Source organism: Lacerta agilis, chromosome 6, assembly GCF_009819535.1.
Source record: "Lacerta agilis isolate rLacAgi1 chromosome 6, rLacAgi1.pri, whole genome shotgun sequence".
NCBI lineage: Eukaryota > Metazoa > Chordata > Lepidosauria > Squamata > Lacertidae > Lacerta > Lacerta agilis.
The window spans coordinates 34,433,712-34,722,069 of NC_046317.1; the positions used below are offsets into that span (position 1 = coordinate 34,433,712).

At 41.2% G+C, this 288,358-nt stretch overlaps 5 protein-coding genes across 8 annotated transcripts; 1 reads left to right on the forward strand and 4 right to left on the reverse strand.

Annotated features, from left to right (window-relative positions):
- The first annotated feature begins 8,952 nt into the window (after positions 1 to 8,952).
- JAK1 (Janus kinase 1) lies at positions 8,953 to 46,186 on the forward strand. The gene is made up of 25 exons (XM_033151885.1): positions 8,953 to 9,053; positions 18,328 to 18,405; positions 19,695 to 19,893; positions 21,283 to 21,406; positions 23,267 to 23,420; positions 24,193 to 24,356; positions 26,500 to 26,839; positions 27,654 to 27,836; positions 28,600 to 28,757; positions 29,468 to 29,591; positions 30,346 to 30,535; positions 30,802 to 30,908; positions 31,706 to 31,846; positions 32,888 to 32,975; positions 33,230 to 33,357; positions 33,748 to 33,883; positions 35,117 to 35,268; positions 35,636 to 35,786; positions 36,579 to 36,673; positions 37,853 to 38,045; positions 40,238 to 40,362; positions 41,247 to 41,419; positions 42,076 to 42,193; positions 43,399 to 43,509; positions 44,889 to 46,186. Exons 2-25 carry the CDS (start codon positions 18,400 to 18,402, stop codon positions 44,988 to 44,990), a joined length of 3,462 nt encoding a protein of 1,153 aa, XP_033007776.1. The 5' UTR covers positions 8,953 to 9,053; positions 18,328 to 18,399; the 3' UTR covers positions 44,991 to 46,186.
- Positions 46,187 to 47,699: 1,513 nt separating this feature from the next.
- On the reverse strand, positions 47,700 to 85,197 carry RAVER2 (ribonucleoprotein, PTB binding 2). Of its 2 annotated transcripts, none has more exons than XM_033151887.1 (14): positions 84,826 to 85,197; positions 72,613 to 72,679; positions 69,356 to 69,825; positions 66,681 to 66,872; positions 62,980 to 63,106; positions 61,046 to 61,128; positions 58,947 to 59,045; positions 58,191 to 58,302; positions 56,276 to 56,541; positions 54,076 to 54,187; positions 52,819 to 52,967; positions 50,479 to 50,568; positions 49,118 to 49,243; positions 47,700 to 48,443 (listed from the first exon to the last, which is right to left on the reverse strand). In XM_033151887.1, the coding sequence occupies exons 1-14, from the start codon at positions 85,015 to 85,017 to the stop codon at positions 48,297 to 48,299; spliced, it is 2,232 nt and encodes a 743-aa protein (XP_033007778.1). In that variant the 5' UTR covers positions 85,018 to 85,197; the 3' UTR covers positions 47,700 to 48,296. The 2 variants fall into 2 exon arrangements, with proteins under 2 accessions (XP_033007778.1, XP_033007777.1); XM_033151886.1 differs by having other exon boundaries at positions 61,046 to 61,131; positions 84,826 to 85,194.
- Positions 85,198 to 94,430: 9,233 nt separating this feature from the next.
- CACHD1 (cache domain containing 1) lies at positions 94,431 to 226,908 on the reverse strand. The gene is made up of 27 exons (XM_033151889.1): positions 226,283 to 226,908; positions 179,554 to 179,616; positions 162,182 to 162,330; positions 154,561 to 154,667; positions 144,008 to 144,134; positions 139,293 to 139,437; positions 138,223 to 138,439; positions 134,348 to 134,497; positions 133,866 to 134,099; positions 129,152 to 129,301; positions 128,404 to 128,527; positions 126,628 to 126,745; positions 123,631 to 123,799; positions 120,457 to 120,599; positions 119,460 to 119,641; positions 117,998 to 118,108; positions 112,894 to 113,016; positions 111,060 to 111,159; positions 110,795 to 110,911; positions 109,378 to 109,538; positions 106,160 to 106,246; positions 105,880 to 105,996; positions 105,387 to 105,538; positions 103,639 to 103,800; positions 102,336 to 102,404; positions 101,216 to 101,317; positions 94,431 to 95,259 (listed from the first exon to the last, which is right to left on the reverse strand). The coding sequence occupies exons 1-27, from the start codon at positions 226,523 to 226,525 to the stop codon at positions 95,021 to 95,023; spliced, it is 3,861 nt and encodes a 1,286-aa protein (XP_033007780.1). The 5' UTR covers positions 226,526 to 226,908; the 3' UTR covers positions 94,431 to 95,020.
- Positions 226,909 to 242,787: 15,879 nt separating this feature from the next.
- LOC117047883 (general transcription factor IIH subunit 5-like) lies at positions 242,788 to 261,517 on the reverse strand. Its single transcript, XM_033151112.1, is given in 4 exon segments — positions 242,788 to 242,934; positions 242,936 to 242,996; positions 258,639 to 258,706; positions 261,501 to 261,517. Coding segments are annotated over 4 exon segments (291 nt in total). The 3' UTR covers positions 242,788 to 242,789.
- Positions 261,518 to 261,698: 181 nt separating this feature from the next.
- On the reverse strand, positions 261,699 to 286,444 carry UBE2U (ubiquitin conjugating enzyme E2 U). 3 transcript variants are annotated; one of them, XM_033151890.1, is made up of 12 exons: positions 286,392 to 286,444; positions 286,199 to 286,299; positions 283,155 to 283,236; positions 281,475 to 281,567; positions 280,034 to 280,131; positions 278,243 to 278,369; positions 276,758 to 276,827; positions 273,436 to 273,524; positions 272,139 to 272,220; positions 264,091 to 264,188; positions 262,742 to 262,884; positions 261,699 to 261,833 (listed from the first exon to the last, which is right to left on the reverse strand). In XM_033151890.1, the coding sequence occupies exons 2-11, from the start codon at positions 286,277 to 286,279 to the stop codon at positions 262,757 to 262,759; spliced, it is 948 nt and encodes a 315-aa protein (XP_033007781.1). In that variant the 5' UTR covers positions 286,280 to 286,299; positions 286,392 to 286,444; the 3' UTR covers positions 261,699 to 261,833; positions 262,742 to 262,756. The 3 variants fall into 3 exon arrangements, with proteins under 3 accessions (XP_033007781.1, XP_033007783.1, XP_033007782.1); XM_033151892.1 differs by having other exon boundaries at positions 261,699 to 261,836; XM_033151891.1 differs by having other exon boundaries at positions 261,707 to 261,836; positions 262,733 to 262,884.
- Positions 286,445 to 288,358: the final 1,914 nt, after the last annotated feature.

A 288,358-nucleotide genomic window follows, 5' to 3' on the forward strand; every position in this document is an offset into this window, starting at 1 on the left:
ATTAAAAGGAGAGCAAATACTAAGAATCCCATTTTCCTGTCTTATCAAAGTTAGGATTAAGAGATTACAGTCTTAGTTAAAGGTTTTGTCTCTTCCTGAGCTAACAAAAGGAAGGTAAAAATTAACCTCCAATGCAACCATGCCTGTTGGTTACTTCTCAGTTGGGGACTTAATTTTCTCCCCTCCCCCCAAGTAATTCCAAAAGGGAGCAGACAAAGCAAAATAATTAGGCTGGAAACAAACGTTGGGCATGCCACAGGGGTGTTTGTGTACCGTGTGGGCAACAGTAGGCCTAAGCGTTCTGCCTGGGTTTTGGTTACTGTATGCCTCATTCTTTTCCTAACCCTGCCTGTGGCTGCAATTTCAGCTGCCATTACCTGCACTGGCTATCTGTAATAAATCGATCTCATATGACACAACAAATACAGCTCTCCAGGATAAAGGTTCAGAAGCCATCCAGGGATGAAGAGACTCTCTTGCTAAACAGCCAAGGGCCAGGAGTTGCAACATAAGTCTTATCATGCCCAAGGTTTACACAGTTATTTCTCTACATTCCAAACCACAGCACTGGTCTCTACTTTTTTTTACATTTGTAATTCTATATAACTTTATACATGGCATCAGCCCTGCCATTGGAGCCTTTTTCAGTAGGATAAAAGTGCCCAACAACAACAACAACAACAACAACAACAACAGTTGAGCCTGCTGAATCAGGCCATTGCAGCACCACTCTTGTGATCTGTGATTCCCATAAACTGGAATTCAGAAGTTACCTGTCTTTGACAGTGGAGGAAGGTGATGATGATGATAATAATAATAATAGCATAAATTCAAGTGTGTTGCCCTTAGGAAACAACAATTGCATGCTCATGAAGAGTTGTCTTCTGTGCAGCTGTATAGATATGTATACCTATATTTGCAGACTCATCTGAAAGGTGAAAAGCGCAATTATTCCTTTACCAGGTAAATAAAGACAGGCAAACTACCACTGTTTTCACTGGCCAGATATAGTATGCAACTAGAAACAGATTAAAAGATGATACAGCTAGGTATCATCTTTTTTTTAAACATCTAATGTGACTTTTTAAAGGAACAAACAATCAACATGAAAAGTAGATTTTTTTTTGGGGGGGGGGGAGAAAACCAGGTGAGAAGAAGGAACAAATGCAGCTGTCTTCTACTGAGTCAGAGCACTGGTTTTCGGTACTGTGTGCCCTGGATGGCTGTGGTTCTTCGCAGGTTTTGGGCAAGAGCCTTCTCCAGTCCAAACTGGAGATGGCAGGGATTACATGTGGGATATTTTGAATGCAAAGCCAGGGCTTTCCCATGGTTACAAAATTCCCCCCAAATACAAAGAACTTAAACCTCCAGCATACCAAATTATACGTTTCTGCAGTACTGTAATCTGCCTACTCAACAAACTAACTTCTTGCCAGGGACCAGTTTTGAAGTTCAAAACAACAACAACAACAACGCCCTGTGTTCTGTTGTTCCTTTTTGAAATATATCAAAATTATCTAGTTGAAAAGAAAAATCAAACTCAATTCACCCACCATCCCAATTCAACCATGTTGGTTTCATTTCCACAAGACTTGGAGCTTTGAAATAATGCACGAATACAGAAGGAAACCATGATGTTGCCTCCATGTGTTGTTCTTGTTTTGGAAGCGGGTGTCTTTTAGCCGCTCTCTTCCTCCCTACAATTGTTTGCTTGCTCATGCTGGGCCCAATCCCCACCATTTCCCAGAGAGGAAAGGCCAGATAAGGGAGTAAGAGGCAGCAGTTACCACTCCTTCTGATCCCTCCCATAGCTCGATGGCACGACACACTTTCTTTTTCTCTCTACCTTTGTCACAAGCGGAGAGCCAGTAGGCAGGTGGAAATGGCAAAAGGAGGAGCAGTGGCATCGGGGGCCCGGGCCCTTTTAGGTGTGGGCTTTGACAGGTAGCTGAAGATGACAGAGGAGACTGTGCTGTCTTTAGGATATATAGTTTATTTACACATATATACAACCTGAACCTATGATGGAAGGGTTCACATCATCAACACCCCAAAAGAGTACTGTTTCTCCCATAGCCACCGCCTTGGATTCAAACAGAAATCAAACGTTGTTCTGACTCTTTCTCCAGCTTGCTGCTTTACTTCTAGGTCATATAACTACAAACCCTTAACTCCCAACTCTAGTTTTTGCCCTTATTACTATGTGCAATTTGAAGGATGGGCCCTGCCCATTTGCTGTCTTCCACAGAGCCCCTTTCCTTTGTTCTCCTTACACCTCACCCGGAGGCTAGCCTGGCTATTAATTTTAACACTTGCTAGATCCGGGGTTCAGGAAGCTAGCCTGTCTTAATTAGATTTTAACACTTGCTTGATGCAGGGGTTAGAGGGGTCTGGCACCTAGTCTGACAAACACACACCAAACTTATAATGATACATTTATCCCCTCCCACACACATTGCCAACTAAGTTCAGTCAGGTTTTGCAACAATACCAAACCCTGCAAAGCCTGTTTGCTAGCAACGCAAGTGAGGTACAGTATGTACAATTGACAAGCAGCAATCTTTTTAAAACAGCCTTCAGCTCTCTAGGGAAAGCAAACAATCATCTATTTCCATCTTGGAATTAAAGACCAAGCATCAGGTTTACTGATGAGAAGCAGGAAATCATTTCCCTCTGTAGCAAAGGGGAACTTATGGCAAAGGAACATCCTACCTCCAGTTTCCATACGGGTAGCATTTGAGCTATGTTGCCCTGTTGCAGTAAAAATAACCTTATGGCACCTTAAAGACTAACCATTTTTTATGGCATAAAATCTTGTGGGTGCTTTCCAGAGCACCTGATAAATGGACTGCAGTCCACAGAAGCTATGCCAGTGTATTATTATTTTTTTATCCTATAATGTGCTTATGACTCTTTGTTGCTTCTTGCCCCATTTTCCAGATAACCATGCTTTGTCTCTGAGGCTATGCTACTCACCTTCAGACATCATTTTAATAAGTATATCTTAAGCAAGAGCTTAGAAAACTTTCTCCCCATTGTTGCTTACTAGGCAACCTTTCCACACCTGATTTTGTCAGACAGGAGGCAATATTATGTTTGGCACTTTTTCATACCTTCAGGGTTCACTTTAGCTAATGCTATTCCCAGCTTTAATTACTATATACTGGAAAATACACATATGCATTAAACTGAAAGTACACTTCAGCTGCTTCTGGAAATCTAGCAGAATCAAGCAGAAGTTTAGCACTCATCTCTGTGTTAATTGCTTCTGCGGGGGGGGGCATTTTCAGCCCCCCCCCCCCCGCTGAAATTTGGGCTGGTATCCTGGCATACTGTGCTTTCCCACCATTTCCATAGGCAACTCATGGGGGAACAGAAGCACACATGCACATAAAGGGTGTGTAGTGGTTGGTGACATGTCCACACACCAGCCAGTGATGTGGATGGCACTTAGCATGACATGGGAGTACATCAGTTTTAAAAAGCCACAATTCCACAACACAGCAGGTAAAGCAGTGTAAAAGGAACACTGGAAATCAGGGCAGAAGCACCAACATAGTAATAAGAAAAACTAATGTGATAACTCCGTCAGAATGCATCCTATGTCAAAACAAAATTCATGTCTGGCTTCATTATTACAGAGGGAAACGTAACAGGAAAGGCTTGAATAATGGAAAAACAAGTAATCCCAAAAGACATCAGAGTTATACACTGATCATAGGTAATTCCCAGTTCTATGCAGGTGCAGAACCTTTGGAGTCTTATATGATCCCCACTGTAATCTGAAAGGGGGAAAGCTGGCTATCCATGGCACTTGGATCATAATGTATAAGGCATTAGGCTTGTGTTGATCTGTTCTAGCTTTGTTTCAGACTCAGTTTTGGCACCACAACAGCCTTGGTCAACCTAATTGATGACCTCTCTTGGGAGACAGATGGTGGAAATGAAACCACCTTGATTCCTTTTGACCTCTCAATGGCTTTGGGCACTATTGACCATGGTGTTCTTCTAGAGTGAATGAGGGAAGCGGGAGGTGGTTCTGCTCCTACCTGCATGGTTGCTACCAGAAATGAGCATAGGGAAATTGTTGCTTGGCTCCATGGCTTTTTCTGCAGGGATGAGCAATATCCATTTCCATTAGATAAAAATAAATAAAAAGTATATTGCATTCTTGTGCAAGAAAATATCTCAGTGCGTGTACCGTGATCACAGCCTCTGGATACCCATAGTCCCACGTACCAACCAAAAACCTACATTAATGAGCTTCCACACCAGCAGTGGCGGCAGATTTATGTTGTTTTTACTTTTGTAAACCTCTTTGTTTTCTAAAATCAAGCACCTAGAGAATGTTATGAAATAAATAAATACTTGGCATACACCCTACCATTAAAGCACATTCCCTCCCTCTAGAGAATCCTGGGAACTGTTGGGTTTTTTTAAAGACTGCTGGGCGTTTAGCACTGTGGGGAAGGTTAACTGCAGTTGCTTGAGGGGGTGGAGGGAGGGGAGAGGAGGATGAGCTTTGAATGTGCTATGAATGATGGCCTGGTGTGTGAATTTTCCGTGGTAAGAGCAAATGCGGAATAATTTTTTTTTAAAAAAAAAAAGTAGTAGTAAAGGCTGGCATTTTAATGAAGGCGTTGTTGTTGTTGCTGCTGCTGCTGCTGCTGTTGTTGCTGTGTGGACTCTACAATAACCGCAGCAACCTTGCTTGCATGAGCAGCACGCGGCTTTCTGAAAACGATTTCCATCTGCAATGGTGCGATTTATTGTAGCTCTTTTCGGCCATCGCTACTGCCCCAACCTTGTCTTTCCAGGAAGAGCCGTGAGTAATGCTCGTCCCCGCACCGCGCGCGCACCCCTCCCCTCCGGTGGCGAGAAGACGGCAGGGCTCAGGTCCTCGCGAAAGGTTAGCAAGTGCAGGATTGATCTCCTCTCCAGCAGCCGCTGAAAACCAGCAAAAGACTCGAGGCAAGCGGGGAGACACGACAAAGTTAGTGGCACGCATGAAACCTGATCTATTCATCTCACAACCAAATCAATACTTGATGGGAATTCCAGGATATCACATCCAAACCCCGCCAAGCGTATTCCACTTTCGGTAAAGCCCTCTCTCCCCGCCTCCTCCGCCCACCTTCCACTTTCCAGCAGTGACGTCTCCCCGTACACGCAGCACGGAGGGCTGCGAGGCTCCGCCCGCCCTCTTCCTCTTCTGGCTCACCGCAGCTGCCGGGTCCTAGGGCGCATCGTCTTCCCCTTCTCGCTGCGCTTGGCATCAACAAGGGCACACAGGCCGGCTCTGCAACGCCCTGGCGGGAGGACGGACCACCCGCCTGCAAGCGGTGCAGCCGCGCTGGAGAGAGCGGGCCAAGCCGAAACGCAGAGAGGCGAAAAAACGAAACGAAAAGGACGCGAGTTTCTGCACGTGTCGTGCAGCTGAGGCGAGGGCTTTGGAACATAGGTGGAAAAAACGAGGGAGAGAGGAGGAGACGACTAGCACAGACTCCCGTTTGCTTTGCTACGCTGTCCTAGAAAAGATGTGGATTACTCAAGTTTAGCATCTCCGCCTATGGATGACCAGACCAGGGCTTTACGCAGAGCGGCCTTCGTCAAGCTGGCGCCCATCAGATGATGTTGGACTTAAGCTCCCATTAGTACCAGCCAGCGTGGCAGGCGGCCTGGAACAATTTGAGTTGGGGCCGAATCTGATTAAATGTCCGAAGGCCACCAGAATTGGGGAGGCCGATTTCGACAGAGCTATAGGATTCCTAAACATGGCCCAACGCCTGAGGTGGGAGGGCAGGGTGGAGGTGTATACTTCAATATCCTAGTACCTCATTCTGCACACCTTACACCACAAGCATTGCTGTCTTCCATTTCTGCTTGGTAAAATGCTCTTACACTACTCAAACCCACACACCCTTTTTGCATCTTTTGAGTTTCTGCCAGTGCCAGAGTAGGTGTGATTTGCAGGAAAAGGAGGAAATCTTACAGAACACTGCTAAACAATTCCCTGCTGCTTAGATCTACCCTGTCCAAACCTCTCTCTCTCTCTCTCTCTCTCTCTCTCTCTCTCTGTGTGTGTGTGTGTGTGTTCTTACTTTAACAGTGAAGATGTTAGTCAACACCTGAAGAAGAAGAGTCATTCTAGCAGTATCTCCCCTGCTGTTTGTCTGATGATGAGCTGGGAACCAGGGACCAAATTCAACCTTGTAGCAGCAAAAGCAAAATGTCCCCTGCTCTGGATCCATACAGTTGGCTTGTTGTTGTTTGACATAGAGATGGGAGCTGGCAAAATTTTAGTTCTCCTCAACTCTGGTGCCATAATGTTTTATGGCAAGACTGGGTCAATCCTTACCTCCCCCATTGTCTGTGGCTTATTTTCCCCAGCTGACCAGCTCATTATCTCTTGAGACCCGCTGCAGGACAAAAAAGCAGAACATGAATAACAATAATATATAAATACACAAAAACCGACTGATTTGTGCAACCCATGCTATTCTGCCATTTGGTTACACATTTGGTTGCATATGTGCCAGCTAAACTGGGCTTAGTTCAGGGTATCCAGTATAAGATTTATCACTTCAGAAAGGATGCCATGGTATGTATTATTCCATAAATTTCCTATAGTATTCATTGATGCTTGAACTTCCTACCTGGGAATGCTAATCTTCATTTTCCATTTTGCTTTTGAGTGCCTTCTGCAGGCAGTGATAGATGAATGCATATTTGTGCATACTATCTTTTATCACATTATAACTTCAGATTGTTTTATCTAATCTCTTTGGGAACTTTCAGCTTTAAGCAATCCTAACCCCACTTAACTCAGAGTGAGCCCCATTGAACTCAGTAGGACTTACTTCTGAGTAGAAATGGTTAGGAACATGCTGTTAGCCAGTTATTTTGCTGCTTAAAATCTCTTATCCTTCATATTTGTTGAAGGGTCTCCATCTGTGAAGATGCCCCCCCCCTGCATTTCAGGTCACATTTTTACATTACTTCACACACTGGATGCATATGGATGGTGGCTAATGCTATGTGTACTTGGCTTCAAACACCACTGGAGCTGGAATAAATCGTAATATATACACAGCCTCAGTTTATAGGATGAGAAAATCACTAGCAGTTCATTCTGAGTCAGTTAACCTCTAGGGTTGTTTATTTTAGATCAGCTTTCTAGTTTTTTTTGTCACTCAACCAATGACATTGTAGAAAAATTCTATTAACTACACTGGGTCTGGCATCATTAGATAATTTCTCAATATATACACTGATAAAAATCTTTACAAATGCCTCATCTTTAACTCATCTGTTTAAGAAAGTGGTGTTCTGTAACAATTGCACAAAAATGCTCACTATTTAAGATGTGCAAGCTGTTAGTAATAAAGGCAGAAAAACTGCTAGGGTATGACTCTCAGCCAAGGGGGAATGGGACCCCTGCTCTGCTGGGTGTTAGTGGGCAGAGGTTTAGGTTTTCAACTTTCGATGCAGTAGGTTAGGGGGAGGTCCTAGGAGCAGAATGACCCTGCCCCCCTCTGCACTCCATCTAGGTCAGATTGTAGACCAGAGCCAGGTGCTTTGGGAAGAAACTGATTTTCTGGATCCATTTCAATCGGGGTTTTGGCTGGTTTTGGCACAGGAACTGCTTTGGTTGCCCTGTAAGATGACCTCTGTCGAGAGAGAGACAAGGGAAACATGTCCCTGTTAATTCTTCTTGACCTCTCAATGGCTTTCAATACCATCAACCATGGTATCCTTCTGGAATGACTGTCCGGACTAGGGGTGGGTGGCACCACTTTGTAGTGGTTCCAATCCTGCTTGGATGGTTGTTCCCAGAGGGGAATGCTTCTCAGCCCTGTGGAACCTTCAATGTGGGGTTCTGTAGGGTTCAATCCTATCCCGTATGTTGTTTAACATCTACATGGATGGGGTTATCATCCAGAGGTTTGGAGTACATCAGCTGATGGCACTCAGCTCTGTTTCTCCTTTGCATCTGCAGGTGAGGCAGTGGAAGTGCTGGACCAGTGTTTTGCCTTGGTAATGGACTGGATGAGAGCCAACAAACAAACTCAATCCAGATAAGATGGAGGCACTGTTGGTGGATGGTTCCCTAGACTGGATGGGTGGGAGATCACCTGCTGTTCATGGGGTTGCACTTCCTCTGAAGGAGCAGGTTCATAGCTTGGGGGTACTCCTGGATCCTCTGCTGTCACTCAAGATTCAGATGGCCTCAGTGGCCCAGCTACGCCCCTATCTGGACACGGATAGCCTAACTACTGTTGTCCATGCTCTGGTAACCTCAAGGTTAGATTGCTGCAGTGTGTTATACATAGGGCTGCCTCTGAAGACAGTTTGGAAACTTCAGCTGGTGCAGAATTCAGCTGCCAGGTTGCTCACCAGAGCAGAACAGTTTGAGCATATTACACTGGTCCTACTGCACTGGCTACCAATTAGTTTCTGGGCCCAATTCAAAGTTCTGGTTTTGACCTGTGAAGCCTTAGGACCGCAATATTTCAAGGACCGCCTCTTTCCTTATGAACCTATCCAGACCCTGAGATCATCTTCTGGGGCCCTTCTTCGTGTGCCTCCTCCTTGAGAGGTTCGGAGGGTGGCAGCACGAGAAAGCGACTCCAGCAACCGCCCCGCCTCCCGCTTGCGGAACAATACGTCACTTTAAAAAATACACACACGCGCAAGGGGCCGGACAGACCGAAAACGTAGCAAAGGCTGAGGAAACTTCAGCGCGCTCAGCGCGCCTGCGCTGGACAACCCCCCCCCCCGGCGCTTGCGCATTGACTCGGCGGAGCTGGCTTGCTTCCTCACTCAGCCGTCGGCGAGAGGAGCGGAGGGTTTCTGCTGGTCTGTCGCCATCCTGCGTGGGCGGGAGCGGACCTCGACTCCCCTTTGGGGCCGGAGCCTGGAAAACCCCGCTTCCCCCCCCCCCAACCTTGCTCTGGCTGGAGAGCCGGAGAGGAAAGTATGTGGGGCAGGGAGTGAGGTCGGGCAGCAGTAGCGCGAAAACCCTTTCGCCCAGGGAGGCTCCCATGGAAGCGGTGAGTACGTCGAGGGGCGCAGGGCGAGAAAGGAGCCCTCCTTTCCTCCACCCCCCGGGGAGGGGACGCCAATAGCGTCCCTTCCCCGGGGGGTAACTCTTATTTTGCTGTCTTAGAAGCCTGGCCCGCCCAGCTTGGGGGTCACTCCTGCCCGTTTTGCGGGAGAGGGCTCGGGGGCTCCTGCCCTCAAAGCTCTCCCCCCCCGCCCCCGTGGTGCTTTTCCAAGGGTGGGGACTCAGTGCAAGAGGCGGGACCGCCTTGGGAAGGGGAATCCCGCCAGCCTCCGTCCGTCCCTTCCTCCGGGGTGTGGGGCAATGGCTGGAGCTCCCGGGAAGGGCTGCTACTTTGGACGGTGCTTTCGATCCCCGGTGCTCTCCAGGCAGGACTGGGGAAATTGAAACCCTCGAGAGCTGCTGCTGCCTGCCAGAGTAGGCGGCACCAAGCTCGGTGGGGGGGGGAGGGTTGGTGGTGGCCCAACTACTAAGTGGTAGGCGGCTTCGTGGGGGGTCCTGCAGAAGCCAAGAAATTCGACTGTTGCCCGCCCCACAAATAAAAGAGATGAAGGGAGGAATGACTGGTGGACTTGTTGCTGGGGATGTGTACGAGACCAGAGGTTTGCAGAAAAAGAGAGAGAGGGGAGAAACAAACCCGCTTCCTTCCCTTCTGGATACATAGCCTGCTCGCGCGTACAAGTCGTCGTTGCGCTTTGGTGACAAACAACCAGAAGTAGAGATGGCTGACATCCTGTTTATAATCGCACCAGAGGAGCTCTGTGTTCTTGAGACAGCTTGGTGTTAATAGTGATGATTGTGTGTGTGTGTGTGCGTTTGCTCAGATCTCGATAACCAGATGATCCCGTCCATACACAGGCTACTATATCGTTTCTTTAAAACCAGAAAAGAACTCGCAGCTGTTGCCGATCGCTGGGTTTTGTATGTTGAACTCCAGCATTCGAAGAAGGGCACTAATAGTACTAATCTTGAATCATGGCATGGCTTCTGAAGAAAGCTGTAGCATCAGGAAGTTCCCTGTTTACTGTTTTGTGTTTTGCTTTGGGGAGGGCCAGAGAAATGAAGCCGTCTTTCTTCTAGGACAAATGGTGTGGGAAGGGGAGGAAAGAGGAACTGATACAGGCACAATTAGCAATGTTGCATAAGGACATTGACTTCGTGTTAAAAAACAGTTCTGTGTCATAGCAGTTGTTTTGCTAAATGTACTTTAAAAAAGTCTATTTTGAACTGCTCATTCTACTGTGTTTATGTGTACATCTTAGTCTTCAGTTTTTAGGAGTGGTAAAGCAGCAATTTGAGTACAGAACGAACTTGATGAACTTGCACCAGGTGAAACTTATTTGCACCAGGTGAAAAATGTGTTGCTGTTAATCAGCACTGATATTGACTAAAATGTGACCAAAGCACAAACTGTTAGGCTCTTTAGGGTGATAAAGCCAGTTGTTACAATGCTATGGTTTATAGTTTTGACAAAGTGAAGAAATATGGATGTGCCTCTTCTATGGCAATATAAAGCAACATTATGGATGAAATTACCATAATAAAGTTAGGTAGTACTACTTTGTGCAATGGAAAACAGAATTTGAAATCTCTCCCCTTCCCCCATACTAATGAGCTCACTATTTGGTCATCTTAAAAATACCTGATATGGACTGTGCATTTCCACCTATTATATATTCATGCATGTCACTGGGCATTTAGGATACTACTGAGCAAGCATTTGTGAGATTGTGTTTGTAAGTCCCACTGAGCAGTGGTATTTCTTCCTGATAAGAGAGAGAGAGAGAGAGAGAGAGACAGACAGACAGACAGACACATACTGTATTATGGGACTGTAGTCTTTTAAGCAGGGTGCTTGGCTTGTCAGGTGCAGAGATCGGGGTTTAAAAGGAACTGTATTAAGTTTTGGGTTTATTATTATTATATTTAAAATATTATGTACCCATAAGTTTTCAAGTTGGGATGAATTAAGAATCTAAATGTCACTTGCCTGAAGCCCTTCTCTTCATAGGCATTAAGATTCATGGAGTAAGAGCATCAGTCTATTTCCCTTTAAAGTTAAACAGTTGCATGTTAGCTACAGGACTTGTTGGTAACTATGACTGCAGACTTGCATGCTTACCTGTAAGTCCCATTAAGCTCCATTCATTCCCATGCTTGTTTACTTGGAGTTTGATGTCAAAATACTTTTTGTATTTTGTGTTGTAGATTGCTGCCAAAAATACATTTCTTGTGAATTACTTACTGGTAATTGTTGAAGCATGTGTAACCAGTTTTTAAAAAACAACTCTTGATTTTAAAATTATGAATTGCAGTATGGGCACCAGTGTATTCACTTTGCCCACATATGGAGAAAAGTAATGCATTTCTTCCCCCCCCCCCTGAAGTGTACAGGAAACCACACCTTTTTAGCTGAAGCTGTTGCAGGTGTTATAGCATTGCAGGAGCCATGGTGGATTTGCTAAGTGGATTTGGGTGTTTGAAAGACTGTGTGTGAACGTGTCCTATCTTGAATACTTGAAGGGACCAGAGGAGCCTATGACAATGAGTAATTGTGCAGTGATAGACTAGAATGGGGTCTCGTGAAAAAGATGAAACTGCTTAGGAATTTTCTTTGAAAGTTTCTGTTTCATAAATTGCCCAGATAAATAACTCTACTTTTGCTTATCTTCTATGTATTTTTATACAGCAGTTCAGCCTTCTCAGGACTCTGCATGTCGTCTTCTTTTGCTTCATATGTAATGAACTGATTTGTGTTGGGGGTTCTGATATAGAACCCCCCCCCCCATTAGTAAGCAAGTACCTTATACCATGCATATATTTCTATTTGTCCTTTATCAGCAAAAAAATAAGGTGCTTCATGGGTATTTCAAATAACTTTTTTTAGTGGTGAGACAAGTAGAGGAATGCAGGGCATACATGTACCCCAAACATAACTGTCAACTTTTCCCCTTTCTTGCAAGGAATCCTATTCGGAATAAGGGAATTTCCCTTTAAAAAAGGGGAAAGTTGACAGCTATGACCCCAAATGCTGCTGCCAGTAGGTCTTTCTCTAGATCTCATCATGTTATAGGGCAGGGTGGGGGGGGGGAGAAAGGAAGGGAAGACTGTACTTGTACCCGGAGCCGCACCAGCTGAATTTGAATTAGAGTGCATTAGAGTGTGGCTAAACATGACTTTTGGAGCAAATATGATTATGATTTTCTGTAAAATACTGTTTTAAAATAGGCACCTGTATTAAGTCAGACTTTATGCTTGTTCTTCATTATCGCACATGTCTGTGTGACTGTGTGTGTGTGTATGTGTGCATGCCATTGCATCTCTTCACCTAAACATTTTGCTAATACTTGTGTGTGGAGAGGGGGATGCAATTTCCTCTAGAAATGATGAACTCCTTCATGGTCTTGGACCATATCTATATATAATTATTTCTCAAAGGCCTCATACATGCACCCTTTGCAGGGAGTGGGACATGTTACATCAAATATAATCAACTTTTTTCCTGCATGTATTTTAGCAAATTCAGCATTTCTTCAGAGAAATAAAACCAAACCCCATCATTCAAAGGGGAAGTAGAAGCAGACTGGTGAAAAGTAGTGGTTAGGATGAGGAGAAGCAAAACTTTAAACAAAATGAAGCAGTTCTCTAACATCTGCATGTGGTTACAGGTAGGTAGCCGTGTTGGTCTGCCATAATCAAAACAACAAAAACAAAATAAAAAATTCCTTCCAGTAGCACCTTAGAGACCAACTAAGTTTGTTCTTGGTATGAGCTTTCGTGTGCATGCACACTTCTTCAGATCTGAGTTATACAGCAGTATCCAGTTGCATACCTTCCGATCGGAGATTGAACACTATGAGAAGAAATTTATTAGATACAAAGCACATATCTTCAGAATGTGTATAAATTATAGATGTACCTCTATACCTAATCTTAATTGGCATGATGGTTACACTGTTTATTAATCTCCTTTTGCAAATGTGTCAAGGTGGTTTACAAACCTACCATATGAACAGCTAAAATGGTTTTTAAAAGAGTACAGAAACTATGGAAGGTAGATGTTTGCTTTGTATTGTTTCTAAACCTTTGCATCCAGTTGAAAAACCTGGCCAAATGAAAATATCTTCAAGAGTTTCTGGAAAGTACAGATAGCGGGTGCCTGTCATATCTCAGCAGGGACATGGTTTTATCCAACAGGTGCAACTACACTAATAGTCCTGCTCCGAGTTACTGTGGAGTAGGCTTCTGTCTTTTTTGAACTTGAAAGAGAAATTCTCCTGCAGTGTATAGTCACCTACTGGGTATATAAGGGATGAAGTGGTCTCTTGGTAACCTGGTCCTGAACTGTATAGGGCCTTGTTAGTAGCACAACCTTGATTGTGAAATGGATATAAATTGTATATTGATTCATTTATTTTGTGAATTTGTTTAATGCACATTCTTACATACTGCCCTGGAGTATGGGATAGCTCAGTTCGTAGAGCATGAGACTCTGAATCTCAGGGCTGTGGGTTCTAGCTTCACATTGGGCAAAAGATGCCTGCATTGCAGGGAGTTTGACACGATTGACCCTCGTGGTCCCTTCCAACTCTACAATTCTATGATTTCAGAGAAGAAGTGTTTTAAATATGCCTGTGTGTCATCTTTGTTCTTGAGCTTTCTGGTCAGTTTCACCAAGATGACAAAACTTTAAGAAAGAATGGGAAAAAATATATAATTTACTTAGGAGACCACTGTAAGCAGATGAAAACATTAGGAGGATTTTAATAACACTTGTAATGTAACAATTACTATGGACAAATACAAAATATGGACTATGAAACAATATGCAGTTGAAAATGATGACAAATAAGTCCAGAGATTCAGAGAAATCTCAGTGTGGGTATTTATTTGGTATTATAATTTTAGGCTAGTAAAACCAAAATTTTAAATAAATAAATAAAGCAAGCAAGCCTATGTGGGGTGTTCACCTTGCCCTGATGAAAGGACAGGTTTTTGGCATATATAATATTCTGGAGAGCTATAGGTTTAGACTTTCATCTCAGAGGGACAGGAACTTTTCATTTCCCCTTTCTAAAATGAATGCTGCAGAAATGGTTAGTTCCTTGAGCATTTGTGAATTTGATTGTTGCATGTTAGGAATAACATGTCTCATGCACATAAATACTTGATTTATTTAAGTCTGGGATGTAGAACCTGTGACCAGCCTTCCAGGTATTGTAGTCTAACTCTCATTGTCCTTGCACTGTTAGCTATGCTGGTTACAGGTAGGTAGCCGTGTTGGTCTGCCGTAGTCAAAACAAAATATTTTTTTTCCTCTTCCAGTAGCACCTTAGAGACCAATTAAGTTTGTTATTGGTATGAGCTTCCATGTGCATGCACACTTAGCTATGCTGGTTAGTGTAGGTGATGGCAGGTTGTAACCCAACCATTTGGTTCTATGCTGTCACCTGAAACTGAGGCGGTATCAGCAGTGAGGAGTTCCAGATACGGCCATTTCTGGACCAGGGCCATTTTGCAATAGTTAACTATGCTTAGTTAGCTTCAAGTTTAGATTCCTGTAATGCATTGTGCATGAGCCCACCTGCGAAGACAATCCTGAAGTGCAGCTAGTGCAGAATGCAACTGCCAGGGTTGTGAGCTGTGCTTCTGTTCGCCTAGATAACATTGGTATTGCACTAGTTGCACTGCCAATAGGCCCCCAGACCCAATTCCAGGTTTAGTTTCTAATTTATAAAGCCCTGAGCAACTTGGGTCTCTAGCACTTGAAGGAGTATCTCCCTCCCTGCTCAGACCAAAGGACTATCTAGTCCAGCACTCATAGTGGCCAAGGAGATGCCTGCAGGCAGAGCCTGAGTTCACCAACAATCATTCTACTTGTGACTCTCAGCAGCTAGTATTCAGAGGCATACTGCACCCAACAATGTAGATCTACCAAGGACGCCCTTCTTGCATTCCTGACCACTGGTTCTGTTAGCTAGGGATTTTGGGAGTTGTAGTCCAACAACAGATGGGGACCCAAGTTTGAGAAACCCTGCCCTAGATATATAGCTGGCTCCCTCCTTATTGAATTTTAAGTGTGCTGTGTAAAAAACAACAAAAAACAACAACACCTTTTAAATTAGGACAGTGTGTCAAAGTGATTCTGTCTGGCCTTCAGTGTTTTTTATGTTTATGAGTTTTTCTTTTTTTAAAAATGTGGTTTTAATGCTTGTATTGATAATGTGCAGGCTTCTGTTGTTTTGATTGTGAGCTACTTTGAAAGAACCCCAGTCCTGAAAAGTGGCATAAAAGTCTTGTAATAAAAATTATCTGTTCAAAAAAATGGCTTATTTATTTGCTGCCTTCCCCAAATCTGAATACTTCTTAAAAAGTGGCTGGGAAGATGAGTTGCAGCTATTCAGATTTACTAAGAAGTATTTGGGTAACAAGATAAAGATTCAGTTGTGAAGGAACTGGTTTCTCTTCCAGTCCACGGAAGTTAACAGTGGAATCCTTTAATGTTTTCCTCCATTAATATCTTTAAAAGAATTGCGATTTTAGTGGCTGTCCTTGCAATCTTCTTCCAATCATGAAATAGCTCCATTAGCAGTACAGAGATATTACAAGGCTGTAAATTTTTCATGTTGGCCATAGATTTCTGTAAACACTACCCAATGCCCTCAAGCTCCCTTCCAATATTAATATTTTAAGATTAATTTTAAATTCCGGATTACATTTCATACTATTTTCAGTAGCTAAATTAAGCTACTGCTTACTGGCAAACAATTGCCATTATAATATTAAGATCTTAATGTCTAACACATCTACTGCTTCAAGTGGAGGAATAATTATTAATCAGTATATCCAGTATATTACGCGCTTTTTCACACCATCCAAGGTGATTGGTCTTGCTTTAAGAGATGTGTCATTTACATTACAGTTGTACCTTGGGAGTCGAACGCAATCCAGTCCGTCTGACTTGAAACGTTCAGAAACCAAGGCGTGGCTTCCGATTGGCTGCAGGGAGCTACTGCAGCCAATCGGAACCCGTGGAACCCGCGTCGGATATTCGCAAACCGGAACACTCACTTCTGGGTTTGCCGTGTTCAGGAGCCAAAACTCGCAAGGCGTTCAACTTCCGAGGTACGGCTGTATATGGAGCCAGACCCAAAATACTTTACAGTTGTCACTTGCTTTTAAAAATACTTAGTCAACATATATTTATTTATAGACCACCATAGAGCAGGGGTTCCCAAACTGCAATCAGCTTTGTGCCTGTGGTCTACAGCATGGACCGCATTATTAAAAATCATAAAGCACCTAACACAGTGCATTACAATTGCTACAACAGCAGAAAAACCATTAAGCAGCCCACCAAAGCCCTCAGTAATATTCAAGCGGTCTGTGGCCAGTCTAGGGTGCGGGGTGGGGAGTTTGGGGGCCATTGCCATAGAGAGCAGACAACGACAAGCCAAAGGATGCAGCGAGGTTCCACTCCCACCTTACACAAATCCCAGCAGCAGATGATAGAAGGAACTGCTCTTTGCACCCTAGCATGATTCTGCCAAAGCAATAGAAATGCTCAAGAGCATACAAGGTATTGTTTGTGTGGATCATAAGTGTGGATTTCTGTTCCTTTCTTCTCCTATGATACAACTGTATTAAGTGTCTAGATAAATGGTGTCATTTGTTGGATACGGAGTACTCAGTAACCAAGGTGAATATGGTGGATGACTAGTTCGTCCCACTGACTAGATTGTTGCTGAAGAGCTGCTTTAAAAAAAATAAAATCCTACTGAATACATACAAGAATATGAGGACAGCTTTGCAGTAAGTACTTATTGACTGGGCATTGATTGTTTTGGCCCCCAGAAGATTATTGCAAAAGAATTGCACTCACTACTTTCTGTATTCCTGGAATAGTTGCTATAATTGGAGACTAGAGTTAAGGGTTAAGTGTAGCATAAAAGCAGTTCTCAAAAGCAATAGTTTTGACTTGAGTTGAGGTTTTCGGGAAAGCTGTAGGTTTTATTTTTTCATCTTTAAATCTGTATTCTTCCTTGATAGTAGTTCTCACAAATGTTTCGGTGGTTGTGGTATAATCAATTTTCAAATGCATTGTTCCTGTATTAAGTTATTATTATTAAAAAAGGCATTTCCAATGAGTGTCTAGATTCTGTAGTCTTCAGGCAAAATTAATTTTGCTGTGAGACCCTATGAGTGGAATACTAGATGTACTAAAGGGGGTGTTAATATCATGTTCTGTGTTTGTGTTTGTAAAATAGGGGTGGGCCTTTTTCTCCATCCCTCAGGACTCTCCCTGGGCTACACCAGAGGTTTTCAACCTTTTTGAGTCCACAGCTCCCGTGACCCAACTACATTCTTTCTGCAGCACCTTGTGGGGCTCAGGTGCTGAGTTATGTCACCCCTTGCCTGCAGAGCTGGCAGAGTCTCATCCTTTTCCAAACACCTTCCCTTGTGGGGTGTTCCCTCAGCCTCCTCTCCTCTCCCCCTCTCCTTGGGAGTCCTCTGGGCAGCTGCAGCTGCTGCCCTGGTCTCTGAGCTCCCCCCTCTGCCCCCCAAAGAGGTGCCTCTTCACACTGCCCCACAGTGGCCTGGGAAGCACCCCTGGTCAGCCCCAGAGGCACTATTTGCATGGGAAGCTTGTAGCCAGAGCTGCTGATGCACCAAACAGTTGTGTAATCCTTTGGGAGGCAGAGATGTGAGAGGGCATCAGAGGAGGGAGGAAAGGAAAGAAAGAGGGACAGAGGCCACTGTTGGTCGTGGCACCCAGGGTGCCACGGCACACTGGTTGAAAACCACTGGGCTACACCATTTGTCCCAGGCCACGCCCCTGCCAATCCTGCTTTACATCCTCAAATACTTTTGCCTGTGATTGAAATGTAGCCATTGCTCCACCTTCTGATCCCACCACTTCCTAAATGTTGTTGTCCATGAGGACATGTGGCTCTCCAATGGAAAAAGATTCCTTGCTGTTGTAAAATGATAACCTGGGATGTTTGGAACATCAGACTTGGATGAGAGTTTTTTGAAAAGTTGGCTTTGGTGCTGTATTTTAGCTATATTATAGACAGAATGGAAATCTCTCTTTCCCCACCTCAAATATATAGCCACTCTAGTTTAGAACATTTATATGATTAAAGTATCGTATTTTTAGATTCCTAAAACCCTGTTCTGGTAAACTGAAAATAATCTTTGGCATTATTTTCCTGTAGCCTAAAATTTGGGGATTTGATACTATTTTCTGTTCTCTTGTTCAGGGTTGAATAAATTCTGGATTATTTTGAAGTCACATCTATTTAGCTGGCTTGGAAGTTCAAACAGCCATATAAATGCCGGTATGTATTTTAATGTAATTACAGTGTTAATAAATTTAAGACCAAACCACACACCTTTTTTGTTTGTTTGTTTGTTTCCTGCCAGTCAATACCATATGTGGTATTGTGGCAACTTAAAGATCCAATTTGTTATAGTATAAGAATTGGTTAGCCAGAGCCCACTTTGTCGGTTGCTCAAAGTGGTACTTAAGTGGATAGGTATGTATGTCCTGAGTACAGAGAGAAAGGATTTCTTCTTCTTCAGCTAAGTGAGATCACAAAGTCGAGCAGGAAACAATAGTGTGTGTCTCATTGTTGTGCAGAGCACAAATGAATCCAGAATCCAGAACTGATGCAACAACTCGTCCCCATGGGCGACCCCTTCTGAACTAGGGGGCCACTGGTGATACAGCGGTGGAGCATGATCTGTTAATTTCTGTTGCGAGTGACAGTCCCAGAACTTGTTGAGTCTAAATTCAGCAGTGTCAGATTTGTGGTGGTATACTCCTTTTACTGTTGGAATGCTATCTTGGTATTTATATCATTAGGAGTGTGTGTCCTGTTAGTAGTGGCTTGTGCCATGTGAGAGGGCATCTAGGTGGATGGTCCACCAAACAGAGAACCAGAATCAAAGCTTGAGAGGGTGTAGAGCAGAGGAGAAGCTACCATTTGACTTGCTCACTAGCAACATTCTAAAATTGGCCCATCTATCAATAGCTGGAGATACCTGTACAGCATTCAACCTGCTACCCCACACCCCTGAATTTCCCATAGCTGGCTGCTGCAGTGAGACATCTGCTATGTGCCACCCACTTTTGGAGGAAAGCGCTGTTTAATTTTTAAAAACACTTTATAGAAAGATGTACAGTGTCTACACACAGGAAATGGCATTAAGCCATCCATTTAACTAAGTAGGTGAAAGAGCAAAAGCTGTTCCAGATCAAATAAGTTGCTTTGACAGTGCACTGAAACTTTTTTTATCCCAGGCCCAAAACAGAATAGCTGATGTTAATTGCTATTAAAATCAAGAAACTAGTATTGACTGTCAATTCCACCCAAAAATGTTCGTGTCTTAAAAGGTGGATAGGATTCTTTGTTAGCGCCTCACTGTTGCAAGAAAACTGTGTATCCAAAATTGACCATAGTTACTAGAGTCTTTACTGTTAATAGTATTTTCTGGAGTTTTTTCTCACATTGGTGCCTATCCTCAGATGCCTACACAACCTTAGCTGCAACATGAGAAGAAAACGGAAGTACAATCTAACTCTTCTGTGTACTGTTCTCTGGTTCTTCCCCTTTCATGAATATAGTTTTTTAATGTAAGAGAAGACTGCAAAGCCATGGCTTTCTGTGCCAAACTGAGAAGTTCCAGGAAAAATGAAGTGAACACAGAAGCTCAAGAACCAGGCCTGGAAGTAGCATTCTATTTGCAAGAGAAGCTTCCTCTTAGGTATACGTCTGGCAGGTATACAGCAGAAGACCTCTGCATTGAAGCTGCCCGGAAATGCTGTGAGTTTTAGTTGTCTTCTCTATACTACTGTTTAACCTGAATGCCAATGCAGTTAGCTTAGTGTGCCGTAGCCTAGTGTTGCAATCATGTAATCAGCCTAGTGTCTGCCGAAATTCCCCAAATAGGTTTTTCTCTCCCCCCCACCCTTTTAATCTTGTTTGTGGGCCTTTGGAACACTCTCTGTAGGTGATTCCTTTGAGAAAACTAGAGTTTGTTTTCCCTTAATGGATTTAGAGTTGGCCAAGAATTCATGGCTTCACTGTGTTATCTTACAAAATAAGTAAAAATGAAGCACAATATGAGGTGATCAAACCATGAACACAATCCCTCCATTCCTTAGCATTGGTTTAAACTACGACAGACAGTCCCCAAAAGAAAATACCACCAATCGCCAGCACTCAAATTCATTCTATTCCATTCTCAACTACCTTTTCTGGTTTAAATAGAATGATTTTCTGATTTATTTATTTTTTAAAAATATCCCTTTAGATATTGTATTAGTTCCCCCCCCCTTTTCGTTCATAATTATTAGTTTAACAAATTATCAGTTTTGCCTCTGCTTGTGTGGACACCATGTATAAATGTGACCCACTAAGTCCTCCTTAATATGTTCTGTTCCCTAATATGTCCTCTTCCATCTTACCAAGGTGTGCACTGGTCACAATATCTGGTTTGTACCTTGCTTTGGAAAAGAGCAACATTTGATCTGAAGCGATTCTGAGGCTGTCAGATTTGGTTTAGGGTGCAGACCTGCATCCTGATACCGAAGAACAAAGCATCATGCCTCCCACACTCGCTGTTATGGATATAATTTTTTTAAAGTCCCTTTGACAGAAGTAGATGATTTTTTTCCTCTGCAGACCAATATCCACCAAATTAAGGGTTTTGTGCTGAATACCCTACTCCCCCTACCCCCGGCAAAAAAAAGGAACAGGCAATAACTTTGTTATATTTTGGTTGAATTGAATGATATTTGTAGGCATGGTAGTTCCTTCTGAGGGGATGCATCTTGTCAAATTTCAGAAGGGTAGTTGCAGTGGCTTTCTTATGAGGATGGTTTAATATCTCATCTATTCTATTATGTCAAAACAGTTCCCACTTCTCTCATGATTGCTAACACGCAAACAGGGCTGAAGTTTCTGTACTTGTTTTATCCAACTTTGTCCTTACAAGTGTCTAGTACTGTGTAATTCCCCCCCCCCCCACCTCCCAGATTGGCACACAGTGCTGACTGGCTGCTATTCACATGCAACGTGCCCTTTAGTTCTAGGTGTCTTCTGTTCTGCTCAGTTTCCTACCACCTTTTTCTTTTTAAGGACTTGTGCGAATACATATTTAGTGTGTTCCCCCCCCCCAGCTGATTAACTTGCATCATTTTCTTTTAACAGCTATATCTCCATTGTGCCACAATCTGTTTGCACTCTTTGACGAACACACAAAGCTGTGGTATGCCCCAAATCACGTCTTCCAAATAGATGACAAAACTGTACTCAGAGTACATTATCGCATGAGGTACATGTAACAAGACTTTTATTCCATTGTTAAATCTTTTCAGATAACTGTGCCTTTCTGTAGAATATGGTGTTTAATTCAGTTTACTTTGAAATGCAACCAGTCCTCAGACTATAGCCTTGGATATCTCTTTCCAAGAGTCTGACTTAAAAGGTTTGAAAAGGTTTTAGTCTTACTGCTTATGACACAAAATGATTTTATTGTAACTTTTATTATTTGATTGTTGCCTTGAGTTTCCAGGGGTGTTTAGAGAAGATTAGGTACAGTATAAGTTCAGTAAATAAGCCATGCATAAAGTCGTAATTATTTGGTTTGATAGTCTTACAATTAGGGTTGCCATATTTCAAACACTGACAATCTGGACAGAGCTCCCCTCCCCCTAGTTGTTGAGCTTTCCCCCCCCCAAAAAAATCACTTTTAAAAATACTATTTTAATGAAAAATTGACAAAAATGGCACTGCTGACATACACCCAGATTTTCATGGACGTTCTGCCGATTTCCACCCGGACACTTCTGCCATCCTCAGTATTCCGGATATGTCTGGAAAATTCTGGGCGTATGTCAACCCTACTTACTACAGGAGAATCTGAACTTCTTATAGTCTCTGTATATAAGTATTTAAACTTATATGAACTGTGGGTTTCCTGAAACGTGGTCTTCAAGGTAACGTTGATCTCCGACTGCCATTGGAACAATTGTTACAGCATTTTGTAGCCTGCAAAAGTGTATTCTTTGAACCCTGGTGGGGTTGTCCTATTTAGCACAAAGAGAAATTGGCTATAGTCAAAAAAACAACAGCAAAGTAAAAACAGATACAAGATAGAGGCTATTAATTTGTGTATGTGTTAAGGAATGAAAAAGCAAATTAATGGCCGCTTTCTCATAATCATTTCCACACACCCTTTTTAGGATGGTTTGTATTTCCAGGCTACATAAAGTAGAGCAATGTGATGGATGAGAAGGTGTATCTGCTGATCTGATGGAGATGTGGCCATTCCCAGACCCATGCATCATTTTTTATCTAAAATGCACACACACACACACACACACACACACACACACACAGAGTGAGAGTCTAATTTTCTAGCTTTTAATTCCTAAGCATACATATTATGCCACCCACTTCTAATTTAGTTGATCTTTATCATCAGTATCCTCCTTTATTACTTATATTTCACAAAACCTAAAGCCACCTAGTAAGTTCATGGGGAGGATTTGAACTGTGGACTTTCCAGTATATAGTGTCACTCTTGCCCACTCTGCTCCAGAGATCCATGTGAACAGGATAGCACCTCCTGTTTATCAGAATGTTCTTTTAAATTTACTCTGTTTTCATCGCTTCAGTGACAGTATTGTTAGTGGCACGATTAAACTAAACAGTACTGTACCAGATATTAAATATGGTAAATTGGATTCCCCCTCCCCCAAGGTCACAAACCTATTGGGTGGAATTTAATGTTCTGTTTTGCCCAACCTTGTGTAGTCATTACTCTGAGTGATACTGGTGCCTAGCAGGAAGTACTTGCTGGGATTAAGTCATGTTAAGGGGAAATTCTGTGTTAAGAAGGTTGTACGGCCATCACTGGCTTGGGCTGCACAAGGTGGTTGGGGGGCTTGGGAGGGAGCAGTAAGGGACTAGGTAGGTCAGCTGCAGATGGCTTTGCTAATCTTAAATTAGCAGCCTCAACTTGAGTTGTCATGAGCGAATTGCCATTCCTGTTAGCTGAATGTTATTTTTGTTGACCAGGTTCTAATTTGGTATTTGCCGAGTCCTTATTTTCCAGTCTTATATTAAAAAGGTTAAATTTTGCACATGATATCACATAGTTTCCTTAAGTCCCGTTCTTTACTTTCTCAAGGTTTTACTTTACTAATTGGCATGGGACAAACGAAAGCGAACCCTTGGTCTGGCGACATTCTCCAAAGAAATCAAAGAGTCCTTATGAGAAGAAACTAGCACAAGAAGGAACACCTCTACTTGATGCATATTCACTAGAATATATCTTTGCACAGGTAAGTTAGAGAGTGAATTTATGTTTGGTGGTATAGCAGCAGCATCCTTTTTTAAAAAAATTATCAGTACAATTTTATCTTTGTTTCTTCAGGAAGGGGGTGGGTCTCATAATCATGTTCATGACCTGATTGATCGATTTTTAAAATGATCCATATAAAATCCAATTTAAGTTCTCTGTTCATACAGTGTCTAAATGCAGTAGTGGTTAGTGAAGTGGTGTGGGCCACTGGTGGGCCACTGGTGCTTGCCAAGAGTAGGGGCACATGGAGCTTGGCCCAGTGTTGTGCGTGGCAGTGGAGCCAATCTGATGCTTCCCACCTCCACATGCTGCACATTGAGCTCCCTGCACCTTCCCTCTCCCCTCTCCCTCTCAATAAGTGCCAGTATTGGGAAGCAGGGGGAGCCATGTTGCTGCACCCACACCACTGGCCGCTACTGACTAAATGTTCAACAGTGGTTGTTTTTTTTTATAAATGGATTCATTTTAATTTTATATTTCTTTAGATGCACATCTGCAGAAAAGCTACCTATAGATAATGCAATATAAGTAAATTAGGTTTGTGAACCTTTTTTGCATAGTACACCTGGGCCTCTTGATCCTGTATGTGTTAACTATTTATTTTTTGTTGTGAAGAAGTGGCATTGCCCGTTTGTGAGTCAAACTTTAAAATGTTTCACATGAAAGGTTCAGTTTCTTCATAGGTTTCTGGTGGTTGAAATGATATAGCCATGCCTTTAGCTAAAAACAGGTTTCTCCCGCTTTCTGATTAGGGACAAAATGATTTGGTAAGATGCTTTGCACCTGTTCGGGATCCTAAAAATGACCAGGAGATTAATGAAATTGAAAATGAGTGTCTGGGGATGGCTGTGCTTGCAATCTCACACTATGCACTTAAAAAAGACCTGAAGTTGCCAGATGTTTCCAGAGACATCAGGTGAGTCGGAATTTTTATTTTTAAAAAGTTTTTATGAAGTTGAAGGCATTCATAGTACAAATTTGCCACAGCGGGTCCTGAACCTATATTGGTGTGAACTGTAATGACTTAAGTTATCACTGAACTCAAGCATTTTAGTGGTGTGTCTCTCAGTAGTTGATGCGATGGAATTCTTGCCTTCTCCCCTCAGAATCCCAGACACAATTCCATACCACTCAGTTGTCTCCTGTTGTTAGCAAACCAACAGTATGTGCCTGTGTTGTCTTGTTGATATTGCATGACTACAAGAGAGTAGTTTAGCCAGGGCTTTGCTGACTTGGAAATCTTCAGCTTGGTCTCAACTGTACCAGTCAAGAAGCACATTTCTGCAATTACCAGAAGCATTACCTTCTCGGTTTAGCTCCATTTATTTCACTATTCCTTATTACTGTTGTTCAGAACACTACTTTTACTGTATTAACTAGTCATGACAAATATGGTAACAGTTGGGGCCAGGTAAACTCTCTGACTTGTTCTTAAGAGCTCCTTTATATCCCCAGAAGCATGAGCCTTGGTCAATGGAAGGTGTTCATTGGCTGTTCAATCTGGACATGTGATTCAGGAAGGTCATCTGTCCCTTGCCCGGCACATTTTGTGCAGAATGTGACGGCTGACCAAGCTATATGTTTCTTAATTGTATTTTTATTGCTGCTGATCTTTATTGCTACGAGCCATAGACCACCACAATTCAATAATAAAGAAATAGAAACAAATTGAATATACTTCATCAAACAAAACATATATTCCATCAAGTCTGCAGTAAGCATGCAGACCTGAGCAATAAACTGCAATACAATATAAGAAATAAAAGAAGCAATACAAACATAACTATAAATAATATGAGTATTCAGTGCAGTGGTTGTGCTGTCTCCCATCTTCAACCACAAATCCACACACAGAGACTGCAGACCTCCTGAATAAATCTTGCCAAACGCTGATAGTCTTCAGATAACAATTTGGGAATGCCTACTATAGATCAAGGCTACCAACATGAGTCTGACCAAACTGCGGAAGGCAGTGAAAGACAGGCGTGCCTGGTGTGCTGTGGTCCATGGGTACACGAAGAGTCGGACACGACTGAACAACAACTATACATCAAGGTTTCCCAACCAGCTGTTTTTGTACTACAATTCCCATCATCCCTGACCACTAGGGCCCTGCATTCTAGGTATGATGGGAGTTGTAGTCCAAAAACAGCTGGAGACCAGTGCTGTCAAGTATCCCGTTTTCCCCGGGATTCTCCCTTATTTTAAGCAGTTTCCCGCTGCTCTCCCTTATTTTTTATTTCCCTTAAATTTCCCGTTTTTAATGGAAGCAGCTCCTCCCCTGCTGGCCAGGGACTGGGTGGAAAGACCTCGCCTACTTGGAGAGAAAAGCCTCAGCCCTCAAAGCAAGTGGGAGCCGTTTCCCGTGCTTACAGGGGGGTGTATTCCTCCCCCTGCATCAGCCCCTATCCGTTGCCGCCGAGCCCCTCAGCCGGCCAATAGGCTTAGCTGGCGGGCGGAGCCTGGCTGCCTTTGAGCAGCTGCTGCTTCCTGTCCTGTTTTGATGGGATCAGACAAGAAGACAATGGGGCTCCATTGCACGGAGCACATGGCTGCCCTCCTCTTTGCTGGCTGCCCTCCTCTTTGCTCCACTCCGAGCCCGAGCCCGTTTGGAGTTTACATTGCTGCTCCGCCCACTTTTGCTTCTGGCTCCGCCCACCACTGACATGTGACTGTCCCCGGGATAGGTGAGACTGCTGATCCCTTATTTTCAAATCCGAAACTTGACAGCTATGCTGGAGACCCAAGTTTTGGAAACCATGCCTTCTGTCAGTGGTGGAAACATCAAAGGATACCAACCCTCTTATTTCAAGGAGAGGTTTTTGAGCCGGAAGAAGAATAAATTGAACCACATATACTTTAAATACATTGCATTCATAAACAACAAATATGCTTTTATGTGTTTACGTATATCTATTCAGTATTTTTATCTGATTTTTTAAAGGTTTTTTTTGTTTCTCTATACATTGTTTTTCATGAAATATCCCCTTGGGCAGCTTAGAATAAATGAAACATTTTCAGAAACAGTGAATATGCATCTCTTCCCCACCCCTTCCCAGCTATAAACGGTATATTCCCGAAAGCCTGAGCAAGACCATAAGACAGAGGAACATCTTAACCAGAACACGGATAAACAACGTTTTCAAGGATTTCCTTAAGGAATTTAACAAGAAGACCATTTGCGACAGCAGCGTTTCTCCGCATGATCTGAAGGTGAAATACTTGGCAACATTGGAAACGTTAACGCAACATTTTGGTGCAGAAATACTTGAGACTGCCTCGTTGTTGATTTCATCAGAGAATGAGAAGATCTTTGACACGGGTTACTCTGAGATCATCCCATGTTATCAAGTGATGGTAACAGGCAATAATGGAATCCAGTGGCGGCTGAAACCAACTGTAAGTACCATAGGGGGCATAAGTGCCAGTTCCATTGCCTAGCTAAAAGTCCTTGCTGTAGAGGAATTGTTTCGTTGCATTTCACCTATTTATTTAAATAACATCTGTACAGCATATTGTTAATTTCAGAAACAGCTATAATCAGGAATCTTGTAGGTAAACCACCCAGCCTCTGAGGTCATGAAAGTTGCTGCCAGTCGGTAGCTATGGCTTACATGTGTTTACTTATTTATAAACACACTTTGTACTGGTAAAAGTGTCTTCTTAAATAAGGCTTCATTAGAACAAGACTGTACAACAGAAGGAAGTTCAAGCAATGGACTGAGATCTTTTCAGTTATAGGACTTTTGAACTCTTTGTTTGATGGGTGTGAGATGATCAAGAATGAATGAAGTCTTGCACTTCTAAAGCCTCACTTGGGACTCATTCCGCTTGCCACACCATTTTCTCCTGGGAAAACCCGGTGTTTACTGTTGAATCGGAACAAACGGTTGATGTTTGTTCCAATTCAGTGGTAATCAGTGGGTTTTCCTTGGGACAAATGAAAAACCACTTGGACCCATGCTTTCTAGTCATAGGACAAGCAGAAATGTGGACAAGCTCTGTAATTCAATTATAATTGAAGAAATATAAAACTGCCTTTTTGTAGGCCAACACAACTGCCTACAGTTAATTTGATGTCACTTTTATCATTCAATGTTCTTTTATGTCTTTTCTGTGCAAGCACATGGCACAACACACAGTTCCAGAACTGTTCAGGTTCAGGGTTCTTCTATCTTTCTGCCCCTGATCTACATATGTTTATGTCACACAGGTTACACAGAGCGAAAGAGAGAAACACAAAACAAAGAGGAAAAGATCAGATGGCAAAGCCAAGAAAAACGAAGAAAAAAGCAAGAGAGAAGAATGGAATAGTTTTTGTTACTTTCCCGAAATTACTCACCTTGTGATCAAGGAATCCACGGTCTGCATTTACAAGCAAGATAACAAAAGGATGGTAAGAGCTCTAGATCCCATTACACATGTTCATACACTTTTAAATTCTGTGCAAATGATAACAAAAATTACCATTCCTTAATTCTATGCCCTTTGGTTGAAAATCAAGTTTCTATCAGTGCAAATTATTAACAATTTTAGCTTGTGACAAGGCTCATCTTACCCTTTTTGAAGTAGCCTGCTGAACCTTATTTGAAATTGGATTTTGTCCCATCTACACTGTCATCAAAGAACTGGAAAATACACGAGACTCATCTAGCTCATATATATATGTGTGTGTGATCATCCAAACCACTTGAGCGAGGTGTTGCAAATGTACTGACGGAAACCCAACTGTGTATTGTTAATTAAGGCAGCAATCTATCCTATGCAAATTGTTTGGTTATGCATACAAGATCTGATATTTTTTCCCTACTGAACCAATACTGGGAAGCTGTGTCTGAGGTTCAGTAGATCTGAATCCAGAGAAGGCTGAACATTTTTGTAGGAAAATGCCAAGATCTAGAGGAGGCGTTTCCTTTTTAATGGGTCCTCAGTTTATCCTCCTCAGAGCAGGTGCTATGGATTTCAGCTGAAGATCCTTTTAAATAATAATAATAATAATAAATAAATATCTTAGTTCCTCTCAAGTCCACTGTGTATGATAGATACACATTTTACAAACTTCAAAATCCTAAGCAAACAAATGGATTCCTAAATGTTGATTACTGTTGTTTCTTAATCGAAGAGGAATAATTCTTCATGAAATTACTTTCCTTCTCTAGGAATTCAAGCTGTCTTCGTGCGAGGAAGCTTTGTCATTTGCTGCTTTGATAGATGGGTATTTCAGGCTTACCGCAGATGCCCATCATTATCTCTGCACTGACGTCGCGCCACCCTTGATAAAACACAACATTAAAAATGGCTGCCATGGTCCAATATGGTTAGTTGATATCCTTCAAATAAAGTTTCGTTCACATAAACAACATGCACGTTATTTCTCACCAGTGCTACTTTGGACTTTGCAGAATAATTAAAACCGAAGTAAACGGTTACATTAAAGTGAAGGAACTGATAGCAGCTTCAGCTGCTGAAGTTGTTCTTAAAGTATTCCCTTCCCACATTCAGTGCCACTGGTTAGCTTAATAATATCATGAACATCTAGAGAAGATACCTCCATATGGTGGTACTTGTGAATAAGCATGGTATTCTTGGTTGTGGAATGTTTTCTATGTGTTTAATAAGGATTCTGCAACTGTTCGCACCTTGTGGGAACTGAACAAAAAAAAAAAAGATAGTAGTAGTAGATTGTCTCTTCCTCTTTTTGAAACACTTACCTCTTGGATACTTTGTTCAGTAATCCTTTAAAAAAAAGTTTTTAAAAATGTTAAGAAATATGAGTCACAGTCCAAAATTTGAACCTGCTCTTAAACTGCTATTTACAGAATCTCCAAACTTTTAAGGTCACGAAAACTGAATTTCATATTCTGAATTTCTCACTCTTATTTTTATTTGGAATTCCCGATGGCCCCTACCTGAAATGTCTATGTTGTGGTTACCCCATATTTTAAAAACTTGGCTCAGTCTTGCTACATGACAGACTTGCTTTCAAGAGGCTTTTGAGTGTAACTGCTCATTTCTGAACACTTCCAGCACAGATTATGCTATCAACAAGCTGAAGCAAGAAGGAAATGAGGAGGGGATGTATGTCCTGAGGTGGAGCTGTACAGATTTCCATCACATCCTCCTGACTGTTATATGTAGTGAATACTCACAGGTACGATAAGAGTTATCATTTATATGCCCAATAGCTTTATCTGTAAAGACTGTGTTTTGATCTATAAAAAAATAATTTCTGGATTTAGGATTGAGAAAAGTCTTGCCTTTGCTAGTTTCATATACTATTGAAACTCTAGCACAAGCGTGACATTTTGTTCCCACTTATTTCTGAGAGAGCCTGCAAGCTGAAACTAGCAGAGTCTATTTCTGCAAGTGACAAATTCAAGCAGACTCCATACTATGTACCTTTCTGCTATCTGGAAGGTAAACTAGAGACATGGAGTGGATGATTAAATAATAATCTAGGTGTGGCGGGTCCTTCTCATCTGTAGTATTTCTACTACCAGTTGGAGTGTGATCTATGTGTAGCTAAAGTGTTAATCTGAAATTTTGGTGCCAAAGAGATCTGAAATGATCTGTCATTGTACCTCTCTGGTTGACTTGAACTGTTAACTGATCAACTTACATTGGATGGCAAAGCTATTGATGACATTGTTCCAGATTCTGGCTGAGAAAATACATGTGATGTTTCCTTTCATTATCATACATGTAATGAATAATCCAGGACTCTTTCATTGTGTCACAAGATAGGATGAAAATACTTCATCAAATGCTTGATAAACAAACCTCTAGTATGATTTCACTGCATTTACTAGAATCTCCTCAGGAATACATTTAGACCTAATTATTATCTACATGTTACTTGGGTTAACTTGGTGAGGATTTATTCTGTCTCCCTTCCTTCCCCACAGCAAATGCTGAACCCTACAAAACAGTACAAGAACTTCCAGATTGAAATGACTAAAGATGGATGTCGTTTACATGGATCTGAGAGGTTATTTCTATCTCTGAAGGAGTTGATGGACCATTTAAAAGGACAGATGCTTAGGACAGACAATATAGTCTTCACACTAAAGAAGTGCTGTCAGCCAAAGCCAAGAGGTAGAGTCTTTAAGGTGGTCTTTCTGTAAAGAAACTTTACAGAAGTATACTTCTCACAGAAAATCTTTAACTTCAACTTGTGTTTCTCATAGAAAAAGTCCGTATCTCATCTAAGCTTTCTGTGTTTTAAGCAAGAGTACGCTCAGCATATTTTTTACCTACTACAGTAATACCCCAGTGCTGGCTAATTGCCACTGTTCTGGAAACATCACATGAAGTGGCAAATCTTTTCGAAGTGTTTTAGTGAACGGTTTTTGTATTTCCAGAAATCTCCAATTTGCTGGTGGCGACAAAGAAATCCCTAGAATGGCAGCCGATCTGCCCATTAGGGCAGCTGAGCTTCCACCGAATCCTTAAAGAAGAAATAATACAAGTAAGCGATCATGACATTTAAACACTTTATGCTTTCTTATTACTCTTTGATAAATCTTAATACCAGTGTCTAAGAAAATGGAGGAAAACACTAATCACCTTATCCCAACCTCTGTTGAAATCAGTTGTAAATGTTCAGATGACAATGCACCTTCATGTTTTTGTGGTAACAAAAAGGTTCATCTCCACCTTCTTAAAATCCTGAAAGTTATTGTATGCACTGCTGTTAATCTGTTGCAAAAAGAATATTCTAATCTATATTTGGAGAGGGAGCTATGGTTCAAGCTGTTTTTAGGTGAAAGGTTACTCAGATCAGTTTGATTTAAAGAGGAAGACTTCCTTAATGAGAAATGCATACCACACGATTCTGTAAAGCATAGGTATATATAGAGTAACTTTACTGCGATTTGCAGACCACTCTTGTGACTCCAAAATTCATTTGAGTACAAATGACTATTATCAAAGCTGTCCCATCAAACTGACTTAGTCTGGAGAAAAGGTAGCAACCCAACTGGAATTACTTTTTAGGATTTAAAAATAATTGCATTCATATCTTCTTAGTTTGAAAAAGAAGCCATTAGGCGAAATTCTAATTATATCCATCACATTGGACTCATTTGATATCAATGCAGAGGACTGATCTCTATCTTCTTATCAAATTCTTATCAAATGAGTATAGTACAATTAATATACCTATTGATAATGAAAACCCAAAGTGGTGTGATGGTCCTTGCGATACTAAAACCAATGGATAAGAATGGCACAATTTCTAACTGTTGCATTTAAACTATACTTTAGGGTGAACACCTTGGCAGAGGAACAAGAACACAGATTTACTCTGGGGTCCTTAGGTATAAGGAAGATGAGAGCTATCCGGCTGAAAAGGCGATGAAGGTTCTCCTGAAAGTCTTGGACCCCAGTCACAGGCACTTTTCTTTGGTATGTTTCACTTTATGAAAATGCTGGTGTCACTGCTGCTAAGTTTTTTATAGGCAGTCTGGAATGCAAGACAATAAATATAAATGATTGTCAACCCCATTTAAAATTATGGTTTATAACCTGGGTGGGAGTTTATACAAATGTTTCTGAGGCTACATCAATGCATATTTCCACTCGAGAAGAGATAAAATACCCATTTATTAAAGGTATTCATTGAACTGAAACTAGTCTCTTTGTATGTAAAAGATCTGTCTCATGTTTCCAATTAGGAATGGGGCGTCCCAAATTTCTGTTAGTAACTGACATATTTTATCAGGAAATCTTTCTTTCTTGCCTAGAGGGGTAGATGTGTGTTGCATAGGGGTTTCTCATTTCCTGCGTGTCATTATAGGGCAGAAACAGGTGCTGCATCTTAAGATAAAGGTAAAGGGACCCCTGACAGTTAAGTCCAGTCGCAGGCAACACTGGGGTTGTGGCGCTCATCTCACTTTACAGGCCGAGGGAGCCGGTATTTGTCCGCAGTTTTTCTGGGTCATGTGGCCAGCATGACTAAGCCACTTCTTCTTTCCCACCAGAGTGGTACCTATTTATCTACTTGCACTTGATGTGCTTTTGAACTGCTAGGTTGTATCTTAAGATACTGCTCCTCTAATGGTGAAGACCAGCAAGTGCTTCTTGGAGGGCACATCACTGGAGCTTTAGAAATGCAGCAGACTGCTTCCCTTTATAAGTCATTAGAAACTGGCAAACCTATGTTTCTGTCTGACACGTCACAGCCACATGAATCACTCCAGGATCTTTCTGTGGCTGCAGAACTTTACATAAAGCCTGTTACCTGGGCTATTGTAATTGGTGAGGGAAATTTTGCTCATGGATAATAACAAAGTTAACTCAAGCAGTAGTTTAAACATATGTGCATCACTGAACTTGGTTATTGTTTAGACACTGGCTGTCTCTAGACTTTTACTGTTGCTTCTTCCTTTCATAGTTTCGTTGATCTAAAACCTCTGCATTGTCACCCTGTGTGTGTGTGTGTGATAGGCATTGTTTGAAACCGCAAGCATGATGAGGCAGATCTCCCACAAACACATCGTCCTCCTTCATGGTGTTTGTGTCCGTGATGTGGAAAGTAAGTGAAATCTTTTGAGTACAGCTTTTCAAAATGAAGCGGTAGTTGAATTCCTCATCTTAAAATTCCATCTCTCTCTCTCCCCCTCTCAATTTAAATAAAGAAATCTGTCCGATGATGCATATGCTTCTAAATTAAACCTGCCTGAAATATGCCTTTCCTGCAATTTCCCTCTCAATTAAAAAGGCATTAAAGAGATTGAAGTATCTGTGCCTTCCTACACGACTAATTTGTTTTTCCTTTGTTTGTTGAAGACATTATGGTAGAAGAGTTTGTTGAATTTGGACCTCTGGATCTCTTCATGCACCGCAAGAGTGATCTGCTTACTACTCCTTGGAAATTCAAAGTAGCAAAGCAATTGGCAAGTGCATTGAGCTACCTGGTAAGTCCCAGGTGTTATCTGCTAATAGCAATTATTTCTGCAAGTCTGCCATATCACAAAATGCAACTTGCATTGACTATGCATTCTGATAAGCCAGTTATGCACACATAGGCTCAGTCAGTCTTGAAGTGAGTGGGAAGGTGGGGCGGGGGGGGGGGGAAGCTTGCCTTCTGTGAACTTCAGTAGTGTTTTGTGAACTGTTGTTCTAAGTCGAAACAAAAATAAAAATAAAAATCCTTCCAGTAGCACCTTAGAGACCAACTAAGTTTGTTATTGGTATGAGCTTTCGTGTGCATGCACACTTCTTCAGATTATTCAAAAACGTTTTCAGTGCATTTGGATGCCATCGTCTTAACATGCCAATTTTATGACATTCTCTTATAAATGCAGGAGGACAAAGATCTAGTTCACGGAAACGTTTGCACAAAAAATATACTCTTGGCAAGGGAAGGAATTGACAATGAATATGGACCTTTCATAAAACTGAGTGACCCGGGAATTCCAATAACAGTGCTGTCTAGAAAAGGTATTCTTTTAGAAAGTAGTTTTCATCACAATTGTAAAGAAGAAAACCTTACTTGTTATTACCTGTATCATGCATCTGTATCTGTGTATCAGTGTGTATGTCTAGGGTGTGTTAGCACTAATTTTCCAAAGAGATGCGCTGAGAATAGCTGTCATTGTCCATATCTCAACTAAAGCATCCATGACAGATGGCCATCCAACCTCTGCTTAAAAACCTCCAAGGAAGCAGAGTCCTCCACCTTCAAAGGGAGCCGTTCCATCCACAGTCAAACTGCCCTTAATATTAGTATTGGGTTAATATTAGAAAGACTAACTTGCCCACAGCATGGTACTGAATGCCACAAATTAATTGCACACTGGTTGCCTTTATATGTTCATATCTAGGCTTTGACTCTCTGCTTGCAGTACTTTGTTCCTCCTTTTGTGTGAGCAAACAGACAATCCAGTTAACTATAGTTTTTCGTTTTGTTCAATGCTATTGAACAATAGAAACTAGGGTTCTGAAGCAATTGACTAGCCCATGATAGGAAGCCCAACTTTGAACTTGTGTTAAAAAAGTGTTGGAATAACTCTTGATGATGTGCAGCCCTGAAATTTGGTATACATGGGTCCAAGGGGCCAAAATTACTGGGGGGGGGAGGGATGAAAATGTGATATTTATACACCCTTCCTGCAATGCAGGGCACTCAAAGGACACCTCAAAATGGGTAAACCATTTACACGTTAGCTAAAAAGCTGAAATTTGATGTGTGTATATAGATAAAGATCCCTTGAATACTAGAAAAGTAAAAAACAAGAAGAAGATTTAGCAAGTTTCTCCCTAGAAACAAGAGGGCAGTAAATGAATCTTCAAGTGACTCCGGTACTTCAAGGCTGCTCGCACAGCTGAAATATGGCAGATACATAGAATTCTAAATTGGAAAGGGACCACAAGGGCCATGTAGTTCAGCCCTCTGCTATGCAGGATTTTATTTTTTTTGCGCGATGTGGGGTTTGAACCCACACCCATTCCATAACTGTTTCCAGATTCTTTCCTTCCGTGTATTTTCTCTGTAGGAGTGGCTGTTTCTATTAATAGTTCTGTGCTTACATTAAAAGTGAGTCTCCTCAATGTACACTCCCCCCCCCAAAAAAACAAAGTAGTTTAAAAAGGAACATGTATTTAATCAACCAATACCATGACTCGCTTCAAACCCGTTTTCACCTCTCTCTTTTTTTGTTTGTTTCCTCCCAGAATGTGTTGAGCGCATCCCTTGGCTTGCACCAGAATGTGTAGAAGACTCAAAAAAATTAAGTGTGGCTGCTGATAAGTGGAGTTTTGGTACAACGCTGTGGGAGATTTGCTACAATGGAGAAGTGCCACTTAAAGACAAAACATTAGCAGAGGTAAGTCCTGGGTGGCGGCGGCGAGGCAGCATTAAGATATCCCTTTCTTAATATATTTCACCTTTTGTGGAAATACATTTTTAGCTCTCTTGTAGAAAGCTTGTAGGGCAAGTGGAGATGTCAGCCGAAGAACCTTTCTGTAGACTGCAGTAGAGTTTTACAAACAGAAGCCATGTTCCGAGAATCCTAATTAAACCCCAGTGGGGTTCTGGTTTTGCAAAACCTCAGTCCACTGCTAAGAGCTCCCCAACAAAAGGATCTTTCCTGCTGGAAGGCAGCCTCTTTTGAAACTTGGGTGGGGGTGGTCAAAGAAGGCATGTTTCTTAGCTCTCTGAATAACACAGGTGTCTCCCATCCAATCTTGCAGAAGGAGAGGTTTTATGAGGGGCATTTCACACTTCCAGTCCCATCCTGCAAGGAGCTGGCTGACCTTATGAAGCAGTGCATGCACTATGACCCCAGCCAGAGACCATTCTTCAGAGCAATCATGCGAGACATCAACAAGCTAGAAGAACAAAGTAAGTAATTTGTTTTGCTTATTTCCCCTCTTCATCGTCAGTTTTATTTTCTTTGCTCTGTGGGATACATTAACATTAATGAATTTGCAAACATCTTGATGGCAGTATAAAAAGCCATATATAGGGTCCCCCGCAGGCATAGAAGGGATTTGCTGTTCAGAAATTAAGATAGTTAACAAGATGGCTCTATACATGAAAATCTGGAACCCGACACTGTTTTGGTTTGCAGTTGTCATGGAATATTGTTTGTGTTAACAGTAGTTATGGAAGCATCCAGGGTGACGTAAGAGTAGGGCTGTCAAGCTCTGCCTCACCGTCGGTTCCTGTGTATGAATGATTATTTTGCCAGTGTTAATACCCCTCCCAGAGCCCTTAGTATACACTGAGAGGTTGTGTGTAGTCTTCTTGCCCACACCTTGTGCTATGATTCTGTTTGCTTTGGTGAGAGTATGGTTGGCTCTCGGCTACAAATAAGACTACAAGGTTTACTCTGCAAGTTCACAATGGAGCGGGTGGCTGCTAATCCCTGCCCTCAGATATTGTCAGCAGCTTCCCTTTGCCAGTTTAACTCCCTCATTTCTAAAGCAGTTGTCCATCTTCTGGGAAGATTTTCACTGGGGGCAATGATTTAGAGGAAGATACACAAATGTTAGGAATCTGCAGTTTGACAGAACATTCAGCAAGGTGATGGGGTCTGTTGAAATGAAAAGCAAGCATATGTAAAAACAGATTTGAAAATTTAAAGAGTAAAAGTACTCATTTGTGCCACACTAATATTCTTACCTGTGTCAGATCCTGATATCGTCTCGGAGAAGAAGCCTAATGCGGAGATTGACCCTACCATTTTTGAGAAACGCTTCTTGAAGCGCATTCGCGACCTAGGCGAGGTATGTTTACTTCTATTGCTGCTGCTCAATATTTTTTGAAGATTTGGCACTAAGGTGCTGTACAAGGTGCTGTTATTCCCCTTTCGCGCCTGTAGTAATAGTGTGCTGAAACATCATTCAGCATTGTGTTCTTCTGTTTTCTTTCCAGAGATGGGAATACTGTATTAAGTCAGCCTATTTCTCTGTGCAGGGTAATGGATTTCTTCATGTTTATAGAGCCACTGGCGGAGGAAGAGAAGGCGGGGGAGCGCACCACCCCTGGCAGCATGATCCCGGTGGGGTGCCATCGTGGCTGACCCCCTGCCTGCGCTGAGCACCATGCCCCCGCAGGCTGTGCGCCACTCCCTGGACGTGTGCCACGCTGGTGGGACACGTGCCAGCCACGCCCACGCCTGCTCCCCACCCCCCGGTGCCAGAGCATGAAGCTCTGCCACTATATAGAGCAAGTGAAGTGTGGAATATTCCCTTCTGCCAGAAGTAAATATGCATAGGGCTCCAAAAGCAGCACAGAGTGCAAAGGGCAAGGTTTCTGAGTAGAGATATGCCATAGCTCAAACCTGTCTAGGAGTCCCACCTCCCTTGGTGTAAGTTCCAGGCCCCCGTTTTACTTGTAGCAAACACTTCAGTGAGAGAAAGCACCTCACACACATTTTTTAGACATTCTGTTTATTGCTTGACATCTGTGGTAGCTAAATAACGCCACCTGGAAGGCCACAACTCCCATCTGCGCCATCCAACATAGTCCAACGCCACCTGGAGGGCTACAGGTTAGCCACCCCTGCTTTTGTATGTTCAGTAGATATGTTCTGGTATTGCAAAGACGGACTGAAGGAGATACCAGGAAGCGCCCAGCATGGAGTGGTTTTTGGTCCATAAAAGTTAAGTGATTGTACCAAGAACCACAGATCCACTAAGCAATAAAGCCAGAAGCAGATTCAAAAGTCTGTAAAAGAAACCTAGCAGGGATTTGGTGCCTATTCATTTATCTTCTGTGGACCTTCTGAATAGTGGAGGTCACCGCGTTCGTTATTGCAGTGGTGGCTTATCGCGAATGCAGCTTATCACTGGGTATCATTGAAACATTCTCCTAGGTGAAGCAGCTGCTACGTTTTCTCTTTCTTTTGCAAAGCTAGTGTGTGGTGGCTGATTATGGTTTTTTTATTTTCTTTTTGAAATTAGGGCCACTTTGGAAAAGTTGAACTCTGCAGGTACGACCCAGAAGGTGACAATACTGGAGAACAAGTGGCGGTAAAGTCACTGAAACCTGACTGTGGTGGAAACCATATCGCTGAGCTAAAGAAAGAAATCGAAATCCTGAGGAAGCTTTATCATGAAAACATCGTAAAATACAAAGGAATCTGCACCGAAGATGGTAAGTCTTGGAAGTTCTGAACATGTTTTCATTCTCCTGTTTGCTTTTAAATCATTCCCCCCCCCCCCGACATCTTTAGGAAGAGACCAATTACTAAATTCTAGCAATACAATACACTTCTGCCTTAATCCCATTGAAAACATTGTGACATAAGTAGTGATGAGCAAAGCCTAATTTTCCATCTCTATCCAGGACTCTGGACTACAACAGATTTTTGAAAAGGGAAAGATAATAAAAAATTAGGGAAAGAAAATAAAAAATTAATTCTCCCTACTGCCGCTTTTCACTGTTCTCTTAAATTAAATTAAAGCAGTGGTGATTATGAGGGCTGGCACCGAGGGCCACAGAATTATCCTAAGGCACCTGAATTTTCTTGGGGTCTTGGCCTGGGCTGTTGCTATGGCAGCATTTGGGTGCCTTAATGGAGGACCTGGTGCAAGTTCTTTGCAGAGCTGTTGCTGTTTGTTACTTTTTAAGAAAACAGCATGGTGCAAGGAGGTTGGTACTAGGGCCATAACAAAATGAGCCTGAACTTTAGAGGGAGTCTTGGACTGTCGGAACTCAAGTTTCTTAACAGTTTCAGTTCCAAAATTCAGTGCTGTTGCTGACCGTTAACTAAAAGTGCTGTTTTTGATCAGTAGCTTCTGAATTGCTTCTTGGAAATAGTTATCAACTATGTGAAAAGATTGAAGCCTCTCTGGGTGTTGCATTTGTATGTATGCGGAGTGCAGCACTTTGTTGCCTTGCATGCCCTAAACCTTTTTTATGCAGCAGGGCTGCATTTGTTGCTGCTGCCCCTCGCAACACGTATCCAGTGGCAGGCAGGGTGAGGGGAAGGCACATACTTTGCAGCAAGGAAGGCACCCTCTTCTTGCCTCACAGCTTTCAGAGCTGGTGAGGAAGCCATCTTGGTTGCTCATCTTCTGGCCCCTCCCCTCACAGCTTTTTCTGGAAGGGTCATAGTCACAACGGTTGCCTTTGTGTTGGCATGGGGGAGCCACGAGATGCAAGGATCTCGAGCCCCCATAGTGAGAGCTGTAGTGTCATGAATTCATCTACATGAAATTTTTGTAAAATGCCATTTAAAAAAAAAAAAACCTTTACATAACCCATTCTAAAGCTTTATACCTGCGCTTTAGTGTGGTGTAGTGGTTACGAGTGGTAGACTCGTAATCTGGGGAACTGGGTTCGTGTCTCCACTCCTCCACATGCAGCTGCTGGGTGACCTTGAGCCAGTCACACTTCCCTGAAGTCTCTCAGCCCCACTCACCTCACAGAGTGTTTGTTGTGGGGGAGGAAGGGAAAGGAGAATGTTAGCCGCTTTGAGACTCCTTCGGGTAGTGATAAAGCGGGATATCAAATCCAAACTCCTCCTCCTCCTCTTCTTCTTCTTCTTCTTCTTCTTCTTCTTCTTCTTCTTCTTCTTCTTCTTCTTCTTCTTCTTCTTCCCAATCCCATCTGTCCCTTTCTGTGCAAAGGGTGGAACCTAAAAGTAATTACTTCATGGTGGTATCCAGCACAGTGCTTCCTGCTAGCACAGGATTTCCCTCTTTTCTTTCTCCTTGTTCTGTGTAGCCCATGCTTCCTCCCCAAATCTGCTCTGGGAGCTTGGGAAAACCCCCAGAACAGATTTAGGGAGCCCACACAGGAAGAATGTTAGCAGAAGCACTGTGTTGGATATCGGCCTTAGTGTTTCATGGGTTTCAAAACCTTGTTTTGTTTCTGCAACCGTTAGTTCCGACACTCACAAAGTAAGTCCACAAAAGTAATAATTGTGTTCAGTAGGTCTCCCATCTTCAGAAATTGAAGGGGAAATTGAGTTCCATTGCATTTATATGGAAGGCAGCTTCATGTCTGGAAACACACAGTAAATGTGTACCTAGCAGCCACAATTTTCTCTGGACATATTTATTATGCATGTTACATCCCCTGGTTATGGCAGCTGGGAAAATGGACAAACAGCCACTGACCTTCATTATTTTCCTTGGAATGGAAAGATATTAGGAGGGATGGAAAGGTGTTAGGAAAACACTGGATGAAATGGACCAAGGAAAATACTTAAAAGTAATACTTGACCGCCCTGAGACCCCCAGGTATAGGGCAGTATATAAATTCTAATAATAATTAACAAAGTGGTCAAGGGTGTTGACTCTGAAAATTGCTTGAGATAATTTTGGCTTTCTTGATCAAAGGTGGAAATGGAATTAAGCTGATCATGGAGTTTCTTCCTTCTGGAAGCCTAAAGGAATATCTTCCGCTAAACAAGAATAAAATCGGTCTGAAACAGCAGTTGAAATACGCTGTACAAATCTGCAAGGTAATGCTGTACATATTTTAATATCTAGTTGTAGCGTAGGTCTCGATGTTTTATTTTCATTCATGTGTTCAGAATTGAAATATCCGTTTAAAATCATAATGCATGAATTTGGGGGGAGGGTTGTTAGCTTTTTTTGGGGGGGGGGGAATGATTTATTTAACATTTCCATCCCAGTTAAGGCAAGCCCTTCAGTTACAATAAAAATGTAAGAACAAACCAACTGAGCAAAGAAGCTAATGGGACAGCAGCCATAAGCAGCTTGGATAAATGCAAAAAGTATTTAGGGGTTGCTTAAAAGGCAAGTTCCTGGGGGAGGGACAGAGTCCACAAGTGTGGGGGCACCAGTTATTGACCCTGGTGATGGCAGAAAAAGGTCCCCTGAATCCGACTTAGGGGTTTAAGGAGCTTTAAGGTGTGTGTAGCTGCTTCTTCATACAACCTGATACCAAACCATGTATATCCTTCACTTTATCTCTGCTCCCTGTTACCTTTAATGTGCCCCATGTTTTATGAGGTGAATGATTTCATTTATGGAAGTTGAAAATGATAATACAGCCTTGTATTAAAGTGAACTTTGTTGCTAATTTTCTCTCTGGCTAAATTATATTTAACCAAGCAGCAGCAGAAAAAGAGAGGGCTTTTTAGAAAAAGTAAAAAAAAGAGAGCCTAAGGCCTAGGGATTCTTCACACTGCCATGTGCTTTAGTTCCAAAACTCTAGCTGGTTCTGTAGGAGGTTCAGACTATGAGCACTGAAAAGCTTACCAAACAGAAGGGTTGGGTATACAAATTCTAAAGAAAATTGTTAGAGGTGCCTGAGGTAGAAAGCAATTAATTGCAAGAGAATGAAACATTACTTGAAATTTTGTGTGACTTCAACCATCAGGGAATGGACTACTTGGGATCTCAACAGTATGTTCACCGAGACTTAGCTGCAAGGAATGTTCTAGTTGAAAATGAACAGAGAGTGAAGATTGGGGACTTCGGGCTAACCAAAGCAATTGAGACGGATAAGGAATATTACAAAGTGAATGATGAAAAAGACAGCCCTGTGTTCTGGTAAGGAAGAAAGAGATATATATAGTGACAATCTAGCAAGTTTTTGCTGCAAGAGATATTATTTTTAGCTGAAACTGCACTGTGTGCCACTATGGATTAGCCTCATGGTAGGTGTTATCAATAAGTAATGGGAGGTTTTAACTTGATAATGATCACTTGACCATAAGAAAAGGTTATTGTATTTGCATTTTCTAGTTCAAGAGCAATCTTGATGGGTGGTGGCATGTACATATATTTATTGATGCATTTTATGCTTACGTTTGTGGTTAGGTATAAGAATTACTTGCAAAACTATAAAGTGGCTCGTAGGCTGGATCTACATTGATCTGGAAAACTATTTTAAAAAGTAGTATAAGCTCTCAATGCAATTTTACATTGACGATGGCTCACTGCTCTACAGTGCCCTCTGGTGTCACATTTTTATAACACATTTTTAATGTTTTAACTGACCAATGTAGGTTAGTCCTTTAATTATTTCAACACTTGTTTCTTTCCTGTTTGTTCAATTGATGCATAATACTTTTGTGTGAAGCATATGGAATCATCTTAGTAGTTTCTGTTGCAACAGCAACATCTCTATTTAATGATGCAAAGTGAGTTACGGCTTTTGTGCCGCAGTTCTACCAAAAGCAAATGAAAGCTTTCTATGGTTACAGGTATGCTCCTGAATGCTTACTGCAGAGCAAATTCTACATTGCTTCAGATGTTTGGTCTTTTGGAGTGACCCTCTATGAGCTACTGACCTATTGTGATCCTGCATGCAGTCCAATGGCAGTAAGTAGCTGTGAAAGGAAAAGTTCTTTACCATATGCTTTCTTCCAAAATAAGAGCAAAGTGTGTGTAAGTGCTTTAAGGGTCTTTTCCCTACTTAATCTTAAAAAACCCCAGATTTCAGGGCAGTTAGTGTGTGCATACATGGATAACATTGCATTTAGGGGAATGTTGTTCACTGTCTGAAAACGACCCCCCCCCCCCGAAGCACTTATGAAACTCCTAAGCTTAAGTTGGGATGAAATGAAAGGATGAACATAGACCTTTTATTTGATGAAAATGATCATACTTTATATAGCTGGTCCCATGATTTATGTTTGAAACTAGTTATTTATGTTTACAGGAGAACCATTACTACTTATAGGTTGTTTAGGGATCTTAGAAATTTGATAAATAGCCAGTGCTTTTCCCCCTAGACAAATAGGTGCCAGTACTCACCATGAAGTTGTTTCAGTAAGTGCCACACTTAAAGAGGTGCCCTTGAGTACCCCCTGAAAAAAGCACTGGATGTAGTCATTATAAAATTGGGTTACCAGTAGGCAAGCTCTTAAATTTCTCTTTGGGTGCCTTTGAAACTCTCCCAAGTGCAGGCTTCCTGTACTTTAAAGTAGTACTGAGCTTGACCTCAAGGAGGACACTTTTTTCTCATTTTTGTCTCATGAGACAAAGATGTAACTCACACACTCAGACACACACCCTCTCTATTTTTGGAAATTTCACTTTTAGGGGTTCATCCTTTGCAGAGATGTGAAACTGTTCCCAAGGGGTTGGGCGTCCCAATCTTTGGTTGACACAAGAGGTCAACAAAGAGGGAAGGAGGGGTTCATTCAATAAACTGAAGCCTGGGTTCTGCCAGTTTCAATCTCCCCAGGTTTCGGTAATCCACATTGGTCTCTACATCAAAGCTGACTTGCTTGCTTTTGTTTGCATTCCATTTACCGTAACCCTCTGTCCCAGTGCCCATGCTCCCTATGTACAACCCACTATTGCTGGTCTTTGGAATGGCAGCTGTGCTTACATACATATCCCAACTATTCCCCCCCCCCATCATTACCTCTTCACCCACCAAGGTTCTGCTACATACCTTTGGGCCCTTATCATCAAGCAGACACTACTCCTACCCTTTCCCTTGACTCTTGCACACAGCCCAGCTGTACCCTTTTACTAATAGAGAAATGAGATTAAACATGGGTTTTCATAACTTACAGGAATTCCTGAATATGATTGGACCAACTCAAGGCCAGATGACAGTGACACGGCTTGTGCGGATATTGGGAGAAGGCAAACGTTTGCCATGTCCTAAAAATTGCCCACCAGAGGTAAGGCATTAAGAATTATTATACATTGTCTTGTGTTGGGCAAATTCCCATAGCTTTATGTTTGAGCTTTCATAGGAAAAAGCTCTTTTAATCACAATTCTCTCACAGCTGGGGTAGATGATTATTTTGTTTTTAGCGTTAAAAAAAACCCACACACACACTTTCAACTGGCCCGGGAAATGCCATCTGATTTTCATTCACATATTTTATACTATCTGTACGCATGTCAGTCAGGGCTATGCAGAAGCTCTCAAAGGCTGATTTTGTAGGTTCTCTCTCCCATTGATCTACTGACCTATTACCATATTTTTTTGTTTCCTGACAAAAAAAGTCCAAGGTAGGTAAGAAAAACAGAATATAAATATAAAAAGTGCTACCAACTGACTAGCCACAGTACATTTTTTCTTAACTGAACCATATTTGTATTTTGTAGGATTTTATTGTAGAGATTACAACAAAAGCAGCAAGTACAGGTGAAACTCGAAAAATTAGAATATCGTGGAAAACTCTATTTATGTAAGCAATTGTTTTCAGTAGCTACTGGAGTTTAATATATGAAATAGACTCATGACATGCAAAGCGAGATATGTCTAGCCTTAATTTGTTATAATTGTGATGATTATGGCGTACAGCTGATGAATTGAAATTGTTAATTTGGGGTTTTCATCAGCTGTACGCCATAATCATCACAATTATAACAAATTAAGGCTTGACATATCTCGCTTTGCGTGTAATGAGTCTATCTCATATACTGTATTAGTTTCACCTTTTAAGTTGAATTACTGAAAGAAATGAACCTTTCCACGATATTCTAATTTTTAAAGTTTCACCTGTAGTATGGGCACAACCCGTTGGTCTGTAGGAAGACATCCCAGGAGCCATAGGATGCTATGGACCCCTCTCTCTGCAGGCAGAGGAGGTTCACCCCTAGAAGCTTCCTTGTGGTTGCAGATGCCTCCATAGCTGGCAGTGCTCCTGCGGGTGGTAGAGGGGGCTTTGTTAGGAGTGAATTTGGAACAACAGGATCTAAAGCTCTCTTTTAGGCCCATAATATGGGGTGGGATGTCAGTCCCTGGATCTGGCATATTTGTTTTCCATCCTTTCAGTAGAGTGTTGAATGTGGTGATTCTTCAACCTGGAGTGTCTCCCTCATAATATGTGAGCTTTAGTGATACCATAGTTAAGCTTATTGTATTAAACGTTGGCTATTTCCGCTACTGTAGCCAATACTTGATAATCGAGCAACTTGCACTTCCTGACCCAGTCATTGGCTAATGTTTGTATATGTAGACACAAACTTAAATTGTCTGAATCTTATTTCTTTAAGAATAAAGGCAATTTCAATGTGTAAGCCATAACCTACCCTTTTCATTTACTAGGTTAACCAACTGATGGGGAAGTGTTGGGTTCAAGACCCAGGTGAGCGGACAACCTTTCACAATCTGATTCAAGGATTTGAAGCACTTATTAAAAAAATGTAATCGATACATTTTATACTTGCCACTTAAATGTTTTGAAAAGTGTATAAGGCCTTTTTATTACCTAGTGTAATTTTGTACTTTGGTAATGTTGTGTCTGAAAAGGGTTTTTCTGTTTGAGTAGCCAACACGCGAGTCTAATAAATCAGGCCAAGCAGCAGAGAACATTGCTGAGCATTTTGCCAGTTTATATATCTGTGCCAAGAGGGTCTCTCAGCTGCTGGGCCAAGTACTTCTGAGGGCGGGAAAAATCTTTTAAGGCTACTGTTAAGTGATATGTGCCTATACAAAATTTGAATCATGTTGTATTAGAGAGCAAAAGATGATTTCCAAACAGTGTAGGGCTGTCATTACAGTACAAAATGTTAATCATGGCAGATAAATAGAAATGTTCCCGACAGCATTCAAAAATGAATATTAAGTAGGTGTGCTAGGTAAATTTGGTTGGAATCCAACACCCAGTTTTGTCCTACACCCAAAGGGACTTTGGATCTGTGCCGCACATCCCAAGCTACTTTTTGAACTTGCATCGCAACTTGCAAAAGCAGTTTGTGTTCAGCAAACCTGAAGTAACTCCTGTCATCCCAGCATTGTTTCTCCCTCTTGATATATATTTGTAGCGTTTGCTTTTACTATATTCCTTAAAATCCAGACACCATTGGAACTTTGTCCTGGAGCATTCTGACCTACTCCAAAATTTCTACATCACAGAAGTCAGTCCTTCTCATATATTCCTTCTCTTTTGAAAGGAAAACTCTATATTAGGGGTGCAAAAATCATGTAAGGGGAAAGACCACTGAAGCATGACAACATTTGGGGTTTTTATTGGGTAACAGATTGCAAGTGACAATTAAACATAATTTCTCCAGTGAGGCTGAATGGTGCATGGATTTTAATGCGCACTCTGTAAATGAAGATGTTACCTCTTGTAATAATATGCCAACCTGGAGTAGGGGGATAGATGTGCATTGTGCACTTGCTATAAAAGAAGTAGGATTCAGTATGTTCTGCAACAAAGAGAGAGCTATGTACAAGCTCTGGGGCCAGAATGCATGCCTTGCCTTACTCTGAATTTGCTTGTCTTAACAGATGGAAGACTAATTGGAGGCTAGTCTTTTCCTAAAGTCAGATATTGCTTTTCAGGAATTATTCAGAATTCGCAATAATGTAATGTGTATCAAATTAGAAATGCTATCAAGGATAAACCCTCTTGCAAATACTGCCTGTTCTCCCCACTGTACTCTGTATGCACTTTGTTATTCTTTATAAAATAAAATAAAAGATTTTATCAATATTAATGCATTGCCTTCATTCATAGCTGAGACAACATTCTCAAGGGGGGTTGGCTGTCTTGTCTTGAGTGCACCTCTACGGGTGAAGTCAAACTGCTACGAGAATCACAGTGCCAGCTACCCAGCCATAACCTCACTGGTACTGGCAGTCAGTTTGCTGCTGTGAAAATCTGGGCCCTTACTGTGCAAATAGGTTGGTATATAAGTACAACATGAATAGAGCAGCGCTTCTAGATCAGAGGTGAGGGGTACCTATGGTGCCTGAAGGTTGCCCAACCTGTCCTAGAAACTTAAAAAAAAAAATATTCCAGCAATATGACCTCCAGTCATGTTAACAATACAACACATATTCTTTAGGGGACCACTGACTTTTCAAGAAAAGAGTTGTCATGTGCTAGGGTTACAAATATTCAGCTGGCTCAACAAATCAAGTTTTCAGAAAGGTAGCCCTGCTGATATGGTGCTATAAGTGTTATTAAAATGTGCCACAAGACTATGCATTCATAGGACACAACTCCCCTCGCCCTTCTCAGCTTCACAACAGGCCTCCCCCCCAAAAAAAAAAAACATTCACAATGTACCTTCAGGAGCACACAATAAGCCACACCAGCTTTATACTTCAGTGTAGTTTGCCAATTTATTTACAGAGAAATTGATTGCTCAGAAAAGATACATTCAATGTGAATAATACTAAACACAGAGAAGAAAAATCCCGCTATGACGTTCTGTTACTTCTGAATAATGTATATTAGTTTTATATAACAGCCTCCTAATCAAGAAACTTGTAAACTGCACCTAACTTTAAATTTGACTGGATTTCAATCAGGCTTACCTTGATCTCTCTTCACTGCAGACAAGCTATGTTTCCCTCATTGGTGTGCATTTCTTCATAACCTCCCACTGCAGATTTTACCATTGCTAATGCTGGGCCTCGTGTGTTTTAAATCTTAACTTCAGAAACAAAAACCTACAAATTGGGGTTACTGTGAAAAATGGCACCTGTATTGGTTATTTCAAACATATTCCAAACAACAGGAAAGTAGCTTTCTGTGAATCTGAGTTAGAAATAAATTAAGAGCCAGCATATAATATACCACATTCCACCCGGTTCCAGTGAACACAAATAATTGCCATGGTTATAAAGTGCAAGAAAAGATACTGAAGAATTTCCAAGGTGGCAGTGATTAATCCAAGAGTACTGTAGTATAGAAACAGGGTGTGGAGCAGATAGATCCTTAAACTAAATGCAAGTCAGTAAGATAGCAATGCATTCAGTTCCACTGGATACTAAATGGAAATTCACATTATTCCCACCCCCCAAAGAAACAGATTAACAAGAAATAGACCTAAAAGCCTAAGACTCTAAATGCAAAGCTAGTATCAATCCTCTTCATGGAAATTTTGTCATGCACACTTGGTATTGCCAGCAATCATTTATTTTAATGAAGTGCGTTGATATCTTCCTAGCATACTTCCACTTTAGCAGCTACAACTGCTATTTTATTATTATTTTAATCCAGAAAAGATCTGCCTACTTTGACTAGACAGTACTGCAATGATTATACTCAACCTAACCATTGTCTGGGCTGTAATCCAATATGCAAACCCCATTAAAGCCAATAAAGGAATATTGCTATCAGGATTAAACATGAATTTAACTTTGCAGCCAAGAATCTAAATCTTTGAAGAAGAAGGAAAAACCCAACACAATTGTTTCTTTAAGACTACCACTGCAACTTTTCCAGCAAGAACATTTCCTCTCACTGTTATTTTATTGCTTCGAGAGACATTCTCAAGGGGGCAAAGCTGCCATTTCTTTAAGAGCTTAAGAAATAACTTAATTGTCACTCAATGCATAGAAACTAGTCTGGAGGGTAATCTGCCATTAGTAGCTCCCCACACACAAATTTACTCAGAGAAACTACATAGATTGGTTCTCCAATATCTACAATACATATTAAAAGTGAAAGCTAAGGATGACATGAATGTGGCTTTGACTCCAAGCAAGATGCTGATCTTAATAAACACGTTTTCTTTTAAGATACAATTCTGCATAATGTACTCCCGAGCCCTGAGTTTGCTGACCAACGTATTCCACTGGGCCATCTTCTGGAGTGGTGATGAGGTACGAAGAGCCCCGCTTTTCATTTCTTATTGGTGTCATCTAAACATCATAAAAGTCCATTGTTACAGCAATGTGTGTGCAGTTATTTAAAAGAATACTGAATTATCCTTTCTGTAAGCAAACTATACTGCTCTCTAAGGATGACCAACACTAGATCTAGTTACGTAAATAAAATAAAACAAAACAATTGGACTAGGACAAACTATAAGGCTACTTGGAATGTTTCTCAACAGCAACAAAATAAAAGTCAAAAGGCTTTGTATAGCAGCCCTGACAAATTCTTAAGCTGCATTATGCGTTTTCTGAACACCAGGTGGCAGCACAAGATATCAACCTAGCAACATATAGGTGCCAGAAGAGAAACAGACTACAGTATGCAGACTTTTCCAGATTGGTCTCTCTGCTTCACTCTCTCTCTCTAATATAAAAAATTGACTGCATTTCTATCTCTCTCTCTCTCACACACACACGTACGTGTGTGTGTGTGAAAGAATTTTAGCTTATTTATTTATTTATTGCACTTTCATCCTACTCATCCGCTGCATTTTGTCAAGGCACACTGTTGCAGGAGTTTGGAAAGCTGTACCTAACTAAATTTCTCATTTGCATACTATTTAAAAATACATGAGAATGCTGAAAGGCTATCCATCACAGATGTGTAGTGTAATTTATCGGCTGCTTCAGGAAAAAGCGTGCCAACTCTTTCCTCTTACCTTCAGTTGGTTTTGAGGCGCAAGTGGCAAAATGCCTGGATGGAAGGACCCCTGGGTGGCAGCGTAATATGACGGCATGACTTGCAAGTAGCTGCTGAAGTCCCCATACACTCCACTATCAGATTCCTACATGGAGAAAACAGAGAAAGGGAAACACTATGGTTGCTGGCCACTGAATAGAGACAGAGACATATTTCTGGGAGAAATGATTAATCATAAATTCTGTGACAGAAAGAGGAGAGTATCACATGACGTGTGACAGCAGAGGGCGCATAAGCCCATTCGACCATGCCTGCTTTTCCAGCCACTTCCAAGTCGCTGGGATGTGCACATGTGCAGTCGCACCTCAATTGGACACACACAAACCTGTTGTTGCCTGTATTCAAAAGTAGTATATGTTTCTTAAAGGCAAAGTATCTCTAAGAATCTCCCTTTACTGTTTGGGGAGAGTATGGTTATTTTCTCAGACATCTTACCCAGAAACATGGTCAGTACCAAACTTGGGAGATGTTTTACCCTAAATACCAATGAAAACCAGTTCATTCTGTTTTTCAGATGCTGTAACCTTTGCTACATCACCTTGTTAAAATGCTTCCCTAAAATTACAGGAGTTTTGACAATGGTATTGAGATTTTGCTAGAGCACAATGAACAATTTACTTGATTTCCTTTGCACAGATCAGCCAAGGAAAACTCAGGCGATTATAAATGCAGAACATGAACATAAGAGGAATGTACCTCATTCCATTAAAAGGAATGTTTCTATTACCGACAAATACCTATCCTATAAATACCCTGGATAATTTTCATTTACAAAAAGAATCCTGGAAAAAGGGAAATTCAGCATTCTATGGTTCACACTGCCTAGCCTATTTTTTTTCCTTTTAAGAAGGATAAGCTCAAGTTTGCAAAGAAAGAAAAGTAATTACAGTGGTACCTCTGGTTGCGAACGGGGATCCGTTCCAGAGCCCCGTTCGCAACATGAGCAGCACGCAACCTGAAGTGCTGCGTCTGCACATGTGCGTGGCGCGATTAGGTGCTTCTGTGCATGCGCGAACCACAGAAACCTGGAAGTAACCTGTTCCAGTACTTCCGGGTTCGGTGTGTTCGTATCCCGTGATGAACGCAACCTGCAGCGATCGTATCTAGAGGTATGACTGTATTCAAATAGTGTTTGGTTACTTCATGGCACACAGGTGTCCTTAAGATTATGAAATGTGCTTACTGAAAGAACTTCAGGGAGAAAATTATAAGAAGTGCTACATAATCTGTTATTTTGGTTGAATTTCAGAATCTAGCCTTGGTTACCGACAACCTTGACAAAGGCTGCTGGTTAAGCTGACTGAATCGCCATCCACTTACCTCTGAGCCACCATTTTCTAATTCCCCTACTCTAGTTTGGATGGTATGGTATGCCTGGGCATATTGTTGATACCACTGCTGGACTGAATCCTGCAAAAGACAAGGCAATTTTTTAATTTATCAACTGCAATTTCGCACTATTACGTTACGAGACATTAAAAGCACAAGCTTTGCAAAAACAAATACATATGCATGTTTTTGTTAATCTGGATCAATCGGCTCCATCCGAATGCAAGAGAAAGTTAAGGTGGTGCTTCCTCTGCTACCTCCTACTTATTCTCTTTCATTTCCAATAGCAAATCACTCAGCAATATTTTGTGTTTTTATATACGCTTACCTAGTTGATTCCTTGATTTATCAGCTTTAATCCCCCAACAATATCTAACAGGTTCATAACTTAAAGGTTTTTCAGGAAGTTCTGGAAAATGTTTAATACTCAGTGTCTTGAGGTATTTTGACAATCATAATCCTATAATTTATTCAGCAATTTGCACAGCTACAGGAGAATTAATAGATTGGCTCCATCTATTAGGCACATCCTTTATTTTAGAAAGAAACCAATACAGTCTCTGTGACGAGTATTTTGATTTGTGGGAAATAACTCAAAATGTAAGAAAATTCCAGCATCCTGTTCTCACAGAGTGGCCAAGTTTCTGCCCTTGCATGTTTATCTATATTTCTCAAATGTAAAATCCTCTGTCTTGGCTGAAAGATAACTTTGAGTATTACAGCAAATAATGCTTCTTGGCTAACAGGTTGCAATGTCTTTAGAGACTTGGATGAGAATGCGGCTGCAGTACTATGTTGTCAATGTGACACGAACAGACTTACACTCTGGCTTTTGAAAATATTTGCAAGACTAGTTTAAAACCAACCAGGCTGAAGTTGTCATGAGACCCATTTTTAATGACACCTGTTGGCCTTGTATTATGTATACTGACTGACTGTCCAGGAAAAAAATAAAGAAGAGGATGAAAGGCCAACTAGAATTTGTGCAGGTTAGATAAATTGAGTTAAAACAGAAGACTAAATCAAAGGCTTACCATCTGTTCAGCAACATTCATCACAAGCTAAGGTAGAATTTACTTAGAATTGCTAACAGTAAGAGCTGTTCGACAGTGGAATTTGCTGCAAAGGAGTGTGGTGGAGTCTCCTTCTTTGGAGGTCTTTAAGCAGAGGCTTGACAGCCATCTGTCAGGAATTCTTTGATGGTGTTTCCTGCTTGGCAGGGTGTTGGACTGGATGGCCCTTGTGGTCTCTTCCAACTCTATGATTCTATGATCTTTTATTACATTTTCTTTTATAAATGCTGTATTTGGTGAATTAATCGTTAAGTTTGGCTGCAACCTGCCTTGCATAATCGATAACAAGCATTTGTTGTGCTATGCTAGTAGCTACAGTGTATTTATTTGAGGGGGGCTGGTCAGCTCCATGTTCACAGAGGAAAAGAAGGCTTCCCCAGCAACATTCACAGTTCAGTACTTCCGGCATGGATTGAATACATTATGAGAAATGCCAGTGAGAAACTTGATCAAACCAGCTGATTATCAAATGCTCTTAATTCTCTCTTTCAGGATTCAATAAACTAAGCTGCTGTAGTAGCTCAACTGGATCAACTTCCCCCAAGCCTTAAACAGTGTTGTACACGTGTGTCTGCATGCCATAGTTACTTCTCATCAGTGTCAGAAACTTCCTGAATGGAAAACAGTGCTGGTGTTCCCTCTTGAGCTGAACTGGGTCTAAAGGACGCAGTGGTTCCAGGTGCACTAATAGCAGCACCTCCCTCACCTGTTTAGAATCATCTGCCTCCCTGTGCTTCCATATTAAATGGTGCTATTTGTTTCTGCTCCCATTAAATGTATGAAAAGCTGTTGACAGCAGGATTGTCCGCCAGCAGAGACCTACAGAATCCTGCTGTCAACAGTTTCCACAATTAGCAGCAACACACACAAGGCAGACCAGGCACTTTAGAAGAAAGCAAATTCAAAAGAACTTTTAAAAAAGTGGCAAAATGCAGACAGGTAACAGTTATACTTTCTCCCTTAATGTTCTATTCAAAACCGACACATGAACCATTTTATTCAACTTCCAGCACAGGAAGGTTCATGACTCTGTGAATGGTATTCCAAAGCTTATACCATCCCTTACAAGGCTTACATCATACAAAACATTTACCAGCTAGAAATCTGACTCACTGTCTGATGTTTTTAATGCATGATAATTTATGGGTCTCCTTAAACGATCATCTGCCTAGAACCCAGTCACGCTTCTATAACAAACTCTGACCCAAACAAAACACACAGCCACCAGCTGCAATGAAACCATATTCAAGCCACATACCTGTGTGTAATCCTCATATTGTGGTGAATAGTTAAAATAGCTTTCCACCGGTTGTTGTGCTGTGGTTCCCTGAGCAGCTGCAGCACTGAGTGAGTTATTTGAAAGTCCGGCCTGCTGCTTAGTATTACTGGCTTTGCTGGCAATTGCTGCTGCTTGAAGAAGAAGAAAAAAGCATTCTTACATGTCCTATAAGATTGAAAACAAGGCTTCATCTAAAACAGAATGTTCACCATCAATCCATAACCCCCCAGGCCAAAGCCAGGCTGAAAAAGGAAGGAGTGATGTTGAGCACTTGGTTATCACCCTGACTGAAGATCTTATTCTTCATCGAAGTATAAGTTCCCATGAAATTCTGGCAGTAATACAGAACAGGGCAATTTTGCTGCCTAACCATTGGCTTGTCTCTTAATTAATATCAGAAACTAGGCCTCAATTGGAAGCCTCTCCCAACACTTGGGAAGAGATAGAGCAGGCATTTAAGTTTGTATAAATCTTTTCTGTCTTTTCACTACTATTCTGCCTTCTATATGTGCTTCTGTATCATCATGGAGCCCTAGGCTCCTGATTATGGGCATACAGTGAGGGTTGTCCCACTCTACCCTACCCTATTGCAGTTCTGAAACACACACACACCCAGTTGCAATTAACAGCAGAGTCAAATCTAGCAGAATTAAGACACACATTTTTCCTTGCAACTAATAGCAGCTCATGGGGCAGAGGCTTTGGTGTGCACAGAAAGGATTAAGATATGCCCCCCTTGTGGGCCTAATCCAAAGTGGGTGGGCCCTGCTGCTGCTTGGCAAGTCAACGTAATATGTAGTAGTTTGGCTTTTGCTTATCAGCATTTCCCTGGAGTTAAAGAGGTGGGACTGTTATGTGCAATGCAACTTGTTTGAGACACACAGTTTGGTTGAGAGTGTGGGTTAGTTAGTTTGATCATATGAAGTTAGATTAAGATAGCAAAATCCAGCTAACGTAATGCATAAGTATTCTTAGTAGAGTGGCATATAAATGTAAATAAGTGCATCCATATAATTTTACAAAGATAACATAAACAATATGATGAGGTATTCCAGAAGCTGTGAAGTATGGGCTACAGTGTTAATTTTTCTTTTAATGGCAATCTTCTTAAAATGAAATATTTATTTTTAAATAATTTGAACCAATGCTGCTGGCATTATTTACAACTACAGTAACTACACCCCCCCTCTTGAGAAAACCCAAGGGTTGCTTCAGAGGCACCGGTTACCTGCTTACCTGAAAGACAGACTGAAGGCAGCACACTTGCCAAGTTCAAGTAGGGATTGGTACTCAGATGGATTTCCTTGGGAGGTTCTCCCAGTAGAGAGGTCTGGTTTTTTGAAGAACTCTGAAGTAAAAAGTGAATAAAATGTCAACATTTCTACTACAGGTCAAATGACAAAAAAAAAAAAAAACATTTCGAACAGATATTGAAATTATACATCCTATTAGGGAAATTTTACTTCTCATAACATAGACCCAAAGAGCTGAAGAGACTAAGGCTGCAATTCTATACAGTGGTACCTTGCAAGACGAATGCCTCGCGCAACGAAAAACTCGCTAGATGAAAGGGTTTTGCGATTTTTTAGGTGACTTGCAAGACAAATTTTTCTATGGTCGTGCTTCGCAAGACGAAAATTTCAATGCATTCCTATGGAAATTAAATTTCAATGCATTCCTATGGGAAACCATGCTTCGCAAGACGAAATTTTCGCAATACGAAACGACTCGCAGAATGAATTAATTTTGTCTTGTGAGGCACCACTGTAATCCTACCATATATAAGGCAGGAAAGTGTTGCATCAGTGTTATGGCAATCAACTGTTAGGGTGGGTACCTATGTGCAGAGATGAAGAGAGAAAATGGGTACAGAAACAAACAAAACCAAAAAAAGGTACAAGAATGATATTCAGCTGGTTTATCCTATTTGTGCAGTGGACTTCTGCTTCTATAAATGGGACTTAACCCTTCTCTCTTCCTCACTACAGCCCCCCCCCCTTATGCATTCTCTGGTGAGTAGGGAGACACCCCCAGAGCAAATGTGAGCAGGACAGGGGAGAGGAGCAAGAGGAAGTTGCATTTCATTTACAGGCGCCATATTGAATCTTGCCCCCACTCTGAATTTTCATAAGTTGGATAAGAATTGTATAACTCTTCCTCACTTTCCATTCATTGTTTCTTGAAAGACAAAGGAAGAACCACGGGTCAGGTTTGTATCAACACAGCAAAAACATACATCTATTTACTCCTAGCGGACGCCTTGCAAACCACCACCTAAATGGAAATTATGTTAATGCAAAAAGGCTCCAGTTAAAAATGTGTTTCCAAAGTACCCTGCATTTATTCCTTGCCCAGGAATAAACACTCTTCCCTCTCCATAACACTCTTGGTATGACTAAAAGTGATTTAGATTTCAAATCTTGGTTAAGATTTTGTGTGGGGTTTTGATGTTGTTGTTGTAGAATTGGAAGAGACCCTGAGGGTCATCTAGCAGAACCTCCTGGAATGCAGGAATCACAACAAAAGCATCCATGACTGATAGCCATATTCATGCATTCATTCATTTATTTGAGCCTGTTTCAGATAGATTGCAGTTAATGTCACTGGCAATTATAATGCAGTGCTGCACCGTGGTTAAGACAGGCAGTGGAATTCAATGCAAAGTGTGGATGATATCATGGCCTAACTCATCTTAACTGCAGTTTGGAAAGCCCATTTAATTATCTCTGCACTAGTCCCAATGCACTGTTTTGAAATTTTAACTAAATATAATATACTTTACATCATAAAAGAAACATTGATTATCTATACATCAGATTCTGCTGCATAATAAAAACCCCACATAGAATATTTACAAATATAAAATTTAAGCTGGGTAAATATTAACAGCACTAATGTTTCATCTCCTGCAAGTTCAGAATAAGAAAAGCAGTTTTAAATTCATGTGAAATTAAGAATGAACAGTAGTGGAAGTATTACATGAAGGTGTTATTTCCTATGGACTTTAACAACACCAACACCTGAATGGAATTGCAATACAGTCATAGTTTGGGTCCCGAATGCCTTGGTACTTGGATATTTTGGCTGTAAAATGCTGCAAACCCGGAAGTGAGTGTTCCGGTTTGTGAACGTTCTTTGGAACCTGAACGTCCGATGGGGCTTTTGATTGGCTGCAGGAGCTTCCTGCAAGCAACCAGAAGTCGTGCTTTGGTTTCCGAATGCTTTGGAATATGAAAAGACTTCTGGAACGGATTCCATTTGACTTCCAAGGTACGACTGTACTGAACTCATAAAATATATACGCCACTTGAATGTAAAGAGAAGCAAAAAAAAAATTTTTTTTGAAGCAGTTTACAATGATAATAAAACAAAGTTATCAGTAACAAAAAAAAGGTTTTTAAAACATTTTTTCAAAATAATGTACTCAACTTCTTACCCCCAAGCTTGAATCAGGGCTCTTTGCCTGGCCTTGTTGCTTGAGATGTCCTGCCCGTAGGCCTCCAGCAGCGACATTTGGTAAGCTTTGCAGATAACCCTGGGACCCTGAGCCAGTGCCTTCTGTCAGTCCTACTGCGGTTGACAGCTTGTCCTGCGTGTTGTTTTGCCTTGGCACTGCTTGTCCAGATACATGCTGATTTGGAAAGAAGGGCAGCATGCCAATCCCTGTTGCAACCGGCGTTTGAGCTGCAGTCCGATTAGATACTGTGCAGCCAACCATAAATGGGGAAAAAGGAAGCTATATTAGGCAAGAATTACTAGAACATCCTGCTCATGTTGTTTATTATGTGAAAAGCACTGAGAAATCTATTTAAATGATTGTAACGGAACAGATAACTCTAGTGGCGGGCAAGGAAATACATTAAAACTCAAAAGACTCTCTAACTCTGCTATTTATACAACTGGTCTTACACCTTAACCATTGCTAGCAACCGAAAAGGGGGATCTTGTGCTTTAAAATGTCACAGAGAAAAATTAAAGAGGCTGCCTTAGGCAAGAAAGCATTAGGAAGAATCTTCTGTTGTGAAGGAGAAAGCTATGGCTCTTCATACCTTAAAACATCTGAACTGTCAGTAATATGGGAGCCAACACCTGCTAACAAGTGGAACATAGACATAGACTCCTTCCAGAACTTCCGTCCCATACTGGCCATTCCAGCACAGCAGCATGTCAGTCCACCTCCTCTTTATTTCAGAGGAAACAATCTGGAGCTACAATAAAATGCTGCCAGCCACACTTTTCTTCAGGGTACTCTGTTCCTGTCCCTGCCCCCCGCTTCTTGTCCGTCCACCCCACCCCCGAGCCATGACAGTAGCTGGGGGGGGGGGTTAGCTGGCCCTAGATCAAGTAAAACAATAGAAATACTTAACTGACCAATCATGCCTCCCCCCCCCAAAAAAAATCCTGCCTATGCCCATGCCCCAAGCCCCACATTGTTCTGTAGCTAAACAGGGTGTGACAGAGGAAGTGGGAAATGCAAAACATGGAAGCCTCTTGAAGGAACATGGGTAGAACTGGAGGCAGAGCTTTCATTAAGACAAAAAATACATGGTGAGATGCCCATTGTTTCTTCTGCTGCCTTCTTCCACAAATGCCAAGGTTGCGTGTTCGATCCCTGTATGGGACAACTGCATAGTTCTGCATTTGGTTTGGACTGCATGATACTCAGGGTCCCTTCCAACTCTGCAGTTCTATGATTATTTAACTTTACCCTATAACAGGATTGCAGTCCTTCTACCAGGTATTTGAAATCCGCCATGGCAAACAACCATAGCCACCCATAAACTGTCTTTGTTAAACATTTGTTAAACACAGTTGCTAAAACAAAGCAAAGAGCATGCTATCTAAAGGGGCTACTGTTCTTAATTATACATGCACTGTGGGAAATCCTTTTTTTTAGCTTAAGGGCCACATTCCCTCATGGACAACCTTCCAGGGGCCACATGCAAAAGTGGGTGGAGCAACGACTATGGCTCTTTATCTTGGTTCAGCGGGCTGCATTCTGCAACAGGCTACAGTCGTACCACATAAAAAGCCAGAGGTTTCTGCATGCACCCACACCCCTCCACACAAACATTGTTCAATTCAGGCAAGCAAGAGCCATTTACACAGTTCAAAGACACCTTCAAGACAGAGAAAAGCACTTGCGCAGCAGGTCCATTGAGGGCCATAGCCCTGAAACAGAGGGCCATGGGTGGCCAAGGAATGTGCCCTGGAAAAGAGTCCTGAAAGCCAAGACTGAGGTGCCTGGAAAGCTGCATTAGGCTTCCAGGACTGAGGTTCATCACCTGACTCAGAAGCATATTTTCGAAGCGGGCATTTGCTACTATAACAGCAACAGAAATGTTACTTGCAATTGCGTGCTTCTCCGTGACTCCCCATGTCTGTAGTCACTGATGGCACAGCACCCATTCCTAACATTGTCTGAAGCAGCACAGCTGGAGGCTCTCCAAGCAAACTTGGTTTCTGCAAGGAAGTACAAAAGAATTGCATACGTTTAAGAGATGCCTTATTAGGCTTGTTTCTCAGCCTTTCAAATGCAGGTAATTTATTTTGAGTATACTACTGGATTAACAGAATACCAAAGACACAAGAAAACATTTCGTGTGCAACACGATAACATCCTCTAGGACAGGCATGTCCAACAGGTAGATCGTGATCTACCGGTAGATCACTGGACGTCTGTGGTAGATCACCAGTAGATCAGTGGCTCCCCCCAAAGAAGCTAAAAAACTTTGGCTCCCCTAAAAAAATCTCAACATCTTTGCCCTGCACCCCTAAAATGACCTGAACCACCAAAAACAGGACTTTCCTCCCTAAAAAAATCTCAACATCGCTTTCCTCTTCCCTATAGAAGCTCAACAACTTTTACGTGAACCCCCCAAAACAGTGCTTTCCTTCCTAAATAAAAGCTCAACAACTTGGACTGAACCCCACAAAAGGGGGTAGATCACTGCCAGTTTTTAACTCTGTGAGTAGATCACAGTCTCTTGGAAGTTGGCCACCCCTGCTCTAGGAGGAAGACTTCCCCACTTTTTATCTAATCCAGAATTATAGACTAAAGGAGATTACTACAGGTTTATTATGGTCAGTCTAAGTTTTCAACTCACACTATTTGTCTGAATATTCTCAAGCTTCGCTAGTTGTGCCAGCTGTAAATTGGAAAGGTTCTGTAGCAGCAAACTAGATGCATTTCCAAGAACTGGTCCCTGTCAGTTTAAAGGGGGGGGGCAGAAATGAGTTATATATGAAACCAGCATTATTCAAATACAGAAGAATAAATATTTTCATATGTCTGTCAGAAAACTCTACAATCTCAGTTTAAAGAAAGGTAAATTCAAGAGCTACATTAATTATCTGCTATTGTCAATTCACAATTCTGTTAAGAGGTTATTTAAAGTTACTCTATTATTCAGGATAGTCTCCATTATAAATTGGAAGAACTATCTATTCCCTTCTTTTTATACTATCTAAAGTCCCCTGCAGCAATCACTTTGAACCTCAAAGCATTTAATCTGGTCCCCCTCCCCTCAATGCTTGTTTCAATATATGATATTGGACTTAAACATTCTTCAAACAAAACAACTTTATCAAAAAAAAATTGGAAGTAAACTGCAGTATAACACAGATAAAGGGAGCTCCCAGCTTTCTTCAACCAATTACATAAAAACAAAACCACTGGATTCTAAAGAAGCTGCAGCAATTTAAATTAGTCAGGAGTTAAGTATAAAAATAAATCTTTCAGCAATGATATCACAAGTATGGTGTTAAAAAAAATACAGCTGATTATATGACAGTTTAATTAATCTTTCTGGGTCAAGTTTAATGACTCATTTAAACCATAATTCTTCCGTTAAGTATAATCAGGGCATAATTCTGTTGCAAAGTAAAAGCACCTCCTTGTTGGGTTGTTGCATACCTAATCCAAGGCAGGATTCTCAAGCCTCATCATTCAGACTCTGACTACAGTCAAACATGCCTCCTCACTGTGATTTGAGGAAAGGCACGCCTGCTCCTGTGCAAAGTAGTTACGTAATTGGCAAAGACCATAGAGATAAACACTAATGGCATGTATTTGGGAACGGGTTACTTTTTAAAATGCAAGCATGCAACATATTTCTCCAGTGATACTTCCTGTGGGGGGGGGAAAGCAATTTTCTCTGGGTATAAACCCAAGTCCTACATAATAGCGGTAACAGCTAACGCCTACACAACTTTAGCAGTTACACTTCCAAATGCAGAAGTGCGATTGGCCCTCTGATCTGCCGAGTGCGAATCAACTGCATATCACATTATACCTATTTTCTCTCTCTCTCTTCTGGTTTAGAAAACAAACAAAGATCCTCATGCTTCAGCGTGTTTCTAGAAAAGTGAAGCAAGGTTTATTATCTTTGGATTCATGTTGGCTTATAGGAGTTCTGTTAAGAGAACAAGTTGGAGGCTTAGCATGTGTTTTCCTTGAGCAATACAATAGAATTTTAAAGGGAAACACTATATTTGCTTTATAGTTTATTCTTAACTTCTCCCTCCCCCAAACTTTAGAACAATCTGTCATTGTGGGTCAAATAAAAATTTCCAAGATTTCATGCTGTCTCAGACAGTTCAAAATGAGGTTATGCTTGGAACATCTCCCTAACTAAAAGATGCTTTATTTTAATATGTCCTTCTCTTTGTCTGATGTTTAATTAATAAATCAATGATATTTGGGCCTTTTCTCTTTTGAGAGTGCATTTAGGAAAGCAAGCATTATTGCACAGTACTGCATTGTAAGATGATACATCTTTCAGTTAAGAACTCAAGGTAATTCCAAAGATATTTCAGCACTCCATTCTGAAGTGTGGATCATAAAATATCTTATTGTTATTACATGAGAAGTCAATGAAAACAGGTGGTATTCAACTAAAGAGCTGCATGAGCAAAATAAGATCCACTTGCACAATGGAACTTCCTTCCTTTCTTGACCATGTGCCATCCCCAAATCTGTTCTGCTGGGTTGGGTGAAACCCCATAACAGATCTGGTGGGGATGGGGAGAATGTTCCATTGCACAAGGAGAAATCTTTGCACTGAAGCAATGTTCCCCTTAATGCTATATTGACTACAACCCTAGAATACAATTGACATTTTGCACTAGCTGCACATGAACTCTCACTGTGCATGTTGACTTAAATTACTCTGCAAAAATATTTTATATCAGCTTATAGACATACCTGATGAACATTGTTGAAATGCAAAAAGGCTGGGTTGATTGATGGGTTTACAAGGTGGGCCACACTCATGGGAGCTCCAAGGACTGCTTTAGAGTAAACAGATTGCCATATTTATTATAAATCCACAGCACTTAATCCCTGTATATATAAACAGTATAAATAATTGCTATAAATGCCACAATTGCCTTGCTATTTTTCAATTGTTCTGCTAGATGTGTAAATAGCTAAAATCATCATCATTTGCACAAAATGCTAACTCATGGTTTTGCTGGAATGAACCCAAACAAAATCGAGGGCTCCTTTCCTCTCCTCCTCTCACATATTTAGTGTCCCAGAGAAGTTCATTTTAGAATCTCTGCTTGTTGTTGCATACAAACCAGAGATTATGGCCTGTCACAAACTCTGGTTAGTTAACAAAGCTACCTTCAAAAGCTACGTTTTGAACATGTCTTATTTAGAAAATGACCAGTCTGTTTTAAAACAGAGATCTGATTCACATGACACAAAGTAGGTGAAAAGTGAAACTCAACATTTGTATAGTCCTTCTCATAGACACAGGAGAGAGGAAGAGTGGAGCACTCAAGTTTGAGGCTTTGCTTAGGCTTGTCATTAGCTTTTGCACGTAGCAATAAACCATTGCATTACTTGCAAACTAGGCCAATGAAACTTCTTCATATGCCTTACAGTTGCTTGCACTTCACATTGGATTTGCTTTGGTACAGTCATACCTCGTGTTTCGTCCGATTTATGTTGTGTCTTTTCACGTTACATCCCGCGGCAACCCGGAAGTACCGGAATGGGTTACTTCCGGGTCTTGCCGCTCATGCATGCGCAGAAGTGCGAAATCGCACTGCGTGCCTGCGCAGACATAGCGCTTTGAGTTGCGGGCATTTCACGTTACAGATGGGCCTCTGGAATGGATCCCGTCTATAACACGAGGTACCACTGTATTTGGTAGCATGCAGACAAAAATTACAATTCCTCTTAGATGTGAATTTTCCTATCTCCCACAAAAAACCCTGATACCCTGACAATGTGAAGTCCTTGAATGCTGATAACAATGAACACGTCCTGGCAGGTTTTGTCCAGTTGGCCACAAAGAAGAAAACACACCAATTAGAGAATGATACAGTTTAGAGTTACTTCTGCTGGTGAAAGACTATGGAAGCCAACGCAGAATCTGAAAGGGGTGAAACAAAATCTCCTTTTTGATTCTTAAGAACTGTACAGCTGCATTTAATTATGCACCAGCCATAGCTAATATAAAGGGAAAGCACACATGAGCTTTTGGAGGTAAAGCAGAGCAAGCCAACTTTGCACACTTTGCTTGGCACAGAAATGAGTTTTCACTTGAGCAGCACACGACACAGCTTGTGCTGCTACACAAAAAGCAAATATGCAGCAGTATGGCTAATTCTTGATATTCCAATTTTGAAAACATATTAAAGCTAGAACTGGTGAAACACAGAAAAACAAACCCTACTAAGCAAAGAATCACTAAAACTTTTGTGGGTATTTGGGAGAGTCAACCGGTATATCCCAAGGATGATCCAGAAAGCATTTTTTTACAAAGAAAAAGAAGAGGACAGGTTCTCTTACGGATCTATAACTGGTTCAAGGAGTCAGAACACTGGAATAATTTGATAGTTTTTATAAAGCAAGCAAGCAAGCAAGCAGTGAGGTCCTCCAAGGATATGTGAATTAGGGCCAATGCAATGCAAGGATCACAAGAATGTGGCCCCAGAACCTGTTTTAATACAGTAAGTCTGTATTCAAAAGCCTTTACTAAGGTGGAGACTTTTCCCCACTTCAGATATACTGTAGATGGATAGATAGATAGATAGATAGATAGGATAGAGATAGATAGGTAGGTAGATAGATAGATAGGTAGACAGATAGAGACAGAGACAGACAGATATATTTAAAAATCTTACCAAGTTTATTAGAACATCCATGTAACTGGGGTTGCAACAACATTTGTAACATCGCTGGGGTATTTAAGCTTTTCATAATCTGCACTGCATTTGGTTCAGGAAGCAAACCTTTTCTGTTGTTCCTCATCTTGAATTATGAAGAAATAGGGAAAAAATCAGATTCTCTCCCAAGATAGAAGAAAGTTCATTTTGTAAAGCAGAGTTGCTTGCATATAGCTGTTGAACTTCAAGTAGCTTCTCGGTCACATGTAAGACTGAACACATTGAGTTACCTTTTGTAACTCTGACAAGAGACTAGAGATGCTCCCATTTTCCCTTTTAGCCATTTATATTTCAGTTACTGCATATATGCTTATTAAGGGTAAGGATCTGTGACTGCAAGGAGCATCACTTCATGAACATTTATACATAGGCAATCTTATTTTTTATTTTGCGACTTCAAGCATTTATGATAAAAGACAGTAAGATGAGCAGGCTGTCTTAATTATATGCACTGTCAAAGCTAATAAAATAATATTAACTGCAATCTCAGATAGTCTTTTAAAAATAAGCCTCTCTCAAGCTCGGGTTCCCAAATGTTTTTGGACTACCACTCCCATCATCCCTGACTGCTGCCCCTCTTGCCTATGGATGATCGGAGTGGTAGTCCAACAAAATATGGTAAACCAAAGTTGAGAAAAGCTGTCCAAGAAAATATTTAACCAAAGACAAAACTACGTATGTACCATCACAATGAAAATATTCAAAGATAGCAAAGTCCCCTTAACTATTTCACTACTACTCTATGAATATATATATAAAACCTACAATGTTGTTTATTGAAAATACATGTCAACCAATCAAATCACTAGGTTAGATTATGTTATTCATAGCTTTTTATATCTGCCAACACCAGTGATAGACACTTTTTAACTTTTCCTTCCTTCCACATCACTGTACTGTACCTTTGTTAATTCTGTACTTTTCAACGGGGCCCATTTTATATTTAATCCTTAACACAAGGCATAACCTTAAACCACACCAAATCATTGGTCCATCTAGCTTAGTATTATCTACTTTTAACTGGCAGTGGTTCTCCAGGGTTCCAGACAACCCTATCTGGAGTTGCCAGGGATTAAAATTGGGACCATTTGGTATTAGAGAGCATTGAGTCATGTGACCTTAAACATTTGCTTCCAAAGGAAGGAGGAACAATACTTGTGCATTAGGCACAGTTCAATTAGCACCAATTTCCACAAAGTATGGAAATATAATTCCAACAGCACTTTGACACACACACACACAACCCAACTGTGTGTACTTGACATCAAAGGATGTCCAGCCTGTCTAAAATTTCAAGAAAACAAGCAGCCAATATTTGCCCAACCCCTCCCCTCTTCTCGAACTAAGACTAATACCGGATTTTACTAGAGAATATCTTTTATCAGACAAGACCACATGATCAGTAGCACCAATCTGAATTGCAGCTTAACACACTGCTTCTCTGCAACAGGCCTTGGTCTCTCACAGTGAGAAGAGATCCCAGGTTCAGATCAAGGTATTGAGCCTGACTGCCAGTGTGAAAGTGTTCCAGCTTGAGAAAGATGGGCGCGTAAAACCATGGTTTTTTTATTCAGTGCACATTTATCTATTTATATCATTTTATTTTGAAGGAATCAATGTGTGTATGTGTGCAACTTCCTAGTGAACTCTTAACTGTTCCAACAAAGTACAGTCTTAATGAAAGGCCTGGTCACACAGCCAATTCTCCTCATGAGAGGACTGTGAAATCAGAAAGTGGAAAATTTCAAATTTTCCAATGGGTTACCAGTGGGTTACAAGAGCACACACATCCAACAACAAAGGAATTGATATTTTAGCAGCCTGTTTCTCAGCATGTCAGCATTACATTCTAATCAAAAATAACTTCTCATTTTGAGGTATTATTGGGCTTCGCTTCAGTGGTTTCATATGCAAAATGGAATCCCAAGGGTCTTCGTTTCATTTTAAAAAAAATCTGGCTGCCATCCAAGATGTAGATGATATGCAAAGCTTTTGCACCAAGGTCCAGTATGTGAGTGCCAATGTTGCTTTGCCCTACATGGCATCTTGCTCGTCTTCTGCTTATTAAGCCATATTCTACTCCACATTACTCATTTCTGCTACCTAATTGCTTTCATTCTGCCTTTTGATTGCCATGTCATATTGGCCATTGCCAGAAAATTCCAAACTGGGTGAGAGAGAAAAGCACATTATGTCCTAAGGAAGTTTGTGAGCCACTATTACATATGCAGTTGAATTCGTTCTGATCTAAGGCTGCATACAAAAACCACAACTTCCAGTAATACCTTGCTATCCAACATTCCGAGAAATAATCTCATATGACAAGCAAGGCATGAAAGCTTCACTCCTCATCAAGCATGAAATTAAGCAAACTCCACTATCCTGAAATTGTTGTATACTTCTCTGCTTTTTGGTCAGTACCATGTCTACTATCACTGCCTGTTTTTAAAATGGCATAGCACTCTCTTACAGAGGCAATTATTTCCAAAATCGCTTAACTACAGTGCTCTAAAGCCTTTGGCTCAAATTTCAGGAGAGATTTTATTGGCTTGTAGTTCAGGAAAAAAATTGCAAGAATCACCATATCATGTGCTAGTGATGCAAACAAGGTGGGAGAGAAAACCTGGGAAAACCACAGTGTTTATATCTAAGAACAGTTTTATCAGGAGCCCAGTTAAGAAGTAAACCAAATTGTGACTTAGCGAGAATTAAGTAGCTGTGCGAGTTTCCACAACCACTTTACTCCTCCCCAACTCCTGTCGCTGCCATGCTACGCAGAACTAAGTAATGATTTTGTTCAGTTCTACACACAAATCTGGACTCCTGGGTTGTCTCACTCTCAACAAACCATGAGCCTTAACCATGGTTTGTTCACGGCTTACTGCTCATCATTCCTTTCAGGGAGACAAACTAGGAGCACAACTTCACACGTAACGCTAAGCCATAGTTTTGGTTCCTGAGCAGCAAAGCAGCCATGATATGCTCCCTGAATAGTCACACGCTCGTTCATTCTTGCCAAGTCAAGAGTGGGTGTCTGCACACTTGTTCATTCTTCCTAAATCATAACTTGGTTCAGCACTACGTATGAACAAAGCCACGATTTGCCTACCATCAGGGCCGTCTTATCCATAGGGGCTACTGGCGTGCTGCGCCAGGGCGTCGCCCCCCCATGGGCGCCCCCGCGAGCCCGCCAGTATACCGTGCGCCCCCTCCCCAACCCGCCCCTGCCCCCACGGGCGGGCGGGCGCTTGCGCGCCACCGGCGCAGCCGCTACCGCCCATGCCGCTCCCAGGCGGGCTGTGAGCCGGCCGCCCTCACCTCCCATCCCGCGCAGGGAGCCCCAGCTGGAGCGCTGGAAGGGCGCGCAGAGCCCCGCGCCAGCGCCACACCCCTCATCCCCCGCTCGCCCACCTCCCCTCCCGAGGGGCGGCCAGCGCGGGAGGGAGGTGGCCCCAGAGGCGGAGAGGCAGCACGTCGGGGGCGCCAGAGGGATCGCCGTGCCACGGCGGCCAATCTGCCTAAGACGGCCCTCCCTACCATGCCCAAAGATACAGCCATCATATCAATATATACTGTAATTCAGTTTCGTATGTCCAGTATCCTAAATGCATTTGTCACATGTTTTTCCGGGGGTGGGGTGGGTGGGTGGAGTCTCTTACCATGCGTTGTGCTGCTATAAGTGTAGCAAGAGTTCCACGCCCTGGAGCTCCCGGAGCACAGTAAGATACATGCACTCTTTTCTCTCTGAAAGTCAAGCCATCTGTCCCTTGCTGGACTTCCTCTGCCTGCTCTGCTGTCTCATACTCAACGACTGCAAAGCCATCAACCGAGCTATCTTCATCCTGAGCAAGCTGAGGGGACATTTCACAACACAATGAATGAAGTACATGCTCTCTATATCAGTTTCCAGATAGCACTATATCCTTCCACCTCAAGCACGAACCACCTGTGAAAAATACTAAGTTATGTGTTTCTAAGACCAGATTAACATTGCAGATCACTCCTCCCTCCAAGCTAAATTTAATACACAAATATTTTGCAGATGACAGCCACACAGAACTGTACTTGAATTACTGCTGCCCTGCCATCTAATCTCATGAAGAACTTGAGCTATGAAATAAATTTGACAGTTATTTTATGGAGCATTAAGGGACGGAATTAAACTGGGGATTATTTTGAAACCATGGGCACATTTCGGGGGGGGGGGCCTTGCATTTCTTTCCTATGTTGAGGAATACTAATTTTTTTCATGTACAGTTTTGCTGAAAAGTTTTGCATTTTAAATAATATGAAAAACTGCAGTGGTGACACCTGTGAAATTCAATGAAATTCTAGCTAGTGGTATATATTTAGTTTTGACACCTCAGTTATTGGCTGAGGTACAGGAAACCAATTGCTTTGCACATGTGCAAATGTTAGCTTTCTTGCTTCTTTGCAGGATTGCAGCAGTTTCCCAAAAACACACCAGAAGCTGCCTTTTAAATAGCCATGTTACAAAAGCTGTTTGCACTTCACTAGAGCTGAGTTATCCTGCGCTAAAGGAGGAGGAGGAGGTGGAGGAAGAGGGGAAATACCCTGATATTTGGCCAGAGGAAAGAATTTGGCACATGTACCCTTCTGGATCATCACCAACAACTTAAGACTTATTTCAGTAGCCTTTACTGTCACATAAGTATTCCCTAGGAAGATATGGATGGCGTTAGTTTTATGTAATTATCAAATCGACTAGTGAAAAGCAGGGATTGTTAGTTGGATACAACGTCCAACCAGTGTTACAAAGCTTAGTAATACAATTAACATATGTTACAATAAAAATAGTAAAATGAATGAAAACTAGCTGCATTTCTATATATCTTAAAGGTTCCACATTGAACTAATTTACTTGTAGCCCATTTTCAAAACATCTAAAACAATTTTGTGTCTACTCAAGTAACCCTCACAGGAAATATAGAGCTCATCAGGGCTTATTTCATGCCAGCTGACAGCTTTTGCCCTTTGATAAATATGCATCAGCTGTTTATTCTGTCTTATGGAATCACTCTGGAACAACATTAAAAACATAATAGGTATAATCCACCTGTGCAAACCCTATCAAAATGCATTGAAAGTTCATAATAAACTATGCCTATCAACCAAAAATATCCTAGAATATATCCTTAAGCCACAAAGGATGCTGTAAAAAACCCCAAAATATTTATATATTTAGACAATAATATTGTGACAGGTCAAACAGATAGGAAGCAGTGTACATTCTTCCAAAACTACATGTAAACAAAACTGGAATAATGTTTAGAAAAAAAATAACATCTGTGACTAAACAGCCCACAGCTGAAATAGTCTAAGACAAACATATCTCTAACATATATTAAGAGAAGGGACTAGTTTAAACTAGTTTAAAAGGAAGAGCTAGGGAAGAAAGCAAAATATTAAAGATAAGCATGTTTCTCAGCACACTGGAAATAAATGTGAACACATGGAACAGTCTAGTGCCATCTAGACCAGTATACTTATCACCATGGTCTCAAGCAGAAGCCCTTCTAAGTTCTGGCTTTCAATATATTTTTAACTGGAAATCCTGGAGCTTAAGTCTGGCACCTTCTTCATGCAAACATATACTCTACCCGCTGAGCTATAGTCCCCTCTCCAATACTATAAACAAGCAGTATTAAATTGTCTAATACCATTCACCCCCTTCAAAACAAAGGTGATGTTCTTGCCCCTGTCTTTTCCAGTATCCAAAGAGATTGCCAACTTAAGTCTATTGAAGGGGGGAGGGACTACAGAGAGTTTTCTGGAATCTTGAAGACTAGCAGACTTCTTGCGGCACAAGCTTTCATGAATTAGAGACAACTTCATCATATGTCTCAATTGCTGTCCTCAGTTGGTAGGTCATCTTTACCAATTTACAGTAAATGATTTCTAAATTCCAATTTGGGGTTCTAAAATATAACATTTTTATATATACTGAGGGGGATTTATTCTGTTGTTTCCTACTCCCCTCCCCTGAAATACCAGAAACTCTAAGATTTATAAGTGAAAGTTTAAAATGTTTCCCAGAGTTGCTTCCTAAAACAACAATTCTCTAAATGCACGGAAGTGGCCCAGATGGCCTTATACATAATTTTTGGGTGACTAACGCAGGCCAGCCATACCCAACCCTAATAAACCTTTATACTACTATTGGAGCTGTTACAAGCGTACTATAATCATTCACCAGCTTGAACATATTAAGCTGCAAATCAAACAAAGGAAAGCCCATGTAAGGTGAGTAGCCAAACCACACAGCCCCAAAAGACAAGAGCCATGGCTTTAAAAGGCCTACATTTCTACATACCTGATAAAACACAGGGTTATATTTCGACGAAAAAGTTTGCATCAGATCCTCTGCATCTGTGTAGTCTGTGGGGAGGTTTTCCACACAAAGGCACTTTGAATGTATGAGTTCTGGAGTTAACTGGTTGACGTCCATCCACTGAGCAAAAAGGGCATTCCCACCTACTTGTTTCCCTAGAAGGTCCAGCCTAGCTTTAGCTGCAGAATCCTTTTTCATGTATTCCACAAAACCATAGCCCTTCGAATACCCAGTGATTTCACTATAAATCAGAAAGTGTCTTTCAACATTGCCATAGGGCCGCACCAACTCTTCAAACTCTTGCAATGTATAGGAGCGTGGTAAGTTGGTAATGCAGAGCAGGGCATCGGTTGGCTGAAGTTGCACTGAGATTTCTTTTCCTCTAAGGGAGTACTGGTGAAACAACCGAATTGCATTCTGAGCCTGCTCTCCATTCAGCAAAGTAACAAAAGCTGGAAGACAGCAAAAAACAGCAACATATATTTACATAGTCTACCTACCATAATTCATCTTTAGCAACAACGTTGGCTTGTTGGATGAGCCTCAGAGCAAGGAAAGTACGAACATTTATTACGAAGTTGGTGGTTGACCAGGCCCTATTGCTTATATATATATTTTTCTGAATTCTGAATCAAAGTAAGGGTTTGAGAATTCATGGTTACAGTTCTCTTCACTCATAAAATAGTGAATGTTCCACTCTTACAAATGTAAGTCATATCCACATTATATATTTAAAGCACACAATTTCTCCAAAGAATCCTGGGGGCTATAGTTTGTTAAGGATGCTAAGAATTACAAATCTGCAAAAGGTAAACTACAGTTCCCAGGATTCATTTTGGGGAAGCCATGTCAGAATGTGCCATTTCCCGTAATCCCCCATTTAAAAATATGAGGCCTCTCCTAAGGGTTCCCCAACCCTCCGGCGAGGCTTTTTTAGGGGGCTGTTGGGGAGGAAGATCCCCTTGCCACCACCCTAAACATAGATAGTTCCCAGTTCTATAATAATATTGTTTATATACTAATCACAGTACAAGCAAGGCTTACTTAGAAAATATCCTTTGTCTTTACTATGCGAGGACATACTTTAAATATTATTGCAGTAGTAGTGTGGTTAACAGTTCAAAACAAACACAGTTGTATAATGTTAAATAAAAACCAAGTAACATGGGATGTACCTATTAATTCCATGCCCCCTCCTCCCCCACCATGTGCTTCGTCAAAAATTGCCATGATGTGGCTGTGGGGGTGACTGTGCTGCCTCATGCGCTGTAACCTTTTTAGAGTTATTGCTGACATATCATATTTCAATAGAGCCTTTTCCTGAAATTCAATTCCAGGAAGCTCTGGTTGCAAGATTATGGTTTAAAACAGAAAACATCTTTTATTCCAGATTGCCTATTAATCATCTGCTTCTACTGAACACCGAAGCTCAAGTAGAAGTGAAACTGAGTGGAAAGATGATACCACTGAGAATCAGGAATGCTAACATTTTCTTTCAAGCCTGAATAATCAGAGGTTACACTATCCTCAAGTCTAAAAGGTTTACTAAATAAATTATAAGCATAGTGACACTTTAAAAAAAAAAAGCAGGTTTAACTGAATCGTAGCTGAGACCATCTTATATTAATTAAGCACATACATAGAGCATAGATTAGACTAAGTATTACTGTATCATTATGGCTTTGGTTTAGGTACCAGCTATGCAAAACTTTCTGATAACTTGCAATATGATATTATTATTATTATTATTATTATTATTATTATTATTATTATTATTATTATTATTTGTATCCCACCCATCTGGCTAGGTCCCCCAAGCCACTCTGGGCGGCTTCCAACAAATATTAAAATACATTAAAATGTCACAGATTAAAGACTTCCCTAAACAAGGCTGCCTTCAGGTATTTTATGAATGTCAAGTAGTTGCTTATCTCTTTGACCTCTGATGGGAGGGCGTTCCACAGGATGGGTGCCACTACCGAGAAGGCCCTCTGCCTGGTTCCCTGTAGCTTTGCTTCTCGCAGTGAGGGAACCGCCAGAAGGCCCTCGGCATTGGATCTCAGTGTCTGGGCTGAACGATGGGGGTGAAGACGCTCCTTCAGGTATACAGGACCGAGGCCATTTAGGGCTTTAAAGGTCAGCACCAACACTTTGAATTGTGCTCGGAAACATACTGGGAGCCAATGTAGATCTCTCAGGACCGGTGTTATGTGGTCCAGGCGGCCACTCCTAGTCACCAGTCTAGGCACCGCATTCTGGATTAATTGCAGTTTCTGGGTCAACTTCAAAGGTAGCCCCACGTAGAGCGCATTGCAGTAGTCCAAGCGGGAGATAACCAGAGCATGCACCACTCTGGCGAGACAGTCTGCGGGCAGGTAGGGTCTCAGCCTGCATACCAGATGGAGCTGGTAGACAGCCGCCCTGGATACAGAATTAACCTGCGCCTTCAATTTGTATTTGACCAATCAGGATGTGTGAGACCACCATATATATTCTGTTATTTAACTATAAACATTACTTATTTATATAAATTAAATAAATAAATACAATTCATGTTCTAGAAAATATGGTAGCAATCAGTAGTGAAACTGAAATGAAGTAAGTGTGATGCTTATAAACTACTAATTCCTATTATGCTCAAAGGAATTATCTTATGATGCCTACAAACTACAATACGAATTTGTACCCAGCCAGATGGGCGGGGTACAAATAATAAATTCTTATTCTTATTCTTATTGGGGGTGGCTCTGGCTTTACCCACTTTGGCTCTGGCCTCACTCACTGCTGGTGTTTAGTCCTTGAGTTAAACAGGAAGGAAGGTTCCCAGCCCTGCTTTTCGTACTAAATACATTCTGTTGTTGAACATGAATCTAATGGGAGAACTGACATGGGGAGTGTAAGCTTTAGAATCTTTCAAGGCTCATTCATATAGCATTCATATAGCATTAAACCACAGCTTTGCATTATGTGTGAACAAAGGCATTGAAGACACAATTTTAACTACATGTGTGTCTTATGGACTTAACTAGCTCTGTATGCAAAATCTTATAGTCCTAGTTCTCTGCCATGGATGTAAACTTTTGTGTGTGTGTATATATATATATACAAACACACACACAGAGAGAGCTAGATAGATAAATAAATAAATACACACACATCACTTGTTTTTAACTGGTTTTTTAAGCTGTAAGCAGTGTGTGGAAGGTGATTAATAAATAATAATACTTCTTGGTTCTTACCTGTTCTTTTATTTTTGTCCACATAACAGTACTTCAATTCAAAGTCTTTTAATAAATTATGGATTTCCTGGGGAGGTGGCAAGAGAGAAAAAACCCCACAATACATCAGAAGAAACTCCGTGCACTGAACATTTTTATTTTACTGTTAATGTTTTGGAAATGTTCCAAATAAAGAATTACTCCATAGACATAACTGCTATACAAAACATTAATTAGGAATCAATATGAGTGAGCACTCACTTCAGCCACAAGCTCTGTCCTTTGAAAAGTGGAATTCTTAGAGTAATTACTTCTTGCTTAATGAAAAAAGAACTATAAAAGGGTGGCATACTGAGTTGCCAGATAAGGATGATATAGAACACTGTTAATAATGCAACTCAACGGTATTTATTCTGCATTGTATAGCAAAACTCCTCCTGTTTAAAATGAAATCTCTTACTGAGATTGCCTTGTTCTTTACAGAAATTAAATGTCAAAAATATAATTTTTGATCCAAACTTCAGTTAGTCACATTTTATTGAAAGATACGGCTTTAAACACCATGTCAATGAGTAGTTAGCAATTCTAAAGTCATAGGGGAAAGTCTACATGCTCCCAACATTTTATTGTGTGCTTCTACAACACACCAAGACTACATTCTGAAACTATGCATCTTACCATTGCAAACAAGGTCACAGAGAAGTATAATTAGAGAACACAATTATTTTCAGCATTTCAATGAACTTACACAGTACTACTCTTACAATGCATTTTCCCTCCTCTATAATTAGGCAATTCTGTGCACATCCCTGAGGAATTCAGCAGCTAGCACCTGTTTCACAGGTGCTAAATGCTTATTTTTTTTCCAAGGGGTGTTGCATCCTCTTCCTGTTGTGTACTGAAAAGGAACATGTGCTTCCCAATCCGAGTTTTGCAGAAAATGCTCCTCTCTTGTCAATGACTTAGAAATTGGGTTGGGGGTCAATGCGAACTTTATAGACTCATCAGAGGGACAATAAACTCAGAGGTTTAGAGACAAGGCAATGTATATAGATACCATATTTGGGCTGGTAAAATCAAGATAGTTCCAGAAGGGACATGAGCTTTTCCTCATTAAACAAGAATATGCCGAGCCTGTTGGCATTACAGGCTTGTTCCATAGTTAATGGTTGACTGTGAATGCACACCATTCTGGGCTGTTTTGCTTTCTCCCTGCAATTGCACAGGGGAAACTCACCACAACTCCTGGCTTAGTGCTATGCCTGAACCAGTATTTGCTCCCAATAAACCACAATCTGTAAACTAAGGTTTGTTTTACTATGGCATATGAAGTGAGTCATTTTGAGGAGGGGTAATACAGGAAGTAAAGTTCACCCAAAGTTTACTTCAAGAAATGCAATGATGAGACAATGCTAAGATGTCTGAACTATATGACAATACAAAACTGTTAATCTGAGCTTTAAAAGAAAAAGAAAATAGGTGATTATAGCCACAACGAACAGGGTCTGCAAAACCTCGTCCTTAAAGAAAGTAGTTTCAGAAAAGAAAGGAAAGGTGGAAAAAAGTAATGATGAAACAATAATAGTGGACAGGAAGAGATACATAATTATTATAAAAAAGAATTAGGTCTACTTTGGGGGTGTAAATAAGCACTATTATTTCATTTATGAGTCTCTTCTTACAAAAACAATTTACAACTAAAAACATTGATGCATCCAGTGAAGTCATATAGCACAAGGACTTCTTCCTGTGCATTGGAACTTCCTCTCCCTCTTTCCACCCATGCTTCACAGGGTTGTGTGGTGGGATGGAAGCCAGGACCGATTTGGGGGAGCTCACAGAAAAAGGAGAGAGGAAGTTCTCCAGCACAGGCAAAAGTCCTTGTGCCAACTGGATACAACCATTATTAGTATTTATTTTATTTCTTGCTACTTTTATTAAAGCTTCCAAATAACAATCTATCCAAATCATAATCTAATGCTACCTTCATATCCGTTGCCCATTTATGTTGCACTGATCAGTTTATTTTGATTTCAGTTTATGTTTGGCATAGCTGCTGCTTCTCCTGGCGTATCTAGTATGCGAAGAGGGCCTGTATCAGAATTTCGACATGACTATGAGTCGAACTGCACACGGCGGAACATTGTTTTCAATTAATGTGCAACTGGCTATGTCTCTTCCTTTTAAAAAGAGCATTTGGTATGGCCTCCCAATCTAGGTCAGGACTGCTGTGGGAGAGGAGAGTTTAACCATTTCTTGCTGGGCCATTTGCTACCAGAAATCACCTCTGATGTGGCTATTTGCCCTTCAAATAGCACCTTTGGAACAATAACAATAGATTTTGATTCGGAAAACTATACAGGGGAGACCTGCCCTGTGCTACCCTCCCACTCTACCCGCTGATTTTTCTAAAGTAGGTATGGCTTACCTGTGATGCTCCAGATGTTGTTGGACTGCATGACCATGATTGATGGGAGATTGAGCACAACATCTGGAGGCCCCACAGGTTAGCCAGCCCTGTTCTAAAGAAAGACGTGGCAAATTTTACTTACTGATTAAATTTTTATTCAATCTTTCCTCCCAAAACAACAAAACATAAAAGAACAATGCAAAAGCAATAAAATATCCTCACAGGTTAAAGAGTGTCAAAGTTGCCAGGAACAGTATCTTTCAGCCACCAAGGGCTGGTTGAACAGAAATGTTCTTTAAATTCCACATGTTAATAATAATGTTAATTATGAGTGAGACATATGTACTTCACCATGGAGGGTACTCCCTAAAGATGGAACTGCGACCAAGAAGGCCCTTTTGTTGCATTAAAATGTTTTTAATGCAATGAGCACTTTTGGCCCTAATCAGACTGATTATGCCATATGTACACACTCACTCTGCCTTGTAGGTCTCCAATGAAACTGAATTTGTTACGACACATCTTTCTGCTCTACAAAGTTTCTTAGATCACAACACACTCCCACCTTGCCAATCTGCTAATTCAATATACATAGCTTAGTGGGTAATAGGGGTTTGATCTGAATAGGATCAAGTGTATGCTTTTTAGTCAGATTGGATACTAGTCTCTTATTTCATCGGTTAACAGCTGTCAAATGCTGTGTTAATAAAACATGATGCTGCTCCTCAGGCTATCTACATACACTGATAGTATGTTATTGCTACTACTCAGCAATCCAATACATCTGCCTTATGGTGGGTTAAATGCAAAGGGGGGGGGGAGTTGTGGCCAGAATGGGGATTCTGACTAACACAGCGAGATGAGAGGAAGGTACATTTCTTTGGAGTCTTAAATCACCATCACTAAAGGGAAGGAATGGTCAGTACACCACCAACTTGTTATGTGTAAATATATAATTAATGTTTACAGAAGGTTGAAAACATGCCTGAAACTCACACATGCATCTTCTGCATTTGTCAGCGCACATCATTCCCCTTGGAATACCCCATCAAATAAAAACAATCCCTAGCTGACACCTATAAAACAGTATTTTTAAAAATGATTCACACACTAAAATGATCAGCTAAGCCTGTCTCTATATAAAGGAATTTGTTATGCTTTCTGGCAAGTAGTACTGTACTTTAAACAATGGCCTAGCTAGCACGGCATGGTAAACCAAATTCACAGCTGCTTTGCTCTTTCTCCGTCCTGTTTTACTGCCGCTCCATGCTGAGCTAAACCAGCATGTTGCCTGAACATGGGCTTATAATAGAATCACACTTGGAAGGGACCACGAGGGTCACCTAGTTCAACCCCCTGAAATGCAAGAATATTTCGCCCAATGTGGGGCTCAAACCCACAACCCTGAGATTAAGAGTCTCATGCTCTACTGGCTGAGCTATTATGCTCAATTTCTCTTCTTGTCTAACCACAAGCTGCAGCCTAGAACAAACCTTGGCTTCAGTTAATGGTTAGAAAGGGGAGAGCTTAAACCATGAGCCCAGGTTTGGGCAACACGCTAAGTAAAATGTGGCTTAGCTCAGTGTACCACGGAATTAATAGAAATACCAGGAAAGGAGCAAAGTGGCTTCTCTGCAGGAGGCTGTGTGATCCCACAAATGCATAGTTTGGCTTACTGCATCATGCAAACCAAGCCAATATTCTACAACAAGAGTGGGAAGCCTCCAGTCCATGGATATAATTAGGCCCGACAGGGGTTCTAGTTACCCATTAATCACACCCCCTTGACCCACACAACTAACATCACTCCCAATTGTGCATGAGCCTGCTGCCATCAACTGCACTACTGGGTTCTGCATGGGGAACTTGGCAATGCAACTGACCCCTGCCCAAAGTGGGGCATGGGGAATTCCAGCAGGCTTGAAGCTACCACCTTTCAGCTGATAGGTGGCAACTCCAAGGTAGTTCGATTGTCTGTATGGCCAAGTTGCCCCTACAGCCAAATCCTGCAGAAAGCAGGCTTGGAGTCATGGTTGACCAGCTGACAGGCAGCAGCTTCAGGGTCACTCAATTAGCTCTACAGCTGAGTGAGGATTTTATCCATGGTCACCCCAATTCAAACCCCATACTCTACCCACAATCTGATCTCAGTTCTCATCTCGAATTGTACCTTCTCATTCACTGCTGGCAGCTAGATCACCAACCTGCTACTACAAAGTACTTTTTGTTGAGTTAATTTATAACCTTTGACTTTAAGAGAACTAAATCAGCTTAATTCCCAATACACCAGCTTAACTAGCGTGGGAAAAGGCATTGGTCTCTTTTAGCTTCTTGACAACTAGCTGTGCTGCCACATTATTCCAAAGAGAGAAAGTACCGGTACAGTGTTTTTCAACCACTGTTCCGCGGCACATTAGTGTGCCGCGAGATGTTGCCTGGTGTGCCGTGGGAAAAATTGAAAAATTACTTTATATATAGTCAATATAGGCACAGAGTTAAATTTTCTAATGGTGGTGTGCCTCGTGATTTTTTTCATGAAACAAGTGTGCCTTTGCCCAAAAAAGGTTGAAAAACACTGCTTTATGAAAAGGAACCAGAATTAGATGACTGCTCACTACAATGCCAGCAGATAAATAAAAGCTTGCACTGGCTACCCATTTGCTATTGGGCCAGCTTTAAGGCCCTTAACAATTTGGGTCCAGGTTGCCAAAAGAAGTGACTAAGCCCTTATACCCCTGCCCAATCACTGGGGTCTTCATGTGAGCCTCTGTTAGTGGTCCCTCATGGCTCAGATGCATGGATCATATCCACCAGGAGCTATATGTTCAGTGTTCTGTCCCAATTTTGTAGAACTCTCTTCCTGTTGAGGTCAGAGGGGCCCCCTCCCTCTTAAACATCCAGCACCTACTGAAGACTTAAAATAATTAGTGGGCATTTTAACTGAAATTCTGATTTTAGAGCTTTAACTAACTTTTATCTTCATTGTATTGAGTTACTTGTACACTGCTTAGAGATTATTGTAGTTCAAGTGGTACAGAATATACATTTTTAAAATAAAATAAATAAATACTACAATGAACAGGAAGTATAGTTCTGAGGCAAATGACTTTAACTATGAAAAATGCAGCTTGTGACACTAAGCAGAGATGTGAAAATGTGTATGAATGTTTTATCAACCAATAAATTTTATATTTCCGAACCTATCAAATAAAGTCCACTTTTGAATGTTAACTCATAAAAATGCTAAATCATAATCAGATTTCTAATGTACCAAGCAAGCTATGGTACTTTCAAAGGCTTATATGTTCTCACAATTTATTATTTCTAGGAAAAGACACAAGATGCTGTAATGTTGAAGCAGCAGCAAAGATGAGTACCTGCTTTTTTGCAGTCAGTTTGGAGGGGAAAGCTTGCTTTTTCATTAAAGGGGCTTTTCTAGTTGCATAATTAATAAATATATTCCAGAACTAAAAGCTATGCTTCCACAAGACTAAAGATTAACAGTTTCCCATTTTTAAATGCCAAGAAACAGATGTATCACTATAAAGCTACCAGAAAACATTTCCAAAACAAGTGCAATTGATAAAATATGGCAATTTGGTTTCAAATGCATATATAAGGCATCATTCTCTCAACTAGCGAGCATTGGTGGCTCAGGGCCTATCAGTGTGAAACACTCCCTGCCTCCAAATAAAGTAACAGTTTCTACATAAAGAGAATGGTCTCCATGTATCTACTGGTTTCCCTAGAACAGATAATCAGATGTCTGTAAAATTAAAATTAAAGGGTATATTTAAAAATAGACGGACAAGGATCTATGAGCTTCCAGGACTTACAGAATCTTGATGAAATCGAGTATAGAGACACAATGTTGGAATAACTCAAGCCAGTCCATTGCAAGCCAGCAGAAAGGACTGCAGTCTAAGTGCCCTTTCCCATTGGCTAGTCCAATAGTGATACTGTACAGTACATGAGTTTCAGTTGATGTAGTCTGAGGATGTAGATAAGGCCATGGATTTTTGCTTGGCTTACAAAGTCTAGTGGGATGGGACAGGGAGGCTCCAAATGCCTCATTATAAGAGGGAACAGTTCCTCCGTGTCTCAAGGAATGGAGGTGAATCCAATTCTAAAGAAACTTTACCAGGACCAATAAAATATAAACAACTAAAGGCTGGCGCAGGGTGGTCCAACTTTTCATACCAAGTGGGCTGCAAAAGTACTTTGACATAGAACCTGCAGGCCACACACTGCCTTGTTGTGCAGGGGCAGTGAGCAAAGCCAAAAGTTGGCGTTGGCACACACACACTCCTTGTGCTGCCTTCCCAAAGCTGGCTATGTGAAGTGCTGGGCTTTAGGAAAGAGGCACGAGGCTCTAGCAGAGCCATAGAGCCCTCTCAGCTCCTTCCCAAAGCTGGGGAAGTGCTAACTAGGTTTTGTGATGGAGGTTGGAGGTCTCTAGGACCTTGCCAGAGCCCTCATGTCTCCTTACCAAAGCCCTGTGGTCTTTGGGAAGGCAGCATGAAGGCTGTAGGGGGTTTCAAATATTGCTGAGGGCCGCCAAAAGAGGCATGTGGCCTGGACCGCCCTGGGCTAGTGGCAAATGCCCCCTCCCTGGGGAAGGCTGTGGAGTGGCTGGTTGCTGAACAGATCCAGGTTATCTTGGAGGAAACTGATTTTCTGGATAAATCTCAATAGCAAAACAGAGCTGGTTCTGCAACCAAGACTGCAATGGTCCAACTTTTTGAATGACCTGTGCCAGGAAAATGACAGAAGGAACACAACCCCATCAGGTCTACTGACCCTCTCAGTGACTTTCAATATCATCATGCTTTGTGGTGGTTCTACTCTTATGTGGGTGTTTGGTACCAGGTAGTGGTGCTGGGGGGATTTTTCAGCTTCAAGGAGCTTGTCCTATGGGGTTCCACAGGGGCCAATTCTATTCCCTGTGCTGTTTAATATCTACATGAAACTGCTGAGAGCGATGATCCGTAGATTTGGAATGTGCTGTCACCAATACGCAGATGGCACACAACTTCATTTGTCCTTTTCATCAGTTGTGATGGTGGCAGCAGTGTTCTTGGCAGGTGCCTCAACATAGTAATTGACTGGACTAGAGCCAATATGTTCAGGTTTAATACAGACAAAATGGAGATGTTGGTGGGTCGTCCATGAATCTGTATAACTGGGATTCAACCAGTTCTGGATGGGGTTGCACTGAAAGATGCAGCTCAAAGCTTGCAAGTACTCCTGGATTTATCACTGAAGGCACCTGTGGCCTCCATGGCACTGAATACAGTTCACCAGCTCTATCCTGGATGGATATAACCTGACATCAGGGATCTACAATCTGATCACCTCCTGTCTGTATTACTGTGCTTTCTGATGGTCTTCCCCTGAGCAAGGTCTGGAAACATCTGCTAGTGGAACATTAAGCAGTGGTGTTGCTTAACTGAGACCTGGCATCTTGAGCATATTTACACCAGTTTTTACTCACTTGTAGTGGCTGCCAGTGCATTTCTGAACCCAATTCAAAGGTTCTGCAAGCTCATTGTACAATATTTTTGGCACAATGTGGAGACATTTCTTCCCTCCCCCATGCTTTTCAGTGATTTTAATAGTTTTATTTATCTTAACAGTCACCTGGTTTAAAGCGTTTTAGAGTTTTATTATTCTTCGCTAAAAGTTTTAAACTGTTGCTTAGTGGATTTTTTTATGTTGGTGATGTGGTATGGAGAATCTTCTATGTATAAGTTTTGTAATAGAGAGGGGTTTGGCTGTTCCACGTTTTGGGGACATAATTAGGTATTATATATTTTTGTATTTCTGAATGTATATTTTCATAAATCACCTGGAAGGACCAGTGCAGATGACACACAAATCCAGAAATGAATAATAATAAATAATTGATGAAGACTGGCTAATGGGCCAGTTAAACAAAGACAGAGGTCATGCAAAGCAGGAACAAATGTTTGTTATTAGCTTATAAAGAATGAAACCCCAAACACTACAAGCTGAATCTATAGTTCCGTAAAGGAAAACTACATTCAAGTACAGTCTAATCCTATGCTTCGTTACTTGAAGACCTACTGACCTAAACGGGATGTATAACTGCAACCAATGTACTGTACAAATATCCCACTCAGTAAGAGAAGTTTACATGTGAATGTCCTTCTGGATTAGAAACCATGTATGCAGATTAGATGCACCGTGGTACATATCTAGAGACAAATCATTAGTTCTGTCTTGAAATGTGGATTTCTACACGTGTATGTCCAGTAATTGTCTTCTGCCAGTACTTTCTCACAATACCTTGCTGTGCTTAAATATCTCAGGCTTCATCTGTTTACATTTCATTCACATACATGGTTAAAAAAATACAGTAAACAGCAATGAAGCACCATCCTTCACAAGAAACAGAAGGTTTAAGGAGAATAAAGTCTTTTGATTTTTAAATTATCATCTAAATTATTCTTGTTCTGAGGCTGCAATATTTCCAAAAGCAAAATATATTTAGACACCATGTGTTTACTCCTATCTACGTGTAAGCCAATATTCCTATGGATATCCAAGAAAGCCTGGATAAAGAATGAGCTTAAAGAATACTCAGACAGCATGGCTAATGAAAATGAAAACATCTTGGCAGTGAAATCCTTTTTTGGTAACAATCCCTGCAATCCCATCGCAAGTTTCTATTACAAGCACTATTTGGACCACGAAGACATATGTCCTAAAATCACTTTTCAGCACAGCATAGCTGCTTGACTCCCTCTTATGGGAAAACACTTGAACCTGTTTTCCTGTCAGAAAGTACATAATTTTAAGGAATATTTTAATCTATTTCAAGCAATTATTCTTACAGGACAAGCAGCAGCCTGAATACATACTGTATTTGCCATCCTCTATCTATGCTATGCGGCAAACTCGTTTAGACAGTGTAGTTCCTTATGTGGCCAAAACAGCACTGACCATGGACAAGAGAGAAGTATCAGCAGATTAGGGGAAAGTACAGAAAAGCTTTTAAAGTATATATATATATATATCTGGGGGACTGGGGGGACTCAGCAAGCCACCAAGAATGCTCAGTGAGCGTGGAAAACTGAGTGTTAGAGACAGAAAAACTGAAGATAATGGAACAGAATCTTCTGAAAGAAGCTCTAACTAGCTGGCTGGAACCTCAACAAGAGAACTCCACAATGCAATATTTTGTTGCAGGTCTCACTCATTTTTAAATCAATTAATAATCCCCAGAATGCTAATTGGAAAGCTGAAACCTAAAATGGTTTACAGTATGATTACATGTCTGCTTAAGCAGCAAGTCTCACCGAGTTCAATGGACCTTACTTCAAAGTAAATTGCTGTGACATTTTTAAGGCCTTCCTTGTATCCATATATGATCAACATTATGGGTAATATCCAACATTAACCATACTCAGATTTAAGTCAATTGATTTTTGGGTGGTCTGCTCAGGGAAAAGAGTTAATTAGATCTCACCCTGTAAGTTCCACTGAAACCAGAGAAATATGTACTGGTACTATCTGAGGCTGAAGGCAGACCATAGACAAGTTGCAGAAGCAATCCTTTCTCATGGTGCACACATATATTTCTTTTGTCTCACTGTCACTCCTGGTAAAACAGATTTTGAAAGTTTCTTTTAAGTAGGGTGATGATGTAAAAGTGTATGGGGTTTACAATTGGCACACCTGTGATCTTAAAATCAGAATTGTCTATTGATGTCCACATTGAGTTGAGCTTTTGTATTTTGAATGCCTCTGCATCCACGCATAGGGCAAAATAGGAACACAACAGGTTTCAAGGTTTTTTTTATCATATTCACTTCACAGCAAATGAAAGGAACTGGCACAGTCTCTGCAAGAACTGTAAGATCTTAATCTGGTTTGATTTATGGCCTGTTCTCAGTGTTCACCTTTCCTGTATTTTAACTTACTGCCAGTTGATATGAGACTTATTTTTTAAAAGCAATGAATAATTTAATAAATAATAATAATAAATGAAACATTTTGCACTCTATTATAAAGATGCCAGACTTTGGAACTTTCTACTTGGTACTTGACAGAACATAATATTATTGTCTTCTTTTTATTATTCATTTTCATTATCCAGACTCATTCAGTGACATTCATTAGCTTGCTCATGATAGAATCTTTGCCTTTAACTTGCCAATGTCTTACTATTTTAACAGTAATGCATCTCATTAGAAGTGTGTCCCAACCACTAGTAAACATTTTGTGTGTATCAATACAGTAATTTTATGGGGACTAATAGCCTCTTTAAAACTCAATTCTGTATAACCTACCTCCACCCACTAAAGCAAAGCACACAGAGATTGTCACTGAACAAGGCAACTTGTTCAGCATTCAGGAGCAGAACAGGAACTAGAAAGTCCTGGTTAATTTGCAAGTTTTATTGCATGAGATTGACCACTTATAATTGGATATGGCATGGGTTTATTATACTTTTATTCCAAAACTGTAAACGATAGATGAACTTGAGTCTGCCTTTGCAAAAAACCTCTTATCTTGAGTTGGAAACCGATGACAATTTAAAACAATAAAATTTAATCCCAGTTCTACTTCTTTATTGTTTTCCCTTTTGTCTGTATCTTCTCAACTACTGTACAACCTTTGCAACAGAACATAGTTGTTCTACACAAAAGTTAGAAAAGCCATAGGGAAAGAAAGAAAAACAGCTTCAGCTATCTATCCCAGTTAAGTGTCATTGATGCTGGCAATGGAAAGCAATTTAGAATGTATAAGTTCTTTAGTCAATGTAATAAAACTCTTGCAAAACTTTCCTCCACCTACCCTACAGGCATACAGTATATTCTTGGTGAGTGAATATGAAAATTAAATAAAATTGATGGTCTCAGCAACAGTAAAAGACATGCAAAGCAATAAACTAATTGGGGAGGGTGAGAACATACAAGTGTTTTTCCAAAGGCAAAAACAAGGCACAGACAGGATGTTGAACAAAACCTCATCTGCTTTCCGAATAGGAGAACAAGAAGCAATGCCCATTTTGTTTTTGCTTCTTTTCTCCTATTCTGGCTGCCTTTTGACTTTCTTTATTCAGGGATGGGAGTTCCTGCTGAGCTGCTGCTCATGCCACAAAGTGTAAGGTATAATCCCAACACAGGGCAACAAGCAAACTTCCTACCAACAGCACTGCGTCCATTGCAATAAAGCGAAAGACAACTCCGCATGTTTTGCTGGTATAAAAGCTAGAGAGGAGTGTTCTTACTTAACTCCCTCCAGCCCACAATCCCTCCTAGAACTTCCAAGACTTATGTTTCTTGCATGTGTTCCCTTTAAACCAATTATAGAAACGTCCCCTCTCTCCCACTATCTCAGGAGATGAATGACGATACCTAACCACCTGGGTCACTTATCTGCAAAGTTCTGGAATCTTGTTATTCCCAACATTAAAGGGGGGACCCTTCCCCGTTTTTCTTCCACTTTGGAGAGGATGTGCCTCTAGATGCCTCCTTCCCATCCCAGTCGCCTCCGTTATCCCTGGCAAGTTCTAAATTATCTCTTCACTGCCTAGAGACTATGCACCCCCGGGACATCTTTTCTCTCCCCACGGGCTCCCGTCACGCCTGAAAAGTAGGGCTCCTTGAGTGACCAACTCTGCGTGACCAAACTCCTTCCACAGCTGCAGCCCATTAGCTCTCGGCTCCAGCCCCGGGGAAAGCGGGGGCCCCGCGGCTCATCCTCCCCCCATCCCGCCCCTCCGAGGGCTCTGCCCCGAGCTGCACTCCCCACGCACCCCGAGGGAAGGGGAGAAATGGGGGCGTTTCGCTCACCTGGCTGCTGCTCTCGGAGGGCAGGTTCCTCAGCAGGATCTTGCGCCTGTTGCTCAGCTCCCGCCTAGTTCCGCGCAGCCTGCGGGCGATCTCCTCGGGGGCCAGAGCGCGAGGCGTCCCCGCCGGCGCGCCCTCCGACTCCCCCAGAGTCCCGGGCAGCTCGGCGCCGCTGGACCCCGACGATGCCGCCATCTTGCCGGCCCGGACGCGAACGCAGCTCTCACACCGCCCGGGGGGTGGAGGCAGCGAGTGGGGGAAGAGAGCCAGTCGGGGCGGGCTGGGCTTGGGTCTGGGGCGGCGGCAGGGGGCGGGAGCCTGGGGAGGAGGGAGCTGGGCGCCACCCCGCGCGCAGGACCAAGCAGCCACGCTGCATACAAAGAAGAGGAGGGGAGGACGGTCTCGCACGCCTCTGTCTTCCCCTCGCGCCCCCCGACATGCCCCCCCTAACCTCTGAAGTACATCACTGCACTCTTGCTGCCTCTGCTTCGCCTCAGAATCACGCCCAACCACAGTCAGAGCGTTGTTTTGCGTTGTTGTTGGGTTTTGGTTGGCTTTTTTTCGGTCGAAATTAAAAGATAACACACTTTTGCTAGGTTGCTTAAAGAACAAACGCCGTTGTTTTCGGAAGCAGGCGCGGCTGCTCTTATTTGGAACTGCAGCGCTGTGAGCCAAGCGAGCACGGCTGCTCTCCTTTCCCCTTTGCTAACCCTTTAATTAATAAATAGCCGGGTTTTCTACCTCGAGCAGCTGCGTAAGAGCGCGCGAAGTGGAAGGCAAAGGGCAAATCGCCAGCAGTCGGGCGGGGGGGGAGGGAGCATTGCCTGTTGCGCTGCCTATGCAGCTCGCAGAAAACGGGGCGAATTGAAACAGAAGTGAGCTAGGCTACAGTCATATGCATTCTTGTTTGGAAGTACATATGTCTCATTGAACTCCAACAGACCTACTTCGGCAGGCAGGCATACAATGCACCGTTTGGCCAGAACGTGGTATTACAATGGCACTCTAAAAGCCATTTCTCGTGCGCGTTAGGAGTCGAGAGAGCTTCTGGAGTTCCTCACAGGAAGGGCGGAGTGTGATAAGCAAATACTGTAACTTACTTGCCGTTAGGGATCTTTCTTTCCTGCTTTTGTTTTCCTATGGGGGCATGGAGTTTGCATGAGATCTAAAGAGCTTATATTTTAGCCACGTTTAACAGCCTCTGTAGAAAAAAACTAGGGGCATAAAATGTGAAACAAATCTTTGTGTTTTAGAAATCTGGACCTTTTGTATTTTGTTTAATAAATGTTTCTTGATATTTATTTTTTGCATTGCTGTGTTGCTTGCTGCCCTTCGCTCCTTTGGGACAGGATACAAATTTATTTAAAAAAAACAAGTATTATTGTTTAAAATGGCTTTCTTGGTTAACTAAATAAAAAATTAAAAATCGCAAAAATATCTTTAAAAAGTCATAGGAAAAGGAGAGAGAAACCAAACTGACCCAGAAGTTAAAAACACAAAGGACATAAAATCTTGTTTGGTTTCCACAGCCACCAGGCCAGCTGGATAAAAATAAAATAAACATGGGGTCAGAATGAAGAACTCCTGTTGAGTAGAGAAATTCCACCCCACTTTGTGACCCACCCAGTTCTACTTCTGCCACCCACTAACAATGGAGTAACACAAAGGTCGCTCTGCCAGTGCAGTACAAACATGTCCCTTAAAAGGGAGCTTGCCAGTAGCAGTCAAGCAAATAGCCCTGAAACTTGGCATTATTTTGGTGATGGGATCAGCCAGCCCAGGGTCTTACTACCATCATGCAACAAACATCAGGCCCAATCACTGCTTCAGCAAGCTTACTGCCCGGTCTGCCCCCCCCCACCTTCTGCCAGAGCTACTAGGCAAGGCAGGGCTGTGTATGTGACACTAGCGCCATTGATCTGTAAAGCCCCACGGATGGTGTGGGGAAGTTTGGATTCTGCCCTCTTCCGTTTTATGGTCTAAAAATACAAACAAAACAGTTCTATAGCAAAATCAATATTTCCCCCACCTTTCAATTAACTTATTCATGAAAGTTAATAACTAAGATGAATGTTAAGGATTCCCTGTACTATTGGCTCTGTATGAGCAGCAGTTGTTAGCAGTATTTCCTGGGAAATCATTAGTCACACATTGTAGCTGACTCCTTTAGTTAAAGGTTGCTGAATCCTCCATATTGGAATTGCTATAAATAAACCTGATTGCGCTTTACTTAAATGCCAGGCCTGGGCAATACAATCTATAACATCTCATCATAGACTACTTGGTTCCACACTTAATTACCCCTTCACTTTCTACAGCTGCAAGTTGTATTTGGGCTGCATCTTTGTATTTCCAGTTGCACTAAACGTTGCACATCAGTAAAGACAGACACATATTTGCAGGCTTTGTCTGACAAACCGGACCAATCAATGGTCTGATCCTGTGATTGGCTGCATGAGCAAGCCAGTATTTAAAATAAGTAAAACTTAGAATATGGGGTGTTGCACTGAAATGATTGGCTAACCCAGGATAGGTGTACACTGTAGCTTAGTTGGTGCTCCTATGAGTTGATGGTGCTGCTGCTACTGCAAGTGTGGCATAATTACTTCATGCAAAGATTTTGCACAGAGCTGATAGATTAGGGCAGAGGGCAAATAGAACTGGTGACCATATGTCACTTTGTCAGCACTTCTTGCGTCTCAGATATTTGCCAGTTTCCTTTTGCAATGTGACTGCAGGTGACAATCAGCATAACAGGAAAAACTTGCCCCACTTGCAAGTGCAGGACTCCGTTCCCTGCAGTTTGCAACTGAGCAATGACTTCACCGATTTATTTATGTACTCAATTGATATATCACTTAATTTCAATTATCCCTAGGTGATGTACAAGTAACTCAGTACAATGATAAATACCAGCATCAAGACTGTAGCAGCATATCACAGGACTAGGACCATGAGGTCAAAACACAGTTTCCCAATGCTAGTCTCTGGACACAACCCTGTAGGCAGGAGTGAAGAAGCCACTGTAAAACAGTGCCCAATATCCATCCCCCAGAGCCAGTCCAGGAGGATATCATGGTTAAGTGTATCAAAAGCCACAAGAAACTGAGAAGCAGATGCACAGATGCATTACCTCTGTCCCACTCTCAACACAGGTAAACCATCAGGGTGACCAATCAAGTATCAGAAGTCTTCTGCTACTGCTCTCTCTTTTGCTATATTTGTATAAAAGCCCAGAGATTTTGAGATACTACCCATCCGTTCTGGGCAAGACAAATAGAAGTGCAGTTGAAATTACGTTCATCTCAGGACACAGCTGACTAAGAGATTTGAACATATAAGAAAGCTACTTTAAGGGGGGGGATCCATAATGTACTCGCAACATATTAAGTTTGTAACCTGCTGGATCATTAAAATCTATGTTTGCGTGTATCCTGTGTCTTATTGCAGTGTTTTTCAACCTTTTTTGGGCAAAGGCACACTTGTTTCATGAAAAAAATCACGAGGCACACCACCATTAGAAAATGTTAAAAAATTAACTCTGTGCCTATATTGACTATATATAAAGTAATTCTCTTGAACAGGAATCAAATAAACACAAAGAAAGTATTTTATAATTACTTTATTATGAAATAGTAAGTAAACAGAAATATGAAAAATTATAAAATACTTTATTCAGTGCGCAACCAGGGCCTGTTTGGCTGAACACAAAGCTGATATTCTGGCTGGAATTTTTCCCACGGCACACCAGGCAACATCTCGCGGCACACTAGTGTGCCACGGAACAGTGGTTGAAAAACACTGTCTTATTGTATAAACACACCTTATACAGCAACCTAACATCCTTCGTCTTGTTAAATATGGGTTTGCAGTCGATTTAGCAGCTAATGTTTTATAATTTTAAAACAGAGAGAATAAACCACTTTGTAAAACTAGTAGTCTCCAGTGAGCAAGTAAATATTTCTTTCCACCTTCTGTTAGCTGGTTTTACAATATTTATGTAGGTATGGAAACGACTTCTGTTAAGATTCCAAAATATCATAAAAGGTAAAGTAAATAGTCATTAAAAAGAACCAAAGAATGCAACATCATCTGCCCATTTCATGAGCTGCAGTGCTTGTCCAGAGTGGTGAACTGCCATTAAATGGTTGAAGGACATTACTGTGAAATGTTATGATGCTACTGCATTGTGGTTAGGCAGAGCTACTCAACAGAATCTTCAAATAATTGAATGGAAAACCAGAAGTGGTTCTTCTCTGGCTCAAATGATCCAGAATCATGGAGGATAAATTATTTGATTACTTCACCCTGGAGTATGGTGACCAGCTTAAAAATGGACTGCACAGGTTGAACTCCCAACTTGAGTTCAATCATCTGAACTTCTTCTATAGCAGTTGGAAACCCAGTTGAATAAGGTAAGGATGGAGAAACACTGAGAGAGGAAAAGTGGCAATTTTCAGTAGAGCAAGCAGTGTGTGACCACTGCAGGTGGGATGGCCTTTTAAAACAAGGTGCGAATACAGTGAGAAGGGAGTTCAGAAAGGCTCTGTTGTGCTAGCTTGTTGGTGTTAGCTTCTAAGTTGTATCCACCTTTGCTATTCCTCCTTGTTAAACTGCTTGCTGTTGTTATTATTTCTGCTAAAGCTGTTTTAAAAAAAATACTCAGTGCCCCTCCAACACCATTTATTCAAACTTATCGCTCTTCCATTTCTCAGCCACCTCCTGCGAGAGAGATAAAGGATGTGGAATCCTCCAATATTCCATAGTGCCTTAACAGACTGTACTTCACTCCTGGTGCCATGTGTTGTCTTCAATGTGAATTTTCAGCTTCCACGTAGTAAATTATTAACAATCAAACACGCGTATACGGACAACACCCACCGCCTGAATTTAATCTTCTCCAACTGAACAAGCTGTCAGGCATGCTCTTAAAGATACAAGAGCATAGATCATCATGGGATGTGTGCACAAAGGGGGCTGCAGAATAGGAAAAAAGGACGAGGCATGGCAATTTGGGGTAGTCTGTGTGCAAGAGTGTGTTGATAAAAGATAAGGAGGGCAAGGGGGTGAATGTGATAATGGGATTTGTATGCAAGGGAGACCGCAGGAAAAGAAAGGGGGGAGGCATGGAAATGGGGGTGAAGATGAAAGCAGATGCATGAAAATGTCTGCAGAATATATTCAGCTGGGTTGCCCAGTGGCGCAATACAATAAAAGGTTACACTTTTAGGGTGTAAAGAAGAGTTGCTGTGCCTTGGTTTTCAAATTGCTAGGCCTTTGGCTTTGACCCAGAAAATTGTAAGCACATGGGCTTTTTATAGACAACTACAGGAAGTTCAAGATCCATTTCAGCACATTTCTTTTTACTTGATATATAATTATGAGTACCCTGTGGAACCCAGGTTTTCTGCATTATAGCAATTGCTTTTAATTCCTGGGCTAAAACAAATCTATATTGTGTGCCTAGAAAACTCTCTGGCCCAGAGTTTAATACCAGCAAAGTTTCCCACCCTAAATTTTCAATGTATAAATATCTCTTTTTAATCAGCATTAAGTCTGGTGAGAAAGTATTGTCTGCTATTGCTCATACCAAGTTCACAGCAAAATTATCCTCTATCCTTTGATGCCATAATCTATAGTAGGGCAACTTATTTAATTGCACAAAATAATGAGCAATATCTTGAGTTCTGCAGATTAATCAGGCTGAGTGTTGAGTAAGGGGCTTGCTCCTGAAACCATTAAGAATGTATTATTATCAGTCTTAAAATGATATGTGGAAGCACCTAGGCTCTTCTAGGTGCTGTGCAGATTTCAGATTACACTCAGGGATGATATGATGAAGAAGCATGCAAAAGTCAACTACTCAATTAAAAACAATAATAAAATCTAGGTATCTTCTAGATCTCAAGTAAAAAAAGAGAGGATAATTTAACAGTAGTGACACAAAGTTAAATCTAGTCATGCCTTTAATGCCCCTATGAAGTAGAAAAATCCCGAAACGTGCATATTAATAGGACTTAATTGTCAGAAGTACAGATAGGCAGGCAGCAAATACCAGATAAAGAGCGTGTGATCTTTAAAGTTAAAGCAGAGCCAGCAAAAGCCAAGGTTTTAATCCAGACTAATGAGTCCCCTTCTGTGACCTTGATCTGTAGCCAACATGGGTCTCCTTAGCCAACATTAAGGATATCTCTTCAATTCAACCAATTCTGAAGATGAGAACAGAATGCCAGAAGTCTGTGGCATTGGCTATCCTGGAAGAAAAGTTAAAAGCATTTACTATTATTGTTACATGTTAACTGTGGGCCAATTGTAGTTAAGCACTACCAGTACTGGGATAAAACAGGTGATAATGTAGATGCATGGGGTAAGTGGGATTCCTGCAAGTGGAATGTCACTCATGGGACATTCCCACCTGAGGAAGGGAGGGAAAGGTGGGCTTAGGAAAGTCTTATACTCAGACCATTGGGTCCATTAAGTTAAGTATTGGCTCACATGAATTTCAGAGGACGTTCCTAGTCCTACCTGGAGAGGCCAGGGATTGAACCTGGGGAGTTTCTGCATGCAAATAATGTGCTCTACTTCTGAGCTATGGCCTGCCCCTGTCACCACAGGCACCATCTGAGAGGTGCACGTGCCAACCCGCTAGCAGGGATGCTCCTTGTGACCGAATTCTATGCTGCTTTCTTCTGGGAATGCCCTCTAGATATTTTTGACTACAAATCCCATCAGCCCCAGTCAGATGGTAGTTGAGTTCAAAACATTTGGAGGGCACAAGTTTGGGGGGTGGCTGCTCTGGGATATAAACACTGCTGGAAAAGTTGCAAGCTGTGCTACCTCATCAACAATATGCAAGAACCAACCAGAACAAAGTCCATATTTGAGCAGAGTCTGCAAACTGACCCCATGGCTACATCAGATTATTTTTTCTTCGTTCTCGTTACCCCCCCCCCCTGCTTTGTGCAAAAGCTTGTTTGACGAAGGGGACAGGAGAACTCAAAGGACCTCTGTGACATTTTGGTTGGTTAAAAAAATGATATTGCCCAATTGGAGTACTTTTAAGTGTGTTAGTGTAACAAAAGCTTTGCACATGTGGCAGTGAGTATCAAAATCTGTAGCTTTTGGATTGATGAGGACATGTGTAAAAAGTATAAAGCTGAGCAGCAGATGGATCAGGTAAACCAGAACTGTTAAACTTAAAAGGCTGGCCAGAACACTTTCACCCTAGTTCTTAGTACATCCCCTTCCCAACCCGCTTCAGATTTTCCGAGTTCACTGGCTTTCCCATCAATTCATCGGTATAAATTTATTCTTTTCCTTGGCTTATGCTCCCGAGTACCCTTTCTCCCCCTCCTTCCCCTCCAGGACACCATAAGGTTGCATTGCAGCTGCCCATGTGCCTTCTCCCTTTCCCTCGATAACAGAAAGGAGTAAGGTCATTTCAAACTCTCTGTTGATGCACCATCTAAAAACTGCCCTTGAAGAGGCTCAGCCTGCTCTGATTTAGTAATGCTAACTTGTTCTGACCCTTCTCAACTGCAATACCTGTTTCAGAGTTTATAAAGTCTGAAAGATACACATCTCCATCACTGTGAATGGCAGGAATGGATCCAAGCTGCGTGCTGCACAAGTGTAGGGTATACATTTCCAGGCTGTTTTTTGTGACACACACACACACACACACACACACAGTGTCAGGAGAGCCACAGCAGAGAGGACACCTACAGAGGTTAGCTCGTTTGTCATGTGCCTCTGTTATGTATTTGCTGCTGCTCTCCTTGCAAGGAGAGTCCATGTCAGTCCGTGTTACTGGATTCCTGTAAAGTCCACACGTATCAGAAAACGGTGCCTTCCACATGCACTCTCCATAGCAGTATTTCATGAAGTGAGACACGAAGATGACACAGTTGGGGGAAATGACCTAATGTTTGAAGACTCTATGCAATCTACTTCTGAGCTGAAATGAGAATTTTCTGAAAAAAGGTTATGTCCAGTTAATGTCAAAATGAACTTTTCAAAAGTGAACTCACACATCCATACTTTATATACAGTTTATTCCACTAGAGGTTGTAATTTTATACATAGTATAAAGGGGATCCTGGTAGCACAAGCATCCTTACTTTACCATACTGCTTAAGAACCATTTTTTACATATTAAGTATTAGGTACCCTATAATTAAAACATTATCTAGAGATCTTGTAAAAAAAAACAACCACCAAACCAAAACCCTACATATAAATGGATGTTTTATCATATGCACAGTGCAAGAATGTTTTCATAATATTTGAATCACAATGAACAAAATGCTGTGATTTAAAACTAATTGAAAATTATGATGGCCCATGTGCCACCCATCAGATGATGCTAATCACTAAAGCAGTATTAAATTCCAGATAAAGGTGACAAGGGGCTCATCCTTAGGGTTCCAAAATAAACCTTTCACAATAGCCCAAAACTTTACAAAGCTTCCCATCTACCTCCCCATGGGTTGACCTACCCATTTAGTGAATGTGAAAAGGGTCAGAAACAGACCATGGGGGTGGAAAGCAACTGGTGCCCTTACACTTAGGGAAGGGCTTTTGATCCAGCAGACATCTGCCGCAATAGAATCCCACCACCACCAAATCATCCTTACACCATCTTATAGGTAAAGGTAAAGGATTCCTGGACGGTTAAGTCCAGTCAAAGGTGACTATGGGGTTGCGGTGCTCATCTCACTTCAGACCGAGGGAGCTGGCGTTTGTCCACATACAGCTTTCTGGGTCACATGGCCAGCATGACTGAACCACTTCTGGCACAATGGAACACTGTGACGAAGCTAGAACGCACAGAAATGCCGTTTACCTTCCCGCTGCAGCGGTACCTATTTATCTACTTGCACTGGCATGCTTTCGAACTGCTAGGTTGGCAGGAGCTGGAACAGAGTGACGAGAGCTCACCCTGTCACGGGGTTTCGAACCGCCAACCTTCTAATCGGCATGCCTAAGAGGCTCAGTGGTTTAGATCACAGTGCCACCCGCGACCCTATAACACCAGGGTTCCCCAACACTCTAGAGCTAATTTCAGGGGTCACTAGGGCGGGGTGAGGAGGGGAAGAGAGGGGGCTGGGTTAGCAGAAATTGCTTCTCCTCTTCTTCTCCAACCAGAGGTGTCCATTGAATCACCACCCCTTCCACAAACATAAGGTCACCAAATTATTTCGCCAGTCTTGAATAGTGTTTAAACACTGCATTATCACTGTGCATGGAAGCAAATCCTGCCCAGGTCTGAGAATGAACAGGATGGAGTGTGGGGACAGGTTTCCTCAGTGCTTTAGCCAGGAGACTTGATATCCCGCCTCCCCACATTAAAATATATATTTATATATAAAAATACTGTGTTATAAACCATCTTCAAAGTGTACAAAATGACCATGGAAACCAAACCTCAATCATGTAAACAAATCAGCTCACAATTTCTTCATTTTCCCTTTATAGCATGGTGCGGGGGGGGGGGGAGAATATTTCATTCAAAGGGGTGGCAAGTCTTCTTGACAAGAACCACAACTTCACCAACACAAATAAAACATAGACTGCATTCATGGAGAGCATCTGATGCTTTAAAAAAAATCTTCCTCTCCCTCAGAGTTCATGAATGTTTTGAGTTCAATAAATAGTACAAAAATAATCCTTTATTTAAAAAAATCTTGAGATGCACTGTCCCAGGTCCCATACAGCAATTTGTAAGCGAAAGGAACGTTTTTTTGTTCTTTAAAAACAACCCACAAAAAAGCCTCAACAAATGGAAACCTCGTGGCAATGTCTATTTCTGGAACTGGCACTTTCTTTGTTTCTGGCTGCAAAGATTTCTGTTCTTCCAGTTAAGGAAATAAACTCTCTCTCTTTCTCTCTCCTTTGTCTGAGCACACTCTCTTCTTGGCTCAGACCAACAGGGTTCAAAAGGCTCCGTTTACTGTATAAACCTTCCTTCCTGTGTTTGGAGGCCGAACATTCCTACTATTCCATTTTATTGAATGTTATGGCAGGTTCATTCATCATGCTAATTTCTCTTCCACTTCAGAGCCAACCTTACATTTTGGAAATGTAAAGTTTTCATGTGAAACGAGTCCAATGAAGTTAGTCAAAACCATGCCTCGTAATGGTATAAACGTCAAGTCTCCTCTCAGCTGCATTTTTCCCCTCCCAAGGCCAGAGGCCATTAGCATTCCGCATCTACAGTATGTACTGTGACCGCAGCCTGTAAGTGGTGACTGTGATGAAGTGCTGGGTGATGCAACCTGTAGTGGTGGAACTTGTGACTCAAGAGGGCAGCAGTCTGAGGAGGGGTATCCAGGTCTAAATCTTCATCGTGATTGCCCACGTCTACACCAGCTGACAATGGGTCATTATTGCAGGGAGGGTTTTCGCTGTCCTCCTGGGGACTCATAGTACTGTAGCCTGGAAAACATAAAGCCATATTGGTAAGAAGCGATGATTGTATATAGGCAAACAACAACAACAAACTCAGAAATGCAAAGTGCTCAATTCCCCAAGCTTCCATTTACACCACTAAAATAATGCACCCAAAATGCAGCAATCCTAAATGCCGCTTGGGTGTTGGTATTTATTATTTGTTAAATAACATAGCAATACAAGGAACCTGGTTGGAGCCAGTATGATGTACTGAATCTCTCTTTGGATAGAAGACCCATCGTTGCCTGAGCAAATGCAATTTGTTCAATACTGTAACTGAGACACAACGGCATTATCTCTAAGAAAACAAAACCAAAATAAGTAACAATTTAAGATCCCCTATGGGATCTCATTTGTGTTTCCTTTTATCTGCACTGATGCTTTGGGGCCTTTATCTGCCTTTCAGTTACTGGCAACATTGACTGGAACCAGCACCATTAAAATCCACAGTTTGAGGGGATATTTCAGCCAATTTGTCTGTCTGCACTTAAGTAAGCTTTTGAAGTCAGCTACAAAGAGTGGGGGAAAGCCCTAAATATGATTGGTGGGGGGGGGGGGGAGAGAGAGAGAAGAAGGTGAGCAACGTCCAATAACATTGCCACCCAATAATATATGGAAATGTACACATACTCTGTAAATATACGAGCAGGCAGGAAATAGTTTTCAATAACAATTCAATTTTTAAAAATAATAGTATTAGGCAAAGAAGGTGAGACATATGCCTACTTGTTAGAAGTCTTCAGATTTTGCACTGCAAAATTTAATTCAGTGCAGTACCTTACAAATAAACTTGGACAGTGTGACATTTTGCATAAATCAACAACAAAAACAGCTTCATACACCCAGCATAAACCACTCCCCTGTGAAAGATTTTTGTTATTACCAAAATCAGTGAGAAACAGTAATAGCATGTAACAGCATGTAACAGTTCGCTGGAATGCTGGTCTTCCGCCTGCTTCCTAACAGTCCATGACCACGAAGCCACAAAAAGTGTTGCGAAATGGCCTGCTTACTCTTTTTTTTTTTTTTTTTTAAAAAGCTGTTTCTAGTTAAGCCAATCAGGCAAATATTTCCTCCAAAACTGTCAGTGTTTGGCAGTCTCAAGGGCCACATAGATGGGTCTGTATGGTGGCACCAGGCAACCAAGTTTGAGATTTTTTCATCCCTGCTTTTTGGCAATAATACTGTAGGGTGATAAATGCAAGAAAGGCAAGGTTTATTTGCAACATTTGGTGACAGGGGTTGTCTTCCTGCTTGTGATTGTGCTTACTATTATGCAATATATCACCCTCTTAAGTTGTTCTAGACTTACTTGATTCTGCCTTGCTCCCCTTCAAACACAATACTACAATCTCCAACCTGTATTTAGTACTTTTGTTACGAAACAGCAGACCCCTTAATATACTATCAGCATGCTACTTTGGAACCATTTTTCACATACTGGGTTATGAAATGCATCTCATTTTAAAGGGGGGTTATCTTTAGAAAAGCTAGTGGACGCTATAAATTGTCTGAAGTAAGGAATTACAGAGATGCGTTTGGAAGGTGGACACTCTCTAATCTTGTGCCAGTCTCTCTGATTAAAAGGAAACAGGAGAAAGGGGAACGTCTGCCATGTAGATGCCCCAAGGATCCATTTCAGAGCAGCAAACAGGATGAGAAACGCAGATGACATGTTTACAGTCATAAAACAAGGCACCCAAGTTGGACACACCCAAAGTCACAAGCTATTGTTCAAGGTCCTTGACTACTTTATGTTGCTTCTGGAAACAGACTGATAAAAAGAAATCATGCAGTGTTCCAGGGCCACTAAACACATAGAATTTTTAGGCATAACCTTAAATACACCATTGGGCATACAATTAAATAAAAAAAGCAAAAGTATTGTGGCAGCTTTCACAAACTTATTATGGCATAATATGGCATAAGCATTTATGGACTACTGTCCAAAAGCAGCTTGCCAGGTGGGTCAGAGCTGCCAGGCTACTTTTCCCAATTGGTTGCTCTTGCTTACTGAGGGGGTGGGGTGAGGAAATGGGGAGATCAGCATGGTGCAAACACAACAGCAGAGCCAATCTGGTGCTCATGCCAGCGCATTTGCACTGTGATGACCTTGCCGCCACCGTGCCATTCCTTCTCTTCTTCCCAGTAAGCAGAAATGGTCCACTTGCTGGAAATTTAGTGTAGTGGCTCCACCCCACCCGGCAAACCGCTTCTGCTACACTCCACTTCATTAGATGTATGAAGTTTTATTGTGAATTACAGGAACGTGTATATGTGGTGTGAGGCGAGAATTGTAAATGGTGAGGTCAGAGGAAAATGAAAGGCAGAAAGTGCACGGACAGCGATAATTCCATAACTGACAGTGGTCATTCACAAAACAGTAGTTGGTGATAACACAAGGAGTCTGTCTGAGCAACAGCTACTATTTTGTGAATTAGCACTATTCATGATGTAATAATCACTGTCTCTGAACTTTCTGTGTTTCATTTCCTTCTGACTTCATTGTTTAACATCACCCCTAAAAACTTATGTATACCTGTAACTCAGGATCTGGCTGCATACCTGTAACCAACTAAACCCACTGTAATATGGAAACACTGATGCGGTATAGTCCTCTCAAATACCTGTATTGCCTCAGAATACACACAGGGGGACTTCCGGCGGCGACGCCATCGCCGGGTGGTCGAAGGCTGCTTCGGGTCCGAAGCGCCTTGTCCATCCCGGGGGTTAGGAGCCGCGCTACCGCAGCGCGCGGCTCCGGTTGGGGTGCGGGAAGAGCGTCCCGCACCCTGGGCTCCCCGGCTGCGCCCGCGGAGGCTCTGAACCCTTCCCTTGCCCCCCCTGTAAAGGGGGAGTGGGGGTGAAGGGCAAACGGAGCCGGGCTTCGGGGACATGCCCCAACCGGGATGCAAATGCGGCGACAGAGCCCGCGGTGAGCGTCCAAGTTCTACCTGTGAAGAATGGAGCTAAAAGAACCCGGTGGTCGTGAGTAAAGAATTTGATTAGAAATTGTGCTTTTGGAACGATCCGGGGGGAAGGAGAATGGCAGCCTGCCCTCCCTCCCTTCGAGCTCAAGAATCTAACCAGTTTGACCGATTGCTGCTACAGAACTGGTTACAATGTATTTAAAATTGACACAGGAGACTGGCAAACGTTTCTTTTGGGAAGTTAACTAGAGGAAAATATCTCCTTTTAAAGTTGCGGTATTTGCGCTCCAGTTCAGGAAAATGGCGACGAACAAAGAGGGGAGTAGAAATATGATACCCACTTCCTCCTCCTCTGCCAGTATGCTGGGTTTCGTCCTTGAACTGGCACTGAACTCTGGACTAACGGACGAACAGAGACTCACTGCCTTGAAGGTGGAACTGCTTTATAGAAAAGTCAAAGTCTTGTGTGGGGGTCTGAAATGGAACCAATTGCCCACAGAGGAGGCTTACAAAACTTTTGATACTTTGGAAGAAAGCCTTGCCAAAGAGTTGAGAGGATGGATGCAAAGATGGAGTGAAATGAATGAGCTACTTCGGAGAAGAAATTCGCTTTTTGGGGGTGGCAGCCCCAAGGCGACGTTAAGATTTCGTATATCCAGTCCCCGAGGTGTGAGCTCGGGGGCCAGGGACAGAGAATTAAGGTATTTACAAGAAGAAAAGGAATGTTACAAAGAACCGAAGAAGCTGAGAGATGATGAGATGGACGCCTCTGAACTCGCGGCAAGGAGAGGTTTGGACTGTGCCTGGATCTGTGGACGCTTGGAGAGGGAAGAGATATGGAAGTTCAGTGCTGATGCCATTAGGAGAAGAATAATGGACAGAGGGGGTGTGGGGTGAAGCATTAAGTAAAATTTTATGCAGCCCGATATGGTAAATTGAAATTGGAGGGTGAATACTGTCAACAACTTTTTGTTATATTTCTTATTTGAACATGAAAGGAGATATTTCAAGTTTTTATGTTACTAGCAGCAACCTTAAGGATAGAAGAGATAGATTAGATGTGAATGATTTGAGAAGATTTATGAGGTGGAGTATAAGCAAAGTGAATTTAAGTGGATTAAGTTTATGGATTTAGAAGATTAAATGGTGAGGTATTATTATGATGATGCATTTTTAGCAACTGTTGAAGATATAATTGAATGTAATTATACAATTGTAGTTAATGTTTTTTTTTGTAGGAGAAATGGTTATAAAATAGACTAAGGATACAAACTCGAAGGTGAAAAGGCAGGGGAAGTCAAAAGTCAAGATATGGAATTAGAAATTTTTTTTTTTTCTAGAAAGATGCAATAAGAAAGCTTGACATTGTTTGTATTTGTTTTATTTGTTCTGCATTTGTTTATTGTAGGTGTGGGTGTGGGTATATGTTTGTTATAGAAAAATGCCAATAAATTCTTACAGAATACACACAGGGGACCAGCATTATACTTCCTATTGGATGTCAAATATACAACACAGGTTTACATTTTTTTCCCGTTCCCTTTTTATTTGTTCTAACGAACAAAACAGAACATGTTTTATATTTATTTAAAATGTGCTAAAAACATGTATGTCTAACTAGTGTGGCACTGCAATGTTTCCTCATTCAAATTCTGATTTTGTCCACCAGGCACTGATAAAATGTGCCACATTCTTTTACTAGACTATTATTGCTATTGTCATTATTTACCACTTTTTTCCTCTCCAACCTGCAAGCACTGAAGAGGCATATGGATTCAAATACCTAAATAACAGCATATTGTTGCAAGCAATATCTTTACTTCTGCTTGGTGGTGGGTAACTTTGGAGGTAACTGAAAAGTGCTAGCACTTTCCCCATGACTGTACCACCTTGGCATTTACTGGTTTCCCTTCTTTAGGTTAGACTTCTTCCTGAAACACATACTGTCCAGGTAGACACAGATTATATTTGGGGGAACACAATCAAATAAGCAAGTGCCTCATGTGTGTTCTGAGATGTGTATTCTGAGTCTTAATCAGCACTTCATTTCATGTACTGGGTGGAGATGTTGTCATCTAGAAACATCCAAGGACTCCAAGAAATAAAATACAAACACAGTCCTCTCCCTGTCCCCACATTTAGCAACATAACATACCCGTATTTATAGTAAAAGTGACACGAAGATACAGCTGACAACGCTGGCAGAAACACTCGCTAAACTTATATTAATCCTCTTAGTGGACTCATCAACTTGATACAGGTTTGAAGACTAAGAAGCAGCTGCTCACTCTTGCTAGCTATTTCTCATAGGTCAATTATGTGGCAAAACCCATAGCCCAGCAACAAAGGAAATGCCAGAAAATCCAAATGCTATCAGAATAAACATCTTCGCTACCTATAGCCATATATGGTTGTATAGAATCAATATATTTTCTTGTGTGCCGCATGTTCTTTGCTCAACAATAATGCACGGCTGTAAGCCAAGACAGCATTCAACTTTTTTTAAAAAAAAAACAAAAATCTAACACAAGCTTAATTTAACCCAGCAAATGGAAGGAGGCCCATGCGGCTAGAAATTAAAGGCTGTTTTATAAAACTTGTGCAGTTCATTTCAAACAACACAAAGGAAACAAGAGTTTCTCCTCTTTTCTGGAGAATACGAAAGGCGTCAGGACTGGCAGGAGGCGAAGTGTGAGACCAGTGGTGTCCTGCGCCTCTTGGAATGCTGAGGGGTTATGTAATAATGCTGGTGCTATCCATACGATTAAGATACTGAGCACAGAGACTTAAGCTAAAGGATTCGTGTTGGAAGATCACCCTGACAAAAATAGCTTCTGACGCTGGATAAAGTCTTGCCCTGGAATGGGAAAGTGTCAAAACTGTTTTCAAGTATGGAAGAAATAAGGAGCGGCGTTGGGAACGATCTGTCTGATGATTTGTCTGCGATGTTGCCAAGAGGCAGAAGTAAGATGAGCACGTAATACAGATGCCAGCAACTTCCAAGGTCTTACCATGATCGCTTTCCGTTCCTGAGCGTCCCCAGTAGCGGCGTCTACGTTCTGGGCTGTGCGCATGGCGCTCAATAACTGCTGCTATAAACCGGGTGTTGCTGACTAGGAGTGAGCAGAATAAGGAGTGTGAGAAGAAAAAGTTTACACTGAGCACACATTCTCAAATAAAGCATCCGTTTAGAAAAGATTTTATGAAAGAGATCATTATAAGGTTGCTGTGGAATTCCAATACTGACCAAACTCCCCCCTCCCTTTAAAAAATATATTGTTGTACTTTATATGCCCAGTGGAATTCATAATAGGAGCCATCTTCAGGCCTTCGTCTGAACACACAAGGGTTAAAACTGTGTAGAGGGATGAGGGCACATTGATCAAATTTCTGAATCTCACAACAAGGAGAGTAGCTGCTGGTTTTCTGTCGTACGGTCAGCAATGTGTGTGCTTCATGTCAAATCTGGAAGCAAATTATACCCACACCTGTCCTTTAAGGAACCTTAAGTTACAGCGTTTGCTGCAAAAAATACTCAAGATACCAGTGGCAGCTAAAACCTGGCAAGGCAACCACAGGAACCTGTAGAATAATAGCTGTGAATCAATCTGCTACATTTATATCTAGGTTTCAGACGCCGTGAAAGCTAGCAAGTCTAATTTAGATTGTGGGAGGTGACTTGAGTGTCTGACGGCAAGCATGCTGTCAGTGAGGGCACAGAAATTAGCAAGTTAAGATCAACTGTAGTTCATGAGCTGTTTGAACTAAGGGCTGCATTTATATTTGCCAGATTGTGTAAGATCTTTGAAAGAATGTAAGGAGGCAGGAGGTGGAGTGATATAATGAACAGAATGTTGGCCCAGCTTCAAATCACTGTTCAGCCAGTGGGTGGCTTTGGGAGCAAGTCAATAATTTTCTATTGTTGCCTTCAATCTGTAAGCAGGCAAATACCGCAGTGTCACTCGCAGGGTTGATGCGAGAATGATTGGGACCCAAAACCGCAAGGCACTTTTGTCATCCTGATGGTGATAAATATGCTATGTGTTGGAAAGGCATGTGGAAGAAACAGCACCGAGCCTCATCCCGCAGTCTTCCTCACCTGCAACTACAGTGTGACTGCTTCATACTTACTGATTCCTCTGTCTTCGTGACTGTCGTCATCCCTCTCATTCTCCAGGTTGGACATGCGGACTGACATTTCTACACAACATTACAAACAGAGAAATTCAACTGTTAAGGGTGAAGATGTTGCATTAGCCTGCAAAAGTGCCCAGCTTTGGAAATGGCCGTGAGATGCCCCCTTTTCCCCCCCTGAGAACAAGAGATCTGAGCTCCAGAAGCCTCACAGCCAACCATTTTAATATTTTGGTTAAAGCTACGGACAGCAAGTACCGAAAGGGCACGTACCACTATTGAAAACAAGGGTGCAAACTTGATAACCACTTGCTTTCCCTTCTTGAGCCACTTCAACAACCACAGTTAGTCACAAACTATGGATGACTTATTTTGACTTGACTTAATGACTACTGAAGCACTTGCCTATTAAAACTGATACCATGAAACTCAAATTTTTCAACAACAGTGCCCTTAAAAAATATTTTGCTTATTGTGCTCATAGCGTCAGTTGTGAGTGTGCTAGCATAACAACCATTCATATTTGTTAGATAATGGGCTTCCTACGATCTATGTTCAGAAGTCTCTGGTTATGCTCTTAAGTTTTTTTATTGAGTGGTGACTGTTTCTTAATTCCTGTGACCGCTTGTGCAGGACTAGCACGCTGGCTGTCAACATTCACGGGGCACACTGTTTAGTTTAATTTTAGGAAACGGTATAATAAAATGAGGAATAATGCGCTTGTTTTTTCATTTCACAAAGAAAAGAGGAAATTCCCTAATACCAGATTCCCTTTCTCATTTGTTGTTGGTATATGTTATCTTCTGTTCAATTGGAACAGAAGAAAATGTCTAGGAAAAAAGAACTTTGGAAGCAGGAGGTATTCAAATATATAATGACAACATAATAATGCACACACATTTATGCTGAAATCATTCACACCTGTAATGGTCAAGAGTCTAGACAGGAATGTAGAATCCTAAACAATTAAGATGAGAAATTGTATTTGCAAGAGCCTAGAAAGAGGTGTGTTGTTATGTTTTTAAGGTCATTTAGCTAGAACAGCCCAGCTTTAAATTCTGCATCCAGCAGAGGGCAGCAGGGGCCATTCTATGTCACAGCCGATAATGTGAAGTGAACATTCTGAGACACATGATTACAATGAACCTTGGGATTATCAGAAAAGTGCTGGGGCAACCCTCAAAGTAAGTTGTTTCAGCTGTTGTGGCCAGAAACTCTTTGAACAATTTGCATACTCTCTGCAACCCCCATCCTCCACAAAATGGCGGTGTGGTTTTTTTTTTTTTAAAAAAGTTCTTACCTTGTGCTGCAAGTGGGGACATGTGCTGGTGGCTTCTGCGGTGAATCTGATGACGATAGGCATAGACTGCCAGAACCAGCACCATTATGCATCCCATAATACCTCCAGCAACAGGACCAACTGGAGCACTTTTAATCATATTTAAAGCTATCACCTCATCTCCTTTATTTCAGAGGGGGAGGGGAAAAAATAAAGCTTATGTAAATGCTCTGCAAAAAGTTCAAACCACCCAAAACATAAATTAGAAGCGAAAGAGAAAGTCACAACAATTACTGTACAGTATAATACAGTCGTACCTTGGTTGACGAATACATTAAACTCGGAAGTGAGTGTTCTAGTTTGCGAACATTCTTTTGGAAGCCGAACATCCGGCGGGGCTTCTGCGGCTTCCGATTGGCTGCAGGAGCTTCCTGCAGCCAATCGGAAGCTGCGCCTTGGAAGTCAAACGGACTTCTGGAACGGATTCCGTTCGGCTTCCAAGGTACGACTGTACTGATTGCACAGAGAAACTCCCAAAATTAAAATGTATCAGCCTTTAAAGGGACACACTGTAAGAATACTTTTGACTATTCTAGGTAACATGCACACAAGAGTGATATGCTGGAAGATTGGTATGAATGGATGCAAAATTCCCTGTTCAAGTTTGTTTGTTTGTTTTTTCTTAAACTATTTCTATACTGCCATATCATAAGATGTATCAAGGCATTGTACAGTATAAAACATAAAACCATCATTTTAAATATGTTTTAAAAAATACAGATATTCATCCAGGTGACCAATCAAAAATAAATCAGGTGCAATGGCCCATCAGCACAAAAAAGATGCCTGCAAGTCAAAAGTGAGGATGCTTGCCAAATCTTTTCAAGAGCATTCCACAGTATGAGAATGGCAACACTAAATGTCCAAATTATCATTAAGGCCAAGTTGGCCTCTGTAACACGGAGAGCCGCTAACAGCTGTCCTTTGGATGATCTCTGTGATCATAAAAGTTTAGGTAGCTTTTCAGGGTATCCTGGGCCCAATTGTTCAGGGCTTTGTCAACAATGTTGTCCTCAAAGTGACTGGCAAGCTGCTCACAACTAGTCACCGTGGACTCCAGGGATCCATCCCCTAAATCTGGGGTAATGAGTCTCTGGACCACATGAAACAATTCTGCCAACTGACACCTTGAGGATGCAATGCTTCCAGTACAGCATGGGTCGTTTCCTGCCTTCACTGCCACGTGATAGTCATGATTATGTGTCCTAAACACACCCTTTGTCCACTTTGGAAAGAGATTTCCACCACTCGCGCCCCAGTGCTTGCCCAGCCTGCTTCATCAACCACAGCTTCTCAGAGTACCAGGGAGCAATGTAATCAACAAACACACCGACAATGGCATTTCATCTTACAGTGTGCAATGGCTGAAAATGCTGTATTTTAATGTAGAGGCAAGTCCCAATATACTCTGTCGCAGGGATGTCCCAAGTGACTTGCGCAATCTGTCCAGGTATGGCTTTATGCCAGATCTGAATGCATTAAATCACAGGCGGAGGAAGAGGAGTGCGGGGGGGGGGGGAACGCACTGCCCCTGGCAGCGCAATCCTGGTGGGGTGCCATCGCAGCTCCCCCCCCGCACGCGCTAGGAGCCACGCCCCCAGGACACATGCCAGCCCCACCCCCGCCTGTCTCCGCCCCCCGGTGACGGAGCATGAAGCTCTGCCAGTGCATTAAATACATTGATGCGTGTCCACAATGGCCATCCTTACCAATGGCTCCCATGTCATCCACGTAAGGGCTTTTGGCACCCACAATTCCACCAAAGCATTCCTTCTGAGGAGCGCAGTAGGATCTATCTAAATGGGTTTTTCCATCGCTGTCTACCATGCACCACTCACAGTCCAAGACACCAAAGCAATCCCTGGAACACAAGGAAATGGCAGTGAGGATTATTAGAACTCTGCTGTCCCAAATCTCAGAAAACATATTACTGAAACTGTTCTTTCCCCTCCAAGTTAAAGGCGCAATTTTCCTTAAAAGTGAAGCAAGACCGTTTTGTTGCGGTGGCCTGTTACGCTAAGCTTGTATAAGGCTACCTCCCCTCATTTCCCAGTGTCAATGATTTTAAGTCAAGGACAGTTTTGTGTCAAAGCCCAATATGAAATTCAATCATGATTTGCTGTTACCACAATACAGGCATTTTATTCTAGATTCACTCGTGTTTGTTTGTGTGTGTGTGTTTGGAAAACGGATGAACTTCACCTGCTCTCCATCCTTTGATTGCACCGTGTATTAATACATTGAGGAAGAGCATCTTGTAGACTGGGATCAACAGCAATAAATGTCATAGGTTCTTGGTGGACTTCACAACTAGGATTTCTAAAGTTTGGGAAAAGCACAGGGGGTGAAATCAGTTACTAAGAGTTAAGAGAAAATGTACCCTGATTTAGTACACTGTGCACCTATCAACAAATATAACCCACGCACATGTGTTGTGAACTTCACAAAAAAAAAAATCATTATTGTGCTAGTCCTAACTTACCTGCTTTCTGCATTGGTAAGGTTGCCAGTACACTCATTAACCTCTAGGGGGCACTCACAAGGACATTCACATTCGTTCTGCTCCATTCTTCAGGAAGGAAAGAAAGAACAAACGAGACAATGCTTATTAGAATCACATTTATATCTAACTGTCAGAAAGAAAGAAAGAAAGAAAGAAAGAAAGAAAGAAAGAAAGAAAGAAAGAAAGAAAGATGTCTGCGAGTATCTTATCCTGGGCCAAATCTCATGCACAGTTTAACCCCGAAAGTCCACTTGGGCAAAGATGTCATATACTGCAAAATATCTCATAGTTTCAGTGTACTCTGTATTGTACTGAGTGTATTGCCAATGCAACTGCAGGACAAAGGGCCCTGCTGGCTCAGATCAAAGGGCTATCCAGACCAGCATTCTGCTTGCCACAGTGGCCAACCAGATGCCCACAAGCCCCAAACCCTTCTCCAGCTGTTGTTTCCCATGGGCTGGTATCCTAAACGCCACTGCCTCTGATTCTGGAGGAAGTACTCCATCATCTTGACTAATAAGAATATCCCCCATGAATTTGCCTGATTTCCTCCTAAAACCATGCAAGTTGGTGGCTGTTAATTACATTTTGCGGTAGTAAATTCCAGAGTTTTATTGTGTGCTGAATGAAAAACTACTTCCTTTTTTCTGCCTTGAATCTTCCACCAATCGGCATCATTAGATAACCCAGGTTCTAGTATTATATGTATGTGTGAGTGAGAGAGAGAGAGAGAGAGAGAGAGAGAGAGAGAGAGAGAGAGAGAAAGAAAGTTTAGAAAACCTCTTTATAAAAAGACAAATAAGGGAAGTTTATAGAATTATGCCATGTGGAAAATAGTACTTCCACATGAGGCACAATGTCAGAAATTTCAATTAATACCCCTCCTTATTTGCCTTCTTCTAAAGCAGATCCAAATGTTTCTGCCTAGGAAAGGACCTTAATTATTTTGGTTGCCCTTTTCTGCACCTTTCCCAGCTATCCAGTTCCCACTTTTTAGTTGTGGCAACTAGATCTGTGCACAGTACTCCAAATGTGGTTGAACCAGAGGTTATAGATAATCTGGCTGCATGAGGCAAAAATCTAACTGTTAAATGATAGATACAAATAAATAAAACATATGGAAACATCTTAATTTCATCAACCCCCAGAAACACATGAAGTTTTACGCCAAATGAGCATTTTTCTTTGAGTTAAACTGAGCTGAGTTAGCCAGGTAAGTTAATGCACACTGTTAATGTGCAGAAGACTGAAGAATACTAATGACCAGTTTTGTTCAAGAGAGCTTTTAACATGGCTGCTGGCTGCGGCGAGGATTTCTGTAGTGCAAAAATGGAAAGCAACAAAGGACCTGAAGTTATTATTATGGTACAAAACTGTATGGAACTTAGCAAGTAACTCACAATCTGAAAGTCTCCAGTGGATCTGAAATCCAGAACACTTCTGGCAGGATTTGAGTAATGCTTGTAATGTATGAAAAACTATGGTAATAATGGATTATTATTTTTTAAAAATAGAGAAAATAAGGGAAGCAGTTGAAAAAAGATTGATAATGGTAACCATGGAAGGGTGAAGGGGAGTTAAAGGATTCAGGGAATCCTAAACGATGATGTTGATGTTTAATGTTTGAATTTAAATTTGCAATGTAAAACTCAATTAAAAATATATTTTTTAAAAAGGAAAGAAATCCAGAAGACTTCTATCCTTATTGGTGGAATTTTATTTCATATGCTATTACAACAAAGGATACATATAATTCTTTCTACAATTACCAATGTGTGAAATTTTGTCATGACAATGGTGCCTTATACGCTGTTATTAATCCAGAATGCGGCAGCTAGACTGGTGACTGGGAGGGGCCGCCGGGACCACATAACACCGGTCCTGAGAGATCTACATTGGCTCCCAGTACGTTTCCGAGCACAATTCAAAGTGTTGGTGCTGACCTTTAAAGCCCTAAACGGCCTCGGTCCTGTATACCTGAAGGAGCGTCTCCACCCCCATCATTCAGCCCGGACACTGAGATCCAGCGCCGAGGGCCTTCTGTCGGTTCCCTCACTGCGAGAAGCAAAACTACAGGGAACCAGGCAGAGGGCCTTCTCGGTAGTGGCGCCCGCCCTGTGGAACGCCCTCCCATCAGAAGTCAAGGGAATAAACAACTACCTGACATTCAGAAAATTCCTAAAGGCAGCCCTGTTTAGGGAAGTTTTTAAACTGTGATATTTTAAATGTATTTTAATGTTTGATGGAAGCCGCCCAGAGTGGCTGGGGAGACCCAGCCAGATGGGCGGGGTACAAATAATAAATTATTATTATTATTATTATTATTATTATTACTTATCTGTGTATCACCTATGTGGTTTGTTCTGTGCCTGTGTGTGTGTGTGTTTTGTCTTTTGTTACAAAACACACACACTCTCTCTCTCTCTCTCTCTCTCACACACACACACACAATACTAATGAAAGAGCCTGATTACTCAGAAGGTATCAGGGACAGGTAAGAATTCATGGGCACTAAGGAAGCTACGTTGATGTTAGAACCAAACTCTGCTTCATGTAAGAAGCAAATCTCACTCCTAAAAGATCACAGTGCTGACTCAGAGACTATACTCCCAAATTCCTCCGGAGTGTGCAAATATGTAGCAGTAAAGGGGAAAGCCTGGTTTCTTCCACAAGCAGCTGAGCCTTGCCCAGCAGGAAGCAGAGCTGTGATGTGGCAATCCAGTGGCTACCTGCCCAGCAGACAAGATTAAGTAGATGGCATTCCTGTTCCTTTGATGCAACAGGTGGGAATTCTATCTCCACAGTCAATATGACTAGGCTGCAGCTTTCGATGCTCAGGCAGGTGTAACAGTAGAGGTGCCATCATTTCTTACATACATAGTTAAAGGGAATAGCAGCCACTGCTACTCTGGAAGGAAGAGGGAGACACAGCGACCAGGTATCCAGGGATGCTTTCGCTTGTGTTTCAACAGATGCCTCAAACATGAGGCACTTGAAATATTACAGTGCACAAAAATAAAAAAGTGTGCAAAGCTTTTTACATAAACAAGATTTAAAATACTCCTCTGCAATTCACACATGCTTCATTCAACGACTTTTTTAAAAAAATGCTCATTAGCTGATGTTCCAGAAGGCCTCCACTTTAGATAAATCCAATCCAATCGCTACAGCGCATGTTAAAAAAAAAATTCTCTTACCTGTGACAGTTCAAACAGAGCCTATCTACCATACTGCATGCGCAGAAGGCAAGCGAGTCACACGTTTCATTTACGATTCCAACAAAGGCATTGGTTCCAGGTATTCTTGTCAGCCTGTATTTGGAACAGTGGCTGCCGTGCACGAGATTTGTCAGATCACCCTAGAGGAGAGGAAAACACATCAGACATATGGCAGGGAACACGTCTCCTGGTGAGGTGAAGTGTTGCTACTACCACAAATGTTTCTGAAACAAAAAAGTCACCCTGCAATGTAAACCTACGGGGTTCCCTCTACTTAGGGTTGCGTAGTTCTTGTTACCGGCACAGGGAAAGTGCTACCGACACACAAAGCCCCCTTCACATGCCACAGAGGGCTTGTTAAGGGATGCACTTCTTGAAGATTTCCTCACTCACCAATATAGCACCGGTTAGTAAAGAAGACACCAGGAGTGTCTTCCTTTACTTCTTATAGAAAGGTTAAACAGGAGGTGGAAACAGAATCCGCAATATCAAAATCTTTGTTTCCTGGGTATTCATTTTAACCCTAAGTTGATCCTCCGCCCCCCGTGAACTCAGTTTATACTATTTCCTCAGTTATCATGAAGGATTTAAATGTATCCGCTCAGCACCAAACTAGTTATCAGAACCCACCATTCATTTTAATCATTTAAAAAAGGGTTATTATAAGCAAAACCAAATAATGTAGTTTTCTTTTTGAGAGCTGGGTTCAATGGTGGCTGGACCTGGAGGGGTGACCTAGGGGGGCACCAGAGGCTGGACCAGTTTGGTCTGGTTTTCTCCTCAACCTGCTTCCTTGCAAAGTTACTGTGGACGCTTAAGCCATGAATCTAACTGAACTCAACCCTGAGAGGGAGGTTAGGCTGAGAGACTCCTTACTGTAAGTTCAACCCTGCCCTTGCCAACTTAGGAAGACAAGGATGATGGGTAGGACCTGCTAGCCACAGTGATGCTTGTGACTGACTGTGCTATTCACAACTGTGATTGGCTAGCAGAGGTTATGGACAGGAATTATAGGAAGATAATGAATATGAGGGTGTGCGGGAGGAGAGACAGCTTTGGAATTTAGAGTACACACAAAAAGGTACTGTTCCTGGGTGACCAGCCTCCTCTGTTCTATTTTTGTGTTTCAAGTTTATGTGAAGCTACTGTAAAGTTACAATATCCCCCCCACTCCTAGCATCCCCAAATTGGTTGGAACAGAACAGCACACGGGGGGATGATAGGGGAGATCACTCCTTTGGACAAGTAGAAACACTTGTGCCAATGGAACTGTCACAGTAGTGTGGTATTGAATTCCACTCATGGTATTTTACTATTTTTCATATATCCAGCTGCAAGAAAACAAACAGCCAAACAAAAACACACATACATCTCCCCTCCCACACGCCACACATACCGTCAGGCTGGTATTAAATTTATAAAACCTCTGGACTGTTCTGTCACTGAAACTGTTACAAAGGTTTTTCTTCACAAAGTTTGGGTGGTTGAGAATATCATTTGCCACCAGAGGTTCCTGCAAATAAAAGGTAAGGATTTTAACTTTTATTTTATTATACAAAGCAACAGCAACGGGTAAATTAACATTTATATATCTCTAACGATAGATAGATAGATAGATAGATGATAGATTGATAGAGATAAGTACAATGACCTAGCCAAACCTTGTGTGTAATGTGTTGTTGTTCTACTGGAGCATGGCCTTTGGGGTCAATAAGAGTAGGGTGTGCCACAAGATATCCTCTGTCCTCCATAATAAAGCACCTGCCCAACAGGGTACAATAAAACAAAACCTAGGTCAGAATACCTATAAAAGTACATTTAACATGTTGTATGTTGAGAGCAATTCTGCAGAAACAGCTGTGGAGACAAATACAAATCACAGACTTTGGTGCGAGGTGCATGCTGCACATTTCCGTTTGTTCACTGAAGCAGAGACTTTGTAGTCTTGCGTGTCTGAAAATCATGAAAATCTGTCGCGAAATATATGCAGCTGAATGGTAGCGAAGTTTCTGAAGCCATTGGAAATTCAGTGCCCTACACTGCTTCTCGCCCATCACCACAACTAACACAAGCAAAATAAACAAATACATGAAAATGAGCTTAACTTTCATAACATACTGGTCACAAAAAATCTACTTTTCGCTGGTGTTTGGGTTATAATGGTACAGAGTTTTTAATTTTCAAGAACTCTGCTTTTTTAGACTTTTGAGGTACCATTCTGAAGGTATTTAAGAGCCAGTAGCCAGGACCCAAAGGTAATCAGAATCCATGGGCAACCAGAGAGCAGTGTTGGAGAAAATGTCAGGAGTCAAGACCAAGAAGTAATCAGGATTGGAGAGCAAACCAGAAGGCAGGAGTAGAGAACAAGTCAAAATATGACTGAGCCTCCTGGGTGTGCACACAACCCTTTTGCCCCACCTTTGTGCAAGGGAATGAACAACTCAGGAAATCTTCTATCAGGTATAGTCTTCTGTTTCATCCAAAGAGATAAACCATAGTTAACAGCTTCAGAACATGCCAGGATATTAAGCTATGATTTGGCTTAATGTTGTTGTTGTTCAGTCGTTCAGTCGTGTCCGACTCTTCGTGACCCCATGGACCAGAGCACGCCAGGCACGCCTATCCTTCACTGCCTCTCGCAGTTTGGCCAAACTCATGTTAGTAGCTTCGAGAACACTGTCCAGCCATCTCATCCTCTGTCGTCCCCTTCTCCTTGCGCCCTCCATCTTTCCCAACATCAGGGTCTTTTCCAGGGAGTCTTCTCTTCTCATGAGGTGGCTTAATACCCTGTTTTAATTCCTCATTACGGATGAAACAGGAAACTGCTGTTAATTGAAGTCTTCCTGCCTTTTTTGCTGGCTCACATGAAAGGAGCAGCAAAGAAGCTGGGTAGGAGCACAAAAGGCTCGTTCCTATCTCTGTTTATTAAGCAGGTACAATTGTCCAAACACAATTTCTCTGATGGAGAGACCCCGTGTTTGGATACTTAACTTAGCATAATCTAAGACAGCAGCCAAAAAAAAACAGGATAGTGTTTGGGTGATCACATGTTGACTTAAGAAACAAACCAGGAAATCTCCAATTAACTAGTTTTTTCCTGTTTTGTCCAAACTTAAGAGACAAGGGTTAACATCTTTGGCACAGGCCAACAATATTAGGCTGTTTGAAGACAGTTTAATGTCATATATTAGATAACGAAGTTAGTGGTTTATGAAAGCACTTGTCACTGTTAACCAGTTAATCTCTGTGGTGCTCTGCATTCTATCTTCATGCTACTGCAGACTAAAATCGTTACTTTTTTGGCAATTCAGCAGTTAAGAGCTTCACAAATTCAACATGGTTCTGCTTCTAGGTTTCAACAGATTTGACAAGGATAATGAATTTTGGTTGCAACGCAATGTGTTGTTTTTTTTTAAGTGTTGTGTGAGAGACTTTATTGAACAGAATTCTACAACAAGTAAAAAAATGTAAAATATGCAACTAACACACATTTACCTTATTTTATTCCCTTCATCTTGGTTACAAACAGGTAGCAGCTCCATTAGAACCTTGTAGAAATACCTCAGAGTGAAATCAATGCCCATCACAGCAACCGAATGGCCTGAAGACTTTTGTGAACTACAACAATAAAGAGGAGTGGACAGGTCTTGAGAGACATGCTATCAAAAAAATAAGCAAAATATTTTATATTTTATAGTGGTTATGGAAGTGTCAAATGAAAAGCAGACTATGGATTTTTAATCAGCGAAGAATCAGCCTGCTGCATGAGCTCATAAACCACGATAATGTCCTCTCCCTAGATCACAGAGACAACCAATTCCCCCCTCAGAGTTAGGTAAAAGACTTACTGTATATTCTGGCGTATAAGACTACTTTTTAATCCAAGAAAATCTTCTCAAAAGTCAGGGGTCGTCTTATACGCCGGGTGGAGAATCTGCGGTCGAGTATATATCAAATTCTATATTTTAACTGGAAAAGTTGGGGGTCATCTTATACGCCCAGTTGTCTTATACGCCGGAAAATACGGTAACAGATAGAGCAACTAACATACATATCTCAGGTAAACACACATGTGGTGGTAAAGAATTTTACTCTCACTGGTCCATACCTGACTTTTAAAATACTTTAGCAAGTTGAAATTTTGCACCTCCTATCACTTCCATCCTACAATATGCTTGGACAGTGTAAGAGCAGAGTAATAAATGACCAAAAGTAAAGCATGACACAATTTTCATTGTGATGTTCAGCACCTTAACAGATCATACTGTTGAGTTCCACATTCATAAAGCTGGATTAAGATTCCTGCAAATCATGACTACTGTAACTCAGAATCTTTCATATCATTGATAAATATAAAAGTAGATAAAATGCAAGTCAAGTAAGTAGGCGAGTAAGCTGTTATGTCTCTTAATGGAACTTTCCAGAATATTCTGATTGTTGAACTGCATGAATGTTTAAAACACTTCCGCTCTTACAGGACAAGGAATTAGGAAAGCGATCCAGGTGCAATTAACTTAATGAAAATTCTTGTGAGAATGGGCCATGCCTAAACGTTAAAAGAGGAAACACAATTTTGTATCTATCTGGCAGCTAAGTCCAGAGGGTGAGGCAGTAACACTCAAAATTTGAACCACAGTTTAGTTTGTATTCTTTGGCAGTATACAATGAACTGGATCATTTCAGCATTCTTTGCATCTGAAACTCACACACCAATTGTTCATAACATGCTGTTTTGTTTCAAAATATAATTTTTACCAAAACATTCTCCTTATGGAAGCACAGCGGAGCCACTACATTAAAAGTAGCAAGGACACATAACAATCAGTCATAATTTTTTTGGTCTTTTTAAAAATATCAGTGATGGTTTTCATTAAAATACAGCAGTGCTAGATCAACTTTTTAAAAATCCTGAATGGTAAACAAAAAACCAGCAACAAATCCCTTGGCTCATCATAGGCCTGCAGGTCCCCTGAAGCATTACAGCAGCTACAGAAATACTTCTGCCTTCTGTGGATGGATGCTGTTTAAAGGATCAGATTCCTTTCAGCTTCTGGGGAACTGCGTGGCCTTCAGACCTTCAGCTTATTAAAATTCTTCACAGCTCTTCACTTATCCTTCCATCATGAGAAAGGGAATATGAATTCCCTGTAAAGATGTTAAAATTCCAAGAAGCTGAAAGGTCATCCCCCCCCCCATTAGACTTTTCTTCTAATTCCCATTTGAAAGGTTTGGGTTTAAAATGAATATGGACACAGCATGACCCACGATCTAGGTAAGAAAACTTGGACTTCAGCCTAAAATAAATCAGCTTACATTGAAGTGTTCCGACTTAACTGCTTTGTGGATAAATTTGTTTTATGAAAATACTCCCCCCCCCTCTTGTAGTAGAAATTGTATGATTAATAAGGGCTGGGATGCAACAGTTACTTCATCGTTTATTGTTAAAAATCCATGAAATTAGCCCCTTTACCACAAACTAATCCTTTCAGAAAGTATAATTTATCCACAAGCCAGTTAAGTCAGAACACTTCAATGTAAGCAGGTTTCAAGCTATAGTGTAAACTTGCGTGTAATACTGTGCATCAAATGATCTGGCCCTGAATGAAACCAAGTAGCCTTTGAAGTGGATAATAGAGCCGCACGGCAAAATTAGTATGGAAAGAAGCAGCTTGTCAATGGACAAACATTTCTCCCAAAGGGACCACTCCATCTGTGACCTCTTGATCTCTGTGTTAAGCATGAACCTCTAGATGAGGCACGCCGGGAATATGAAATTCATATCCACGGGGGATTTGTTACACTGCCAACTGAATATACATTTCGGTTTCTTGGCCCTCTGTTGGTTGCAAAGATTCCCACCTGTTTTAGGCACAACCAGCATCTTTCTGGATCTGGTGGGCACGCCATCCTATGCAGATTGTGCTGCTGTTCATTCCAGCCAGCTTTTAAAAAACAGTTATAGGAACACTCCACCATGGGTCCAGGATGGACAGAATAAGACCTAAAGATCCTGGAGAATCAGGATCACAGGCTAGTCTTCTCAGTTCCTTCCCACTTCAGCAGTACCAACTGCCCAAGTGACAGTGCTGCAGTGTTGCAGCATTTATAACCCATCTTTCCTCCATTGAACTCAAGGTGGTATGTGTGGTTCCCCACCCCCATTTTATCCTCTTAATAACCCTGTGGGCTTAAGCTTTAAGGCAACTGTTACTGTCTGCACTTTGTGTGCGACGTTTACTTACGATCTTGTTATTTACCCTCCCGTCCCCCTGCTCTACAATCACATGGATACATATCTGCCAGCTGATGATCACACTCCATGCATCTGATGAAGTGGTCTCCAAACCCATGAAAGTTTATGCCACAATTAATGTGCTGGGTTTTTAAGTTGCCACTCCTAGGAGGTTAAGCTAGGGTGAGAAATAAGTTTTTTTAATGTAATTTTTGTTGAGTTTCAGAGCAAACACACACAAAAAATATACAGAACAAAACCATACTGTATTCAGAAGTCAAAACAGGATGAGAAATAGTGACTGGTCCAAGGTGAACCAGGGAGTTAAGTGGGGATCATCCCAGTCTGAGATTCTAACCATGATGCCAAACGGGCTCTCCCATTATCCCTTTCCATGTGACAAATTGGGGGGGGGGGGAGAGAAATGGGTCTCAAATTCTAGCCCAGGATCAGGTCTACTTCCCAGTAGTCTGAGAAGCACTGACCAGCCAAATGTAGTGCAAGTCCCGTAACTTCCCAGCAGAAATGCATAATGCGAACCATAGATTTCAAATAATAAACAAAACATTGTGCTAAGCACCTCCACCACTCCTAAAAAAAACCCTGATTGTGTGGAACTGCCCTAGGTTAATTCAGTGCATCTTTTAGCATTCAATTACCTGAATTAAATACTGCCAATCTGCCCTCTCAATCTCTTCATCCAATGTGTCAATTATTCTGTTTTTCAATATTACCCCTACCCCGACAATGAGGAAGTGGGTTCCCCCCCTTTTTTTTCATGGAAGCTGGGGAATCTTACATTATCAGAACAAAAACCCTCTAACACAAGAAAAATAAAATTTTGAGGACGGCCTTACATTAGCTGGGCACAATCATGGTGATTTAAACTGGAGACAGTATGGTTATTTGGTATGTGTTGTGTATGTTAAAGCTTAAAAGATGCAGAAGTAGTAAGAGCCGCTGTGAATAAATGATAACATCTTGCCCATATGTGGAGGTCTGCTGATACCCCTATTTTGCTCCTCAGCTCAAGACTACATATTGTTGCCTTAGCAACTGACACATCAAAGGGCTATAAAACACAGTCTCCAAGAGCCTATACTGGCATATTTTTCACAATAATATTTAGAAGGTGCGGGGGGGGGGGGGAACCACCTCCCTGTTCTCAGACATCTGGTACCATTTCCCCACCTGTACTATATATTTTGTTTGTTTATGTACGCATTTATAATCCACACTTTTTTGAAAAACATTTCAAGGGGGAGTAAAATATATGAGAATAAAATCAGTAAAAGCTTCAATATATCCTTTACTGCTGCCCCCTAAGCCCATATCATTTGTGGACACATGAAAAGCATATCCCATTTTGATCTTTGATATTTTTTACACCCTTTCCATTGGGAGAGCTGTCCATTTATTCCTATTCTCTGCTTCCTGTTTCTGAACTAGTTTATGATTTATAAGCAGGGGTGCCAACTTGAATAAAATATTGGGGGGGGGGGTTGAGGTAAGCCCTGCCCCGCATAATCAGTCACAAGATGTGGCACACACATACGCACCATTTGAATGGCAATACCCATCAACTTTGTGGGGGCTGCCCCCCTCCAATAATTTATGGGGGGACTTCAGTCCTTAGGAGTTGGCTCCTATTTCCTCTTATTTCTAGGTTAGTGAGACCGGGCTTACCTTCACACAAGCAATCCTGGATCTGCTTCAGCAAGATTATTCTCCTATATGCTTGTTAATTCAATGTTTAATAATGCTTTCCACAGCTAACCAACCTATAATTTTCCATCTGAAGAAGTGTGCATGCACACGAAAGCTCATACCAAGAACAAACTCAGTTGGTCTCTAAGGTGCTACTGGAAAGAATTTTCTATTTTGTTTCGACTATGGCAGACCAACACGGCTACCCACCTGTAACTATAATTTTCCAGATCCTCTTTAGATCCCTTAAAAAAATGTTACTTTGCCCACTATCCTATCCTCAGGTATGGAGACTGATTTTAGGCTCAAGTTACATAGCTTTGTTAGAAGATCAGCAGTTTCACATGTGAGTTCTTAAAATAATTCTTGGGTAAAATTTCATCTGGACTTTGTGAACAGCATGGCTGCATGACCAAAGCGTAACACTCTGTCCACAATAACACACTAGCCTGTCACCCAACCGCTGCAACATGGAATACTAACCACATGGAAGAAGCATCCATGCCACAGAAGTAGCAACAGGGTTTAGTTCCCTTGAACTAGAGCTTGGATACATAGCTACTCCTCCAGGAAGTCGAATCTGAGCAGATTCTTACACAAAATATTAGCCAATTTTAATTGTGGCTCAAGGCAGTTGGTCACTACCAAAAACAAATCTACCTTGAGGAATGAACCGTATGACTGATGGTAACCACATAGCCAGCTCCTCCAACATCTAAGTAGGGACCAGTGAAAGTAATTAATCCTGGATTTGCCACAGCATGGAGGTACCTAAGAGAAAGGAAAATAAGCATCTTGTAAAGTAATAAAATAACTCTGCATGGCAACAATGAATGCTGCAAAAAAAAAAAAAAGTTTGCAAAACACATGGAACATGAACTTTGCCAAAACACATGCACACTTGGAACTCTGTGCAAAGGGAATTTAGCTTGCTTATGCTTTTGGGAGCCAATGTGCCTAAACTCTATCAACATTTTTTTTAAAGGGTAACTTCCAGTTACTTTTTTTTAAGGTTTTGCATGTGTTAATAAGTACACTGATTATACTTGAGAACGATAGGAAATAAATTCCAGAAATAAAATAAATGCAACGGGTGATGTATGTTATTGTTTCAGAGATTTGCCCTTGATGAACTTCTGCACTCAAAACATGAAGGGTATTTGCTGATTAAATAAACCTTTCTGGAGGTATCTGCAGGTTTTACTTCCTGTGATATTTCTTGCTGCTGCAGGGACAGCCCCTTCGGGCCTGCTGCTTGGTTGAGAAATATACTGCAGGACTATTCAGCTAATTAAAACAAGGTTACTGTAACAAGCTTCTTAAGACAGACTCTTGTTGGGGAGGGGGAGAATGCAAACATTTGAGATGTAGAATAACAGGATAGCTGAAAAATGGTTATCTTATTTCTCCTGTACTTTACTCATTGAGCAGATGAGAGAGAGAGAACTGTGCCAGTAGACTTGACAGAAGTGACTGACAGTGTGAATAGCTTGAGGGGGAAACCCTGCATTTGGTATATAAACTAGTTTCTGGCTTGATTTGCAACCCCCACCTGGATGGCTTATTTCAACAGAGCATATGGAATGTTACACTCTCAGGAGTTCCCTCATGTTTATTATCACATTTACTGTGTATACAAACAATTTTCTTAAACCATGCTTGTGCATAATTAATAGACTACTGTTAAAACTAGCGTAATCTTATGTGTGGAATTAAGAGCATAAGAAATCTCCAGAACCGGGGAGGGGTGGGGTGGGGAATTGCTGTATGCAACAGTGAGATTCAAGATTGCCACAAGAATATGAAATTCATAATGAGAACCTCACGAGATAAGCTTGGAAGGGATTTTATGAGGAAGGTGGATTTTAGTTACCATATGTAGATGCGTTCATTATTCACTGCTGCACAGAAGGGCAAGAAAAAGAAGCTAAAAAGCAAGCACCCAGTGCAATATCCACTACAGATTTAAAGTACTGAATTCATCACTGTATACTATTTCACTAGAGAAAAATTCTGCCTGTTTAGTCAACGAAGACTTTTTAACGAATTCTCTCTCTCACACACAAAATTATCAACCTAGAAGGCTTTCTTAAACCTTTCATAATGGGATCCTAAAACTCACCATTGTCTCCTAGTGGGATCAAATGCTTTGTCCATGAGGGAACCAGGATAAATTCTGAGCACCCCATTGGGCGTTGCTATGTAACGGCGGACAATGTAACTGTTCAAGCTACTCATTTCCATTTGTGTCATCCATTCATCTGTGACGTGACTGGTAGCCATTACTTCATTTCTGACAGAGAACTGCAAAACAAAGGCAGACCTAGCAGGGTTCTTTTAAGACTTGCCTGAAAAGATAATAAGCTGCTTGCAGGGTTTCCTAAAGACTCATCAGAGATAATCTAAACCCAATTACTTCTTTAAAATCTTCTCACACCAGATGGACCCAGCAAATTTCAAGAAATGAAAAACAAATATACTAGGGAAATGCTTAGCATTTTTGTATTTTATGTTTTACTCTGGGTAGATCTAAATACTGTCCCCAGCTTTATATTCCATGCTCCCAAATACAAAGAGTGTTCTCCGTTCCTGGTGTTGTAACACTGATATGATACCAGTCACATCCATGTGATCCAACAAACCTTTCTACTGTTTATTTTACTTGAGGACTCTTAAAATGGTTACACAGCATTATCTTACTATCTTTGGGAATCTACTTTTGAGTCCAAGTAGCTGAGAAGAGAGAGAGAGAGAGAGAGAGAGAGAGAGAGAGAGAGAGAGAGAGTGTGTGTGTGTATTAACCCAGTTAACATTCTTCTTTCCAGCCCGGGCAAAGAATCATTCTTAGTCCTCATGTGCCAAGTTAATTCACTCCTTGTGTTGCTAAGTACAAAGTACTCCTGGCACTGAGAAAAGTGCAAAAATTGCAACCAAACCATCTATTTGATCTAGCAGAAAACCAAGGGATGCAGCCAAATACTCCACCAGAGAAAGCAAGAACCCAGATGCTTCTTGAAAATCTGGAGCCAAGGATACTCAACTAAATGTTTCAGCAAGACTTATCACGGTAACAAAAGAAGGTAAAAAGCCAGAAACGAAGGGCATTTGAAGCAACGTACTTTCAGACCAGGGTTGGCAATGAGGCGTGTGTTGTCGCTAAGATATGCTGTGTAGTGCTCCACCATCCTCTTCGTCTCAGGCTGGCTCAGATGCTCGTATGGAGAAGAGAAGCTACCAGCAGACAGCATTACCGTAGGGCTTTCTGGAAAGGCAACATACATACAATATACACAACATCAGAACATATCCCCCGAAACACAGCCATAGGAAAACTCAGTTATGCTGTTGCTAGTAACGTATTGGAGCAACCCAACATGAAAACGCAAAAATAATCCAAGAGATGCTTTTCAAACATCAGTGTTGCTGCGTATGTGGCCACCAGGGGGTACTGTTGCAGCAACAGTACACTACTGAAGCTTTACCTTCATCCCTTTCCTCAATTGTAAAGGGAGGGAAGGAGCTTTAAATGTAGGAGAGAAACACCTGTTGTGCTTGAAGGATGCCACAGGGAAACGGAACTTCTAGCAGCTACTAGAGGCAGAAGGTCTTGGTGCCTGGGACCTTAAAGGGTACATACAGGAAAGGGTGAGAAAGACTTGGGTCTGCTGTTTCGGGGCACCCAGCGACTAGTTGCATTTGCTGTGTCCACATCTGTCAGTCCATATGGACTTCCCAGAGTCTCCACCCACAGCAAGACAACAGCGGGTAGCCAGCCGCCTGAGTGCACATGAGTCAGCATGAATACAGATTGCAGCCCAAAGGTGTATAAGCAATGTTTGCCCTGGTGTATCTAATCTGGAGTGAAAGCAGGCTTCACAGACCACCTCAGGCAGCTGTCAAGGTTGCACAGGCCACCTGAAGACAGTAGCTTGCCTAGGGTGAGAAAATTTGTGTGAAGGGGTCCTCGTGCACTCAACAGTGTTAGTTTTGCATTGCACACACTTGGGTTAATATGACCGGATGGAAAATATGAATTAAAACTGTTCAGGATTCTTTTTTCTCACAATTTTTTCAATCAGCCGAGTGAAATTTATTCCTAGATCTTTAAATAAGCAGCAGCAGCAACGACGACGACGATAAAACTACTTTTGCTAATAGTTTTTAAACAAGTGTCTTAACTTCTTCCTTCCTTGGAGGTATTTAGACAGAGGTTGGATGGCCATCTGCCATGGATGCTTTATAGCTGAGATTCCTGCATTGTAGGGAGTTGGACTAGATGACCCTTGGGGTCCCTTTCCAACTCTTCAATTCTACAATTCTATAACTGTGTGATATCAAGAAGCTTACAAGACTGCCTGCTTTCACTTGGTCTGGTCTTATTCAAAAGACGGCAGGGAAGAAGGTCGTTCCTCAGAGGGCACAATGTGGTAGAAGCTTTATGGGACATATTCATTTTTAGGGGACAACATATAAGGAAGTGAAAAGCTGTTTCCACAAGGAGCTGGGTCTGAACACTAATGTCAAAATAAAATTGTCAAAAGTATTTTGCATGAAAATAATTGTTTATCCTCTCTCTAAGTTCCATTTTCTATTGCAATATAACCTGAGGCAGATTTCTAAAATGAACGTGCTTTATTTTAATACACAAAACTATACAGGTATTTTTCAAAAAAGAAAGAAAGATGCTCCACTGCATTCAGAAGTTTTATACAGTTTTTATAGTCTCTGAACTCACCAATTAAAAATATTTCAAAGTATATTCTCACCAGAGTTCTAACTTCTGGCTTCTTTCAGAGGGATTGATGGTATTAAATATTTATAGCTCGGAATAAAATCTGCATAATTCCAAAGTCAACAGGATACAGCATGACTGGCAAGAACTTCAATGTTTTCACGTTATTGCTAATGATTTATTTGACAGCGAGGAGAATCAAGCTCAGCTTTGAAAAACTGTAACAACACTACCCATACCCAGCCTTGCTGACGAAAGGTAAATTATGCAGCTACCTGGTTCTGGTACACTTATTTCACAAGGTTTTTTTTTTTTTTAATGAAGCTGACAATCTCAAGACACGTCACTTTGTAGCATTTAACCACAGTGCTGACTGGCCCATTAGATTTGGAGAACGCGGAGAACAGCTGAAAGAAAGCAGCACGCCGCAGTAGCAGCAAGGGCAGACATGCAGTCTTTCGCTCTATTATTATCTGTTAAGAGTACCAAAGCCTATGCTGGGCTGAGACAGGCAACACCACTGAAAACAGAGAGTATCAGGAGTTATCAGACAGTAAAGCTGGAAGGGTGAAACACAATTAGAAAGACAGGAAGCTGTTGTATACTGAATCAAACCAGTGGTTCCACAGAGTTTCAGGCAGAGTAGATGCCAGAACTAAATCTGAGACCTTCTGCATGCGAAACATGATGAGATTTCCCTTCTAAGCTTTAGGTCAGCTAAACAGGAGGATGTTCTAGAGCTTGGTCAGATGAGCAGAGTGATTGGGGTCCTTGTTCTCCTGAGCTGTGCTATGGAACCACATAGTTCCCTCGAGTTTTAACTATCAGCCTTTGGAGGCCTTTTGCACTGCTCTGTGTGGGCTGGGATTATTCCCCAGGACTTGGGACGTAAAGCAAATAACTCCTTTGGATTTTCATACACCAAAAAAATGGGTCTTTTGAAATCATTCACTGAACATGCAATCTCCAAGGCAAAAAAGAAAATAGTTGCAAGACTATTCAGCTTCTCCTTATCTAACGTATGAAATGGACATCTTAGATGCTATTTATATAAATAACGATTGGATAAGGATCAAGCAGGGTTTTCCCGACTGGTGATTTGATAACGTATAACTATTTTAGCTTAGAGACGAGGGTGGCGCTGTGGTCTAAACCACTGAGCCTAGGGCTTGCTGATCAGAAGGTCAGCGGTTCGAATCCCCGCAACGGGGTGAGCTCCCGTTGCTCCGTCTCAACTCCTGCCAACCTAGCAGTTCGAAAGCACGTCCAAGTGCAAGTAGATAAATAGGTACCACTCTGGCAGGAAGGTAAACATTGTTTCCATGCGCTGCTCTGGTTTCGCCAGAAGTGGCTTAGTCATGCTGGCCACATGACGTGGAAAAACTGTCTGCGGACAAAGGTTGGTTCCCTCGGCCAGTAAAGTGAGATGAGCGCCGCAACCTCAGAGTGGTTCGCGACTGGACTTAACTGTCAGGGGTCCTTTACCTTTTTTTAAAAAAACTATTTTACCTTACAGCAATGGATTGGTGAATGGATGGATTTCAGAAAATAAATGCTTTACCTAAGGTTGCAAGTTGTTTGAAATGCAGACAAGCATTGGGTTGGCCCAAGAGATCTAGTCGATGGTAAAGCAGCTTGCTACTGGGTACTGTGTTGAGATTTTTAAGTTGTCTAACAGGTATTTCTGGCTGTATCACAACAATACACAAAATGAATGATGTATCTTGAACCTAAAATAAAAACAACCACAAGATCGTCAAAGTTAATAGGGAAAGCATTTGTATTAAAATAAAGTAAGAATAATTAAAATTAAATCAAATTTGGACAAGTTATATCATTAGAGCACATCGCCTTGTGGCATATGTGGAAGGCAATTAATAACAACATTTTAGAAGAGTACTTCTAAATGCGCAACTATTGAGATATGCAAAATAAATTATTTAGGTTAGCTGCTGAGCATCTAAATATTTTCTTGTTTCTTAAAAAAAACAAAAACCCAGAATGACTATGACGAAGAAGTAGTACAGGAACAATTCAGTAGTTTAATGATGTGAAGTACTGAGGGAAAACTACACAGCTCTGAATTCACAACGGTAGCCCCAGGAAGTCAGCAGTTATAGATCTGCCACAAAATATAATTCTGTACACTATGTATGAGCATATAATCATTTTTTCCCCTCTTGTCCTCATCATGGAGGCTGACAAGTTGTCAAAGCCACTCTGTGCTGCAACATGGAAGACTGTGCCGCAACTTGGAAGAATCACAGGACACAAAATACTAAATAAATATAGCTTCTGTGGTCTCAACTGCTTACTATCATGTTGCTTGATTAAAAATGAAATGTTTTCAATGCTAATTAACTGTATTACATCATATTCATAAGATAATTATTTTTTCTAATTTTATGCCTTTTCTAAAGATTACCATGGTACTGAATCATAGGAAAAGTAGAATCTAAGTGCAATGTAGTCCTTGGGTAATATTATTTCTCAATATAGCAAAAAGAGTATCAAGGGACATTCATACATAATACTCAGCCATCTTAGGTAATGGCCAGGGATGACAGTCAAACAACGTTTGGTGACCCAAGGTTAAAGAACACTGTGCCAAATGATGAATATGTATAACCTCTTAAAAGTTTCTCAAAGTGAGCTTTGGAGACTGCAAGCTTAAACATATTTACTAGAGACTAAGCCCCAATGAACACAATAACAGTAAATCACAGCTTGCTTAGCTTGGCTGAGATCTGAGATAGAGGTACCTACACATACTGCACTGAAGAAAACCTGGCTGTTGATGTGATTGTGCTGGGCTGCATAACATCTGTAATGCATTTCTCCTACAGAAACACCCCAGCCTCCCCATACACAGAAGGATGTGGTGCTTGCAGTCTGATCGGCTGCATCACCTAGCGAATTCATTGGTTTGAAGCAGACAGCCTTCCATCAGACATGGACCATCAGAAAGAAGCATTATACTGAAACACTAGAGGTGAGTTCACCTGGGATGATTATCTCCACACTACCCATGGCCTTGAGATTGTTCCTGTATGCATACACTCTGAACCATCCATTTCATGCACTCAACTTTCTGACTCAGCTTTTCATGACCCTGTTATATAACCTGACCAAATGTGTGCTAGAGAGGCTACTGTTTGCAGATACAAACATACCCATGGGGGGAAAAGTTCATTTCATACAGTTTTACAGCTGGGAAATGCATGCTGATTTGCAGGTCAGAGGTTCTTTCCTGAGGCCTTGCTTTACTAGATGATTAGTATAGCTTGAAGGTAGTCAGGTGACAACTTTAAAGGGCCTTATTATCAGCACTTGGTGCTGTCAGTAGATTCAGCTTTATCTGTTTGCAGTCACCATTTCAATTCAAAATAAAAAAAGGTTCCCACCCCCTACAGACTGACAAAGCTGTCCACAAAGGTAAAATGTTGATTTGCAGGCATGGTTTGAATCCAAACTACATCTGCAAACACACAACTTCACTCTCAGTGAGCTCACTTGCTGAGGAACAATAGATTGTCTCTTGGTGGCCATGTCTTTACTGTTTCACATATGACATCATATATGACCCCAGTGTGGAACAAGTTGGCATGTGGTAAACAGCCTCATGGAGCAAATCAGGATCCTTGTAAAGCACAGCTAAGCTTGCCACCACTGTTCTACGTGATCCAATATTCTAAAAAGTCTAAACTTCCAGCTCCTGAAATTTCTTTTCTTTGATACATAGTTGGGATGAATTAGGAACACTGGTTCCCATAACACTTCTTGCCGCAGCACTAACATACATGCCAACAAGGAGGACTGACATATGTGACTACTCCCAAATCATACCATATCTGAGCATGGCATTTTCATAGCTGAGGGTCAATTTAAATATTCAAAATTTTCACTTGTCATGTAACGATGCCAACTCCCAAAAAATATTTCATCACAATAGTGTACTGCGTCAATTTCAGAAAGTTGGAAGGAAACCTCACTCCTAAACTTTTGATGGTAGTATATTTACATAGCGGGTGGCACTGTGGTCTAAACCAAAGAGCCTAGGGCTTGCCAATTGGAAGGTCAGCGGTTCGAATCCCTGCGATGGGGTGAGCTCCCGTTGTTCAGTCCCAGCTCTTGCCCACCTAGCCGTTTGAAAGCACGTCAAAGTGCAAGTAGAGAAATAGGTACTGATCCGGCAGGAAGGTAAACGATTCGTCAGAAGCGGCTTAGTCATGCTCGCCACATGACCCGGAAGCTGTCTGCGGAAAAACGTTGGCTCCCTCAGCCTATAGAGCAAGGTGAGTGCGCAACTCCAGAGTCGTCCGCGACTGGACCTAACAGTCAGGGGTACCTTTACCTTTATAACTAAGGGTATAACATGAGGGTATAACCCTCAGCATTGAGAGCTAGGTTTCTATGTGGATAACATGTAGCCCAGAGGCCATGCAACAGACTCAAAATTCTTGGAAATATTAAGAAAAGAATACCTGTTCTGCTGCAATTAAAAATCTCCTTCCATGTCAATACATTAATATATTTTAAAGGGTGCTCTGTCACTTACCATTTTCCAAGCATAGCTCACATTGTAGGCTTCCTTCCCAATTTCTCGCAGTTTGTTTACATGCCAAGACAGTGAGGAGTTCACCGGGACAGTAATAAGCTGACTGCCTAGAGGGAGGCTAAGTTGGAAACAAACAATATCCATCACTTATTAAACAGGGAGAAAAACACTGATGCTTTTGTTTACTCAAAAATGAGATTGCTTAAAGAAGGGCTTTAAGGTTTTTTTTTTAAATTAAAATGTAAGTGGAATGCTTTGCTACATCATATTTACCAGTTCCTCACTTAAGCCCACCAAAAACGTTGCTGGTTGTGATATTACCACTCTGATCAGATAGAATGGTTCTGGATGAGAGATCTCGGTGATAATATCACCAGTGGAATGAAATCAGAGGCATTGGTTTGTGTTTAGCAGCAGAGGTACAGTTAGCTGCTTGAATGCTCAACAGGACAAATGACAACACTTCCTATCAGCTACTAAATTAATCTTTGCTTTGCTCAGAAATCTTTGCACTATGGAGCAGTCTTTGTGCATCAGTGCACAGGGCTTATGTAAGTACTTGTGTATTTTAGAGTCAAGACTAATGTAGCAAAGCGATTTGAATTGTGAGTGGTCAAATATGAGAAGTATACCAAAGTTTATATAGCAAAGACAATATAAATTAAGGTAACTGCTTAGGTAGGGTTTAAGGATTAATGGCTAGCAGCAGCCTAGAAAACATGTAACAGCAATAATCCACAGAGACTGAAGCAGGCTGAAAAATCTGTTGTCATTACAATTATGACACACCAGTAGAATCTGTGTTTCCACTCTTGGCATCTCCACACAACTTTTTTAAATCCATTAGGGGTGGAGGTAGTCTGTAAAAATTATTAATGGCTGAATCGGGATACGAATGATGTTTGTATTGACTTAGGAGTCATGATTTCAAGATTAGGATACAGTGGAACCTCAGTTTTCGAGCGTAATCCATTCCAGAAGACCGTTCTGACTTCCAAAATGTTCAAAAACCAAGGCGCAAAGGGCTGTCGGCAAATTCAATTGAGAAAACTGAAAAACACGCAGCGGAAGCTGTTCGACCTCTGAGGCGTGTTCGAAAACGGAAGCATTTACTTCCGGATTTTTGGCGTTTGGGTTCCAAAACGTTCATCAACAGAGATGTTCAAGAACCAAGGTTCCACTTTGCAAACAAATTAACTTTGTTAAAATAAGAACTAGTAGGATAGAAAAGTTACAAAAATAATCTGCAAACATCTGAACAGAGATAGGACTGTCCCTTGTCACCCCAATGAACTTACCCAAGAATACCTGGATTTTAAAAATGGGAAATAAAATCCAGAATGAGTATCTGGTGATTAGGTATTCAAAACTGTGAGACACATCCCCAGGAGAAATGGAAGAAAGTACCATTTGGCTCTGGGATGATGGCCTGTGGACAATCCAATGTTCTCCCAAGCAATGCTCCCAATGAAATGTTGGGAAACTGTAAGCAAGCTCACATAATTGTGTGCTGCCCCCATTAATTTCAATGGTACTTTTGCAGGATGAGAATGGATTGGACCCTTAAACTAAACTATGGCAACTGAAACTATGAGCACGATTCAAAACCATGAGATTTCCTATTGGATGTATGGAGAATCTGCCCACCAAAAACACCAATAAGACCACAAGTGAATCACAGCTGCTGAATTGTAACCACTGAATACAGCATAATTTCCACTGAAGCTTAAGCATGCATGCAGCAAGTACATATGAAGCATTAATTCAAAGTCTTACCTAAGGATGTTCTGTCGAACCAACTCAAATTTTGGAATATTCTCATAATGTATTATATCTGTGTGAAGCGGTGGTTCAGAAAGCAAGTAGGGTCTGGTAAGGGAGGGGTGCATAAGGGTATAGCCTAAAAATGAAAAGAAAAAGGAGTTGACAGTATGTTTATCATCATATCCAGGACACATTACATGCTATATAAAAATGTCCAAAGTAAACATGTAGCACTACTGTCAGGATCGTGTGGAAGCCTTCCACGAGAAAACGCACTGTGTCTGAGTAGTCTTTATTATGTACATATATACAAGCCGGAGCTCAGTTCTCAAGCGTCTGATCCATCACTCTCAGTTGCTGGCAGTGGGGACTTACAGGACCGCCTCCAGCAAAGCAGTCTGGGTAAAGTGACACGCCTATGCTGCTCCCTTCGCTCCAACTCCCTTCTTTCCATTGCACAGGGTACGGCTTCCCTTAACCCTTTCTCTTCCCTTTCTCCTCGTTCCAGCCTACTGCCTTTCACAGTCCCTTCATCGCCCCACTTTGCCCCCTCCCTCTGCTCCTGGCCTCCTTCTGACAGCCCCGTGACAACTACACTGCAATTCCCTTTAAAAAACCCAAAAACAGAATACTGGAGTGCCAACAGGTAATTATTTATGAGTTGACAAAAACAAAAAGACAACCTGAATCAGAAAGTAAACAATACAGATTTGACTATTGACCTCTAAAACATGAAGTACTTTGATTGCCTTGAAGTTACCTTTATTATCTATTAGGAATGTGTAGGAAGCCAAAGAATCTTGGTAATAAGTGACATCTTCCAAAATATAGGCAAGATTAACATCCACTCCAACAATTCCTAGTAGTAGGTTTCCAAAATAACAAGGTTTGCTTACAGTCATTATCAGACCTGTTAATAACAAGAAAAAGCACACATACAGTTAGCAATAAGGAACTCTCCGGTACCTATATATGGAGATAGAAAAGTGATTTGTGGCCCTATCTATTGCATGCAATGGGATTTACTTCCAAGAAGTTATGCACAGTATTGCAGTCTAAATTACCTTTTTCGGAGGGAGCAGGGCGGCTTCTATTAGCCATTGCAACAATCACTCTAGGTGAGCGTTCAGAATCCCTACAGCAAAAATATTGTGAGGATAGCATTGTGGTCCCATGAGAACCTATGCTGCAAATCACCAACAGTGGTATGGGCTTTTATGGAATGAAGTACAATTCACTGAGAAGCCATTGTAAAGTAATATATTAAGCAGGGAAACTATACACAGTTGTTTCAGTTTCACATGCTTGGGCTGAAGTTATAGCTGTGTTATTATGTATGGCCACTAGGGAGTTGTTTCAAGGTTTCACGAAAACTGTGGTCTTGAGGAGGGATTTGACAGAAGTCAGAAAGGTGGCATCACACATGTGTTCCGGGAGGCAAGTCCAGGCATACAAGGCAGCAAGGGCAGAATCTTTTGAGGAAGAAGGAGACCACTGGATGGTGGAGAGAACTCTTAAGTTGGCTAATACCATAATGTGAATTTAATTAATCAGTTACATTAGTACACAACTGTACATGAACCAACAATTGTTCTGAAAGGGAATACCTTTCTTTGTGTTTAGATGTTGCCTGCAGATCTCGTTTTAGGAAGGGCAAGAGCCATCCTGTGTGGCAGAGAACAGAACAACACTTTGTCTTGGAAATAATTAATCTACTTAATTAAAACAATACATTGCCTGATTAATAGGGGCACCCTTTTAATTGATTAAAATAAATTAATCAAACCAATTAACAGACTAAATGCTATAGCATTTTTCCTAAAGGAATTTAACTCACCATATTATCAGCAGTATTAATTGAACCTATGTGCCATTTTTATTTTATTTTGGGTAGGGTAGAAGGAATAATAATAAAAAATTGCAACTGTTAGGAAGCGTAAAGTGGACCAGCTATGCTGCTCCAGTACACTTTTGTGGTTTGCTTGTTTATTATTCCAGCAATTTGTATATTGTTTAATCACAGGCATCTTTAAGCAGACATTTGGTGATTATGCGTATCACTAGGTTCAGGGTAAAAGAAAGCATTATAATTCTAAACATGAAAGAAGCAATGTTTATGCCCAGTGTAGCTGGATAAAAGAAAAATGCATGAATGTTTTCAAACACTTAAAGATGGGCATGATTAGTTTTTATGGTAATTTGAGGAAAACATGTCCAGAAAATTCAATTCAAAGCTGGATACTGCCAAGTAGCACCGTCCCAAAATAAAGAAAAAAGGAATTTGAATTGCAAATGCATATTTAGCTCCTTTGAATAGTCGCACAAAATTATGCAAGTTTGGTGAACTATTCCTTCCTTTGCCCTCCAGGGTAGCATGGAGATCAATGATGGACTTCCCAAAATAATTTCGGCAAATAATAAATAGCACTATATATAAGTGGGATCAGAAGAGCTTAGGGAAAGAGAAGAAATAGTAATACACAATTATATTTATGGGTTTATTTACATCCTGCCATTTCTCCAGGGAGTTCGAAGCAGCAGACACAGGGTTCCCAGGCTGTTTCTCATCCAGGAACAGACCACACTCAAGACCTGCTTAATTTCAACAAGATCGCTGCTGCACATCTCCATGCTTTGGAAAACCAGCTGTTTGTGCCCATAATATACAACACTTGTGTGTAATTCAAACGCCAATTATGTACTGCATATTGTTTCTGCAGGTCTAAAATCAGGACCGAGTACCGTGGGGTAAACGCTAGGGTCCAATGGGGTCCAACACCACTGTTGCTGCTGCAGCTGAGATAGTAGCAATTGTGGCTCAGCTAGCTGGTGGTAGGGTCTGGGGGTGGGATAGAGCAACCCTGTTACGCTGGTTCTGCTCCCAACATGCGTATGTCAGGGATGGGGGCAGCATTAAAGCATGTAAAAAAATCCAAGGAGGTGGCGATCTAGGGACTTAATCTTGTTTACAATTACAGCACTGAGGCTACTATATGCTGGAAAATGGTGTTTACAGATCCTACCAACAATAAATGAATGGATGGGAAAACTGGGAACTGGCTGTTACAGTGAAACTGACACACTACCTAAGAACTAAAAAGGTGGGAGAGTCAATGACAGAATAATTTTGTTACAAGCTGGAAACCCTTTGTTGTACATTGTAGAAGGGACCATCTACTTCCTCATCTGAATGGTGGTTTCTTAATATATCAAGGCCTTTATGATATCTGTTATGTGATACACCAAAGAGGTTTATTTTGAGATCATCTAAAAGTACTCAGCAGAAAGAATTTGATCCAAATGAAATGTTTACTGGAAATGTTATGTTTTGTTTTCTATTTTCCTCATAAGAAGAAGAAGAGTTTGGATTTGATATCCCGCTTTATCACTACCCGAAGGAGTCTCAAAGCGACTAACATTCTCCTTTCCCTTCCTCTCCCACAACGAACACTCTGTGAGGTGAGTGGGGCTGAGAGACTTCAAAGAAGTGTGACTAGCCCAAGGTCACCCAGCAGCTGCATGTGGAGGAGCAGAGACGTGAACCTGGTTCCCCAGATTACAAGTCTACCGCTCTTAACCACTACACCACACTGGCTCTCATGATGGCTAGGTTTCTCAAGTATTCCAAATGAGTTTAAGCTTTAATCACAAATAAATAAAATAAAATAAAACTAAGATTTCCAAGGACAGCCACCACGTTGACATATATCGCAGCAGTCAATCCACAGAAGTGCAGAACAGCATCACAAGATATTTCTTCCTCAAAAAAAAAAGCATCACATATGTAGCAATGGAGTTGACAAATTTAGTTCCTGACCACTGCTGACACCAGTCTACCCAGCAGCCCTAGGCAATCAACTTGATTGGAAGAAAAAATGCCACCCCACGTATTACAGGAATTAACCACCTCTATTTTTTTCTGGCCTGAATTTCAGCCTGCTTTAACCTCACCAGCTTGACCACAGACACTGGTCAAGATCCAGCTCTGTCTTCTGTTTTTATCTAAGCACCCAGCACTATCTTGTCTCAGATGAAGGGCGGTGTATAAATTTAATAAATAATAAAATAAAATGTCAACACAGGTAAATTTTTGGTGAAGAAGCAACCAAAGTGGCTACTTGAAGTTCCCTCTATGCCACAAGCTAATGTTGTTCCCCATGGATTACCAGACATGCATTTACTCTTACAAACATGAATCTGGAACTCGAGAGCAAAGATAACTAATGGTGGTGAGGGAGCCTCAATTCAAAAGCGGAAGCCATTTTTCCAATGCAAGTTTGCCTCCTCCTCATGTAACTTTTCTACAACAAAAGCAGCTGTCAGAATTTTGTTAGGCCTTTGGGAATATGCAGCAATTGAAACAAGAGAAACCATACTTGACAATGGCCCGGTTCACATGTCATTGTGGGCAACGGCTAATAATTTACCATAAATGTGGAGTCTCATCTGCTTCACTCTTTCCCTAGCAACAAACCATAATGCCTAGTTTAGCATTATGTACAGATCGCAGACTGTGGCTTGTTTCACTCAAGTAAAAAGATTGCTAAGCCAAGAACAAATACTTGTTTCACACTGCGGTTTGTCAAACCGTACTCCCAGTTTGGATGTAAGGCTAGGCCAGGGATTGCAGTTTGCTGCTCTTGTTTGCACTGTAAAGCACAGTAAGCCATTAACTGTTACTATGGTGTACTAGGACAAGCAGACGCAGTCATTATAGCCTACTGCATCACCATTTTTGCACATCATGCTACACTGGCCCTCATTTTCCAAATAAGCCTCTTGTACTGTGGATGAAGGGTTTTTAGTACAATACCTTCAGGAACTCTCCTCCTAATTTCTTAGCTTCCCTAAGGTGCAGACATGTAAAAATGCCACTGTAAGGTTCACGTGATGGTGCCTCACGAGTAAAAGAGCAGGAGCCCAAACAGTCTTTTGCAGTTTTATTGTCTCAGTCGCTGGCAGAATCCGGGAGTAGCCCCTTCCAGCTTCTCCCCCAGCATAAGAACTTCGGCACCCCAAGTCTCCTCCTACCCTCCTTGCGTTTCACCCCTCTGTGTAACTGGGGCGACGGAAATGGCGTGCCTCCCTCCTGACCAGCCGGGCGAGGTGAGCACAGGATCTCAGTGACATTGTCAAGCCCTCTCCCCGCCAGGCTCCCTGTTTGTTGCTCCTGGCTAGATGAGGCGCTGGGACTCTCAGTGGCATCCCTAAGCCCTCTCCCCGCCAGGCTGGTTCCTTCCCTCTCCTCCCCCACTGGAGGTGTGGGGGCTTTCCCCACTGGGAGAGGTGCTGCTGCTCAATTGGCGCTGGGGCTCTCTGTATGCTAACGGACCCTCCGTTCCCCTCAGTGGGCCAGGTGGCGGTTCCCTGACAGCCACCTACAAAGTTTGTTAGAAACATAAGTCATTGTAAACCTTTCCTTTTTTTTTTTTTAAAAAAAAGCACCTTCATTTTCAGGTCCCTAAAGCACTCACCATCTCCCATTTCATCTGAAAAGGGCAAACTGAACACTGCTTCATCAACCATGTGGTTTGGGAGATTTGTATAAAACCGGCCAACTGTGGTTTCCAAATTGCTCAGCTGGTTCAGAACCATCATGCTCCCTTTTATCACAGGTAAAGCGGTTCGATCAGGAACTCCATATTTTGCCGAGTTTTGTTCTGCCAGATCTCGGAGAAATGCTAATTCTTTTAAACCTGTCACTCCCTCTGCAAAAGAAATGTTACAGTCAGATGAGAAGACGTAAATCTCCGGCTTATTAAGCGATTCTGAAACATCATATATGCACAAATGTGGAAATCTTTATAAATAGTGGAGAAGGCATCTCATTACCCACACAATGGGTTGTTGGACTCCAGTTCCTACCATCTCTGACCATTGACCATATCAAAGCCCAAAGAACCGTAGAAGTTTAATTTCTCTTTTCTCTTTTCTTTTTTAAAAGATAACTTCTTACCATTCATGAGAGCATAGGTGAGGATCATTACAGAGTTGTTAAGAAAACCATTTTCCTCATTGATGACACGAAGTGTGGTCTTTTTACCATCTTCTGATGAATCCCTAGACGTTATTCCAGCCGACAAGTAAATTATGACCATATCTGTATCTGATATATGAAAGATGGGAGCTGTTAGACTAGAAAACATGTCACATTATGCTACATATCTGCAACATTGGATTCCCAGCATCAAGACTCTTTGCAGTAAATGGAAATATAAAAACCACCACTGCAATAATGGGTAGACTGGGCAGAAGGAGCTCTACTGCATCCTACAGAGTATTCAAGCCAGAATCTAACATAAAAGAAACCTTTAATCCAAACACAATAACATTGATTTGTGCCATTTGGGAGACTGGTTGTATGTGGTGTAGATCTTGGAGAGGATGGCAATGCGTACATGTTGGGCAGAAGACTATAATATTTTATTCCTAAATTTGCAACAACATATAGGATTGTATACAGTGTAGACGAAATGAAATTAATGGACCTGAGTTAGTATACTGGATCCAACCCATAGGATCTTATTTCACCCCTTTCAATATTGGAACTGGACGAGGCTGAAAGCATCTGAGCATAGCCACGTCCACATTTTGACCCCCCCCCCAAAAGCAGACTCCCATCTATGTTTACTAGGTAAATAGGCATAACGCACATCCAGTTTGGCACTTTGGATGAAGGAAGTAGGAAATATAAGGAGAAATGAAAGCTGGTTTTCTGTATCATCGCTCTTAACATAGCACTTCCAAGCTAACCGCATCTCCAACCATTTTGGGCTACGGGAAGAATGGCAGATGAAGCAGAAAATGCAATTTGCCATCCAGCAGTAGCAGAATATTACTGAGCTTTGTTTCCAAATCAACAGGCAGACAGTAGTTTACAGAACTGCATTATTCAATAGGCCAGTCAGTGCATGGAAAACATTGAGTGTGGGGAATATTATTGACACCACTCACTTGTTCATAACATCATTCTTCTACTGTTAAAGAGGTCGTAGCTGTAACCTAATTTATTTTGCAGTTCTATAGCCCAAGCTACTGTTCTTCCTTACAATTCTAGGATCTTACTTTTCTATTACATACTTAAACAAATTGCAGTGCAAGGTACTCAAGTGTTTTTAAACCCTTGGCCATATATCTTCCATTGTCAACAGACTGAATTCCATCTTACTATTGGCACTTATTTTCAGTTTTTATCCTAGGTTACTGAATTGCCGTAACAGCTTTGTAAGGATTTATCATTTATAAAAGTGTTGTGAAATCCTCTGGAATGAAAGAACTGTAAGAATGTAAATTAATTAGAGGTGGCCACTGCTCTTTTGGAGACTAGCTGAGGGGTATGCAAACACCCATCTTTTCAGTATCATTCTTATCTCTCAAACCAGATATGCCTCAGTAATGTTGTGCATTCCAAATCTCAATTTTTTAAAAATAAAATAAAATTGGGTGGCTTATTCGACATGCATGCAGAGCCTGCTGGGAGAGCAGGAAGTTAGAAACCTCACAACACACCAGAATAATAATTTTTTCTGCTGGAAATGAAAACAAGCAAGAGGATTGTTTACAAGGAAATGGAAGTACTTTGCACATCCTATTTCTGAAATTATGGAGTGGTATGGCCCCTCCACGCTGTTGTTTGTGCACAATATACAATACCTCAGCTTTAAAGGCTAGCATATGCTCCCAGTGCCTATTTTAGAAAGTAACAAAAGTGATACACAAAGCCGTTTTTGGGGGGAAAAGGTTTCCCACAAGAATAGAAAAACATGCCTGTGTTTTGAGACAAGATTTTTTTTTACAACAAACTACAAAAATAAAGCTGAAACTCTAAAACCGTGTCGAAATCCTGAACACTGAAACAGAACCAAATAAATATTCATTATTGGGTGCCACGTGCCAAATTTGTCTTTATCCATCTGCACTGCAAAGAGTTTTATACTGATCTAAGTATTGTGCTCATACTTAATACCCCAACAGTTAGGGAGGAGTTTGACGCTTCAGTAACTATTATGTTTAACACTTGTAACTACAAGGATGGAGGTTTTGCATTCCTGCCATCTTACTTTTTCGCCTTTCAAACTGGATCGTCTACCCATGTATACTAGTATGTATATATAGAAGAAAAGAAGAAGAAGAAGAAGAAGAAGAAGAAGAAGAAGAAGAGGAGGAGGAGGAGGAGGAGGAGGAGTAGTTTGGATTTGATATCCCACTTTATCACTACCCGAAGGAGGCTCAAAGTGGCTAACATTCTCCTTTCCCTTCCTCCCCCCACAACAAAAGCTCTGTGAGGTGAGTGGGGCTGAGAGACTTCAAAGAAGTGTGACTAGCCCAAGGTCACCCAGCAGCTGCATGTGGAGGAGTGGGGAAGCGAACCCGGTTCACCAGATTTCAAGTCCACTGCTCTTAACCACTACACCACACTGGCTCCAGGACTGTGTAGACAGCAAATGTTCGATAGAAAGCTTGTGAGAGACATCCTGCCATCAGGATGTAACGAATTCTGGGCTTCAAGCAGGCCACTACAACTGATCGGATTAGACTGCAATGGCATGCTCAAAAGCAACCCACGCTGAGATCAAACTGGTAGTTGTACAACTGCCCTCATCACATGCTGTTGGAGATGGAATGGTGCAAGGTGCTTGCTTTTCAGCAGCTGCTGCACACAAATGGTGCTCGATTCCTTCAGTAAGCTGTCAGGGGTCAAGACTGCCTGGAAAGGGCACTTTCCAATATGAAGCTCTGCTAACTAATTTCTGCTCTGCAGTGGCTCCATGGTAGCAAACCCTGCATCTGCTCAGGAGCATTTTCATGTATTCGACTGCAAAATCTCCGACATTCTTCACTTATTTCAAGGTTGAGGCCTGGTTTTGTGCACAGACACCAGGACAAAGTATGAGTATGCTCTGGCACAAGTGAAACTCTCAGCCCTTGTTTTTACTAAACTAAAATTTATCCTGGGAATGAAATGTATTTTTTGTTTTGTTTTGTTTCTTTGAAATAAAAAAAAACAACAACTTTTGTCTGATGTTTGTTACTTGGCTTGTGGCAGACAGTGTGCTACCTTTATCTTACCTACAGCACATAACACCCTAGGCCTCAGGACTAGATACTGGTGAAGCCCAAATTTGCTAAGTTTCAAACTGGAACTACATCCATTTCATTATCTGGCCCATTCTGCTCCAGTGGAAGAAAACTCACACCTAGTAGTTCGGACATTAGTTGGATTCACAAAGGAATTACCTTATTTGCCCCATGAGATGATTCTGTGCGAAACATCTAGCTAACATGGCCTTGCAGTTACTAAAGGATGTGAGGAAAGGAAAGTTGGCAGAGGTGAAGACAAAGATGCAACGAAACCTTCTTTTGGCTGCTGTGCACCACATTCATTTAAAAACAAACACTGTCATTTCAGGTAAATAAAAAATAAAAACTAGTACAGTGGTACCTCGGGTTGTGGACATGATCCGTTCCGGGGTGCCGTTCGCACCCCCAAAAGTCCGCAACTTGAGCGGCAATATCGCACATGCGCGGAAGCACGATATTGTGCTTCTGCGCATGCGCGGAAGGCTTCTGTGCATGCGCAGACCATTTCTGCGCGTGCACACGCAGCGAAACCTGGAAGTAAACACTTCCGGGTTTGCCGCGCTCGTAACGTGAAAAAACGCAACCCGCAGCTATCGTAACCCGAGGTATGACTGCACTTCAAAATGTTACAACCCTCAATCCCCTGCTAAAAAGAGATAGTACAATAATATAGAAGGAAATGCAAGAAAGAAAGATGCAAGGGTAAGAGGGAGGGGGGAACCCATTAATACTGCATAATAATAGACTTACTTGCTTGGAGTTTTGTGCTATTGTTTGTATTTCGTATCAGCTGAAACGCTTTTTGAAATCCTGCCGCATGCTGGGTAGGGCTGTCAGATGACTTTATATTGCTAACGAAGGTGGACATTTTCCTTTTTGTCTCGCTGGTGGCAGGAGACAGAAATGTCTTATAGCACTGATCCAAGGAACAGGTTCTCACTGTGTCTGCCACGGTTAACACGGAGATCTTAAAAGAGAGAAATACATATATTGGATTACTCCACCGTTTAGAATTCTTTATGTGCCGTATTATAGCACACCCCATGATAAGCCAACAGAAAAGTCTATGTGGGTTTAAGATTCAATTGTCTAAGAAAAGAACACTTGAGGTATAAATCTGTCAAACTTGAAAAGGGTTAGACTTGTGTGAGGGAGAGATTTTGGCCTTTGTTTTGCAAAGGAAGTATGACAGTTTCTGCTCATAGGTAAACCTGCTGAGTTTCTAGACTACCATTAATGGGCATTAGGGCTACACCAGCAGAGGATTTTAAGGAGAAAGGGATGTTATTGCCAAGTATGAGACAACTGGAAGGGCTAGGGTCCTAACAAAATCACGTTTATGAGTCTTCTGAATAACCTGTGTGGAAACTACCACATTTGAAGTAGCCACAGAAGGAAGTTTTACTGAAGACTCATCTCCCACGGCATCCTTCTACAATATATGCCAGCTGAGGTCCCCAAATTTGCAAATCACAGCAAATATCCCTGTTCTATTGCACTGATCACTTGAGAAGCAGAGTATTATATGTACGATAGTTGTCCCATGCTCATCCTCTCCTTCTCCTGCAAAAATGCTGGGCTTCAGATGATCAGAGCACATTTGAAGCCAAGAATCACACGGGGGGGGGGGGATCCTGAATTTCTTCAAGGCTAGAAAACTGGGGTGCACTAGCACCAGGCTTTAGGGGGACTCTAAGCCTGCCTAAAGCAATGACTGGGGGAAGTGCAGTACTGACACACTGGGCCTTGGAGGCACCCCCAAAACAAAAATGAATAATTAAAACCGTAACATGTCACTTATCTTGCAAGAGTTAACTCACTTTATCATGTTCATCTATTGAATTGAGAATAACTTGGGATGCATCCTTAGCAATTTGGAGTTGTGTCTCTGTAACGGAAGCCCCGTGGTCCACAATGACAACTATGTGTTTAGACTGAGGTCTAACTGTAGAGACGTAGACAGGCCTGAAATTGAAAAAGAAGTCAGGAAGCTGCACAGAAACTTTGAACAAAACCGAAGGAGAAGGCACTGCTTAGTATTGTAAATATTTATATATTTATTGCATTTACACCCCACCTCCCCCTCCCCCTGGAGCTCTCAAGGTGGTGTATATGGTTCTTCCTTTCCTCATTTAATCTGCACAACAACCCTGTGAAGTAGGTTAGGCTGAGATGCAGTGACTGGCAAAAGGTCACCTAAGTGAACTTCATGGCGGAGTGAGGATTTGAACCCTAGTTTCCCAGGTCCTAGTCCCAACATTCTAACCACTACACCACACTGTGCCAAGAACTGCAAAAGGCGCCATATGAAAAAGCTCTTAGACAACGACTGGAACATGTTTTGAGAGCTCATAGGGATGCTATCTTTACTTCTTTCATGTGCTTATTTTTGGTTGAGCAAATCCCAGATTAGTGGTTGACTTATTTGGCAGCCTTGGGCAAAATGCTCCTCAAATATTTATAAACACTGGGATAACAGTGACCTTACCTGATGAGACTTTTGAGAGGACAAACCATGATAAAGATTTCAAGCATTATAAGTGAATTAACTTCCCCAGAGAGTCTGCTGTGCAACCGTGTGAATCGTACACAAACAGTGTGTGCAAATCTAATTCTTGAATACAACAGGAAAAATTATACTGGGTTATCTTGAGTAAGCCTTAGGTATCCAATTTTAAATCCATCATTTAGTAATAGTCCAACCAATTATGATGTTTACATCATGCAGAACTTGTTTCAACAAGGAATCCCTGTTTTGCACTGAAAGCATGAGGTCTGAACTTGTTTACATCTGTATCAGCTGATGCAGTGACTGCTAAGCAGCTGGAGAAATTATTTCAGCACAGTATAGCTAGCATGTGGGGGGGGGAGGGAAACTGTGTAAAATTGTATTAGTGCATTAGGCTTGGGTTTATGATCATCAGACAAAGTCTCTTGCCACGATAGCCTTTCCTATTAATGCCCTAGAATGTAATTCATTCATAAAGGTCAATAATCTGCAAGACTTTCTTATCTCTGCATACTATTAAAAAGAAGTATTTGTCAGGTCTATTAAGGGAGCAGAGTATTTGCATGTTGAGAAGGGTTTGACTAGAACAAGGTTGTTGTTTTTTCCACGGAGGTTTGAAAATCTTGACAAAGGAATCCCAACAAAGGAAATTAAAAAGACAAAACAGGAAAATACACACCCAGTTCCAACTCTCAATTTGTCAAGACCAAAGACTCTCTCTGGCATAAACAAAATATATTTGTGTCTAAACATTACTATATCAAAGACTCCCAGATAATTCTTATTACAGGAAAAAGGAATGCAGGAAATTATTCTATAAGCATAATATTATACATGTTGGCATCATCAGCTCTTAATATTAAAACAACCTACAGCCATAAACTGGTACAGTATTAATATCTAGGACAGTGGTGGTGAACCTTTTAGAGACCGAGTGCCCAAACTGCAACCCAAAACCCAATGATTTATCACAAAGTGCCAATTCGGGGGATAATGGGGGAGAGTTGAGTTTTTTTGGGGAGGAGTACCCCAGAGTTTTTGAACTTATATCTGCACTTTATGTATAATATTTTCAAAATAAATAGTTGCCTTTCTTAAATTACTTATTTACTAAAGTTCAAGAAAACACAAATTGCCTCCAGAAAATGTAGAATTATATACATGTTACTTAAGAGGCAATTCAAAGGCTTGAATAACTTTTGGAAACTTGGGAGAGGTTTTAAAAAGTGGTCTCTGCCCTAGTGCTGAAAGGAAGAATCCTATATTAGCATTATTGGGTGGGTGCGGGGGAGTGAGGAATATGGTCTTGAGGAACCACTGCTGTTTCTTGTGTGTTACCAAGAAAGGAGGGGTTAAACGAAGGCTTACACAGTCACAACAGCAACCTGGTTGGGCGCTTGGCTGAGCAGCAGAAAAATGGGAGTTCAAACCCCACCAAGCCTGGAGAGGGAAAGCACCACCGCTCACCACCTGCAGGGAGTTTCGCAACAGGAACCAAAGGAAAGTGACTGCTGGGACTCAAGCCACCACCTGGCTTGTCGTTGTTGCTTTAGAGTACTTTCCAGGTAAAAAGACAGGAGGGCTTATCATCTTCCTGAAGCATGGGCTGCGTAGTGCTGCCCCAGGAAAGGTTTGCTCGGGAGGAGGTGAGCTGCGCGGAATTGAAGCGTTCATGCGCTTCCATGCCTCACGCAGCACAACCCTGCACAACTTTGTGCAGAAACATCCCCAGAGAAACGAGTGAAAGCACCGCTGGGCACTTCAAAGGCGCCTTTTCCACTCTCCCCGCCCTGTTGACTGCTTCATTTTCCTCTGGGGGCGAGAGAGGGGCGCAGCCACCCCACACACTCTCCCCTCAGGCTCCACCTTCTCGGGAAAGGAGCAACTGCCCCCTTTTCTCTCGCTCTTCCCTACACAAAACTTTGTCTCCCAGCAACTGTGTGGGAAGCGTCACTTCCTCTCCCTGCAGGCCAGCCCGCGGTGGATGGGAAAAGAAGAGGGATCGTTCTGTGCCTTTGCAGGCTGCTCTGCACGGGGACCAGCCACAAAACGAGCGTCCTATTGCAGCTGCAGCTGCAGCAGCAGCAGCAGCAGCAGCAGCAGCAGCAGCAGCCAACCAGCTGGTTGGCGGGCGCGAAACTCTGGGGAGTGTTTCCAGCTCATAGCGGTGGGGGGGGGGACATCCAACTCCCCGCCGCCACCGCTGGCACGCACTATAGGGAGCGTTTCCCGCCCGCTGCGGCATTTGGGGGGGGGAGAGGCTGTCACCTTTGCAAACCACAAAAAACGAACCTGATGGGGCGAAGGTGCGCATGCCCACAGAGAGGGCTCTGCGTGCCCACTTGGGCACGCATGCCATAGGTTCGCAACCACTGATCTAGGATCTTTAAAACACACAGTGGGCATGCAAAGGAAATGCTGACAAACATCCATTTAAATGAGTAGAATAAAAATGCCACAAATACATGTCTTGTTTAATCACTGATAGAAGAAAAGAGCAGGGTCTAGATGAGCCACTTGGCTTAATTCAGCTCCATTCTTATGTTCATATTGGTTACTTTTCTTCCTGGAACACAAGAAACCTGTTTCCGCATGTAGATAGCTTTTGCTGGATCAGGGCATTTGACTGCTGACAAACTTCTTAATCTAGAAATTGTCTTCTGTCCCTTCCAGCATTTGCAATTGAATACTTCCTCACTCATTCAACTTAATTGAATAATGGAACTTCACTTGCCACACCTTTCTGGTTTGGCAGCAGCCTATTAAGCTTCTGCTATATAGCAATTTCTGCTATATAGCAATTCTTGGGATCCATGATCACTGCAGATGGTGACAGCAGTCACGAAATTAAAAGACGCCTGCGTCTTGGAAGAAAAGCAATGACAAACCTAGACAGCATCTTAAAAAGCAGAGACATCACCTTGCTGACAAAGGTCCATATAGTTAAAGGCTATTGTTTTCCCAGTAGTGATGAATGGAAGTGAGAGCTGGACCATAAAGAAGGCTGATCGCCAAAGAATTGATGCTTTTGAATTATGGTGCTGGAGGAGACTCTTGAGAGTCCCATGGACTGCAAGTAGATCAAACCTATTCATCTTAAGGAAATCAGCCCTGAGTGTTCACTGGAAGGACACATCCTGAAGCTGAGACTCCAATACTCTGGCCACCTCATGAGAAGAGAAGACTGCCTGGAAAAGACCCTGATGTTGGGAAAGATGGAGGGCACAAGGAGAAGGGGACGACAGAGGACGAGATGGTTGGACAGTGTTCTCGAAGCTACCAACATGAGTCTGACCAAACTACGGGAAGCAGTGGAAGACAGTAGTGCCTGGCGTGCTCTGGTCCATGGGGTCACAAAGAGTCGGACACAACTAAACGACTAAACAACAACATATAGCAATTTCAAAGTATGTGAGTGTTGTGTGTAGCAAGGAGATCACCATCTTTTCCGGAAAGCTCTTTCAGCCTTCCTGATTTTAATACTTCTTGGAGAAGGCTCTGTTAATATTTTAGAGTGATATTTTTTTCCCTTTTTAAGTGAAGGTGTTAATGGGGAATAGTTCAAAAGACTGAACTATCGTGTTGGCAATTGGGATTAAGCATACCAGTAAACTGTTTAGTACACTGTGAAACAGCCATATGATCGTTTCACGAGCACCCAGCATGTGTCACCCTATTTGAAATCTTCAGTTCCACTGTAGAGCTGCAGTCAGCTGAGCATTGGCACACTGAATGTCTGCTGAGCTGGAGTCTGAGCACCTGAGGCAGTAATCACGCTACAACTTCACCATGTGCTGAAACCCACTTAAAATCCATATTTTCATTATGCCTGTTTGAGTGTATTAAACGTTCACTGGGTAACACTGCATTTGAAAAGAAAATGGTCAGGTTATTATATAACCATCATTACCGATAAAACATTCATAACAGAGAGCAGCCTTGAAATTATATCAAACAAAATCACCCATGATATATTTTCTATCCAGATTTTGTTTTTTTAAAAATAAAAAATCAATAAAACTGTACCTGCTGCGGTGCTCGTAATTGCCCTTACATCGAAATTTGTGAGCTGGAAACACAGTAAAAATGCCTTCTTCTGAACTAAAGTACTGCCATTTAATTCCTGGGTTGGACTTCAGATTGTCAGCAAGTACTATTTTTTAAAAAAAGAGAGAAGGTGAATGAATGGTATTATAATCAGAAGAATGTTTTAAAATAACAGGTTAATTGTTTCTTTAAAGTAACATTAATGTGACTGAAATCAAAACATAATGCTTTTTTACAGAGTATAAAATTATAAGAATGCCCACTATCAACGCTCTACTGTATTTTCATTTTTTAACCATGTTTTAGGACACCTCCCCCAAAACCAGACATGTTTCACTCCTAACGCTTTAGGCAAATTTAGGCAAGGCTATATGCCACCCTCATTTCTGCAATGTGTCCTCAAACCAGCAAAGTAAGCATCCCAGGCATTTTCTCAAACCTACGGTACTGGTTGAGATGAATAGCTGTGGAAGTGTTTGCAACTTCGGATTTTTGTTACTGGCCAGGAAACCTTTGGGCCAAAGGGCAAAATAGGATATATATTTTTTCCTGAACAAAATAGCCTTGGTGGACTGTATACAGTAAATGCACCTCACATTGTATATACCCGGCATGTCCAACAGGTAGATCGTGATCTACCGGTAGATAACTGGATGTCTGTGGTAGATCAGTGGCTCCCCCCAAAGAAGCTAAAAACTTTGGCTCCCATAAAAAAACCTCAACAACTTTGCCCTGCACCCCTAAAATGACCTGAACCACCAAAACAGGGCTTTCCTTCCTAAAAAAAAGCTCAATGTTGCTTTCCTCCTCCCTAAAGATGCTCAACAACTTTTATGTGAACTCCCAAAAACAGGGCTTTCCTTCCTAAAAAAAAGCTTAACAACTTTGACCTGAACCCCCCAAAAGGGGGTAGATCACTGCCAGTTTTTAACTCTGTGAGTAGATCACAGTCTCTTAGAAGTTGGCCACCCCTGGCACTACCATAGGATTTCTACATATGGACATACCATGAAGCTGTGCTATAGTAATATGAGAAACATTAGAACTTAATAAACATTTCAAGGCAAATAGCCAAAAATAAATGTAGGAGTCAATGGTGATCCTGCATAAGGAAGGGTCCCTTGGTCAGTCCCCACAAAAGCTTTCCAGAGCTGGGTGGCAGTTCAGCTTTTGAATGGAAGCCAAGCTCTGCTCCTTTCAGTGGTGGCCACCCGCCATTTTATGCTACCCAAAGCATACCTCAGCCCCACAGAGCTATGAAATCTATAGTCCAGGTAGAAATACAGATCTATTGATTTTGAGTAATTTAAGATGGCGGGCAGTCAGCATGGATGAGAGCAAAGCTTAACATCCATTCAAATGTCCCACCACCCATCCATCACTGAAGCTGTCTAGGAGCCCAGTGGAGTATGGTAACTAGTGCCAAAGCCGAAGCAGCAACAGCACATTGCCCTAGTTGGGAGAAGGCCCTGCCCCCCCCCAAGGCCTGGTTCCAGCCCTGTCTTCCTGCCAGAGCTCTCTGAAGGTGCTCATGATATCCTCCTTGGTCTGGCTCAGCAGACTGATTCCTGACCACTGACCATGTTGGTGATGGGAACTGGAATCTAACAATATCTTCTAGAAAGCCACAAATTCCTCATCTCAGGTACAGAGGAAACATGGCTGACTGAAATCCTGACCAGCAGTTCTCTCCTGGTGTTTTTCGGGTGGGTGGGGGAAAGTTGTGAAGATATACTGCAACGTTTTGTAGCAGGTCCCATTCCTTCACACTATTTCCATGCTTCCCAGCACATGCAAGCCTCACTTTAATCCCTGATATAATGAGACTTCATTGTAAACTCAACTTGTTCTATTTCACTGAGTTAATTATATCATTTTAAGAGTATGTCTACAACAATATATATTTTCACTGTATGACGTTTGTCTTCCTTTTCCTTCCTCCGCCACATTTTAATAGTTACCATGCTTGTTCCTTCCATGAACACAAATCTTTCCCCAAAATTCACAGAACAGGGCCTATCTTGCTCTTCCTTAAACCTCTTAGCTTTGCTTTTCCTACGAAGGCAAACTTCCCTGCTCTGAGTAACTGGTTTTATTTCATGACTGTGAGCCTCAGCTTCAAACAATCCACAAATACTAAATGCTCTTTCTTATATAGAATAAAAAAGTCTTAATACTAGATAAGCCTGTGTAGTATGAAGAGAATAGCACTAATACGGTGCAGATACCAGGACTCCCCACGACTCCATTCAAAGTACCTTCACAAACGCACAGATGAGGCAGGATTGTTCTCATCTTACAAATATGGAGCTGTGTGCAGAGAAATGCAGTAACTTATCCAAAAGCTCAAAGCGAGTGAAGCAGCCAAGCAAGTAATATAAGCCTTGGGGAATTTGCTCCTAGCTGCAAGTTCAAGTTACTAGACTATGCTCACTTACTCTCCCAGACTGCACTTTCTTAATTATTCAAATAGACAGCTTTTCAAGTGCAGATTTTTAATTTATGGAGTGAGACTTGAAATTTTAAGGTGGTATTCAAGCTTGGAGAAGAAACAGCTGTTAGACACATTTTACCAAATAAGTCAGAACACCAGCTCTATGTTAGCTCCTTATACTAAATTACATTTTTGGGGGGAATTTTTATTTTTATTTTTAAGAAAAACAGATTGGGAGAGAAACAGGAGAACTGCAGTATATCCCTGATAAGGCTGTTCCCAGCTAAACCTAAACAAACAAATATACTAATACAAAGTTAACATTACTGAATAGACTTTTTTTTAAGGAATAGTGTACCAAGCGTCCTCAAATACAAATATCTCCAATGAATCTTGCAAACTCCATGTGCCAGTTTTCAAAATGCAAATATAAAAATATAAAAACATAGGAGCAATGATCTAGAGCTACACACATGCCCTGCAGGCTCTGAAAGCTTTTATTATCTGTTAGGCAGTGGATGGGCATTGCAGTCTGTTAAAGCTAACAGTAAGCAATGGACCAGATTTTTTTGGTCTGGTATCGGGCTTCCAAAGGGGAACCACATAAGTGATCTTTGCTGCTAGATGAGAACAGCAGGAGGCCAATATATAGCACCATCTCGATCATACAGTTCCAGGGCAGAAAGAAATCTGGGTTAGTAGCTGCATTGTGCAGCCAATTCTGAAACTCTACATGACATCATCTGATGCTTCCTAGGCATTGTATTCAATGCAGTGCTAAGGAAGATGTTCCATGAGCTCAATGATATCTCATAGTGCTGTGGAACATTCTTCCCCTCTGCTCCCTACTAAATTTGTTCTGGGAGCTCCCCCACCTTCCAAAGCAGATTGACTACTATTGACTAATATGCAACATAAACTATTAAGCCTCATTTTTGTAAGTCAGCAGCCAGCTGAGAGCAAAACAGCTGACAGCATCGCCCTGGCACCTTATTCCCTGGACCACCACAGAGAGAGTTGCTGGCTGATCCTCGCTCCTTTGCAGCACCACTCTGGATAGCAGCTGGGAAGTATTCTGCAACTTGATGGCCCAGCTGTATCAGGTGATCTGGACAATCAAAAGGAGTCCTACTGGCCTTGCCTAATTGCTGACTCAGGATTTGCTCCCAACTTTTAAGAAACCTGTCTGCCAGAGTAATTGCTCTGTGCTGAGCCTTGCCAGCAGCTTTATCTTGCTGAAACCTTTGCACCACTCACTCACCAGCTTCCTGGCTGCCAGGCCAGCCAGGCACCAGCCCTGATCATTAAGCGCGTAAACACAGGTTTTGCTCCCCAACAACATTTATTTACTAAGGGTGAGCACAGGGAGAAAGCTTAATTTGTGAACACTTGCCACCTGTGAAAAGCACTTCACCTTTCAGTGAATTTTGAGGAAGTGGAAACAGGGGTGAAAATATTTTGTCCATTCAGAATGAGGGCAGGAAGCACTGCCCTCAATCGGAATTGGTTTTGTGGTGGCATCATGTAATCACATATAGATGGTTAAATCAGTGTTTTTCAACCTTTTTTGGGCAAAGGCACACTTGTTTCATGAAAAAAATCTTGAGGCACACCACCATTAGAAAATGTTAAAAAAAATAACTCTTTGCCTATATTGACTATATATAAAGTAATTTTCCAATTTTTTCCCACGGCACACCAGGCAACATCTCGCGGCACACTAGTGTGCCACGGAACAGTGGTTGAAAAACACTGGGTTAAATGATATCACCATGATGCTACCAAGCTGATTATGTGTTCCAGTTTCTGGGATAATGTTGTCTGCATGCAAGGAGCCATGAGAAAAAACTCCTGCTGATTTGGGAACAAAGAGCAAAACAAGGGTAAACAGAGGTAAGCAATCTGGGATTTCAGGAGGTATTTCAGGTGCCAGAGGGATATTTTTTGCAGTAGAAATGCGAACATTCAATCCAGCTCTGATTATCAAAGCCAAGTAAACCTTTTGGTACATCTGGGCCAGCTCCATCTGCTCTGATTGACACTAGCTCTACAGGGGCCTCCACAAAGGTCCTTCTCAGTTCTGCTACCGGAACATCTTCATAACTGGAGATGCCAAAAGATTGAATCAGGGACCTTACACATGCAATACACGTACTCAATTCACTGAACTATGGAACTGCTTTAAATTAATAGACATGAAGCCAGGGTACTACATCTGCACAGTAGTTTCTTGCTCCCAACTTTAGGATTAAAGCACAAACATTGAAAAGAACTATGAAAATTAGGGAAGAACTGAGGTCGACATTACAATTGTCAGACACACAAACAATACCCCCAATTTGCACTTCAGCAAAGAATCTGGGCAGAGAAAAGATGCAGTCGTGAATAAAGTCTCTTGCAGGCAAGAGAACAAATTGAAACTCTCCCCTAAGGGCCACTGGATTCACATACTGTATTGGCCCGAATATAAGCCACACCCGGGAAATTGGAGGGGGGGGGGGGAGAGAAAAGAAAAATACCCAAATATAAGTTGCTTATATTCTGCTGGGTGCATACGGGGGTGTGGGGGAGCTGCACTGTGTTGCCAGCAGCCTTTCCCCTTCCTTGCTCTCTCCCTTCTTGGCCTTGGGGGAGAGGACAGGGGACTATGTGTGGAGCGGTGCTGCCTACCATAAGGTCGCAAATATAAGCTGCACTTTTAACTTTTCACAGTTGAAATTTGTGGGAGAAGTGTGGCTTATATTCAGGTCAATACGGTACAGTCGTACCTCGGGTTACGTACGCTCTGGGTTGCGTACTTTTCGGGTTACGGACTCCACTAACCCGGAAGCGCAACCCGACACACGTGCGATTTGCGCATGCGCAGAGCGTTTTCCGCGTTTTTTCGGGTTTTTTCGGTCTTGTTCGGATTATGTCCTTTTCGGGTTACATACTGTAACCCGGAACGGATTAAGTACGTAACCCGGGGTATCACTGTACATCTCTTCTACAGCAATGAAAAGCTTGAAAAATTACAATGTATTTGTACTTGGCTAAAGCTAGTTATTTGATACAAGGCAACAACAACAAAAGTTTCACTTCAAGTCTGAACTTCTATTGTTTTTGCGTAGTTAGAAAAACTGACTGGGTCTGGTGCTATGATGGGCAACAATGATACTAAATTGTAATTGGGTCATACTTTCATATTGTTAGCTTTTTAGTAAAGGTAAAGGGACCCCTGACCATTAGGTCCACTCGCAGATGACTCTGGGGTTGCGGCGCTCATCTCGCTTTACTGGCTGAGGGAGCCGGGTGTACAACTTCCAGGTCATTTGACCAGCATGACTAAGCCACTTCTGGCGAACCAGAGAAGCATACGGAAGCACCGTTTACCTTCCCACCAGAGCGATACCTATTTATCTACTTGCACTTTGATGTGCTTTCGAGCTGCTAGGTTGGCAGGAGCAGGGGCCGAGCAACGGGAGCTCACCCCGTTGCAGGGATTCGAACTGCCAACCTTCTGATCGGCAAGCCCTAGGCTCTGTGGTTTAGACCACAGCTCCACCCACGTCCCGCTTTTTAGGCAGTGCCAAATAGAGCTGTTAAAAAGAAAACCACCAATGCACCCCTGTAAACACAGACTGATTTTCAAAAGGAGGCAAGCTTTGCCCAAACAACAGTGTGTGTCAATTGATGGCATGCACTATGCCATGATAAAAGACAATAAAATATGGGGATTCTACAGCGGGAAATCGTTATCACTAGCCGTTAGAGAGAACACTTTTTAATTCGCTGTTTTTATTACCTGAAATTTAACAGTACAATAAAAAAAAGTTGCATCGCAAAACGTTTGATCCAAATCGAGGTTTTTATCCCATCACAATAATTTTATTATTTATATCCCACCCATCTGGCTGGCTGAGTCCCCCAACGCTTTCTTAAAGAACTTTAGATATGCATTAAGTGACATTCCTGCCTCTCAACGCCCCATTCCTCAGGATGCCTGAACCACATAAGGCACAGTTGAGGAAATTGACATAAACAGAAAAAGGAGAGGTGAGAGAGAATCTATTTTTAGCTTCCAGCAGAGGATTGCCATATTACATATATAATGTGGAAAGGGTGCTGCTCTCATTCTAGCCTAAGGCATTCAACTTTAATACTCAATATGTGACTTATTAAAGTAAATGTTACTTAATGAGTAATCATGTTCAATTTTTAGTATATTTGAAGATTAATTAGTTAACGATTCCAATATGCTTTATATCTTGCAAGTGTTATCCATAAGTGCCAAGCGTTATCATTTTAGCATTCTCTCTGAAGTTTTTTAAGATTGTCTCCACAAGGGGCCCGTCTCCTGTTACGTGCTTCACGCCTTTAAGGTAATTTTTAATCAGGAAGAACTAGTAAGTGCTTTGTGTGGGATTTTGCAAACCTTTATCTTTCTTCTAAGGTTCTGACAGCATTGCACCCAAGTCATGCACTGTCAGTATGCCTCTCTTAAATGTTCACACCCATGCCTGTAGCTAAAATCTGCTGGACACCCTGCACTTTAAAAATTGACCTCAGGATTTTGCCTTTTCACAGTGCAAAGATTCAACCCTGAATAAAGAGACTGCTACTGGGCATGTGGCAAATGTTTTTACCTAACTCCTGTGGGGGGGGGCGCACACAAGGAAAGAGTTTTGCGGTGCCTAAGCATTCGCATATAAGCTTATTTTATCAAATGCGCGAATTATCCTCGCTTAGCAGCTATATAAATACACATTGGTTTTTTAAAAAATGGGGGAGGGGGGAGAGATATAAACAGAGGAGCCAAAAATTCATGAAAAGCAGGCTTGCAAATTCCAGGTGCTCCTAATCTTAGAAGTAAGGCACTTTTAAGTACTCTTCCAGAAAACCCGATTACCTCCACAAAAAGTTTTCCAGGATCGCTTTTAAATAGCTCACTGCAACTCTGCAGGAAAAGCACCACAGCTCCAGAATGGCAGAATTTTACAAAAGTGATTGGTCATTCTTTCTAGGATAGGAGTTAGTACCGAGAATGTGTTAACAGGAGTGTGGTTATTTTTTGCTAAACCAATACCTTGATGAGATAAATTGAACAATGTATTATGGAACAATGCTACTGTGCTTTAAATAAATCTATCTGGGCACCAGAAACAGGAGAGATACCTGCTTACTTAGCTTAAATGCTAGGATATATACTGTACAATGGATGCCATGTTAGCAAGCCTCACATAGGAACATGGCATAAAAGGAAAGCATTTTAAAGAGTAAAAGGCTTGGAATGAAGATAAAAAGAGACCCCCAAAGTACATCTCTTAGGGATTGTAGCAAGGAATAAATCTCAGTGGGGAATTCTTGCAGCTTTGCTGAATGGAAAATAAAAGCACACCTGAAAGGGTGCGGGGAAGAAAGCTTATTTTTTCAGCTGAAGTAGTCCCTGCTTATCTCACAGAAGATTGTACACTGTGGTCATAGAAAAATAAGCACAGGGTTATGGCAAAATTGGCAGCTCTCCCTAGGGAAGGCGGAATGAACTAACAAGCTGGAGGAAAAGAACCACCAGAACTTTCTGAAGATGAAGATAAGGAAGAAAGACTATTGAGGCTACAATCAACTGCAAACCTGCTTAGATATCAGGAACAATCTGTCTATTTGGATAGAAACCACATTATTCAATCGTTTCTACAGACCCCATCCCTTAACAAAACAGATCAGTAATGATGAGTAGTTTTGTAATGTTTCGCCTTAATTTGCTGGATGCTTGACTTATTGTTTGTTTGTTTTTCCAGGAAGTGCAAAGAAATATATTATAAACTCACAAAAAAGTGAGCTCCTACATGACACTCCCTGGCATATATAGGGAAGAGAACCATCAGCGTCAGCATTCTTTTATAGCTATGCTGCAATTCCCTAAAGAACAATAGGGCCTAAATTTAAAATGTGGCTGGGTGTTTTCTTTAATACCACATCTTTACTTACATGATTTCTGACTTAAACTCAAAATAATAATTATTCGTTGTAGATGGCCCACAAGGGATAAATCAGACAGCCAGAAAAGGGAAGGAAAGGAAACCAGCCACATTTGCCTTTTATGTTCATTAACATTCAACCACCTTTTCAGCTCAAAGCTGTAGTGTATGTAGCATGGATGATTCCTGGGACAGCTGAAAGGCATTTCAAAAGGTGCATAACCTCTCCTAGGATATCTCTTCCTGCACTCTATCATATTAAAACAACAAGAGGAGAACCAGATATAGCGGCCTATTGTGGCAGTGACAGCAGCGATAGCTCTGCTTTGAGAATACACAGTCACCAACAGTGAAGAGCTGACCCGGGAAGGAAGTTGTTACATGGCAGTGGGTCCATGAAGAATCTCTATATCCACACAGCAGCAAATGAACTAACTAAAGGTGAAGACAGATGTGAATTAAAATCAGAATTCATGGCAGATCTTTCCTGGCTTCTCAGTGGAATGCACAGGTGTTCATACCAGCAAGCTGAACACTTGCTCAAGCAGGTCATGCATCTCCCTGCACTCTGCCCTTTCTCTCACTACCACTGGTGCCACCTCCTCTACCTGGAAAAAGTTAATGAAGTAGTCCAAACACAAAAGAAGGCTGTGCTAGTTCCATCTCAGGCAGCTTGCTTCAGTGCACTGTTATTTCCCTCCCCACGCCCAGCTAGAGAAAGATGTAACAGCAGCAAGTGAGCGAGGGAAGGCCAATGGCTGGAATTAGTATTTGATATGCTGGTATCATAGAAATGTAGAGTTGGAAGGGACCCCCCAAGTCATCTAATCCAAATCGCCACAATACCAGAATCTCCAAGGCCACCCACATTTTACCAGCTTCTCCACAAGAATATAATAGGGGACTTTGTCAAAAGCCTTACTGAAATCAAGATACACTATACTGTATAAAAATACAAGTTTCACAAGAATGTTCTTCAGCTGTGAAGCCATGCCAGCACATACCATTACATACATCAGGAAGAACTTTCTGGCAGTAAGAGCTGTTCTACAGAGGAACGGACCCCCTTGGAAAGGTAGTGAAGTCTCCCTCATTGGAGGTTTTTAAGCAGAAACTGGATGGCCATTTATCATGCATGATCTAGTTGAGATTCCTGCATTGCGGGATGTTGGACCAGATTGCACCTGTCTTTACTCCAAGCATTACAAAAGCAGCAGTTGTAGGACTGACAATGAGAGGAAACGGTTGGAGAAGAAGTAACAAGGAAAAGAAAGTGTAATTACTAACTGAAGAGTGATCCCTGCTTGTTACAATCACAGCAGCTTCTCCTGAGATGGTCCTTTTCCATTTAAAATGCAGGACAAAGTCCTCTCCAGTAAAATAATCACGCACCTACATTACTGATATAATACAAACACACACACACTCCTATATCTGTAGCTGACTCCTATAAACCCCCCCACACCTTCGTTTTGACCTCTACAGCCCCCTAATCTGTATCTTTCATTTAAGGGGGGAGGGGGCAGGGGAGTTAAAGTCAAATCAGAACCCTCCCATGCTATTAAAAAAAACCCATCACATATACCACTGGATGACAAAAGGGTTCACCCCACCCCCTTTTCTAAACAGTTACGCTAATTTATTTCCATTTGAAAACAATGCTAAGAAAGTAGTGTTAACGGAAGGCTCAATCTCTTGTAAAAAGTCTTGCAGTCTTAGACAGCAACCACACCTCTAGCTTTATAACGTGCCAAGCAAATGGGTCAATCCCCAGTATAGAAACCCCACAACACATCAAAGAAACGAAGCATTTCAGGGCATCTTCATAAATCAGAACCTATACGTTAGATGAACTCAAAAGATCAAAGAGGCCCCTTTGTAATATCACTATGGAGAACTGACATTACCGATGCCAGGGCACATGGCTATACAGAAAACAAATTAAGTTTGATATAAACCCCTATCAATTACATGGTATATTGGAATATCAACATCATTGCAGGAAAACATATTCCTTTCATTCAGTTCTGGAAATTAAAAACCGTGTGGCGGCGTCAGATAAAACTCGGTTGCTGTGGTGCTGGATGCTGGTTCTCTGCAGCAAAAGGCAGAAGTTACATGCTCAAGTATGCATTACTTACCAGAGTTTAAGTCACGGCCGGGATTGAATGCTCTGCTATTCACAGTGGTAGACAGTCTATCGCAGCTGATCGTTCTAGACACATTAGTGTTAAAGTTTCCATCAAACCTAAAATGAACGAAATAGTAAAATTAATAAGACAAATAAACTAGTTCTGTGATTTAAATATGGACTCTCCCTTGAGCTTGCATTAGGGGAAGAGTTTTACTGCAGTGCATTATACGTGGGGCTGCCTCTGAAGATGGTTCAGAAACTTCAGCTGACCAGAATTCAGTGGTGAGGTTGCTCAACAGGACAAGACAGTTTGAGCATATAACGCCATTTCTGGCCTGACTGCAAAGTCTGCCAATTAGTTTCCGGGTCCAATTCAAAGTGCTGGTTTTAACTTATAAAGCTTTAAATGGCTCAAGACCACAATACTTCAAGGACGGTCTCCTCCATATGAATTCATGCGATAATCATCTGAGGCCTTTCTTTGTGTGCCTCTTCTATGAGAAGTCCAGAGGGAGACAACATGAGTACAGGCCTTTTATATGGTGGCTCCCCACTTGTGGAATGCTCTCCCAAGGGAGCATTGCCTGTCACCTTTGTTACATATCTTTAGGCAGAGGTGAAACTAGGCTTTATTTCACCCGGGGCCAAAGACCCAGTTTGGCATCCTCCATGTGCATTTGCATACACACACGGACACACATGGGAGCCGCAACAGCACCCCTCTGGAGGCTTCACCCAGGGCAAAACACCTAGCTAGCCAAGTTCACCCAAGGCAAAAAAACAACCCAGTAGCTATGACACTGCTTTAGGCAGGTTATCAATTTTGCACAGCCTTGATGCTAATCTTTCTGTACATTTTACACAGTACCTAAGTTAGCAGAAACGATCCAAACTAACTCATTTCTGCTCAAGTCTAAACATACCCAAGTCTGTTCTCGACATCTTACATTACATTCTGCATTCAAAATAAAAAATCAGAAGGGGTATGAATTACAAGGAAGGAAAATTTAAGGAAATTAGTCTCATTTAATACAACATTGTTAACCTTGTTTAACACCACTGAGGTGCCCCCACTATTACTTAAGAATGAAAATGCACCAGAGGAATACAGGGATTTTTTTCCCCATTGTGTGTGCCCAGAAATACCTTCCACATAAAAGAAAATGGAGGATGTACTCGTTGGGAGTTGCTGCATGGTGCCCACAGCTTCCAACACCTCCATTAAAATCTAAAAGCAACTCATGTTATTAATGGTACTAATAAGCATTTCAAGCTATTTGGCAATTTCATGATTTTATTTTTCACCATCCTTAAAATGTATACAATAACAACACTTAAAAGTAAAACCTGACTTGTTCCTAATGCTTAAGGTTACTAATCACACCAAAAAATGTAAGATGAACTTTTGATCTCCAGACAAATAAAATATATAGGCACTCTAAATAGGGACTGGGGAGTTGTTTAACTAGTCCCTCCACCTTATTCAAACAAAAGAATGTAGATTAACTAAGCAGGTTTTAAAACACATCCTCTATAAAAACTCTTGATAAAAATGAATCTGTAACAAATCCCCAAACAGTCTGGGGTGGGGTGGGGGCAGTTTTTTGGTGGTAAATAGTTTTTGCAATTAAAAATGATCAAAATGTGGTCTTAACTTCAGCTGCAAGAAAAAGTATCACCCATTCCCACTACCCAACCCTCTTATTTCCCCCTTTCTTTTTCTATACTATATGAAAACCCTTCCTTCTGGATTCACTTTAATGAACAACTGATCGAAACTGCACCCAGAGGGAGAAAACAGAACTGTGACTCCCACTTTGATCTCTTCCCCATGGAGAAATTCGCTCCCTGCCTAGCTTGCAAGATGTTCATTTGATTGACGTTTGCTCTGATGTGCAAACTGCTTTGAACTTCAGACATTTAATTCCCATCAGGCAGCAGTCATTTTTATTCTCCTTCAACAGGATTTACAAGCAGAAGATCAGCAAATGTAGAAGATAAAATAAATTTGCAGAAGCTTTGAATCTTACATCAAAACAGTGTTCAAGTAAGCTCCAATTGGATTGCATTCAGCCTCTATTCACAAAGTAAATCAACTTCTACTATGCAGTTTCAGTTTTAGAAAATTGGGGGGGGGAGGGAAGAGAGAGAGAATGTATATATAAAAATGACACTCATCCATTGTTGTAACAAGACCTATGATTTTTCCAGTCTTTGTTTAAATTTCTATAAAGGTGTTTTCCCACTCTCCCTGAGGTAAATGCAGCTACATTACAAACTAATTCACAATTCACAATTTTATTTAAAATGCTAAAACTAGTTGTTGTTAATAGCAAGGCATATTATTGTAATTAATATTTTATCTGCATGTTGCAGTACTGAAATATTAAACATGGTTTTATTTAAAAAAAGTTATAATGAACTAATAATGGAGCTCTAATTCTGAAAGCACTTAAGCATGCACCTGTTTTTAAGGAATGCAAACACAGTAAACCATTATCCATTTGACTAACCTGGAGACTTTCCAATATGTCTGGATGAAACAAATGTTGTTTATCTGGCGTTATATTAACATGAATGGTACTAAGCATAATCTCAAAGGCTTCTTAAATGCTTATTTATTTTTTAATAGTGAGAATAACTAGGAGCTCAGGACAGAGGGGTACTATTTTATTCTCTCAGCACTTAATTATACTAGAAGCCAATTAATTTAACTCACTGCAGCGAGTTTGTGGCAGAAATAATAGTTTTGTCATTGTATGCCCTGATAATACTTGTGTTAAAGGATTCTTCCTAGCCTATCCCATACTCACATTCCTACAAATCAAATACTAATTTCTAATGAGTGCTTAAGAAAATTGTTTGTATAATACACATACTCCAAAACTGTAAGACCCAGTCCTTCCAAATCTCTACAGCCATCTTTGCACACTGTTGAAATTCCATTTAGCTGAGTCCAAAACCAGTTCCGTATTCTTGAAAATACAACTCCACCAGCAATTTTAAAGATCAGAATGGGAATCTCCTTATCTCACAACTTAACAGCCCATGAGAGGACATGTAAACAGAAGAAAAGGCTGTGATAAAGCTGAACTGCAACAGCAAATATTTAAGCAGCTATTTTAAAAAGGTGAGCCAGACCACTTCTGAAGCAATTATCGCATTCATGAAGTAAATGATCTTCAAAAATAGATCTGTTGGTTTACCCATGTAAATATTACACTCATGAATCTAAGGTAGACTTGTCAAGTAATATGTTACAGCGATAAGAATTTCTCTCAGTGTACTGAGATAAAGAAAATGTCCCTTAAGGATTTTTTAAAAAACAAAACCCAGCATAATCAATTAAGGCACAGAGAACAAAAACTGAGTCAAGTAATGCTGAGTTTAGTCAACATGAAATCATGGTTAACCATGATGGAAGAAGCCTGCGCAAATCTTGGGTTTATGTGCTTCCTCTTCTCGCCAGTTTGTTTCTCGTTTAGATTACTTGCAATTTAGCCTTCTGTTCAAACCCTAAATGGTGGTTAACCTTAACTATGGTTTATTGAAATAATTCAGCTTCATAACCCTTGGTTTGAAGTTGACTGATTTCAGACAAACCAGTTAAGATTAACCATAGATTGCTGGGCTCCTGGGCACTGGCTGTACTCAGCTTAAGGCTAGCATAATAAAACCTGACTAAAGCAGCCCTCTAAATTCTTTCCAATCCACCTATAAGTATCTCTGCCTACTTTTGCATTGTTCATGCCTGTATCACATCCTCTCTTTAATGCAACTTTCTTTCCAGCTGGCAATCATTCCAGTCCAGTTACTAAGTGCAGGAAGGAGGAGAGGAGAGAATGCTTTTGTGCTTGGGTCCTGCTAGAGCAGGGGTAGGCAACCTAAGGCCCGTGGGCCGGATGCGGCCCAATCACCTTTTCAATCTGGCCCGCTGGCGGTCTGGGAATCAGCATGTTTTTACATGAGTAGAATGTGTGCTTTTATTTAAAATGCATCTCTGGGTTATTTGTGGGGCCTGCCTGGTGTTTTTACATGAGTAGAATGTGTGCTTTTATTTAAAATGCATCTCTGGGTTATTTGTGGGGCACAGGAATTCGTTCATTTTTTCCTTCAAAATATAGTCCGGCTCCCCACAAGGTCTGAGGGACAGCGGACCGGCCCCCTGCTGAAAAAGGTTGCTGACCCCTGTGCTAGAGTATTTCTCACAGGCATCTGGTTGGCCACTATATGCTGGATTAAATGGGCCACTGGCTGGATCTAGCAGACTCTTATGTTCAATGGAACCTTAAATGGGTTAAGTCTTCCACTGCTCTTTGTGATTCTGTGAAGAAAGGGTTGGAGCTGCTCATCCAGTGGTATGTGAAAGGAAGGACTGCAGTGTGGTTAAGGCTAACAGCTTCTTCTTCACACCTTTGTTGATTTGGAACTCATGACTTGTGCCCACAGTATTTGTGAGCTGCCCACTCACAACTTAACTACGGTATATTCAGTGATCAATGCACAGCCCCTTTCAAAGTTTCCAGTGTACTCTGTATGGAAACACACTTAAATAGTAACTCCTATAACGAACAGCCCCCTGCTATTTCTAGCTTGTCTCAAAATAGGCTGGGCAAAGTGAGGTTGGTATGGGCAGAGAATGTGCTCAGAACTGCACTACAAAATTAATTCTTCTAAAAATTAAAAGCCACACACAGCTAATGTACTTATCACTAAATCTGTAACTGTATTCCAACAAATGCCTTATCAGTGTAATTCAGGAAGTCCTGAGCTATTAAACAGAAGTATGCTTTTATAAGACCATATAAAAGCCATCTGTTTTTAGTAAACCTGCTTCCCACTGCCCGATATTCACTGGGACTCTCAATAATTATTTGCAAGACACAATTGCAGCAAAGGTCACTATTTCCATAGCCAACTCTCTTTAGTAAAGGTAGAGAATAAATATAAAGATCTTTTTATGTGCATTCTGTAACTGAAGTGATCCTGTTTCATATACTGTAATGCATTTTTATTATCTGTTTAGAGGCTTTAATGTCTGTTAATTAATATTGATCAGCCAACCAAAGCACTTTATATACAGTCCAAAAATGTGCAGCCTTTTCAACTTTCAGGCCGGTGATATTTTTTAAAAGCAGCATTAATCATGTTTTCCAAACAAGTCTTTCATATTTATAAATCAATTTTGAAATCTGGCACATTAACCAATTTTCCTTCTGTAATGCCTTACTACAACAATTTTTTTCTGTTTTTGACACTACACTAGCAAAATTCAATAGCACCAAGTTCCAAAACCAAACCAAAGCACTAGGCTGAAAACAGTTATACTTTCATGTACTGGCTAAAAGCTGACCTGATAATGCAAGTACATTGTGCAACATGTATCATTTAAACTGGGCCACAAACAAAAAAACAGGGCAAATTCATGCCAAAGGCTTAGAGCCTCCTTCTCTATATCCTCTTTGCATGCTTCTGCCTGGGTAGAATTATGGCCATGAACACTGATAATGCTTATTGCTTTCACAGATGGAGGACAGAGAATCACATGTGTCTATAGAATCACGCCTACTCTATGGAGGTAACATTCCACCCACTTTTTGCAAAGAAATTTTACAAAAAATATAACACACAAAAAGAAGAAACAAAACAAAAGAAAAAGAAAAAAGAAAAAAAATTACCAATATCAAATAATTTTTCCAAAACTTACCGTATTTTTTGCTCCATAGGGCGCACCGGACCATAGGGTGCACCTCGTTTTTAGAGGAGAAAAACAAGGGGGGGGGATATTTTTTCTGGTTTTCCTCCTCTAAAAGGCTGGGAGGGGGGTGCTGGAGTGGGAGCGGAGGAGGCAGCGGAAGGACTGGGAGAGGGAGAAGGAAAGGAAAGGAAAGGAAAGGAGGAAGGAAGGAAGGAAGGGGTGAAAGAGAGAAAGAAAGGAAGGAAGGAAGGAAGGAAGGAAGGAAGGAAGGAGGGAGGGAGGGAGGGAGAAGGGCGGAAGGAAGGATGGAAGGAAAGATAGAAGCACAGTGCCCAAGTGGCTCTTGATTTTCTTGCTTGACAGTGAGCCGGGAGCCTCCTGGCTCGCCACAAAGCAGGGCAGGCTGGGGGGGAGGGGCGGAGAAGAAGGGGCATCCCAAAAGTGCCACTTTCAGGTGCCGCTTTTGGGATGCAACTTCCCCCACTTGCCACTGCCTTCTGTGGGCTCCTCCTGCCTTCCGTGCCTGCCTTCCTTGGGCTCCTCCTTTAAAGCAAGCGCTTTGCTTAATTTAAAGGAGGAGCCCACGGCAGGCAGGCAAGGCAGGCGCGCAAGCCCGGCTCAGCCCTGGAGAGGCTGTCACTTTTGCAAGTGGAACAACAGCCATTCCGGTGCTGAGCCGGGCTCGCGCTTTGCTTGGGAGGATTTCGGGCTGCTTGCCCCATCCCCCACCGCTCTGCAGCCAGCGGCGACCCCGGTGGAGGGGGGAGAAGCCTAATTTCGGGCTGCTCGGCCCCCCCCCACCACTGGGAACCATGGCTCCAGCAGCAGAGGCATCCCGCTGCAGTCAGTGCCTTCACTCCATAGGACGCACAGACATTTCCCCTTCCTTTTTAGGAGGGAGAGTGCGTCTTATGAAGCGAAAAATACGGCATAACACAATCAATGTTAAAAATGACTTCCAATTAATCTCACTGTATTTTACACATTAAACGTTTTCTATTGCATAGTTATACATTTCTTAGTTATTTTCTATTTATCTCTTTCGTGTTTTTTTAACATTTATTTATACTCGGTTCAGTCTAGTTCTGCCATGAGAATTCCCTTTACACCATTATTCACCAAATATTCCTTAAAGCTTCTCCATTCTTTGTGGACTGTTTGTTTTGTTTGACCTCTTAACTCTTCCAGTAGTCTCTGCTAGTTGTAAATATTCCACCATTAAAGCCTGCCAATCTGTTATATTAGGTAGTATCTTATTTTTCCAATTTCTGGCTATCAGTACTCTAGCTGCTGTTATCCCATACTCTCTTTGATTTTCTTATCTCATCTGGCACCATACTTAGTAATAATATTTCCGGTCTTTTTTTGAATGTGCATTTAAGTAATTTCTTAAGTCCTCCGTATATGTTATCCGAAAATACACAAATTTCTGGACAGTTCCACCACATTTGCATGTAAGACCCATTTTCCTCTGTCACATCTCCAACATATGGGCGATCTGTTCTTATACATTTTCGCTAGCTTTTCTGGCGTTTGGTGCCATCTATACATCATTTTTAATATGTTCTCTCTAAGGTTATAATAAGCAGTAAATTTCATATCCACCTGCCACAACTTTCCCCATTGTTCCATAAGAATATTATGGCTTCTAACTTTTTGCTTCTAACTCTGCACAACACTGGAAGGCTGTGAAGAAAGGAATGCAGTCCATGGAGTGAAAAGGTTTCTCTGCCTCTGCCTTCACAAAACAATTATGATGTCCATAATTCCCATGGGATCAGCACTCAACCTGAAACAATTTCAGACCATCTGCTCCACCAAGGCTCTCTCACATGGGCCGTGCCTCAAGACCAAGTCAAGATGTCCCCAGACGAATATGCTTACCCCATTAATAAGGCAACTCTCAGTTGGGATCCTTTTGAATACTTACTCCATCATAGACGGTGGAATGGTGCAGCAGTCTTGAATTGCAGTCAGAGGTGATGTCAGGTGAGCAGTGTATGAAGCTTCCACTACATGCTTGTTCCGATTTACCACATCCAAGTACCGGTTAAATTTTTCCCGGATCTTTTTTGCCAGCTAAACATTTTAAAGAAACAAATAAATCAGTCAATCAAAGTTGCTTTTTAGTGTGCATATATACTGCATACTTGTTATGAAATGCCCAAAAGAAATGCCTTAAAGAAAGCAACATACCCAATATCCCACCTGCAATATTTACCATGAAGAAATGCTTCTTTATTTTGCTATTATGAACAGCTGCTGTTAATATGAACAGTTTAAAGACAAATGGTCAAATTTATGAAAAAGATGAAATAATCTGGGACAACACATATTGGGGGGCGGGAATATTCAGTGTTGTGCTAACGATATTGCTCCATTAACACAAACATTTCTGCTTCCCTGATGGTAGGAGCCTCATCTCCTCCCCTCTCCCACTGTCCTGGGGGTTCTCCTCACACTCCAGAGCAGGCATAGGAAAACTTGGCCCTCCAGATGTTTTGGGGCTATAATTCCCATCATCCCTGACCACTGGTCCTGTTAGCTAGGGATCATAGGAATTGTAGGCCAAAAACATCTGGAGGGCAGAGTTTGCCTATGCCTGCTCCAGAGTGAATATGGTGGAAGCACAGGAGGAAAAGAAGGAGGGAAGCTCCCCTGTGCTACCAAGAGTTATTGTGTTGGCTTCTCCTAAAGGAACTGAATCTGCTACAGAGCATTTAATATACTTTTTTTTAAAAAAAAACTGCATTGTTTTCATTTCTGAGGGGACGCTTGCACATTTTTCAATTCAGCTTTAACCCTAAAACCAGGTCAAACTAATCAAAATCAAACACCCCGATAATAAATTGTACTGATATCAAAGGAACTAAACTTCCAATTAATACATATACAACTGGTTAACTGATTTTGGCCTATGTAGTACATGAGGATGGCATGGCTCTCTTCTGACCTCCAACACCCATATATGTGCCAGAACAAAGTAGTAGTTAAGCTACCCTATTGTATTCTAGTAGCATTGTAAATTTAGGCTGTCATGGTGGTAATAAAATTGAAATTTTACACAGGTATGTTTACGGGGTCCCAAAAATGCACTCATCCACAATGAAAAAAACTGATCTAGAAGACCTATATGTTATGGTCACTTGAAGGATGCACGAAAGACATTTGCTGAAAACCTACACATAATTCTAGTGCTGTATTAAACGGTTTAGAAGTATAATAAGAGTTACATTCTAGGGGGCCCCCAAACCAGATGTGTGTATAAATGTTCTCAATACGTCTTTACTATACGTATTGAAAACCCATATTTAAATGTAGTTTTGCAGTACACTGAATACAATTCTATTATCATGCTTGACACTCAGCATATTCTCCAGATAGTGTTTTTCTCAGCAATCAGTGCTATGAACCAGAGCACTATTCCCCCATGCTAATTTGCAGCTTTCATTACAGCTAGGACACATAGAGTAGCATCATCTGCATAAGTGGAATAGATGCTGTTGTGCCAAAACGGAAACAGTAGCTCTTTACCCCTAAAACAGGATGTGCCTCTTCTTTAACTGGCTTCCTTTTACACATCCTGTTTTACATGGAGCCACATCTGTAAGCAACCTGTTAAAAACAGGAACCAGAACCACAAATCCCAAGATATTGTGTGTGCGTGGTTGTGTGTGTGTTGGTGTGTGTGTGCGTAATTATATATGTAGATTTGTGTATACATGTGTATGTGTGAGAGAGCATATTTCAAGTTTTCTTCATAATTTTTTCAAGAAGCTACCTCCAGCTTGCAGCCTAAATCAAGAAAGAGAATAATCTTTTTACAATTTACAGTTCACAGCAAAATGTTCAATATCATATTTTAATGCATTCTTGCCTTCGGAGGCAGATAAAGTTCTTTAATTAGTAATGTCTAACTGTCTGCCTTTCAACACCCTCAATCACCTCTTACTTACACACACAATATTCAACCTAAAGGAACAACCTGAAAACACAACTCAATTTGTGTATGGATTCCTGAAATACATAATTGGCCAGTTCATTAGTCTCCGAGACTGACAAATGTCCTTCCTAACTATTAATAACAGGTCATTTCATCATGATTTACTTCCTTACATGAATAATGAGGCCTACACTGATAAGAGAAGTGACTTTGCCTCAATTGTTTCCATCAAATACTACAGCTCAATTACAGGTCTCCAAGGAACATAGTTTTTAACAGAATGTTGTTCAAATGAAATGACTTGTAGAATTATACCTAATTGGCATTGCAGAATGATTTATTACTAACACACCAGAGGACTGCTAATAGTCCCAACTAAGCTACAAATCTAACACCATTAAATTGGTCTCAATTGTCATTGAGGAGGTAATACTGAGGAGGTTTCTCTGTTTTTCCCTGCACAAACCAATTGCTTTTGGGTGAGTTTTTCCTTTTTACACTATGAAATACAGGTGAAACTCAAAAAATTAGAATATTGTGGAAAAGTTCATTTATTTCAGTAATTCAACTTAAAAGATGAAACTAATATATGAGATAGACTCATGACATGCAAAGTGAGATATGTCAAGCCTTTATTTGTCATAATTGTGATGATTGTGGCATACAGCTGATGAAAACCCCAAATTCACAATCTCAGAAAATTAGAATATTAAATGAAATCATCAAAACAAGGATTGCAAATATCACAATAGTCGACCTCTGAAAAGTAGAAGCATGCATATGTACTCAGTACTTGGTTTGGGCCCCTTTTGCATCAATTACTGCCGCAATGTGGCGTGGCATGGATGCTATCAGGCTGTGGCACTGCTGAGGTGTTATGGAAGACCAGGATGCTTCAATAGCGGCCTTCAGCTCTTCTGCATTGCTCGGTCTCATGTCTCTCACCTTTCTCTTGGCAATGCCCCATAGATTCTCTATGGGGTTCAGGTCAGGCAAGTTTGCTGGCCAATCAAGCACAGTAATCCCAAGGGCATTGAACCAGGTTTTGGTACTTTTGGCAGTGTGGGCAGATGCCAAGTCCTGCTGGAAAATGAAGTCAGCATCCCCATAAAGCTCGTCTGCAGACGGAAGCATGAAGTGCTCCAAAATCTCCTGGTAGACGGCTGGGTTGACCTTGGACTTAATGAAGCACAGTGGACCAACACCAGAAGATGACATGGCTCCCCAGATCAACACAAACTGTGGAAACTTCTGACATTGTTTCTTGATCAGGAGTGGCTTGACAAGAGGAATACGACATTTGAAGCCCATCTCCAGGATCCGTCTCTGTGTGGTGGCTCTTGATGCACTAACTCCAGCCTCAGTCCACTCCTTGTGAAAGTCCCCAACACGTTTGAATGGTCTTTTCCTGACAATCCTCTCCAGGCTGCAGTCATCCCTGCTGCTTGTGCACCTTTTTCTTCCACACTTTCCCCTTCTGCATAACTTTCCATTAATGTGCTTTGATACAGCACTTTGGGAACATCCAACTTCTTCTGCAATTACCTTTTGAGGCATTCCCTCCTTATGGAGGGTCTCAAAGATGGTTTTCTGCACAACTGTCAGGTCAGCAGCCTTTCCCATGATTGTGATTCCTACTGAACCAGACTGAGAGACCATTTAAAGGCTCAGGAACCCTTCGCAGATGTTATGGATTGACTACTGCACCTTTTCACAATATTCTAATTTTCTGAGATTGTGAATTTGGGGTTTTCATCAGCTGTATGCCATAATCATCACAATTATAACAAATAAAGGTTTGACATATCTCGCTTTGCATGTCATGAGTCTATCTCATATATTAGTTCCACCTTTTAAGTTAAATTACTGAAATAAATGAACTTTTCCATGATATTCTAATTTTTTGAGTTTCACCTGTATAAACTTAAAGTATTCCATCCTCCACATTTTATTGGAAAATACCAAAGCTACAGAATCAGTTTCTCTCAGTAGGAAAATCATCATATATATTAATAGATCTGGCTGATAGCACCAACTTGGCATACATACCAGATAAATCTGTTAGCCCCCCCCCCCCCCCGGACAATACAAATCATGTGACCTTTATTAGAATAAACCAAACAATATACTTAATACAGTAGACCACTGCAACACATTACTCTAGTTTATGTGATTCAAGCAGAAGCTACAGCATATGACTGGTGCAACACTGCATTCAGAGTGCTGAACTCCTTGTGTACCCCTTAAAACGGACACGAGGGATTAGCAGAAGGGTGGCCACCTTTTGGTATGGCCCAACAAACAAAAGTGGTTTCCCATCCCTACTCTCTCCTCTATTCTTCCCCTTCCCCTTCTTGCTCCCAAAATAATAAGTCATGGCACATTCCTGCCAAGATGGCTGCTATCCCTTGCACTAACAATGGGAGCTGGGAGCCAGAGTTTGGTTACTATGCATACATGCTAGAGGATAACACCTGTTTGCATATTTATACCCATGTGTAAAAAGCACATCAAATGCTGCTGGTCCTATTGACAATATTTCTTCATAACATCAGTGAATCTCTCCATTCCCTCAGAGACAGCTTACTCATTTGCATATACCCCTTGAGCTTTAAAAGCTCCTTTTAATGCTAAACTCTCTCTGATGTTTTATCCTCCACCCCACTCCTTGCCTCCTCACTGGTTGAGAATTAAAAAAACGCTTCAGAGCATGCTTTATTGATGCCAGCTGTAAAATTTGTATGCTATAAAATTGTATTCAAAACATGCATAAATTAAGCCAACACTTATATAATGATACTTGATGTAGCAGGAGTTAAAACTGCATGATATTATTATTATTGTTGTTGTTGTTGTTGTTGTTGTTGTTGTTGTTGTTGTTTGTTTGTTTGTTAATTTAAAGCAGCAGACTTTGGAGAGTTGCAAAGAATTTAGCACAAGAGACAAACATACCCTTTCATACTTTTCTATTGTACATGAGTCTATAGTCCTGGTTTGTCATTCACAAAACTCTAATGAACATATCCTCTATTGTCATCCATAGCTTCCTAAGTGGCTTGATACTGCTAGCCATTGACCTGTATAATTCAAACCAGGGAGTTTGCTACAATCACAGAAATTGTATTATATCCTCTTCAGAAACTATTTTGTATGTTCCATTGCCAAGCTGTATCTGATATCATCTCTTAACTCATAGTTGGATTTAGGAAGCAGCCTCATCCCGTATCTGATGACAGGTTGAATTACAAACAGGAGATCTATGGGAATGCCTGCTATCTATCAGCTGTTTCTTTCCATATGATACAATGCTAACACCTTCCTTAGAGCTACAGTTAAGCCTGCACTGGTGGCTTGTTTATACAACAGTGACACTTCCTGACCCTTCTCACAAGCAGATTTATACAAGTTGCTGCATGTAAAATTACTAAGAGCTGCTTCTGAAATATGTATCAAAGAGGTTGCCCCTCTCAGTTATCTCTCCCTGCATATCCTAGCAAATCTTCAGCAAACAGATGAACTTGTGTATGGCTGGTTTTTTGTGTGTTTTTTAAATGGGGCTGCATATTTAGCAATGTCCTACAGGGTAACTTTGCACCAAAGAGACACTATTTCCTCTGCAGCTTAAACCAAACGAAGGCCATCTGAACCTACAGGCAACATCCAATTTACCGGTACATGTGTTCAACTGATGCGTGACCCCGCACTCGTGCATCGCGGTGGCCCAGAAGTGGCCGGAAAAGAAGGCGGGACAGGGACATAACAGGGTGGAGCGGGCTTATGTGCACTCCGCCGTCACACACAATGGCCCGGAACCCAACCACCTCGCAAATCAGGGGTTGCCTGTATGAGAATGTCTCAAACTGCAACACAGCAAGAACAAGTCCACTTGCTTCTAAGGAGGACCCAGCAATCCGTAACATAAACATAAAGCTAACACTGCTTTATTACTGAAAGAGAGGGGGGCATATGTAGCAAAAGTAACACAATAGCGTATTTACACAAATCTAATCCACCATCGAATTTCATGTGCACCACAATTTTTGCGAAGTAATTTGGCCAAAAAAGGTGCGCATTACATTCAAGTAAATACGGTAAGTTAACAGAATGCTCAAACCTACCGGTACTTTGCACATATGGATGTTTCTGCATGTCTTTTCTGTCAAAGATCACGGATGGGTGTAGTTATTACGAAACAATAATTCTTTCTCACAACATATTCCACTTAACAGATCTGCCACCTTAAATTTACTACCAATTTTATTTTTTTTATTTTTTCTGAGCATTTCCCTAAATACACTTGTTACATCACTGGAATCATAGATGTATTTTGAATATTTGAGTATTTTGTATATTTTCTGTATCCATCTTCACTATAAATGCTGCACAGACAGAGCCAAAGGTTCCAATCAAACCTGTCCTTCGTTCCTGATGTGCATGGAAAATATTTCCAACTAGTTTTGTCTTTCTGATCAACTCAGATCAAGAGTCCCTGCTAGGAATGTCCGGATCAGCAATCATGGTAAAACTTTCTAACAAATTCTTTAAAATGTTACTTCCCTTTCACAGGACGTTCTCAGTATTGAAGTTTATGTACAAGTGCATCATTAGCAAGAACTTCAGATAAGCCCCAAAATATTTTCATCCCATGGTGGGGTTATAATAGACTTATTATCAGAAGGAATTTTACTTCCACAAAGGAAGGAATTCTCTCTGATACACTATCATCTTGACTGGTCAGATTAATTCGACACCCCACCTGTAGCCAGTAGGGGAACAGGCCTGTTTTTGTTTTTCTGTTCTAAAGCTAAAATTGTTGTTTTGTGTTTATGAAAAAAACCTTTTTAAAATAGCGGATAAAACCTTTTTGGAGGAGCAACGCTGAGTCTCTTGCCGTGCTGCCATCTTGAATCCTTTTTTTTTGTTCTATATAATTACATGTGAAGTCACTATTCTTCTGTATGCTTTAAGATAGTAACTCTGATTCCCTTTTAACTAACATCTAGAGGACAACAGGGTAATAATTAATTAGAAAGCTTGTATGTCTCTTTTTAATGTGCCTTCTTTTCCTGAACAATCTTGGTTTCTTTAACTATCCTTTGTTGACTTTTTTGTAGTTGAAAGGAAGTTCTTGCCATCGACAAACCCTTGCTCAAATGTGGGGGACATGCTAGTAGTCCATACGGAACAGCAGAAATAAGCTTTAGGTTGAAGTTCACCTGTTAAGTAGCAAGAAAGGAGTTCACAGACCAATGCCAGCTAACTACCAATAGTGAATAATGTGTAAATGGCAGTAGGCTGGCCTAGACTGGCTTAAGAATCTTCAAACAGTCACCCCGAAGTGATTAAGGTGATCAGCACATAGATGGCACTCAAAGCTGTGGGTAAAGAGAGACTAGAAGACAACCAAGGCGAAAACCTCAAGGAACCTCAATAGATTTGGGGAAAGCAGATATAATGGATTGTCAGGATAAATTCTGCAGCAACAGTGAGATTCTTAGAGGAAGCAAGAGCAAGATAATGTCCATGCCACTGAGAGGAGTATTTACTCCAACAGTGGAAGTGAAAGGGAGCAGTTGGGGGCAGAAGACAACTCTATGTCAGGGTCCACCGAGCAGCAGGAATGCAAGTTGTAAAAAGTTCAGATCCCCAAAGGTCAGGAGTGAGAAAGCCATTAGTGTGATGGGCTAGAAGCAAGCAGCGCAATCTCTAGGACAAGTAAAAAAAGAAAAGAAAAAAGTCAAGTTCCAGAGGCAACAGCAATGAGCCAAATGTTAGAAGAAAGCAGCACATCTTGAGGGAGGTAAATAGTCGCATTCCAGAGGCAGAGTGTGGGGTAAGTGTGGTGAGCAGGGACTTTTTGCTGTGATATGCTACACAGATTGAAAAACTGTCTCCAGAGCTGAAGATTTATAGGACAAGGTGGAGCTGCAGTGTCTCCCTGAGTCACCTAACCAGATGCTTGTAACGTTGTCGACGCTCCACATTTGGATAGCACAATTCAGACTGCCATTCCTTCAGGACAAAATCGAAAATTCTTTCTAGTAGCACCTTAGAGACCAACTGAGTTTGTTCCTGGTATGAGCTTTCGTGTGCATGCACACTTCTTCAGATATCTGAAGAAGTGTGCATGCACACGAAAGCTCATACCAGGAACAAACTCAGTTGGTCTCTAAGGTGCTACTAGAAAGAATTTTCGATTTTGTTTTGACTATGGCAGACCAACACGGCTACCCACCAATTCCTTCAGGAGACATGCTGCCTTGGTGGTACAGAAGGCAAAGTATTAGAGCCTAGGGTTCCATTTTCATGACCCCTTACATTGTTTCAGAGAGTTTATCAACATGAATGTTGAAATCACCAGAAGCAACGTGGGAATACTGACAGAGAAGAAAGCATCCCTAACATATCAAGGTCTGGTGCAGAAGCAGAGAGGAACTGGAAGTAATATGAAAAGCATCTTAGCTGGAGTAGAATAAATCAAGGTTATTTTCATGAAGGCTATCGGAGAGTGGATATTAATTACATAGCTCTGCTGCTGCTGCTCTATATTTTGAAAAGCAGAATTAACTTTCCTGACTTTAAGTCCTTCGCACCTCATCATATCATATATCATAGCAAAATGTTTCATAATTACTTATTTTATATATGTTGCCAATAATACTCTTTTCCCCATCTCTCAAGCTTTGTATTATGTATTCTCTATGCAGCAGAAACATGATGTATCATAGAATCTTTCTATTACTGGGTAAGCCCTTCCAATGCCCATCATTATTCCTTAAATCTCTCCCACAATACTGACTTTGCTCCCTACTATTAAAGGTGGGGAAGGACTTCCATGAAAATACCCTTCCAAATGACAGACAACTCTGAATTTTAAAGAATAAAATCTAAGGTTTTAGTAAACAGTATTAAAATTTAACATAGTAATATTTTCTTTTCTTTTTTACTTTAAGCCACAGTTGTATTTTTTCCACTTGTTTGGGTTGCAGAAAATTGGTACATTTTCTACATTATAAAAACATGATTATGAAATCAGTAACCTAACAGAAACATTCTCTAAGCTGACAAACTGGCAATAAATGCTTTTAGAGTGTCAGTTAAGAAGTTAATGAACAATAAGAGGAATGGCTGATGGAGGATTAGGTTTGCTTACAATTTGTCTGCATTTGTTTTAATACGAACCATTTGTATATATTACCCTACACATAAACCTCCAGTACTCATGATTCATTAGCGCTAAAGAGCCAAGTTATTATTAAAACAGAAGTGCTCACTTACTCTCTTGCTCTTTTCAATCCTGAGCTTTTATCCATGGTAGTTATACTCTACAGGGGCCTCATCTATCTTCTCTGACAGCTAAGTATTCGTCACAATACTTAGAATGTTTAGACATTTATTTACATATTGTTAAGAGTTAATGTATGCATCTAGGGCCGTGGTGTAAGCAATATATATTGGAGGCTTTACCAGAAACCCCACCACCACCACCCCCTTCTTCTAAAACCCATTGTATAATTTAACCCATATGATTTTAAGTGGTGTGCAGACCACCCAGAAAATGGCAGTGAAAGGCATTATCCTTCAAATAAAGCCGATGAGACTGTCTCTGAAAGAATCAAGATGGTTTCAAAAGGCCTAGATTTTACAGTTACTTTGACAATAATCCTTTTAGCTCTCAAATTCACACAAAGTTTTCAACACGAAGGTTGTCTTGGCTACACTATGTGGTCTGGGATGTACAGTGGTAAAAGTATCTCAGGATAATAAAAAAAATTATTTTCATGCACATCGCATATTTTGCCATATTTATTATAGGTCTTTTTAAAAATGCCCTTCAATTAAATATTAAATTCCTAGAATATATATCATGAGACATTTTGTCACTGTACCAAAATTGGCAGCAATCCAGAGGCCATTCTTTATGGTGATAGGATTTTGTCTCCATAGGATGTACATTCAAATACAATGTTTGCTTTGTTTTTGAAACATCACCTGGATCCAGGAGGACTACTGACTTTACCATAAATTATAACTACTACTAATAACCTTGACTTGTACGGTCCTAGTGTCTGAAATCAGATGTGAAGAAGCAAGTTTGCAGTCTGGGGGTGCTCTTGCAACCAACTTTGTCACTGAAGACCCAGGTGGCCTTGGAGGCTAGGACAGCCTTTTACCAGCTTAGGCTAGTACATCAACTGTGACTGCTTCTGGGATAGCTTGATCACAGTAGTGCAGGCATTAGTAACTTCAAAATTAGATTACTCAATACACTCTATGTGAGGCTTCCATTTTGGTTGGTCCAGAAACTGCATTATGTAACGATGCTGCACCATTCTGCATGGATAGGAGTGAGATGCTATCAGCATATTGCACCTCTGGTCAAAGTTCTGCACTGGCAGCAATTTTGCTACTTGGCCAAGTTCAAAGTTTCACTATTAATATGTAAAGCCCTGAATGACTTAGGAAGAGTTTATTTGAAGGGTCACCTTATCCTATACATGCCTGTTTGACCACTTCAGTCTGTGGAATATGCACTTCTACAATAATGTTCATTTACATACTTGAGGAGCCACCTACTGTATGCTTTAGAACTGTCTGCCTATAGTGTTTAGGCCGAACTGTTGTTGCTGTATTGCTTCCAGTCTCTTAAGTCTGCTCATTCAAGGTGAGAATAATTAATTAGAACCCACACCAGTTGCTACCAAATGAGTTCATCAATGCTTAATTTAAATCACCATTTCACATTATTATGCAGATAAATTCTTGTAAGACAATCTGAATACTTTTTTTAAAGTTTGACTGTTAAATAAAACTCTTAAGCAATAAAAGCAGAAAAACGGAAGACAAAGCTGTACTTAAGTCACATTTGTTTCAATTGGAACCAAGTCATACCTAAGCTTTTCTCTTTATTTCAGTAGGACCGAAGTTCAACTAACTTAAGATGCAACCAACTGAAGCCTTGTAAGATATGGCATAAACTCTGCTGTACTAGCAGAACCAATTTAAACTGGCAGAAATTAAATCACATCAGAACTACTGTGGTGTGTGAGCAGTATGCCAGTATATCTGCTTCACCAGTGCCATTCTGCGGGCATAAAGCCACAGACTGGATGAATAGACAGGTTAGAGGAGGACTGAATCCTATACCCTTCAAACCTCCCTCTCACCTGCAACCACAGCTAAATGTTGTGCCATTCACAGAGCCAGGGTAAAGAAAATTATCCCTCATAGGAATCAATGGAGAGGAGGGAAATACAATCAAATCTATGTGTTTCCACAGCCAGATTCTGGCTACTAGTTACCGGTATGTGGAATGTTACAATTTAATCTGAAATAACACACACAGGATACCGTTTTTAAGTAACAGAATAGAACTATTGTCTAGTCTCTTTGTCAACTGATTACTTGATCAATAAACTTGAATTCATAGACTATCTACTCAAAAGGGCGAAACCAAACATAATAGTTTGGGATTAAGGAATTCATCTCTTTCCCAGAAGCATAGTTTGTAAATATCTTACCTAAATACATCCTTTGAAGTGCCCAGCATTAGTCGCTTTTCAAGGACAGAGTACTCGAATGGAATGACAATTGCTATCATGCTAGTTTATATTAGCCTCCCTAAACATGGAGGCCTCCAGGTGTCCTGGGCTACAACTCCAACCAGTTCCTGCCAGAACAGGATGGTTTGAGAACATACCACTGACAAGCAGCTCAATATAGCCAAGATAAGTGAATCACGGAAGGCAATCCACACCAAAAGACACCTAACTATTTTCCATTTGCTTTTTCATATAAAGATACGCACGCCTCAAACATTCCTCCTAGTGTCAGCTATGGGATTTCTGTTCAGAATATTCCAGCTACTTCCATGCAGCTTGCCGTGATTGTTAAGCCTTTCCTTGTGTGGCCCTGGTATTCTCTCTGGGAAAATAGTGGTTGTTTGCAGGCTACAACTTAGGCTTCCTGGGAATTTGGTCTCCTACCTTAAGGTGTTTTCACATTATTGTTTGCTGCAGCTCTAGCATGCTCCCGTCACCATTTTTAAAGACAGGTTCACACACAACATTAACTGCAATCTATCTGTGTCCTATTGCTTTTAAAGAAATATTTATTTTTGCTGCACTCAAACCAGGTTCCACGTGATTTGAAAATGGAAGTAGTCATTCCATTGTGGTGTGAACAGATCAGATGGCTTTGGAGCATACACAGGACACAGCCCATGCACAGATAAAATCTTCAGCAACCCTGAGGAAAGAAATCAGGTGAATGTGAACAGCAGTGGGAGATAGAAACTTGGAAATGCAGCAGAGGGGAAACAACCCCACAGGGGTTCAAGCTGAGCACAGCCTCAGAGAGACCTTGTAGCATCACATTGTGGCTACAGGAGACATCACCTGTTCTGTAAAAGGTATTGATGCTGTGCTTGTGCATAGGAGAAATGCCATCACAAAACATGGGTTGTTATTGGGAGTGATGTGTATTTGGTGGGTGATGACAGAATTGCTAGAGATCTTTTCAAATGATCTTCACAGTTGTTACTCTGCATCTCTCCCCCTCCCTGTAGCTACTATGTTTTTAAATTGAGCAACAAAGGATACCAGCTAGTTACGCTGGTATAAGTTCCACGTAGTGGCTGCCATCTTAGCGGGACCACAGGAATGCCTTGCACACGTGATTAAGATAAAACACTGTCATACCTGGAAAATGGGTTCCTATTGCAAAAAAATGGGTGTATAAAGAATTTGTATGTTTGCCAAAGGCTCATTGAGAAATGTAAAAAAAATCAAGTGTGCAGAAAGAAGAAAATAAGTGATACCTTCTCTGATATTTCCACAAAGGAACTTTACCACAGAGCAGTTTTAGAATTGTGATTAAAAAAAAGGACCAAGCTAAAATAGTCACTAAAATATTTTATCCATAGCACCACACTAATCTATTCATGCTTCTCTCGACTTTTTTGTCAAATATATATTGGAACTCAAAACTGTTGCCCAGTATTTCTAAGCCGTATCTTCCAAAAGCCAATCTTCACATTGAATATTGCCCTGAACAGTAATGGTTAACTAGAGAACTACTGAACTCAGAGAACTACTGAACAATGTCAACATGAGCCTAAGCATGACTAATGGTAATGTAATACACAGCACTTGGCTGATAGCAGTGTACTCCTTGAAGGATATACCAATTATCTTGATACTCTTCGTGACACTATTATCAATTATCATGTTATCAGTTATCATAGCTCACTGCCACTTAGCCAGCAATGGAAGCCAAGGTGATAAACCTGTTAATTAAAATGAATATGTGAACACTCATTTATAGCCAGTTCATGTGACCTGGTATTATCAACTGCTTCCTCTTGACACTAAGTATGCTGAGATGGGTTCAAATAACAAGGAAGGGGATTTAGACTAAACAACCGGAGGAACATCCAGATGCTATGAGTGGAACAGCATCCAAACAGGCCTGCCTTGAGAACTGATGGATGCATGAGAGGTTTAAGCAGAGACTGGCTAACCACCCATTAGAGATGGCTTTGCACTGGATTTGCTGCAGCGGCAGAAGGTTGGACCAGAAGACGTTTGAGGCCCCTTCCAATTCTATGATTCTATCTAGGAGAACAAGAAGCTCATTGGAGATAGAAAATTGGTGGTAGCTGTTTTTATAACCCACGTGGGTGGCGCTGTGGGTTAAACCACAAAGCCTAAGGCTTGCTGATCAGAAGGTCGGCGGTTCAAATCCCCGCGACGGGGTGAGCTCCTGTTGCTCGGTCCCAGCTCCTGCCCATCTAGCAGTTCAAAAGCACATCAAAGTGCAAGTAGATAAATTGGTACCACTCCAGCAGGAAGGTAAACGGCATTTCCGTGCGCTGCTCTGGTTCGCCAGAAGTGTCTTCGCCATGCTGGCCACATGACCAGGAAGCTGTACGCTAGCTCCCTTGGCCAGTAACGTGAGATGAGCGCCACAACCCCAGAGTCGGACACGAATGGACCTAATGGTCAGGGGTTCCTTTACCTTTACCTTAACGGAGAGGGTACTTGCAATTACAGTATCATCGTCGTCGTCGTCACGTCAACTCTCCCTGACAGTACCAGTATCTTATTTCAGTTTCTAAAATTTGGTCAGACAACTGATTTTTTACAAGGCTGGTATAAGCAGCAAGGATTACTCAATAAGTCTCCAGCCATGACTACTTACACTGCCAGCCAGCCAAAATCACCCATTTGATGACTGAAAATACTCTTCCTCCCAGGAACTTGGGGGCAGACACGTGCGTTTATCCCATTTAAAGCACAATTCTATACATGTCTATTCAGAAGTAAGCCTCAATGACTTTCAGGTAAGTGTACATATGAAGCAGTGTTAGAAACTAGGTTTGAAAAGCTAGGAGCCAAGTGGCTTTTGGGACCTGGGTTGTGAGCACCAAAACAGAATGTCTAGTCACCACTGGGAGGGGTTGGGGTTGGCAACACTTTTAATTTATTATTTTGTTAAGGATGTATTAATACACAATTCACGTGACACATTGTTAATATCACATTTTTAGCAGAAATTGTTGATACAAATATATAAAAAAATTGTCCAGTGGCACCTTAAGAGACCAACTAACTTTGTTCTTGGTATGAGCTTTCGTGTGCATGCATACTTCTTCAGATACACTGAAGATAAACTTGTTAATACAAGTTTAATTTGGTGTTGACAATAAAAGTATTGGTACCATACTTCAGTTTTCAAAACACTCTGCCCTTTGTTGTTAAACTCCTTATTGTCTATCCTTAACATTTACTTCAAGGCTTCAAAGCACATACATTTCAGTAATCCTTGTGTGTCAACCAGGCTCAAAAACTGGCACCCAGACTTTTTTAGGTGCTCACAAATGGAGAATCTTTAGGTGCAAAATGCACCTGGCGCCTGCTAATTTTGAACCCTGGTATGAAGGCAATGCCTCAAAATGACCTGTGAAGCTGGTGAGGCCTAGTGAGTCCACCCAAGTGAGCATTGTGAAGACTTGAACTCTGTTCTCCAGGCCTACGACAGTACTACTAGAACTTATTGGCTATCACTAAATAAACTCTGTTTTAAGTCTGCATATAACAACAAAGTATTTTGGTGCCACTAAGATAAATACATTTTTGTGTCATGAACTTGGGGGTCAAATCCCACCTCTATAAACTTGGGGTCATCCTCAGTTGACGTGAATATACACACTGCAAAGTGAGACCAGAATGCAAGCAATGCACAAGACAGATAAGTCCTATTACTACGCAAAGCACAAATGTGAATGCAATCCAATCCAGAGAGCAAAAGATACTGAGATGCAAACACATAACCAGAGACAATTAATTTCTGCAGTAGTCACTTTGTCTCTATTCAGCTCATGTCTGATAGTGTCAAATCTACAAATGAATTCCAACACAGCTGCTTCATACAACTCTCCCTTCAAAACTTTGTGAGGTGTTTTTTCAAAGACGTATGACAACTTTCTTGTCTGTTACTGAATGACCATGGAGACTTAAGTGTTCTCCTGCCAATTTCCATTTTTTTAAAAATGTTCATTTATTATATTTTGAGAAAGCAGTCTGGTTGCCTAATGGTAATTGGGAAAGGGTACTACTGACACATGACGGCATGCTTGGAAATTTCTCAGCACACCGTCCAAGGGATTCTGGGAACACAAATTTTGGAAACCCACTGGCCTAAGGAGTGAAAGGGATGGAAAAGATCTTGCACTTTGCCTGACAACTGTCCACTTCTCCCACCACCAAAGATATGTCTCATCATGCCTTAGTAACTATTACAATGGGGCACATATTCCACATTTACATAGCCAGTGAGGCGTGGTTAGAGGATCCAGCTAGGGCAAGGGAGACCCAGGGACAAATCTCTACTCTGATATGAAGCTGTTCGGGCCAACCACTTTATCTCAGCTTAGCCTACTCTGCAAGGTTGTGGTAAAGATAAAATGGGGGGTGGGGAAGAACCATGCACACAACCCTGAACTCCTTAAAGAAAGGATTTGGGTAGGATAAAACCATACTAAATAAAGAAACACTAAATTTACATTACCAGTAAAATATGGGGTGAGAAATGAGGTAAAACTTTTAAACGTTGTTTTTGTTAGTTTGAAAACTAACCTGATATGAAAAGAAGGGTGCTTGCTTTAGATTAAGATTCTAGCTTCTATTACAGGACACAAATGAGAATTAAGTGGCAACATCTTTCCTTTCCCCACAGAATAATGGAAGATTGATCAACTCTATGTTCCCTTTTAAAAAACACTTCTCTTCACACTAATGCATAAGAGAGATTTCTCAGGGGAAAGGAAGGAAAGGGCTTTCTTCTTTTGCTACTCTTTTCCCAATAGCCACTAAGCCAGTGGCTCTCTATCTGAGGAACTCTGGGGTTGCAGAGAAGCTTGCCAGAGTTCATCTGTGAGAAGATCAATTGTGGCAGACAAACACTGGAATGTCAGCTGGTCTGCAATCAGTACAGTTTCCCCACAATGTTCAGCTGCAAGAGAGTTCCAAGTTTTCTAGGGAAAACTCGGTTCACATAGGTTGACACTTCAGCCCAAGAGGCCTAGCTGGAGCGCTATATGAAAGAAGTACACACCCTAGAACAAGCCCTAGCATGTTTGAACATACAGGGATGAGGGGAGTTTATATCCTTTCTATAAGCATTTCAGAAAACAGAGGGCCCAATGACCTCCTTGCCAGCTCTAATCAGTGCGGTGTAGAAGGCCATGTAACCCGCCCCTTGTGTTTATCATCAGCACTGGGATAATTGACGCAGTTGCATCTTCTTTTTGTTTCTGCTGCGGGCTTTTTTGCTTCCAAATGGTCCTTCTCTGTGGGCCCACATGGCCCTGCTCATTCCATCATCCTTTGATCTGCTTTCCCCCCCCCTCACCCCACACCCGCAGGCAGAGGACAAGCAAAAGTGCTTCCAGATGAACTGCCTTTGTTTTGTTTTGTCTTATTTACACTTCAGGAGGTTTGAATGCTGTTTTCTCCACTCAGAGAAACTTTACTAGAGAATCCTAGTCTAGTATGAATGCAGCCATCTACAGACATCAAGGGGGAGAGAGATGCAGAATGACTGAGTCAAACCTCAATTATCTCTTTTTAAGGGGGGGGGGGAAACCATGCAATTCATGAAATAGTAAGCTGTGCTAAAATCTGCCCATGCCAAAATTTATCAGACTTCAACTCCTACTTACATACAAAGATCATAACTTTAGACATATACGAAAGCAAACGTACAACAGAAACCAGCTACTGCAGATATAAAATTTTAGGTTGATTACTACTATAGTGTTACTGCCATATAATGCTGATCAGCAAAGGAATTCTTACCTGTTGAACTTCACTTTCTCCATTTGAAATTTTTTCCGTGTACACAAAGGAGTTGAATATCCGCTGTAATAAAATTAAGAAAGATTGATTAGACACATCGGTATAATATCAGTGCCTGAGCATATTTAGGTAAAAAAAGCAGCTACATACGGAACAGGTAATATAAAAGAGAAGATTAAAGAATTATGGTAATAAGAGATGGAAAAACCACAGCAGTTTCATTAAAAACACATACGCTTCCATAATTAAATTAAACAGATGTTTGTGTTTTGTGGAAATATATAGGATATTGCATCCAGAGTGCCTGACATTGAGTGCAAGTGGTATGAATTTAAAATAGCTATGCTTCACATTTCAAACATGGCTTTCCCCAAACAAAGTAATTGTTTACATATACCATACATTTAATGCAACACAGCTTTTTCAAAAAGGTTTAAAAAAAAAATTCGTTCTAAATTTCATTAGGAGCCTGTCTAGATTTCACTTATACTCAACGGGCTTTGCTTTGGGACCCCTGCGGTAGAAAAGGAGCAGCAGCATTCTGTACCTCCCTTTACCCACTGTATACATACATGTTGTTGAAGGGAACTGCACGGAAAAAGTGAAGGCTCCTTTCGGAGACACAAAACCAAATTGTTCATATATTACTCACACACATCAGCACACAAACCAGCTCTGCTCGCACCCTCCCTTCTTGCTTGCGTTCTCCAGTCTATGTCTTTCTGGTCTTCTCCTTTATCTTTCCTGCATCTGGGCCAGCAGCAGTGAGGGAGCTAAGAGGTTTTAGAAGTGGATAACCCTTACCTACAAAGCAATAATCAAGCCTTCTACAGGGATACTGAGAGGAAGCCTATCCAACCTTAGCTCCCAGCCCAGAGGCAGGCATCTGCTCAGTCTATCCTTGCCCTCAAAGATCTTAAGAAGGCTTGGCTTCGGCAGAAAGGAGACAGTACATAGCTTCCATTGAGCCAATGCCATCAAGGGCCTTCAGTAACCATCTCACTACTGGTGATGGGCTGTTCCCAAAGCAATAGGAAGGGGGATCTTGGACTCAGTGGATGCATGTAACAAACCAAACATCTCCTGAGAACAATCTATCTTTCCTACTTTTGGGCGGAAGGTGGGGAACTGAAGCTGCAGGCAAACACTGACAGGTGAGCAGGAATGCCTGTCAATCACCTGTTGTTGTTGTTGTTGTTCCACTTAATGCCAAAATAGGCTCTAAGCAGTTTAGAGTCAATGTTTTAGGGAGGTTGCCAAGACTGCCAATCTGCTGATTGATGGTTACAGCAACCTCTTCTTAAGACACATTTACTGCACCAATCAGCTGGCTGACACTGTGAGCTCCAAAGGAGGTTGCTGTAACAGCTGATCAGCTAATTGGGAGTTACAAGGAGCCCCTTTGAAGTCTGTTTGGAGGAAGTGGTTTAGAGTGCAAAGGAGCTCCCCCCCCCCCCCGAATCAAATTAGCGAAGAGTTGTGTACAAAACCAAAACGGAAATTTATTATTCTTATCAGTAGAGAAGTATAGGCAAAGTAACTACATTTGCATCACAACTGCTTTACATAATACATATGTATTTTAAAAGAAAAAAGTTTACTTCCATAGAAAAAAGGTTATGATCATTTCCCCCATTTATTTTCTACACTTTCTAAACTTAGAATTTCATTTTATTCTATAGGCTCATAAATTTATATTGTTAATATGCCTATATCATGTAACTAAATACCCATATGTACCACTTATTATTCTGCCAAATTATGAATATTCAAAACTATCAACAAAATAGCATGAATACTTATTTTTCATGTCATGTAGAAACACAGTTATTCAAAGAGCTACCATATAGCATGCTTAACCAAGAGTGTAGCTCTTGTATTTTCATAAGTGATAGAATGCATACAGAGAAATCCCAATCTGAATTACTTTCATTTTACAATGCTCCCACCTCCTTCTGTAGCTGGCAAGCTAGGAATGGGGGACCTGTGGTCCTCCAGATGCCCTTGGACTCCAGCTCCCATCAACCCCAGACAGCATTGCCAATTGTCAGTGGCTATGGAAGCTGGAGTCCAGCAAATGGAGGTCTATAGGCTCCTCATCTCTGCTCTAAGCAGCTATAATTATGTGGCACAAAAATACATCTGTGCTTCCTGGTCAGAGGTTTTAGATTGGGGTCGGCAAGGTTTATCTTGCCTGGGCTGGATCAGTCCTGCAGAGATCCGTCCGTAGTCTGGATTGTGCACGTGCATGAGCATGCACCCATGATTTCTGGAGTCTGCAAGTGTACAGATGTGATTTCCGGCGCCGCAGAAGCAAGTCCCCACACCATGCCACGCTACGCCACTTTAGCGCAGCACGCGAGTGGGCGGCTTGGTTTGGGGCGCCTCGTGGGCCAGTCAAATGACCTCCGCAGACCGCTTCCGGCCCATGGTCCTTAGGTTGCTGACCCCTGTTTTAGATAATGCTTCTTGTATCATAAAAACTTCATTTACTTGCAGACCAATCTGTATTAACTGTTACCACAACTGTATAATATGCACTCTTTTGCTCAGAAAATAAATGAGTTACAAATTGGGAAACTCATTATTAAATCAATAGTTTAAATCACGAATAAGCTCAATTACTTTCAATCATAGGCATACAGGCAAAACCAACAATGAGTTATTTTAAAGAAATATGGGACCAAAGAAGAGCATTTTGGGGGGGAAATGGAAAAGGAACAAACCAAGTACAGTACATTTAATTAAGGTGGGAGTGTAACCTACTGCCAAAGCACTGCAGCAATTTGATCATAAGTGTGCCATATGTGTTAATATTAAGATTAAATTGCTTTCCAAGAACCTTATTCTAAAAATTAAACGTATTGTTGACTACACTGAGCAACAACAGATTCAAAACACTTCATCATATTAATTTTATTCTCCCGTTTAGTTCTTTGAGCTCCACACTTTGTGTGCAGTGCTTTACAGAGTTTTAATTAATTGGCTTATTAAATTTATATACCACCCTCCATCCAAAAATCACAGAGCTGTAGCAAAAAAGGCAATTCACAGCCAAGGATGCAAGTACCTTATCTCAACTAGATGTAGCATCTAAGGAAATAAAGATACAGTATAAGCAGCAGTTTGGCAGGTCAAATTCTATCCTCAGCACTCCTCTTGCCATCATTCAGGGAAGACATATCCTTGGTCACAGAAAACACTGTGGAATAATCTTACATTTTGTTCCACTGAGCTTATGACTGTCACTTTCCCTTATTCCTTTCCCTCTTGGGGACTTCAGGAATTTAAGAAATCTGAACTCTTAATGCTAAGGCCACCCCTGGAGAGGGCGGCAGTAAATCTTCTGAGTTTACAAGTCCCAGTGAGCCTAAAAGGATTAAAAAGGCAAGATACAACTATTGTGAAAAGGCCCAACACTGAAACTTCCTCTCATTCTATCCCCTTTATTAAAAGCTCTGATCAGTTTCTTAGACTACAAACAAACCTTTCCCACTCCACCCAATTTAGAGAAGGTAATTTAACATCAGAAGAAAATACATTAAAGGTGTCATTTTGATGCAAAATGAACTGCATTTTCTTTTCCACTCACAAATTGCTGAATATCTGGACATCAAAGGAAACAAAGAAATAGCCTCTTAGCTAACACTGAGGTTTCTATCCATAATACGAAGCTAGCCCTTAACCTGAGCTTTTACAGATCTATGAAGCAGCATTAAAAATAATGAATATAGTTAGGAAAAAAAGAATACCAATAATCGCTTGTTTGGTTACTTAGCTTATGTTTTCAAGTGAGAGTTCTTATTTGTTTGAGTCGAAAAAATAAGTATAAAATCTTCCACTATGAAAATGATTGCTTCAAATCTTAATTTTTGCTACCTAACAGCAGCACATGAATACTGTGATCATTGAAATGTTCTATCTTCTCTCCCCATGGTTCCTGTAATTAAATGAAGGAAAAATTGTGTGATTGCAAGCAGCATGATTGGAATTATATGTGGTTGGGCCCTTTGATATGGATAACGCAGTGCAGTTCTGCACTCTGCATCACACACTGTGAAAATGTGGCAGACATTAATTTATCTATACTGTATGTGGAATATCTGACAAATTACCATCACTGATTCGTGTTTAAACATAAATGGCATATACAAAACTGCTGGGTTTATTTATACATTTATCTGAAGTACTTATAATTCACTCTTCATTGAATATTGTCGATTCCAGAGTGGGGAACAATGAAGTAAAATAATAATATACAGGGGGAAACCAATAAACAGAAATTACAAAATCCATCAAAGTATGTCCAATAAATATCAAACAAATAAACAGCTCTATTATATAGCAAAAAAACCCTAAACTACAACAATTAGAAATTCCAATTTAACAAAATATGTGGATGAAGAAAACAGGACATTCGATTCACTGAAAAACCAAATGGTCCTATCAACAGTTCCCACACCATTTATTACTTGGTGCAATGCAACCCACTCACCCCCCCTCTCAGTCAGAGAGAGAGCCCCACTCTGTGCTAACAGACACTCACTCATTCTGTCTTTTGAGCACCTTCACTGCCACTGTTGAACCCATCCAGGCTCTCACCATGAGCAACAAATTGTGAACTCTTAATATTATAATTGTACCATATGCTTTATCAAAATGTAAACCAGCCTAGTAACGTAGTACATGGTCTATTAGTTTGTTGTTGACATTTAAGCTGTAAACAACTTGGGACAAGGACATATAACGGAACTATGTCCCCTGATACAGACCAAGCTCACCTGTAAGATTTTCTTATGAATGACCTACTGGTCATTTCACAACCAGCAGATTTCCCTTGGGGACAATGCAAAAGTGGGCTCTCTTTGTGATGGCACCCAGTCTTTGGAATACCAACCCTCAGTCATGAAGTGGTCATCTTAAAACAACTCTCAAAAACTTAGGTTTATGCAAGTTTGCCTAGAGACTCTTACCAACTCTTACTTTCTAATTATAGGCACTTTTTAAAATTTTAAAATTAATTAATTTTTAATGCTCAGTTTTATTAAATGGTGTTCTGTTTTAATTACTTCTATGTAAACCACTTGGAGATGTTCATTACAGTAGGCTGTATACAATTTTTATAACTAAATAAATCTGAAAGTGCATACTGCTCCATGCATCTGTGCTGATTCTAGATCGCCATTCGCATGGATGGGAGGAAAAGAGGAACAGCAGCTCCTAGCCTGACTAGGCTCATGGCCAAACTACATGTGATCAGATCTAACATTTATTTATTTTTACTTAAAAGCAGCCCCAGTGATGCTATAATTTGTACTGTAGCAGCAAAGCTGGGGGTGGGAAGGAGTCAACCCTTTCCTTTGACATTTTACAAAACTAAAGAAAGTACCGGTACACAAGCATACACACAGCTAGCCCTGAAGCAGAAACAATAAAATATTTTCCCAATACGGGGCAAAACACTTCCCCTCCCAACTACAGTTGAAATGAGCAAAGTGTGACCACTCATACCATTCCTTTTCTGCCTTATCCCTTGAATATAGGAAGTGGAGATACAGGAAGTCCTTTTTCTGTGCTGTAATTAAGGCATGTGCTCCTTGAGAGGTCCTTCTTGGCACCTACATAACTTGGGCACCAATTGAAGACTGTTGTATTCTCTTAGGTTTTGGTCAAATTAGTTTTGATGTATGCTATTGCTGCTCTGAATTGTTATATTTGATTAAACTGTAGTTTCGTTGACTGGTTTTAGTTTTGGTTGATTGTTAAAAGGGGGGGTAAAAGACAGTTAAAAGGTAAAGGGACACCTGACCATTAGGTCCAGTCGTGTCCGACTCTGGGGTTGCAGCGCTCATCTCGCATTACTGGCCAAGGGAGCTGGCGTACAGCTTCCGGGTCATGTGGCCAGCATGACTAATCCGCTTCTGGCTAACCAGAGCAGCGCACGGAAACGCCATTTACCTTCCTGCCGGAGCGGTACCTATTTATCTACTTGCACTTTGACATGCTTTCGAACTGCTAGGTTGGCAGGAGCAGGGACTGAGCAACGGGAGCTCACACCGTCGCAGGGATTTGAACCGCCGACCTTCTGATCAGCAAGCCCTAGGCTTTGTGGTTTAACTCACAGAGCCACCTGAGCAATTAAATGTGCTAGTTAGAACCCTTTATTTCCACATCCACCTGTATTACTTGCTTTTTGTTTTTTGTTTTTTTTATAAGAATTTATTGACATTTTTACTTATAACAACATACAACCTTAACCACACCTACATTTATACACATACAAAACAAATACAATTACACATCTAATACAAAAATTGCCATGATTTTTCTTCTTAATTAGACATCTCAAAAAAAAAAATTTCTTTTTCCAATCTCGACAGTTGACTTCCCCTGCCTTTTCACCTTCGAGTTTATATCCACAATCTACTTTTTAACCTCTTCATTTAAAAAATTAATCTTAATTATATATATAAAGTAAAACATTCATCTTAATCTTCATCTTAATCTTAATCGTCTTAATCTATAAACTTTAACCACTTAAATTGACTTTATTTATACTACATCCTCATAAATCCTCACAAATCATCCTCATCAAATCTATCTCTTCTATCCTTTAAACTGCTGCTTATAACATAAAAACTTGAAATATCTCCTTTCATGTTCAAACAAATAATAAAACAAACTATTGTTGACACTGTTCACCCTCCGATTTCAAAATACCATAACAGATTGCTTTAGATTTTACTTAATGCTTCACCCCACACCCCCTCTGTCCATTATTCTTCTCCTGATGGCATCAGCACTGAACTTCCTTGCAGCTTCCCTCTCCAAACGTCCACAGATCCGGGCACAGTCCAAAACTCTCCTTGCCACGAGCTCCGAGGTATCCATCTCTTCCTCTCTCAGCTTCTCCGGTTCTTTGTAACATTCCTTTTCTTCTTGTAAATACCTTAATTCTCTGTCCCTGGCCCCCGAGCTCACACCTCGGGGACTGGATATAACAAATCTTGACATCGCCTTGGGGCTGCCACCCCCAAAGAGCGAATTTCTTCTCCGAAGTAGCTCACTCATTTCTTTCCATCTTTCCATCCACCCTCTCAGCTCTTTGGCAAGACTTTCTTCCAAAGTGTCAAAAGTTTTGTAAGCCTCCTCTGTGGGCAGTTGGTTCCATTTCAGACCCCCACACAAGACTTTGACTTTTCTATAAAGTAATTCCACATTCAGGGCAGTGAGCCTTTGTTCATCTGTTAGTCCAGAGTTCAATACCAGTTCAAGGACGAAACCCAACATACTGGCAGAGGAGGAGGAAATGGGTATCATATTTCTTCCCCTGTCTCTTTGTTCGTCGCCATTTTCCTAAGCTGGAGCGCAAACACTGCAACTTTATATGGAGATATTTTCCGCTAGTTAGCTTCCCAAGAAAAAAGTTTGCCAGTCTCATGTATCGATTTTAAATACTTTGTAACCAGTTCTGTGGCAGCAATCCCTCAAATTGGTTAATTTCTTAGGCTCGAAGGGAGGGAGGCAGGCTGCCTTTCTCCTTCCCCCCGGATCGTTCCAAAAACACGATTTCTGCCAAGATTATTTACTCACGACCACCGGGTTCCTTTAGCTCCATTCTTCACAGGTAGAACTTAGACGCTCACCGCGGGCTTTGCCGCCGCATTTACATCCCGGTTGGGGCATGTCCCCGTAAGCCCGGCTCCGTTGTCCCTTCACCCCCACTCCCCCTTTACAGGGGGGGCAAGGGAAGGGTTCGGAGCCTCCGCGGGCGCAGCCGGGGAGCCCAGGGTGCGGGACGCTCTTCCCGCACCCCAACCGGAGCCGCGCGCTGCGGTAGCGCGGCTCCTAACCCCCGGGATGGACCGGGCGCTTCGGACCCGAAGCTGCCCTCGACCACCCGGCGATTGCGTCGCCGCCGGAAGCGTATTACTTGCTTTTTGTCTTTTGATGGGGGCCAGAGTTTGCTAAGGAATCTAGGGGGGAAGACAAAAGTCAGGGAGCATCTTAACTGGGTGAAGAGGAATCCTGGAGAGGAAGCATGGCTGGCACACTGCAGCACTGCTTAAGAAAGCGAATATACCTGTATCTCATGCAGGCCAGCATATTTAACCTAGCATCTTCATTAAACAGATTTTCAAACCCTCATCTGGAATTAGCCTTTGGGGGAGAATCTTAGGAACAAAACAAAACCAAAATGGACAGAAAGGAGACTTTGGGAGAGTTTCTCCAATTCTTAATACCTTTATTACATCGGTCCTTCACTTCCTTTTCTCAGTGACTTATGCCAATCAAACCCTTGCCCAAACATCCCAAAAGGGTGAAGATCAAGTTATTATTACCACAACAGATTATACCAATGTTAGAGGCTGTTCCACTAGGCTCTATTTCTGAAAGAACCTGAGCTGGCAGAAGGCTCTCTGCACTCTGCTTTATTTTATTTATAGAAGTCAATGGGACAGTGTAATTGCTCAAAGCTATGCTCTGTTACTTGAAGACATCCAAACTGAGACCATTAAAAATGTAGGGGGGAAAGATTGAAGCCCCAACTGGGACACTGTATTTCTAGACATAACCTCTTCGAAACCCCTATTTACCCTGAGTAAGGAAGAGCTGGAAAACTACCAAAAATGTCATCAATATACTTTTTTTTGAAGCCAAAGAAGGAATGGGGGGAAGAAAAAAAAATTAGTTCCACATGTTAAAACGATTCAGCATTTAGTCTATGTAATTTGACTAACGTTATACTCATGACAATGCGCATGGCAATCTTACAGAAAACTAAAATTGATGTTATGCAACCTCAGAATATAAAGCAGATGGTGGAAATAAACCTCCATACACTATTAATTTTCCTCATCTTGAGCCTGGGAGTAGGGGACAAGGGAAATATATTTACTATAATCTACAATAATAGTAGATAATTATCCAGTAGATTCTTGCATTCTCAATAGAGGTCAAGAGCAGAATGACATAAGGGGGGAGGGGGGGGAGAGGGGGAGAGAGAGAGAGAGAGAGGGAGAGAGAGAGAGAGAGAGATGGGGAGAGCCACATTCAAGAGTCCAAAAATGCAATTATCAAATGGTACAGTGTCCAATTGTAAAAGATAGAGGAGCATTTCTAGTACAAAAGGAGTTTTGAAATATATAACAAATCAGCACAAAGTACAAATTAACAAATACATATAAATATTCTGAGTAGAACGCAATGGCCAATTTCTCATGTAGTGTTAAGTCAAATCATAGCTTGTCATTAGCATGTTGGGTGCCCAGGAGGAGTTTGAAGCTGTGTTGATCCTCCCTAGTACTTTTAGGTCAATATAGAGTGGCAGCTAAGCTTAGCATATTGTCCAAGCTCAGACTTGGTTAAGCTCTCTCCCCCTAGATCACAATCTAAAGCCAAGTTTTGTTCTTTTCTCTTTCGTCAGGCCCAGTGCCAGTGGCCAATTGGCGTTTAATAGATCTATAGGCTGAGGCATTTTGGGTAAATTAAGATGGCAAGCAGCAGCCACCAATGGAAGTGAAGCTTCCCATCATGTGGCTCTGTCTTTAAATACCATATTGGCCTAAATATAAGTCACACTTTTTCCGACTATGAAAAGTTAAAGTGCGGCTTATATTCGCGACCTTACAATATCTCTGCTGAAACAGCTGCTATGAGTGCCATCGGAAGCACAGGGCAATGGCACCCATCCCATCAGTGGCTCCCAAGCTGCCAAATTTTAAAGGTGCAGCTTATATTCAGGTGCGGCTTGTATTCGGGCCAATACGGTAATGTCTTTGTTTCTAGTATTTATGGCACTAACAATGAGCACAAAGGGAGGCTACCTATGCTGCTCAGCTACCTGAAAGGCTGTTGCTACTAAGGCAGACCAAGGAAGGAAGAGACTCAGTTACATACAGTACTAGCAATTGCTACAGGGTCACATGGAACAGCTGCAAAATGCAGGTGCCAATACCTGTGCAATTGTTTGCAGAAACCAACACAGGTATAAAATTGAAGTATTTCATCTCCACCACCATGAAGCTTAGTTGGTCTCTAAGGTGCTACTGGAAGGATTTTTATTTTTATTTTTTGTTTTGACCATGAAGCTGTAACCTGGTCACCAATGTCTTGCTTTGCACTAGCTGAGTAAGTTGATTTGCCAGTTAACTCACTTTCCCCCCTCTGTTTCCAAAATATGATCCAGGAGTTGCTGAGTTGCTGCTTCGTCATATGAGAAACCATTCTAATACAATTGGGGACTTCTGTTTTGTTCTTCATGGATATTTATTAAAAGACAGAAGACAGGAAAACCCTATCAGAATCTAAGAGGAATGTTGGCCTCAGAAGGATTATGTTAATGTCGGGAGAGTTTCGTTTCATTCTTGGCACTGTGTTTCTCTACTTTACAGATCTATCAATCACAAGACAGGCTGCACACTCACAGCTCTAATGGCATGGGATAAGCCTGTGTAATTTCATACTCCAACAAAAAACAAAAACAAAATAACCCAATACATGCAATGCTGTATGCACTATAAATCTGATCAGTACAGGCAAAGCTGGAAATATATAGTTTTCACATGCTGGGAGTGCAGTGCATGAGTACATTAAAATTCTTGTGTTGTCATTGTTTACATAAATAAAAATGAATCACCCTGAAAATATGTTATTGAAGGACGACAAAGAAGATTCATTCAATAATTAAGTAAACAATGCTATAGGTGGCATGCTAAGCAAATAAAATATAAACAAAACATTGCTGAAAATCAAAGCTTAAAATATAAAGAATTCACAAAATGAACAAACGAATGCTAACTTTGGATTCAAAGTTATACACTTTTAAACTTCAGCACTATCTGTTTTGCAATAACCCAAGCAAACAAGGAGAACCTTATAGGCTGCTTATATAGATGTATGTAGCCCGAGAAGCAGCCTATTAGTCTCTGAACTTATCTAAATGTCTTTCCACATATGAAAAATGACACCGCAGATTTACAATATTGGCAATAGCTATTTAGACACCCCAGAGTCAACCTGGAGTGGTTTCTATTGCACACCTTTGAAAACAAACACCTCATTATTTCCTTTAAAAAAGAAAAACAACTCTCCCCACCTTTAGAGTCTTGATATTAACAAATTTATGGTGGCACAGACAGAACAGAGGGAAATGCCTAGAAGTGAAAAAGTTTAAAATGTTTGGAATTTAGCTTCACAAAGAAGAATTTATAATATTCAGTGTGGTAATAGTGTAGTAGGCTGTTGCAACAAAACAAGACCAACAAGTTTATTATGGCATAAGTTTCAGACTACAGATACCTGGAATGTTATCCTAAGCTTAAAAACCAGCCACCCACAAGATAAAATTGCCACTTTTCACACAAGTAATATCGCCATGTAGCCATTGGGAGGGTTTGTCTCCTGCTTTTTAACAAAACCATACACAAATCTTTAGCATGCGGTCAAAATTCCTGTGGTTTAGTACTGAAAGCCATCTATCGCCAGCTTTACGTCAAGAACGGTTTATTTAACGGGTCATCCTAATTATTCTATTGCTTATACTGAATCACTGAAAAGCAGAAATCAAATCTACTTTACAGCAACACTCCTCACACCGCCCCCCTCCAACAGCAACTACTGTATTACTGTTAGGTCTGGAGATATTAACTGCCGCAACACTCAAGGACACAAACTGAAGAAATGAAAAACCACATCCTCAGGCTGGGGAAAAAGTGTCCCATTTCCTTGCCTGCTCCACTAACATTGCAGTGCTACATATGTCTATTCAGAAGTAAGCTGCACTGAGTTTAACGGGACACACTCCCAGGTATGTGCATTTCTACATCCTAAGTAGCAAAAATTGCCCACTTGCAAAGGAAAGTGCTATGGGCTTGCAAGGGTATTTTATTTAAGGTTTTGAAAAGAAAAAGAAAACATTCCTGACTCAGATTTGCAGATTATATGAAACCTGCAACGCTGGTGAGTAGATACATTTTTTAACTTACAAATTAGGAAGTGAAAGGCTGGGACTATTTCCCAGTAATTATCAATTATATCCAACTGCTTTCTCTCAAGTCAGCTACCCTAAATTACACAGGAACTACTGCTTTTGACAAATTGCTACAATTAAAACAATTTCTGTAACAGATTGGGGTGGGTGTATAAATCACTTGTCACTTCGCCTGTCTGATGAACTGCAACAAAAAATATTACATTTATATGTCCTTAGGAAAAGCATACCTGTTTATTCAAAATAAACACTATAATGTAATTTCCTTCCAAACATCATATTTATATATTATTTTCATTATTTAAGATACCCCTATGCCAATCATGGGTGCAATGTCTTATTAATTTGAAAGAAACTTGAATCCGCAGCATACATTTATTCCTGAAATTACAGAATTTCCATTCAACTATAGAAGAGGAAGGTTTCCTTAAACTCATTCATATTTAATTTTTGAGGATGGTTCGCTGCACATAAAATATTTATTAGTCAGGTTTTTGAAACTGCAGTGCTAAAATGTCGGTCTCCCTTTCAAAATAGTTTTCACTTTACTTAAGGTTTTCTGCAAGCCTATCTTTTCTTGGCCATCTCTGAAGTAAGAAGGACACAGTACAACATAATCTTGCTAATTTCAAAGCTAATTGCATGGAAAAGGGATAAGAATAGATATTATTTCTTAGACAATTTTGTAAGTCACAGTAATCTGATGATACACATATATGCAGAAGGAATCCCAGCCAAATTCAATATAACTTGCTCCTATGAATATAGGATTGCTCCCTGTTGCAGCAGCTTTTCATCAACCAGTAGTCTGATTCATCTCCTAAGAAATTTTCATTTTAGTTTATAATCTATATAAACATGTAGCAACAATAATTCTTATTAAACACTGTTAATGTAATCCATTCATTCATTTTCTTTTCTTTTCCACACTGAATTGATATGAAAACAATTTTCTGTGACTGGTGTGCTTCACACACCTGCTTATGACAAAGTCATCTAAAAGAAGGGAAACAGACGTGACAGTGGCCAAAGGTGCATTTTCCACACACAGCATCCGAGCTGGCTCATTACATGCAGAGTTAGCACAACAGCAGCGCACCCTTCGAGGCCATCAATCACAACTGTGCTAGTATGCAAATTAGCAAATAATGTGGTAACTACATTTAGACATGACAGGACATTCATGGAACGCTTGCACAAGGCAAGCACTTTTTCCCATGGTCCCTGTCATGTCTGTAATCCAGCCTTATAGCGGCAGTCCACTGGCCTCCCCAACACTCAGGCTATAATGAAATGTAAAATCAAGTGAATGGCTAGGGACTGTAACATCCTAAGCTGTTCTTGGCAAACTGAAGAAAAAGAGCTAAGTGAAATCAAATTGAAACCAGATTTTTATCATCTCTTGCCTATCTGTATTGCTTTCTAGCTTGGTACTGGAATTCTCTGCCCCCATACATCTGGTTAGCTCCCCTCTTGCTGCTACATTGAAAGGCCCCTTAACTCATTTACTTGCTGTCGTCTTTTTCTAGATTGGTGGAACCTTGTCCCCATCAACTTTCTTTCTGCGTCTCTGTTAAATTGCAAGCGACAGGGCCCTGCCTTGCTGTTTTAGAAGCACATGGGAAGAAACACTGGAATCTGAGATATGAGTTTTTCAAAAGCAGGCTGAGGGCTAAGTTCCTCGTCATTTCTTGGTGTAGATGCACTAATGGATTCCTTATCTAATGGAAACCTAACAGCTGGAATGTTTTATGAGACTTTTTTATTGAGTTCCAATTGTGCCCATGATGCTCTTTTTGGTAAAGCTGTGACCTCTGCATTTTAAAAGAACAATGGAAGAAACTGTGGCAGACCTTGACAATGACCATCTTGACCGATTCCTGGAAGTACTGCTCCCTGCCTTGCAAGCCTTCTTCCACCTGGCCTGGTTGGGTGTGGCCCTGACTGACTCCAGCTACAAAAGCTGGCACTGGAACAGACTCTTGGGCTGCAGTGTTGTTTGGGGGTTGCTGTTGGATGTTTTTGTATCTTGTGATTTATGTGGAAATTGTTCATTTGTTTTTTTTAAAAAAAATATTTATTGTTTCTGATACTTTTGTTATGTTGTAGTTGCAGTTATGTATTTTTTTCATGTTGTTAGCCACCTTGAACATGGTTTGAACTGTGGAAAAGCAGCATACAAAAAAAATTATGTAAGTATGTATGTATGTAAAAAAACCCAAAACTGAAATCTGGGGGAGGGCGGATCTCTACAGATGATTATACTCAGAGAGAAAGAACATCTGAAGATGATTCAGAGCAGAAAAATGATGTTTTGATATATGAATGCAGGCCATGCAAGGGAAAGTATTAAATGTATTCAAGCTTCAAGAAGTAAGAGTTGCATTAAATCCATGCCTGAAAGATTCTGAAGAGACTCTCACCACTGTTACTTAATGTGAAGGAGAAAAGATCTGCTTTGCTTGCCACTACTCAGGAATCCACAGCTATAACCATAGCCCTTACACAGCAGTTACGAACCTCAAGATCTAACTGGGTTAGAAACATAACCACAAACAAGTCCTTATTAGTGACAGACAGCAATTTACTCCCTGAAGAAGCAGAAGTATGAAAAACGTTTTGCCACCACTGCCACCTCTACACTAGCGGAAAGAGACGGAGAGAGTTTGTTGCTTGATTAGCAGAGGCAGAACCAGCTAAAGCACACCTCAGGAAATGTTTGCAGATGAAGAAACCAGCGCTATAGCCGATAGAGACGGACAGACGGATAGAAAGACAGACTAGGATCAATGTGAAACTGGCCCAAATATAAGCCGCACCTTTAAAATTCAAGGGGGGGGGGAGAGAAAAAGACAATACTTGAATATAAGCCGTTCCCTTAAAATTCTGCAGGCATCCATTCTGTTTTACCATATGTCTGTTTCAGCAGTGATATCGTAAAAGCCAATTTTTGTAAGGTCGAGAATTTAAGCAGCACTTTAACTCTTCATGGTCGGAATAGGGGTGGGGGAGAGAGTGTGGCTTATATTCGGGCCAATATGGTATTGGGAATTCTTACAAGGCAACTTGCTAAGATTCTTGTCTGAGAAGTCCCCAATTCAAGCATACGGGAATTAATTCATTACTAAATGATCTAGCGAGTCACCATAATGTCTTTCTTACTGTATCCTATTGTATTCAATTGGGGGGGGGGGTTTGACCCACTCATAAAAAAGAAAGGAGACTGTTTTGACAATTTCTATTCCTATTGCAGTAGTCCCTGAAAATCTGCACTGAAGAGATGGGGAACTCTCCAGAGTAAGGTGAATGATGTCAAAAAATAATAATAAATATGTGCCCTCTCTAGAGCAAAAGCACTAGGAGCACCAATTAGATTCCACCTATAGGAATTAAACACTTGTAATTATCTCAATACTTGAGAAGACTCAGACCCAGTACACTGTATGTGGACTGGGCCCTTTGCTCCACTGACAAGAGGGCAAATATTTGCATAAAGTTGGCATACACTTACAGGTATGCCATGTGCAAATCTGTATCATCATTTGCAGGTGGGAATCAGAGGCCACACAAATAAGATAGCAACGGGTCAAACTTTCTCCAGCATTTCCATACCTGAAATATGATATATTACTACAATCAGTGCAGGACCAGAAGTGGTAGGGAATCATGGATCTTACCCCTCACTTCTGCCTCACTGTGTAGCAGTAAAAATCCTCTAGGTAAATGCTGGATGATAAGTGGTACTAGAAACTTTCCAACATACAGAGATCAGCATCCTCCCCTCTCCCCTTGCCAGGCTGATAATAAGCAATTGGCTTAGTAACTTTAAGTGAAACTCCACCTGTATCTTTTAAAGCTGCTGTGTTGGGCACACAATTTTCAGGGTTTAATGATGAAAACTGTATCTATACCAGTTTTTACCTAGTCTTGTAAAACTCTTGCCCTTATCAGTTTTTATGAGCATTGCTTAATCTCTTGCCATTAGCAATACAGTCATACCTCGGGTTACGTACGCTCTGGGTTGCGTACTTTTCGGGTTACGAACTCCGCTAACCCAGAAGCGCAACCCGATGCGTGCACGATTTGCGCATGCGCAGAGCATTTTTGCAGTTTTTCAGGGTTTTTTCGGTCTGCGCATGTGCAGAACGAATTGTTCGGGTTACGTCCTTTTTGGGTTACGTACTGTAACCCGTAACGGATTAAGTACGTAACCCGGGGTACCACTTTACAGACAAAAACAAAACAATATAAAAATAATTTTAAAAGGGCACCATTATTTTATGCTCAATTTGTTTAAATGAGAGCGCTTTGTTTTTTTTGGTCCAGATTTCTGAGCACAGAATACTGGACTCAGCAAAAATTGCAGGTGAACTTTTTCTGGCTATTGCGAGTCTACTGCAAATATCAATACTTCCTGGATGTCCACTTACACAACATGTCTTTTTTCCATTCTTCTCCCCTCATCCGTCTGCTGTGCCCTCCATTCTGCTCCAGAGAGTCTCCCAACTTTCCAGAACAAATTTTGAGAGTGGGAAGCAAAGGCTATGAAGTCCCGTTGTGCAAGGAGAAGTCTGTTCTTCTCGTGAGTGAGCAACACTGGATGTCATCCCATACTCAGAAGACTAGACAGCATCAAGACTTGATTAACACACAGTGTTAATAGAATTTCATTCCATATACGGTTGCATAACAGTGTTAAGGCTACATGTGCATGTACTTGCAATATATTCACTTGCCTACAAGCACAATACTCTACATGCTGTGACCCACTTTTTCCATTCATATTATTACAGTTTAAAAACATGAGTAAGCTTTATTTCAGAAAACTGGTTATAAGCAGAATGTCAGCAAAGTCTTATAGACGTGCAACTTTCAAGTAGTGAATATGGTACACTGTTAGGCCCTCGTTTTAAAATGTAGAATATATTTTGAAGTGACAAGGTCTTGTTTCATGGCTACCAAAAAGTAAAGGACTTCCATCTACACACTTTCCTGCTCCTCAATATGGGGAGGGGGAGGGAGGGAGGGAGGGAGAGAGAGAGAGAGAGAGAGAGAGAGATTGAAAAATAGTTTCCCTCCATTTCACCCCTCTAGTCTCACCTGAAACTGACAAACTATGGGGGGAAATTAACTACAAACCATGGTTTATGAACAAATCATAGTTAAGATCAAGTGCAGTTTAGCGGGTCAACCGCAACACTAAACTATGGCCACTGGAAACTTTTCACTTTTGATTTCCATCTCCTCCTTGCAGCATGCAGTGTCAGAATGTAGCCAATGTTTCAGTAATCTATAACTGCACAGTATCCTGGTAAGGAAATCAATTGTTAATGTTTTTTTCCCCTATGAGTACTATAACAGAAAGTAAGGTAATGGTTATTATAGTAATGAAACATTAAACTTTCCCTATTTTAAGACCTGGTTCTCCTGTAACCATGGTAAGTCAAACTATGGCTTAGCAAGACTTTGCAAATGTGTAGGCTCCCAGAGCAAAGCCAAATCAATCTAAACTGAGGTTTGGCTCTGCATGACATCCAAACTGGGACTCCTTGTTTAATCTCTCATCTCACTAACCAAAATAACAAACTTGGCTACAAGCTTGTGCTTAGTGAGGAGAAAATTCAAACACATCCTGGTCTGGACAATGCAGTAAGCCCAACCTTTGCTTTGCTGTACTCCAGGAGATCACACGCTCACCAAACCATAGTTTGGCTTACTGTGTCTTGCAAATCAACTCAGTATGTCCAGTTCCAAAGTCAATAATAATAATAATAATAATAATAATAAAGAAAATTTGTGGAAGATAGCATTAAATGGCAAACATATTTCTTATTTTTCAATTTACTGTTTAAAAAAACTTTAAAGAGAGAATTAAAACGCTTCCCACAAATTTACATAATAAAATCTTCACACATGGAAAAAGTTCAAGTCATAAATTGCTATTAACTCCCTCCACTGCCACCTCTCTTCTGATTCTTTATTCTGTTCTTATATGCTATTCTTTAAGAGATCTGAGAAGGCAGAGTACTTAATTTTAATCATAGCTGCAGTACACAGAAGGTTCATATTAAGGCATCTTTTTCCAACTCCCAGCTATCAGACAGCAGAGAGGAAAATGCCTTGGGGTAAGTAGGGCAGTCATAGGGAACAGAGTCCATACGGCTCTTCAACATACACTTCTCTTCAGATCAATGCTCTTTTTTATACTATCACATTTCCCTCTTTCACTGCACTTTGGTCAGAATTTTTTTTAAGAGTTTCTCTCTCCATAGCAATACAGTATGTTCTGGTATATTAAAGAGTTACTACATACTCTGGTCCACTCATGTTTGAAGTATGACTGTGTGAAAAGAGTGTGTGTGTGTGTGTGTGTGTGTGTGTGTGTGTGCGTGAACGAGAAAATGGTTTCTGCAAATCTAGTAGATGTAGCATCCATCCTTTCACTAATGAGAGCTAAAAACAGCAATTCTAAAAGAAATAAAAACAAAATAACAACATTTTGTCAAAGCTGCAAGACTCAGTTCCACAAAGCTGTGCTTTGTATAAACTGTGCCATCACCATTTCTTGATTTCCTGTTTACTGTTGAAGAAATTTAACAGAACAAAGCAGTATCCTCTTTTACTTTTCAACATGAGAAAAAAAAGATAGAAACTGTAAGTACATCTCCTTGGAAATTAGGTTCCCGGTGAATGTGCTCAGGTTCATTTCTGAATGTAAGTTTGCTAAGCTATAATCTATCTATCCATTAAATCTGTAATGTTTTGTATGTTACATTTATGCTAAATCTTAGTTGTAAGGTGAAGTTTTCTACTGACAGCTTTGAAGTTTCCAAAGTCCAGAACCTCTTGGAAAAAAGTGGAATTTGCAGATAATGACATTATCTAATAAAAACAAAATGTCCAAGGATACAGCACCGAGGAGTTAAGAGAAATTCTACATATGCTATTAATTATGAGGTGGTGACCCTCACAGTAAATTATGAAAAGAAGAAGAAGCAAATGCTAGCAAATTCCTCACATTCATTTACAGATGTTCAATACAGTGTCCAATCATAATTATAAAAGTTTAGGTAATTTCAAAGCTACTGTATGTGAGGCATGCAGCAGCCACCTGTTGCATAAGCTGCTACAAATTGTCTTCAGAGTGTCTGTATCTAATTTTTGTTTATTCACAGCCCCAAACCATTATTCATACTATAAAAGTGAACAAACTGGGTTGTTGCATGTCTCATATAGCAAGCCGTTCTCTCATGCAGACAAAGAATAAGGGGCCCAGTATTCTCCTTTTAAAGTATGAAAAATCAGAGCAAAACCTTTAGAATCTTTTTCAAAGCCAAGGCTTAATTTGCATGACAGTTTAGCAATTATGAGGGATTGGGGTTTTTTGTTTTGTTTTGTTTTACTGGTAATACAAAGAATGAGGTACAGGATAATTTCCAGATGGTGTCCTATTTTGCATTGATTTTTAGGCTTGTGTTGTCCTGGGAGCTTTAGTTTTATTCCCAAGTTTCACATGCCAACCCCACTTCAAAGTAAGAACTCCCCCCCCTCCTCTAATTTATTATTCCTTCTCTACAACAGCCTTCCCGCAAAAAGCCATAACCCATTATTCTGTACATGTTTTTAGAGAAGGGCCCCACCCAGCAATTATATCATCTTTATGGTGACTTTCTGACAGTAAGAGCTGAGATTCCTGCATTGCAGGGGGTTCGACCAGATGACCCTTGGGTTCTCGTAGAGCACATCTTTGGGGATCATGCCATCTTCCATTCTGTGGACATGACCAAGCCAGTATAGGCGTCACCAAGAAAAGAGTGCAAACATGCTGGGAATGTGGACTTGGGAAAGCACAACTTTGTTTGACTCTGTCCTGCCATGTGGTGTCTAAAATCTTCCTGATGCAGTACATATGGAAGGCATTGACGCGCCACTCCTAGCTTTATGGAAGTGAGTTGCCCACAACTCACTTCCATAAAGCAGTGTGCGCAACACACAAGCCTGACAGACCTTCATCTTGGTAGTGAACATTGGCATCACAATCTCCTTTACACTTTTGGAGATGCAAGCCACTGCCGTAGCTGCCATACCAATATGCTTGTCCAGCTCAGTGTTGATTGAGAGGTTGCTGGTTATGGTGGAGTAGTCAAAATCATCTACCAGCTCAAGCATGTGGTCACCAAAGCTTATGTGTGGAGTGCTGGCGATGTCCTGACCCAGGATGTTGGTGTTCATCAGGATGATGGTAAGGCCGAACTCCATGCAGGCCTGGGCAAAACAGCTGATGAGTCTATGTAGAGCTTCCTCTGAGTGCGTTGTCAAGGCTGTATCATCTGCAAACAGTATCTCTCAGATCAGGACCTGCCACACTTGGTGTGGGATTTGACAGGTTGAATGCAAGTACACGCCATCTTCAGTCAAGCTGAAGGCATATGAGGGCAACAGAGAGAAGAATATGCCAAAGGGAGTTGGGGCAAGAACATGGTCCTGTGTTGGGGAAGGTATCCGAGAATAAACCATCATACTAGACTAGGGTTTCCCAAACTTAGTTTTTGGACTACAACTCCCATTATCCTGAGCTAGCAGGACCAGTGGTCAGGGATGATGGGAATTGTAGTCCAAAGGTGCTGGAGGCCCAAGTTTGGAAAACCCTGGGAAACTCTGTAGCCTACTAGACGGTGTCGCGCATGTTCTTGTGGAAGAACACAATAATTCTGTGAAGCTTAGGTTAGCATCCTATCTTACTGAGCAGTGTGAAAATCCTTTCCTACTGAAGAGGGCAAAGGCCTTCATCAGGGACAGAGTCTATATTACAACATTCATCTGCTTTCAAGTTACAACTACAAAAACCTATATTAAAATATTCAGTATTTTAGAAAAACGCTAAAACATGAGAGCATCTCAACAGAATAATCCATTCTGTGTTCAGCAGCAGGTTTGATTCACGTGCACGACTAAGGACAGAGCTGATTGACAGACAGGTTTTGTGATCTTATGAGCAACACCACAATCTAAAAATGTAGAAAATGCTCTCTTGGAAATCCCTGGGGAAACACTGCCCTTCCCAACTGATGGCATGGCATTTTTCCCCCTCTTGAAATAATGAGCTGTGCAAGGCTTGTTTGGCTTTCACGCAAACAGTTTTTCATGCCAAGGTAAGTCAGTCAGCATATTATCTGTCTTTTTGCTGTACCTTAGCAGATTACATTACAAGTAAATAAACATAGGGTGCCTTCAGACCTGGGATTTATTGCATTACTTTTCCCAATTATAACGCTAGTGCTTCTATACCATTTTCTAATGTCCCTTTCACACCTATTGCATTATGGCATTAGGGCTTTTCGACATATACCAGCATGTCGTGTTAAGAGTTAATTCATACCAGTGGGTGTGGTGTGGCACAACTAACATCACTGGACAATGTCACTACTCGCCCACCCTTTCCACCCATGTTCCACCCACTTTCCACTTCAGTTCCTTCATGATTCCTCCATGAAAACATGGAAGGAACTGTATGCCTGGCTACTGCCCCAAATTTTCGTCACTTTATTGCCACAATGTTCTGGGTTGATGCGGTTGCAAATGGATTCCCCCCCCCCCCCAAGCAATTAACACAGAAAAAATGGCTAAACTTCCACTATAGTCTGCAAGATTTCCAGAAGTGGCATTTGCATTGTGTGAAAGCTGAAATATAACACAGAAATTAAGCATTAAGGAAATGGAATAAACTGCCATTTGAATGCAGCCATAGCAAAGTCATAGAATGTACATGCTTAATCTGAATTCTGAGAATCTGCAGTTCTTAAAATAGTGCTGCTGCCACTAGAACAGTTGAAAGAAGCAGGTTAAGGAACCTCTTGCTCAATTATATATGAGAGTGTCACCCAAAAGATTCATTTAACAAGCTAGTGTTCTTAATTTGGCCCTTAAAAATTCTAAGCATAATGCTGCCTGCTGTTCAACTTGAATTTACCACCTGAAACCTAACATCTCTTCTTTCATTCTTTCCACGCACTTTAAAAATAATGCTCATTAAATATAGAATTATGGAAAAGAGATAATCCAGATAAGATAAAAACTCCTGCACAGCCATGGTTTGGTATGTGACCAGAGAGAGATCTTGCCTTGTCACATACCAAACCAGACATTGTGGTTAAAAGCAATTTCTGGTCAGTTCCAAACAAGCCAACTTCAAAACAGTGGGATATGAAACTGGTTTGTTTAACTAACCAGAGGTTTAAAATCACTACCTCAGACTCATACATAACAAGGAAGGAATCTTTGAAAGTGAAACTAATTGATGGGAAAATTCTCCTTCTAGTCAAAAGGAGAAGAGAAGAGAGGAGTGAAAAAGCCTAAGGATTTGTTCAGGCCTGTTTATTTATTTCATTAAATTTATAAACCCCATGACTGGAAACCACTCTGAAGGGTTTTGTTTTTTTAAGACACTTATACTGGGTCCTGCACCCTAAGCTAAATCCTGATTTAGTGTTATGAGTGAACACAGCCAATGTTGAATTCTGACAATGTTCTAAGGGTGGGGTTTTGAAGGGCTGGATAAAATAATCCAGATTCTGGAAACTGGATCAGGAGTTAGTATTTAAATGCTGAACATGAACTCTTCTAGCTTATCTACCACACAGATACTCTGCAAAACTATGGAAGGAGTGTGCTAGTGCAACTCTGGTACATCATTTCAGATGACCTCCATTCCAAATACTGACAAGATTGCAAGCTTATGTTCTTGCATTAATTCTGCGATTAGAGTTGCTCATCCATTAAGTCTATGATTAGATGAAACAGGCCCACAGCTCCCTGTTGAATCGAACCAAGATGAGAAGAAAAAAAACATTTTTCTTTTGGCATGTGACATGTCAGTATCTGCTATGTAAGACAAAACAAAATCAAAAGAGATTGGGAAATGTTGTTAGATAATGGAAAGCATTTACCCTGCTAGATGGATATCGTAAAGTGAATTATTTTCTAACATCCTGGTCCGAATGCTCTGGGTGCCAGCTAGTTTCTGGGTCCAATTCAAAGTGCTGGTTTTGACCAATGTAACCTTAAATGGCTCAGGACTGCAATACCTGAAGGACTGCTCCTTTCCATATGAACCATCTGAGGCCCTTCTTCGTGTGCCTCCTCCACGAGAGGTCCAGAGGGTGGCAACACGAGAACGGGCCTTTTCTGCAGTGGTTCCCCATTTGTGGAACACTCTCCCCAGGGAGGTTTGCCTGGTGCCTTCATGATATACCTTTAGGCGCCAGGCAAAAATGTTCCTCTTCGACTAGACCTTTGGCTGATTTAACATCCTATACCCTTTTAAATGTTTTTGTGGGAAGGGAGGGTTTTTGTTGTTGTTTTTATTATGTATTTTGTGTTTTTATCTTGTATTTTTATGCTGTGACCCACCCTGAGATCTACGAATGAAGGGCGGTGTACAGCTTTAATAAAGAATAACAGTAATGAAAGTCTTTCCTGGGTGTTGCTCACCACTGAGCTTGTAAGGCTTAGTGCACATCACTTTCTGGGCTGTTCAGAGGATTAATACAGGACACAACATACATAAAATCTCCTTTGATTTCTGCAATCAGATGAAATACTCAAGTACAGGAGGAGACAAGACTGCAGTTGGCCATCAAAGCATAACCAAACAAAATTTAAACTACCATTGTCTACAGGAATCCAGTGCCCCAACAAGAACTTGGGCACTCATTGATTGGGGGAATTGTTTAAGTAACAATTGTTTAAGTTGGGGTGGGGAATGCAACAGCTGCTAATCTTATCAATATAGATTCTCAAGCTCACTGGAGTAAATGGAATTTTATGCTCTTTTGTGTTAAACATGAAAGGACTTGTTCCTCAGTTGCTACACTTGGCAGATGTCAAGCTTGGACCCAAAGCATTGAGGCTTGTGCCATTTTTATCATAAAAAATATAAAACTAACAGGGCCTGCATTTAGTGGCATCTGGCAGCTTTAGTGGCAAGTATCAGCCTGGCTTATTGCCCAGTACTGTAAGCTACTGTGGTGTAGTTTTGACATTGTTATCAAAATTGAATGGCAGCATAATTTAAAATGTTGGTATTTGAAGTTTGGGGCATATGTATATTATTTCAAACTCACTATAATTTGACAGGATGTTGGAGTGAAATCTGGTCAACTAAAGGAGGATCTGTAAATCTTCTGTGCCTTCTATAAGTTATGATAAATGCAATTAAAGATACACGGCATTTGCTTTGTTACCTCAGTGTGGTGATATTATAGAAAACAAGCACTCAGCAAAATTCAAAATTATTCAGCTTCACTTAATATATAAATATAAGGAAGGATATAAATGGCCCTTTTATGCAACACCATAGTGAAGGGGGGCTGTTTGAAGTTTTGAAGATTTAATATTTAATGCCCTGAAATTGTTCAATTATGTTTTATTATTAGTGCCTTCCAAAAGGCGAGTATGACTTGCTGGTGGATCGCCAGGGGAGACTCCATCCTTCCCTTCCCAGATAATTGCCACTGAAACATTAGTATACCTCTGCAAAATCTTGGAAGACAAGAGAGTTGAACAACGTACCAATAACTTTTTGTTCCATGGACGGACAAGACACCTCATCCCCTTGTTACCCAACGGAGACATCACAAGCTCATGAAATTCATCAGAAGATCAAAGTCTCTGATATCAGGGACTTAAGGGAAGTGGGAAGACACTTGCAAAGTCTTTGTCGGTCCCCCTCCCTTTCCCTTTTTAAGTCCCAGATCCCGCTCCTATCTTAAACAGGGGAGAGATATGAAGCTGGCCCCAATCCTATCACTTGACAACACCAGGCCCAAATGCTCTGCCAGCTACAGAGCAGAATTTTGCCTATCACCTTGGCCAGCATGAACAACAACAGGATTATGAATGCAATGACGACTCTGCCGTTCTGTCATGCCCCACCACTGTCTGGCCAGGGACTGGTTTGCTCTTTCAGTTATCACTTTAAATCGGAATATACTTTATTGTTTAAAAAAGTAGTCCTGTGCATTCAGAGGCATTGGGTTTTTGTTTTTTGTATGCTCTAGGCTCTGTTAGGTCACCTTCTCTTTGGAATGTTGTAACTGAGGAGTATAAGTATATACACAAACACAGCTGTTCCACTTTTGCTCCGTTTCATTTTATTTCTTTAAATTAAACCTTCCCCAATTTCAGCCATCCAATTAGTTTCTCTCTATCAAAAGACATCTTTAGCCTTTCATCTTCTTGAAAACGGAACGCGACTGAAGGGTGTCATGGAAACCGTATCTCAGGTCATTTCCTGTTTTGCCACCCAGTAAATCAAATACACTGGTTGTGTGAGATGGAAACAAACGGATAATTGTTATTCCATCCTATGGTGTAAACAAAAAACACATCCAAAACTCTGTTTCTCAATAACATCTGAATCAGCTCTATTTCTGCATAACTTCTGAATCAGTAGAGGCTGTGCAAGCCCAGAACCACTGCCAGGAACAAGAGCAATAAACTTGAATTTGAACATTAGGAAGGCGGAGGCTTTATGGGTACGGTAGGTAGTTTCCATGTCCAGAAGATAGGCCAGTTGCCTGTTCTGGACAGGGTTGCACTCTCTCTAAAGGGGCAGGTGCAGAGCTTGGGGGTACTCCTGGATACATCTTTATCACAGGGTTTGAAATTAGCAGGGCACCAAAAATAGCATTTTGCGCCTAAAGATTCTCCATTTGCGAGCACCTCAAAAAGTCTGGGTGCCATTTTTTGTGCCTGGCTGACACTCAAGGATTACTGAAATGGCCACCTCATGAGAAGAGAAGACCCCCCAGAAAAGACCCTGATGTTGGGAAAGATTGAGGGCACAAGGAGAAGGGGACGACAGAGGTCGAGATGGTTGGACAGTGTTCTCAAAGCTACTAACATGAGTCTAACCAAACTGCGGGAGGAGTGCCTGGCGTGCTCTGGTCCATGGGGTCACGAAGAGTCGGACACGACTAAACAACTAAACAACAACAACAAATGCACTTTGAAGCCTCAAAGTATATGTTAAAGATAGACAATATGTTAAGGAGCTTAATAATAAAGAGTAGAGTGTTTTGAAAATTGAAGTATGATGCCAATATTTTTATTGTCAACACCAAATTAAACATGTATTAACAATTTCTGCTAAAATGTGATATTAACAATGTGTCACTTATGTGAATGGCATATTAGTTCATGCTTATCAAAATAATGAATAAAAAGTGTCCGTCCGTCCCATCCCCCGTGGCAAGCTAGACATTCTGTTTTGGAGCCCACAACCCAAGTCCCAGAAGCCATTTGACTCCTAGCTTTTCTATCCCAGTTGCTAACCCTGCTTTATCGTCAGAGCCCCAAGTGACTTGTGTGGCTAGGAGTGCCTTTCACCAGCTTTGTCATGTATGCCAGCTACAGATATATCTGGATCAGAATAACATGGCCACTGGAGTCTATACATTGGTAACCTTGAGACTGGATTACTGCTCTATGTGAGGCTGGCCTTAGGTCTAGTCTGAAAACTCCAAGTGGTGCAAAATGCAGTGGGTAGACTGCTGATGGGAGCAGGAAGCTGACAACATGTGACACCTCTGCTAAAGCACCTCAACTGGCTGTACATACCTGGCCAGGTCCAAGGTGTTGATTCACAAAGCACTGAGCAACTTGGATCCAAGATACCTGAAGGACAGCCTAAGCCCTTACACCAGAGCTCAATCATTGAGATCATCCAAAAGAACCCTGCTAGTTTCCCCTTCCCACATAACTCCACCCATGTTTCAGATGCCCAACTGGCCTCGGGCATTTAGTGTTGTATTTAATGAATGTTTAACATCTTCTTGTGGAAAGAGATGGATCAATGTAAATACATAATAATTGATAACAAGCACTGACTTACGGCATTCTTTCGCTTTAGAAGATGCCAAAACATTTACAAGTGTTCTGGAGAGTCCAATATGAACTCCCTTGACTAAGAAGAAAATAGATCCTGCATATTCTAACAAAACATAAGCACCCTGCCTTTTTATTTTCCTTTAGACAGCATCATTTATTGCACCTCATGCAGAACATACAGTTCTGTCATTTCTTAATGGAGGAAGAAGAGTTTATAAACATTCTCTCATTGCTAATCAATAATATATTTCCCAGACAACCCCCCCCCCTGTAATCTGTTCTTTTAAATTATATATAGTTAGAATATTAGCTAATAGGTAAAATAAGCACACACTACTGGTAGGACCTGAACCAACACATGGTCTGGATCTTATATCTATGACAAGCTGTCTAAATCTGAATGAAATAAGAAAACCTCGCTTTCCCTTCACAGTCAGAATGCAAATGCAAAAGCTCCATTTGCAGGAGGATGAATGAAGAGTATTAAATGCTCACATCGCAAATGCCAATACCAATCCTCTACCAATTCCCATCCCCCAATCCCCATCCCTCTCTCCCTTTCCTCCACCTCCAATTATTCTCCATTCAAGCTTAAAATTAGAAGGGTTTTTTTTCCTCCTCCTTTTTTGCTCAGTCACAGGGACTTGGGAAGCTCCACAGGAACTGCCGAGAGATCCAGAAATGCACAATAGCTTCTATCCACAAAGCATTCTTTCATCCAGGCAGTACCTCCATTAAAAACATCCCTTTAATGTGCACACATTTTATGAAGAGATTATGAAGCACAAGCTCACACACTAATTTACACGCATGATCAAGATTTTAATTTTCACACTAAGAGGGAAAATTCCAAGGCTTCTCAATTAGCATGTATGAGTATATAGAAATGGAGCTGTTTACTCGTACAACACATAGTTGGTCCCAAATGTATTACTGACACATTCAAAATCCCACTTGCCCAATTCCCACGCGTGACTATGTTCTAGGATAATAAAGAGGTTTATTAGAACCTCACCATTCGGTGTTTCTTTCTTAAGCAGCCTCTCACTACACACTCTTACCTGAGAGTAAGTCCCACTCAACTAAAGGGAAGTTGTTTCTGAGAAGACATTTATATGAAAGCACTGCACATCCTTCGGCATGTGAATTTAGCAATTTGTGCAAAACATTGAAAATATTCTCGGTGAAGAAATAATTAAAAGTGCGCTATATCATATATTCTCTTGTAAAACACAAGCCACAGAGTCCATTCTAGAGCCGCTTCAGACACCCTTTTTATTGTGCATTCTTGATGAGGTGTGTTCATGATGGCATTATACACAATCCCACTTTCAAGGCTGCTTGTGCCTGCAAAGGTTTTAGTGCAGATATACTACAGTACTTTGTTTTCAAATAGTGCACATCCTGTAATTTCTTGGTGAACTCCTGTGACTTTTCATACCACAAATGTTATTGTTGGGTTTTTATAGTCCTACTTTTGCTGTGTTATAGTGCAAGAGTGCACCTCCATATGGCCACACACTGGGGAAACATTGCACAACAACTAAGCAGCATAAATGTGTGGATAGCAGAGTATAAATCACCACCAATGCATTATTATTGTATCAATGACATGTTTCAGAATACACCTGGAGGTCTGAAGGAGGCCTTAAGTACTTCTGTCTGTTTCCAATATCATTTTAAGGTGCTGCTTATAGAACACTTAAAAGCTCTCAATCAAGAATGGGGAACAGGTGGCTGTCCAGTGGCAGCTGGACTCCATCCCTTAACCTCGGCCATGACAATGGAAGTTTTAGCTGGAACAACATCTGGATAGCCAAGGTTACCCACCCTGCCCTAACTTGTCCAGTATGACTTTGGGAATGCCTACACACATATGAATCTCCCCTATCATTAGGATCTGTGCAGGCAGATCCTAATTTGCAGGAATCCACATTTGCATTAGGTCAAATGAATCTTTGACTTACAGAAAAAACTGCCTATAGGCTGACCTGGTAAAAATACTTACCAGTTTTAGAAAATTAGTAAAGACTCTCCTGTTCCACCAACCTTTATAACAAAGGGCTAGTGCAGGGGTCTGCAACCTTTAAGACACAAAGAGCCACCTGGACTCGTTTCCAAAGGAAAAAACAACAACTGGGAGCCGCAAAACCATTGCGACATTTAAAACAAATATAATGCTGCATATATTGTTTCTTACCTTAATGCAATAATAATAAATAACATATAAGAGCCAATGCAAAGTATAATTAGTAAAAACAACAAGAATAAGTTCTTACTTTTTTGCATTGACTCAGGGGCGTACCCAGGATCAAAACTGGGGGAGGGGGCAAGCCATGGTCGTTCAGGTTGTGACATTTCAGCACGGAAAGGCGAATGAAACCAAACTTTTAGGGAAATTATATATAATTATAGCAGGGCTTTATTACAGTAGTTATTACAATTATTTGCTTGGTTTTTTTAAATTTTTATTCTAGTTACATGTCTTATACCAGGGGTGGCCAACTCCCAAGAAACTGTGATCTACTTTCAGCAGTGATCTACCCCCGTTTTTTTGGGGTTCAGCTCAAAGTTGTTTGGGGGGGTGTGGTGGGTGGGAGAGAGGGCTTCCCCCTCTAAGATAGGTTGGCAAGCGAACTAATAAAGAAAGAAAAAGGGGGGTGGGAATGGAAAAGTGGGGTGGAAAAATATAAATTGGGGGTGGGGTGGGGTGGGGAGAATATCTATTAAAAATATGTAGTAGTTTAAAAAATAAAAATAAAGGGGAAATCTTTTTCTTCTTTTTCCTTTTTTTGAAAACAAAAACAAAAGGGGAAGAGAAAAGAAAAAGGGGGGATAGAGGGAGAAAAGGGTAATAATAAAAATTCAAATAGAGTGGCTGCAGCAGCTGTGGGGGGTGTTTGTTTGTTTTTCATTTGTTTGTTTGTTTTAAAAATGGGATTTCTCCCCTTGGATTAAAAAAGGAGGGGAGGAAGAAAAAGAGGGGGGGTGGGAGAGCAAGGCAAAAAGCAAAAAAGCAAAAAACAGGTTTGAGGGGGGGGAATCGCGCCAGGCACTGCAGCGCACCAGTCTCGGGGCTCCGGGCCCCCGAGCCGCCCTTGGGGCCGTCGTTGAGCATGTACACCGCCCGCAGCGAGCGCTGGCGAAGCACCGGTTGGCGGAGGTTTCAGAAGCAGCCCGGACGTTTTTGCCGCCGCCCCAAAGCAGCTCTACTTCATCCTGTTGGCGACCATCACTGCCCTCCCATCACGGCGACGCCTGGCCCGCCTGCTCCGCCCTCCGCGCGGCCGTTTTGAAAAGGATTCCGCCCGACAGGGGCTGCTCAGAACAGGGGCCACTCCAATCGCCACCGCCACCTCCCGCCGCCTTTATTATCCCGACTCTTTTCTCTCTCTCTCTCTCTCTCTCTCGATAACTCGCAAAGCCCAGCTCCTTCTTCTCCCCGCCCTAACGCCACCCTCATTGGCACGTTCCCCTCAAACAGGAACAGGCATCCCGGCGGCTCATTGGCCGGACGAAGCGTCGCTCTCCCATGCCCGCCTCCCGCCTTCATCCTCAGTGGCTACCTCGGCGGTAAGGCCCCGGCTCCGAGCCTATGCGCCAAGGCGGGCGATCTGTCCTGCCAATCGGCACGCCAAGGTGGTAAAAGCTCAGCCCTCCCCACACGCTTATTGGTGTGAAGAAGTCGCTTCCTCTCTCTGGGAGTGGTCAAGGTGGACATCAATCTTGGGTCTGTCCTCGGGAACCCCAAGAGGGCTGAGAAAGACTGCCCAGCTGTTCAACGTTGATGCAGATTATTCATGGTTTTTTTGGCCCTTTTTTTTTGCCGATAACCATTTAATTATTATTGAAAGGGCATTGAAAGGGGGCATGCTGGAGCCGCGGGAGACCTGTCAGAGAGCCGCATGCGGCTCCGGAGCCGCAGGTTGCTGACCCCCGGGCTAGTGGTTTTAAAAAATTGGTTTGTGAGGATTGTGGCTCGATCTTTTGCTACCCTATTTGTTTTTGTTTGTTACTAAAGTGGTTTATGCAACATTTTGATTTTCCATTTGTATTCAACTTTTGGTATTTTCTGACAGAAAAGTTGTATAAACCATCAATAGCTATTGCTAAATACACACACACTGTGCTATATGTACACACAAAAACCTTTCTTCAATAGTCTTTTTTTTTTTTTAGTAACAATAATATATGATTCAGATATTTTCTTATTTCAGAGTGTTTTAGCAGTGCCTTGACTGTATGCAACAACAGAAATAGCCTAATTTTTTTCAGAATTAATACTGATTTATATCATGTACAGAATTTGTAGAATATGCCTGTGCTGGTCTTGTGCGTACACACATGCACAGCCCATCTGCTCTGTAGGTTGAAGAGGCCATTTAGTCACTGATTTCACTCAAAAGAAAGGCAAAATAGAAATGAGCTTAAAGGTAAAGGTAAAGGGACCCCTGACCATTAGATCCAGTTGTGGACGACTCTGGGGTTACGGCGCTCATCTCGCTTTACTGGCCAAGGGAGCCGGCATACAGCTTCTGGGTCATGTGGCCAGCATGACTAAGTCATTTCTGGCAAACCAGAGCAGCGCACGGAAATGCCATTAACCTTCCCGCTGGAGCAGTACCTGTTTATCTACTTGCACTTTGATGTGCTTTCGAACTGCTAGGTTGGCAGAAGCAGGGACCAAGCAACAGTAGCTCACCCCGTCGCGGGGATTCAAACTGCCAATCTTCTGATTGGCAAGCCCTAGGCTCAGTGGTTTAGACCACAGTGCCACCCGCGTTCATTACAAACATGCAATTCAGGTTGACCACCTCTGTATTCTATAATTATTGTACCATTAGAACAGCACTTGCTGCATCTTCAGAAAGTAAGACAATATTCACATGGAACAGAATGAAGGGGCAGAAAGAGGTAAGCAAGGCAAAAGTTAACCAATTAAACAGGGTAAAAATCCATCAGACCTGGAAGACACAAGCTAACAAGCATCTTTTGGAATACACTATATATTGAAGTTGAAAAGATGCAGAAAAAGAACTTGTGGATGTTGCTTGTACTACACTATCTAAGAGCTTTGGACTTAAAAGTCAAAATCCCCCTTAACCTTGAAACCCAATTTGCCTCAAATTTACTGTGAGGGCAAAACAGAGAGGCAGAGAGGGATCCATGTATACTACTTTAGAAGGGGTGGAGGGGGGGATTCCAAGAAAAAAATCAATAAGCAAGCTATTATACTTCATCTCATACCTGAATGACAAACTTCAAACATCATAGTTAATGGTCATAGGTTTGGCACACACAAAAAGGAACCAGAGAGAGAGAGAGAAATAATGGAAACAAAACGTAAACATATTTTTTGGCTGGCAGTTATGAAAAAAAGGGAAATCATCAATATAAATCATTGACAAATCTCTTCTTTCACTCTCTATTGTTTGCAGTTGTTTATCTTGATAGCTTGATATCTTACTTCTAATTGGAAAGTGCTCCTTTCAAAACCACTTTTCTCCCTGAAACTAGAATGCAACTTCTTTGATTATTGGTGATTGCTATCTAAAGGCATGGTGCTACTTAAGGTAAAAGTCGCTCCATATAGGCTACACATTATTTATACACCCATCTCCACTTAATTTTCTGGGTGCTAAAAGCAAACAACTGTTATATTAGAATAACAAGAGAAAACAATCGCCAAATGTGATGAAAGCCTTCTGCAACTAGCCATTATAAGAATATACTTTTCAAATTTATGGGATTAAAATGTACTCTCATGAGTCATCCATGGGCGTAGCCAGGATTTTTTTTGTGGGGGCAGGCCTCAGTTTGCTATGTATTATTATTGAATTGTATGGATTGGGGGGGGGGGCAGCTGCCCCTCCCTCTCCCCCCCCTTGGCTACACCCATGAAGTCATTTATAACATGGATGCCTTCAGTAAACATAGCCTACAGATGTGTTGTACAACTATTCACACTTTATTTTAGTTTTCATTTATTTATTAAAAACACTGGATATGCATTCACACCTTGCATGGCACTGGGGAAATGTACATCCTCAAAACACTTCGGATTACATGTACTAGCCAAAACAAAAACAAACAAAAAAATCCTTCCAGTAGCAACTTAGGGACCAACTAAGTTTGTTCTTGGTATGAGTTTTCACGTGCATGCACACTTCTTGGTGTGCATGCACACGAAAACTCATACCAAGAACAAACTTAGTTGGTCTCCAAGGTGCTACTGGAAGGATTTTTTTTATTTTTTTATTTTGTTTTGACTATGGCAGACCAACACGGCTACCTACCTGTAACATGCACTAGCCAAGTAGAACTGCATATGTGTCCTCTGAGTTGGGAACTGTACATCTCTCCTTTGCACTTTAGGGCTGTTTCAGATGTCATAAACCTTGGCTTATTTGGTCAAGAACAAGCACTGGGTCTGCATATTCACCCCACTGTTGCTTTCCTCCCCTTGCACAACAGCTGTGGGGGCTTATAGCCTGAATAATGCCAACCACAGCATTTCATTATGCTAGGACCAAGAAACTTGGTATAATATTGGCCTACTAACCAAGATATGAAACAAGAATGAGGAGCATAGGAGCACACAGTACTGGTGTCATTCTTGAGTTAACAAATTATAGTTTGTTGCATCAGAACTGGCCCTATATGTTTATCACAGCAAACACCAGTGAATCTGAGCATATAATAACTACAACTAGGTCACACAAGGTGGGCTCCTTCTCACCTACATATGGCACAAATCCTCCCTCCCCTCTTCCAACCAGTCTTGCCACAGATGAAACTTTTATCAGCACTAACCTTATGGATGTTGAATGCTAAACTAAGCTTTGCTATTAACCTGAAACTTGCAATTAGCTTCAGACCATAGTTTCAAATCTAGTTAATGGTGAACCATGGGAGAGCGAGCAGTAACCACCTAGTGAAGTCAGTAAAGCTCTTAAAGCAAGCCCTCATCAGGCTTTCAAAGAACATGGAAGCGTATAAAGCTTGTAGAAGACCTCTGCTGCAGGTTCATCTCTGTACTCATTTGGTCCACCACGGAACCTCACACATTGAGCAGAAGCAACTAAAGCTAAGATGCCAGCGAATTATTTACTACCCCCACTTTCTTTCAAAATGCTTCAATAAAAAGGAATGATAAATTTATGGCATTCATTGCCACAACACAAGATGTGGCGTGGTACCAGCTACTATAGGGTTAGACATACAAATTCATGAAGGACAAGTCTGGCAATGGCTGTTAGTCATGAGAACTCTACATACTGTAACCTCCACATTCAAGAGACAGCCTATCACTGAATACAAGTTGCTGTGGTGAAGCAGGATACTGGGCTGATCCAGTAATGCTGGATTACTTTGGGGTATCTTGATCCAGAAAGGTTCATTCAAAACGATGCCACACTACATTATTTGCTACAAAGTCTTGTTGAGACTAATGGATCCAAAGCAATTATTTTACTACACAGTAAAGGATTCATTATAGCCCATGCTATTTTCAGTTGACTAAATTAAAGTTTTGAGGGTTTTTTAATTAAAAAAGTGGAGGCGGCAGCCTGCAATATCATATACTTTACTCATTTTGTGTGCTCCCTTAACATACATCTTATCAGCCCTGCCACAGCTGAAGTGATTCCAGAAGTGCTTTATGGCATATTTGGATTTTCTCCCAGTTAATAATTCCAGCTTTCTCTTTTCCCCTACATGACTGGCAGGGTTCTTCCGCACAGCAGTAAAATGGGACAGCTAATTATCTACAAATCCACCTTGCTGCACCACATTTGGCAACTTTTATCTGCACAGGACAGCTGCATTCTCTGTGTTTGAAGTGAAATGTCAGTCTCCGCTAATGCAACAAGACTTACATCACTAATGATGCCTTGACGCTTTGAAGAAACAACTAAAGCCTAATTAAAAATTCAGATTTCTCCCCCCCCCCCAAGCATGACAACATTAACTGCCTTTCCGCCAGGGCCTTGTTATATCTTTCCAAAATGTTTCATAAAAAAGCAAGTGGAAGGGGAATATGATGAAAAAATGCTGTAGTCCTGAGCATTCAGAGAGTCTCTTAAAACACTGTTATGATTGGAACCAAACCAACACACAATCATGTAAAACAGATGATATTTTGCTTCACTGACTTCCACTCCAATTACAGTAGTATACACCATTTTTGAAGGGGAAAAGGCCCCATAAAGCATTTATCAGCTTCAACATTTTTTAAAAAAAAGTTTCACTTTTTGTCAGATATTTAAATAATCTACAACAACCAGAGGCTTAAAAAGAAGAAATACATTTGAGCTGTTAATCTGGTCAACTTTAGTTCTAGCAAGATGCTTATAATTAATGTAAACCGAGTATACACCAAACTGTAATACACCAAAGACTAATTTAGTTGGCAAAAGCATTAATTTTCTCTATTGTTGAAATAAGAGTTTTACAACACAATCCCATGTGTCTATTCAGATATAAGTTCCATTGAGTTCGATGGGATGGACTCCCAGGTAAGTGTGCATAGAACTGCAGCCTTAATTTGATGGGTTGTCTTGTTGGCATTGTCAGCACTCTGTATGGTATTACAGTGGTACCTCCGGTTTCGAACGGGATCCATTCCGGAGGTCTGGCTGGACCCCAAGGTTTTCTCAACCTGAGGATCACTGCTATATGCATGCGCGCGGCAGTAGACTGCTTCTGCACATGCACACACAGCGAAACACTTCCGGGTTTGCCGCTTTCGCAACCTGAAGTTTACGTTACCCAAGGGTAATGTAACCTGAAGTGCTACTGTAGTATTATTTTAAATGTAAGACTGGATGTAAGGACATGATGTACACCACAGTAGTTATGTAGTAAAATCTGCAAAGGTCCTAATCAGCTGAAATACATGTTTCTCATATAAAGTTCTCATATATGGTATTCTGTGAGTTCTTTGTATTAACAGCTGGGAAGTATCTGCTTCCTGGTTCCTGCACCTCTTTGCTCCTTTGAACTATTAATAACTGGGGAGGTTGCATCTATCCCAGACCAAGATATTTTCCATTTCTCTGCAGGTAAAAGACTGATAATATCTAAAGATATTCCTAGAATGTCTTCAGCATGCATAGCCTCATCTCAACCACCTATTATGGCACCAGAGTTGTGCCGATTCTCCTCTGGAAGTGGTAAGAACTGTTACTTGGCGCCAACAGATATACACTTGACAGCATAGGAGAAAAGCTCTGATTCTCACATCTGGAAAACTGTTCCAATATCAACATCATGGGACTTCCGGCGGCGACGCCATTGCGGGAGGTCGTGGGTTGCCTCGGCTGCGAGGCGACCCAGTCCATCCCGGGGGTTGGAGCCCCGCTACCGCAAAGCGGGGCTCCGGTGGGGTGCGGGAAGAGCGTCCCGCACCCTGGGCTCCCCGGCTGTGCCCACTGCGGCTCCGAACCCTTCCCTCGCTCCCCCTGTAAAGGGGGAGTGGGGGTGAAGGGACGACGGAGCCGGGCTATAGGGGACATGCCCCAACCGGGATGTAAATGCGGCGGTCGCCCCCGCGACGAGCGTCTAAGTTCTACCTGTCTTTAATGGAGCTAAAGAACCCGGTGGTCGTGAGTATTTGAAATGGATTGACTTATATATATATATTTTTTTTAACGATCCGGGGGGAAGAGGAAAGGGAGCCTGCCTCCCTCCCTTCGGGGGAAAGAAAATAACCAGTTTAAGTGACTGCTGCTACAGTATTGGATACAAAGTGTTTGAACTTTTAGAAGTGAGACTGCTGAGATTTCCCTTTGGGGATTAAGTTTGCAGAAAATATCTCCGTTTAAAGTTTTGGTCTTTACGCTCTGGCTTCAGAAAAATGGCGATGGAAAATTTGGACTGACATGGGAAACAATTGAAACAAAGGGAGGAATATAGAGACAGGAACTGAAATTTGACACTCACCCCCTCCCCCAACATGCTGGACTTTGTGTTTGCAGTTGCTTTGAACTCTGGACTAACGGATGAAGAAAGGCTTACTGTCTTGAGGCTGGAACTGCTGAATCGGAAACTGAAAGTCTTGAGTGGGATAATAAATAAAAAAAATCTACTTTCCACAGAGGAGGCTTTCCAAAAGTTCTACACAATGGAAGGAAACCTGGGCAAAGAGCTAGAAGGGATGCTTGAAGGATGGATTGAGATGACTGGGCAACTCCGGAAAAAAGATCCGTTCTTCGGGGGTGGCAGTCCCGGAACGGTAAAATTTGCAATATCCAGACCCCGAGGTGTGAGCTCGGGGGCAAGGGACAAGGAATTAAGATATTTACAAGAAGAAGAAGAATGGTACAAAGAAGCGGAGGAGCCGAGAAAAGAGGAGTGGACCCTGAAGCTCGATGCAAGGTTTGCTGTGAACTCTGCCTGGATCTGTGGACATTTGGGAAAAGAAGATAATTGGAAGATTGGTTCCGGCGATAGACAGAGAAAGTCAATGGACAGAGGGGGTGTGGGGTGAAACATTAAATGTAAAACTTAAATGGTCTGTTATGGTATCTGAAATCGGAGGGTGAAGGTTGTTAATTGTAAGTTTATTCTGAATAAGTAAGGAGATATTGAGATTTTATGTTAATAGCAGCATGATAAAGAACAGAAGAAATAAGTTTAGATTGTATGAGAATATTTTGTTAAGATTTATGATAGAATAAGAGGATTAAGATATTACTTTTAATTTTTAATTGAAGTTAAATTTTTTAGAGAGAAGTTGTTAAAAAAGTAGATTATGTATTTAAAACCGAAGGTGAAAAGGCAGGGGAAGTCAACCGTCAAGATTCGGAAATAGAAATTTTTTTTTTCATGTATACAATTAAGAAGAAGAATCCTGGCAATATATGTATTTGTTTTATATTTGTAGGTGTGGGTCGGGGTGTGTGTTTTGTTATGAAAATGCCAATAAATTTTTCATAAAAAAAAAACAATATCAACATCATGATTTAAAATCTCCATTTAGTCCGTAACATCTGTCTTCAGGGTAGTATTTTTTATTGATATTAGTCTTGGCAGGCATACTAAACAGATGCAAATTGTTTTTCAGTGCCATGTAAATAAGGTGCCACTTTTGTTAACGAGTTGCTCCTCAAAAAGAGTTGCAACATTTTTTTCACATTCTCTGTACATAAACAGTTTCCATGAATGGATTCCACAACTCCCTGAGGTGGTCCTTCAATGCACTTTGCATATGACCTTAACTATAACTCTCCTACAGTCTCAGTTATTGAAGAATCCTCTGTCAGTCCACTATTCTAACATCACCTTTGACAATGTCATTATTTTGTTCATGTACCTGGCAATTGCTGAGAAGAAGCAATTTGTTTTATAAACAAAGTGATATGAATGCATCAGGAATATCTAGCAATTTAAAAGCCACTTCCTGTCGTTCCTTCAGATGAACCGATAACCGGTGTGTGCAGCAATAATTCTCAAAGAGACAAAATGCATAAGGTCATCATTCTTTTCTGATGGTCACAACACGGAAAGTAACAACCCTTTCTCTAAAGCAAACATGTGGAATGTAACAACCCAAACTCCATTCTCACTCTGTCTCAGTTATACGCTTCATTCAAAAGCGAGTGATGCGCCACAGCAGTTAGCTGGCAACTTCCTTTGGTGGCATGCATTACATTCAAGTGCCATTTGGAACAACCAAATTCCAACACTCAAAGTGACATCTTTAAAACCACTTCCTTTCGTTCACTGACCAACAAACCATAGGACATCTTGCTTTGCAGGAATAGCACCAAACAACGAGAAATCTACTTTTCCTATGTAAGTCAGATCAACTCAGTTTCGTTTGCCTAGCTAACAGGAAAATTACTAGAACCTGAGTTCTGTTCCACAAAGATCTATACAGGAGATGGGCAAGGACCAGTGTACTGGTGTAGGTTGCATCTCACTATTTTATCCTAAGTTGGGTTCCTTGACCGTGCTAGGGCATTTGTTTGCTGCAAGTCCTGCTCTACATGCTCCCTGCCTTGCCAGCCTCTTTTCACAAGGCCTGGGTGGGTGGGGCACTGACTAAGGCTGCTAAAGAGGCCAGAGAGACTATATTTGATATGATTCCTGCAGGACCTTCTGCTCAGCATGCCTAGAGACTCTTGGGTTTGGCATAGGGGTACTGTTTAGGAGTTTTGTTGGGGTCAATGTTTAATTTTGGAAATGCCTAATTTTTGCTGTTATTTGTATGATTATTTTTTTAAGTGCATTTTATTTTAAATGCTATTTAAAATAAAATGCACTTGCACTGCTTGCTAATTCATTGGGACTGACATGGAGCTTCTGCACTATTTGAGAAGAAAATGCCAACCTTGTAAACAGGCCCACAAAAGTTAATATTCTGCCAAAACAAAATTTCTAGCGTCCTTGCAGAGGAGGGATGGAGAAGGATGTTGCTCTGGTAGCAGCAAGTCACATTTCCATGCTAGACACAGAGGAGGGAGTTTCCTTTCTCTACCAGACTGCTTGGGTTTCCATGCTGGATGCAGAGCAAGGAAAGAGCACTCCAGCCAACACATTCCCCTGCATGGAATTTCTTGCCACCTATGGCCTAAACCCACAGCTGCACAACACTCTGGCCTATGTCATGAATGTCCAAATTCCTCTTGGGGGCCTAATCTGGGCTGCTCTTTAATCCGGCCCCCGTGGCACTAAAAAAAAGCTCAACAACTTTGGGGTAAAATTGTTTAAAAAGCTCACAACTTCAATCCTAAAAAAACTCAAAAATTTGGGGACCTCTGGCCTATGTGAAAAGGTCCTGCTCCAGCCCCTTACCAATGGTCTGAGGAGGCTAAGTGACATCTCCCTTGCTGTTCTTAAAAAGGACAGGCTGGCACCTATGAAGAGAGGCGTTCCAGCCTAAACAAGTCACTGACTCATCAAAACATTGATGATATCATCCTCATTGGTTAACTTGCAGATCCTTACTTATCCCTTCAGCACTGTGTTTCAGGTGAAGTTGCCTGTGGTGCAAGATCTGCAGTTGCCTATAAACAGATCTCTTCTTAACGCTCAGTCAATCTGCATATGAAACCCACAAGCATGCAGTATGTAGTCCATGTCCACCTTTTTGTATTGCAAAATTTAGATATACACTGATATAGTCAAGCGTACACAACCATCTTTGCTTATAGGTTTGTCTCTTCCATACAATTGCAATTAGAATCCTCTGGTTGTCTGAACTCCTGGCAGCACAAGTCTTCTACATACTATGAAGCAGACCACAGCAATGTGTGCCCCAGTGACACCAGATTACACATTTACACACCAGCAGAACAATTAACGTGTTTCTGTCAAACTTAGGGCTAATTAATATTTTAAATCTTGTTCTACATAATTAGAGCTGGGATCCCTTTGTCAATTGTTTTAACAAATCACATTTATTTGATCACTTTCCACCATCATGTCATAAGCCACAGACAAAGCCCGACTGTCTGGTGAAACTAGAATAATTTGACTTTTATACAAATGCTTTAATTCTCTGTAGGCCGAGTTATGCCAATAGATAATGTAGCCCAAAGCACTGCCAAAGACACAAAGCAGAGCAGAAGGAAGGGGAATTTTCCTCCCTCTCATGTTTCCTTTAGCTTCAACAATTTTCCAAGTGTGTAAATAATGCAATAAATAGAAAGCCAGAAGCCTTTAGGCAAAGATGGCCAAGCAAGGATCTTTGCACTTTTAGTAGCTGTAGAAGAGGGGAAACCTGCAGGTGTTGCTTGCAGGTCAAGCAACACCTTCTAAAATTCCCTTTTCTGCACAACTATTAATACGTACAGGAATCCTATATTTTCTATCTGGCCGTCCTACTGTAGACTAGGGTAGCCAATGTAGCATCATCTCCCAGATGCTGCTCAACTCCAACTCCTTTCAATCCAAGCCAGCATGGCCAACTGTCAAATATGATGGAAGTTGTATTCCTGCAACATCTGGAAGGCAACACATTGGCTACTCCTGCTTTAGCCTGAAGTACAATTAATTTGTGGTGTTCCTTGCGGTCAGACACATTCACTTTTATATAAGCAGTTCTGTGCTAAAACAATCTTGGGAATTTTTCTACTCGACAAAACAGCAGCTTTTCATATGCTAAACCTTCAGCTAGCACAATGCCTCATCCAATTACTAAGTACTCCCAATTTTCAAGTGATCCACTGACCCCTGCATATTTTTGCTTCATTAAATACAAAACATGAGGATGTTTTGCGCTATGCAGACCCAAGAAACCTCTTTGACCTTCCCCTCTCAGATCAGGGGTATGCAACACTAGAAACCTATCAAGAGCTGGGGGTGATGATGATGCACTTACTTTTCCTATTTTAATTATATGGTGTTTAGTGGTGAAAGTACAACAATGCTGTGGGCTGAATCCAGAATTTCCCCTCGGCAGCTTTCCTAGGTGCCCACACATCAATTAAAGTCCAGAGGGAGATATCCTGAGATGTCTCCTCCCATGGGCTTTTTTCAGATCAGGAAGTGCAGGCAGGCTACAGATTTGTTTATTGAAAGGAAAACCAAACACAACTGTGTTTGGCCACTTCCCAATAACAAAGAAAACACCATACCTACATAAATTCTAATGTATCCTAAGAATAATAAACTTTTAAAGCCTATTTCACAAACTTTTTTGTGAAATTGGGAGGGCAGATTTCAGCACGTTGCTAATTATAATACACTAACATGATAAATATTTTGACATTTTGTCACTTATACTTGTTGTGGATGAGGGACAAAGACACATATCTCCAAATACTAAGGTACAGTGGATACATGATGGGGAATGAACAGAATCATCTTAGCAACAACCTGGAGAATGCATGGAGAATGCATGTAATTGTCTCCCAATTCCCCCCTCCCCCACCCCAAGATTTCCACTGTGATTTAGGAATGGTCTCCTTTGGTTCTTTTCCACTCAATAATGGAGGAAAACAGTTACTTTTCCATCCATCCAATTGGGGGGGGGGGGGATTTTAAGCAGAACAATTAACATAACATAAAGAGAAGGCCTTCCTAACACAGTTTTCTATCAAGCTGGAAGCCTCCCACACCTGATTTTCATAACAATGTGCTTTTTCATTTTATAAAAGCATCTCCCATGTAACACCTAGTTTGCGTCTTACAACAGGGTCACATACATGCACATTACTCTATTAGTGATTAATCATCAACAACAGTAATTTTATATCCTCCGATACCAAATTCAAACACAATTATTATTCAGAGGAGACCATTTTATATTGTAAACTGCCCTGTGATCTTCCGTATAGAAATTTAATAAATAATAATGACAATTCTCACTTTTTGGCCGAGTCTCTTGTATGTAAAATAAGTTAAGTATTTAATGCTCAAGTGACGTATACTACTGTACACGTACACGAACCAGCTTCTCCTTCTTCAAAGAATTCACAAATAGCAATGGCTAACAGTCTTATCCTATGCGTATTTACTCAGAAGGCAGCTTCACTGAGCTCAATGGGTCTCACTTCCAGCTAAAAGTACTTAAGATTTCATTCCAATTCTGGTAAGGTTATTTCACTGGTCTATCAGGAAACAAATTCCCCAATAATGATATTGCCAGTCACTTAATATTTATTCCAATTTCCCAGACACAAGCAAACAGTTCAGACCAAGCCCACCAGTACAGCCTGACAAGATACTGTACTAAGATACCTTACAATTGTGGCCAAATTCCTATATACCAGGTATACCACTGAAGCCTTAGGATGCTACCTTACACATATTTTTTATTCAGAGTATACCCATTGAAATGAATGAAAAATCATATCAATTTCAACAGGTCTACTCTGAGTATGACTAACACTGGATGTGACCTTAGCTATACTGTACTACCTTAGAAAGAGTCATAGCATTTCTCATTTATAAACCACAACGCAACTTTTAGAGACTAGGTTAAGGAAAGTATAACTAGCTTTCAGTAAAATACTAACAAAAACACTACTGATTAAACATCTATATATTCTAGATTATTTATTCCAGCGAGTACCAGAATATGACCAAATGGTCAAAATGAAGGATCCTTTAGACATATTTTGTGTAATATTTGTAACCATGCAAATTCAGACCACATATTTGTTGGTTGTTTAACTTTTTTGATTAAAGACACTAACACATTCTTTGTAAAATGAAAGCCATGCCATTCTATTAGCAGTATACTAAATGCAAATCAACACATCTACAGTATCTGTATTAAAAGCCCCACATCCACATTTCAGTTACAAGTAATTCTGTGTGCCATACAAAATGAAAAACAATCCTGCTGTTTAGATCAACGCATTCCTGCTACTACTCTCACTCACTGCGCAACAGATGTGGTTTTTTTTCCACAACTATGCATAGGTGCACGTCTCCATATCAAACATGCTTTGGGATGAATTTGTTACATTTACATAAGAACTTCAAGCATTTCACATTAAGGGATATTAGAACTGTAAGAATGAAACACAGAAGATGGAAACATATCAGCAGTAAACTAAAATCCAGGAACAGCAGCAAAAGAATGCTGTAGACAATTCAGAAACGCCTAACAAAAGTTCTGCATCTTATCATGCTCTCTACTAAACACAACCACCCACTACAGGGTCTTCTGAGGCCGATTGTCACCTTGGTTACCCTTCTCACCATTCCTGCAGCTCCTTCAAGATTTAGAGGTTTTCCTTCATCCCTTCTCCCTTTGTGGGGACCATTTCTGTAGGGGATGGGGGATTGAGGCTGGTTGCTTCCTCACACAGCCTTCATGGGCAATCTTAACTAATTCCCATAGATTCAAATATGCTCAAGTCAATCTCTGACAAACGTCTTTGATACGTCATCTCACTGCCACACCACTCACAGGGAATAGAAATACTGTTTTGCCTTTCATATCAACTGCAATACAGATAGCCCCTTCCATTCTCTCATCATTGGTTTCACAAACCTGGGAGTGGCTACCCGCTTTCTTATTTTCACATTATTCTGATTGGTGTCACCTCCTTATACAGTCCTGTTACTCCAAACATAATGATGTGAACTATTCAAATCCTAGAATCACCTATTCAACTTCCCCAACCCCTTCTCTCTCCTTAACTGAATTGTCAGGGAGAACATTTCACTCTCCTTCAGCTCTTCTGATCAAACGTTTAAGGCATTTGAAGTCAAATTCTACCTCCTTACAATCACAACTTTGCAATCTCGTCCTGATTTATTCTCTCTTCTCTGGGCTTTGTCCTTGTCATTCCCCATATCTCCTTTAGTTGGTCTCTGATTTTTTAGGCCTCCTTCCTGCTGTCTCCACTGCTAGATACTCACTCACAACAATTAGGATATGTAAAGGTCCTTCACTGTTCCTCTAGTTTCTTTTTTGACACATTCCCAATTATTATGGACACCTGATGATGTCAACAGGACCATAGGGAGATCTCCTGTATTATACCAGATTTACGACTGCAGATATTTCAGACGGCAAACACACTTCAGTATCTACAACTAAATTATACATAAAAGTCAACAAAATCACCACCTTCTGAATTAAGTATTTTTACTCTAACTTCCTTCTGCAGGAAAGTCTCTGCAGAAACCATGGCAAGCTTGAAACAAGGTGAAACAAATGAAAAACAACTAACTTTTTCCCCCACGATATACTAAAATCTCTGGCTTTACTGTATTGATGGCATCTAGCTTCACACGTCCCAGTTAACAGTAAGACAATATATTTAGTATGGGCATCAAACATTTCTTCTGGAAGCCAATAAACCTTTAAAAGCCACAATTCTTAGTGACAGATACTTAATCGCCCAATAAGCTAAAGAATTAACATGACAAATAATGCAAGCAAATGCATATTTTACATGCCTTGATTTAAAAAAGAAAGGAAAAAAGACCACTTTACACAAACATAATTATACATAGGCATGTACCAGTAAGGGAGAAGTTCATAAAATGAGAGCATCTCTTTTAATGGTATACAGCATAATAGTAGCATTTTCTTTTAACAGTATTCCCAGAGTCTACAGATTACACACAGGGAGAGAAATGTGCCATCGGCTCTTGTGGGAGAAGGGAAGTGACTTCTAAATTCTCCATAGTTCAGTATATCAATAATTTACTACTATCTACCTTGTTAAGCACAGTGATTTTTTTAATGTGCTGTTTCTTACAATAAAGGAGGGGGAAAGAAACTCTGACAAAAGCCCAAGAGCCCTAGGAGGGAGCCGAAACAATAATATTTCAAAAGATAGTAGAAAGGAGCCAGTTTGAAGAAGATAAAGGGCCATTTGGGCACAGCCCCCTGCTGCTTCCATGAAGTGTCTCCTTTTCAATCTGGGAGGCTTTAAAACTGCCTTTGCCACTGACCCTACCTTGCATCTGCAGTGTGTTTGGGGATCCAATTTCACCTTTTGTCAGGGGAGGCTGCAGTTGGTTGCTGTAACACAGCTATTAGCCTCCTTTACAGAAAGCACAATAGTCAAACTGTCATTAATATGCAACCACAAAGGCAGAGATAGACTATAATTGCTAATCATCTCGCTCTTTCTGAACTGGGGCAAATTACCCAGTGCCAAGAAATGAGTTTCAGGAGTTAAAATATTAAAAATCTGTTAACTGCTTTTTGTGTTTTGTTTTTGTTTTTCGCAAAAAAGAAAACTACACCAATCCTCTCAGCATTTCCATTTATATTTCTGATATATTTCTAATATTTTTCTCCTACCTAGTAGCTGTTGGGTTGAAAATTGGGGGCGGGGAGGAAATTCTAAAATGTTAAATAAAAGTATTTCAATGGAGGAGCTCTCTCTTCCTCTACCCAGCAAAATTATTGAGCAGTCTGGCAACTTTAAGAGAAAATGTTAATGATAGCTTTAGGATATACTCTTATCCTAATTTACTTGGGAGTAAGGCCCACTGGACTCAATGAAACTTAATTCCAAGAAAACATGCATAGGATCATTGTCCTGTTAATGCATTTTCTTTTTAAAAAGAACTCTGCCGCACACAAAAAGATCCAGGAGAAAGCACTGCTAGTCAACAATCAAATCTCATTTTACTTGCTTCCAAGTAGTCTGGCTTTAAGCTACTAATTACGACCCCAGCATTAAGTGGATGGAAGCATTCAAGCTTCTCAAATCTGCCAAAATTGGATTTGTCAAAGATAAGGATTTCCATAGCTACCTCAAAAATGAAGCAGGTCTTTGGAGCAACACACACCACACACACACACACACACACACACATATTATGCAGAACACCCAGTTCCAAGCCTCCTCCTTCAAGTATCTCTGCCCAGGGGGGCAACAGCCTGAAACCAGGGGATCATGTTTCAACATTCATCGATGCTATTATATGAAAGGATTCAGCAGCCTGCTCTGATCAAAAGTCTGCAAACGGTGAGAAAACACAGGCTCTTTCTGCCTAACCCGCCCCCCGCCCCAACGACAACGATGAGAGCCAGCGTGGTGCTCCACATCGGAGATCTAGCGAGGGACGCCACTAAGCGGGTAAAAACTCCAGTTCCCTGCAAGTTGAGGGGAGAGGTGCCACTTTCAAGAAAAATGTTAAGCAACAAAAAGGCAGAATATATAAACAAGCAGCAGCCCACTGGCGCGGGGGGGGGGGTGGAGAGAGGAGAGAAGGTAGAAAAGGTAGAAGACAGGATTTGAAAAGAGAGCAGGGGGGAAATGGGGGGGGGGAAGAAAAGTGGGAGAAAAACAGGAAGGAAAGGATGAAGGGAAAGGGAAGAAAGAAAACCAGGAAGAAGGAAGCGAAGCTGAGAGAGAAAGGAGGAGGAAAAGAATTCAGGGGAAAGAATGGAAAAGAGCGCCGGGGAGAAGGGAAGCTTACCTGCATGGTGACAACCCCCAGCTCCTCCGTGGCCAGTTTCCTCATCTGAGTGGCTAAAACTTGCGCCTCGTCCAAAATGGAAAACTCCGAATCGGCGGCGCTAAGCCTCCAGAAAAGCGCCATGTAGACAACCCAGAGGGGCCGCTGGCCAACGCTGCCCCTTCGCAAGGGGGGAGCCGAGCCGCCAGAGGAGCGGCGAGCCGGCCGGGCGGCCTCTTCGAGCTCTGCCGGCCTGCTCGCCATGATGCGGAGGGCGACTTCTGGAGCACCCTGGTGGGCACGGTGGCCACCGCCGTGCGTAAAGCGCGGCGCTCAAACTTTCCTGAGCGCCTCCCAAACTTCGGTGTGGGATTGCAGGCGGCGAAGGAGGAGGGCGCTACGCCTCGGGGCTCCGGGGAGAAGCGGCCGACTCCTCCATGCAGGGGCTGCCGAGTGCACGAGCCCTCCGCGGACCTCTTTCCAGCCGGATTGGGTCGGCCGAGCAGAGCCGGGCGTCCGATTCCTCCCCTAGACGGGCAGCCAGTGGCTTGGCTCGCCTGCGCTCCAGCTCCGGGGACACTGGGAGCTCTGCCTTGGCTGCCGACTGAAAACAGCGGCGGCTGAGGAGAGCTGCAAACTGCGGAACAGAGAGAGGAGCAGAAGCGGCAGGGCCGGGAATGGAGTCACCGAGGGGGAAAGGGAGGTGTCTGGTGCCACCAAGCTGCGCGCAGGCTCTTGTGCACAACAATGTGTGGATTGGAATGGAGAGTCCGGGAAAGCCTCGCGCGTTCCCCGCTGACTGCCCCCCGCCCTCCAAGACATTCAGAAACTTTCCAGCAAACACATCCAATCCACATCATCGCCAGTGCAGTTTGTGGAAAGCTGGGTCCTCTCAAAGCTTTTCCAGGGGCGAAGCGTTCACCTGTTGGACTGCGAGAATCTGCTGAACATATCACAGCCCACTGTTAAGAAACTATTGAAAAGTGAGGAGGGAGAACCACCTTTGTTTATTAGTGAACGTACGTAGGATAGTATTTTGGATCCTTTGCCCCAAACAAGGCTTATGCCAAAAATAAGTAAGTTCATCTTTAAAGGATCACCCCATCATTTTTGAGAAATCACGGAGGCGGGCTGCTGCGGGGGCGGGGGAAAACCTCAGTTTATTGGATACTTTCAATGCTTTTTAATAATATTTGTGGATCCCCTGCCCCCCTTGGCTATGACCATGCACCCAATTGTTATTAAATCTTTCGCAGCACCCTTTGTGCCAGACTTCCTTCTAGGAACTTTCTCCTAACAACAGGATACAAAAAAATGATGTTCCCTGTTCTTGCTTTAGCTGGGCTTCAATATATATATAGCCTGGAGCTATAAGCATAATAAATTTATCTATGTTTAAAACTATCACTGTTCTTTCTTCCATAAAAACTGCCCTGTACAGTATATTAAACCTGGAAACTACACTAGGATGTTTAATATTCTGTAAGCATAATTCATTTTTGAAAGGTGAACATTTTCAAATGCTCCACGCATTTTCACAAGAGGTGGCCTACTCTTGAGAAAACATTTACAAAGCACCAGGAAAAAAAATACAGGCGTGCATGTAAAAGTATAACTGATTTAGCAACAAACAGTGACAGGTTCTGTCTTGGGATGTGCAACTTAAAAGAGAGAGAATGTAATAGGCCAAAACCAGGGGGGGGGCCTCTTAGACATCCAAGTGGTAAAATACTCTCCTGGGATGTGAAAATATAATTTGCAATAATGTAGAGCAGCCTCTCTAACCCTTCAGATGTACAGTATCTACTCACTGGAGTAAATACTGGCAGTAATAAATTACCCCACCCTACACCCCAAGCTAGTGTTTTTATAACCAAGTTTGGGAGCCATTGCCCAGCAATAAAATAAATAAATAAAAGAGGTTCCCAGTAGCTCTTTCTGAATGTAACACATTTAGTAAATAATATTATTTACTAATCATAATTATTACTACTTTATTGTGTTGCTTTTTTTTCATTGGCCTTAAGAAACTCTCTGTGATTCTGTTTTGTGCAACCTTCCTGAAAGTTAGTTCAGCAGGACAACAGTTCCTAATTTTGTTTCACATCTTATATATAATATTTGGGTTATAATAAGCTCCTCCCTTACCAACCTTTAAGTTTATATTTGGGACTCATTTCAGCTTTCAAGTTATGAGAGTTCATTGAAAGCCATCCTTAACTCCCCCACCCCACCCCCCGGGTTCTATGAGACTATAATCACAACAAAGTTCATCTGTATTTGGGCCAATGCTTATAACATAGGGAAGGGCATGGTGATGAGAGGACACTTGCCTGTAGCTGTTCATTTGAGAACATTCCTTCAATGAAGAAATGTTTTGCTATAATTTATTTCTATTGCAAACCATGATGTTACTGTACATAATTTCTAAGTATATGGAATTTAGGGTTGCCACTCATCCCTAGAAAATTGGGATCATCCCTTTTTTGGACAAAAGTGCCCCTTGTTCCATTTGGACTTCAAATGGGACACCTTCTTCCCATATTTGTGCTCCTCCAAACTGTGCAGGCAGTGGGCGAGTCCAGCGGGAGGAGGAGAGAAAGAGCCTGAGTGGGAGTTTGAGAGAGCATTTTTTGTGCAGGCAGAGTGGGTCTAGGAGAGCGAGAGAGGAGGTTTGCACTGCACGGGCCTGTTACAGTGAAGTCTTGGGTTTGCGTGAACAGGGGTGTCGTGGTGGGTGGGTCACAGAGGGGTTTGCAGGGGCCTGTTCCATCCAGTGAAGGGTGGGGAGGTGAGGAAATAGTTTTTGCTGGGGCAGAGGGGAGGGGAGTGTCAAAGAGCAAGAGAGAGGGGATTTGCACTTCGCATGGGCTACTATCTCCATCTTATCCGCATTCTGAGTAAACATATGGAAGGCTACCTTACATTTGCCTGAATGCCACTCCTTACTAACAACCAACTAATTGATAAACTTAGATTGAATTTTCTGATACCAGGAGCAGTTTTAGTTGTTTAACACATTCCCTCTCCACTAAGTACCCCAACACCTTTATTTAATACATTCCCTCCCTGCTAAGCTCCCCTTTACCAAAGTCCCCTGAAGTGCATTCTACGTTACTGTAGTCATAGGCATAGATTTGTGAGATCTGTGTTTCCTTATTAAGCCATAGTCGTGAAGAATGTTTTCACTTGCAACACCTTTTCTTTTTGGAATAATGCTGTGCCTTCACCAGCACAAACATGTCACTATGCCAGCATAGATTCACAGGGCCAGTACGTATATATTCTGCCTCTGCTGTACAGGGGGATTTAGGAGTGATCCTATCCTCAGCCAGCAGGTGTAATTCAGGATTGAGCAGTAAGCAGTTTTGTGCCAGGAAAAATTGAAACCTTATTCCTTCTCTTCAAGATAGAATTGCCATTCCATGAGATCCAGACCAGTCCCTGCTTAGAACATACTTCTTCTAAAAATAGGGGAGATCTTATATCTGCATTAAAGGTACAGTGATATTTCATTAACAATGAACACAGTTGCATATGGCATCTCCTACCGTCGACTCCCTTTGGTTAATTCTTTCAATTAACAGCTCAGTTGATTGTTGCCAGATAATTAAAATGGCAATTCATTGATTAGTACCACAGAATTAAAATTACAATTATATATGTATTTCAACAGACTTATAAATTGCATAATATAGGCTCTTTTAGACTTAATTAAAACAACAAAGAGTTGCAAATGTGGATAGATAAATCCCCAGCTGGTTTTCTTTCCCTTCTCCCACAAATAGGATTAGAATACTTATCAGTTGCTCTCCAGTTCAGATTTTTATCACAGATTTTTAGTTTTGCTAACTAATGAGAACATGAACTAATTATCTTCTCCTTAAACATACCTGGCTGTCCCCATTAAAAGTGAATGCAAAGCACAGCTTTCAGATGCCATATATAGACACATCTATATATTTAGATAGGCACAGAGGCACAGTTTGCAGATGTCATCCTCATTCACAGCTGCAATGAAAGACAAGGAATGAACCATGTAAGCTACAAGGTAGGTCTTTTAAGGCTGCAATCCTCCTCCCATGTATCCAGGAATAAGAACCACTGAGCTAAATGGGATTTCCTTTGAATAGAAATATATAAGATTGCACTGTGAATATATACTTAGATTGAGTGTGCATCAGGTACCACAAGGGTGAAGACAAGTTACAGCATATAGAATGCTGGGCCTGGATTTAATGTTTTCCAGTGATACATGTCCAACCATTCTTCAAATCTGCCCTGATTCCCTAATCAGAGGAGGGTATATTTGGTGATATCATAGGAAGCAGACCAAATAACATCAGGCACAGCCAGCTTCTACTTTGAACTTGCAAAACCACCCCCACGCCTTGAGTTTAACCGTGGAAAGCAACATTACAGTTCAGTTTGGGAGAGATTTTCTTTTCTTTTCTTTTGCAAGTTACAAGCAGACTCAAATGAAGGATGGTATAGAAATGTTAATAATAATAATAATAATCTGTTCATCAGCAATATCTACTATACAGTAAATGCGAGATGGTTTTTGACTGTGCAACCAGAGAAGACAAAAGGAACGGCTACCAGCCTTGATGGCTATGTTTTGCTTCCACTATCAGAGACAGTATGCTTCCGAATACAGTACCAATTGCTAGGAATCCCAGGTGAAGAGAGTGCTGTCTGCACTCAGGTCCGGCTTGTAGGCTTCCTATGAGCATCTGGTTGGCCAGATGAGAGAAGAGAGTGCTAGACTAGATGGAACCTTGACCTGATGCAGTGGGACTCTTCTTGTGTGTTTGTGTTCTTAGAGAGCCGCAATAGTCCAATAATCATAAACAACAGTTAGAATTGCAGGACTTTGACCATTTTAAGAAATCAGGCTGTTCCTTGATAGTGTTGTTATAAACTGAATTCAGTTGAGATGTGCAGCCATACCTCTTTTTGCTACAAACAAGGGGAAGAGAATAATGTGCGGGGGAAAGAAGCCTTGAAAGAAAATCTCTCGGCACATACTGAGTATGAATTACAATTAGCTTTTAGATACTGTGTGAAGTTGCCTATGTATTGCCTGTGCTATGTTTTTGGTTGATGTATTGTGCAGCAAGGACATATAAAGTTACCTTTGAGTGTACTGAAAGCTATTATCAAAGTCACACAGTTAAACTCCCTTAAGTCCTACTGATTTCAATTGGGAGAGATTTAAACTTGTTTAACTATTTTTCTGAAATTCATGGGATGTAAAATTGTTTATTTTTTATGCCCCACATCATTTAAAAGATGCCACATGTCTTTTTTTTTTTTTTTTTTAAAAATCCTATTTATACCCATTCCAACTTGGATGCTACCAAAAAGTCCCCCTAAAAAACCAACAACACTGTAGGACTTGGGTTGAACGACAAGCAAAACAAAATTAGTATTATGTGCGTATTAGTACCCACTTTCTCTTAGTACTCCACATTGTCTCAACTGTTGGTCCCATAAACACAAGCAGGAGAAAGTCCCAGCAGCTTGCACATAACAGGTGTACAGAATAAAGATACTGGATACAAAACAGAGGCACTGCAGATTTGTGTTACTAAGACCAAGAAAGGCGCACACAGTTTTCCACGTTCTTCTCTAGATAACAATAATTATTAGCCAAAGCTATAGTGTTAGTCTTGGTGCTGTGCCAGACTACCACATAGTTCAGAAAGTCATTAGCAGCAATAACAACCATGGGTGTACCCAGGGGGGGCAGGGAGGCAGCTGCCCCCCCCCAGAAGCAAAAATAAAATAAAATTAAATGGTTATTGGCAGCCTAAAAGGAAAAAAGCTCAAGACTGGTCTTTCTCCCCCTCCCAAAATCTCAATAACAATTGAGCTCTTGCCGAGGCAGTTGGCCACTGTGTGTGTGTGTGTGTGTGTGTGTGTTGCGCCGGCTGTTTCCCCCTCCCTCATGCCGACAAAGAGCCGGCATGCCTATCAGAGACCGGATCCTAGCCTGCACCCTGCTTGGTCAAATGGGGATGCAGGCTGAGACTTGGGCAGTGTCGGGGCGAATTCATCGTTGCCGGGATTCATCGTTGCAAGGGAGCTTGGCAAACTGAGTTCCCTTGCATGGTGAGTAGTTCCTTTGCGAGGACTGAGGATCCTGGGAAACTTGAGTTTTTCAGCCATTTGGGGCTTTCTGTTTGGGGGGGAAAGTTTTTCTGTTTTTTGAAGTTGTTTTTGTTTTTGAACCTGAACGACCATGGCTTGCCCCCCCCTTAGTTTTGATCCTTGGTACGCCCCTGATAACAACGACCCGCTTAGCAACTTTCTCCAGGAGAAGAAGGCTTCGTGTGGGTAGCGGGTTGTTGTTGTTGTTCAGTCGTTCAGTCGTGTCCGACTCTTCGTGACCCCATGGACCAGAGTACGCCAGGCACGCCTATCCTTCACTGCCTCTCGCAGTTTGGCCAAACTCATGTTAGTAGCTTCAAGAACACTGTCCAACCATCTCATCCTCTGTCGTCCCCTTCTCCTTGTGCCCTCCATCTTTCCCAACATCAGGGTCTTTTCTAGGGATTCTTCTCTTCTCATGAGGTGGCCAAAGTACTGGAGCCTCAGCTTCAGGATCTGTCCTTCTAGTGAGTACTCAGGGCTGATTTCTTTGAGAATGGATAGGTTTGATCTTCTTGCAGTCCACGGGACTCTCAAGTCTCCTCCAGCACCATAATTCAAAAGCATCAATTCTACGGCGATCAGCCTTCTTTATGGTCCAGCTCTCACTTCCGTACATTACTACTGGGAAAACCATAGCTTTAACTATACGGACCTTTGTCGGCAAGGTGATGTCTTTGCTTTTTAAGATGCTGTCTAGGTTTGTCATTGCTTTTCTTCCAAGAAGCAGGCGTCTTCTGATTTCGTGACTGCTGTCACCATCTGCAGTGATCATGGAACCCAAGAAAGTGAAATCTCTCACTGCCTCCATTTCTTCCCCTTCTATTTGCCAGGAGGTGATGGGACCAGTGGCCATGATCTTAGTTTTTTTGATGTTGAGCTTCAGACCATATTTTGCGCTCTCTTCTTTCACCCTCATTAAAAGGTTCTTCAATTCTTCCTCACTTTCTGCCATCAAGGTAGTATCATCAGCATATCTGAGGTTGTTGATATTTTTTCCGGCAATCTTAATTCCGGTTGGGGATTCATCCAGTCCAGCCTTTCGCATGATGTATTCTGCATATAAGTTAAATAAGCAGGGAGACAATATACAGCCTTGTCGTACTCCTTTCCCAATTTTGAACCAATCAGTTGTTCCATATCCAGTTCTAACTGTAGCTTCTTGTCCCACATAGAGATTTCTCAGGAGGCAAATGAGGTGATCCGGCACTCCCATTTCTTTAAGATCTTGCCATAGTTTGCTGTGGTCGACACAGTCAAATGCTTTTGCATAATCAATGAAGCAGAAGTAGATGTTTTTCTGGAACTCTCTGGCTTTCTCCATAATCCAGCGCATGTTTGCAATTTGGTCTCTGGTTCCTCTGCCCCTTCTAAATCCAGCTTGCACTTCTGGGAGTTCTCGGTCCACATACTGCTTAAGCCTGCCTTGTAGAATTTTAAGCATAACCTTGCTAGCGTGTGAAATGAGTGCAATTGTGCGGTAGTTGGAGCATTCTTTGGCACTGCCCTTCTTTGGGATTGGGATGTAGACTGATCTTCTCCAATCCTCTGGCCACTGCTGAGTTTTCCAAACTTGCTGGCATATTGAGTGCAGCACCTTAACAGCATCCTCTTTTAAAATTTTAAATAGTTCAGCTGGAATATCATCACTTCCACTGGCCTTGTTGTTAGCAAGGCTTTCTAAGGCCCATTTGACTTCACTCTCCAGGATGTCTGGCTCAAGGTCAGCAATCACATTTCCTGGGGTGTATGAGACCTCCATATCTTTCTGGTATAATTCCTCTGTGTATTCTTGCCACCTCTTCTTGATGTCTTCTGCTTCTGTTAGGTCCTTTCCACTTTTGTCCTTAATTGTGGTAATCTTTGTACGAAATGTTCCTTTCATATCTCCAATTTTCTTGAATAAATCTCTGGTTTTTCCCATTCTGTTATTTTCCTCTATTTCTTTGCATTGCTCGTTTAGAAAGGCCCTCTTGTCTTTCCTTGCTATTCTTTGGAAATCTGCATTCAATTTCCTGTATCTTTCACGATCTCCGTCGCATTTTGCTTGTCTTCTCTCCCCCGCTATTTGTAAGGCCTCATTGGTCAGCCACTTTGCTTTCTTGCATTTCTTTTTCATTGGGATGGTTTTCGTTGCTGTCTCCTGTATAATGTTACGAGCCTCCATCCACAGTTCTTCAGGTACTCTATCCACCAAATCTAAATCCTTGAACCTGTTCTTCACTTCAACTGTGTATTCATAAGGAATTTGATTTAGATTGAATCTTACTGGCCCAGTGGTTTTTCCTACTTTCTTCAGTTTAAGCTGGAATTTTGCTATAAGAAGCTGATGATCTGAGCCACAGTCAGCTCCAGGTCTTGTTTTTGCTGAGTGTATAGAGCTTCTCCATCTTTGGCTGCAGAGAATATAATCAATCTGATTTCGATGTTGCCCATCTGGTGATGTCCATGTGTAGAGTCGTCTCTAGTGTTGTTGGAAAAGAGTGTTTGTGATGACCAGCTTGTTCTCTTGACAGAACTCTATTAGCCTTTGCCCTGCTTCATTTTGATCTCCAAGGCCAAACTTGCCAGTTGTTCCTTTTATCTCTTGACTTCCTACTTTAGCATTCCAATCCCCTATAATGAGAAGAACATCCTTCTTTGGTGTCATTTCTATAAGGTGTTGTAAGTCATCATAGAATTGATCAATTTCGGTTTCTTCAGCACTGGTAGTTGGTGCATAAACTTGGATTACTGTGATGTTAAAAGGACTGCCTTGGATTCGTATCGAGATCATTCTATCATTTTTGAAGTTGCATCCCAGTACAGCTTTTGCCACTCTTTTGTTGACTATGAGGGCCACTCCATTTCTTTTACGGGATTCCTGCCCACAGTAGTAGATATGATAGTCATCCGAACTGAATTCGCCCATTCCTGTCCATTTTAGTTCACTGATGCCTAGGATGTCAATGTTTATTCTTGCCATCTCATTTTTTACCACATCCAGCTTACCAAGGTTCATGGTTCTTACATTCCAGGTTCCTATGCAATACTTTTCTTTACAGCATTGGACTTTCCTTTCGCTTCCAGGCATATCCACAACTGAGCGTCCTTTCGGCTTTGGCCCAGCCGCTTCATCAGCTCTGGATCTACTTGTACTTGTCCTCCGCTCTTCCCCAGTAGCAAGTTGGACGCCTTCCGACCTGAGGGGCTCATCTTCCAGCGTCATATCTTTTATATGCCTGTTGTCTTTGTCCATGGAGTTTTCTTGGCAGGGATACTGGAGCGGCTTGCCAGTTCCTTCTCCAGGTGGATCACGTTTGGTCCAAACTCTCCGCTATGACCTGTCCATCTTGACCTGTCCATAGCTTGCCTGAGTAATTCAAGCCCCTTCGCCACGACAAGGCAGTGATCCATGAAGGGGTGGGTAGCGGGTAAATGAATACCAAAGTTCGGTCAGGACTGAGCAGTCATACCATTCTAAAAAGCTGTATTAGATCCAAACAGTAATGGTGACCACAATTCAGTTGTGTAAAGAAGAGTAAACTTAATAATAAAAACAAAGGAAAAGTGAGACAATATTTTTGATGTGGAATGAATAAATTGTCCAGCATATGTTATAGAGTAAAAGTGTTTCATATTAAAAACTAATAAAATATTTTTAAAAAAATTATGTTCACAACTAATCATTCACATAATAAGACTAAAAGAAACGAAATTATTTGTTTCTGAGTAACTGAAAGTGGACCATACTGTTGTTTTAAAACAGTTTTTGATTCAACACACATGTAATACAGAGCTACAAGGCAGATTATATGCCTAATTTTAATGAATACAATAAAGACAAAATTATAATAAGACCAGAGTTTTCTTCAGCCGTAACTCTTTATTGCCGTTCTAAGACACCAAGAGAGGTGTTTGTGGTGAGTTCCAGCAACTCTTTTCTAGAAAAATAGCACTGAATAAGACAACATTATAAGACAAAATTAATTAAAACAAAATATGTGCCCCTACCTGGTGAAAGTCTGCATACTGTAGTGGTTGATTTGTTGGGCTAGGACCAAGGAGACTCAGGTTAAAATATCTGCTCATGCTTAAACTTTAGTTAGTGATCCTGGGTCTATCCCCAGGATGAAATGAGGTGGTTGTGAAAAGCATGACAGTTTGGGATATAAAGGCCTGGGATATAAAGACCCTAAGCTGCAAACTAATTAAGTCTTTGGAATTTTGTGGAGAAAAGGACAGAAAATATAGTCCAGATCATCTTATATTCTTTTCTACTGGAATCCATAGAATTAATCTTTTTCTGTTTTGTGACTAATCAATATATTATGTAATAGGATTAACAGAGAACAGAACTGAAGTAAAAACAGATGGGATAACACAATTCTGAAACAGAAAGTTTATAGAAGCGAAAGACACAACAGGGCAGGTGGAAGCATGCCAAGACTGAGACACAGTGTGTCTGAAGAAAGAATGCCATACAATATATAGTTTGGCAAGCAGAGAAGAAATTGTTTGGATTGAAATAAAAAAGAGCAAAGGAATGATGATAGGAAACTATTATGAGACCATCTGGCTCAGATAAAAAGACGTCCAAAGTATTTCTACAGATAAGGGAGACTATGAAGAGTTCAAGACAGGCAACAGACGATTTCTAGATCTGGAACAGGACGGCAATAACCTGTGATGTTTTCTTTTATTCCTCAGCAGTGTTGCCTCTGTAATGTTTTCCAGCTTTTCTACAATGCAAGTTATACAACCTTGGCAGTATTTTAAGGTTATAAAGATAGGCTGGCCCATCAGAAATGAAATGCTCCATTTTCTATGTTCTAGGAAGAAACACAAGAATGTGCACTGATAATCTCTTGTTCTGTTGGCTTGCTTCAGACAAATCTCTATAGATACCTCTATTGATGCCTATCAATTCCAGCCCTCCCACCCCTGCCAGCTATGGGGTTAGTCCATTCCAAAACAAGGTTATCCTGCACAACTCCAGTTTGAATATTAGAGCCATATATCCTTGATTCTGCCTTGAGTCCTTTCAACCACAGGGGGGCTTTAGTGCTAATTCACCACAATCAACTGGAAACAGATTTATTTAATGCATTTCCAGTCTGCATTTTTAGGGCACACTGTTCTTGTAAAGCAGCTTACTATATATATCATCAAAACACAACACTACTATTTAAGAAAATACCATTTCAAAGTTCTAAATGATCAGCGGTTAATATTTCTCAGTTGTTGTTGTTGTTGTTCAGTCGTTCAGTCGTGTCCGACTCTTCGTGACCCCATGGACCAGAGCACGCCAGGCACGCCTATCCTTCACTGCCTCTCGCAGTTTGGCCAAACTCATGTTAGTAGCTTCGAGAACACTGTCCAACCATCTCATCCTCTGTCGTCCCCTTCTCCTTGTGCCCTCCATCTTTCCCAACATCAGGGTCTTTTCTAGGGAGTCTTCTCTTCTCATGAGGTGGCCAAAGTACTGGAGCCTCAACTTCAGGATCTGTCCTTCTAGTGAGCACTCTGGGCTGATTTATTTAAGAATGGATAGGTTTGATCTTCTTGCAGTCCATGGGACTCTCAAGAGTCTCCACCAGCACCACAACTCAAAAGCATCAATTCCTCGGCGATCAGCCCTCTATATTTCTCAGTACAACACATTAATTAACCAAAGACCATAACCATAAAAAATGCAAAATATAATTTTAAATTAAAAGCCTATACCAGTTAGCAAAAGTACATTGGAAATATTTTTATTATAGTCCATGTTTAACTACCAGTAATTCTCCATCCTGGGTTGGGGGGGGGGCGAATAACTGGTATAGGCTTTTAATTTAAAATTGTGCACAGTACACAAGGCTAATCAAGTTATTTTGGCCCCTGAGACAGAAAGCACACCTTTCCTTCTATGGAATTTTGTTTTAAAATACAATAAACAAATACATTACATTTTGCTGCCTTTCCATGACAACCAAAATCAGCTGACTGAGGTGACCAGTCTGTCTAATAGTAGGGCCAGACCTAATTAACCCAAAGGCCCATCTAGCCCAATATCTTGTTCTTACAGTGACAAACCAGGTGCCTCTGGGAAGCCTGAAAGCAAGACCTGAGTACAGCAGCACACTCCTCACTTGTGGTTCCGAGCAATGGGTATTCAGAGGCATATTGCCTCCGACAGTGAAGGCAGAACATAGCAATCATGTCTATTAGCCATTGATAGTCCTGAATGTCTTGGTTTGCTTCTGCTGTACTAGGAAAAACAAAATGGGAAGCCTAGGCAAAGCAATGCATCAGCAACCACATCATAAACTGCATCACAGACCACTCATCATCTCAGGTGCATCAAGAGATCTTTGCCGGTCCACAGAGGACAGGCTAGTGCTACAACTGCATTATACTCAAGAAAAACTATCACAGGACTTAAGCAGTAACGTAGAAAACCCTAGAACATAGTAGTTTGGAAGTGACACAGTGCCTGAAATCTTTGAGATAACTGAAAGAATAAATTATATCCAATCTAGAAAAAAATAGCTAGTAAAGAAGTAGTCTTACGTCCACAAAAGCCAGCTGATCATCATTTGATCACATCTTGTGATACCATTTAAAAGTTCTTAATGTTGTCTTTGTGAGAATCTGAAGAACGGGTTGAAGGGTGCTTTTAAAACCAAGCTGAATAATCTGGGAGTAGGGGAATAGCCGACTTATCACAACATGTATTACAAGAACATACGTTTTTTTTCCAGGCAAATAATAGTACTACGGTATTTGCAGGAAGATGTGACTAAGCAGAGAATGAGCAGGCTGCCAAGATCTTCAAGCATCGGAGCTGTTATGACAAGCCACACATTTGTGTACTGATAAGGACAAAAAGCCAGTTCAGAAGTTGCATAATATTACTTGATAATTAAGTAGGCTTATGTAGCCAGGGCTCATTAGACAATCTTGTCATACTTTATCAGTTCATCACAAAGCAGAATGAAAGAGGTGGAAAAAAGCACTGAAGTAGGTAAGGTAATCATAAGGTTTCCAAAAAATAATATATGCTTGCATTTGCCACAGTAAATAAAGCTACAGTTTTAAGCTCCGGACCCTGTGCAATATTTTCCCACCATTGTAAGTTAAATATGGTTGTGTAAAAGATATTATCTTGCTAATGTTTATGTTTCCATTCTTCACATATATCTTCTACTTGCTCATGTCTCTGTATCCAACATTGGGCTGTATTCAACACTGAAGCTCTGCTTGTGCATCAGGACTTCCATGTGCATAACAGATCCGCTGCTGTTGTTCTTGTCCCAGCTACACCCACATGCTCATGCATCCTAAAAAAAAATCACCTTCAGACAGTTGTGGGGGCCCCTCCAGAGCAAAGTTGGGGGGGGCACTCAGTGGAAGGAAAGGAAACACAAATTCTCTTGCACCAGTGGAACTTCACACATTGAGTGTTTCCTTGGGGTACTGTCACACCTTATCACCGAGAGGAGCTACAAACAATGTTTATTGACAAGTGGAAAACACAACTGATTAGACATCTGGGTGTATTACTCTCTTCTGAATGAGATAAATTGGGAGGGATGCATTATAATCCCATGATTAATAGCATTCAGGAAGGTCTAGAAACACAGAAGGGAGCAAGATATATTGGTCTGCAAATATTTATTGAATGAAAATGCATATAATCTCCAGACCTTTGCTTTTATTCCACATTTGTGAATGATAATCCAGGAATATAAGGTGAGAAAATGGCAAAAGGTTACGGATTTTTGTAAAATGGAAAATGGCAAATGATTCAAGGGGAGAAAAACAATTTAAATATAAGCAGAGTCAATTAGTTTTTCTGCAACTTAATAGTTATATTACTATGCAGCTTACTAGAGTGCATCAGACAAGATAATTAACACCACTATTATCTTTTGAACAGCAGACTATTAAAATGCCCCTGAAATATTTACCCTGGGCAAGAGAAAAAGAGCTGAAGATATAATTGTACAGTAATATTATAGTAAAAGCAAATCTGCATGTTTGGAATAAATCAAATCTCCTGCCTGGCAGCAGGATAGTGTAGTATAAAGGAGCAGATAGCAGTTTATGAACCTCTGAGGCACACCCCTAATTGGAATAAATTGGAAGAGAAGCTAAAATATATCCATGGGAATCTTATAAGTTGGAGGAGATGGGAAGTACATTTGTTGATCACTGGGAGTTGTATAACTTGAGAAGACTACAGCATTAATCAAAACTAATTTAATTTACTTTTGGAAAATTAATAGAAATAAAAAATGGACAGAGATTATCCATTTTAAGTATTGAACTGAAAGAACACTACAGAAATCAAACAAGCAAAGTCTGAGAAGAGGAACAGTCTTTAAAATAGAGAGCAGCAGAGCCAGTAGGGATAGGTTATAGAAAAATATATAAAATTAATCACGGCATTATCTTTCCAGTAAGATTATTACTGTTGAATGTAATGCAGACTCTCAAGAAAAATCTTTCAAGAAATATGTGGAAATATACTTGGAACGCAGGTGTCACCAGTGCATTATTAAGCTGAGTGAGAACTACTTTAAAGGTGCTTGCTTGTTGACAATGCAAGCATTGAGGAAAATCCTAGTGTTGCAATGCTGCAGTATTCATTTGTACTGGTAACATATTTTTTAAAAGATGCGAGATGACTTATATAGCAATAAAAGTAGAATTAGTTAACGTTAAAGAGCTTGGATTTGAACAGAAAGTAGAACTAATATGTATTGTAATTTATTGGCAAGTGTTATTATTTTGGTTGCACAACTTTCTGAGGGTGGAGGGGGAGAAGAAAGCCAGACAGTCAAGAAAGTCAATGGAAAATATAAATTGGGTGATGATTAGCAGTGTGAAATTAACATGCATGTTACATTATAGAAGATAAGAAATAAAGTAAACAGATCATGCAGGGGATGGTTTCCAGTTTACTTTGCTTATTCAGAAAGGAACAACGGAAGCGGAACATTTGAACAGATATGCTGCAGCAATAAATAACTATGAAGAATAGTTCAGAACTATGATTGTAGAGAGTGGTATGTTTATGCACATCTCATATTAACTGATTACATCATGGGTTGAATTTGGTGCTAGTCTTACTCCAAGTAAACTCATTTAAAAGCAATGGAATCAAGTTATTGTTTGTTTGTTTATTATCCACACTTCACCCTAAGGTCCCACGGCATGTTATAGCATTAGAACACAATATTAAAACAAAACAACTTACAATCATAAAAAGTAGGTCCCGGAACCTTACACATTAATAGAAATAAAGAAATGGACAGAGATTATCCATTTTAAGTATTGAACTAAGAGGGGGAAAACACAACAGTCATATCCATTAATTTCAATGGTCTCTTCTGAGTAGGACTAGCATTGCATACAATCTGATGAGCCAGATGCAACTAAATCAGGGGTAGGCAACCTAAGGTCCCTGGGCCGGATACGGCCCAATTGCCTTCTCAATCCGGCCCACAGACGGTTCGGGAATCAGCGTGTTTTTACATGAGTAGAATGTGTGCTTTTATTTAAAATGCATCTCTGGGTTATTTGTGGGGCCTGCCTGGTATTTTTACATAAGTAGAATGTGTGCTTTTATGCATCTCTGGGCTATTTGTGGGGCATAGGAATTCGTTCATTTCCCCCCAAAAAATATAGTCTGGCCCACCACACGGTCTGAGGGACAGTGGACCGGTCCACGGCTGAAAAAGTTTGCTGACCCCTGAACTAAATAGTTGTGCCAGTGGGAACCAGCGCAATGATTCCCACTAACACAATGGGGCATCCACACGCTCTCCTCCACATACGTGCCTCCTGCCCACCCCCCAAAATCAGCTCTGGGAGGTCAGGAAAACCTCCAAAACAGCATATGGGGGAGGAGGGGGGGAAGACTGTTCCATCTGACAAGCAGAAATGCTTGCGCCGACGAAGCAATCAGAACAGTGTGATGTGGAATTTCTCCCTAGATGTATTTAACATAGGGCTGCAAAATACGGCAGCCCTAATTTATTATATATACGTATTTTCCATGGGGTCACGAAGAGTCGGACATGACTAAACGACTAAACAACAACAAATTTTCTTTTGTAATTTTATGATATAAAATAAAGAAGGATTAAACAAATTTATAGAGCATAGGGCTATCAATGACTTCTAACCACAATGCTATGTTCTACCTCTACTGCTGGACGCAGAAGGCCTCTAAATACCAGTTGCTTGAAATTGCAAGAAGGGAGAGCACTGTGGAAGGTGCTGTTTACTATGACAGTAGGATGTTGGACAAGATGGGCTATTGAATTTTATGACATCATGGTTTAAAATTTCCGTAAGCTGCCCATTTCGTAAGCTACACAGACAATTTCAGTCTCATTTTCTATTTTTGTGTAATAGGGAAAGAGTTCTGGTCCATTAACTCTCCCACTCTCTCCTGTAGGAAGTAAACCATCTCAGCTAACACAAGGAGATGTGTTTTAGCCAAGTCTTGTATGCTGAACTTCCCCCTTAGGGTATTTGACTCATAAGTACAGCAGAAACTGCTTCATGGCTGGGTCACAATCTGTAAGTATTTCTTTCAAAAACACTCACCATCTTCCCAACAGATTTTCTGATTTGTTTTATATGACTAGCAACATTGCCTTTTGATATTTCTATGAGATGAAGACTGATGCAGGATAACACAGGCTGTTAAAGGTCTTGGGGCACTTCTGTAACAGCAGGATGGGTTCTCTCCACACTGATTAACCAACCAAAATTTACCACTGCAATTCTCCTTGCTTAATGCTTCTTCAAATGCCTGCTGAAAGACCCAATCAGCATATGAGTTCTTCCTTCACATGGTGCCATTAACTGCTGTTGACTGACATGGGAGTGTCAAGCAGCAGCTGTGTTCCACCCCAGATTAGGTGATATTACTATACTGGTAAGATATTTTATATTATAAGAAGATTTTGTCAGTCCAATCTGGCAGGTAGGGTATACTGTACGCTTCAATTAGCTGACATTCTTTAAAAAATTTGCATTCTATGGAAGATGCTAAAGAAGTACACATATTTTAACCAAAATAATAATAATAATGTCTGCTGATCGCATGGCAGATTCAACAACTATATCAATCAATCATCCAACCAACCAACCAGCTTTTATTAAAAGGAGTTATAAACTTATAGAAATAGAAAAACTGAGGTAGTCTCATTTGTCTTTACAATGTCTATGCTTTTTTACTGGCTCAGAGACTTACACACACACAACTTTCCTTGTTCCACATACAGTTTCTAGAGATATTGAGCACATGCAGTACAGGAGAACATAGTTTTCTAGGTTCTAGATTATGTATGATCAAGAACCACATTTCCTATTATACAAATTTCTCTAGACCTGGAATGATTTGGTCCCTAATGATAAATTAAGCTACTCTCGGGTTCTTTTTTGGCTGCCTTGTACTCAAAGAACTGAGCATGAGTGTATACACATTAGAGTATAATCTGAGGGCTACACACACAAAAATCTAAGACTAAGATTTCCTGCAATGGCATATTAATAGGGTGGGGGTAGCTCACCTCTGAATTGGGTACTCATTCCTTTCAAACAGGCAGTAAATGTTTTCTTAGCACAGGGTCCCACAATTGCAGAATCCCAACCACAAGAACCGGCACTGTAAATATAAAATTATAAATACATAAGAATGGCAATATTGGTATTATTATCTTCCATTTTTCTTCTTTGAAAAAGCAAACAGGACTAAGCAAGAATTAATAAGCCCATGTTGCTCCCATCAAACTAGAAATGGAAAATAGGCACTACTGTATGAAACTTGTGGCAGATTAGAGCTAGAACAGAGCTAGCATGAGAGTTTGAATGGAGGTTGTCCCTGTGTGTGTTTGAGCTAGGATGGCCATGTGTCCAACTTTGCAGAGGGCAGCCCTCTCTTTAAAGAGCTGCCAGCCCATGTCTAGCTTAAAGATAAAGGACCATAAGAAGCTTTGAATTTGCACCTGGACAGCAGACTGAGGAGGCACACAAGTCACTTGGTTATATAATGAATTACAGTAATTATTTCCATATTTGTATCTACAGAGGTACCTCAGTTCTCAAACTTGGAACTTGCAAACCCGGAAGTAAGTGTTCCAGTTTGTGAACTTTTTTTGAAAGCCAAACATGCTCCGTTTTGAGTGTTAACGCTTCTGACTTGAGTGCCACACTTCCGTTTCGAGTGTTAAAATGAGGTCTGTCTGTTTTTGCTATTTATTTTGCGTTTTTGTTTTTGCGGCTTTTTTGTTTTGTTTCTGTGACTGTGTGGAGCCCAGTTCAGCTACTGATTGATTGATTGTGTGACTGCAGTACATTGTTTACTGCTTTCATTTTATGGATCAATGGTCTCGTTAGATAGTAAAATTCATGTTAAATTGCTGTTTTAGGGGTTGTTTTTAAAAGTCTGGAAAGGATTAATCCATTTTGCATTACTTTCTATGGGAAAGCGCACCTTGGTTTTGGAACGCTTTGGTTTTGGAACGGACTTCAGGAACAGATTAAGTTTGAGAAGCAAGGTACCACTGTATACAATTACATTAGCATATGCAAATATTTTGCGAGTTTGTGTCCTCTTTCGGGGTGCTGCATTTCCTCTCCCTCTATTTCTGGCAATGTGCAAACTGGTCAACCTAGTCTGAGTTGCCACAGGCAAAGAAGAGAACGTACAAAACTGCATGAGTGACAGCAGTGCTGGCCTCCAGCATAAGGTTTGGCATGTACTTTAATAGGGCACTGATCTTACCCTAGCCTTATGAATAGCAACCTAATTCATTTGAAAAGAAGGAAAAGAAATCGAGGCAGTTAAGATTTTTTTTATTTTTTATTTAAAAAGCTCTTAGTCTTATTAAACCAACTGCAACATGAATGCAGAGGACGACATGAAGATGTGCACCCCCTCTGCTGGCCTCCTCTTGATATGCACATTAGCAACTTTTAAAAAATAAATAAATGATGCACAAAGATGCAAAGGAGAACAAAGGCTCTTTTTCAGAGTGCATGATGAGCAACGAATCAGGATGTGGTAATGAGACATCCTATTAAACTCAGATGGAACTTTGTCTTTTGAAAATAAAAGAGTACAATACTGGCATATAAATGTGGTTTTTCTCAAAGAAAAAAAGGTGGGTGGTGTAAGTACGAGTACAAAATGAAAGAGCCATTCATCTGTGACCCACAACAGTCTACCTACGATCAAGTAATTGAGTATCTCCACTCCATTTATGTTTTAATGGGGGTGGGGAAGGTAAGTCACAACCATCTGTTTAGGACCATTGTGTGAAGATGCATTACAGGATAAGATTGCACAAGGCAGCGGAGTTTACTGCCAAGACAATATGGGATTATTCGAGAATATGTCAATGCTCTAACACGAAAAAAGGATCTGCTCCAAAAACCAGCCAGAGATCAGCAGAGAGGAAGTGTGGATATGTTTCAGACTATGAAATATCAGGCCGCTCAGCATTTGAAACTCAAAATACTGTCCCAAGTGAATGTGATTTCTACAAGCCGTCTTCTTTAGGCAGGCAAATTCATGTTAAAAGCAAATTCACAAGGTTCTATCCAGCTATGTCAAACTCAGAGTGGACCCAATGGAAATCAGTGAACTTAAGTGAGTCAAGTGAGATTGAGGACCCCAAAACCCCACTTTTTTTTAGGGCAAGATCTTGGCATGCGAGCAAGGCACCCAAAATGGCCGCCATGCTCTTGTGGGGAAAAACAGGATGTCCCAGTTGACGGGTATGAAAATTATCCATATCCCAACCCTCCTTTGAAACAGGAAGATGTTAACCATCCACTAGAGCAGACTTTCTCAACCTTAGGTCCCCAGTTGTTTTTGGCCTACAACTCCCATCATCCCTGACCACTGGTCCTGCTACCTAGGGATGATGGGAGTTGTAGGCCAAAAGCACCTGGGGACCCAAGATTGAGAAAGGCTGCACTAGAGGATCATTCATGACCGGATAAAAAGAGCATCCTGCAGAAAGGAAGGACAGAGCACTGATGTAGCCTCTCTCCTGAGATTATTTATTACATTTGTATCCCATCTTTCCTCCAAGGATCACAAGGCATACACTCCCCATGTTTAGTCTCACAAACTCAATGAAGAAGCATATTTAACAAGCAAGCAAACAGGTATTTGAAAGCCTTCAAATATGACTACTAGAACAAATAAGAACATTTTGAGAGTATACAAGCCCTGACTAATGTCTTCCTGATAGATTACAGCTTCCCTGAGCCACTTCAGGTAGCCAGGGGCCTGCCATGCTGTGACTAAGGTAATTAGGCACCCAAAACTAAAAAAAACAACACAAAAAACCAACCCCAATGTTGTAAAGGCTTTTGGCAGCACAATATTCCCAGAGTTGTCTTCACTGTCCAGGAGATGCTTCTGCTTTTCACACACTAAAGCAGGCTTCCTCAACCTCGGTCCTCCAGATGTTTTGAGACTACAATTCCCATCATCCCTGACCACTGGTCCTGCTAGCTAGGGATCATGGGAGTTGTAGGCCAAAAACATCTGGAGGGCCAAGGTTGAGGAAGCCTGCACTAAAGCATCATTATCTGGTTTACTGAGTTTTACCATGGAAGGAACTTAATTAAAAATAAAATGATAATAGAAGAGAGAGGAATAAGGACTGTGCCTTAGCCGTCTAAAAGTGAAAAGAGTTATAGTTCTCTACTCAGCTATGTGCAGGGGTAAATAATATAGTGTGCTGCTGAGGCTGTGAGGAGCCCAAGGAAAATCATATTGGGTAGAGTGGTTATATATTTATACCCATATGGTTTAACTGCAGCAGAGCGAGTGTGGAGGGCCAATCATATTGCCGGCCCTGAATGAAGTTGTGACCAAGGTGAAACAGTTCAGTAGTAGAGCATGTGCCTTGCATGCAAATGGTTATTAGTTCAATCCTTGGCATCTCCAGGTAGGTCTAGGAGAGACTCTCATAACTAAAACACACACAGAGAGATCTCAGATAGCTAGTCAGTCAGTGTTGAAATACTGATCTGAAACGACCACTGATCTGATTTGATATAAGGCAGATTCCTATGTTCTATCCAGCAGACAGTGGGTGAGTGATTACATTCATGCTGGGCCTTATCTGCAATGAGATTAGCCACATGCCCCCAACTCCTAGTTGCCAGGTTCCCCCTGTGTTTCTGAATTTTCTCTTCACAGAATTGGCAGTTAGATAATCTGTTGGGGCTGTTCCATTGGCTCCAGAGACTCGGCCACCCAGGACTCCAGAAGGAGAGAGGAGGGCCCACTAACACAAAAAAGAAATCCTTCTTTAATTAGTGCAGCCTGGGCTGTTGCTTCTGGCATGTCCTGCCAATAGGGCTGCCAACCAACCAGAAAAAAACAACAACAATTGGACTGGTTGGATTCTTTTGCTTTCCAGTCAGCTGGCAGAAAAGCGAAGGGTGGCTGTTTCCTCCCCTGTTTTGCCCCACTCTTCCTTATCCTTTTGTCCTTATTCTTAAAGCTCCATACCTAGTAGAATAAAGCTGCAATACACACACTCACCTGGCAGAGTAAGGTATAGTGAACTATATTGGACTTATTTCGGGTTAGATATGCACAGGTTTGCACTAAGATTTTGTGCTGGCCACTGCCTCTGAATCCACTAGAAGCCACTCTTTATTTTATTGTAGAATAGCAATGGGGAATCTGCGGCCCTGCAGATGTAGGACCCCCCAGCTCCTGCCAGTCACAGCCAGCATAGCCAATGGTCAGGGATGTATCTTTGGATACAAGGTGGCATTCAAATGCTTTTAATCAACTCCTTGGGTGCAACTTGAGCCTGCCAAAACCTGCTCAGGCTACATTCCAGGATCCTTTCTTGAGCCAGCTCTTGATCTGTTCCAGGATCTGTCCAGGTACCGTTGTTGTTGTTGTTGTTGTTGTTGTTGTTGTTGTTGTATTTAAAGCAAAATACAAGCATTGGCCATCCTACTTGCCAAGTAGGAAGGGAAATCAGGACCAGACTGTGTTTGGAATTATGGGAAGAAGGAGGAAAAACCCTCCTTTCTTTTTTAACCTTGTTGCAATCTAGGTCACCCCCAGACTCTCAGGATTATGTGGGATGGATTCAAGCACATGCCAGAAATTTTGGCTTGCCCAATTAAAGTGGATTAAAGCTCTCGCTTGCCCTGATGTAACAAATCCACTTAAAAACAACACCAAGTGACTTTTTGCAGTTGGGATAGTGTCAGGGAAATGGACTGAAAAGTATGGAATGGATGATCAATCAATGGGAAGGTCTATAACTAATCAGGATGCATTCAGAATGAATATTCAGAACAAATGCTCAATAAAGACCAGACACTTGAGTGTGGTGTAGTGGTTAAGAGAGGTAGACTCGTAATCTGGGGAGCCGGGTTCATGTCTGCTAGGTCAGTGTTTTTCAACCACTGTTCCGCGGCACACTAGTGTGCCGCGAGATGTTGCCTGGTGTGCAGTGGGAAAAATTGAAAAATTACTTTATATATAGTCAATATAGGCACAGAGTTAATTTTTTTAACATTTTCTAATGGTGGTGTGCCTCGTGATTTTTTTCATGAAACAAGTGTGCCTTTGCCCAAAAAAGGTTGAAAAACACTGTGCTAGGTGACCTTGGGCTAGTCATACTTCTTTGAAGTCTCTCAGCCCCACTCACCTCACAGAGTGTTTGTTGTGGGGGAGGAAGGGAAAGGAGAATGTTAGCTGCTTTGAGACTCCTTCAGGTAGTGATAAAGTGGGATATCAAATCCAAACTCCTCCTCCTCCTCCTCTTCTTCTTCTTCTTCATCTATCTATCTATCTATCTATCTATCTATCTATCTATCTATCCATCCATCCTGTTTTTTATGACTGTGTTCTTTCTTATTTTGAGTTTTCATAAATATTGTTTATTAGATTGTTGTAACCTGCCCTGGGACCTTAAGGTTAAGGGGGGGATAAACAACAACAACAACAACAACAACAACAACAACAACAACAACAACAACAACAGTAGTAGTCTATCATAAGGTTTGTGCAAGTGAATCAGAATCAGCTTAATAAACAGGTTGTCTGGAGTCCCAATTTTGTATTCTCTCAAGAACCTTCCCTTTCATGACAAAGAGTATATGAGGTAGAAGCTAAAAGTAAGGCAAGAAGCTAGGAAGGCAGAGGGCTGGTTTCTCCTCATATACAAAGCTATGGCTACAGGAGAAGCAAGGCCCTCTTGGTGTGTTAAGGCTGTGAACCCCTCCACTGTAGGCCCAGGTTGTATATCTGTGTGAATAAACCATATATCACAAAGACACCACTGTCTCTGCTGTGGTAATTGAACCCTGGGTAAGTGCCTGGAACCCCTGGAATCCCACACCACTCAGAGATTGCTTACAGTATGCTTACACAAATAAGACATGACTCACAGGTTTCATGATGAGAATGGCAAGTGAGGACATGTTAGGCTACATTGGGCACATCTGCTTGTTAAGAAACCATGGACAATATTCTCAGCCACATCCTTATGCTGTTCTCTGACCAAGGCATTAAACACTTCCAGTTTAACCAGGCAGGATGTAACAAGAGAGAGAGAGATTCATAAGCTAGGATAGATTAAGATGGAATTAATTAGCTCTTTTTTGAAGTATATCTTCATCAATAGCAGTGCCACACATGTCAACCATGACTGTATACGTGGGATGCAATGAGGGATGCCAAGAAGCTTATACCGGTAGTTACTTTGCATTAAATCAGATGGCAGCTCTAAATGTGCCTTTACCTCATTCTCAGACCTGATACAGTCTACCTCAGCACTTGTAGAGTGGAAGGGACCAAAATGGAAGGGGCATTAGTCCAACCCCCTGCAATGGACTATGTGCTATACAAATTCTTAGTCATAGTATAGTTAAGAACTTTTGGAATTAATGGTCCTATGTGGGAATAAGGGTCCTCTCTGGATAATAAAGTGTATTCCTTCCCTTCAAAATGTGACAAACTGGTTCATGCTGCATCTGAGTGCCCTTCTGCTGAGTGGGGTCCTGTATGTCTGCCCCAAAGCCCTGCCCTCACAGCCCCACTGCTCCTCAGTGCCAGATATTCCTAGCCTCTGAGTAGTCTTCATGAATCTTCCTGCAACTGTGAGAAAGTAGAAAGGGGTTATAGGGGGACCTCCCTGACCTGCATGTCAGCTAGGGGTCATGGTTTCCTGGGGCACATTTCCTCCTCCCATAACCCTGCCTCCCTATTCATTTACCTCATCTGCTAATCTGACCTCTTGGTGAGAAACAAATATTAGTAGGATTTTAGCCAGCTACTCACTCTTCTCTTTCAGGCACCTCTTGCATTTTGAAGCACGGGTAGAAGCAATAAAGGAACCAGCACACCACCTGAAGATGGGCTATGATCCCATGATGCAACAGCACTACTGACCCCCCCCCCCTTTGCAATACAAAAGAGGGACCACAAAAACTAGAGAAAATAGTGAAAACCATTCTGAAGTGGGGAGCATGATTCTGAAATCTGTTTTGCTGAGCATGTGCAAGTAAGAGGTTTGGTGATTCTGCATCATTGTACTTCAAGCTGTGGAAGGATGGGATTACATTTTGTGCACAGTCTTTAATAATTATCCGACATTAAATCTCATTTGAGTCAATTTCCAGCGCTACAAGGGTGCTTTAGGCACTTTGTGCTTTTAGGAGGATTTGTTTCTATTTAGCATCAATCATTTGCTGGTCTCCATTATTTTCTATCATTGCAAAAGTGGAAATAAGTTCCATATGGATGTTCACTGTGGAACTGGTGCTGTGCATGCACCCAAGTTTTTCATTCTGTTCATCAGATGTCATCATTATCAAAATGCCAGCCACCACCTTTCATTTCAACTACTAGAAAACCACAGTTTCTATCACTATGGCTAGGTTTAGCTATTACTTTTTTAAAAATCTTTTTGAACATTATGAGGATTTAAAAAACAACAACACCTCATGCAATTCTATTATTTTGGTTTTTAAATTATTGTAAATCCTCTTGAAGCCCTTAGGATAGAGTGGAGAAAGAACCTAAAATAATAACAATAACAATAACAATATATATTGACTTGCAACATCCTGTATATTGTTATGGTTAAAATATGCAATGGATTTCACAACTTTTTCTTAAAAGCAATGGTAATAAATTCCTCAACCCTGGCAAAACATTGTTTCTTAACACAGATGGTCTCAGTTACGGTCACACGAAAATCAGAAAGAATAAGCTCAGTTGTATTTGTTTATGTCTGGGGTGGGGCTCTGTGGCCCTGAATTCAAATCTTGCATTGGCAGCTAAACAAAACATTACCCTTTAAAGAACTTTTTGATCTGCTCTGTGGAACCAGATTTAATATCCATGATGCTTTATTGAGCTACTTTGTCCTGGAATATGAAAACATTATACGGAACGAGGGATGTCTGACAATATTATTCAGCACTATTTAGGATTACCCCTTGGACCTAGCCTTACTCCCCCAATTTATAATAATAATTTTAAAAGTGATGAGCATTTTCTAGGGATGGATAAAAGCTGTGGTAAATAACCTTGTATGATTTATGTAGAGAAATCGAACAGTGTGCACCATAGTTGGATTATCCTCTTACCTTATCACAGTACTGATATTAGCTGTTAATATACGATAGCCTGTGGAAAGCCATGGGAATGTAGTCATGGAAGAGAAATGCGAGGAGATGCAACTGCAGGACTCTTTTTCAGAGCGGAAGTGATGCGATCATTTGCCAGAGCACTTGAGCTGAGCATGGCATGCGTGGGTGTGGGGCACCCCATTTTATCCTCATAATAATAGCTCTTTGAGGTAGGCTAGTCTCAAAGACTGGACCAAGTTCAGCCAGTGAACTTCATGGCCGGCCAGGTCTTCCCAGACAAAGTCCAACATGCAAAGTCCTTTTTTGCCAGTTTACCATTTTATGACTGTCAGCTGACCTGAATAAATTGGATATTATGCTAAATCAAAACATCTGAAGGGCACCAGACTGGGGAAGGGTGGACCACAAATTCCTTCAGCAAACCAGCAGGGATGTTGGAATTGTAGCCCAGAACATGAGATTGGGGATGACCATGCTATATACTGCACACAAATGTGCAATTTATATATTCATCTCCCACCCCCTCACATACACACAAACACATGATCAATGCAGCTGTTTGCATATTATTATTATTTTTGCAAGGTTATGAACTCTGCTTGGAGGTGTTCAGCCTGAAGATGCTCCTGCACTTACAAATTTACTACTGCACCTCTGGCTAAACAGGTTTACATGCTTTACTGCCACAATGTCCAAAAAGGAGGTGTACATCAGTCAGTACTTGGACCCACTTCATGACAATTAAAGTGTCCACAGCACATTTGGAGCTGTGTGTCTCCCTTCCACAGGGCACATGTAAAGTCAAGTGGCTCTGTCTGGACTGAGAGGTAAGCTCAGATAAGCTTTCCTTAAAAAATTATAATAAAAGTTGAGTTCAACCTCACATATCCTAAGGATGGCTGGTAGTGCCCCCTTTCTATTTCCTGCTGCTGCTGGCTGAAGGCTTGAGCTGTTTATCCTGCAGCCATTGGGACTGCTGCAGACAACCTTTCTTCTTCTTGTGAAAACTTAATCATTTAATAATAACCCTGGCAGAGTTCAGCAGAGCTCTTCCTTTGCCAGCAGCTCTCTCCTCTTCCACACTCGTTTCCACCCTGCTGTGACACTTCAGACAAAGCAGCTGGCCTTTATTACTTGTTGAATCAAATGTCTGTAAGAAGTGGCACAGAAATGTCTCATTTGCTGGCTTCTCTCTCTTTCTCTTTCTCCTTGCCCTATTTTCCTTTAATAGTAGTTCTTATATAAAAAGTCACTTTAGATCATTGTGATGAAAGGTGCTATTAAGTGAAAATGAATCTGAATGGAAAGTATAATGAATGCAAACCTCAACCACCACCCCTCCAAAAAAACCTGGTCCTTTTTCACAGGAGCATATCAGCCAAGGAAGGAAGGAGTATCACTTCCAAGTCAGTCTGAAACCAGGAGCCCAGAGACAAATAGTTCTTAAAGCAATATGCCTGTTACAACAAACAAGACAGACATATGCTAAGATGATAGCTGTGGAATTTAGCTGAAGCTTTCACCAGCAGCAAGAGAGTATGATGTCCATTAGAAGTCAGTTATTGACTTAAGACACGTACCTTGGTCAATGTGTGCCCTTTTTCATCACACCTACCATGCAGTTAGGGTGGCCACTTATGTATCCCCATGAATCATTTTAAAAAATGGCAGAAGAGGAATACATTTGTATCAAATTTGCACATGCAGATTCATACACAGCGCTGCAAATTCAGAAATAATTACAATAAATTGAAATAAATAAATTCCACAGATCTGGTGACCTGCATGCTACCAAGTGTTAACTGTTAGTGGGCAACTTGAAGACCTCTGCTCTCCAATCTTAATGGCTCTTCATCTTTAAACTGGACTTCGACTGGACAGCCCTTTAAATATAGCACTCCTCCAAATAAGGGCCTGTCCACTGTATGGTAGGATATGTGGTCACCCTAAATGTCATGTTTTGCCCTGTTCACACAATCAAATATAGGGGTAGGCATTCTGTAATATACGGATTAAACAAAGGTGAAGGCGGAGATAATCATTCCAATAGACAGCCAAAGCTTTCTGCTCCTACAAACAGATCTTCAGGGGAGAGAGTCAGGACCTCTGCAATGTTGTTAAGCTTACAGAGCCCAATGATCCACCTCTCCTGTTCTCACAGAGACCCCCAGATTGCATTTGCTGGGAGGTGAGAAGATTCCCAAACACACATTATCTGAGGCACTGCTTAATATTCTGAATATTCTGCAACACTTTTGTATCAAAAAGTCACGGTCTAACCATTAGTACCTACAGAAACTTATCACCTAAACTTTTCTAAACAGAAGGATTTGTCTGGAAACTTTGCCAGGGGACAGGGGACATTTACTACACCATACAGGAGGAGGGAAAGGTGTTGTAAGCAAACAAAAACAGTCCGAGAGGGCTTCAAGTCAATTGAAGTCACATCAAATCAAGCCCAGTTTTCACTTTAGCTGCATGCATGTTTTGAATGGGGAAGCCCACTCACTGCTTTCCCTCCAGATGTATCACCTTCAGGATGTGGGGAACTTGTTTCCTCTTGGTAGAAACTGGCTGTGCATAGCATTGACCGGTCATAACTGATGGCAACATCTTCAGCCCATTTCTTCCCTCAAGCATTTTGAGGTTGATTCTGCTTTTTAAAGGGGGACGGAGATACATTCAACTGAGAGAAGCACTTTCAAACCAGCAGGTGAACCCTGAGGAAAGAAACCTGTGACATGTCTATCTATCCCCCTCACAGGGAACGCAGCTCGAAGTTGGACTTACCCCTGGAAGGAAACTCTGTTGTCGGGATATTGAGGGGTCTTGTATTAGGCCTTGTTCACAAGCATTGGTTCTCTGAGGAGCGCAGGCTTCTGGGTAAAGAGGTGAGCACAGGAGAGAGCAGTTTTTCTCTCAGCAAGCTGCTCTCGCTCTCGTTAATTACACCTGTGTTACTTAGTCGGCACCAGGGCTTCAAGGCTAAAGAGGGCCAGTATGCTAATTGGGAAGAATTCCACAGCTGTGAAGTTACACTACACCTGGAGTCACTCTCAGCTCTGGAAAGTTGCAGCCTAGGCATCTTCTGATTGGCTGGGAAGAGTCAGGCTTGTCACTAGGTGAAAGAGTTAAGTTATCCATATGCCAGTGTGTGAGGCCTCGCCTTTTGTCTTTACCTCCTTGACTGGCACCTGCGTTCCATTTTTATGGGGTCATGAATTCAGTGGCAATGTACTAGGCAATAACAACAACAACAACAATAATAAATTTATTATTTATACCCCACCCATCCGGCTGCATTGCCTCAGCCATTCTGGGCAGCTTCCAACGCTAATCATCATCATCAAACATTGATAGTAACAATCAGATCCTATATAAAAAGTCACAATAACTTTAAAATAAACAACTTACATCAAACAAAGCAATATTCAATATTCCACTAGAATCCAACAGTAAACGGCAAAATTAAACAATACCAAATAATTTTTGAATGATTTACACTTATCAATTGCAATAAAGAATCACTAATCTATAATCATAAAAAACAACAAAACGTACAAAACCATGCAAAAGGATCAAATTGAGAAACAAGGACCCACAACTTATCAGGCTAGCTCCTCCTTCATATGTTTTCAAGCATTTTCCCTATTTTTCCCTAGTGCCTTCACAGTCTGCTTCTATTCTGTTTATCTTGCCCTGACTCTAGTTTTGATGACTAGTGAGCCAGCTAAAGGTCAGAGCCCCCTTAGCGCCTGCTACATCGCCCTGCATGTGTGCACTTTCAAACACCCTCTGCATTCCTCAGCACTATCTGACCAAGGTACTTGGGTTTTCTTCAACAAACCTGCCACCATCATTAGTCACATCTTGTCAAGTTGTTATTAATCCTCACAGTATGCCTCTTCTCATCAGGTCATTATTACCATGTCAAAACAGAAACACTCTCATAAATGTAGAGTGGGGGAGGGAAGAGCAGAGTAGGAGGCTCTGCGACTGTCAGATCTCGGAAGGACTTTGTGGTAATCTTAAAAGAGGGTTACTCATATTGTTTCAATGAGTGCTACATCAAAATCTGTTCCCCAGTTTCTTGGAAGTTTCTTCCTCTGTAAAAGAGCTTTCCAATTATCTGCCTCATTCTCTGGGCACTTTAGAATATTGGTTGATATGGAGATTTGGACTTTCCTTATGGTTTTAAGCAATGCTGTTTTAATGGCATTTTATTGTACATTTTATTTATGGGTGCTTATTTGAATGTTTTGATGAAATTGTTTTATTGTGTATTTTAATTTTGTGGGGCAAATACTTTCATTACTGGTTTTTATACTTGTAAGCCTCTTACAAGCCATTTTGGCAAGTAAGCAGTATACACATGGATTGGTTTGTTGAGAAGTCCCTAGTATGTGAATTTGTTTTTGACATGCACTGTGCAGGGTGCAATCCTGAGCTGAAATAGAGGGAAGTTTTAGCACTGGCTATAGTGGGGGTCAATAATTCATTTAAAAGGGTGGGGAATGGAGCTAAGATTTAACACTAAATGCCTTTTCCTGTGAATAATGTTAACAAGGCATGTGTATTTCAATGTTATTGCAGTTCCCTGTTACAGCAGGACTGGGTGATTCCATATCAAGTGATCCAACTTTTTAACCTTATGTCATCCAATTCTCTTAATATTTTGCACACTTATTGAATGATCAAAACTAAATTTAAATCTAAATTTTTAGTTTTATCTCATCCCGTTTTATAGTTATGAGGGTTTGAAATTTCAAAAAATTGACAATTTTGGCCTTGTCGGGCTACACAAAAACCTTAAAAGCTCAGTCCAGCATTGAGAGACGTCAAAACTAAAAACACCAATATCTTCAGAACTTCATGGGCTTTAATATTCTATGTCACATGATGGACTTACATTAAGTTACAAATTTTTAAGTATTTAAGTACAAGTGATTAAAAAATTAATATGAGTTTTAAAATTCAAAAAGTTTTTATTGATTATTTAATATTTCTAAGAGCTACCTGCAATATTTCATCTTGGGATCTCAAAGGGATCACATTTAAAAAATATATTTTATACATACATGTCTGCCTTATTGGGTGCTATTTAGGATAAATGGGTCTTCTTGGAGTAAAATATAACAGAATAAACAAGATTTCAAACTATAATATCAGTTACTTCAGGCATTTCTTTAGAAAGTTATTGAATTAAAAAGTATCTGAAAAGCTAGCCAGGCTCTTAAAACATGTTCCAAAACATGTTCCAAAGCAGAGTGTAAATTGGATCAGTTGATATTGACCTGACACAAATGTACATCATTCAGTGATTTCATACAGTCCTGATTACTGTGGTACCTTCGTAGCTATGGGGCGGGGGGCTGGACAGGATTTTTTGTCCCAGGTGAAGCCTCCCAGCCTATGTGTGTGTGTATGCAAATGCACATGTGGGTGCCAGATTGGGTCTTTCACCTGGGTGAAATAAAGCCTAGTTTTACCCCTGGGTTAAACCACAGAGCACAGGCTTGCCAATCAGAAGGTTGGCAGTTCGAATCCCTGAAACAGGGTGAGTTCCTGTTGCTCGGTCCCTGCTCCTGCCAACCTAGCAGTTTGAAAGCACATCAAAGTGCAAGTAGATAAATAGGTACCGCTTCAGCAGGAAGCTGCTCTTGTTCGCCAAAAGCAGCTTAGTCATGCTGGCCATGTGACCCGGAAGCTGTATGCTGGCTCCCTCGGCCAATAAAGCGAGTTGAGCGCCGCAACCCCAGAGTCGTTCGAGACTGGACCTAATGGTCAGGGGTCCCTTTACCTTTACCCTGTTTATTTCCCTTGCAGCTTCCAGAGTGTTTCTCCTATTATGTATATGCTTTTAAAAATATTTTATTTAATAAAGGCATTAAGAACTTGTTTAATACCAAGTTTAGATGCCATAATTTTTCACAGGATTAAAAACTTAACAATATTCTTTAGATGTATTTTTTTAAACCATTTTGAGACAGTCCTTCACTTGTAAATTCCACCATACTGAACAACAAACCCTTTCCTACAAAAAGATGCACTGTATTGTGCTGAAATGATTAAAAAAAACTTTTATAATTAAGAGCAGGAAAACGCTGATAATTGGCTTCAAATAAAGCAATTACAAATGGCTTATTTCCTAAGAGGAATAAAGAAAACTGTGAATGTCACAGTGATATAGTGCCTTCTAGAGGACATTGAGCTTAAGAACACTACACTGCAATCCAGTTCTCACTGCAAAATAAGCCCATAAGTGATATCAGTGCATTTACACTGGTTTCCTCCATGAAGGGATTTCATGGCACCCCTCCTCTTCGCATAGAAAACACTGCAGTCAAAACACAACAGCGCACCAATCAATATAACTGATCCAGTGTGAATCGCTTACGGTGTGACTCTGTGCAGATGCCTCTTTTTAGGAACAGGCTGTTAAAGTTATGGCATGAAACTTCATCGACTGGAGAGTATGAGAATGCTGAAATTGGCAAAATACCAGCATGCTTCACGACGTTTGTTCGTCCCCATGCTGAGGCCAGTCACAGTATCCAGGAGTGTCAGGTAAGCTCCATTGACTTACTCTTCTCACATTCACATTGCTGGGTTTCATTCGGCAGAGCTGCTACTTGTCTATAATCGGTTGGAGCACTTAAAAAAAAAAAAAAAAAACACCACACGCACAAAAATATGCTCTAAATGGTCCCAGATGTGCATGTGGAGCCCTGCTCAGCTTGACACTTTGTTCCTCCCACGTCCAAATCCTGGCTGTGTCCCCTCTTTAAGCCTCACGATCCCAGAACTCATAAAAAAGGCCTGCAGTAAAACAGTGCCTATAAAAATGCACAGAACGGAAAAGCCTGGTTCTGCTCACAGAGTTAATGATCATTCGCTTAAAGCCTACTTTTGATTAAGAACTCCCGATGCCTCTGTTACTTTGAATTGAGAAATCTGTTATAATACTATCTTTTAAATTTGGAACTATCAGCCCTGCACTTCCAAGTAATTATCGCAGCACAAGATGCACTCAACAAACAGGTCTTGCATTGGACAAAGCACTTTGATGACCAGAGGCCCTAACAAGCTGTTATTCTGAAATTATAATGCATTTATAGGGCTGTAGTTTCTGGTAATGCTGGCTGAGATCACAGCCCACCCAAATTAGGCACTGCACAAGCACATGGTGCGAGACAGACTGTGTGTTGCCAAAGGATAGATGCCCATAGGAAGGGAGCAGCACTGGAAAGCGTTCCACCACCCAAGTCGCTAGGTGGGGACGTTATGACCATGCATGTCCAATCACAGCCATTCCTGCTGCGTACAGGAAAGACAAGGGTGGCCAGAACTGCCTGTGAATAACCTGACTCATTTCTCTCTCACTAGAAAGGAGATGAGGAAGAAGTGGCATATGCATATCCCTAGGAACCAGAGGTGAGAAGCGATATTCAGTGGGCGCCCTAGTGATCAGTGAAGGATGCCTGTCACTCCCAAAGGCATGTTGTATCTAATAATAATAATAATAATAATAATAATAATAATACTCCGCCCATCTGGTTGGGTTTCCCCATGCACTCTGGGCAGCTTACAGCACCTATAAAAACATAGTAAAATGTCAAACATTAAAAGCTTCCCCATCTTGTGATGCGTGTCATCCTCTCACCCTTCTGTCCCCTTTCCAATGCTCATCAAATCACCCTGGGATCTCAGACACTAGCCTTAAGGCACAAGCCACCTGGACATTGTTGTTGTTGTTCAGTCGTTCAGTCGTGTCCGACTCTTCGTGACCCCATGGACCAGAGCACGCCAGGCACGCCTATCCTTCACTGCCTCTCGCAGTTTGGCCAAACTCATGTTAGTAGCTTCGAGAACACTGTCCAACCATCTCATCTTCTGTCGTCCCCTTCTCCTTGTGCCCTCCATCTTTCCCAACATCAGGGTCTTTTCGAGGGAGTCTTCTCTTCTCATGAGGTGGCCAAAGTACTGGAGCCTCAACTTCAGGATCTGTCCTTCTAGTGAGCACTCAGGGCTGATTTCTTTGAGAATGGATAGGTTTGATCTTCTTGCAGTCCATGGGACTCTCAAGAGTCTCCTCCAGCACCATAATTCAAAAGCATCGATTCTTCGGCGATCAGCCTTCTTTATGGTCCAGCTCTCACTTCCGTACATTACTACTGGGAAAACCATAGCTTTAACTATACGGACCTTTGTCGGCAAGGTGATGTCTTTGCTTTTTAAGATGCTGTCTAGGTTTGTCATTGCTTTTCTCCCAAGAAGCAGGCGTCTTCTAATTTCGTGACTGCTGTCACCATCTGCAGTGATCATGGAACCCAAGAAAGTGAAATCTCTCACTGCCTCCATTTCTTCCCCTTCTATTTGCCAGGAGGTGATGGGACCAGTGGCCATGATCTTAGTTTTTTTGATGTTGAGCTTCAGACCATATTTTGCGCTCTCCTCTTTCACCCTCATTAAAAGGTTCTTTAATTCCTCCTCACTTTCTGCCATCAAGGTAGTATCATCAGCATATCTGAGGTTGTTGATATTTTTTCCGGCAATCTTAATTCCGGTTGGGGATTCATCCAGTCCAGCCTTTCGCATGATGAATTCTGCATATAAGTTAAATAAGCAGGGAGACAATATACAGCCTTGTCGTACTCCTTTCCCAATTTTGAACCAATCAGTTGTTCCATATCCAGTTCTAACTGTAGCTTCTTGTCCCACATAGAGATTTCTCAGGAGACAAATGAGGTGATCCGGCACTCCCATTTCTTTAAGAACTTGCCATAGTTTGCTGTGGTCGACACAGTCAAATGCTTTTGCGTAGTCAATGAAGCAGAAGTAGATGTTTTTCTGGAACTCTCTAGCTTTCTCCATAATCCAGCGCATGTTTGCAATTTGGTCTCTGGTTCCTCTGCCCCATCGAAATCCAGCTTGCACTTCTGGGAGTTCTTGGTCCACATACTGCTTAAGCCTGCCTTGTAGAATTTTAAGCATAACCTTGCTAGCGTGTGAAATGAGTGCAATTGTGCAGTAGTTGGAGCATTCTTTGGCACTGCCCTTCTTTGGGATTGGGATGTAGACTGATCTTCTCCAATCCTCTGGCCACTGCTGAGTTTTCCAAACTTGCTGGCATATTGAGTGTAGCACCTTAACAGCATCATCTTTTAAAATTTTAAATAGTTCAGCTGGAATATCATCACTTCCACTGGCCTTGTTGTTAGCAAGGCTTTCTAAGGCCCATTTGACTTCACTCTCCAGGATGTCTGGCTCAAGGTCAGCAACCACATTACCTGGGGTGTATGAGACCTCCATCATTACCTGATCAAAATGAATGGGAGTGGCTAAGAGCAGTCAAGTGAGCTCATCAGGCAAAAGCACACCGACTCAGGCTTTAAGGACAGAAAAAGTTGCTTTGGCTGTCATATGGTGGAGAAATGGGAAAGGATACCAAGAGTCTGATATCATGGCCGGCTGATGGGTGGCAAATGCAAAGGTTGATATATATTCTGTGTTTGGGGCTTGTGTGGCTGGTAAATGCTGTGCCCAAATGTGTTATACACATACAGGCATCAGATTTTGAGGTGAAAGCAGAAAGAGGGCTGTGCCTCAGAGCACATGGGTTATATGAGGATAAGAAACAGAGACATGGAATAATAAGAGAAATTATATTTTCTAACCAATAGTATGGTCAGGAATAGCTAGTAAGTCATTATTAGATAAGGAAATATGTTGACAAGGGTACAGTGGAAGAAGCATGGATATTCTCAATTATGTTCTTAACCTGCTGAAGAAAAATACCGGTAGTAGAAATGATGAAATTGTTTCTCACATATAGTAAGCTAATACTTCTTCATTTATGCTCACTAATATATATGTTGATTTTTATATGGATGATATTATAAAAATAATAAGGCTGGACCTATGGCTGACATGATTTTAGACTGCTTTACACCAAAGTTGACTTCAGGTCAGTAAAACCCAACAACTTGATACCAAATATAGGGATTTTGCTGGAGTCACAGGGGCTGGAAGGTATTGTTGGAAGTTTGCCACAAGTGACCAGGCGCTACATGTTTTATCACCTATGGAGCAAAAGATTGCAGAAGATGAAAATTGACAAATGTACTCAAAGCCAGAGGTTTCAGGTACCGCCAAACTCTTAAGTCTTTGGAACATCCCCCTAGTCAGCATACTCCATTCTAACTAAGCTTAAGTACGTGCAACTGAAACAATCCCATGCTCTTTCCCTTTCCAACTCTGCATTCATTTGCCTCCCCTTTCTCTGTCATCACTTCGTGAAGCACTCTGCACATAGATAGTTATATGCCCAGGTATTAAAATAAATCACAACAACAGCAGCACCAATTGGTGCTAAAGTGTGCACACTTCATTTGTAGTATTTATCTATAATGAAGCACTTAAAAAAACAACAACCAAGGCTTATGTGACCCACCATCAATCTTTGCTCATCAATTTGTCAGTATTCACAGCCTCATCGTACAGAGCTTTGGGGGCTGTGATTCAGACAGATGACCCTTGACTATGAGAACATGCCACCCGCTTATTAAACTGCACAGTTAATATGCAGATGATCTCCCTCATATTAAACTGTACAGGGTAGGAGGGTCTGGTTAATGGCTGGACATTTGATCCTATTGCAACAACAATATTGCTCTCAACCTTGATTACATTAGTGATCGTAGTTTAATCCAATTTCATGTGCTCAAGGCTTGCAGACCACATTACTAGATCTTCTGCTTCCTTCTCCCATTGCTCCTCATCCTGGCTCATGTTCTTAGACTCTCTACCAGAAGTCTTCTGGGATCCAGATGCTTTAAAGTAGGAATTATGCAAAAGGAAACAAAGAGAATAAATTATTATTATTTTTTAAACTGTAAGTAAATTGGAGCACAACATTTGTGGTTTTTAAATTTTTTAAAAAGTGGTATATTAACAAATGTGCTAGAGAATTTTTCTTATATTTCAAAGAACTCAAATGGTGTTTTAGTATATTAGGAGTATGGTAGTTACTTTGAAGTGACTTTTTATGACCATTTTGAGAAATATTATGTACTGTATATAATTATTTGTGTCTGGGAATATGGCTTAAGATGGTAGGACCTTTGATTTGGGCTAATATTTATTGTTTTAGGTATAAAATTTGTTTTGTTTATGCAAAAGTCCATCAGGTAGAGTGTCTGCTCAAAATGTTTACATGTTGGGTTTTACAGAAAAAGTTAACACATTTTATAGAAATCTGCCCACCATGCAGATAGTACACAAGAGGAAACCGGATATCTTTATGCTACAGAAGATATGATTAAAGGGGAGTACATTAACATTTTCCATATGTTGAAAATGCACTCACAGGGAAAACTGAGGTTCACCTTTGCCACTCATGCAAGGACAAGAGGCAGTGTGGCAACAATGATTTAAGCCGCATATTATGGAAAGAATCCTGTCGTGCATTTCTGGGCCATAGACCTGATTGCCTAGGGAGAATGTGCAACCATCCTCTGGAGGTGTTACAGGGAAGACTGATAAGCATTTGTCAGGGATGGATCATTAAGTTTTGGGAAATCTCTTCAATCTGGCAGATCAATCTTCTCTGTGATGGCGTACTGTTCCAAGCCAGGCTATGAGTCCTCCAAGCATTAAGTCACACCTGGAAGGTCTTCATTTGAGGTTCTCGGTGCGATCCAGAAGGGAATTGGAATAGCACTCTCCATGTTTGTGCAGCAGTAGTTTGGTGCAAAATAGGAGGATTTTGTCCTAGCCCTAATAGGACCCCCCCAAAAAAGTTATTCACAAAGAAGGAAGTGTGTAACACCCATAACCTTTACATTCATCAAAATCACAGGATCTTCAACAGTGAAAAGAAATGGCTATATTTTTATATAGTATATTATATAATCAGTTTAGCTCTAAGATCCCAAGCAACAGTCCCAATTACTTCAGGGAAAGTTGACTATTTCTTCTGCCTACACATTTTGCTTCAAAGAAAGTAAAAAACAAAAATCTTGGAGTCTCAAAAGTACCTGGAGTTGGGCTTGGCAGAGGATGATCACTTCTCTTGCTTTCTACCAATCTTTCTCTCTTTTGGTTTTTGATAAACTCAGAGATTATCAATCGATGCCTGAAATGATAAAGAACCAAAAAGAAAATGAGAGCACTGTTGAACATAACTTGGGCCATGAACAGAAACATGGACTCGTTTGCTACAGTACCAGAAGTAAAGTCTTAGAAACGTAATTGATTTTCAATTAATCTTATCTGCAGCAGATGGCTTTCAGGTTAGGGCTCCAGAATAGTTCAAAGTTAATTCTTATCTGAAAAAATACATCAGCATGCACAAAACCAAAACCGCTGGGGGCAATGCTGGTACAAGATTGCATTGCTTGAGTGTCCACAGCCTCACCTCTGCCCAAACAACTCCTCCTCCTTGCCACTAGTGCCACCTTTTCCTTATCTTCTTCCTCTAGCCCCTGACATGGCCACCTACTCCACTTCCCTCTTCTCCCCCTTATCCTCTCCCTCCCCTCTTCCTTCCCCCCGCCACCATGCTAATGGTGGAAGCACTGTCATTCTCTCCACCTCCTTCCTACATTGCTCTGAGGGGTCTTTTCTCAGAGCAAGGCATTCTGGGCAAGGTGACTGGGAGAGTCCCTGCACCACCACTGCTGCTTTACTACTGCGCCTAGATGTTGTACTTAAACCCACAAGGCAAGCAAGCAAGCAAGCAAGCAGAGGTCTTGGGGAAACCCATTTGCCACCCCCAGCTGAATGCGGCAATTGTCTCAGCTTGCCTCATGAAAGTGTGGGCAGGTCCTGACTGGGGCTTTGCTCTTCAATATATTTAGCACTTTGCCCAACTTTCAGCAAGATAACAAAGCAGGTTCTTATCTGCTAAGCATGAAAGAGACCCTTTGAAGCAGGATTGGCAGGATAACCCACATTCCCAGGCATGCACTGCGGACGAGAATGTGTGTGCCTCATCACCTTACATGCTCTCACTTACAACAGCAAGCACAATTCCCAGAATTTATTTATTTTTAATGCTCTTGTCATATTGCTTCTTTGCATTTTGCACCATTGTTTTCAGAGCAATAAACATTATTAACAAAATGCTTTCTGCTATACCAAATTGCAGTTGTTCACACCAGAATCTGAGCAACAGACAGCATGTGATATAAAGTTGAATACAGTGGTACCTCGGGTTACAGACACTTCAGGTTTCAGACTCCGCTAACCCAGAAATAGTACCCCGGGTTAAGAACTTTGATTCAGGATGAGAACAGAAATTGTGTGGTGGCAGCGGGAGGCCCCATTAGCTAAAGTGGTACCTCAGGTTAAGAACAGTTTCAGGTTAAGAACGGACCTCCAGAATGAATTAAGTTCTTAACCCGAGGTACCACTGTACTTGAACACTCTATATATTCCAGTGGAGTAACTCTAGTTATCTGTCTTGGCCATGGCAGAGGGAAATATGCACCAGATGTAGTCAGCATGGTGCCCTCCAGATGCTCTGCAGATGGACTACAACTCACACCAGCTCCAGCCAGTATGAACAATAGTCAGAACCAATGGGAGTTGCAGTCTACAATATCTGTAGGGCATTTTGGTTATCCTTGCTGACTGTCACAGCTAAAACAGACCTAACCTTGGAAAGAAATATTACAGTCCTGTAATATTAGAAAAGCTATACCCTTATGCATCAAAACAATACAGAAGTGTGGTAACATTAAAAAGACTAGACAAAACATGGAAAACGACACTTTGAAATCCAATCAGACAGATCTCCCACAACATGTGTTGTTTGGTCCTAAAAAGTAGATAAGATGAATTATTCAGTTATCATTATTTTTTGCCTACCCACACAATTATGTGGGTGGATTGCTCAGAGTACCAATACAGCCACAATGAAAGCAAATTTAAATCAATACCACCCCCAAATTCTGGAACCACGTTCACCCTTTCCTTAAAATTAGACATTACTAGATGTTCTCCAGTGCTACAGAGAGGGGCAAACAGATCTTTCAATGGAAATACACTTCTAAAAAAAGTTAGCAAGAACTTAATTATTTGCAGAGCAATGCTGCAATGGGGAGGAGTTAACCTTGAATTTTTCGCTCTTTTAAATGGGTGACATAAACGCTTTAGTATTAGTCTTACAGGTTCCTCCTCTATTTATTTTTTTAATGTAAAAGTATTGTTCAGGCATAGAGAGGGATTGAGTCTTGTGACACTGTTAAACAGATGTCTATGACAATCACAAAAGTTAACATACATACACTAAATTCATATATTTTGGCTTCAGTGGTTTCTGGTGGGAGAAAATCTGTTTTGTCCAATGTGATTTGTGGTATGCTTGCTGCCATAACTCAAATTCTACTTCCTGACAATGCATAACCTGGAAGGAAATAAACCCAAGAGCCCCTTGATCTTCTGAAAAATGAAAAGTCTGTCTAAGCTCTTGATTTATCCATACTCCTGCTCTCACTGACAAAGGGGGGGGGTGACTTTCAATTAAATGTAAACTTAATTTGGTTAAATGAATTCTCCTTTCAGCCACATGGGGGCATAAATGGTTTAGATTTCCACAAAGAATTGCAGGGGGAGTTTCTTTAAAATGTACTACATGCTCAAAGTGTTTCAATGATCGTTAAGCTGGTAAAATATCTGTGCTCTCTCTCAAGCTGTTAATTGAATATGAAGCACCCTTCCCATACACACACACACACACACTCATCTTCATATGTATCTTTCTCGCTATTATTTGCCACTGCTGTTTTATACAAATAGTTGCAAACTACATTGCCTGGTGCATATGGATAAATCAAGGGGAAAAGAACAAAATCTAAGCCTCACTTCTGTGCAACAAGAAAGAATTTAGTTTAATGTCCTAATCACCACCCATTCCCCAAAGTGTCACCAATTGGAGCCAACTAACTTTGTCCCACAGTACTCAATGGGAGCTTATTAAAAAATGAACCCACAGCTCCTTGTAAAACCTTATTTAGCATTTTTTGCTCCTGCTATAACCATGGGGCAGAAACTAACATAGGACCTTCTAAACTTGCAGAAGCTGCTCATGAGTGTCTCCTGCAGAATGTCAGAACACAGGACAACACACTAGTGTTATGGGGATATTACCCAGTCATTGCAGGAGATATCCCAGAAAGAAGAAATGTTTAGGATCAATCACTAACTATGACTACGAAGCATTTTGGTGCATAATGTTGCTTACTAGGTCTAGCAAAATGAGAGATGTGATGTCAAAAAGAGAGCAGTTTTTCTAAGTGAAGCTAGTGACTGCTTTGAAGTTTTTTATTTTCAAACAACTCTTTTTAATTGGAGAATTCAGAAGAGCTCTGTACATAGCAGAAGCTTGCATTCAGCAGCAGAGAGACTAGTTCAGTAATAAGCATTGCCCTAAGTACTTTATGAAGTATCAGTGTGTGAAATTGGATGACCACTTAACATGTGCTTATCAACTTAAACCCACCCCCACCCCGCAAGGCAACTGTAATTGCACTGAGAGACAGTAATCTATGTTGTTGTTGTTCAGTCGTTCAGTCGTGTCCGACTCTTCGTGACCCCATGGACCAGAGCACGCCAGGCACGCCTATCCTTCACTGCCTCTCGCAGTTTGGCCAAACTCATGTTAGTAGCTTCGAGAACACTGTCCAACCATCTCATCCTCTGTCGTCCCCTTCTCCTTGTGCCCTCCATCTTTCCCAACATCAGGGTCTTTTCTAGGGAGTCTTCTCTTCTCATGAGGTGGCCAAAGTACTGGAGCCTCAACTTCAGGATCTGTCCTTCTAGTGAGCACTCAGGGCTGATTTCTTTGAGAATGGATAGGTTTGATCTTCTTGCAGTCCATGGAACTCTCAAGAGTCTCATCCAGCACCATAATTCAAAAGCATCAATTCTTCGGCGATCAGCCTTCTTTATGGTCCAGCTCTCACTTCCGTACATTACTACTGGGAAAACCATAGCTTTAACTACACGGACCTTTGTCGGCAAGGTGATGTCTTTGCTTTTTAAGATGCTGTCTAGGTTTGTCATTGCTTTTCTCCCAAGAAGTAGGCGTCTTCTAATTTCGTGACTGCTGTCACCATCTGCAGTGATCATGGAACCCAAGAAAGTGAAATCTCTCACTGCCTCCATTTCTTCCCCTTCTATTTGCCAGGAGGTGATGGGACCAGTGGCCATGATCTTAGTTTTTTTGATGTTGAGCTTCAGACCATATTTTGCGCTCTCCTCTTTCACCCTCATTAAAAGGTTCTTTAATTCCTCCTCACTTTCTGCCATCAAGGTAGTATCATCAGCATATCTGAGGTTGCTGATATTTTTTCCGGCAATCTTAATTCCGGTTTGGGATTCATCCAGTCCAGTAATCTATAGTCTCCAACTATTTGGTGAGCTGAATGGTATTCTCATCCTGCCCAACAGCTATGGAAAGTCCACCATGGCAAGGCTAAGCGCACAGGGCCTCTAGAAAACGAGGGCCTTCAGACAACTGTTTATTTACATCCTTCAAGCTGCTACAGGCAAAGTTTGCAGTGGTGCCCACAAAATAGGTGGCTGACCATTCTCATCACAGTTTGTAGGAACAAATGCTACATAAAAAGAGCCTTATGTGCAGTTTTAAAATGTTTTATGAATTCAGCTTTAATCACAGAGATAAAATTACTGGTATATTTAACGGAGCTGAAATTATGACTATCACTCTGCTCTTTTCTTCCTATCCAAATTTACATGTTAATAGAGAAACTGCAAATGTTCAAACTTACTATTCCCAATCCTATCCCTGCGGAAAGCCATCTAATTAGATTTTAATTTGATTTCGACCTGTTTTTAGGTGGTAATTTAATTATTGTGTGATTTTATACCAATGTTATATATCTGATATTAGCTGCCCTGAGCCCGACTTCGGCTGGGGAGGGCGGGATATAAATAAAAGTTGTTGTTGTTGTTGTTGTTGTTGTTGTTGTTGTTGTTATTAAATTGTTTTGCACAGAGGAAACAGCACAAATCCAGGGCCACGTGCACGAGTATGTCTTTGGGGAAATTCCCATTCCCATTTCTGCATGTTAAGATGTGATCTTAATTGTCAGGGGAGTGCCTTATGTTCCTTTTTAAAAAAATCTAATACCTTATTATATACTTTATACACAATACATTGTATAAAATTAATATAGTCAATATATTAGCAAAACACTCAAAATACATGCTTGAGTGCTTCATCCTTGAGCAGAGCTTACTTAGAAGCCTGTACTGAATTATTGCTTTTAAGCACTTAGCTCAAGATGCCTATGGCATACTGGTATCTCTGTTCATAATGAAGTGCTCCTCAGGCAGCCAATGCCACCTCAAGGCATTTCCTGCCTGAAGCAGAACCCAATTGGCACCTCCCTGCAAAAGACAACATTCTAAGATGCCTTGCTACACCATTCAGATGCCAATCTCTGCCTTCAAGTGTTGCTTTATGCTGTGGCATAACAGGGTCAGCCATGCAGACCATTTTTTCACTACAAGCAAAAGTGGATTGCTGCTGTCCTCATCTTGACAAACAATAGTTAGGGGAATCCGCTTTTTGCCAACCAAACAAAGCAACAGATAAAAAGGAGACTGGATTGGAAAGTGTCTGTCTCCTACCGCCAGATGGCAGTGGGAGGTGGCCATTTCACTCAGGCAAATTCAAACGGGTGGGGGGATCATAGCAAGTTTATTTCATGTTCCTATGAAGTTAACATGAGAAAGCTGCTCTGATTCACAGCGAATGCTGCTTTTTCAAACAGCTCCAGCCTGTTCATGCTGCATTTTTTTAAAAGTAAAAAATGGACAGATGGGTCAAAAAGGACGTACTCAGTTTTTTGGAATGTTTTCTTGGGTCACGTAGGATGCTGTGGTGCTACATAATGAAGCAATTATCAAATGCATAACACAAAGAACTTCTGTTAAGGGAAATAAAACAAGGAAGTTGTGTCAAAGAAAAATTAACCCTATATTCCTCAAGTTTCTTCAGAAAGAAAAATAAACTCATTTAGTCCCATAGTTTGCTTTCCTTCAATTTGAACTTCAAATTAGATATTCATAGAGTTTCTGTGAGTTTGTGGGCAAAACTATCTGGTGAAGTGCCTTTCCCTGCCCTGTATATATAAACATATATATGAAATAATTAGTTGCAATCTTCTTCAGCATGTTTCAAAACATACATTAAATACATAGCTCAAGTTAGGTAAAATAGATTCTTCCATATGGGTACAATCTATCCTATAACATTTAGACATTATAATCAGACTATTTGCTCTGGGGTCAGAGGGATAGGGGTGCACATGCATACACTCCTCTGTCCCCAGAGCAAGTTCCAAATAAAATGGAATGGTTGGCCTTTATAAGGATGAGGACACACTCCCCACAAAGCCCCAGAACCAGCCCATTCTACATATTCTGTCATATGCAAGTATTGAAAATGACAGGGAAAAATAAGTAGTAGCTAAAGGAGGGCTGGTTGCAATATTGGGGAAATCACAGGAATCCACTAGCGGTCAATTTCCCTGTCCACTCCTCCTCTCCTTAGTGAGACAAAATGTGAAATATTGCAAATTTACTTGGTTGAGTGCTGCATCCTGACCCTGATTATGCTTCTTGTGGTGATGCAGAGGCACTAAGATCAGTGATTAGAGACAGAAAAGAAGCAGTAACTGTTATGTGCAACAAAGGAGGAACTGGCTGGGTGACAGGTAGAGTTATTGACAATTTATTTCTCAGATACTCAGTTGTTTGAAGTCAGCAAAACAATACTGTCCATTTAGTCCCCTATGCCACCAAAAGCCATTTTCTATAGAGCCAGTGAACTAAAGGAACACTGAACTGAGTCACAAAAACAAATAAAGGCAAGATTATTTGGAGATCCATAGGGACAGGTATGGGCCTCCTGCAACTTGATAGTCTTCCACAAATAATTAAGAACATAAGAAGGGCCTGATCAGACCAAAGCCCTATGTAATTCAGCATTCTGTTCTCATGGTGGCCAACCAGATGCACAAAGACCACAAACAGGACGTCAGCATTATAGCACTCTCTCACTCACGATCCCCAGTACCTGGTATCAGAGGCATACTGTAAATTCAAGCCTCTTCTCCCAATCCCAAACAGACACAAAGAAGAAGAGAAGATTTTAAATCTACTTAGGAGGCAGCAACCACACATTGGATAAAATAATAAAAAGAACTGTCTCCAAAACTAATTCTGACTCAAACATGTCATTTCAGTTTTCTTTTTGCTTTTACTATTGTCAAAAGGTGCCTATATTTTCAGCAGCCACTTGACATGAAGGAACCCTACCCTAAGAGTCTAACTAGGGTCACAGAAAGAAATTATAAGGAGAACCTGTCATGGTTTTGCTCATTTGGACAGACAAATTCAAGGATTTCTGAGCAATCTTGCTCCTAAGGCTCAGGAGCTGCCTTGAGATGTGCTGTAACCTAAGAACTGCATAGTTCCCTGGAACAGTAAAAACCAGCTTTCACACAACCCTTTCTGAGCTCTAATTAGCACCTAGGAGTGGGATGAAAATAGAAATAAAATTTTGAAGAGCAGTTAAAAACTTACAGCTCATGCATATCCATAATCTCCTTTTATATTTTGACCCAGAGAAGACCTCTCAGGAAAACAATGCTGAATTCATAATACATCTGAGCATTATAAGCGAGACAAATTTGCATTCTGAACAACAGCATTATGAACTTTTGGGAACCCCAGCTTCAAACACCCCAGAAGTTTCTTTCTTTCTTTCTTTCTTTCTTTTTTTCTAAATGCTGTTAAAACTTTCACAAAAGAGACTGATGCTCATTGCTGACGGAGACCTTACACCGTATTATTATTATTATTATGCTACATGATTCTGTATTACTTGACCCTGTGGCTTCATAATGCAAAGCATACATTTTGATTTACTGCGGATACCCTCACAAAGACATTTTGCATATATAATCACTACAACACCAAGACCCCAAATTTGGCACCACATTTTGCTGCTTCTAGGTGTGCACAATTTGAATTTTCATAAGATACCTACGTAAGAGCATCCCATTGTCCTTTGTCCACATTTTGTGCTCTCCATCCATAGCGGTTTCCTATGAAGTTTGGGTCTTCAAACACTAGAAAGACAATTGCCAACAGTTTCAACAGGAGAACAATTATGTTCAGTAGAAACAACAAGGGTCTGAACAACAAGCCTGATCCTTAAACAAGCCTGATCCTGAGCCACCAACCTTTTGTTATTCAGGAGACAGGGTATAACCAATTTTCACAGACACTTTTGGGTGACTTCTATGCCTCACTGTATTACTGCTGCTATTTTAAATTCTAACTTATTATTAGAATTGTTCTGTGTACCTGTTTTTAGTTTTCAAAAATTCTATTTGGGGGAATGGCAAACTGGTCCCCTATCCACCAGCCCGCCCACCAACCCTGCTGCTGCTACATCAGAGCAGCAAGAAGCTTCAGTACCACCCCCTCTCCCCCCTGCCAAGCTCTGAGGAAGAGCAAAGGGCGGGGGTCCTTCCTTAGAGTGAGGCATTTTGGAAAAGGTGACTGGGAGAATATCTGTGCTGCCATTGATTGGCAGTAACAGCTAGAAATTTTGCTTAAACTTAAGCATAGGTGCCAACTCCCTGGGGCCCTGGGTGCCCAAGCACCCACAAAATTCCCTTTGAAGGGGCTGAGCACCCACAAATTCCGGTGTCAGGGCCATGCACACTGCATGGCACTCACAGCCCCGGGTATCCATGGTCGCAGGGCCAAGCTGGCGCTCCTGAAGTTAAGTTTAATGTAAGTAGTTGAGGCAAGAAGGGGTAACAGTGGCAGCAGCAGAAGGGAAAGGAGGAGGGGAACTGACAGCAGAGGTAGGGGAGGGGGGGAGGGCAGGGTGATGGCCACTGTCTGCCTCAGGTGACACAATGTCTTGTACCAGTCTTGCTGCTACATATCACTTGAGCATTTCAAGAGTGCACGGTGGGTGAAAAATATCAAACCATGATGAATTGTTCATGTGGTACTGGCACATGCATGCAACTTTAAAAAGGTAGCTACATTTGTCCATAACAAAAAAAGCAACTGCTCCAGAAGCTACAGTATTACAATACCTTTAATAGGACTAACCAATATCTCACAAAGTCATAAGTCAGCTTTCATCGAAAAATTTCCTTAGTGTATGGGCATTGCTCCTGAAAATTTGTGTGGCCTGACTTAAAATTGCAGCTGCCATACTGGGAGGTCATGAGAATGAGCCCTTGCACTTATTCAAATCTAGCACAAGATCAGAATCAGGCTTGCTATCTTTAGTTTTTGCTAAACCAAAAGCATCAGCTTACCTGGGCTTTTAAACTCTTCTGCAGCTTTTGATGTGGCCAATTTATACCATGTCCAGTAATATTCTTCAAACGATATGGATGTAACATATCTGAAAATATATATTTGGGAGAAGGATGAGTTTTCAGAGAGGATTATGCAATTAGCTATCTGACACAGGTTTTCTGGCAGAATGTTCTACAAAGCAACAGAATGAGGAAGAAAAAGAAAAAGAAAGGAGGCTTGAAAGGACCACATTACTTACTACTCACTTTCCACACAAAGACAAACAGTATGAGTTTAAGAAAACACAAGCCTACATATTTGCACCCAGTTTGAGTGAGCTGGATTGGTTCCTTCCCAAATCTCTTTGTATGAATCTCCTGTCCAAAAACTAAGATAAATGACCTTATAACTTGCTTAGGACAACATCAAGAGAAATAAGCCTTAAAAATTCATATTAGGGATGTGTTTATCAAAGTAAGTTCACATATGAACCAACCACTTTTTTTCTCAATTTGTTTTTTCCTCTGTACACGACTCACAAACCTCAGTGTGAATCAGGCTGCTAGCAATCCAGACTTTTTAAAAGAAAAAATGTGGTAGCATTTTTAAAATTTTGCAGAATGGCATTATCTATGGAAAATCTGATTCATATTCCTGCTTCTCAACACAATCCTGTTTGTAGAAAGAGATCACATAAAAAAGAAAAGCAATTAACTTCCATCTGTGATCTGGTTTTCTTTTTTAAAAAATCTAACACAATAAATACTGAACTCGTCGTATATCAGAAACAATGGAAAGGATGTATTTTGAGTCATAGAATAGAACCAGTATTGGAAAGGACCTTGGAGGGAATTTAGTCCAACCACTTACTCAATGCAGGATCCGTAATGGAGAATCTGTAATGCAACATACAACTGAAGCTTCCCTGAGAGATGGCAGTCCAGTTTCTGTAAAGTGATGGACAGCCCACATGAAGTAGATAGTGCCACAAGATCAGGGTTGTCTTACCGTTAGGCAAACTGAGGCAATCACCTCAGACAGTGAGCATGGGAGGGGCAAGTTAGCATCCCACAGGCCTACCTAGAGTCCCCCCCCCCCCCGCTTTGCTGAATTAAGGACCAAGAAGGTTCTTCCACAGAATGAAACATTCTGGGTGCAATGGCTGTGAGATTGCCTGTGCTGGCTCTGTGAGTTGTTGTAGTGGTGATGATGCCAAAAATTGGTGGTGGGGGGGGGGGTTATAAAGATACTGAAACTTTACATTTTCACCCCTAACAGTTGCATTTAAAGACCCCCAGAGCTGCACTGAAATTCAAACTGAAAGCTTTTCCCTCTTCCTCTGATAAAGTCGTCAGAAACACACCAACACACTTGGCTATAACACAGGGCAGGTTATGACTTCTCAGAAATTCAGAAGCAAGCTATGCTGTACTGTGTTTAAAGAAAAGTATAATCATGCCCTTCAAACAAACAGGTGAGAGCTAGGCAGCGGGCTCTTTCCTGACTTTCTGTCCAGTGCAAATGAAGAAAAAAGGATGGTCTCTCTCTCTGGCAGGGGGACACTATGAGAAAGCAGGCAGAGTTGTATGCAGCCTTTGTATAGCTTAGTGCCTAGGGCATTCAGTGTCTTATTCACTGTTTTGTTCATGTTGGACATACTTCAATAAAATAGGCCTATCACCAAATCAAATAATTGAATAATTAAAAATAAAAGCAGCAGCATAATTTTATAAATAAGCCAAACAGAGGGAGCCACGTATAGGAGCTCCAAAAAACCCTCTGGGCGTGTTACTACCACAGATATTTCAGCAGGCTTCAAAGAATTCAAGAGGAAGGAGACCAGCAACGTACTATCTTATAAAATGACAAGAATCTTGAGCACAAAGAACATCATTATTCTTGGTATATTTGATGTTCCTGCCCTGCTCTTTCCTCCGCTTTTGCTTCTGCTGTCCTGTAAGATGTTAGCAGCTGCTCTTCAAAGACTTTATATTTCCCTCTTTATTTAAAGTTGTGAGAAACTGTTCAACTCTGAACCTTCTTCAGCCACTAACAAGGCTGACACCTCTTTACTTTCCTAGTACCCTCAACTCTAAAGCTTTTTGCTCTCCTGCCCCATAAAACTGTCCCAATATTTTTCTACCACAGAAATTCTGGTGGGAATGGATGGAGTTCTGGAAGGGGCATGTTTGTAGCTTGGGGGTACTCCTGGAACCTCGGTGGCTCAGCTGTTTCTAGCTACTTTTGGTTTATTGGCAACAGCCCCCCTGGGACAGAGATGATTTGGACACAGTATTCCATGCTCTGGTAACTTTCAGACTGGATTATTGCAATGCGTTCTATGTGGGGCTGCCCTTGAAGACAAATCAGAAACATCAACTGGTTAAAAATGCAGTGACCAGGTTACTGGATAGGGTTGCCTTTAGAATTCGTATAAACCTTCCACTAAAAAAATGCATTGTCTGCCGGTTCATTTCTAAGCTTAATTTAAGGTGCTCACACTAGTGTTTAGAGCTCTAAATAACAGGTCCAAAATATCTGAAAGCTCACCTTTCCTACAGACCCTCTTGTGCTTTCAGTTACTTTTGTAACAGTATGTAGTGACAAGCAATGAATTGTGGAAGGTGATACTGAATCACAGTTCAATCCTTCTCCCAGTCACATGGGAGGAAGGGAATGGGGAACATTTCAGCCTATGACTTCACTTGGGCTTGCAGAGGCTTGTGCATGTGACATTAAATCATGGTTTAGCTGTTACACACAAACTCAGCCTTAATTGTTGCTGTTGTTATTTATGGTTTTATCCATCCTGCTAAATATTTATGGTTTTGTTCTAATGTTTCTTCCACTGTTTCAACTTATATAGAGGTTTTATATATTTATTGTTTCTATCATTTTATTGTTATCTTGATATATATTTTTTCTGAAGGGTGGCTTACTAGTTTTCTAATTAATCAATTAACCAACTAACTGATCAACCAGATACAGGTGGGTAGCCGTGTTGGTCTGCCATAGTTAAAACAAAATAAAAAATTCTTTCCAATAGCACCTTAGAGACCAACTAAGTTTGTTCTTGGTATGAGGAGGAGGAGGAGGAGGAGGAGGAGGAGAAGAAGAAGAAGAAGAAGAAGAAGAAGAAGAGTGCATGCACACGAAAGCTCATACCAAGAACAAACTTAGTTGGTCTCTAAGGTGCTACTGGAAAGAATTTTTTATTTTGTTTTGATCAACCAGAAATACACAAAAGGAGTTAATTTATACAGTTACCCTAATTTGGATGGTTATAAAATTGGAAGCTTTTTGTGGTCCATTTATAGCCTCTTAATCATAATTTATTACCTTTCTCGGTCATATTCTTCATCTTCCTGGGGATGCCTGAATATGCTGAGAGATCTTTCCAAGCTGATGGCTATAAAAAGAGCAACTTTTAAAAATATGGGATTTGCTTATCCTTAATGTTCTGGGCACTTACAATCCTATCATGCTCCCCAAAGGGCACACTAATACACAGTTCAGATGCAGTTGAACCCAGTGCACAGGAATGTCAGTAGTCTCAAAACCTGGCCAAACCTACATGGATGCAATGGTTCTGTGAATTGGTGTTTGCAAGTATGAGGTGGACATGCAACTGCTGCAGTTTGCATAATCACCGCAGCTTGAAGAAGTACTGCCATGACCATTCAAAGTGCAGTGGCAAATTTTCTACATACCATGCGGAACAAGTGTGTCATTTGATCCTGTTTGGCCCCATACTTAGTGCCAATCCATAGGAAATTGTATGGGGTCAGTGAAGACCTGAATGGGTTCTATCTTGTCTGAACAAACCCATTCACATCACAGGTGCAGAATAAAACTGATGTCTTGACCCAGGAGGCCTGTTGTATAGTGATAATGCTACAACTACCCCAGCTAAGAACTGCATCCTCCAGTCAAACACAACCTCAAGGAAAGAATGCTCATATAGGGTCTTGCCATATGAAGAACAAAGCACCCTTGTGCTCAGCCTTTTTCAATCTTGGGTCCCCCTATGTTCTTTAATTGCAATTTCCATCATCCTTGACCACTGGCCATGCTGGCAGGAAATGATGGGAGTTGTAGTCAGTGCTATTTTTCTAGGAAAAAATGCCAGAAACCACCATGAAGGCCTCCCTCGTTCTCTTAGAATGACTGGAGGTGCCGAAACCCACGAGAAGTGCCAGAACTGAGTTCCAGTGAGTTCCCACTGAAAAAAGTCCTGGTTGTAGTCCAACAACATCTGGGGACCCAAGGCTGAGAAAGACTGCTCTTGGAGGTCCAGTGCATGTGGCCTATAGTTACACATATTTTAACATGTCTGAATTATGTTACATCTTTGATCTGCTCAGGTGAGATCAGAATACATGGAAGGTGCAGGATACATCTCAGTTCCTATGTCAATATTTACTTGGGCTCAAACCTTAATGTAAAGTAGTAGCAAAATAGTAGCATTGCTATGTGGTTACTTTTTATTGTGGGTGATGCCGTGGGGTAAATGTGGTATCTAAAGAAATCACTGGCTGACAACTCTAACTTTCTCCTATTCCAGTGTTGCCCTTGCTTCATTTCCCAGCTCATGACCTCTGCATCACCTCTGAACACTGCCTGGCAAATATGCTTTGTGAGATCACAGATCTGCCTAGAGAACCCATACTCAAGTTACATTGCCAATCACACCAATTAAAATTTACTGCCTTGTGTAAAATAGTGGTTTTTAAGAAAGCCATTTAAACGGGTTCTTCTAAAACTCCCCATGGTGCTCAAAGAATATATTTATGACTAAAAGCATAAAGCATGGAGGTTTATTACCTTCTAGGTGCTGGCTACCTTTGACACACTGTATAACTTTTTTCCTATACAGGGGATAATTGTTCTTCAGCAAATTAGCTGCCTCCAAGTTCACTGCATTTTCCAAAACTGGATTAGACAGCAAAACCTGCAGGAAGATACATGTGCATACCAGTTTATAAAGCTTTATGAATTACCAGAATTCAGAGAAAGTAAAAGCATTTCATGACTGTAAAGAAGGATACGAACACTTGCTTCTTTGGCATATCCTGCTCTATGTGTGTATGCAGAAGGAAAACAGTATGGTCAGCCTACACCTACCACCGTTCTGCTCTGTTTGCCTCAACTATGCTACTCCTGACTGCCATGGCTGAGTGGCAGATGAGGAGTAATGGGGGTGGGGGGTAGTGGAGTGAGCCAGATCTCTCTATAGCTAAACCAGTTAACAGGGAAGCGACTTCGCAGCCTCAACTTCCTTACAGCAGTGACTGCTTCCAGTCCCACAATGAGAAAAATCTATGGGTGAATTCCTATCTTGTGTGTGCAGAGCGTTAGGCTGCACATACACCATACTTTAAAAGCACATCCGGTCCCAGATGGACTCCTGGTAACTGTAGTTTGTTAAGGGTACTGGGAATTGTAGCTTTGTGAGGGGTGCACTACAGTTCCCATGATTCCTTTTTTGGTGTGTGTCTGTGCTTTAAATGTATGGGGCGTGTGCAGCCTAATACTCTGCACACAGAGGATAGGAATTCACTCATAGCTTTTTCTCAGGGTTCCCCAACAAGATTCAGCTGGGTGTTTTTGCACGGCATCAAAGAAATGTAGGCACATTTTGTCCCAGAACACTCAAAAATTCATGATGGAAAGTTAGCCATGTTGATTACTTTGCCCACACTGGTTTGCTTGTGAAAGAGTGACAGAAAAGAGCCTTAACGTCTGAAAGATAGAACTGGTAAAAGCTGCAACTGGGCTATTCATGTTCACCATTAGAACTGTCTGAAGTTCTGTCTGAAACATAATTCACATACAAATTAAATTCTTATCCAAATTAAGAACTGTTGTTACTGCTACAGCTTTTAAAAGGTGGCCTTTTTCTGCTTTTATTTTATTGCTTCTCACAACAGTTTTGTCCAAGCTGTTTCAGACGAGGCTAATAAGGAATAAGTGAAGCACATGAGCAAACAGAGGTGAATTAACAAAAGATGAACAAAATGAAAATATGAATTGAGTTTCACATTTCATACCTTAGTTGAAAAATGGGGCCAAAGAAACGAGTTTGTACAAAACTGCTGATATATTACATCCAAAGCAACAACTACTTCTCAATTGAAACAGATTTCCTTTCTTTTTGGGTTCCATGTTTTGACTATGAAAATCAAAAGCAAACTCCTATGGCGTTGAATGAAACAAATACAGTATATGAATAATGGTTCTGCTTCGTACAAATACAATTTAGGTTTGAAATCAATACTGTGACTGGAATCCAAAGAACTGAGAAAACAATTCTTTGAAGCTGGTGCATGTGTGCTATACTTTTTCCCTTATGGTCCCTCTCTCCTACTAACCAGCAAACTGATTCTGAAACTTTTAAAACCGAGGGAAGCTTCATAAACAGTTTGTGCTATGGGAGGAAGAGTGAACACATTTTCAAATGGTGAGCAGTGGCAGGGACTTCACTGGACTCGTGCAAAACTATTACATGAACCTAAGTAAGCTATTTGGATCTTGGCACCAGACCCTAATTACAGTACCTTGATAACAAAAGAAAAGTAAGATACGGTAGTTTTTTTTGCACAGTTCTTTCTTTACCTGGATACTAAGTAGGATACCAGTCATTGTAAATTTGGTGTTCCACTTGGTAGGATCATCTAGAAAATCCAGACAAGGTCTTCCAGTCTTTGGGTCCACTTGCATGGAAGACAAATCATTAACGCTCAAAATGGAGTTTCATACACTTATATGCCAATAAGACAGTTGAAACTTTGTATCAGAATTATGCTAGACAGGTTATGATAAGTTTTATTCCCCACAGCTATACAACAAAAGAAAGGTATGCAGATATCTAACTGAGTTGTTTTTCATTTAAAATTTGTATCTAACTTTCTATTAAATAATTCAAAGCGACTAACAAAATTGTCATAGCAATGAACAAACAACATAATAAAGGCAAAAAAGTACACAACACCAGAAATAAAATAAAATAAAAATTGAAAGTGGTTGCAAATGTATCAGCAGAAGTAATCTATACAAAAAGCAGAAAGACAATAGAGTTACTGCACCAATGGCCTCTTTAAAAAAAACATACGCTGACCTGTGGGTCTTAAGGGAGGCAGTGATACTGGCCTGGGGATCCAGTACTATGGAATCTGCTCTACAGGTACTACTAAAAAAGGATCTTCTCTTACATAGTAAGCAAACTTCAGCTTGTTGGGATGGGAATGGAGCAGGACCTCAGATACTTAAAAAGTACATGAAAGAGACCATATGGAAGAAAGCTATACTTAATGCATCGAGGTCCCAAAGCCATTTAGTGCTTTAAAAATGTGACCCATTACCTCCAGTTGAGCTTGACAACAAACAGGCAACAACCACAGACCTAGCAGTGTCTTTTGGTACTAGTTGAAATTTCTAGATGCCTTTAAAGAGCAGCTCAATTTAGAGTGCACTACAGAAGCAGTAGTCAAGTCTACTGGGTACTAGATCATGAATTATAGTGACCAGGTCTGATTTGGAGGTAAGGGCAGAATTGTAGTACCAGCTGAAGCTCATAAAGAACAATCCTAGTCATCACTGCCAGTTTGGACTCTAAGAACTGTGCAGGATCAATGGTGACTCTCAAGCTGTGAAACTGAGTCTTCAGCAGGACTGTAACTGCATCTGAATCAACCAGTAAACCTCTATCCGGATCAGACTGTCCACAAACCAACAATGTTTCTGCCTCATCTGGTTAGTGTACATATTTACAACACTTTTCTACACTAGAAGTTTAACTATCAAGCAGATAATTATTAGAAAGCTACAACTGTTTTGAAGCTAAAATGCAGCTCTAAGTACCTGAAAGAAATGTAGCAAGTCAATAGATTCCTATCCTTAAGAAAAGGCTTTAGCATTTGAATTATGTGTAGCTGCTAAAAAGCACTTTGAAGCAGAACCACTCTGAAATCTAGGAGCAAAACTGGGTCAAGGACACCTAACCTCTGCTGCTAAACAATCACAATGGGAAGGACACTACCATCAATGCCATCCTTACCATTGGGATGGAATGGAATAGTGTTAAAAGTGATGCTTGGAGGGATTGAGTTGTACTCTTCAGTGTACCTTAACGATAGTTGGAGATCAGCTCCTAGTACAAAAAATAAATAAATCAGAACATCTAAGTGTAGCCCCAAACTGCATACATTTACTTGGAAATAAGTCCTGCTGTCATCAATATGCCTAACTTGCATGTAAGCATGCATAGACTGTAGCCTTATATTGACATACTTTTAGAAATATTTATAGCTAGGGTTGCTACTTTGCAATGCAGACACCAGATGCAAACCTTTTAATCTAATGTGGCAGTGGGAGATAAGGCAGCTGCAGCTCCTCCCACCCACTCTCTTCCTGGTCTTGTTGCCCACTCCTTCCCTCTCCTGCTGTGGTGAACAGGACTTCAAATGTGTGAGAGGAAAGCAGATGACAGGAACAGAAAGAGAATGGGCAGAAGGAGCCTAAGGTGCATCAGGGGATGTAGAGAGATGCATACAGTGTCACATTTATACCTAAGATAGCCTTCTCTAACCTGGTGCCTATCAGATATACCACTCACTCTCTTCTGCCCCAACCAGCATGGCCAATGGTGAAAGACAATGGGAGCTGCAGATCCAAACAACTAGACTGCATCAGGTTGGGGATGGTAGCTGTATGGATGGCCACCTCTTAATTACCAAGTAATAGAGCAATGAGCTAGAATTCATTATGTTTAAAGTTTAAATGCTATTCCACTTGTTACATAAAGATATATTAATGCCTATGCTGTGATATTTCATAGTTGCAAAACATCTGCTTTTGAAAATTTGCAATGCTATCAATACATGTGCAGTCATTTCAAAAGGTTACTGAAGTCTTGTTTTTTCTTCTTTCAATCTTTTTCTACATCACAAAACATTTCAGTGAGATGACCTATTATATCAAAGTTTCAGAAAAAATTAAGATTGAACTCACAATGCAATATATGAAAACACAGGAGCAGTTATTTTCACATATATACTTGCACTGAGCGTGTGGACTTCATTGCACGTAATGATAAAGTCTCTGGGTAGTGCTGGGAGTGTCCCTTGTCTGAAACCTGGAGAGCTACAAGCAGTCAATGCAGATAATACTGAGCTCCATAGGACCAATGGTTCAACTGAATCTAAGGCAGCTTCCTATATTCCTATGTTACCTAACTGTAGTGCATCCACTGGCACTGTTCATGTAGTTAAGGACTGTCTACACATCTAACGACACTCATATATGCTTCAAATCTGTGTTGAGAAGCACTACATGACATAATAAAGCTATACACTATATTCACAATCCAGCGTGAATTGTTCATTGGTGCTAAAATCAGACAACTATTTACAACAGATATTTTATTGGATTGTAAAGAGTGAAATGAGTAAAATTATTCTTGAAATGCTACTGTTAAGGTATTGGACTGAGATCTATCTGGAAGACATTGATTCAAGTTCCACTTCCAGACTGACTGGGCAATATAATATAATCCCTCGATATGTATTGCAAGGTGATTGAAGAGAGAACACAATAGAGACTGCAAAGTATTTATATGTAAAGGGTTATATATTTGGCAAGCAGTTACAACGGCACATTAAAAACATTGCATTCATAATCGTTTTGGCAGTGCAATATCACAGTGCAACACAACATTCATAGGAAACAGTATGGCTACCTTCCCATAAGGAATCCTTCAGGCCTTCCATTTCAGCTACCCATTCCATCAAGCTGTCTCCCACAGGAACAACAGTAATGCCCTGAGAAAAGAAAATGAAAGCAGCCCAGTTCAGACTTGATGGGACTATCACTTTACTTCTCCTTTCATGTGCTAGAGGAAATCATAAGCTTCTGATTTTAAACTAACCACAGTTCCCTCTGATGTTTGAACTTGATGAACTGTGGTTTGATCAGATTATGACTAGTGACAACAAACTAGGATCTGAAACCACAGTTTAATTCTGGCTTATTTTCCACTAACTTTAACTTAAACTAACCCCAGTTCCTTGGGTTCAGATGCAGTTAGACTAAAATTAGAAGCAGAAGCTTCCCATCTCCTTCCCCATCACATGAAAGAGGAAGAGAAGATTGGGGTGGGGGTGTGCAAATCCAGCATTTGGACAGGCTCCATTCACACAGACAGAATGCTGATAGCCTATGTAATGGTCACTTTAATAATGGTTTTGTATTGCTATTGTTATATGGCTGTACATTACCTGTGTGTATATGTGTGTGTGTGTGTGTGTGTGTATCATGGTTTCCTGATGTATCTGAATCACGTTAATGTGTACATTTTCATTCAAAGTATGTCTCTAAGTTGTTTTATTTCAGTTTTAATCTATTACCATACCTTGTTTTATACACACATAAATCACCCAAATCACTCGTGAAATTAGTTATTATTTATAGATCCATTTGAATTGATAGGGCATGCTCCCCTGCAGGCAAGGGGTGTTTACAATATTTTAAAAGTTTCCTATCTTGTACATCTTTATTTGCCTCCTACTAAGGAAAGGATGGAAACCACATTCTTTGCAAGAACCATTCTTTCTATGGACAGATGTTTTAGATAAAATAATATTTCACACTATGCATTCTCCCACCATTTCCCTTCATTCCTACCCGAGCAAAACAACTCATCAACACAACTCACATACTGTATTTGGTTCATTCCTCTGTGTTCATCTTAACTCTAGATTGTTTCACAGTCCATTCCTTATTCTAAATTTATTACTTTAATATGTAATAAATGTAAATGTAAATCATCTTCTCAATACAACATTTTTACTCCCATTTCCCCCCCTCCGAAAAAAGTAAAAGGGATAGATAATAAAAACCCATCCCTACATTAAGAAGTGGTATAGCATATACTGTAACCTTGTACTAAGGAAGTAATAATTGCTTGGCTACTACTGGGGGAAGATGGGGTTCATCAACCTGGAAAGGTAGCTCACCTAGGAGAAGGAAAACTCTGATCCTAAGCCTCTGCTGCCTTCTGGGATATCTTTGAGAAAAGAAAAGGCTAAATAATAAACCCTACACAAATCCAGAGTGGAATCCCTAAGACGGTTGGATGACGCCTTGTATGCCTCCTTCTGGCGATTCCTGCAGCCAAGCTGGTGCCAAACGTATTGATCTGCTTTCCTTTGGACCACATCAGTGAGTGAGGCCAAGAGGAGGTCTTGTCATCTGGGCAGCTGAGGACCTCCATACAAGCAGCCTAGGCTTGCACCCCGGGGAAGTCACTTCGGAGGTGCTAATGCAATGGTTTGAAATCACCCTCAGAGGTGCACTCCACTGTCTCTTGAGACAGATGTCATCTAGAAAAGACTGCAGAACCTCAGGCCTGGGAGCTGAATGTGGCCCTTGAGGACCCTCAATTTGGCTCTTGGGACTTTCAGCTGGTGGTGCCGCCTTCCTTGACATCACCCCGCAATGGTGTTTTTCTGAAGAAGTGTGCATGCACACGAAAGCTCATACCAGGAACAAACTCAGTTGGTCTCTAAGGTGCTACTAGAAAGAATTTTCGATTTTGTTTTTTCTCTGGTTGGATTTTTAATTTTTTTATTGCATTTATATTCCATTTTGCCTCCTAGAAGGAGCTCAAAGTGGTAGGCCTACACACACAGTTGTCCCCTTCCCCATTTTTTTCTCTTTATAACACCCCCTGTCGTGAATTTTTTAAAGATGGCAGCCTTATTCTTAGTAAATGGAGAGAAGGGCTGGTCTATTATGCACCATCCTAAGCACTTTAGCAGAGAAGCTTTGAGATGCTAGTAAACTAATTCCCAGCATTTCAAGAAGTATGAGGAAGAAAGTTAGGTCTTTTTCAGAGAAAGGGGGAGAGAAGGGTCAGAAGCTCAAGTTCTGCAGGTAGGAGCATCCTGTGAGCCAGCAGAAATGGGGGGGGATGACTTTCATTGACCTCATTTCTTCTCCCTGGAGCCCCTTTGTTCCTCAAAAAACTGTTCTGGAGAATTGCGGGACTCTCTGAACCACCATATGTGGCAGTATAGGGAGGAGAAATTGGCAAAAAAAAATGTCATCAGTGGGAACGTCTGCTAGATCCTTCTCACCTCTACAAATGGAAGAATCCTCTCTATATGCAGAGGATCAGTTAGGATCCAAGTCAGAAACATTTTTCATCATTTGGTTACAAAATCAATGCCCAACTCATATATTGCCTTCCATTTTTTTTTAAAGAATCATAATAAACTGCCCTCCCTCTGTGTTTTTTATTTAGAATATTTCTATCCCACTTCATCCAGTTAGGCTCTTAAACAGCAGCACAACACTTACCATGTGTAACATTAAAATAATAATAATAATTCTCTTGATTTATGGAACAGTAGAGAGAAGACATTATATTCCTTATTAATTAACGATGAAGAGGGTTATAATGATGATGGATACAGAGTTATACAGTGGTACCTCAGGTTACAGACGCTTCAGGTTACAGACTCCGCTAACCCAGAAATAATACCTCAGGTTAAGAACTTTGCTCCAGGATGAGAACAGAAATTGCATGGTGGCGGCACGGCGGCAGCAGAAGGCCCCATTAGCTAAAGTGGTACTTCAGGTTAAGAACAATTTCAGGTTAAGAACGGACCTCCAGAACGAATTAAGTTCTTAACCTGAGGTACCACTGTATTTCAGTCTTGATCTTGACCACTGTAAACAAAGTTGTAGGGGTTGGGGGTTGGGGAATCCAGTTGTACTCACAAAGATCCTGGCTTCTTCATGTTCTGCAAACTCTCTTTCGAGCAACAAGTAAGCTCTCGAGTGCATACTAATACTACTCATGCTCTCCCACAGAATCTGTCCTAAAGACCACAAAAAAGGTTAGAACATTTTGCCTTTTCAAACTGTTGAATTGAATTGAGCTGCGGTCTGCAAATGGTAAACACAAAGTTACCCTGGCAAAGCAATCCTGAAATAGAAGAGCTTTTAAGCGGCAATTTCTTTTTATTTTTTAAGAAAGACAGACGGCAGAGCAAAGAAGTCAACCTTGATCCATTTCTTATTCTTAGATAAAAGGTCAGCTACAGGCATAGATAGCACCCATAGGAAGGGGAAACTACAAAGGCAGAGCAAGAACTAGGCCAGACTCTGTGTATGGAATGTAACCTAGCAACAGCAGCGTGCCTTCCCTCGGCTTGGTTCATTAGTTTTCCCTCGCCCAACAAATCAGGACAAGCCTTTGTTTGCTCTTTTGTCCTACTTCCAATCAGAAGCAGGCTTTCATCCAGATCTTGAAACTACAGTTCTTCAACTTCTGCTGGGATCAAATTACAGAAGGGGGGAGGCTCCCCAAACGCAGCAAGTGTTCAAAAAAGCAAGGCGGGGGGGGGGGGGGAGCAAGTGCTTTAAAATGCTATGGGGCCTGGAGGCAAAACGAAGGGGCTAAGCAGCCCATGCCATTCCCTTACCAACCCCCTTGGCCACATCCCTCAGACGCCTGCTGTGGGGCAGAAGCACAGATTCCAAGGGAATTCCAAGGGAATTGGTTAAGGACTCCAGCACATCAAGAGCAGGCTTGGTGCCTCAAAGCAAATCTTGGCACAGACCCCAGATGTGGGTCTATATGGAAGTCAGTGCTGGATTTATGTATAAGCTAAACAAGCTATAGCTCAGGGCCCCACTCTCTTGGGCCCCCCAAAAAAAATTAAAGAAAAAAACCACTGGATGTACATTTCCAAAATGTAAGATAAAAACCAAATATAATAAAACCTACATAACAGCAACAGTGTTTTGTGTTGTGTAGGCTCTTATGATGTAAGTAATGGGCCCCTCCTGCTAGCCTGCTCCCTAAAATATCACTGGTTTGCTCATTTCTATACAGTAGGGTGCCTACACTCTGCATGTGCAAATGGCTTTAGATACCCATAAATTACCATATAGGTTATATTCAATACAAAAAACAGTGACAATTTGTTGTTGACAAAGGACAGCTGGACATATAAAGGGCCCCATTACCTTCAGTAGCTTAGGGCCTCATCGAACCTAAATCTGGCCCTGATGGAAGTGCACGTTTAGCAGAGCTTCGTGGTGGAAAGCAACACACGAGGGCAAAATGGCAGAGGAGGCAAAAGTGCAACTGACACATCATGGCTTTCCCACACATAGATGACCCGAGGAAGAGATGGGCAAGATGCTCTATGCTTTCTGTAGTATTTTTGCACATTCTGTTGTGCCTTATTGAGCATGGAAGTGTGTGTGCGTATTGTGTGCATGAGAGTACTGTTGTTGTGCGTTTGAGCCTTGACCTGAGAGAATATAAGCACATGCATTAGTGTAAGGTAAAATATTTATACCTGTGTTGTGACAGTGTGTCAAAGTATGCACAACTGCATTTTTGGTATGGGCCACTAGCCAATTTAAAGTTTATAAATTGTGGCATTCCCCCCAGTTTTCAACAGCTTTCCACATTTCATCTTTGCTATGATTTCCCCCGCTTAGTAGTTTATTGTAGTTTTTGTCGTAAGCTAATGTTGAATGAAATGTTTGGATAAAAGTGTGTCATCTTTACCCTAAAGGTGGTGTAGTATTAGTCATAAAACAAGATAAAACCACTCCTGTAAGACTTGCTTCTTTAAATCATTCTACTGGCCACTAATTAAAGTAATTAAAGTCAGTGTGTGCCAGTAACATTTGCAAAACTCTTCTCAACACCACGGCCTTTCTGCTGTAAAAGCATTTTTTGCAAATGCAGCACCAGAACGTGGGCGCTTTATTTCCATGGAACTGTGATGAAATCTGGATGCAATTTCCAGATATGGAAAAGGATCCAAATTCTGAAGCTAAATCATATAACAGCTAGATTCTGGATATAAAATACTTTGGGGAGAGGTATGGACAGAGCGCAACTACACAGGGTTGGGG

What these genes read in the sequence shown, in the direction of transcription:
- CACHD1 (XM_033151889.1), bottom strand. Translation starts at nt 226,525, where the DNA reads ATGGCGAGCAGGCCGGCAGAGCTCGAAGAGGCCGCCCGGCCGGCTCGC. An exon ending in TGGGGGTTGTCACCATGCAG is followed by an intron (nt 179,617 to 226,282) that starts GTAAGCTTCCCT and finishes ATTTTATTACAG; the next exon opens with CGGATATTCAACTCCTTTGT. An exon ending in ATTCCACCGTCTATGATGGA is followed by an intron (nt 154,668 to 162,181) that starts GTAAGTATTCAA and finishes CGTTCATTTTAG; the next exon opens with GTTTGATGGAAACTTTAACA.
- RAVER2 (XM_033151886.1), bottom strand. Translation starts at nt 85,017, where the DNA reads ATGGCGGCATCGTCGGGGTCCAGCGGCGCCGAGCTGCCCGGGACTCTG. An exon ending in AGAATATTCAGACAAATAGT is followed by an intron (nt 58,303 to 58,946) that starts GTGAGTTGAAAA and finishes ACTTCCTTGCAG; the next exon opens with AAACCAAGTTTGCTTGGAGA. An exon ending in TAGAAAATGGTGGCTCAGAG is followed by an intron (nt 49,244 to 50,478) that starts GTAAGTGGATGG and finishes TTCTCCATGTAG; the next exon opens with GAATCTGATAGTGGAGTGTA.
- JAK1 (XM_033151885.1), top strand. An exon ending in GGCTGCCATGGTCCAATATG is followed by an intron (nt 28,758 to 29,467) that starts GTTAGTTGATAT and finishes GAACACTTCCAG; the next exon opens with CACAGATTATGCTATCAACA. An exon ending in CAAGTGCATTGAGCTACCTG is followed by an intron (nt 33,358 to 33,747) that starts GTAAGTCCCAGG and finishes TTATAAATGCAG; the next exon opens with GAGGACAAAGATCTAGTTCA.
- UBE2U (XM_033151890.1), bottom strand. Translation starts at nt 286,279, where the DNA reads ATGAGTAGTATTAGTATGCACTCGAGAGCTTACTTGTTGCTCGAAAGA. An exon ending in GTATCCTACTTAGTATCCAG is followed by an intron (nt 278,370 to 280,033) that starts GTAAAGAAAGAA and finishes ATCTTCCTGCAG; the next exon opens with GTTTTGCTGTCTAATCCAGT. An exon ending in AGGTAGCCAGCACCTAGAAG is followed by an intron (nt 276,828 to 278,242) that starts GTAATAAACCTC and finishes CTCTTTTTATAG; the next exon opens with CCATCAGCTTGGAAAGATCT.